Genomic DNA, 288358 nt, shown 5'->3' on the forward strand with positions numbered 1-288358 from the left:
CTAAACAATGAACAATTTGGGTCAAGATTATAGTGTAGATTAAAATCCTCCTTCCAGTCAGGCCCTACTCCATGGGAAATTTGTGTCCCTCAGAGCAGGCTAAGCACCTGCCTTGATCACTTCTACTCACTTTTTCTTCCTGTCTGCTGACCAGTGATTGGGAGAACACCACTAAACATTTTGATGATTCATTGTAAGTCTACACGTCATACTTTTACCCTGATATTTATGTGGCTAAAGTCTTAATAGCCTCCCACACCAAACGTCATGTTTGAAATACAACGCATTAACAATCTGAAGCTGACTTAGCTGTGAAGCAGGATACCGAGGACACATAGATGAAATTCTAGACATTTCTCAAGAGGATCCAGCTACTTAATGGCCACTGAGGTCTTCAGTAAATAGGTGTGAATATTTCAGTGCAGTCCAACCTGAACTGAAAAGCAGTTCTTACTTCCAAATTTAAATACCTCCTGTGCATATAAAAAGTTTCATTTATTAGTCCAAAATGTTACTACGATTTGGGATCTTGAAAAAACATTCTCATTTTCTTGGGCATGTTATGCAGCAAAAGGAAGTTGGGCTAGAGAATGGAACTTATGCTTGGAGGCCATAAAGTTGAGACGTCCTGTTTTTCACCTCACAACAGGCGAGGCTGGGCTGAAGACGGTTGAGTAAGTATATTTCCCTGCCAAAGTTAAGATGATGAACCATGGGTGAACCTCAGCAAAATTCTATTCGTCCACTGAGAAGCTGTTAGTGTTTGGCTATTGAGGATTGTCCACACCATATTCCTCTCAGGTTGGACCCATTCTCTTGGGGGGTGGGGGGCAAGTGCAGCTCCCATTGAGAGGGTCACAGTGAGCTGTGTGGACACACTGGCACTTCAGAGAGCAGTTGGGTCCGTACTGGCCTGACCTGCATTCTGTGAGGGAAAAATAAAAATAAAGCCAATTCAAATATGCTTTCCTATCATATAGTCTTTTTACTACTATGTCTTGGATTGCAATAAGGATAGGCTTGTAAAGAATTCTGGTTAACCATTGGTATCTTTTTCCCATGCTAGAATGTTATATAAGAAAAGTAAGGACTTTAATGGAAAACAGGAGGAGGCTGGGGAGGCAAGGAAGTTAGTGGCAAAATCAAAAAGACGAGAAGACAGGACAGCAACTTATATTTTTAAAGTGCCTTCTCAGAATTAGATTATTCAATAGCAGTGCATTGTGAGGGACACACAGAAAATGGATTAGCTGTCTTGAGACCAGAAAAAGGCAAAACTCACCCTGAATACACAATATATGAAGTTTGTCTTTAGGTTGAAAACACAATTATTTGTGCTTATGTTGCTGAAAAGGAAATGACTTTAAATTCAACTCTTTCATCTCTTAAAATACGTCAAAAGGGCCATAGATCCCCTGTGTAAAATACTACTATATGTACTAAAGGGTTATAACTATCTTTAAGTTGAATTGCATTGTGATTGCAACCAGTAGAGAAATGAAGAAAAGGAATTAAAAAGTGTTAGCTTTATCAAAACAATGAAACGTGGACTAAAAGGGGCCCCCTCAAACATCACACCCCTGCCTGTGCATTTGGTCTTAGTCTGATATCCAGCAGAGAATTAGCAGAGAATTAACAGGTTCTGTTTCTGAAGGATTGTGAGGTTGGGAAGAAAGCCAAGCCCAGCCCCTGGAAACAGAAAATGGTTTCACATTTCCTAGGCAGTCAGGCAAGACTGGGAAATAACTCAATTTACCAATGTTTAAGGACCAGAGAAACTTAACTTTGCAATAATAACAGTCAGCTAGCCCTACGCCATTTTTCAAAATGGGTTCCTAATACATTATCTTAATTGGTTCTAACAAACACCTTTGAGGTAGGAGAGGCAGTGAGGTAAGCTCTCTCATTCTAGAAAGAGATGAACTGAGGTTTGGAATGTCTTAAGGGACCTTCTCAAACGTTAGATCTCTGGTAAATGACAGAGCTGGATTTCTAAATTCTCATCTAGTGCTCATTCCTCATTTTGCACTACGATGTGGAAAGACACAAGATATCAAGCATACGTAGAAGAAAGCCCAAATCAGGAAGTGGAAAGTGGAAAATTTAGAGATATTGATATAAATATAAAGATACAGGTACTAGAGCAAATTCTGAGTCTGAGCAAATTTTGTTAAACATTTCTTTATTGCCTCAAAATTCTCTTTGCTGGATTGGAGAGTCACCCTGAATATTCCACGAGCAGTGGATGTTTATTTGATTTTATTTTTCTTTCTCAGATAATGAAGGTAGGTTACAGTGTGGTCTAGCTCTCATCTTAATTAACTAGTTATATTTTAAATGTGAGATAAATGGAAAATATATCAATTTTGCAATTAATTTTTTTTACAGAGTTTCAGTGTGAGCAAACGGTAATTCAATCCCTTCCTAAATCAAGGAACTACAGGTAAAAGGAACTTTGGAGGTGACGCCAATACTGCTCTGAAATGAATCTTCTCTTTAAATCATCAAACTTTATGAAAGTAAAAAAAAAAAAACTGTGTCATTTCAAATTTAACCTAACATAACCACCTGTGCCCAGTGTGTGGGAGAATTACTTAGTTTGGTGGTAAGACCTAGTTTTCTTGTTTGAAAAAGAGTTATGAGTCAGGTTCTCTACTGAGCAGTTCAGAATCTGATTTTAATTTACAAAATTACCACATTTTCATGTTAATAACGATGTGTATTCAAGACATCTGTTTGAATGTCTGCAAATGTTAATTTACCAAGGGGGTGGGGAAGTAATCCAATAAAAAGCTGCTACATTCTTTTACGAATTAATATTATGGCGGTTTAATAGGTTCTTTACCAGAGTTCAAATTAAAATGAGGTCTTTTATCTTTATAGTGCCTGCATAGACACAGCTGTTCACAGTTAATATCGCAGATGAACTGTGCTTAATTGAAAATAAAAATGCAAATAAAAGAGTCTGCAGTATGCCTGTGTAGGCCATGGGTACCCCAAAGAGCTCACGACAGGAGAGGCCTTGAGGTGCCCACCTAGAATGGACATGTTTACACAGCATCCACTGTCACGTGGCAATTTACTTGTGGATGAAAGAGACTATGTGATAGCAAATTGAGTCCCCAGAAATTCCATAGAGTGAGGCTTTAATTTTCGGCCTGTCTATAAGCTCTCCTGGTTTCGTGGCTAGTTTTAAGTCATTGCTAACTGTTGTCCGATAGAACCTTCTGCAATGACGAAAATGTTCCGTGCTGAGCTATCCAATACTGTAGCCACTAGCTGTGTGTGGCCACTGAGCACTTGAAATGTCATGTGAGACTAAGGAGGTGAATTTTTGCCTCTCACTGTTGTGGCCTCTCCCGTTGCGGAGCACAGGCTCCGGACGTGCAGGCTCAGCGGCCATGGCCCACAGGCCCAGCCGCTCCGCGGCATGTGGGATCCTCCCGGCCCGGGGCACGAACCCGTGTCCCCTGCATCGGCAGGCGGACTCTCAAGCACTGCGCCACCAGGGAAGCCCAAGGTGAATTTTAAATTAAACTAAATTTAAATTAAGTAGCACGTGTGGTTAATGGACAATGCAGACTGACAACCGAAAAGTCCTATCCCTTTCTTTTCCTTGGGAGGCAGCACAGTGGGGATGTTAAAAAGTCTAGCTCTGGGCCCAGATTGCTTGTTTCAAATCCCCAAGCTCCCACATACTAGCTGTGTAACCTTGGGCAAGTTACTTAACCCTTTTGTGCTTCAGCTCCCAGCTTCCTCATCTATAAAATGGGTATGGTGATAATAGTAAAGGCGCCTAGTATAAATGAAAATGCCTGGCATATAATATGCATTCAATACATATTACTGGTTTTCTTAAGGATTTAAATGCAAGCACCAATGCTATAAGCACTGCCTTTAGTGAGTGTTTCATTGGTGACATGTTACCGTGGCTTCACCAAGATGTCATGTGGATGTTTATTCTGACAGATTTAGTTTAGATTTCACAAAGTTCAAATATTTCTGTCTACTGTGACTCCATGAAGAATGTGGAGAAGGAAAGCAAAACTTCCCTCAACAAAAATTTGCTGAAGGCTATCACGTGCTAGACTTGGTTCTAAACGTTTTTGATAAAAGACAAGTAAACATGGATGTGACTCTCAGGAAACTTGTAGTGCAGTGAAACACAAGAATTAGAGACTTTAATGAAGCAGCTTTGCAGAAAAGAAATGTCAACATCAAGAAGCTCCCGAGTTGGAAGATCCTAAAGGATTCCGAGTCACTACTCATAACCCCTTCGCCTTATCCTATAAGTCTACCCAAAAGGGAAGAAGGAGGGGTAGGAAGGAATACAAGACTCTTAATGAGCCTCTGGAGGTTCCTTATTCTGGACTAGATGCAGATATTTACATACATACATAGATACAGTATTGTCCCAGTTACTGGGCGGCAGGAGCTTTTCTCTTTCACAATCACAAAGTTGATGGCAATTGTCTCCAAATATTCCAGGCGAACACTACCCAGGAAAGAGAAACGCTGAAAAATTAACTCCTTGAGCTGTCAGTGATGCACCTAAATTGAGATTAAAGATACAATTTCCGGGGGCTTCCCTGGTGGCGCAGTGGTTAAGAGTCCGCCTGCCGATGCAGGGGACGCGGGTTCGTGCCCCAGTCCGGGGATCCCACGTGCCGCGGAGCAGCTGGGCCCGTGAGCCATGGCCGCTGAGCCTGCGCTTCCGGAGCCTGTGCTCCGCAACGGGAGAGGCCACAACAGTGAGAGGCCCGCGTGCCGCAAAAAAAAAAAAAAAAAAAAAAAGATACAATTTCCACAAGAGCAAAGTGGGATGATAAAGTGAGATTGATTGGTCAGAAGAAGAGAGGAAATTTTTGGAATTCTCAGAAAGAAGCTTCATTTTATACACGGTTTCACACTTGGGCCTTAAAGTTGAGTTACTTCAACATCGGTTTGTACCAGTTAAGAATGTATGTAAGCTTTTTGAAGACAGGAATTTAAGGAATGAGACTGAGTGGCCCAGCCAAGTGTATTGCTTTAAATAGTTTTCCTTAAAATGTTATTTATTTACTGTCTATTTCTCCAGAAGACGGTAAGCTTCACTATGTTCCCAGAATTTAACACAGAACAGGCACATAATAGATGCACATTGTATCGAATCACTAAATAATAAATGAATAAGTGAATAAAGGATGGACAAGAGTCACTACATGTAAAGTTCTAGTGACATGAGGACACTGTATGGGACTAATTTATAGCTCCTTTTTATGGTAGGAACTTTGATTCAAAGTCAAATTACCACTATCATTATATTATCATTATCGTTATTGGAGTTGTAACCGTATATACACAAGAGCAAACATAATATAGACTAAAATGGGACTTGGAGTTCTTTACTGAGAACGATGTGGTTTGGCATTGTTTTGAATGGACCAGGGCTTCATAATATTTTATTTCAAACTGAGTAGCCCAAATTCTCACCTCTATATCTTCATCCACATTCATGGCTGCCGTTACTTCTACTGATAAATGCCTAATTCACATCTTTAAATATTTTTCATAAAGCCCTCGAATCTGTTTCAGTACCACTGAACCCAATGCATGTCATTCTTTAAAAGGCGTTTAATGAAATATTTCTCATTTAGAGTAGAATCTTTGTCCATTGAAGACTACTTTCATAGTGTTTTGACATATTAAATAGTTTCATTTAGGGCAAAATAAAAATTTTGACCAATCAGCAACAAAATCAAGACTCATTATACTGTCTGTAGAGTGAATTCCTGTCACTTTAATGTCCAAATCAGAAGCTCAGGTGATTATTCCATGGTTCAGATTCAGGTTTACACGTTTGCCCTCAGATGGAAAGACCTCACAGTCACACAGAATTCCCACATTCAACGCTTAAAAACACCCTGGTTATACCTTTTTCACATTGGCTACCGTGGAAACCTGCTGGGCAAATGCATTGTCCAACTGCTGCATCACAGTTGGCTCTGTTTTTGTAGTCACAGATGTGAGCACAATTCAAACCATAAAATCCAGGAAGGCATGCTAGAAAATGAAAATGTCAAAATGCTATTTTGGATTTAAGAATAAATACGGACAAAATTAAAGGATATGCTCTAGGTCACGTCTTTATCAGGACCAAAGAAGGAGAGAAGAGCACAGAATTGAAAAGCAAGACAAAATTACATGGAGAAGCATATTGACAATAATACATTTGTCATGCAGAGATGCGAATATATCAGTGCCATTCTCTACAACTAGTCTAGAAAAGTCCATAAGAAAATTTTAAATATCTTCAAGTAGATAAAATTCATTTGCTAGAATGTGTTATAATCTGACAAAGACTTCATCAAAACCCTCTAATAACCTAAACACCTAAAATAGCAATGTTTTCTAACTTCAGATCCAGGCTAAATTTAGTGCGAATTTAAAATTCTTAAAATAGGTAAGAGAGTATTTGTGGAAGGTGATTCACGCAGCTCTTGATATTTAAAGTCCTGGAATGGATGACAGAAGTGGGTGTGAGGGAGACAGGAGAAGAAAAGGAGAGATAAAGGAAATAGAAGACAGAGAATATGATGCATATGTAGTAGGTTAACATCTTATGAAGAAGTTATGTTTTAAAGTCAGTGAAATTTAATCTCTGAAAATTTTCCTTAGATAGCCTATAGAGTATGATATAGAACTGCTTCTTAGTAAGTCCAATATAACATGCTTTTCCTCCATGGTTGGAGAAGATCAGTACTTTTGTGTCTGAACATCAGAAGTAATTGGTTTAGATTTACAGCCTATGTCATCCAAGCAAATGCATTTCTTGGAATGCTAAAATTGTCCTCTGCCCAGGGAGATGCTCACCCTGAGGGACATAGGTGAGAGCTAAGTTTGACTGCAGTCAAAGGATTCCCATTCCCTACCTTGAGTTTTTGCTAGGGCTGTGGTCACCACTCACCATTGGGGAACAGAAGGGGCATGCAATTTCCTCACCCTTCAATTATCCACTCTCTCTTGCTCTCTCTTGCTCTCCCTCTCACTCCTGCTCTCTCCTCTTTCTTTCTCTCTCTGTGTCTCCTGATCCCCCCAACCTAGAGTTGGACGTGCCTAGGCTTCATGTGTGTGACACTTCTTCAGCATGAATGGAGCTACTCAGGACAGATTTAACATTAGGAAAAACTCACATTCAGAGAGCAGAAAAATGAGGTAAAACCAAAAGAGATGATGATGAGGAAAATATATCAAATATCTAATTTGATATATATTATTTTATATAATATACAGTCTTCCATTTTCTAACCTCATTTTAACTCAAAAAAATGAATAATAAAGGAAGATTCAGTGCAGGGTTTCTTCTGTTCATTGTTATATAATCGTCGTTGACAATACATAAAAAAATCAAATCTCCTTTATCTCCCTATTTGAATTATATATAAAAACGAGCTCATAAAGTTTGGCTTGCTCCAAGCTTCCATTTGTCTAAATAATACTATCATTCTTCCAGGTCCCCTGGCTTAGACCTTTAGAGTTATCTTGGATTCCTACATCTTCCTCATTTACATGTCCAAATCGATTGCCAAATACAGTCAATTGTTCTTCCAAGATATTTTTCTGTTCATTCATTTACATTTTGATCCCAGAATAGATTTTTGAAATCCTAGACTATCACTACAGCTTCCTACATGGACACAACAAATGGTTCCTTTTCCTAACAGTTAATAATGTATCCACTTTAGAGATTTCTTTCACCAAAGTGATGTCCTTTGCTCAAAATTTTACTTGCTACCCTACTGCATGTAAGATGAAATTTATGGGGCTTGAATAGATATTTTTCCATCTTTGGTATCTCTAATTCCAATTTTGAAAACAAAATGAACAAAAACTTCCATACTCCCTAACCCAAGAAACATCAGAGTAGTTGGCAAGAATTCTAAACTTGGAAAGGATTAGTAGGATTTGTTTCTGTGAAATATGTTTTCTAGAGCCTAAAGACAGGTTGAAACAAGTGGAAACAATTTAAAATATTGTTAATATCACTACAGAGGCTTTATAAATTCTTTACTTCTAAGTAATTCATGTTCATCACGTTTTTACAACATGCCTCAGTGCTAAATGCTTACATGTATCTTCTTATTTGTTCCTCATGATAACCTTTTAAGGCAGGTGTTATTATCATCCCCATTCTATAGATGAGGAAACTGAAACTTACAGAAGTTTTGTTTATACATATTTTATATGGTAGAGCCAGGCCATATACAACTAATTCTGGAGATTAAACTCTCATATCTTAATTTCTGTGTGTTGTCCATCAGGGCTCTCTGATGTCAAAGACAAATTATTGCATAATTCTTCCTTTTCCCAATTTAGTTGAAAACGTTGAGTCCAAATGAAGAAGTGATATAAATAAATACATTCAAAGGAAACTTGAAGGCAGATCTTTTAGAGTTAAGCCTAGGTTAACATGAAATAAATAAGCAGCTTCTTTGTCTATATTCTGTCTAAAGGCAGCCAGGGGAAGGAGAATGATTTCATTCAAAAAGACCAACAGCTGACTCCACTGTGTGTGTCTGCCCGTATCTACTCTAGATAATCATAGAACCATAGAAATTTTTTTGAACGACTATTCCAAAAAGAAAAAAGAAGTCCAATTACTTCATCATGCCAGTTGTCAACACCCACAACTTAAATTAGAGCTATAAAATACATTGCAAGAATATACATTAAACTATTGTTTATCTAATTTGATATAATGTGAATGTATTATGTCTATGATTTAAAAAATAGTTTTTAAAACTTAAAATATATCAACACCATAATATGCCCACTCATTTTCTTGGTTTACCATGTTCGCCGTCTCTTCCATAATAACCTGGGAGGCACTCACAGCTTCTAGAAAACCTGCTGCAAATTCCACTGTTCTGACACTTGCAATTAAAATGGCAGCCCAGAGCATGATAACCAGGAAAAGATTCTGAAAAAGAAACCACTCAAGCAATAATTCTAGTTAAGACAATTGCATTTGTAATGAGTTTGAAGACAGAAATAAACAGTAGCATTAATAAAAAAAAATAAAGGCAGACAAATCATTAGCCAGTGTAATCAAGAAAAAAGAGAAAAAGCACAAATACACACAATTTTTTAAAAATGTCAAATGATCATCAAAAGGAGTAAGTCTGAAAAGTATATGAATAAATATAAAAACCTAAATGAAATGGAAAAGTTATAGAAGACAACTTACCAAATTGGCCTAATTTGAGGCAGAAAAACTAGACAGGCAACTATAATAGAAAAACAATAGAGAAAATAGTAAAATCGCTCCAACTAAAAAAAATTCCACCCGTCCTAGGTTTCACGGGTAAATCCTACAACCTTTTACAATTCAGATCATCACCTTATTACTTATACCATTCCAGAGCATTGAAAAGGAAGGAAAATTTCAAATACTTTTTTTTTATGTTAGTATAACATCAATTCCAAAACCTGAAAAAAATGCATAAAAAAACTACAGCTCAATTTTACTTAAGAATATCAATGCCAAATTTATTTAAAAAGTACACAGAAGCCAACAACATATTATAAATAATATATCACAACTAAATAGTATTTATTCCAAGAAAGAAAGGTCATGTAATATTACAAAAATTTCATTGATAAATCCATCATATTTATCAACCTAAAGAGAAAAATCATATTATTAATCTCATAAATGCAGAAGAAACATCTGACAATAATTAAAAATTAGTAAAAATACTGAATAAATTAAAAATTAATAGCTATATCATAATACGAATATGAAAATCAAATGTTTTACTTATTGGGGAACACATAGCTTGAACAAATGGAAGGATAAACAATGTTTATTCTTGAATGAAATGAGTTAATATCAGAAATATGTTAATTCTCCTTAAAAGAGTAGACACAGAGGACAGCAAAACAGTGGGAAGAAACCTGATTTTTTTTTGCATCTAGATGATTTGACTATAAATTTCATTTGGAAGGACAAACAAGAATAGCACCAGGAAATCCCTGAAAAAGAAGAGCAATGAAGGGCAGCTAGCCCTGCCAGGACAAATACATATAATAAAGACTTCATAATAAAAATATTATTGCATTTTCACATAAATAGACAGATCAATAGAACAGAGCATCCAGAACTATACCTAACTGCATATAAATGTTTAGTATTTGATGAAGCCTGCATCTTTAATCAGTGGGGAAGATAGACTTGTAAAACCTGCATTATGACAACTGAAAAGCCACATAAGGGGAGAAATGGATCTATTCCTCACACCATACACCAGGAAAAATATTTTAAATTGATCAGAGAATTGAATGTCAAAAATGGTATCATAGAAGTATTAAAAGAAAACCTGGTTGAATTCCTCTAAAACCGGAGAATGGGGACTCCATGCCTAATTATGACTCAAAATTCTAAAAAACAGAGGAAAGACATATTTTATAAAAACAAAAAAAAAAGTCTTTTGAATCATGCAGAATCTATAATCCAAAGATGCTCTTAATGAAGCACATCTCCTAGGATTCACACCCTTGCGTCATCAATTCCCTTGTGGAATCTGGGCTAAACCCATAACTGTATCCAAGAGTATGCGGTGGAAATGTTATATCATTTCCAAGCCATAGGAAGACCTGAAAACTTTTGGTTTAAGAAGTCAGCTGTCGGGCTTCCCTGGTGGCACAGTGGTTAAGAATCTTCCTGTCAATGCAGGGGACACGGGTTCGAGCCCTGGTCCGGGAAGATCCCACATGCCATGAAGCAACTAAGCCCACGTGCCACAACTACTGAGCCTGCTCTCTAGAGCTCGCGAGCCACAACTACTGAGCCCGCGTGCCACAACTACTGAAGCTTGCACACCTAAAGCCTGTGCTCTGCAACAAGAGAAGCCACTGCAATGAGAAGCCTGTGCAGTGCAAGGAAGAGTAGCCCCCGCTCGCTGCAACTAGAGAAAGCCTGCACAGAGCAATGAAAGCCCAACACAGCCAAAAAAAAAAAAAAAAAAAAAAAAAAAAAAGTCAGCTGTCATGTTAGAAACCCAATTATCCTGTTGGAAAAAAAAAAAGCCATGCAGGGATGGTAGTGGTCAAGATGGTGGAATAAAAAAGACCCCGAGCTCACCTCCTCCTATGGGCACACAAAAAATACAACTATTTACAGTACAAATAGACAATTTATAGAAAAAGGTCCTTACCCATTAAAGAGGATGCTAAACTTTATTCATAATAATAAAAATGAAAATGAAAACTCCACTAATACAACATTTCTCACCAAAACTTTGATAATATACTCTTTTGATTCCCTTGTGAGGAAACAGGCATTCTATATGTTGTTTATGAGGATGCAATATGGTACAATCCCACATGAAAGAAAATCTGTCAGTATGTTGCAAAACTACATTTGTACTTACCCCATGACTCAGTAACTCTTGTATGTGTTTGAAATGTTCCATAATAAAGAGTTCAAATGATAGAATCAAAAGTTAAAATATCCCACAACCCAAAATGCTAGAATTATCCAACTCTGAATTAGAAACAAAAACAACATGAACACATCTATTCTAAACACACTGCTATTCCTCTGATTTAGGAGTCCCAAATATCACAAAATTGATAGGAGCTGTTTCCAATGAATTAGGGAGGATATCCATGTTTTTAAAAATTCTGTGAAAAATGGTCTTTAATGTTGGATTTAAAAGGGCTGTCATTTCAAAGTGTCACCATACTCACTTTCAGATGGGAAACTCAGGGAGAGGTTGTGAACCTCTCCGAGGCACAGAGCATGGTCAGCAGAGCAGAGATTAGCCTAAGGGTTATCCAACCCCACTGCAAGGTGCTTTCGCCTGTGCCACGCTGCCGAGTTTCACGACGGTCAAATTAGCGGCAAAGGATGGTGGGTACTCACACTCACTGTGAGAGTATGTTAGGGACGCAGGTCTAAAGAGCCATAGCCCCCAAAGTTGGAACCATCTAGGTAAAAGTTCACTGTGGGTTATGTTTCACTCAGGGCACCCCAAGTTTAGGCCCCAAGCACAGTGTTCTCACCCATGCTCTGCCTCACTGCTTTTTCTCAATATTCTGCAAAAACACAACACTACCTCCCACAATAGCGTGCTCTAACTATGGTGCATGCTTTTCAGTGTTGTACAAAATTATCAACTGTGGTTCCAAAAGAAAACATTAGAACAACTATTGATCTTTATCTTTATCCATTCATTATCAATTTAAACCTTTATAAGGTACATATTAGTGGAGAAGCACATGAATGTCACTTCTAAATAAAAATACATTTATGGTGGCGCATGATTAAATTTCTCCCGATGAGGTGCGGTTTGGAGACCTCTGCTCCCAGAATCCTGCACTTCACTTCTTGCACCTGGGTCCACTCCTGATGTGAACTGGCTCTGCCCAGGGCCCTGCATCCTCCATCCCCCCTGCCTCAAGAACTGGCTGGAGGGGGAGTGGGATTCAGGTCTCAAAGGAGCTCTTTCACATGAATACTATTTCAATCACTTAAGAGTTTTAAGAGTTTTCATGTGGTATTCCAGTAACAAGGTAAAAAAATCAATCAGTATTAACATAACATTATTTCTATTGGAAATGCAATCATAATTATAAACAACTTGTATAAACTTATTGGAAAAGAGCTCCTTCACAGGTCTGTACTATACTTTATCAACCAATGGCACTATGCTGTAGATTTTTATTGAATGAAAGAAGGTAGTAATCAACTTACCTTTTTCACAATAATTTCCTGTCCAGCCAAGGGCACAGGTACAGCTTCCATCCACAGGATTGCAAAGGCCACCATTTTTACAGGTACATTTTAGCTCACAGTTTGGGCCATACCTCGTTGGGGGACATCCTGTAGTAAAAATTTTAAAAATCAAACAATAAAAATGTCACACAGCAAACATTTTTCTCTGCTTCAGTAAGTAATCTTCAGGAAGAAATCTATATAGCCAAACCATTTTTTTTTTTTAGAAGATGTTGGGGGTAGGAGTTTATTAATTAATTTATTTATTTTTGCTGTGTTGCGTCTTTCGTTTCTGTGTGAGGGCTTTCTCTAGTTGTGGCAAGCGGGGGCCACTCTTTATCGATGTGCGCAGGCCTCTCACTATCGCGGCCTCTCTTGTTGCGGAGCAGAGGCTCCAGATGCGCAGGCTCAGTAGTTGTGGCTCACAGGCCCAGTTGCTCCGCGGCATGTGGGATCCTCCCAGACTAGGGCTCGAACCCGTGTCCCCTGCATTGGCAGGCAGATTCTCAACCACTGCGCCACCAGGAAAGCCCTCGCCAAACCATTTCTTTAAATGCTCAAATTAAAACAAACAACTACTCAGATGTATCCTTAGGGTAGTAAGCACATCACAGTCTTTCATTCATGTTTTCATTCACTCCATAAATATTTATTGAGCTCATAACTATGTGCCTGGTATACTTCAGGAATTGGAGATGCCCCATGGATAGAGATCAACCTTAGAGTAGTGATGGGAGATTTGATGTATTTAATCTCATAATTGATAAAGAAGACGGACCAGTCATTTGTCCCTTAATGTCTCTCTGCTGAAATCTGAAAAGCACTTCAGCACAAAGTGGTGGGTGACACCAACAAAAATGCACTGGCAAGAGGAGTTAAGCTACACATGAGTGAAGCTGACCAGACATAAGAGAAATTGAGCCTTCATTGTCAGGGGGAAAATAACTGAATGACGGGAAGTGCCACCAGGGGGAGAGTAACCGTCACTCACATTTATTTGGTTTTCACAAGAAGGATATGAGCCCAATACAGCCAGCTAATGTGATTTTTTTCAGGAAAACTAAAAATCCATATTTTATATGAAATCATCCAATATTTGAAAGTTGGCAACTAATTAAAATTGTTTTATAGCATTGTGGAAGCCAAAACTATGTCAGCCAATTCAAACACATTTGTGGCTAGATTTGGCCAAAATCCTGCCATTTATACCCTCTAGTTTATAGTAGTTTTACATAATGATATTTTCCACATGAATTATCTCATTTAATGCTTACACATATTTCTCTGATGTGGGTAACAGTATTCTTATTTTATATTTGAGAAAACTGAAGCTGAGAAACTTAACTCTTGCTCGGGCTTAAGCAGCCAGTAAAGATAAGAACCAAGATTCAAACCTAGAACCTTCTGGCTTCTCTTTCTATTTTAGATGGTGGGAGAAACGGTAGAGAAAAAAATTTTTTAACTTGCCCTAAAGCCTTTGGTTAATACACAACAGAGCACATACTTGAATTCAATTTGTATGACACTGTCTTCCTTGCCTTTATTTAACTGAATAGGTGAGCTTAACTTTAGCCTCAAATGAAAGAAGCATTTCAATTTTGTTTATTTAAAAAAACAGGTATAGTTGTACAAGTAATGGTTGAATTGTCATCATATGTGTTTTTGGGTTTTGCCTTTAAGACAGTTAAGCAAAATCAGTGATACCAAGTCTTATACTATAAAAATAAACTTTCATCTGTGTCCCTTTCACCCTTCCAGAACCACCTCATCAACCAGGAGGCCCATTCATCTTCCAACCTGAATGCTGAAATGTACTGATGAAACTGGTGAATCTGTGAAAATATAGGACTCCAAGATAAGACTTTGGATAAAAAAACATAATTGGAAGAGTGAAGAGTACTTAGACATCTTTCTTTCCACAGGTCTAAGCCCCAGAACAATATTCACACAGTATTGTGTAAATAACTTTATTGTTTTCTAAAAGTTATTGTAATTACACAAGAAATATTTCAAGCGGTATATTACAGAAAAAGGTATATATATTACAGAAAAAAGTATTCCATCCCTGTGCTCTAGTCTTCCAGTCTCCCTGCTAAAAACATCATTGTTACCAGCTTTTTTCTGTATCATATGTCTCACTTCTTTCAAAGAGACTTACCCTGACCACTTGTTTTAAAATTTCAGCCCACCTAGTACTGTCAAGCCCTACTACATCATGCTCTTTTTTTCTCTTACCATAGCTTTTACTCCTTGTTAGCAATTCACTTATTAATTATACAAGTTAACATTGATGTCATGCCTACTGCTTTATTTTTGTTCACATGCGCTTGGTGTGTCTGTACCCATTTATTTACCTTCATTTTATTCTAGAGTCTTGTTTTCCAAGCTAAGGTGGGTGTGTACTCCAGTTTTTCTAAGTGAAAACCGTATAAACATAATTTTATATAATCTAGAGGATCTTCTTTAGACAGTATATATAATAAAAAGTATAATGAATTTCTTCATTTGGTATATATTGACTCACCAGTATGAGTGGTGATGGAATTGATACGATTCTGCTTTCTCCGAATTTTTCTCATTCCTCTTTTCACCTGATTTTACTTGGCTGTATTTTTAGTCTTAAATTCTAAATTACAGCATTCTAAACTCCAGCATTTATCTTTATACACTTAAACGTATTTATAGAGATGTCATATTTGAACAATATGTTTTGACACAGATTTGTCCCTCCCATCCCACAAACTTTAATGAAGAAATAAGATCAAGATACTTATACTCCTCCAGCCTCTCTTCCCTTTCAGCTTATGCTCGTTATGCTAAAATCTCAACATTTTTATCATGTAAAGTATCTATATATTTATCATATACCGTGTCACCATAATTCCCACATTTGTTTTAAACTTAGCCATAATTAAAATAGAATTAACACCCACTAGACGTCTTTTTTACCAGAGATTTTGCACGTATTACTTTGTTGCTCAAATTTATCTTCTAGAAGCTTCTTCAAAATATTTACGGCTACTATATTCCCAGCAACTTTTGATTATTAAAAAGTTGTTTATTTTCCATCATAGGTTATTCTTAACAGTTTATGTATAAAATACTTGAGTCATATTTTTTGCCCTAGAACTTCATAGGCTTTGATAGCCATATGCTAGCAATAAATATTGCTGTGAAGTATCAAGCCAGACTGATTTTCCCCATCTCTTCATATGAGATCTCATGTCTTTTCTTACATCGCCAATAGTTTCCCCTCGCTTAAGGTCAATCCTAACTAGTACTTCTAGGGATAGAATGTATTCATTCAATCTGTAGCAGCAGATCTTTCATTTCAGAGGAAAAACATATTGATTATACATGAATATTTTCTTTTCCATTTTTATATTTGTTTATTTTTTCCATTTCACTGTTTTCATTTTCCTCAAGTATATTCTCCATGTACGTGGTTGTCGCATCAGCAGATTCCATTCTCCCAATACCTGCGTTCAATGTGGTCTACATTTATATGATGTGAGGTTTAATTTTCGTTTCCACTTCTTTCTGAGCTCTGCCAGCTTACTTTTTCATTTCCCTTTGTTGTCTTTTTATCTATTCCATGAACCCTTGTATCTCTGCATTGCACTCACAATTTATAGGGAACATTTTTTCATTATGTCCTTCGAATGCTTGCAAGAAATTCTGGATAATACTTTCATGGGCTCCGTAACAAAACTCTTTTGCTCTGTGTTTGTCTGCTTTTGTTTCTGTATTCCTTTTCTCCTTTCTCCTTCTTACAGAATTTGTACTAAAAAACCTTTGAACAGTTTCATATTTTGTTTCCAAGATGAGGGAAGGTTTTTATATGCGCCAAGTTGTTTTAATGTAACAGATTGGTTTCTTGTGCACCTGTAATTTTTAGGGGGCTAGTATCAACTTGGGGCTAGAAAAATGATTTTAGCTATTAGGCTGCCTCCTTGGTCCAGAGTAAGACTCCATATGACACAAGTCATGGGATATGTGTATATGTGAGGGTAGGCTCAGCCTCCCTTTAGCTTGCAAGGCTGCTTACAGTCCATAGATTCCCCTCTATTCTAGAGAAGACTTGAAAAGATAATATGTCTGTGCACTTCTTGGTTTTATCCCATTTTCCTGCCACTTTGTGATGTCAGGTGGGGTTCAAGAAAGCTCCTGCAGCATGCCCACACACCCGACTCTTGTATTTCAACAAAGGGTCATTAGGTTTGCTCCTCTGTGTATGCCATGGAGAAACAGCTGCTCTGCTGACCCCACTCAAGAGCTGTAGGGGCCCAACATCCTCTATGCATGTCTTTTCATTGAACTTGCCAGTTCTTCAGTTATCATGATTGTTATTATGATAATAATAAATAATACTATTTAGTTCAAGAAAGTTTTGCAGTTTTAAACCAAGATCATGTTTTTTTTTCTTCTGTCTCTCATTTTTCTTACAGATTTCACTGGGTTGAAAATTGATGAGGACATAAAACTCTTCGGCTGATATAATTAGGTACCTCCAACACACAATTCGAGGTAGTTTTACAAAAGGTAGCCAGTTACTTAAAAATTTGCTCCTAGTCAAGACTATGTGTAAATTATTCTTTGTTTTTGTTTACTCCCCAGTAGACTATTTCCTTTATAACTCTATGGGAGTGTGCACTTTCATGTTATTAAAGCCACATTTAAGAAGAAAGTGTTATAAACAATGCCCACTTAATTATATGCCCTGGCACCTGCCTTCAAAGTTTAGCTTAATTAGTGCCTGGACGAACAAGGTGACCCTGAAGGCATTGTTACCTTGCTGACACCTGGCTCCCATTTGGCCGGGGGGACACTGGCACCCTCCAGTCACTGGGTCACACTGGCCTGAGCCACAGGAACGCCGCTGGACACAGTCCTGCCTGTAGTGATCTTCAGGACAAGCTGCAGGAAGGAACAAAACAAAGCAGAGCAAAAGGAAACCAGATTTTCCTTATTAAAACGTTTTGCCGGTCAAGATTTTTAAAAACGTGTGAATACATGACCTTTTCTTTTAGTCAATAGGTTTCCCTGATTTGCCTTCAGTTTTCAGTTTAAAAGTTTACTTCAAAAAACCAAAGTAAAAAGGGACCTGTTCAAATTCTTGCTTACTTCGGGCAATTTTAGTTGATAGCAGGAATTCCATCCAAATATATAGTGTCAGACATTTATATACGTATATGACATAAATGACACAGACTCAGTCTTGCTTTACCACATGGTTGTCTTTGCCTGCGTATGTGTGTATGTGATAATCTTGAGTAAGTTTCCTCTTAAAGTCCACTCTAAAATTTTAGCTTACATTTCTATGCATTGATATAGGATCCATTATGCTCATATCTCCAAATATTTATTTATGTATTTATAAATCTATTGTGCATTTATTAAAAATCAACAAATCTGTTAAATTACTTTTAATAGATTATATCTATTTCATTCATACTATGAATATAAATTAAAAATTAATTTATTCATAAATTAACACATTTATTAATTTGCTTGCTTTGCTGCAATCTCACTCCACAATTTCACTGAGATGCTTATCAAAATATAGATACAACAGAGATAAAATAAATGTCTGTGAGAATCAAGTGAAGGGAAAATGTAGTAGCAGTGTATACATAAATGAATATCATAATTCTTTGAACTTGTAAGAGGTGGACTGCAAATATGGCTCTGACTTCCCTAGCCGTCAAAGCAAAGAAGGGAATCACGGCTTTCTGGAGACAAAACTACTCCCAATATTCAGGGAAACCGTAAATTTTGAAGATGCTCTGGCCTAAGGAAATTAAGAAATTTCTCCAACGATTTTCTTTGAAGAACAAACACAAAGGAGCCAGTTAGAACCTTCTTTGGGAGATGCTTATGGGTTGGCCTTCACTCAGAGATAACTTGGCCCTTGAGGCCTCAGAGGCGGTATCCGTTAGGTTTCAATTTTCTGCTACTTGGAGCCAGGACTTTATCTTATTCATCTTTTATCCTCAGAACAGCAGGTTACTGAAGCAGAGTAATTAAAATTACCCTCCTACAAAGAAGACAGAGTAACTACCTGCCTAAGGAAGATAAGCATTCTGGATATCTTTAGCGCATAACAATTTAGTGTTTTGCCTGATCACAAACTTCATTATCATTCTTCCAAATAAACGAATCTCAAGTTTACAATCACAGCCCTTCTACCTTTAAGATCTTCACTCTTTTGTGAAGTACAAGATACAGAATAGTGCACAAAAACATTAATGCACACGGGCTTCCCTGGTGGCGCAGTGGTTGAGAGTCCGCCTGCCGATGCGTGGGACACGGGTTCGTGCCCCGGTCCGGGAGGATCCCACATGCCGCGGAGCGGCTGGGCCCGTGAGCCATGGCCGCTGAGCCTGCGTGTCCGGAGTCTGTGCTCCGCAACGGGAGAGGCCACAACGGTGAGAGGCCCGCGTACCGCAAAAAAACAAAAACAAACAACAAGAAAACATTAATGCACAGATCAGTGAAGGATCACGAAGCAAACATCCTCATCGACAGCACTAGGTCAAAGAACACAGCATTGCCAGGACCACCTCCCCACCACGCCCTCTCCTACTCATTGCCTCATCATCATCTTACAAACTGTCTAAATAGTTAGAAAATGGCAGATCTGATGAAAGCAAAATGTATTTGCTAAGGATATCCCCATGATGTCTAAGCCAGTGCATTTGTAAGGAAACTTTAATTTACATCTGGTCCCTTGATGTCAATAGTTGTTTGTATGATTGGTGGTTAAGGTCTTCAGATTTTCAGGAAATGGTTACTTTTTGGTAACTAGAGGAACTACTTAATTTTGAACTGGGAAATTGCTGAGGATAAATGAAATTGTGGAACTTTGGACAATGAGTTTGATATTTTGTACACAGGAATCTCCAGTCTGCTCTGATGTTGCCAAACAGATTTTCTTATCCTGACTTGGGTCCAGCACTTCTGGGGGCAAGAGAGGATGTGACCAAAGGTCTCTCTCTGGCTGCCTTCACTGACTTCAGCTCTCAGTCAAATGCCTGCTGTAAGTACTCCTCAACCTAGAATACAGGTCAGTTGCTGATTGCTGTTACTGCAATAAACCAGTATGTAAAATAAATGCGACCACATTTACTCTCTAAGTGCAGTTCTTTAAAACTCTGCTTCAGCATAGCTGCTTCACAGTACGTAGAGTGACTTACTTTGACTGCAGTCAGCCCCGATGAAGCCAGGAGGGCAGTCACAGGTGCCAATCATGGTGTCGCAGCTGTCACCGTTCAGTCACTTACACTTCCTTTGGCAATAAGGACCATAAGTGCCTCTTGGGCAACCTATTGAAGGAGAACAAAATATGTGGTACTGTAACTTGAAGCTATCAGTGTTTAGCTTCATGCCCATAGTCGTGTGGTTAACTCAACATTCCAATTACTTTGGTATTTTTAATCACCTTCAAGCTATCGATTCAAGTCATGGACATATCTGAGGATATGAGTTGATATAGATACATGCCTTAGAAATATGGAAGGGGACATAAAATTCCTGATGCTGTTCATTCATAAGATATAAGAAACTTAACTTTGAGCTTCCTTGAAAATTGACCCAGTTTTGGAGAATGCTCAGAATAAAAGACAATGCACTGAACAAGGTTGTTTCATTCCAGCCTAGAAAAAATCATTATTTCAATTCATGTTTAAGTATTATAATTTGTCTTATCTGGAATGATCTGGGTTTAATACAAATAAGAATTCAAAATGGCACCAAGCATGGAGGAAGCATCTTCATTTTCTGTTAGTTTCTCAGTTTTCTACTCTCATATCCATGGATGCATGGCCAACCATTCTGATACCTGTGTGAGAGACAGATAAATGGCCAGACTTCAAGATAAAAGGAGATTGAACAGGACAAAGAGTGACCTGAAGACCACATTATCTGTGCAATGATTGAAAGGTTGGGGGTGTTTAGCCAGGAGAAAGTAGACCTAAGAAGATAGAACTGTCTTCACACATGAAAAGGAAGTCTCATGGAAAAGGAGGAAGGTAGATTTTATCTCAATAAGGAAATACTTTCTGAAAGAGCTGTCCAGGACTGGAATAAGCTTTTTCCAGGAGGTAATGAGCTACCCATCTTTGTAGGAGTTCCAGCAGAAATAGGATAAGTTAACCAGCAGAGAAAATGCAGCAGGGATTCAAGCACTTGATTAACTTTGAAGCACTTCCAAATATGATATTCTCCTGCTCTATGAAATGTCTGGTACTTGAAAGTCTTAAAATCATAGAAGTTTGCGTTTCAAGAGACCTCAAGTCCATCTGATTCAACTCTTATTTTAAGATGAGGAAGTTGAGGCCTAGAGTGTAGTCACTTGAAATTTTTACTGCACAAAATACTGTCATCTGTTAAAGATAACTTTCTTTTTTCCCGTCATATATTTAAAATATAGAGCTGTAGGAAATTTTGAATGGACTATAATTTGAACCCTATATCTTCCACTTGCTAGTGTTGTTAAGTCAGTTAAGTCCTTTGAGTTCCTGGTTCTTCATTCCCAAAGGGGATGATAACAGAATCACAGGTTTATTGTGTGAACAAGTAGAGCATCTATCATATTGCCAAATTCAGATAGCTCCCAAGTCAATGGTAGCCATTATTTTCATTCATGGTGGCAGGATCATTGGTGGGCACATGGCAAAACGCTTTCCCGACCTGCTTGACCTGAGCCCAAAGGCTTCATATTTGCTTTAGGTCCTTCCTCTTGCAAAATCTTTTCACTTGGAAGCTCAGCTCTAAAAATGACTAAACCAGAGACTGGATGACACTTGCTTCCTTCCCATTTATCCTGTATTTCTATATAAGAATCAGACGGTAAAGAACACTTTGGAGTATTGTACAAGTAGCAGGTTTTAGAGGTAGAAGCCAAAGAATGGTTTTTATTGAGATTCAGATCGTTTATAATCCCTATCTACATCCTGTCCTAAAACCCCATGCTCTCAGCTTGAGTCTCAAAGAATAACTTCTTCTTTCCCCCCTTCTCTTTCAGTTTTAAAATAAAACACTTCATGATGGGGATGGAAAGCAAAACACCTAAAATCATTCCTACCAAAGGTTACTTCTCTGCAGCTGCTGTATTTCTTTATTACTCTCTATGAAAAATGATGGATGCACTTCACATTCTCTTCTATTGTTCCCTCCTTCCAAGGGATGTCAATTCTCATAGCTAATGGACACTTCTTTGGTAAACAGCATTCTTTAGTCCTCTTAGAGGAGTTATTTTTCTCCCTCACAAAAATTCAATAGAGTATACCTAAAAACAGAACTAGTGGTTTAAAAACAGTCTCTACCTCCTCTTCTCTCTTTTTTTAAAAAAATGTATTTATTTATTTTGGGCTGTGCTGGGTCTTCATTGCTGTGCACGGGCTTTCTCTGGGGGCTATTCTTCGTTGCGGTGCACGGGCTTTTCACTGCAGTGGCTGCTCATTGCGGAGCACGGGCTCTAGGCACGTGAGCTTCAGTAGTTGTGGTGCACAGGCTTAGTTGCTCCGTGGCATGTGGGATCTTCCCGGACCAGGGCTCGAACCCCTGTCCCCTGCATTGGCAGGTGGATTCTTAACCACTGCGCCATGGGGCAAGTCCCTCCTCTTCTTCTCTTATTCACCAAGATATAAAATGCTTTCATGTCTATCCGGGTCAATCTTTCAGAATGTAATTTTTAAATAGTTTTTATTATTACTATGTGTGATGCTTAAAAAGAATGTTTGGTTGCTTGATATTAGGGAAAAAAAACACAAAACAAGCTAAAGGTATGCAGTTGGAAACAATGAAGTCTTGGGTGCACTGCTGGCATGTTGCTTCCAAAAAGGAGGTTAAATTAATAAGAATGGATTGGCATAGAAAATTCTGTAGTCACATGACTAGGAAGTGAAAAGTGACATGGATTTTTGTGCAAATAGGGAAAAGGGAAACACCCAATAAAGTGAAATTTACATATTTATTAATAAGGGAAATGTTAAATTGTGGATACAATAATACATATAACAGAATCAGCATTTCAGTTAAAAGGAAGAAAGAGTTTATATGCCATTACTTGATGAATTTATATAACTGATATGTGTAAAGATTTATATTTTGAGATCACTTTCATTTGAGTTGAAGTTACTTGGAAAACAATTTCTCTCTGACATATACTCATTTTCAAACTACCTGAATGGCGGTTTTGCATTTGAAAAGCATCATCCCTTGCTATTCCTTCTTCGTATATAGAAAAAAAATATAAGCCTTCAACTTAATTATCCTTTTGAAATCGGAACACTGAACTTGATGAAATTAACCTACTAATGAGCATAACATCTGTTGAAAGACAGTAGATGCGCTAACCTTTTAGTCCCGCAACTCACTAAAGTTATATCAAGAGTATGATATGTGTTTACAAAAGTGCCCATAACTTTTTCCCCAAGAATAAGTTATTTTACTGACAGTTCCACTTCCTCATATAATTCTGTAGTTATGTGAAAGTTCTGGAATCATGCATACATTTCTTGCTCTGGTGTTCACTAAATTTAACAAGGAAACATACACCCAGGACATAATGATTTCATTTGGTTTGTTTGTGTGTTTGGTCTCCCCTCCCTCATTTCCTAAAGTTCCACTTTGACCATTACTTGGCCTTCGCTCTATTCATTACAATTAGCTCTCCCAGGAAATTCTGTTTCTCGGGCAAGGGATATTTGGTTATTTTCCATTAGAAGATGACTATTTTTCCCCATCCTTGTACCATCCCCTCTACATGAAAGGGATTAACTAGGAAGAAGCTTGGAAATGAATTCACAGTTCTGATTTGTTTAAATGTTGAAGGCTACTGATGATGTGAGTGACATTTGGTAGCTTTATTAGAAGCTTAGAACAGGCAACGTTGTGACTGTATCTTGAGACACTTAGCTCCAAAGCAAATGAAAAGCATGAATCTGTTTTTTCAGTCTGTTTTCCTAGTAGTATTTGACCAGGTTACTCACACACACACCAGCCACTGTTGCACAGTTTTTTTTGTGTTTTTTTTTTTGCGGTATGCGGGCCTCTCACTGTTGTGGCCTCTCCCATTGCGGAGCACAGGCTCCAGATGCGCAGGCTCAGTGGCCATGGCTCATGGGCCCAGCTGCTCCACGGCATGTGGGATCCTCCCGGACCGGGGCACGAACCCGTGTCCCCTGCATTGGCAGGCGGACTCTCAACCACTGCGCCACCAGGCAAGCCCGCACAGTTTTATTTTACTCTTAAAAACAGATACTAAGATGTGGTCTGTTTGAATTTTTATTGCTATGAGGAAGAGCATTAAACCTAAGCTTCCACTAATGCCTTGACATCTTCCTCCTGGCACAGGTGAGCTTCCTGTGGCCCATGTTTCTCAAAGCATCTTCAACCAATGTAACGGTGTTCTTATGAATACTGTCAACAGAAATGCCCATGGTTTTAGAGGACTCCAATGCCTTCATTTCTCTCAAAGAGACTTCTAATAAATAGTATTATTGCAGGTTGGAGAAACAAAAGATTTCCAGGACCTGTAGTCACTTATACAATTTCTCATTGGTCATAAAATACATAGATAGCATGATGAGTTTGCATCTACCGAGCAGTTTGTTTTTCCCCTCATGCTATCCACAGACTGGGACTGACCTGCCCAGTGTAAATTATGAACAAGTGGTGAGATTCCTACTGCAAGTTTTTCTGCTTCCTCTGGCCTCTGCCAAGAGAAAATGTTGATTCTCCACTCCGACCCTGAGAACATGAAAGCCCAGTTGTTTTTGGCTGCTGGAACTTTTGCTTTTGAGCCAGCTACACCTTTCATGGATATTTTCTTGAACCCTTTTTCATCGTCCTGTAATTACAGTGGATGTTGCCAAGGAACCTTTGCAGCAACTTTCAACCACGTGTTGCCTGGAACTAAGCCCATCTGACTAGTCAGGGAGTGGCTCCCTGCCTCAGACTGGCTTTTACAAGGCGAAGCTCCCCTCCTTCAACCCAAGGTAGCTGCTCTTCTGAAATGGAAGGACTCTCAGCTTTATGTAACTTAATTTTATTTTATTCAGATGAAGCACCCTTGATATCAAGAAGAAATTCTTCCTGAGAAATGTGACAGCATGAAATGTGAGGAAATAACTCTTTTCTTCCACTGCAAAAGTGCTTGAAATTTGCCATGACCGAAAAAAATAATTGAAATTTTACTAATCATATATTTTGGTTCTTCATTTTAAGTTTGAATGATGCAATCATTATGGGTCCTATGGGTGTATGAAACCATTTTCATACATGCTTAATTGTGTTTTTAGCTGGTAACGTTTAAAATTAGGACAAATGTGAGAAGTGAGATTCAAAATATATATTCTATGGCTTGTAGAAAATGAAAACCAATAGCTTGACCATGAGTCTATTTTTATGGGTGGCATTTTTTAGGAAATATCCCCAACTCATCCATATACTTGCAGAATTAGGAAAGGAAAGTAGAAAAAAAATCTCTTATAGGAACGACTAGGGAGAAAGAGTGGCAAAAGCCAAATTGGGGGAGAAAATGAAACTGAGGCCAAATCATTTTATCCTTAAACCTATACAAAGTCCATTATAAATAATTACGAGCTTAAAAATTAAGTAGCTGACTGAACATTTTAACATGCTCTTTGGGACTTTTTATCATGTGTTCTCCTATAACCATTTCGATGTTAAAATGTCCTAACAAATCAATATAAGGTGTCTGGTCTACGGACTATTCTTTTTTATTACACAACAGGGAGCCAACTGGCATTTTGTCATTTAAGCAAGTCATTGTTTTCATTCCAGAATAACAATTTGTTTAATTTGATTGTTCCTAAGCAGATCCTGGAACTAACTTACTTTTATGAATCACCTTAAATATGTTGCCATTTGATGTATATTGATTTATAATCATTGGTTCATATTTTCTTCTTTATTTCTTATCTTTTTCTTGGGGATATTTTGAATAGAAAAGGCAAATAGGAGAACGAGTTACACAGGAAAGTATGTTTTCAACCATTCCAATAAAAATTCCCAGGGGATTTGCAATGAATTAGAAGCTTGAATTAACATTTGCCCTTTAGCATTCTGAGTGATGACCCCCCCCCCACCCCGCATCAGTGTCTCTTCAATCAATTACAGCTAAAGCACAGAACACACTTACGGAGATGATAGCGGTTTCCATGGTAGCCCAGCAGACAGGTACATCTCCCTGTGATGGAGTGACACTCCTCATTCTCAGCTGAACACTGACACACCTGTTTACAGTCCTTCCCGTTTGTTCCTGGTGGACAAACGAAGAGAAAGAGGAAATGTAAACCCAATGAATTAAATTTGTCTGTGTAAATATAGCTCTAAAAGTGAAAGCAGGGAAAAATTTATTAAATAAGACCATTGCCTACAGAAGTGTGCTGCCCTTTGGGATTTAGGTTTCATTAAATTTACTTGGGGATTACTTCACTCTTTGATTTTGTTTTGTTCAGTCAATTTGTGACCGACTGTCAAGGGCCGGCTGCAATTTTCTTGTCACTGAAGAAAATCATAGGGTGATGTCAGGTAAAATCAACTAAAATAATAGTATAATTCATGAGGGACCACATATCTGGATAAAGATTTTTTTTTTTTTTTTGGTGCAACCGGTTTAAATTCTCAAGGTTGTTTCTCTCTCTGCATTAGTATGTACTGTATTTGTGTCACTTGTCAGCTACTCTGCTGGTTGTGCTGTTTCCTTTTTACAGGGCAAGCAGTGAAAGCTTTCTCTCCAACTTCTAAATAATATCATGCCATTTTGCTAGGAAAAGAGAAAGGCTTTCTGGGTATTTTTCAGCTTACAAAACAGAGTCAAGTAGACATTTTGAGTTTCATGATTGTATTTGATGAACATTCAAACAAATTCAGTAAAAAAAAAAAAAATCAGACAATTTAGGTTGTTGTAGACCTAAATTTGAATAATAATTTCTGGGTCAACCTTTTAATTTATCACCTTGGGGGTTTGTCATCGTGAAAGAACAAACCGTTTAAAAAGCCCTCACACTGGAGAAGTTATTAACTGTCTTGTTCAATGCATCCCTGTGTTTTGTTGGCTGCCCTGTGTGCCTGTGCTGTTACTTGTTTTTTAGCATCCACTATCCTTAAAAACATTTCATCTTCCAGTTTGCTTTAAGTAGAAATGACAGCAGTAACAGAAATGCTACCTTTAAGGGCCATTGGTTGCTTCCTTGGTATTAAAAACAAAGACTAATGAAACACGGGGTGATTAATCAAAAAATGCATTTTTTCTCCCTTTCTTGAGTGGGATATGTACAAATAAGAGAGTACTAGGTAGAATCTGACTCGGCATCTGAACAGCTGTTTATGTAGTCTGCTGTTGGTCTAGACATTCTTTTATCTAAGAATCACTGATTGTTCAAATATATCAGTAAAGCACTTATCCTGAACTTGCCAGGTATGCCAAAAAGCACATCTGGGTTTACTGCCTGAGAAGTTTATTAACTTCGTTTGTTAATAAGTGACTAAGCACTAAGAACTGCTTATGGCATTTCAGAGGTGACTGGGAGTTGAGGTTTGTGATATTCTTACTTCCTTCACATCGTGGTCAGTAAACGCGTAACAGCATCACCTACATTTCACTGTGACGTGATGAAAGGTGATCCCTAATGGAAGGCTCACAAACAATCAGAAAAATCAAAATGTTTCATTAAAGCCTTCTGATAACTTCAGAAACCAAGAGCTGTGGTTATTACAAATTCTTCCCATCGCTGGGAAGACCTGTTTTTGTCATGGGGTTACCTGAGTATAAATCTTGATATGGCCACAGTAAACATGGCCACAAAACCCTGTGCTCTGAGGAGAATAATAACATTAGAGGAGTCAAAGTGGCCGTGCTGAACACAGTAGGGTTTGTATAATAAGTTCCAGTATCCCCATCTATTGATACTTAGCCATTTCCCATCTTGAGTTATGGGGCCCACTGGCATAGGGCTTTGAGGGAAGCGGTATTCTGACTGGTCTGCTTTGAGAGACAGGGAGCCGTCCTGAATACCGTGCTGGTCTGCAAGATCCACTGAAGGTTGTGTGGTCCAGAGGAAATGGTGGGAACTTTGGGTTGCGGGGCTCAGCACGGCTATGGACCTTATCTCTGGCTTTAAACAGTTATTTAAGCTCTAAGACCTTTCTTCTGTAAAATGGGATTAATAAAATCTATCTCACAGATTGTTATCAGGAGGAACCTAGTAGACATAGTAACGTAAAGGAATCTCATAATACTTCAGTAAAATGTGTTTCCTTTCCATTGAAGCCCTTGCATTTAAAATCAGGATCAACTATTCAACAAAGATGCTATACCTGGGCAAAAACCATAGACACGTTCAGAATAATATGGGGAAAATACATAATATGTAAAGACCAATGCTTTTCTAAAAAAACATTGAAATCACCTGGCTTGATGTTTCTGAAACACACATAAACAAAATTTAACCACTTTCTCATTAATTGTTAGTGTTTTGAGGCTTCACAGAAATGTTCGCAAATGTTAATCACTTCTCCATCCCAAGAAGAGCTCAGACAAATCCTTAGCTTTGATTCTTGAACTCCAGTGGAATCAAAATTGCAGAAGACATAAATAATTACTCAGGAAGACTAATCTCTTGAAGTTCTCAAAGTCTGTTCTTCAATGGATGTTTAAGTGTCTTTGAAGGAATTTACAATTTATATTGAAAAGCAATAAAGTGCAAATGGAAATAAAAGCAAGTCAAAGCATTCTGGATGTTATTAAAGAGAATTCTTGAGAAATACTGTAGCATTTCTTAGATTATATGTGCATCATGAAAAACATCCATCAATTGTCATCTGGCTAAATAATCATGACTTTGACTAAGACTTCAGAGGAAATCAAAGTTAATGCACAGCCTGCTTCCTGTCCTCTGAAAGAGGAGGTGGTGTGTTGGTTTGTTGCCTCATGATCCCAGATGGACTGCATTATGGGGCATGCTTTCAATCTATATTACAAAATTTGCAGAATTCTAGAATGTTCTCAGTCAGCCAAAAAATATTTCCTGGATACCTGCTATGTGCTAGGTTCACAACAGTGGGCAAAATCAAGCATGGCGCATGTACCCATCAAGCTTGCAATAGTAGAAAGATGAATACAACAAAATTATCATTCAAATAAGTGCCTAATTAAAAAATGTTATAAGGGGTTAGTGTGTATGAGACAGAATAACATCAGGGACCCTAATTTAGATTGGCAGGCAGGGGATGGGGTGTGTTTAGTTCCAAATGTTCTTTTTGAGGAGATCACCACTTAACAGATTGGAAACACTAGAGAGAATATAATGAGTGGGAAGGGGAAGGGGAAGAAAAAAAGAGTAGGGAGGACAAAAAATTTCCAGAGGGAAAGACCCAGGTACATATGAGTTACCGATACAATTCCCAAACAGTGTGCTGGCAATGGTATGTATGTATGTATGTTAGACAAGGTAAGGCTTGCATTATTATAAATGTTTCTGTATTAGTTTCCTAAGCTGTAACAAACTGTCACCAATTTAGTGGCTTTAAAAAACATAAATTTATTACCTCACAGTTCTGCAGGTTAGAAATCAGGTGTTGACAGGGCTGTGTTCTTTCAGGACACTTGAGGAGAGGATGGACTTCTTTGTCTCTTCTAGCTCCTAGGACTCACCTACATTCCTTGGCTTTTGGCCACTTTCTCAATCTTCTAAGCCAGCAGTTTAGCTGCTTCTTTCTACTCTGACTGTTTCCCTCTTATAAGAACTTTTTGATTACATTAGGCCTACCAGGTAATCCAAAAAAATCTCTCCATCTCAAAATCGTTAACTTCTGCAAAGTCCCATTTGCCATGTAAGATTACCTATTAACAGACTGCAGAAATTAGAACATCTTTGAGGGTCTATTATTCAACTTATCACAATCTCTGTATTTCTAAATATTTAAAGTAGCTTCTGACTTACCTTAGAGACCATGTTATTAAATAGAGCTATGTTATTAACAATAGCTTGATGCACAAGTCTTTATAGAAATAAATACAAATATAATTATTTTTAAAACCATGTAATATAAAAAATATATGGGCTGTCCAGTTTTCCCAGCACCACTTATTGAAGAGTCTGTCTTTTCTCCACTGTATATTCTTGCCTCCTTTACCAAAGATAAGGTGACCATATGTGCGTGGGTTTATCTCTGGGCTTTCTATCTTGTTCCATTGATCTATATTTCTGTTTTTGTACCAGTACCATACTGTCTTTTTTTGTGTTGCAGTACATGGTCCTCTCACTGTTGCGGCCTCTCCCGCTGCGGAGCACAGGCTCTGGACACGCAGGCCCAGTGGCCATGGATCATGGGCCCAGCCACTCCGCGGCATGTGGGATCTTCCCAGACCGGGGCACGAACCCGTGTCCCCTGCATCGGCAGGCGGACTCTCAACCACTGCACCACAAGGGAAGTCCCATACTGTCTTGATTACTGTAGCTCTGTAGTATAGTCTGAAGTCAGGGTGCCTGATTCCTCCAGCTCCGTTTTTCTTTCTCAAGATTGCTTTGGCTATTCGGGGTCCTTTGTGTTTCCATACAAATTGTGAAATTTTTTGTTCTAGTTCTGTGAAAAATGCCGTTGGTAGTTTGATAGGGATTGCATTGAATCAGCCTCATAGCACAGGGAGATCAGCTCAGTGCTTTGTGGCCATCTAGAGGGGTGGGATAGGGAGGATGGGAAGGAGAGGCAAGAGGGAGGAGATATGGGGATATATGTATGCCCATTGAAAAGCAATGATACTCCAATAAAAATGTTTAAAAAAAATAAATTAGCATCAAAAAAAAATATATATATATGGGCACTTCCCTGGTGGCACAGAGGTTAAGAATCCACCTGCCAATGCAGGGCACACTGGTTCGAGCCTTGGTCCAGGAAGATCCCACATGCCGCGGAGCAACTAAGCCCGTGCACCACAACTGCTGAGCCTGTGCTCTAGAGCCTGCTAGCCACAACTACTGAGCCCATGTGCCACAATTACTGAAGCCCGTGCACCTAGAGCCCGTGCTTCGCAACAAGAGAAGCCACCACAGTGAGAAGCCTGTGCACTGCAACGAAGAGTAGCCCCCACTCAATGCAACAAGAGAAAGCTCATGTGCAGCAACAAAGACTCAACGCAGCCAAAAATAAATAAATAAATAAACCTATATGTCATAAAATAACCTTAAAAAATATATGGAAAACTATCATCAATTATTAATTAATTAAAAAAATTTTTTCCTTAATGGAACCAAAGGACAGGTTTTAATAAATGTCACTTTGAGAATGACTTGGGACTCTTGAGGGAAGGTCAGAACCCAGCAAGAACTTGGGAAGCAGCCTGAGTGCCCAGATACACCTACAGTAAGACTCAGGAGGAAGAGACTTCTCAAGGGCTAAAACTGACAGAAGACTAAATGCAGATTGCAGTGGAAGTTTCTATATCTGCAGGTTAGAAGATATAGAACTTGTTCTTCTATATAAAACTTGTTCTTAGTGCTCAATGTAATAACATTATTTTTTCTGTTTTAAGAAAACAACTTCAAGGGCTCCCCCTGACTATAGAACAGTGTTTGCTTTTATATATAAGGTCTCCTTTAAGCAGATGTTACTGTGCACGTAGCAAGATAAGCAAACATTAAGCCACTTGCCCAAATGGCAAGGCTACTAAGGAAAAATCAGGAACAAAACCAAGATAGCCTTAGGATGAGCTCTGAGCTTTTTTCCAGTCTCTTGGGGATTCTTCTTAGGAGGTGAGAGGGTGCTAATTTTATATAACATTGAAGAGATTACAAAGTTGGACAAGAGGCCAAGTTGTGGTTTGACTTAGTAGGAAGGAAAATCAGCCTGGAGAGTTTTATATTGACATTTTCTTGTTCACCTTGTTTACTAGTTAGCCACCCAGTTCCCTGGAAGAACTGGTCAAACCAGTTTGAAGTAATAGAGTTGATGCCTCTTTCAAGTTGAAATCATGGCTTCTCTGTAGCTTCTCTGTAGATTTAAATTGTTTCTCCATATTGAAGCTAGATTTTACCCTTTGAATTAACCAGTGAATGTACTCCAAAATAAGATGGAACTGATAGTTCCTATTTTTGGATTTAGGTAGAACTTACATCACTTTGACCATGAAGATATGACTTGAATAGAGATGAATACCCAAAAGATTTTGGAAGGGTAAATATTGTATTTTTGATTTGTTTGCTTCTTGGGCATTTGAATGATTTTTATTAAAAACTGAGGAGTCAGCTTTGCTAAATTCAAGATGAGACAAATCAGTTAGAGACAAGTTGGTTAACTCTGAAAACCTCATAAACACTGCCTCTCACCTAGCTTTACTATAGGGTAAACTTTCTAATAGTACTTTTTGCTTCTAAGAAATAACAATTATCTTCTTCAAAGTGACTTGTGAGAGGTCATTCCTATCTTTACTTTTCCCACTAAAATGTAAAGATAGATGAGATCTCAACTAGAGAAGGTAATGAATTTGTCTTTGTTTAATTGTCTTGTCTACTGTCTTATGTAATTATTTTACCTGGGCGATATATCTGGCTGGCAAACATTTTCTGAGCTAGCACACAGAATTCAAACCATACACATAAGAAAATGCCATGAATTGACTTTTTGTTTGGAAATTCATGACTGTGTTAGCATTCGACATGGCTTAGAGTAACTTCTCATGGGAAGACCCTGTCCGGCCTAGTAAGAAGATACATGGTGCAGTCCCAAGATCACTGTGATGGTTAGAAACTCCAAGGCCTCCTATATCAGCACAGAGTCCCTGACAGCTAAGCATAAGCAGAAAAGTGTTTTGGACTGTCAAAACAAGTACCCACCATCTCACCAGATTTTTTTTTTTTTTTAACCTATAGCTTTCGTGATGGGCAGAGAGGTGTATTCAAATTTCATCTAATACTTTGCTTCTCACACATTGGGATTGACCTTAGGTGTTTTGTGACAGCATATTTTGCTCAAGTCTTTATCAAAGGCCCGGTGATAGATCAGCTGTCATCCACCCGTTTCTCAGAATGTCTTTGTATTAAACTAATGGTCCAGCAGAGCAGCCAGCCTGACAGGCAGGTTATTTATTCGCAATCTGGTAAAAGAACTGACAACTTCATTGTTTTAATTGTTCATTTTTCATGGGTTGATGCATTAGCTCACTCGGATCTTTGTGCCTCAGTCAGAGAATAAATATATGGGAGTGAGGGCATCAGAATGACTGGGTCCATCTTAAAGTTCAAGAAGCTGCAGAGAGCCGGCTGTGATGCCAGCATCCTACAAGCATTTGGGGATTTTTTTTGTCTTATCTCTGCTCTGCATCTCTTTCCTCTCTTTCAGGAAGACCTATGATGTCAGCTACTGATCTGATTGTTTTTGGAAACAATGTTCCTGGTTCTCACAGCCTATTAAGGAGAAAGACTGGAGTGGGCCTAGAGTCTCCGTGTCTCGGTCAGGGTGGGGACCTGCCAGACAGGGGCCCAGAGACCTCAGATATCAAGATATCATCGAGAGCAGATATAGCTCAGTCAAAGCCTGTCAGAATCACCAGCAAGTTATTTTGCTAAATACACATGGCCTGGCCTTAGCTTGGGAGGTTTAAGTGACTCTTTGGTAGGGACTGAATACATATATTTTTAAAATCCTATGATAAACTCCTGGTTGAGAGCCACTGACCTAGAGTATAGACCAACACCCTCAATTTACAGACAAGATATCCAACAGATTGGATCACTTGCCCAAGGTCATGACTAATTAGTAGCAGAGCTAAAACTAGAACTAAGGGGTCCTGACCCTTTGATCAATGACCTCTTCATTCTCCACATCAGACACCATTCTCTAGGAGCTACTGATATACTTTGAAGAGGTTCTCCCAAGACCTTCTGCATGTGCTTAGGTGTCAGGCACAATATGGAGGTGACCACGTGCACTCAAGACTCATCTCAAATGCTGGCCCTCAGAGAGCAGAGTAGAAGACATCTCCACAGTCTAGTTATAAACATGAAAGGGGCTCCTGTTAAGCAATTGGTACCCAACTCATATTATTACTTTGCTGTTTTTCCTTCATATTAAAATTGAGAGCACCTGTAGGGAAGAGGCAATGTTTTATTATTTTTAATATGCCTGACGCCTCCCATAGAACCTAGAACACAGAAGTTGCTCAATAAATACTTGGTGAAGAAAAGAAAACAAGAAGGAAGGAATGCTTCTCTACTCCAATACGCATAACTGTGCAAGGCTGATCCTATACAAAAACAGAACACTGGCTCCCTGCATGGCATGCTTATTATACATTCATTTGCTTATTAAACATTTATTCAACATTTACATTATTCACAAGGTCCTGTGCTTGGCGCTGATGATATAAAATAAATAAGGCTAGTATTGTTTTTGAGAATCCAAGAGACTGATTCAGGAAGATGTGAAAAATTGATACAGAACATTCTGACAAGTGCTGTGAATAGAGACACATAAAAAAGGCTAAGGTGGGGCTTCCGTGGTGGCGCAGTGGTTGAGAGTCCGCCTGCCTATGCGGGGGACACGGGTTTGTGCCCCGGTCAGGGAAGATCCCACATGCCGCGGAGCGGCTGGGCCTGTGAGCCATGGCCGCTGAGCCTGCGCGTCTGGAGCCTGTGCTCCGCAACGGGAGAGGCCACAGCAGTGAGAGGCCCGCATACCGCAAAAAAAAAAAAAAAAAAAAAAAAAAAAAAAAAAAGGCTAAGGAATCTAAAAGAAAAGAATAGTTAATCCTATCAGGAGGGAATCAGGGTGTCTTCAGAAAGGTAGCATTAGAACTGGGTCTAGAAGAGTAGAAATTCATCAGTCAAAAGGAAGAGAATGAATGAGTAAAGTCTTTTATTGAAAGTGAGAGACACATTTTCTTCATGGCTAGAGGACAGGGTTTAGGAACAAGAATGATGTTGAAGAGTTGTGCTGGTCCTTAAAAGTGAACCATTTTTAATATCACACTGAAGCTTTAATCTGGTGCTTGCAGGCTGCCATAAAAACATCATGGTCAGACTGACGACAGTGTGCCTATTGGATTGGAGGTTGGGAGTCCAGTTGGGGGCCATTGCAGGCATCTTAGTCAGAGACAAGAACCTGAACTGGAGATCTGGAAAAGGATGGAGATAAAAGGTTGTACCAAGAGATTTTCCTTGAGGTGGAATGGATAGGACCAGATGACAGATTGTATAAAATATCAGAGGGAATACTCTCTTGGTCCCTAAATATTTCTTCCATTGTTTGTCGTTGTTTGTTTGCTTGTTTTTGCCATATGGCATCTCTCTTCCAAAATGGCCTAATATGCTCATATTCCAGTTGCAAATGGGCTAGAAACTATTAAGATATTGACTGCAGAAGGTCATAGCAACTAAGCAAATCTGAATCAGTATGCAGCCATTCTTACGTCTTTGATAACAGACCTTTTCAGTTTACCTTGGCAATTAAAGCACTGGTTGGAGAGGGCAGGCAGACAGGGCAGGGACACTGTAAGAGCTACAGAGTGTGGATAATCCAGCAGCTCAGGACTGGAAAACAGTATGTGGATCAGAAAAGGGAAATGAGCCTAAGACAATGGGGCTGGGATAGGTCCCGAAAGCAAGTTCCTCCTGGCTCATTTCTTTTAGGCTTGTTTTCTGAATATACGCTCACATACAGCACAGTCCTTAAGGAAATGTGCGGAGTGTTTCAGTGTTGAAGTCAAGTGGCAATGTTCCTTTTTGCAATGGATACCTTATGTGCCAGGCTCAGCATGGTATCTCACTAGGGCACTCATGATGGCTGCTGCCCCTTTTGTGGAACCCGGTGGTTGCCATCCTCCAGATGTGTGGACAGTACTAATAACTATCTAGTAACAACATTTCCTCTTCATCAGTGTCCCAGATAAAAGCCAAACGATATGTAACAATTCTAGAACTTTAACATTTCAGTTTAAAACTGATGGATTATATTAATATCTCCAGAAGAAATATATCCATTCTGAAAACCAAGGGCTAATTTATTCATGCCTATTTTTCAATCTTCTTTTATGTTTTATTCAGCTACTAAAAGGTGAAAATAAGTAGCATGGTTAAAACTGTGGTTAGGAGACTTTTGACCTCCAGCAGATGTTCAGAATGTAAGAATTCAAGCAGAGAGAGGACAAAAGTTTGCAGAAATAAGAGAAGGTAAGAATGACCAGAGAGCAAGTTATGGGGAATGAATGACTTGGAGAACTGAGGAAAGGCTCATGATTAGGGGGCTGACATTTTCTGAGTACCTACTGTGTGCCAGGTCTGTTCTAAGCCCAGATCTGTTCTAAGCCCTATCCTTGTATTATCTCATTTGATAACCAAAACAACACTGTAAGGGAATGTCTGTTATTATTTTCATTTTACAGAAGAAACTAAGGAAACTAATGTGAAGTCGTTTGCTCAGAGCTTGCACAGCCTGAGTCAGCATTTGTGATTCAGTATCATTTTCTTAAACATGACTTTATACTTCTTCCCAGGAGTAACTACACTAACTGGGAGATAAGAACTTACCCTACTGGTTTATGGGCCCTTAAGAAAGGACCTGAGATCTATGTTCTCACCTCATTTCACAGAACCAGGATAGTACAGAGAGAGGAGACCTGGACTGGACATTGGGAGTTATTCATTCTTACCCATGTTACTCTGGGAAAGTCACCTCTCTGAGGGCCATATTGGTTTCTGTTATTTCCATAGCTCTATTTAGTTTTACATTTCAAATATTTTTTATTATGAAAATGATCAGTAAAACACCTACAATGATGGAAATCTGGTACATTCTAATTCAGTATTAGTTTACAATAAGTTGGCTATGCTATATTCAAAACCATAGAAACTGATAAGTAAGATTAGATCCCATAATTCTCTGCTTCTCTATGAAACAATTAGATATTAAGTTTGAGATGCTATGTCACCAATCACTGCTTTCCACAAGATCCATTGAATTTAAAGGATAGGGGTAGAAAGAAGGACACCCGTATCCAATCCACTGAGTTAGAGGATAGCACCAATCATACCAGAGGCAAGAATTCTACTTTGAGGGCTTCCCTGGTGGCCCAGTGGTTGAGAGTCCGCCTGCCGATTCAGGGGACGTGGGTTCGTGCCCCGGTCCGGGAGGATCCCACATGCCGCGGAGCGGCTGGGCCCGTGAGCCATGGCCGCTGAGCCTGCGCGTCCGGAGACTGTGCTCCACAAGGGGAGAGGCCACAACAGTGAGAGGCCCGCGTACCGCAAAAAAAAAAAAAAAAAAAAAAGAATTCTACTTTGAAATGCTAAGGGAAACTTTCAGTATTATCTGCTTAGAACTCACAGATTGGACGATGAACAATATGGTGATTAGACAAAGAGGGCAGACGAGGTATAGGAGGTGCTTATATACTAGGCAAGAAACCCTGGAATCCCAAATCCCCAAGTCTTTCTGCTTCTGCTCAACTGTGTTAATACTCCCTTCAGTGCATACCCAAGATAAGTTTATAGAATCCAGGAACAGCATAATTAATAGTAATTCTTTTATTTTTTCAGATTTGCTACCAGAAGAGAGGCAACTGCTCTTTGACCATTATCCTAGAGTGTTAATTTGTGGTATCTGTGTAAAATGAATCCTTAATGAAAATTTTCTTCATGTCAGTATTAAGGTCAATGAAAGTGAACAAATGATAGTCACATATACTAATGAAACTTCTATATTAGTGATCAGCTCAAACCCTTAGCTGGCAAATAGATGTCTTTCCTGAATATTATTCCCCCTTTATCACTATAGAAAAATAAAGCATCAGGAACAGAAACACAGGAGAAACAGTTAATGTTATTTTGCATAATACAATAAAATCAAATAACTCTAATAGAGTAAGTAGGTTCTCATCAGTTCAAATCATAAAAATCATTGCTTTTAGGCCATGGCTTGTGAAAACATATGCCTTTTCTTCATGCCGGTATTTTAAAGACAGATATAAATATTCACTCATAAACAACCACTAAGGCGTCATTCATTCAATCAGCAAATATTAATTCAGTGCTTACTATGTAGCAGGCACTGCATTTGTCTAGGAAAAACTCAAAATCGACTAGATCTCAAAGTTTTCTTTATTTCAAAGTCACCAGTTTGTGTGAATTCCTTAAGAATAAGAACAACAAGATAATTGAAAGAAACTGGCCCCTAACTTTTATGAACTGTTCATCTCGGCTTCAGCCACTTCACCTGCCAACTCTCCAAAACAAACGTCAATTCAATTAGTAATAAAATATTGCAACTCTCCACGAAGCTCTTTCCCTTTCAAATGGCAGTTTCCTTGGTCCAAAGTCAGGGACTGAAATGAACTACTTCATGTTATCACTCTTTCCTTACATATTGTCCTGAATAGGTCACAGTCTTTCTTAATAATTTGAAAGCATTTTTATTTGTGTCCTGGGAATGACTAGAAGAGCTTTTAATATTATTAAGTCTAGATCAAATCAATCCAGTCTACATAGGGCATGGGCCTGATGCTTCTTTAACCACCCCTCCTTCTTACCAATTATTCACGACTATATTGGTGGCCTTGTTAGGAAATCCTTGACATCTGTGAGCAGAGGTTCCAGATGCAGGCCACTTTCATACATTCTGCTGACAACCTTTGAACCAGGCTGCCAAGTCAAAGCTTACCATAGTCTTAAAATCCAAATGATGATTCATTGTTTGCTTGCAGAGAGACAGATTACCATTGTTAACTTGACCTTAGCCTCTAACTCCAAGTCAAAAATGCTGGAAGACATGAGCATCTTAACTAGAGCAAGACATAGATCAAATTACCTTCAACAGAGAAATGAATGGTTGGCATCTCATGAACTGTAAAGTGCAGTGGGTTTTCCATGGAAGATGAAGTTGAGACTGATGAGAAAAGATTCCATTACTTAATTGAGTTTAATAAAATATGGAGGAACAAACTTTGCCATGATTTCAAATGGTTTGATGAATAAGTAGGGTCATTCTGAGAGCTTGCTAACTGCACAGTTCTTGGGACTGAAGTTTTTCTAAGAGCATGAGTGAGACAAGAGAGGAACTATTCAGAGACATGGATAATGTTGTCTTAATTTCCTTGGGACAACCGAATCAGATTAGATTATATTGTTTTAATTGGCTTACTTGCAGAATTTAGAGCAAGATAAGGGTAGAGGAGAGGGAATGAAAAGGCTGCTATGGGGAGACAAGGGAAAATATTTGTTCCAGATAAGACAATTTTTGGTAAGTGAAGGAAGTGTAGTGAGGTTACGGGAGAGCTAAGGCCAGGCCAAACATGATCATCAAGTGAGAATTTTGCGAGCGTGTTAAATCTCATCATGTCATGAGTTAAACTGCAATTCTATGAAATGTTGGCTGAACTGAATTGAGGCAGTGTGGATCCACAACTGAGGGAAAGAAAGACTTGGAAGTTTAAATAATAACAGATCATTATTGTTTTTGGTATATGACACCAGCTCTTCTTTTTCCAGTGAGTTTTAGCTAGGTAAAAACTAAAATGTGTATATGATTTTTAAAAATACTTATAAGATCCAGTCTTCAAGTTTAGCTTAAAACCAAAATAAATGAAGATTAGATGTTGGAAAATGTCTAATATTGATGATATAATGTTGATCTTAATATTTTAGAAGGTTATAGTTCTTATTTACTTTCTGCTTCAGATCTGGGAGGAGAGAGAACTCTGTCTACCAGCCCAGAAATGTATGACAATTCAATATTACTAGTCTTGATATCTCCATAAAGTACTGATTTTTCCAAACAAAATCTTTTTGAAAATTAGTCTAGAAAAATGCACTTTTCCACACAAACAGCAAATAAGCACTTCAGAGGTTCGTCCCAAAATGCGCTGTAATTCAGCGTTTCCAACAAAAGGTGATCTATCCCAGAAACACTAGAGACATTTCTCCTTTTAATAGTTTGCCAACGTGTAAGCTCTTGTGACATCTGAAGGTTTTAAACACTGGCACAAGCTAGTTACTTAGAAACACATGAGCATTTCTTTGGGTCTCTGGAGAATGCAACTTAATAGAAAGTGACATCCACGTGCACCTGAGGATGCTAACGGTGCGTGCACGCACCTAAGGATACCAGCGAGACACATGCACACCTAAGGATACTAATGCATTCATGTATCTCTTACCGTGTGACCTCATCAACCTGCTGTCAAAAGTGCTGGTTGAAACATGAAAAGTTCAATTATTCACCCAGTTATTTTGCCTACACTAACTGGTCTGGGTTTTTTTCCTTTTGAATTAATTGAGCTGATCAGCTGTGTTCATATTATGGAGTTAAGCTTATATCATCTTCAAGGGTTGGAAATATACAGCATCTTTCCTAAAACTGCAATTTGAGGATCATGTTTTTAAAGTGGTTGCAAGTCAACACTAGAATAGAGTATATGAAACACACCATATTTAGATGTATGTTCATTAACCAGAATTTTATTCATTTTAAACTATAGGAATCTATTGGACAAAAAAAGGTGCATGTGTGTACAGGGCATGGGGTAGAACTGCTCAGTCCACCTCCATTTTCACCTCTGATTCCAAACCAGCCAGGGAGAGGGAAGGATATCCCAGAGATGGACTGCACAGTGTGACACACCTGGTGACAATTCAACCTCCAAAAGTCCATCTGGACAGCTGAAAATGGAAAATAAATCAACTTTTCCCTCCCTTCCTTCTTTCCTTCCTCCCTCCCTCCTTTCTTCTTTCCCTTCCTTTCCCTCCCCTCCCCTCCCCTACCCTCGCCTACCCTCCTCTCCTCTCCTCTCCCTTCCTTTCTAAAATATAGTTCCTGTTTCTGTGTACTACTCCAGTGCCTGTCACATGAACCAACTCTGTTTCTAGGCTTCTGGACATAAACTTTTCCACCACTGGAAAACTTTTTAATATTTTTAAAATAGTTTTCCCAATCATATTGAAAAGCATTTCACCCTCTGTCAAATTATTCATTACCTCTCTAACACAGAGCATGGAGAATTTTATGCATAGTATCTGTTATACAGAATATACAACAGTTGAAATATATTCAGTCCACAGGTTATTTTACACAGCTGATAAGAAATTACTGCCTAGCTGGAGCTTTATAATCTAAAATCACATTTTCAACACAGAAAATTACAGTACAAGGCAGAAATAAATTCCAGTTTATTCTACACAAATCTCTTTCTGGTTTGTATAAATGAATTTTTATTGAATTTTTATTTTTTTACAATAACATTCACACTCAGGAATTTACCCCATATACATAACTCATTTCTCACAAAAACCATATCCACGTAGGTAACTAACTCATGTTTCCTTATTCTTACGTATTTTCCTTTTCTAGCACAGCCGTGTTTCTCAAGTTCATAAATTGGCAGCCAATAATTACACTTCTGCCTCAATTTATCTCCTTTATTTCAAATATATTCGTTCATTACTAAAAATGGAACATATAGAACAATCTAAAAATTTAGAGACCTCAAAATAAGAAACCATTGAGATAACTTAAGTGACACTGGTTCTTATCTGGTTGGGGAAGGGGGCGGGAAGGAGGGGGCTATTTCCTCAATTAGCATCAGCCGGAGTCCAACAGAATTCCCATACCCAGGAGGGCTGGCATGTGGTTTAAAACCTTCTATTATAAAGCTTGAAGTATGGGTGATCAAAACCAAACCAAACACACACACCCCTGACACACACACATACATACTAGAGCAAACTATTAGATTGAAAGAAATAATGATACCCCAGTACATCTAGTGGTTCTTTACCATTCTATTTTTCTACAACTGGAGTTTCGCATTTACATAGACTCAGAGATGCCCCACATAAATAGGCACAGAAACCTCCTAGGACATATTCTGTGCTTAAAACTACATCCCCTGCTCTCTATTCCTAATTATGCCCTCAAGGAAAGCTCTCCTTTGAGTCTCCGAATGTTCTTTTTTTTTTTTTTTTTTTTTCTGTACGCGGGCCTCTCCCTCTTGTGGCCTCTCCCATTGCGGAGCACAGGCTCCGGACGCGCAGGCTCAGCGGCCACGGCTCACGGGCCTAGGCGCTCCGCGGCCTGTGGGATCGTCCCGGACCGGGGCACGAACCCGTGTCCCCTAGATCGGCAGGCGGACTCTCAACCACTGCGCCACCAGGGAAGCCCTGAAAGTTCTTCATTTATATGTACTCTCCACACCCTGGAAGTTACAGTCAACTAACACTGAAGTTCAGATATCTCCCTTCTGGTATAGATTACTGGGATAAAGCTAAACACAGCTAGGTGGAGGGTGGAAGGAGGAAAGGGGTGAAATGTGGGATAGGGCGGGGATGGGGAGTGGGGAGGGAAAGGGACAAGCCTTGACTGCTTTGCAATTTTCCAAGGTGGGCTTGTCCCTTGATGGGATATTTTTGGGTCAGGTAGGATATATATAGCTATCATGAAAGGTATTGGGTTTCTGTCAGAGGAAAATGAACAAAAATGGTACAACAAACTAGCCAAGTTGTGTTGTAATTATTTTTAACCTGCTACTTGGGTGTATGTTTAACCTAGTAACAAAAATATTTGTTAGGAAAAAAATACTTGACATTTAAATTCTGGGCATTTTGTTCTTTGCTAAAAACGAAGAGGAAAGGGTGGGTGCTGTAGTTTAGAATGGAGAGAAAAGAATGGGCAAATTGTGATAGACAGTCTCTAAGGAGAAAGGGAGAAACAGGCTTAGAAGGTGAAGTAAGATTCACTTTTAGATTCAAGATTCATTACTGAAGTTCTTATGCTGGAGATCACAATAGTGATCATTAAAAAGATTCATTCTCACCTGGATGTTAAAAATAATAATACCCACCCACCTTCCTTTACGGATTTTTTATAATAATTTTTGTCAAATGATATAAAAGTCTTGTGGAAATTTTTAAATATTTGGACCTAGGACTGGTTTTATTACCACTAGTTTATGGAAGTCAGGTCAGTTTGCCCAATGATGTTTTTTTCTGGAACCATTAACAAACGGTCATCCTATGTCCATCTTCTGATAAAACATGTAAAGCAAATTTTCACAACTTTTTCAAGTTTAAATTTAATTTATTCATTGAAGTTAGTTATCATGGACCTAGACCAAGATATTATTTTTCCTTTAATAGATTGGCAAAGATTATAAGGTTTGACATAGGCAGTGTTTGCCAGGGTCAGGGCTAAAAGGCACTTTCACACATAGTGTGAGTTTAAATCTCAAAATCACAGTTTTTTTTTTTTTCTGGAGATAGACACTCTTTGCAATATTTATTAAAGTTTTAAATAAATAAGCCTTGCTATTATGTAGCTAGGAAATTTAACTCACAGAGAAACTCTCACATCCATGCAAAGAAATAAATGAAAGAATGTTTACCACAGCATTTTTTTAATACCAAAATACTGAAAACAATCTAAATGTCCATCTATAGGGGATTTATTAAACAAATCTTTTTAGGGGCCTAGGATAGAATATTCTGGAACCATATGGAAGAAAAGGTAGATCTGTGTGAACTGACAGGAAAAGATGCCTACAATACATAGTTTATAAATAAAACAGAGAAGCAAGACATAAAATTAATGTTTAGTGCAATCACATTCACGTTAAAAAAAAACAACTGGTGGGGCTTGGAGGGGAAAATTGTAAACTGGCGGGGAAGCTTTTTACTCTACACAATTCTGCACCATTATTTTTTAAAAATATTTTTACCTATCGTATATTTATATATGTTTTATGGTATTATTTTATATATGAAACAACGAACTTGAGGGGGAAAAAATAACATAATAATATTTACCCTTTTTTTGAGCCCTGACCCAGACGCACAAGGAAGGAGGGAGCTGTCTCCCTCTAGTGGAGAATTTTAGCAATGCACTTCTCTTCACTTAATCCCACATTGTAAAGAAACCTCAACAGCTGAATTTATTTATGGGTAGACACAACTAGAATTTTATATCAAGTAATATCAAAAATATACAAATCCAATGCCCTTGAATTTAATTCTTGCTTAAAAAGTCTTGGCAACATCCCAATAAAATCTGAATTGATGATGCATTTTCAATGGGCCACACAGCAGTACCTACGTACTCAGTTGCATTTCACGGGAAAGGTCTGAGCCCTTCTGTTTACTATGAGAGCATATATGCTAGCGTAGATACTTCAATCACAGGACAGGCTGACTTCTAATAATTACAAAAAGCTTATTGCTAATTAAAAACCAGTCGCTGCTTATGCCAGTCTGTAAACTAGGATCTATGTAGGCAGCTGTCACCTCAAAACTGAATCACTGTATGTGAATAATGAAGGTGCTTATTTTCACGGGCTAATGTAAAACATTTCTAACAAGAGAAACTATTTCAAAAATATGTATGGCTACGTCAACCGCCAAATTCCCTCGGTCCAGTTGAAGGCGTGCAGAGTTTCCTGTCAACTTGTGCTCTGAAGCAGAACAGTCTCCAACCCGACCACTGGGCTTGCTCCATATTAAGTATTGGCTACCTTGGAAATGTACCGTCTCTCAGTGTAAAACTCCCCAAAGGGCAATTCAAATCACATTTAGAATTTCCTATTTACATTGCAACGGCCACGGCAGATGTTTGAATGTCACAGTACAAATCGGTTACCAAATTCTGAGTGTGTTCAGTGGATTCAGTTTCAGAATTCACTTCACACGAGCATGTTTTCATCAAGTGAAAGGGGGAGGGAGTGTCACAGGATAAGTTCAGGTTATGAACTCTGGCCTTAACTCTTTATCATTTTGAACAAGTAAATTGGTGTTTTTGCCATTGCAAAGAAAGTCTTTTATCAGACTCCTTCGCATAGGAACCTTGCCTTTTAAATGCTTATGCAGAAATGTTATCAAGCAAGAACAGGCCACTAATATTTCCAGTTAAATTTCCCATGCGAGAAAGGGAAATCTGGTTAGAACAGACTAGCAAATAGAGGTAACATTCCTGAAGAGGAAATTTTTTTTCTAGACAAGTAATAAAGGTTGCTAATTGCTTTTCTTTCTCAAGCTGTGGCTATCCTGAGGGAAAATGTATTGGGAGATCATCTTGATCTTCTGATTTTGCGTTTTAATATATGAATTTATAGGGGTAGATTTTCCAGCATAGATAATCTGATATAATTTCAAACAAACTTTGTTTTGTGTGCTTTGTTTTGCTTTTTCGTGTTATAAAGAATGATCTGCAAGAAGAAAATGTTATTCCAACTGGAGACAGTCACACACATGCATACCATCTTAATCTCCAGATTCCAAGTCCACACAACTGAGGTGAACTTGAAAGAACTCTTCCAGACAAAGATGGAAGGTAAACCTGGCATGAGCAGTACTGCTTCATGTCACTATTTAGTGACTGGGTAGTTGACTTCACATCCATCCAACGTTCCCTATTTCAGTCATGAACCTTTATTTGCAGTAAATGATGATATGCCTAGCAACTTACTACAATCTGACATTGAAATTATTTATTCTGACCTGTCTCTTTTGAAGTTTGTTTAAAAATAAAATGTACCTAAAGACAATATGTATTACCATAGACTTCTAGGCTCAGAAAAAAAAAACAACTCTTTTTTTTTTTTTTTTTTTTTTTTTTTTTGCGGTACGCGGGCCTTTCACTGCTGTGGCCTCTCCCTTTGCGGAGCACAGGCTCCAGACGCGCAGGCTCAGCGGCCATGGCTCACGGGCCCAGCCGCTCCGCGGCATGTGGGATCTTCCCAGACTGGGGCACGAACCCGTGTCCTCTGCATCGGCAGGCGGACTCTCAACCACTGCGCCACCAGGGAAGCCCAAAAAAACAACAACTCTTATATGGTCTTTGCATGGTTATGGAAAATATAACATAAGCATCCTTGGCTAAGTCTGCCTTTGAACAATCCTGAATTGGAGACATAAGTGGCTGCCTTCATTTGCAAATGGATACAACCCATTTGGGGCTGGGACTATCTGTGTTCTGTCATGCGAAGCACAAAAATTCACAAATGTATTTGAGGAGAATAGACCTGTCAGCCTATGGAGTATTCTCACTCAGGTAGAAGAAAATAAGACATTGTTTGTTGTTCACAATCCACTGGGGCAGAAACTATTTTTCTTTCAAAAATTTAAATCTGTTAGGACACTTTGAAATAGTCATTTAGGTTGGGTTTTGATAATACCTTAGCATATCAGATTAGCGTATTGGATTGAAACTTCTACTTTCCCAAAGAACTAGGATAAATCTTTTTGTAGATCTAAAATTCATTCCCCAAATTTGTTTCATTGTGAATATCAAAACAAACAGAAAAGAGACAACTAGCTCTTGTTATATACCAGCTTCAAAGGAGACGAATACTTCAGAAATTATATACATTAAAATCATTATTTTTTTAAAAAGTCTTAATGTAGCCTTATGCATCATTCAGTGCCACCTTGTTTTAATACCCATTGTCATCCAGTTAAGAGAAATCCTATAACTGCCCTGCCACACACAGCAGACATCAGAGTGCAATAAGACAATAAGGGACTTGGGGTTGGACAGATTTGGCTTCTAGTCTAGCTCTGCAAAGGTGACAGTGAATATGACAATACGCAGTCCTGCCAGATATTAGAGATAATGCTTAACAACAGCTGGTCCAGGACCTGGCATAGGGTTGGCAACAATAGTAAATTTACCCCTGAGTGACAAATGGGTAAGCTATAAGGAACCTAGGTCAAAGGCAACAGGCCAGAGCTGCCGGAACGAAAAGTGTAAAGTCACAGTTAGAACTCAGCCGCTGCTTGTCCAAGTCCTAAACCTTAGTTGTTCATCCAAGCTCAAGGAGTAATCCATTTCAACCTTTCCCAGTCTTAGTTGATCTTTAATCAAATTGTTCCCATAGGAAGAAAAGATTTAGCCAAGTTCCTCATTATGTAGAAACTATAGTATGTAAGCATTTGAAAGTTTAATGTGAGCGCTCCTTTTATAACAAGGCAGGTCATGTCATTCCTCTGTGCAAAGCCTTTCAACGGATCCCCCATTTTATTCAACTAAAAGCCAGTGTCTTACAATGACCCACGAGGCCCTATATAACAATCCTTTCCCCCTCCTTGTCTGATTTCATCTCTACAGTGTTTTTCCATTTGTCTCTCCATTCCTGACACACTGGCTTCTTAACTGTTCCTTAACTTTCTCAATGGACTCAAACCTTGTCTTCTCCCCGAGGTCTCCCTTGATCACTCTTTACTACTCTAAACTGTTTTGCCTACCCTGCATTCCAAAGCCCTTTTACTTTACCTGTTTTACTTTGACTTTTTCCAGGAGCACTTATCGTCTTATCCTGCAACAAAATGCACTTGTTTTTACTTTTATTGTTTATTATCTGTTCTCTCCTCGCTAGGATGTAAGCTCTAAGAGGGCAGTGCTTTTTGTTTCGTTCACGGGTATATCCCAGGAGCCTAGATTAGTGCTTGGCCCATAGAAATGTGGGCATAGGACATTAAGCAACAATTCACAGAAGAGCACCCTTGAAGAGACAATACATCAAAAGATGCCAACCCTCACCAGTAATTAGAGAAACGCAAATAAAGATATTTCCTTGAAAAGTCTGACACAAGTTAGACGACAAAATAACACACTTGCACCTCTCACGTAACCGGTAGCCCTGCCCTGGAGAGCAGTTTGGCATTATGAAACAAAGTTGCCGATAGAATATCCCATGACCCAGCAAATCCACACTTAGTACAAACCCTAAAGAACCCCCTCCACGTGTGCACACAAGGAGACACCCACAGAAGCATTCTTGAAACACTTGGTAATGGCAAAGAATCCAAGACAACCTATATGTCTCCTTGAGGAGAATGGAGAACAAAGTTGTGGCGTGTTCAAATAACTGTAGCCTTTTAAGCACTCAGAAGAAAGGGACCCAGTCAACATACATCAATACACACTAACTTCCAAAAGAATATTAAGTGAGAAAACAAATGGTAGGTTGAGAAGCACAGTATGATGTTCTTTGTTAACCAAAGAATTAAAAGCTTACAGAATAATATTGTATGTTGTTAACAATATATTATTAACTCCTTAACTCTGTATAAGACTCCCCACTTTATAAATCCTTTCCATACATCCCACCACACTCTCTCCCTCACCCGTTTTTCTGACTCTGCTCCAGGTTTGGATGAAGTTCAGTGATTCTGCTCCAGGTACACAGAATAGCAAGTTGTGCCTCTGAACTGTTTCCATGTTGGTTTTACATAAACCGGCTTGTTTTAGTTGACTACAGGGAGGGCTGCCCTAAATCTCCAAGATTGCACACGATGTTTGCATTAAATAATCTAGGTCATTAGAGTTCAGCCATGACTTTTCTAAAAGGCTGTTTTCATAGACTTTATCTTGTTCCATGTGACGTATCTCCAGCAATAGACCATTTTAGTTGTTTTTTGCAGATATAGCTCTCAATTTTGAAGGCAATAGAACTGTACTGCAGTTCCCAAATATTAGATTATCAGAAAGAGACCAAGATTTTTAGATATGATCTAAATATGTGAAGCTTTACGTATATAAACAGTTAGCTCATACACTTTCTAGAATGCCAACAAATTTGTTTGTTATTTGAAACAGGGAAAACCAACATATCAGTTTCTAAATGCTCAATAAATACTTTTGGTTTTCCTTTTGAAACATTCCAATTTTTCATTAAATGCTTTACTTCAGATGGAAATGATCAAGAAGCTTCCTGGCTCCCAGCATAAATTCTTCTCCTTTTAAATGTGAACATGTCTCTTTTATAGTAAATATGGACAGAAGGAAATTAGGTTGGTCTTAGACAAAATTGTTAAAAAGCAAGGATTTGTCTGTATGTTTCAACTGCATCTAAAAGCTCTCCATCACTGTAACTTCTGGTAACGATGATTCTCATCTGACTTTCTCTCAGTTAGTTGTTAGCCCGCTTGGTTTCAGGAGTTATTAACTTGAGCCCATGAGTTAATCTCAGGGGTTTCATAATCTCTCTGGAATTGTTAGTAAAAATGAATGTGCCTATATATTTTTCTGGAGAGAATTTCCATAGCTTTCGACAGATTCTCTTAAGATGTTGAACAATCAAAATAGTTTAAAAATAATGTTTTAAGAATTGGACATTGCTTCTAGCAGTAGTTTTCAAGAGTTCAAGAGATTTCTTTGCTCAGTCTTCAAGAGTTTCTGATTCACTCAATCTGTGATAAGAGCCAGGAATCTGCATAATTAAAAAGTAGCTCAACAGATCATGATGCAAGTGGATCTTGACAAAGAAATGAAACTAAACTACAGAATAAAATTTAGATTCTTTAGTGTTGCCTTCATGGTCTCTGTGCCTAACCAATTTTTCTAGTTTTACCTTATTTCTTCCACTACTCACAATGCCCTACAAACATATTGGGTTTGCCAAAAAGTTCGTTCGGGTTTTTCCCTACCATCTCAAACCAGAATGAACTTTTTGGCCAACCCAATACTAATCATTCTTCCACTCATTTACTCCTGCATGCAAAAAATAACTATTGGATTCACTATAGGGACCCTGTGCTATGCTTCAAAGATCCGATGGTTGACAAACACTCGAGTCACAAGAAATGACCAGCATTTCTTCACATTGTATCTCCTCCTCCTTCACCAGGTAAGTGCCTATTAATCTTGTGAAACCCAGTTCAAATATTAACTACCTGTCCAACCATTATAGATCCTTTGGGGCAGATTTTTTTGTTTGTTTATTTGTTTTCTCAGTGAATTACAAGCATTTTTTACACCTTAAGTATACCGTTGTGCAATTATTTGTTTTTCTTCCTGGTTTCTGTGCTTCTGGTCAGGAACCATGTAGAAGTCTTTAACATATCCACACGGCTCCCTCCAGTTCCAATGACAAATTCCCAATAATATTCGCTGAGTGGATGCGGAAAACATCATGTTTTCATCCCTCCCAAGAATATGTACATTTTAGGAGATACTCTTGAAACCCAAAAATCCATGAGAAGAAGTAAATGATTCCCATGGCCCGAATCCTAGGCACCATGGTCCACTACAAGGCAAGAGACCTCAGTGAGGGAATCTTCATTAAATCTGGCAATACATCTAAAGAACTAGCTCCCCAAGAGAGCCTGTTGCTATACAAAAGGGTAGGAGTATATCAGGCATCGGCCTCCAGTGACTACAATGATCTTCACCTCAGAATGAATATCATAACCTACTCTAGAACTAGTTCTCCTATCAGACAATCTAAAAGATACCGTCAGAAGTGGAGCCACTGGAATTTTACTAGGTTTGGAAAGAAACTAAAGAGAAAAGCAGAGTCTATCTAAAGTTGGTTTTACCTTAAAGTCTTTCAGAAAGTCTACAAGTTGCAGTGAAATAAGTAAGGCAGCATTCTCTGAATCTTGGATGCAGTGACCACAGTGAGGGTCAGAGCAGGAGAGAGTCTGCCTGGTAAAGAAAATTCACTTGATAATACCTGAACCAATACTTAAACTTCTATTTGTTCAGAAGCCACTTATTAAGTACTCCTTTCAGAGCCAGGGATAACATATGTGTGTATATATGCATATATAATTAAAACATGATTTTTGTCTCCAGATGAGTGCCTAAATTTATTCATGGCTTTATATTTTTGAAGTACTTTATATGTCCTAAAAATAAGTCACACTACAAGTAATCTGTATATACTCATTACTTTTATTGTAGGTATGCTGTGAAATTTATAAAATTTTAAAATGTTGTCAAAGCATACTTTGCATTAGTAGAATTAGCATTTATTTTCCTCTCAAAGCATGTATTTTTTGAATTCAGGGCTCTTTCAGATTATTGACCTTTATTCAGTTTGAAGGTACTTCACTGCTGAATAGAGTATTTCCCTCACGTGTTGAGACACTGGCTTTTCATGCTTTGTATATATGTATTCACACACACAGAGAAGAAAACACACGGACACATATCACTTAAGTATAAGATATGAATGTGGTCATAAACATGTGTTGAGGTTGACATCTACAGTTTTCCTTACCTGTGGATCCCAGAGATCATAATCTGGGAGGTCAGTAGACTGAATCATAAAGGTAAATATGTTTTCACTTTTTTAAATTAGACATTCACTTAAAATGGAACTCATACTTAAAATTAGAATATTTTTATTTTTGTTTTTTCTTGAAACGGTCAGAAGTCTTAGCAGCCCAGAGCCAACCTTCCTGCATGGCCACAGCCAGTGGAGTTGGGAAGCTGCTATGACAGGGCAAGAAATCCGCATGCCATCCCAATATTCCTTAGCATTTCTTAGAGACTGGGGTCCTTTCAAATTTTTAGCTTCCCTTCTTAAAACTGTATTTTTTTTTTTACATCTTTATTGGAGTATAATTGCTTTACAATGGTGTGTTAGTTTCTGCTTTATCACAAAGTGAATCAGTTATACATATACATATGTTCCCATATCTCTTCCCTCTTGTGTCTCCCTCCCTCCCACCCTCCCTATCCCACCCCTCTAGGTGGTCACAAAGCACCGAGCTGATCTTCCTGTGCTATGCGGCTGCTTCCCACTAGCTATCTATTAAAACTGTATTTTTAATGTCTGAAAAAGTGGACTTATATACAATATCCACTCAGACGAACGCTCCAGTATATCCAATAATCCCCAAAAACTGAAAGATTTGTTCCTGATTGACTCTAGCATCTTCTTCAGTTAAAGAGACGTTGACATACCAGCTGATGAGAATGAAGACCTCACAGAGATGCTCTGCATCTTCCTTCCCAGGGTGGCATTGGGGTGCTGGGTGAATATATTCATGGGAAATCCTAGGGTCCTTCTCTCCCATCTTCCTTCGGAATTTTTCAGGGGCCAGGAGAAGGTGCTGCTAAATGTAGCTCTATCTAGGGAAATATGTGTTAATCCACCATAGGACAGTTACAATTGTCTATAGCAGTGGTTCTCAAACTTTAGCAAGCATCAGAATCACCTAGAAAGCTTGTTAAAAACAGATTTCTGAGCCCCACCTCTGTAGTTTCTGATTCAGCACAGGATGGAGCCGAAGAATTTGAATTTCCACCCAGTTCTCCAGGGAAGCTGATGCTGCTGTTCTGAGGACCTCAGTTTGAGATCCACTTGCCTATAGATAACTATAGGGAATTTTTCAGATTTTTTCTGGGCATAGTAAATGCCACATTTACGCAGAAAAGGTCCATAAAGGCGGAATAGCTTTACAAACATCTTGATGCATTCACTGGGCAGAAGCTGAATCCCTGGCAAATTTTGCAGGATTATTAGAATCTTACCTATACTGCCACTTCTCTGTTGCCATCCCCCTGTCCTACTACCTGTGGTCATCCATGGACTATACGTGGTATTGTGACAGAGGACAAGCAAACAAGTAAAACAGAGACAATACTTGGATACTTTGTCAGAGACCGTTTCTTTTGATGCTTTTTCAAAATTGAAAGGGATCTCTGAAACCACACGATGGCAGTATAATCACATGAGTGATGGTCTCAAGGTGCCTGAATCAGGTTTTTGAACCCAAGTCTACAGTAAGAAATAATTCTGAAAGCTAAACATCTGCGATTTGGGCTTAATGATTATTGGCGCGTAAAGTGTCAATGACAAGTTGTAGTCGGATACCTCTACAAAATACCTCAGTCGGAGGTTTCAATATTTTTACAATGCCTCAGACAGAATACATTCCCCCCCCCACACACACACACACTCCTGTTTCTGAGTGTGAAAACAGCTTCAGGAGAACAAGCAACGATCATTTCATGCGTGAGCTATGTAACAAACTCAATCCAAAATAACTCCTGCTTCAGTTTAGCAAATTACTGTGTGATAGCAAATTCACTCTAGACTTTAATCATTTTTGAAAAGTGAATTTATTTTTTTCTCTAGCATTGCTTAATTTTAGATATTTGCATGCTCATAATTTCTTACAAGCAAGTAAAATTGAACTTTTTCTAGATTTGTTTACTAAAGTGTCTACTCAGAGTTTTGCTTTCCATGGTGAGGTTTTAAGATGGCATTAAGTCTTTGGTGCATGGTAATTTGGCTGGTTGGCTATTAATCTGTACTTTATAATCTATATAACCCAATATAAGGTGTACAGAATTCTTAGAACAGGGTCCTGTTGAAGTGAAAGACATACTCCGCTATTTCACTCCCTGTCCTATAACAAAATATTCTGTACTGTCAGTAGAAATGGTAGGAGGAGGAGGAAAGGCTGACGTAATATTAAATATAAAAAATGCTCCCTTATTTGCATCTTGATATGGTGCTCCGGTCACCTGAGCAATGAAAAATTTAAATAACAGCATTGCAAATGTCAATAGATATGGGTGTCAACAGAAGGGAACAAAGACCCTACAAACTTCCCAAGCAACACAGGGTTCAGTTCCAGTTTTGTGACAAAAGCCCGTCTTTGCCAAAGATGATGGAACCTAAAAAAAAATCAGCAACCAGACTGACATGGGAAAGAAGGAAACATTACCTTTTCCACAAACTGCCCTTATCCATCCTCCTGAACACGTGCAAACTTCTCCCACCACCACAGACACCCTGATTCTGGTTTTTGCTGCTGCCCTTACATTTTGGATCAAAGGTTCCCTCAGGGCATTCTGAAATAGATAAAATACTCACCGGGAAATACACTGTGAAAGAGATCTCCCCAAATGCAGGGAGCTGAAGGGGAAGGTGCATTAATCTAGAAAAAGACAAAACACAAGGTCTAAAATAGTCTTCCCAAATACAGGCTACAGAAGTCATTAAAATATTACTTTGAAGATGTAGCTATTGCTCTGATGTGGGTACCATGTGCTGCACTTTATTGCCACGTGTACTGGGTGGAATGGGAATTCAGAGAGCCCACCAGTGCTGTAGTGCTTCACAGTACAGCAACAGCATCTACAGTTTCAGACGTTACAACTCCCTGAGGCCTCATTGCAACTGATGGGCTGCACACAGGGTTCAGAATTTCTTATTTGCCCCACATCATCTGGGTTTTTAACCTGCTCTCCTAGTTGAGCTGCTCCATATTCAGCTAGCTTGTTTCACATAGGTTTCCAATTTTTACTCTCTTCCAGAATCTCAAGATCAAGATCATCCACTTAAATGAGGATGGATATTAAGATTCGGAAAATTACACTCTGCAAAACAATTGGTCTCATGCATACATTCAGCCGTACAGAGAGCCAAGCTTGTATGAGGCGGATATTATTACCTGCACTCTGGATATAAAGAACCTGAGGCTTAAGAAAAGTAACTCCTCCATGGATTACACAGTCACTAAGAGGCAGTGCTGGGATTCCTACGCAGGTTGGTTTGATAGCTGTAAAGCCTGTGCTCTTAATCATTAACAGGGGTAGAAAGACATCAGTCATTACACTTCCTACTTTCAAAACAGTTATTCCTTCTCCCCTCCTTACTCTTCCATTATGATGACTAAAGAGGAAAAAGTGATCTATTATTTGGTTCAAGCATATATTCTAGGCAGTTTATAAAAAGCAGATTCTTTCTCCATGTAAATGCTACTTATTTTTAATACTGACACATATGTTAACTTTTAAAGAATATTCCATGTAATATTTATATGCATAATATGTATTGGCAATACAATATTGGACAGTTATAATTTTATCAAAGCGCAATTACTAGGAGCACTATATGAGCTATCCTTCTTTTTGACAATTCAATCAGGCTTCAAAATTTCAAAAGAAGTTTAACTTGCCTCATTGACTGTCTTATTTATTATTTATACCCTATTTCAAAAAAATGGACTTAAAGTAACTTGCACAAAAAGGAAGGACCCATAAAATAGAATCATTAAAGCAAGGATGAAAGAACAAGACGATGCAATAAAAGAGACAGAAACCTTAGATTAAAGAAAATTACTGTAATCAGACATACTTTATCTAGGAGTTTCTAGCTAACTAAAGCAAAAACAAGTGAACAGATAAAAATATAGTTCTCTGATTAAAAAATACTATTTCTTTTAAGAAAAGACACATATCTTTGTAATATTAAACTTAAAATGTTTTGGCTTGGGTGTGTGGTGTGAGGTAGGAGTGAAGATTCTTTTTTTTTTTTAATTCCTGTATGAATACTGAAGGGACACAATGCAATTTATTGAAAAGGCCAGTATATGCCCACTGTACTATAGGGTGATTTTTGTCATAAATCAATTGATTCAGTATGAGAGGGTCATTTTTCTGAACTTTTATTGTGTTCCATTATCTATTCATCTATATCTGAAGCAGTACTACATTATCTTAATTACTATAGCTTTTCCTAGTAAGGCAAGTTCTCTAGCTCTGTTCTTATTCTTCAAGATTGTCTTGGTTCTTCTTAGATCTTTACTTTTCCAAATACATTTTAGAACCAGCTTCCCAATTTCAAAAATAACTGAAGGAATTTTGACTCTGTTTGAGTTAACACTATCAATCACTTTGGGTTGAATCTTCCAATCCATGGCCATGGTATATGCCTCCATTACTAAGCTCCTTTAAAATTTCTCTCAATAATATTTTGTAGTTTTAAGTTAGATGTATTATATAGCCTGCATATAATTTATTTTTTATATTTGATATTCTCTAATGAAATTATAAATTGAATCTTTTAAAATATTCATTTTTTATCTGTTTCTTGGATACAGAAATACAATTAGTCTGTTCATTGATATAGTATCCAGGTGACCTTGCTAAAGTTACTTATTAGTTCTAACAGTATGCAGTTTTCTATGAGGTTTCTTAGATATATAATCATGTCATCCAGGAATAATGGCAGTTTTAAGATTTTCTTTCCAGTAAGTCTTTTTCTAGACTTACTACACTGAATGAGGTCTCAAGTGCAATATTTTTAAAAAGTGGTGACAGTAGCATTCTTATCTTGTATTTCTAATCTTTAAGAGGATAGTTTTAGGATTTTACCACAAAGTATGTTTGCTGTATTTATTTTTATAGATTTAAAAAAACCTCAGACTTAGGAAGTTCTTTTTCTCATTTGCTAAGAATACGTGTGTGAATATATATCTATGTGTATGGGTATGTGTTTCATTATAATGAGTGTTGAATTTTTCACATACTTTTCTGCATCTATTAACATATATAATTGTGTCCTATTTTTTCCCTAATACTATGGTGCACTGCACAGATTGATTTTCAACTGTAAAACTACCTTTGAATACCTGTTACAAACCCCCTTGGGCAAGGTGTATTATTCTTTATATATTGCTAGATGGATTGTAGATTTAAATTTGAAAGTTAAGACAACAAAGCTTTTAGGAAAAAACATAAGCAAATATATACATAAGCTTGAGTAGCCAAAGAATTAGTAAACAAGTCTCAAAAAGTTAAACACAAAGAAAAAAGAAAAAGTGATGAAAAATTCAACCATATTAAAATTAAGAACCTCTGCTCATTGAAGGATATTAGTATTAACAGAGTGCAACTGTATGCCACCACAATGTGGGAGAAGGTGTTTGTAATACATATAGATTACGAGGGTCTATAGAGGATACAGAAAGAACTTCTACAGACCAATACTAAAATGCAGGCAACCCACTTAAAAATCAGCCATAACAGAGAATAGGATTTCACAAAAGAGAAAACCCCAATCACAATAAACATATGAAAAAGGAATACATATCATTAATTATCAGGGGAGTGCAAATTAAAATCACAATGAGATACCATTAAACACACCCTTAGAATGGCTAAAGTGAAAAATACACACAATATCAAGTGTTATCAAGGATGAAGCAACTAGAATATTGCTTATAAAAGTATAATACTTTATAAGCACTTGGGAAAACTCTTTGTTGGTATCTGTCTGACGCAGGAATTCCACTACTAGGTATATACCTAAGAGAAATGCATAATATACTGACAAAATATATGTAAAGGAATGTTCAGAGTAGTACTATTTAGCCAAAAGTGGAAAACTACTCCAATAACCACTGTGGTAGCCAGCCTCTGAGATGGTCTGTAATGTCCCTACCTCCTCCTGGTATTCACATTCTTTTGTCGTCCCCTCTCACACTGAAACAGTTAGTCTGTGTGACCAATAGAGTATGGCAGAAGTGATGGCTTGTCACTTCTGAGATTCAGTTATCAAAGATTACAGCTTCTCTTCTGGACTTTCTCCTCCCCTCCCCCACCTCTTCTCCTTTCTTTCTTTTCTCCCCACCCCTCCTCATTCTCACCACTCTCTTGGGGAAGCCAACCACCATATCAGGAGAAACTCTATGAAGAGACCTATATGATGAGAAACTGAAGCCTTTTGCCAATGGACACATAAGTGAACTTGGAAGCAGTTTGCCTTAGTCAATTCTTCAAAGACTGAACCTGGCTGCCAGCTTAAACACAATCTCCTAAGAGACTCTGAGTCAGAGTCCCCCAGCAGCATCGCTCCCAGGTTCCTGATCCTCAGAAACAGTGTAAGATAATCTTTGTTCTTTTAAGGGGCAAGTTGGCTGCAAATTACGGGTAATCTGTATGCAGAAATAGATAACTAATACATCCATCGTTAGAATAAAATTGAAAATCATGGAATACTCATAAAATGAAATACTAAACAGCAATAAGAATGAGTAAACTACAACTATATCCAACATTAGAGATGAATCTCACAAATATGTTTAGTAAATGAAACCAGATACTCAAGAGTACATATATCATGATTTCATTTGCATATAGATCAAAAGCCAGCTGGTAAAATGAATCTATAGTGATAGAAGTCAGAATAGTTACTCTTTCATGAGGCATAAGGGGGCTTCTAGGAATACTGACAATGTTTTATCCCCTAATCTGAGTATTGGTGACATGGATGTGTTCATTTTGAAAAATCTATCACCCTGAAAGCTTATGAATCATTCACTTTTCTATATGTATGTTATAATTACACGGTTTAGTTAGGTTAGAGGAGGGAGGATGTGTCATGTGAATTTCTGGATGAGGATCTTTGAACAACATAATGAACTACTGTTTCATGATAGTTTCTTAAAAGTACAGAATCACTTTACGTGCTGTCATTTCTTATACTGATTCTCAGTAAAAACCAAGCACAAAAGAGTCATTGTACCATGAAGAAATTCTCTAGGGAATTAAATTATTAAGTCCGAGTACATAGATTTCTAGTAATTAAATTTAATTCTGGGATAAGCTTAGCAGTGTTTCTCAAACTTTAAAATGCATAAGAAATATCTAGGGCAATCACTGTCACCACTATTATTCAACATAGTTTTGGAAGTTTTAGCCACAGCAATCAGAGAAGAAAAAGAAATAAAAGGAATCCAAATCAGAAAAGAAGAAGTAAAGCTGTCACTGTTTGCAGATGACATGATACTGTACATAGAGAATCCTAAAGATGCTACCAGAAAACTACTAGAGCTAATTAATGAATTTGGTAAAGTAGCAGGATACAAAATGAATGCACAGAAATCTCTTGCATTCCTATAAACTAATGATGAAAAATCTGAAAGTGAAATTAAGAAAACACTCCCATTTACCACTGCGACAAACAGAATAAAATACCTAGGAATAAACCTACCTAAGGAGACAAAAGACCTGTATGCAGAAAAGTATAAGACACTGATGAAAGAAATTAAAGATGATACAAATAGATGGAGAGATATACCATGTTCTTGGATTGGAAGAATCAACATTGTGAAAATGACTCTACTACCCAAAGCAATCTACAGATTCAATGCAACCCCTATCAAACTACCACTGGCATTTTCCACAGAACTAGAGCAAAAAATTTCACAATTTGTATGGAAACACAGAAGACCTCGAATAGCCAAAGCAATCTTGAGAAAGAAAAACGGAGCTGGAGGAATCAGGCTCCCTGACTTCAGACTATACTACAAAGCTACAGTAATCAAGACAGTATGGTACTGGCACAACAACAGAAATATAGATCAATGGAACAGGATAGAAAGCTCAGAGATAAACCCACGCACATATGGTCACCTTATCTTTGATAAAGGAGGCAAGAATATACAGTGGAGAAAAGACAGCCTCTTCAATAAGTGGTGCTGGGAAAACTGGACAGCTACATGTAAAAGAATGAAATTAGAACACTCCCTAACACCATCCACAAAAATAAACTGAAAATGGATTAAAGACCTAAATGTAAGGCCAGACACCATCAAACTCTTAGAGGAAAACATAGGCAGAACACTCTATGACATAAATCACAGCAAGATCCTTTTTGACCCACCTCCTAGAGAAAGGGAGATAAAAACAAAAATAAACAAATGGGACCTCACGAAATTTAAAAGCTTTTGCACAGCAAAGGAAACCATAAACAAGATGAAAAGACAACCCTCAGAATAGGAGAAAATATTTGCAAATGAAGCAACTGACAAAGGATTAATCTCCAAAATTAACAAGCAGCTCAATATCAAAAAAACAAACAACCCAATCCAAAAATGGGCAGAAGACCTAAATAGACATTTCTCCAAAGAAGAGATACAGATTGCCAACAAACACATGAAAGAATGCTCAACATCCTTAATCATTAGAGAAATGCAAATCAAAAGTACAATGAGATATCATCCCACACCAGTCAGAATGGCCATCATCAAAAAATCTAGAAACAATAAATGCTGGAGAGGGTGTGGAGAAAAGGGAACCCTCTTGCACTGTTGGTGAGAATATAAATTGATACAGCCACTACGGAGAACAGTATAGAGGTTCCTTAAAAAACTAAAAATAGAACTACCATATGACCCAGCAATCCCACTACTGAGCATATACCCTGAGAAAAGCATAATTCAAAAAGAGTCACGTACCAAAATGTTCATTGCAGCTCTATTTACAATAGCCAGGACATGGAAGCAACCTAAGTGTCCATCGACAGATGAATGGATAAAGAAGATGTGGCACATATATACAATGGAATATTACTCAGCCATAAAAAGGAATGAAACTGAGTTATTTGTAGTGAGGTGGATGGACCTAGAGACTGTCATACAGAGTGAAGTAAGTCAGAAAGAGAAAAACAAATACCGTATGCTAACACATATATATGGAATCTAAAAAAAAAAAAAGAAAGAAAATGGTCAGAAGAACCTAGGGGCAAGACGGGAATAAAGATGCAGACCTACTAGAGAATGGACTTGAGGTTACAGCGAGGGGGAAGGGTAAGCTGGGACAAAGTGAGAGAGTGGCATGGACATATATACACTACCAAACCTAAAATAGATAGCTAGTGGCAAGCAGCCGCATAGCATAGGGAGATCATATGTATATGTATAACTGATTCACTTTGTTATAAAGCAGAAACTGACACACCATTGTAAAGCAATTATACTCCAAAAAAGATGTAAAAAAAAAAAAAAGAAATATCTAGGGCATTGACTTAAAACTGGAGATACACCATCTCTATTCCCAGAGAGTCTGATTCAGCAGGACTGACAAAGAGCCATTAATCTGTATTTTTAACAGACATTCCAGTGAAACACTTTGTAAAATGTGAAATAAAATTGTACAGGTGTTTTTTGCACACCTTGGTACATACTCACATTTCTGAATTCTAAATAGAAACCATAGTTTTAACTGCACACGCATGGTTTTTGATACTTTTTTCTAACTTCCCTCAAAATGAGGGTAGACAAAAAATAAAGCTTGAATATAGAAGCTTGTATTTTAAATGTCTTTGGAGAATAAAAATGATATGAACTAAAAAGAGTTACATATACTTTACTGATTCTGTTACACACAGAAAGGTGACATCTATAAACTATATGCACCAGATGTACAATAAAATGTCATTCTCACACAACCCCTTACACACACACACACACACTTAAATCTCAGTCCAACTTTGAATCCTCAGATAAAATCCACCACAAAAAAAGTTAGAAAAACAAAACAATTTTCAGTCAGATCACAGTGTTTTCTTAGAAGTGTATCTCTTCCTACTTGTGTCCCTCACTACAGTTCATAAATCTGCACTTGGCTGTGGATGTGACTGTAGCATGGAGAACATGTGATTCTGACTTGGAGGGAAGCATAAGCAAAAGCTCTCAGAGGACAAATATCCAAATAACCTGTTTTCATGCAAATACACTCATAACAAACAAAGCAAGGCAAAAGGAATCCTGAAGTTATAAGATAGGTAGGCAGAATTATTTATAAACTGTATTATTCAGAAACTGCCCAAGAGGCATCAGCAAGTCTTTAAAGGTCCCTTATGATCACTGTTATAAGTACTGCTGGAAATAGCATATAGCAGTAATAAACCACAGGTGGTTACAGAAGCAGGCATACCACTTATTTTACCAAATGGGGTTTATTTTTCCTCTGTAGTCTCCTCTTAATACTATGAGCCCCAAAGTGAGGTGTGTGTCTAGATTTATGAAATAAGTGAAAATGGGGACGTCCCAGGTCCTCATGCCCACCAGCGACTCTGTAATCAAGCAACAGCTTGCTGGGTGGGGCGATGTGCCTGCCTCTTTGTTCTGTACATTAGCCAGGCCTGTTAGTGCTCATTAAATTCTTAATGGGGATGATGACACTACAGCTGAAAGAAGGTTATAAATGCAGCTATCCCAGGTGCAAAATTATGGGCCAGATTTTAAGCCCCCTATTGCTGAGCCCTGTGGATTTTTTGATTAGAACTATCACGTGAAGGCATGTATAAACATGCTTATTAACATCTTCACTCTCTATAGAGTAACTATTTGGGCCCAGTGAAGCAGGTAACATCTCCCCTTCTGGGCAGTGAACTTTAGGGTAATCAGAAGTCAAGGTGGTGCCTCGAAGGGCAAAAGAATAACAGGGACACTGGCATGCTGGCAGAATGTGTGTGTGTGTATGTATACGTGTGTATAAAAGCACATATATGTACATACACACATATAGACACATATACATATATATGCCCAGATATATGAAAAAAAAAAGAAGAAACACTTTCAGAATAAACAAAATCAAAACTCCATTAAATAGAGAAATTATATCTGTGTTAAACCAAATGTTGTAGAACGGTATTAACCAGCACAAAACAACAATATAGAGCTATCTAGATATTTTTCTCAAATGCTAACTTCATTGAGGGCTAGAGATAATTCAAAACCTCACACCTCAATTTTGACCTATGGAGATTATCATGAGTAAAAGAGTTGGTGAGATGCAGTATATGAGGGGCTCTCAATACTGCCCCCTCATAATCCGAGAAAGCAATTGTGGTAGACTGATTGTAAAAACGTCCCCAGTTCTCCCTCCCAGCCCTGAACCCCTGCCCTTTGCAATGTGACTTTCAGCTCCTCCCTTCCAGTGGTGGAGATGACTTCCCCGTTCCTTGGATCTTGGCTGGCCTTGTGACTTGCTTTGGCCACCTGACTGCAGCAGAAGTGATGGTGCACCAGTTCTGAGATTAGACCTAAGAAGCCACCTTGGACCAGCCAGACATGGCTGACCTGCCAGCTGCCCACAGACGCATGAGAGAGTCCAGCTGAGTCTGGCCTAGACAGCATGACTGCCCAGTCTATCCATGGGCTCTTGAGAAATAATAAATATTGTTTTGTGTCATTAAATTTAAGGCGATGTGTTATAGAGTAGTAGCTATATAATCTTGCCCGACATTATAGTGAAGAAATTCCCTCTCTAAAGAAGTTTTTACATTCCTTTTCTGACTCTAGATTATAGCCACTATTATCATTTTTGCTATCTCATGTGAGGTACAGTTCAAAGTACCTCACACAATTACTACAATTAATGGCTTTAAAAATCCAGATTTCTGACAAAGTGCTTTACCTAAATGGGAGGTCTGCTTCTAACCACAGAGACACTAGTCTCTTGTCATTGACCCTCTGCATTAGAAAAGGTAGTTCAAAGGAGCGGCAGCCAGTACAGGAAGGCAGTGGGAAGATTAAAAGTGATCTAGGCATGGGGTGACTGGGGACCCAGATGAAAAGTGAGTTGCATCATGAATAGGCAAACTCTCTAGTAACCTTTTCATCCTCAATTGGCACTTTGAACTGAAATCAACCTCAAAAGCTCAAGATGAAATGTATTCAGAAAATGACTAGTATCTTTAAATCATCATAGACAGGTACCAACTGGGACATTGGTCCCAGGGTGCTCCTCTGTAATTGAGCAAAGACAAACATCCTAATATTCTTCTTCCGAAAAACCAAACTCTAATTGCTGAGCAGACCGTTCCCAGGCAAAGACATCTGAAAATAACCCAGTATCCAATCTACTACATATTTGAATTCAAATGATAAAAGAAACCGTATAATTTTAAACATGGGCTCTCTAAAAACACTGGTGATCACAACATATTGAAAAAATCTACAACTTGGAAGGGACTGTAAAGTATCAAGACAAAAAAAATAAATAAACATTTCTATTTCCTTGACTCTTGCAGATTTCCTGCTTTGGCCCAGGGGTAGCTGCCACATGAAACCCTCTTCATGAAGACAGAAGCAACAGTGGGAGAGGTCACAGTTATTACTACTTTTAACCACTATCACATGTGTTTCATGGCCCAGTCTGCAAATACCAGCATCACTAGTTGCAAAGAAACACAACATTTAAAGGAGAGTGAATTTCACACTGGAGGCAACAGGCAGCTTTACATTTGGATATGACATTCAGAGCTGTGTAAAAATACTACTTTGCATACAGATTATTGAATGCTTTGCCTTGGAAACCAATTCGTGTTCTGCATGCCAGGACCAAGGGAAAACTGGTGGTGCTGACTGGCAGAGTCTTTCGTTTAAGTTACAGAAGTCCAAGAAGGAATATAATTTCCCCAAAGCATATTTTATAAAGAAAGGAAACCAGGAAGGTTTGAGGATGGACTTACAAGCACCTACAATGAGAGAAATACACCCTTTGAAAGTCAGAGAAACTATCATTTTCCCCGAATTGGTAGTGAAACTGAGTATAGAAATTTGCATAATCATGCTAAATAACATAGCACAGTTCACCAGATTATTATTTTTTTTAATTTAAAGTTCTTGGAAGACAATATCTGGATACTTAAAAAATTAACTGTCGTAATAAGAGTTACTAATTATTGAGGTTCTACATGTGAGGACCGTGTAGCTGATTTTTTATAATAACACTGGTCCTCACAGCATCCCTCACCAAAGGTATTATTGTTATTCCAATTTAAAAAATGGGGAAAATGAAAAGAAAATGATATATAATTCACCAGAAGTCACCTTCCAAATACATTAATGATTTAAATAAATAGTTTTGATTAGAACAATTTTAATGCTTTTTTTTTTTTGCTGCCTTTCACATTTGTCATTTTTTGCTGGCTCTATGAAAACAGCAAAGTTGGAACAATTCAGACTCCTCTAAGACCTTTCTTCTCTTCCCCATCTCCCTTTTCGATTACCTTATATCTCAGAATTCCTCTATTCTCCATTTAGATATCTATTTTTCATTGGTCACTTATATTCCCAAACTTTTGCTCCAGTTACACTCCATGAAAACAAGACACAGATTTTAGACCGCAAGGAAGACTTCATCATAACTGTCATATCTCTGACTGGTCCTCCAGTTAGCAAACTTAGTTACAAAAGGTTCCAGAGGTAACCTGTCTTCCTTAGAGGACATTCCTCTGTACCAAATTTCTTGACTAGTATGCATATGGCCATAATTTTCTCATTTAATTGTTGTCAAACACGCTTGAGTTAAAGTCTATGTGTATGTGTTTTAATAAATAAGAACTTTAGGTTGGTGGAGAAGGCAGAGAGTTTTATACTATGTCCTTTTCAGAGCAGATGCATTTTATTTCAGATAACTAAAAACCACTCAAACTCTTTGACCTCAAAGCTGACATGTAATTAATCTTTAATGAGTTATTAATATTCTTTGCAAAGTTTTAAAAGGCCTTGCTAGGGACTAATAAAATTATTAAAATTTGAAAAATTAGCCCTGAACAAATGAGTAGGATATTTTACTATCTTGTCAGGTGGATAATGTACTTGAATACTAAGTGTGTGGAATGTGCCACTTTACACAGGCTGGCTTTTGCAAACATTTGCACGGCACTCCTAAAACTATTTGTCATCTATCTTTTCATATATTTTCAACCAGAGTTGTCTTACCTTTCATTTTCAAAGAACTAAAATAGAAGAGAAAAAAGAATATAAGATCCAAGACAGTGCACTATTAAGACTTCATATTAGATACCATAAAGAACATATAATTCAAGATTGATAGCAATAATAATTTAAGACACTAAATATAACTGGAATTGGCATCTTTACCATTTCAACAGTACTGTAATATTAAGGTAGACACCATTGTTTCCCCTTAGATAAATTTCCAATTTTGAACAAGATAATAGAGGTGAAAAATGCTTTGTAAAGCATAAAATTGAACAACTTTTATCATGATATGATTATTAAAGTACGTCAGACTGCTGGATCACATAGTTTAAGTTATAGACATTCTCTGCAGAAAGGCACACTTCTATGTTTACTATATATGGGTATGACTGGCACTATCGTTTTGTGTTTTCTTAAATTTAAATGAAAATTTAGCAACATACAGTTGAAATATACAATGGCAGTATTTCAGATTCTATAATATAATGAAATATAGTTCCCTAGTAATAGCTAACACACATTATCCTTGTGGGAATACATAGGCAATTTCAGTGATATTACAGAATTTCTTCCTCAAGGTTTGCAAAGTTTCAGACTGAGCTTGCAAAACAGATGAATTATGTGGAGACTCTCACAAAGGCAGGCATCCAGGAAGCTGAGCTCTTTGCTACTATGCTAAAGTGAGACACATTAAGTGGTCTGCAGGCCTCCTTCCCTTTCTTCTCTACATTCAGACAATTGATTAATGATGGCACAAGAACACAGTTAGTGAGATCGACAGTATCTTAAAATAGCAGAAGGATTTTTTTCTAGTTTCTTGGGCCTGTCATTTTTATTATAGAATAAAAGCAAACTCAGATATCTCAGCCTGAGCATTACTATTGTCTCTGAAGCCAAAAGGCGGTTATTTATTCCAACTTGGAAATAACTATTATGATCCAGCAGGCATTTAAAATTGAGGCACTTCAAACTGCTTGAAAATTAATACACATATTACATTTGATTTTTCCCTCCATATTCTATCTCATTTTGGGCCCAGGAGATGGAAATTATTCATAATGTAGTAACAGACACTTGACTTCAACGTGTTCCTAGAAAATAGACTATGTTAGAAAGTTACAATATAATTATATATTGCTGTGCTATCAGTTTGTAAGACACTCCTTAATTTTAGAGATGTAAAGTGTCAAAAAAAATTGTGTCTCAGGATACATGATATAAATATTGTGTATGCGAGAGAGAGGGAGAAAGAGGGAGAAGAAGTTAAAACTTGACAATAGAAAAATTCAATGAGTTTAAAAAGTTACATATTTCTCCAAGTACCCATCAGCACAGATATTTAAATATATTCTTTGCGAGTTTCACATGAGACCAAATTTCCAGGTATTTGATTTCATTTCAACATTAATAACTCTCAGGGATTCTGAATCCTTTCTATCATGACTACATTGGACCTGACCTTCAAGAGTGAGAGGGATCGAGAATGAGTAAGATTCATCAACAGGAAAATGATGTATGTTGATGACTGGGAGGGATTATGCATCTTGAAGAGGCCAGAAAATTTTAAACATTCTGTTGACAGAACAAAATGGTCTAAATATTTATTTCCTTCATTGTTGAGCTTTCTGGGAAGGTAGCCCACAGGTGCTATTTTAATTTCCTCATTTACCATTCATTTTTAATCCAAATTGTATTTCATGTTTTTTCCCCCCCAAAACTACCAAGTCCTAAATCACAAATCCTGTGCTTGCCCCCTAGTTTTTTCTTTTCCTTTTTAAACAGCATATGAGACAGTGATTACCCTTTTCTTCTTGAGAGTCATCTTTCTCTGGAATTATATCTCTGAGTTCTCCTATTTCCTTTCCACCTTTTTCCATCTTTTAAAAGCAGGAGTCACAAACGCAGGTCCCCGAGAGCCAGAAAGGCAACCCCCAGGAGAAAGCAGGTGGAGTCCCTGCGGGTGAATCCCCATGGGGTGGTGGCATTAGGACCAATGGGAGAGTGCCTGCACCCCGTCCCCCATAAAGAGGTATGAGCTAATTAAACAGAGCCATTTGTTCCCACACAGGAAGATGGGTCCAGAGTTCCTACATCTGATTTTTAAAATATTGAATCACATATTTTAAAAGGAATTTGCCTGCCATTCAGAATACATCTGCAAGTCAAATTCAGCTCTAAGGCTGCCAGTTTGTAACATCTGCTCTAAGTAAATCTTGTTCACTGGTTTCTCTTTCTCTAGATCCCCCTAAATGTAAGGAATTTAGCGAGTTTCTGCTCACAGTTTTCTTGGCTTTCCCCTTTAGCATCTTCTCCTCAGTTATCTCATCCAATCCATCTCTATGTTGATGGTTCTCACCTCTGCACTACCAGCTCTGATCTTTCCTTTGAGTTCTTAGGATCTGACTTTCCAACAGAGTATTGTTCACGTACATTCCGCTCAGCATGTCTCAAACTATATACATCAATAATTTTTAAACTTCAGTCATCTTTCGTTTTCCATACCTCTTCACTAAAACCTGTGACTTGAGTTCCAATCCTAACATCCTTACTTACTAACCATGTGGCCTTAGGCAAATTACTTTGCTTCTCTGTGCCTCACTCTCCCTACCTGGAAGAAAGGATAATAATAGTCCCTATCCCACAAGGTTATCATGAGGATTAAAAAAATATTGACTAGATAGCAGGACACAAAATGGAATGTTTTTCTTGTTGTTGCCTCAGATTTGCAGAAGAAACTTCAAGTCACTGTGTGCTAGACAATTTATTCAGGTCTTCCTGAGGAAGTGCTAATCTAGTTTTGTGATTGGTACATGTTTGGTCACTTTGAGGGTATATAACAAATGCTACAGACTAATTTTCCAAGATTGGTAGAGCTTTCTTTAAGGAGAGAGGGTTTTAGCTTATAATTTACCAGTGTAACTATGTGCTAAATGCCCTTCCAAAGGTATAATACGTATTAACCTATTTAATCCTCATAAGAATCTAGTAAGCTGGGTCCTTTGTTAGTCACATTTGACAGATGAGGAAACTAAGGCAAAATAAGTACCTACCTATTGCAAGTGGAGAAAGATAGAAGGACAGGACTTACAAGGTCTTTGCTTGTGAAGGAAACAATGATAACTGGACACAGTCCTATCAAAAAACAAATTAGAACATAAAGTATTCTGTATGTCATACTGACCCTTCTATTTAAGTACTAAGGAATTACAGTACTAGAACGAATACATGTCCAACAAGTAAAACTAAATATTCAGCCATTGTAGATAGAAAATTCCAAAACACAGTGGATCATGAAACAAACTAATAATGCACGAAGGGTCTGTGTGTATCTATATGAAAGGTGTGTGTACTGGAATGCAGAACTTCTGGATGACTCACTGTGTAGAAATAAGAATTTATTTTGTGCTCTGCCAGATATTCAATTTAGGCCTCTGGAAGAAAGCAGCAAGAGCAATCATGGATTATGGTAGGCAGCTAGCCAGCTATATTTACCAACACGCAAAGAGAATGTTAAACATGGTTGAGTTTGGGCAGCCCTATAAAAACGAAAAGCACTGAGACCACTCAGCAAGTGCATAATGTAAAGAAAAACTCTTTGGGTCGTTATTTATGTTAGATGATGAACAGGACTTGTAATCAGCTTCTGATTTACAGCATCTGCCAGCAGGCTCAGTCCAGCTGGACAGGCAGGTACGCTGGCTGGTATCACGGTCCCATTGAGAGCTATCATTACTAATGTGGGGCAGCAGGCAGCTTAAGCTGTGGAAATAGGTTGGACAAGCTGCCTACAGACAAACAAAAAGCATCCTCCCTCCATCATTAAACTGAGCGTAGGCTGTTATGGCTCTTTACATTTCAACAGTGCTCTTGGCTATGTCAGTCACTCTTTTTGCAACCTACAAACGCGGGGCCAAAAAAAGAACAAGCTTAATGAAACTTCCTGACCACTTAGGTTTTTCTATGGAATCTAATTTTTCTCTATTTTCTTTAAATTTTTATAAGCAGGCAGCTCTACTACTTAATATTGATAACTACAGTCTCACTTTAGAGATATCTAGTGTTTGTATGAACTTCACTGATTATCTAGTCCTCAGTTGCTAATTATATGAGCCCTGACAAGTTACTTAGTTCTGCCTAGAGTCAGCTTCCTCATTCATAAAATGGGAATAGTAAGAGTACCAGGCACAATTAGTTGTTCAGAGGGTTAGGTGAGTGAATTGATGAAAAACACGTAGCACAGTGAACACAGAATGGGCACTCAATTAACATGAGCTTTGAGTAATTTATTATCATTATACAGCATATACCTATAATTATCATCTTGTGTTACTACACATTGGATTATATATTATTACATAGATATTACATATTATCTAGTTAAATCCTTTCCTTTTTTTACAAAAACTAAAAGCCAGAGACATTTATTCACTATTCTAATGTGGCTCTGTTATATTCAGAAGAAAGGATTGAATATATTGGAGGTGAGGACAGAAAAAAATAAATCCAGACTCTTGAGAAGCTAAAGAACTGTAAAAAACTTCATTGGTGTTTGATGTTAGTCATCAAAACCTTTGAAAAACTTCTGAAAAGTGCTTTCAGAAACTGAGCATCAACAAAGCTGTGGTGCTGGGCTCTAGCAAAAACCTCCCTTCTCCTTGTACCACTGCTGTCATCTTAAAAGTCCTAGCAATTTAACCTGGTTTAGTGTAGACTACTGAATATTTTTCAGTAGCATAAACTCTGTTTCTCATGTCTTTTTTTGACTTGGTGGATTATTTCTATGAAACTTTAATCCCAAACTGCTCTACGAAGTTGTCAAGAATGTTATTTAATTGAATCTAGCAAATTTTTAATGAGCATCCCTTGTAAATCAAGAGCTGGGGAATACAAAAATGAATGATAGTTTTAATCATGTGTAAACAGACAATTATAATACACTACAACGGGCAATACTACAGAAGGAAGGGATTTAGTGTTTTTGTTTGTTTGTTTACATACACTGAAAAATAAAAATCCCTGAAGAATTCTAACAGGCAACAAAAATGAAGGAAGAAAAAATGGATTTAAGGGAAGAGGAATGAACAATAGCACCATGTTTCAAAAGCACATGGTGCGTGGGAGAATGATGAAGGTATGTGGGGTACAGGTGAGAGTAGTCAAAATTATGATGAGCTTAAACTATGGAATTTTGTAAGGCATCAGTAATTTGTTGAGGGTTATAAAGTAATAACAGGATTAACTTTTTTTAAAAAGATCTAACTGGGACATTATGGAACTTGATAAGAATAGGGGAAAGAACAGCTCCTAGACCCACCACTCCTCAGTGTTAAGCCGTGACTCCGTTCCATTCCTGCAGAAGATGGGGAGATGAATGAATTGGTAATGACATAACCATCAGTCCTCAACCACATCCCTATTTTAAAACTGAATTTGCACAATAGCTTTTTGAAAGGCCTTTCACTGCTTTGGTGTCGCCTCTTGTCGCACTTCTCTGTGGGAGCTGACATTTTGCTGATGCTTCATCAGGCTGGACCGCCTGCTGAGAACCAGATTGGTAAAGGATATGCATCTCACTGCTGGGAAGCATGGGAGATGTATTATTTAAATCAATTTATTTTACAGCAACTTTAAAAATCAAATTGAGGATTGCTTCAGAGAGGTTCGAAGCATATTATTGCACCTCACCTCTTTGTGCTTGGTGATGCTTAACACTCAAAATTGTTCTACTAATAGTTTTTTGTTTGCTTTATCTTATTTTACATTACAAGTACTCTTTTTTTTTTCTGCCTTAGATAATTGCCTTTTTCTCTTTTTATAACAGTATGTCATAAAGGAAATTCTAACCCTGGTTTAGGGTAGGTGTGTTACAGGAAGTTGGAAAACAGCGTAGTGGTTGTTTGAGGGCTCATTGGGTCCCTTGAGATCTGAGTCAATACTCCAGCTACGTGAACTTTAGAGAAAGGGGGTATGTGTCTACACACATAGCAACGCAACTTTTTTGTGTTTATTTATTTATAAATATTTTTATTTATTTACTGATTGGCTGCATGAGGTCTTAGTTGTGGCATGTGGGATCTTTCATTGCGGCATGCAGGCTCCCCGTTGCAGTGTGTGGGCTTCTCTAGTTGTGGCATGAGGGCTCCAGAGCCCGCGGGCTCCACAGCTGGGGCACGCCGGCTCTCCCGTTGCGGTGCCAGGCTTAGCTGCCCCGTGGCATGTGGGATCCCAGCTCCACCACCAAGGGTCGAACCAGTGTCCCCTGCATTGCAAGACTGATTCCTAACCACTGGACCACCAGGGAAGTCCCTATTTTTTGACTCCTGAATCAATTAAGCTGAACAATTGATTTTTCTTTCAAAAATAAAATAGACTAGTCTGAGAGAGAAATTTCTGTTTTTTGATTTGTTGGTTAATTTAATTCAACCCAAAAGGTCAAATTAGTCACCTGTTTAGAAACAGGAAAGTAAAATCAACACCTGCAAAGTTATCAACTCTTAATTTCAAAAGAGAAAGTAAGTGTTAAGAAATCATTCAGATTCCTAAGAGCGTTCAGAATACAATTATTTGCCAGCCAGTGGTACACTGGAGCTGTTACTACCAGCTTGGAAAGCCAATGGTTAAACTGCAACCTGTTAAATTTTCAGGAATTTTGTGTGCCAGTTGACACCACATTGGTTGCTTGAAATTTCCCCTGTGGGAGTATCGCAGGGGAAATCGTCAAATTATACAAACCAGGGTTTTTATTTCAGAGAATAAGTTGTTAAACATTTACAAGCTTTTATCTACAGAAGGTTCACACTTGTGTTCATTAGGGTTTTCATGACGTTTGATGATGTTTGACCATCATCACCTCATGATGATTCATCATTTCATGATGTTTGATCATGTAATGTTTAAAGCAAAGTTGTATTTGGAATTGGTATCTCCCTTCCAACGTCTTCTCCCCTATTCTCTCTAGTTTCCTCTCCTTCAATAGTGAAGGGGGCTATTTTGTAAACACTCATAAAAACATGGCAGAATTCAGAGAAGTAATAACAATGACTGAGGGATAGAAAATAAGATTTCTGGAAAAAGGGAAATGAAGTGTCCAGAGGAAACATTACTATGTTCTTTCATTTATCACTTTTTTTTTAAAGCATTTTAGTAGTGCTGCCAAGCTATGCTCAATATCCACCTCATCTGAAACAGGAGAAAACAGTCTGAAATTAAAAGAGCAACAAGATCAATTAGACTGAAGAAAAAACATCTTCACTGTATGGGAACAGTTAAGATCACCAGACAATACTTTAGGAACAGACAGCTATCTTACTTAGATATTTAGTAACTGATTGGTCTGAAGATGATGTATTTTTTCCCTTGTAAAGGGGAAAAATAGTAAAGTAGTACATATGGGAACGACAGGAATGTAAAAAGGAGAAAAATACTCACTAATAGTCCCGCTGTCTAGATATGGCCACTGTTAACAACTGCTGTCCTTTCTACTACAATTTTCCACATACATACATGCATACAGGTTTTTACAAATTTGGAGCATTCTCTATATACAACTTTTAATGTCAATTTAATGTCAATTCTCCTGACATTACACATTCTTCCAAAACATGAATCTTAATGGCCTCAGAATAGTCCACTGATGTGTTATAATGATTTGTTTACTCTTTCTCCTTCTGGTGGATATTCAGGGTATTTTTATTTTGTACTTTGACTATTATAAACAATTCTGGGATCAAGAAAAAGTTGGGATCACTTCTGAGATGATTTGGTAAAAGGCCTGATATATGAGGCTAAACTTTCTCAGAGACGATACATTCTCAGCAAGGGTATGAGTGCCCATGCAGCCACAGCTGCCCCCAGCCCCGATACTGTCTAGGAAGCAGAAAGAAAAAAATACAATCTACCATAATCCAGAGAGTTTTCACACAGTGAAATAAAACCCTTTTTAAAAAAGAATTATTTTGCCCAAGTATTTGTATTTATAACTTCCAAAAATTGGAATTTATATAAAGCCAATATCTTTAGAAATAGCTTTTTCATCTCTCCTGCTTTCTAAAACATATTACTTTGTATAGCCTATAAGTATTTTTAAGTTCATTATGCAGAATAAATAAGTTTTAAAATTCCGTAAGCACCATTTACAGGGTATTTAGAAAACTGTTGTATACTTTCCTTCAAACATAAGCCCCTTTTTAAATAGCACACACATTCCTTGTGGAGTATACATGAAGAATTTTTAATGAGTCCTATCCTTTGGTTCCATTTATTTTCCTAAATATCCTATTATGATGATTATATAATTTGTGTTTGTACCTTTGTTTGTGAAATCAGATGATAGCATATAACACTAAAGTTGAACGGTACTAGAAGATGGGGCATATTTTTGCCTATCCAACCCAATACATTATCTCATGTATCAGACTGACAATAAAATTAGAATTGTCACCCCAAATCACTCAGGATTATCATGACATATTCTCCTGGGTTTTGAAATCTTAGAATGGAAGAGTTGTAACATAACTATTAAAATTAATGTTTTAAAGAATGAGTAGTTTATCTCTCCACTTGTTTCTAAATAGTGTGTTTATATCACCTGACAATTGGAACAGATATATCACTATCTGCTTAATAATTATTCCATTAAAGTTGAGTTAGACAAGAGAAAATGTCACTTCGCTGTGGAAATAGCAAGTAACTACCTTTTGAATATGTAAATTCTTACCTTTAAGCTTTTTTTTAAAGCAAACAAGTAGGTTAGGGATAGCCAATTGCTGCACCAGCAAACTTTTATACTGTTGAAAGGCCTGTCAACAGTGCCAGAATGACAGTCCTAAAGTATACACTGATCTAGTTATATCCAGAAAAATCATCAGGCAACGACCTTGTCCTATCACTCTTGCTTGAGGGTTATCCTTAGGAGCAGTAATGCATTTTCCCAAATGATCAGATGATTGGCTAAGTGCTAAATACTATCCTGGTGTTACTTTTTATATTTATGTTTAAGTTTCTGGTTTTATTTGCTTGTTGGTTTATAGAAAGTTCTAAGCACTGGAAGCTAATTCAGATCACTGTTCGCACCTCATAACATCATAGACAATCCAAACAATAGAGTTTTGCTAACCTTTATCAGACACATTTGAAATAGTAATGGAAAAATACCATCATTACCATCCAGCCCACAGCTGTCCTCAAGTTCTCAGGTTACCCTGTTTCAACGTGGATGGAGTAGAGAATGCAATACAGTCAGGGTAAGAATCACAAGCAGAAAAAGAGATAGCAAGGAAGTAGTTCTACTGGCTCTTTGAAGCAGATTGAGTTTAACTAATCACTTTTTATCAGTCTATAATCTGCTCTCTCTCTGACAAGAATGATAAATACAGTCTAGCAGATTCTTAAAGTGCCTTTCAGTATAACTTTAAATAGTAATGTTATGATAGATTGGTTCCAAAGATGGCTGCAACAATATCTCCCAGCTTGCAGGTCTTTTGCCACGAGATTTTGCTACTCCTCTCATCCATCAGGAGGTAGAATCTCTTTCTCCTCCCCTTGAATCTGTATGTCCTTATGACTTAACCAATAGCATGTGGCAGAAGTAACTATGTGTGGCTTCTGAAGGTAGGCTTTTTGATGCATTGTACCTTCTGCTTTCCCACTTTTGGGATGCTCTTTCTTGGATTGCTGTCTTGAGACTGCCATGCAGTGAGGAAGCCCAAGCTAACCTTGTGGAAGTGCTATGTATAGAAAAGGCCAGATTCCCCTGATTAAGAAGCCTAGTCAAGCCCAGTTCCCAGCTAATCTACTTGCTAGAAGCAGCCACTAGTGATTCCAGGTGAGACCAGAAGGAGAACTATCTTATCAATCCACAGAATCAAAAAAATAATAAATTGTTGTTGACAGGATTTGTTACCAAGTATTGGGATGTTTGTTATACAATAGGTAATTTAAACATATACTCTTCTATCATAGCTCATAGAGCAGTTTTTAAAAAGCATTTATAAAGCTAACAATTTTAATAACTTTGTTGGTCATCTTGTCTAGTTAATGACTTTCGTATGGTACAGGTTTTTCCCGTGTAACCGGGAAGACACTCAAAGTTTCCAGTTTTTTTGTTGCACTGACCTTCATTCTCACAGGGTCCACAGGAGAACGGACGATCTGGTCCCCAGAGGCCGTTAGGGCAGGCTTATAAAATGAGAGAGAAAGAAAGGAGCTAAGACTTGTAATAAATCTCAAGGTGGTCCCAGATTTCTGCTGTTGCCTAAGTGAGTTGGAAAAGTGTGTGTGTGTGTGTGCGGGTGAGTGTGTATGAGTTGCAAAGAAAGAAACAGAGTAGCCTCTAAGGATTTATAGCACTTTCAAAACTATTCCCTGAAGAAATCAGCACGATGCCATATCTTGTCACTTTGGAAACACAGATACAGAGGTTGGCTTTTTGCTGAAAATGTGGTTTTGCAGATGTAACAATGGAAGCAATTTCGATACATATCTTTGGAGGCAGTTGCACACACAAAATCTGAAATGAGATGTAATTTGTAAAGGAAGCTTGGGAGGTGTAGTGCTTGGGAAGCTGTCCCCAAATGTTTACCTGAATCCTGTTCTCCCAGTCTTTGCTTATTTCATAAGCCAGAATAATCACCCAAGAGGTTTGTAATTTGTGTGTTTTATAAGAGCGGGCAATGTATAAGGTGGAGAAACAGGAACTGTGCTGCTTCACTGGATGCCCTTTGAACTAGAAAAGGATGGCTGATGCTACAGGGACCACTGAGGTTTCAGCCTCCATTGAAATCACTGGAATTAGAAACCTGGAGGAAAGCATGCTTTCAACACAGGGAAAACAGTGAAACTTTCCTAAACATGTGACAATTACAGAAAGTTACATCAAACCACATTGGGCTGTTAAGTATCTTCTTGTCCTAAGCAGAATCTTTGAATAACAGAATTATTAAATTTTCTGGGATGTTCATACAATTCCTGGCTACTGTCTGTTGATCACTTCCTCTGTGACAAGCACTTTACATAAATTAGCTCACATATCCATAAAAGTCACTGTACGACATAAGCAACTTTATCTCCATTTATATAAGAAACTGAGGCTTGGAGGAGCTAAGTGACTTATTCTGGGTCACACAGCTAATAAGTAGCAAAGTCAGTATTCGAATCCAGATCCGACTTGTGAAACTGTTGCTCTCAGCCACTACACCCAGCTTATGTTGCAGTACTAAGTACTCAGCACTTTTCAAGTCAATTAACCCACTCTTAGAGACCCACTGGTGTTCAAAATTTCAAGGCCATCAGTGTGGAACTACTGTAACAAAAATCTGTCCTTTTTATGGTGACACAAAGGTTGAACAAGCCTCCTTAGATGGACTCAAGAGGCTTGCTGGGCCAGAGTCCTCTACATTCAGGTCTGCCTGCGGCTGGGGTCCAAAATACCCCAGGCAACAAATTAATCAAAACAAGGCAAAGACACCTTTTTTTTTTTTTTTCTCTCTCTCTCTCTCTCTCTCCCTTTTTTGCTATTTCACAGATTAGTATAGAAACCAGCTCTTCCGCTCTTAAAAGTCATCCCCGATGGGCTAAACAAGGCCTGGTGCTGATTGTGGAGAGCACTGTTCATTAGTGCCATTGAAACAATTTGCAGTCTTTAATTAACTATTCATCTGCAATCTAGACACAGGTCTGGAGTCAAGATTTTTAAAGATACGTCTGGCTCTAGGAGCACTTGGGCTAGTTCACTCTTTTAAAAAACAGAAAGAAGAACAACAGGCCTGATTTTCATCATGCAACGACACTTAGAAAGCATTTTTAGCCTTGATTTCAGCTGCCAATCATGGCGATCCCGTTCACCCGCTCCAGTCTGAGTCATAATTTCATTTTGTGGTTACACAAAAATATCAGAATTGGACAAAGTTATCTGACTGAAAAATAATATGTTTTCCTGAGATGATGGTGACCTCTAGTTTGCTGATTTACATATACTTTCAACTCATTTTCCTTCACAGTGGGAATCTCAGAAGCATTTTCCAATATAGTATATTCAGCAGTTGCTTGGAGAAAATGTTATCAGAGTAAATTAAATTTACCCAGGTGTGTGTATATGGTATTGTCTCCCATGTGTTGACTTCTAGGGCACGACTTCTCTAGGGGGCGAATGAATAAGGGGCTGACTCTAGGTTTAAAAACCAGTTGAAGCAGAAGGAGGCTTAGATATTGGAATGGGACCCACACTCATACCCTACTAAAGGCATTCGTGTAATGTCAGCCTTCTGTTTCCCCAACTTCTCTTCCCCATTGCCTAGAAAGTCACAATCCAGCTACATGTATAGCCCTAATCTCTACAAAATCTTGATGAACATTGCTGTTCACATACTCTAGTTCCATAGCCAGTTCCACAGCCACAGGCAACCTGGAAGACCCTTACTCCCTTTCAGTCAGCTTGAACAAGCCATGCAGACCCTTTGAAGATGACAATGCATGGAGGAACATGTAATACACGAGAGCCAAGGACAACCTCCCACCCCAGTCCCTGCCTTTGTAAGTGGACCCAACAGTATGACAGCTTCCTTACAACCCTATTATCTCCCCCTGATTTAATTTACCTATTTATTTATTGACATGTGGGATCTTAGTTCCCCAACTTGGGATTGAACCTGCACCCCCTGCAGTGGAAGCGTGGAGTCCTAACCACTATACTGCCAGGGAAGTCCCTCTCTCCTGATTTTAAACAAGATCACTTTGGATCACTTCAAAGGCAAAAAGTTCACTTGCCATTGGTTATGATAATTGTATTTGTTATATGTTCAGTTCTGCTGTGTATTGAAGAGAAAAAAAAATGCTGTGATAATTTCCCCTAAATAATACAGTAACATGTACTCAATTCAGAATGTATGAGAAAAATGAATAAAGAATAAAAATTGATGATTCACATTTATATATTCATTTAATAAAATACTTATTGAGTAACTTCTATATGTCCTGATTGTTTTGGGAGTTTGGGGATACTTTGGTGAAAAAACTGAATAGCTATCCTCCCCTTGTTGGAGCTTAGCTTCTAGGAGGAAGGGCAGGCAATAAATATTAGGCATAATAATAATAATGAGAGTATACGGTAAGCACTTTGGAAAAATGCAAAAGTTCAAGGAGACTTGGCAAGTTGCAATTTGAAGTAGGTTTGTACTGACAAGATTCAGTGAAAAGGTAAAATACAAGTTTTTGAGAAAACGAGAGAGCCATGTAGATGCATTGGGAGAAGCATTCCGTGAGTCCGTGAACCAGAGAGAGCCATTACTAACATCTTGGAATACCTTTTTCCAAATTTTATATGCACCTACACACACATATATATCTATACATGTTACTTATCATTGGAATTATGCTGCACATAAACTTACAGATTTATAAAGAAATTGTTTAGAAATTTGAGAAAGGACCACACTGATAGCCATATTTAAATTTTCCAAAAATTTTCTGTGGTTTCTCTTGTATTTATTTGAATAGTCTATCTTTAGATATAAAGAAAATGATTCTTTAACTCTGGAAGCTAGCAGCCCTTACTTGATTAGCTAAGCTCAAAGAAGTGATTGGCCAGCTCTCATCTCCTTAGGATAAGATTCTCTGCAATGTGATCTTTCTTCCCTTGCTCAAGTCAGCAAGGGGACAGCTAACATCAGAGGCTAAGAAAACAAGGTTAAATGACTTTATTGCCCCATGTCTCAGTTTCCTCACCTGCAAATAGGGGATTAATAAAGTTTACTGCTCTCCTGAGGACTCTGGTGGATTAACGAATTAACGATCGTATGGTGCTAAACAAAAGCTGAGCATTGTTATTAGAGAAGAAAGAAAATTTATAGTCAGATAGTACCTTTCTGTCATCTGTTGCCTTGGTAACCAGATTTGCAGGTGCAACTGCCATTTTTGGCACTGCATTCCAGGGTGTTCTCCTCCACACACTGACATTCTGAAGAACAGCCAGCTCCACAGGCTCCCCTGGGACCGTCTGCAAGCAGATTGAGGCAACCCGGTCACCTGAAAACCACATTGTTTCTTTCACATTGTTAGTACACAGTCATGTAGTTCTGTGGGGCCTGATTATGGGTAAAACAAGGGGATCATCCTGACTGCCAAAAAATTAGGGAAACAAATGTCTTTCAAATCAGGCAATTCATTTGCTTTTTGGCAACTGGATGTGAACAGTGAAGCCTGAACTACTTAAAAGGCTTTAGGGCTTCCGGGAGAGAAATTGCTTCTCAATGCGCTCCATTGGTGCCTGTATTTAATATTCTCCAAGGACTGCTAAGGCCTGCCAGGCCCTGTATTCATCCTGCCGCAGCACGGCGATGATGGACAAGCATTGATGGGAAAGCTTGCCATTGTTTTCATTCCCTTTCATTATACGGTAATCCGAAATAATTTTACATCGTGTAGATGACACGAAACTTTCATCCTGACGGCAGCATTATCTTGGCCACATCTTTGGCAAATGGTGCTCGCCTTTCCTTCACTATTTTCCCCATGACTTTGAGTTTTAGGGATGCTAGTCAGCACAGGAATTCTAATTTGAGAAAGTCTCACCTTTGCATTCAGGAAAACATACCATATCTTAGTTCTCTCTTTGAGGAGTTATAGTAATTCAATTCCCTTTCCAAAATATAACTCTGACAATTTTTGCTCCCCCATTACAAGTGTCTACAGGACTCAAATAAAAGATCCTTCAAGTGCCCTCCAGGATCAAAATAATTATATTATATACCTATATAGGCTTTGGTGTGGACAGCTGCTTGGAGAGAACAAAAATAAACCACTTGACTCTCTGATGGATGGAAATTATTAGCATCTGCTAATATTTGCTATTATTAGCAGAGCTAATTTGAAGTGGTGGTTACCATGCCGCCATGGAGGGTGGTCTTTGTCTCAGTTGCCAGGGACAGAGTTACCCCTTAAAGCAGAACAGAATTATTAACAGGGCTCCTTTTCACTGTTAATAGTATCCTATTTGGATGATAAATTATATGATACCTCCATCATCCTTCCTGCATCTTCTTAGTGTTGAGACCTTTCCCAGACCCACCAAGCCCCCAGGGTCTCTCAGAGCTATTGTCTTCCTTGATGTGGACCTCGTGCTCATTCTAGAGCACTCACCTCCTTAGACTGGCTTCCATGCCCTACTTACTCTTTCTGGTTCAGCTTGTAGAACAGTGGTTCAGGGGACAACTTGGACACCATGGAATACTTAAATGTGACAGTTGGGTACATTAAGAACATAGAACTGGAGAAATATATTTACAAAAAAAAGAAAAAGTGGAAGAAGTAACATTTTTTAGCAATCCAGTGTCTTCTCAGGATTTGCTATGCATTGAAATGTATCCTCCAAAATGCATATGTTGAAGTACTTACCTCCAGTACCTCAGAATGTGACCTCATTTGGAAATCGTGTCTTTGCTGATGTAATCACTTAAGATGTGGTCATACTGAAGTGGGATGGGCTTATAATCCAATATGACTGGTATCCTTATAAATAGGAGAGGTTCGGACACAGAGGCACTCACACAGGGAGAATGCCATGAGAATGTTGGAGTTCTGCTGTCACAAGCCAAAGAACTATAGGAAGCTAGGGAAGAGGCTGGAACAGATCCTTCCCTAGCACCTGCAGAGGGAGCAGGATCTGCCAACACCTTGATCCCAGACTACCAGCCTCCAGAACTGTGAGGCAATGCGTTTCTGTTGTTTAAGGCACTCAATTTGTGGTACTTCATTGCGACAGCTCTAGAAAACTAATATAGGGTTGCAAGTTCAAGCTTCTTAGGGCCAGGCAAGTGGCATTAATAAATGAAGCCTCAAGTCTGAGCAATAAGAGTCCTGAAGAACTGGAATATGTATGATTTTCTAAAGAGGGTCACATTCCAAATGCTAACCGCCACTGCCACCACCACCATCTGCTTTTTAAATTTTTGAGCAGATAAATTACGACTTAAATGTTTTTGCCAAAACATCTGGTATTAGCTTACAAAATATTCAAAAGTTATTACTAAAAAATGGGGAGTGTCTTGTTACCCTAGAGGAACAATAACAGAAGTCATGCTATCTTTGTTTCTAGGTGAGTTTTCTTCCCTTGGCATGTTCCAGGAAGTATCTGATGCTCTGGAACATACCATTGGCATCTCCATTTTCTCATTTACCCATGTCTTCTCCCCTTCTCTTCCCTTTGCTTGTCCAAGCCTTTCCTCATGACTCAGGCTCAGTTTTCTGTGATGCCTTCACTGGCTCTGTTATTGGAGAATTCACAATTTACTCTCTGTTTTTAAGGAGCATGCCTTTTCTTAAGTAGGTAAGGTCCATGGACATTCAACTAAAAATACAATATGAGACTCTAGAAGGTCTCTTATTAAAAAAGGGTCATAGTATTACTGAGGTTCACTCAGGAAGGATTTTCAGAGGCAGGCATATGGAATAGGTGGGGGAGCGAGGTACAGACTGTTTGAGGCTCCTGGTACTTGCCCACAGCTTCAAGATGGGATGGTCGGTAGGTGTCCAGAGCTGTCCCATTGGGAGACAACTTAAAAGTTACCAGTGAGCTGAAACATTTATTAGTGATTGTGTTTTCTCACATCTTTGCAGAATGTGATTGCTGGCCAAAATGCAAAATGAATAATACGTTTTAGACATTTTAGGGAATGATATTGTTTTGCACTAGAACCCAGAAATAAAAGACACCTGTACTGGGCCTTCGATATTCAACTTTCACAAAGTGTGGAATGTCCAATATTAACAACCCTCTCTCAATAATCAAGGTAAACCTAACTAGGAAATAAAAAGGAAAGACTCCAGAAATATTTTTCTTTTATTCATCAAAATATAGATTCTATAATGTAAGGAGGCTAAATAAAGATTAGAGCATAAACTGTCATTCATATATATATATATATATATATATATATATATATATATATATATATATATATGATATGACCATATAAAATATGTTATATGTTTTACTCTTTTCTTTTGTCTAATATGAACAAAGAAGAACAGAGATGTGCTGCTTACCACCCAGTTCTACAAGGGTTAAGTCCTAACCCACTGCACGAATAGTGTACCCTGAGGGGAATCCAGGATGAAAAACAGGATGAGGCACTCTGTGCTTTGGATAAACAGGCCCTTAGATGGTTAGGTGCATATTTCTGCAAAAATTTCAATGAACCGAGATTCTTTTACCAACATGTGTGTATATATATATATATATATATATATATATATATATATATATATATTAGTAGAAAGAGTGTTTATTTTTTTTAATTACCTTAAAATGTCATTTACAGAGATGCAGATTTACATAACTTGGCAATAACATTTTAAAAATGTATGGGCTATTTCATATTACTGCACTTTCTCTTTAATAATATATAAGGCATTTTATTTTACGTAAGTAAAGGATAATGTATAATATCATATAACAGGTGTGGTGTCAGTTAAGTCAACCCTAAAATTAAATGAGATGTGTATGGGAGGATAGAAATATATATAAATAGACTGGCTTCTCCCCTACCTCTTTGGAGCAGTTTCCTCAGAGCAAACTGAGGTGCTGTCTCCTAGGCTCTAGTCTTCAGCAAGACTCTGAATAAAACTTAAGCTCACAGCTCTTATGTTGGGTGTCTTCCTTTAAGTTGACACTAAAGTATTTTCAGTATTTTTCTGAGCTTCCTTGCTTACACACAGAGAGGAAATTTCGTGCCTGTGACTTACTCAGGTGACAAAACCTCCCATAGCGCCCTGGCTCACACATACAGGCACCATACACCCTGTGGCAATGGCCATTGTTGGCACAGTTACATTTCCTTTTGCAACTCTTCCCAAAGAATCCTTTTGGGCATCCTAAACGGTAGAAAGACAAAGGAAGTGAATATTAACCCACATGCAAACCTCACTAGAGCGGTTGTTACATAAGATAAGGAGCTTGCAAAAGGTAAGACATTTCCAATCTGATTGGACCGAGGCTAGAGAGCTCTTTTAAAAACCAACCCTGTGATTTTATATCCATGCCAAAAAATTCTGCAATGACTTGCCATTGCTGTTGGGTTAAAAACTCCAAACGTAACAAGACTGATGAGTCCCTGCACTGGCTGACCTCATGTTGCACTAATATGTCATTGACTTTTGCTCCACCAGCTGGCCTTCCTTAGGTGCCTCTAATGTACCTCACTCTTTCCCACTTCAGAGCTGGGCAACACATGGCTCACTCTCTCTTCCCCTGTCTCATGTCTCCTCCTTTTGCAGGCTTCTGCTTAAGGGTCACTTCTCTAGAAGTTGTTCCCTGGCTCACACAGTCTGTATGGTTCTCATGGTCTGACTTCCAAGCACACATTAATATTTAATTTGAAATACCTACTAACATTTGTAACCGATGTCTGCTTTGAACAGGACTGTAAGTTCCACGAAGAAGGACCAGGAGCTTTTTTATTTTTGTTTTGTTACCATATCATAAAACCTGGCACAGTGCCTTGCAAGCACTTAATATATATTTTTTGAATAAATGAATGAATATCGTTCGGGGGATAAACAACTAGAGGTGTCTTCCTGCACCACTTTGAGAGCAAACTAAACTTGGTTTCCATCTCCCCAGTTTCACGACCTGTGAGAACCTAATAAACTCCCCATGATTTCTGGCAATCCCTGAAGACTTATATCTTCATCGACTCTCTGCCTTCAACTCCTGGGACAGTACAAGCAGTTTCTTTTTTGTGTTTTATCCACCCATGTAGAAAATGTGGTCTCCTGACTGATTTCCATGAAAAATCCACAGGCAGCACTCATTGGATTGGTATTTTGTGAGTTTCTCAACCATCATTTATCCTCTCTTTTCCTCTTTCTCTCCTCTCCTTTTCTTCTCTGATTTTTATCTCACTTCCTCCATGACTTGCCCAAAGAGATTCATTTTCTTCATTCTTTTATTATGCAGAGCAAATCAATTCACTCAGGCCCTATGTGTAAACCTCTGCACACGAACTCCACATTTGCTCAGCAAATGAGAAAGGCTTTCTCTGTATCGGATTCATCCTGCTTAGATCACAGTTGGTGATTTAAGTATCAGTTATTTTTTTCTGTTACACATTCATCAGTCAAAGCAATTGTGCTCTTGTATATATAGACACAGCCCTTTACTTATTTAGAAAAACCACCTTGAAGAAGAATTACAATCCTGCAGCCTGTGGAACAAAAACTACATTCACAGAAAGATAGACAAGATGAGAAGGCAGAAGGCTATGTACCAGATGAAGGAACAAGATAAAACTCCAGAAAAACAACTAAATAAAGTGGAGATAGGCAACCTTCCAGAAAAAGAATTCAGCATAATGATAGTGAAGATGATCCAGGATCTCGGAAAAAGAATGGAGGCAAAGATCGAGAAAATGCAAGAAATGTTTACCAAAGACCTAGAAGAATTAAAGAACAAACACCTAGATGAATTAAAGAACAAACAAACAGAGATGAACAATACAATAACTGAAATGAAAAATACACTAGAAGGAATCAATAGCAGAATAACTGAGGCAGAAGAATGGATAAGTGACCTGGAAGACAGAATGGTGGAATTCACTGCTGCAGAACAGAATAAAGAAAAAAGAATGAAAAGAAATGAAGACAGCCTAAGAGACCTCTGGGACAACATTAAATGCAACAACATTTGTATTGTAGGGGTTCCAGAAGGAGAAGAGAGAGAGAAAGTACCCGAGAAAATATTTGAAGAACTTATAGTCAAAAACTTCCCTAACATGGGAAAGAAAATAGCCACCCAAGTCTAGGAAGCGTAGCGAGTCTCATACAGGATAAACCCAAGGAGAAACATGCCGAGACACATAGTAATCAAACTGGCAAAAATTAAAGACAAAGAAAAATTATGGAAAGCAGCAAGGGAAAAACAACAAATAACATTCAAGGGAACTCCCATAAGGTTAACAGCTGATTTCTCAGCAGAAACGCTACAAGCCAGAAGAGAGTGGCATGATATGCTTAAAGTGATGAAAGGAAAGAACCTGCAACCAAGATTACTCTATCCAGCAAGGATCTCATTCAGATTCAATGGAGAAATCAAAACTTTACAGACAAGCAAAAGCTAAGAGAATTCAGCACCACCAAACCAGCTCTACAACAAATGATAAAGGAACTTCTCTAAGTGGAAAACACAAGAGAAGAAAAGGACCTACAAAAACAAACCCCCGAAAATTAAGAAAATGGTTATAGGCACATACATATCGATAATTACCTTCAACGTGATGGATTAAATGCTCCAACCAAAAGACACAGGCTTGCTGAATGGATACAAAAACAAGACTCTTATATATGCTGTCTACAGGAGACCCACTTCAGACCTAGGGACACATACAGACTGAAAGTGAGGGGATGGAAAAAGATATTCCATGCAAATGGAAATCAAAAGAAAGCTGGAGTAGCAATACTCATATCCGATAAAATAGACTTTAAAATAAAGAATGTTACAAGAGACAAGGAAGGACACTACCTAATGACCAAGGGATTGATCCAAGAAGATATAACAATTATAAATATATATGCACCCAACATAGGAGCACCTCAATATATAAGGCAACTGCTAACAGCTATAAAAGAGGAAATCGACAGTGACACAATAATAGTGGGGGACTTTAACACCTCACTTACACCAATGGACAGATCATCCAGACAGAAAATTAATAAGGAAACACAAGCTTTAAATGACACAATAGACCAGGTAGATTTAATTGATATTTATAGGACATTACATCCAAAAACAGCAGATTACACTTTCTTCTCAAGTGCACACAGAACATTCTCCAGGATAGGTCACATCTCGGGTCACAAATCAAGCCTCAGTAAATTTAAGAAAATTGAAATCATATCAAGTATCTTTTCCGACCACAACACTATGAGATTAAAAATCAATTACAGGGAAAAAAACATTAAAAACACAAACACATGGAGGCTAAACAATATGTTACTAAATAACCAAGAGATCACTGAAGAAATCAAAGAGGAAATCAAAAAATACCTAGAAACAAATGACAATGAAAACACGATGACCGAAAACGTATGGGATGCAGCAAAAGCAGTTCTAAGAGGGAAGTTTATAGCAATACAAGCCTACCTCAAGAGACAAGAAAAATCTCAAATAAACAATCTAACCTTACACCTAAAGGAACTAGAGAAAGAAGAACAAACAAAACCCAAAGTTAGCAGAAGGAAAGAAATCATAAAGATCAGAGGAGAAATAAATGAAATAGAAACAAAGAAAACAATAGCAAAGATCAATACAACTAAAAGCTGGTTCTTTGAGAGGATAAACAAAATTGATAACCCATTAGCCAGACTTATCAAGAAAAAGAGGGAGAGGACTCAAATCCATAAAATTAGAGATGTAAAAGGAGAAGTTACAACAGACACCGCAGAAATACAAAGCATCTTAAGAGACTACTACAAGCAACTCTATGCCAATAAAATGGACAACCTGGAAGAAATGGACAAATTTTTAGAAAGGTATAACCTTCCAAGACTGAAACAGGAAGAAATAGAAAATATGAACAGACCAATCACAAGTAACGAAATTGAAACTGTGATTAAAAGTCTTCCAACAAACGTCCAGGACCAGATGGCTTCACAGGTAAATTCTATCAAACATTTAGAGAAGAGATAACACCTACCCTTCTCAAACTCTTCCAAATAATTGCAGAGGAAGGAACACTCCCGAACTCATTCTATGAGGCCACCATCACCCTGATACCAAAACCAGACAAAGATACTCCAAAAAAGTAAATTACAGACCAATATCACTGATGAATATAGATGCAAAAATCCTCAACCAAATACTAGCAAACAGAATCCAACAACACATTAAAAGGATCATACACCATGATCAAGTGGGATTTATCCCAGGGATGCAAGGATTCTTCAATATACGCAAATCAATCAATGTGATACACCATATTAACAAATTGAAGAATAAAAACCATATTAAAAAAAAAAGAAAAGACCACCTTGAAAAGTAGAGATGCAGCTTTCATTTTGTTTATTTCCTATTAGAAACATCAAGAACTTAAAGAGCTGTCTCATATGACCAGCCATTCCTACCGTCTTCACAGGTTTTCCCATGAACCCATGAGGGGCACTCGCACTGCCAGCTCAGAGGATCACACGTGCCTACGTTCTGACAATCACAGATGCCGTCATACTCTTTCCCACTGGTCTCTGGGGAACGAGCTATGAAGAAAATGGAGAAGGTGGATATACAGTGTAATATACTCATTGTGATACAAATGGTTAGAGAATAAAAGCTTGTCTTTCTATTAGAATGTATTCTCAGTAATTAAAATCTCTGTAACTTGCAGACTCAGGAAGAGTCTCTGGCCTGTTCCTAGTTTGGATGGCATCATCATTGCTGGGGGAATTACTGATACAGCTAGTTAAAATGATGCTGACTGAAGAACTGCTAACAAGTTTTACATGCAAAATTTACCTTGTTCCTTAAACTCTAGCCTTCACATTTTCAGAACTACTTAAACATTTTTGCTCTATATATGTTACTAACCTTAGTGAGAAACAAACTGCATCTTCTATTTTGAAAAATGGGAAGAAAATGTAGGAAAAAAAGCCATGGATTTTTAACTGGAAATGAAGGCAACTAAGACTGTCTTGAGGGTTCCAAGGTATTCTGCACAAAGATTGACAAAGTCAAGAAAAGAACTGTTTTCTTTGGTTTGTTGTTTTGGGGGGAAGTGCTTAGTATTCCATTAAAAATAAATAAAGTGGGGGAAATGTCTATGACTTTAAGCTTAACTTGAGTAAATAGAGCTGTTGAGATAAGGTTAGTAACCATTTAAATTGACATTTTATCATAATTGGCTAAATATTGTAAAACTACATTTAGATCACCTCTGCCATCTACCCACCCACACCTTTCCAGATGCTGCTAATATGGAAACTTGGCTTCTTTTCTTTGCTTTCAAGCTCGAGGTTACCATGGAAAGGAAAGACAAAAACAAAAGGAGTAAGAGAGAAAGAAACCGGCAACAAATACTGGTTGAGACCTGCATTGTTAATTTACACGTAGTAAGTCTGAATTCTTACAGCAACTATAGATGGCACATTTTAAAAAATATATAAATATATATTTTAAAATATATAAAATATATATATATAAATATACCTGGAAAATGAAGCTAGGCAAGTTTAAATAGCTTGCACAGTATCTGGGTTATAGCAAGGCATCAATATTGGCATACCAACACTATCATCTGGTAGTCCCCCACTAAAAGAATATGATATCACGGTGCACAGGGATTTGCTAAATACTTCATTAACATCAAACAGAGCAATTATCCTGGAGAAGAAAAGTTTAAAACAAACATGCGCTAAAACATAGCTGGATGATTTGGAAGAAGTCATGAATCTTCCCTTCCATATAATATATAGTCCATTCATTTATCATATGAAAATACTCCTATCTTCTCTTTCCACTGGATAGTCTCACAATAACAAATGAGACAGTCAATATGAAATCTCTTCAAAAGAAATGGAGTTCTAAAATGTGCTGTTAAGATTAATATGTGGTAATTTTTTAATTGTTTCATTGTAACTACTTGGAGAAATTCCTAAAACATCCAAGTAGATGTTTTCGTTATAGACCAATAAGGACATTGGGCTAGAAGATCTACTCCGTGGGAAAACCAACTTTCCAGATCCCTGCAGATTTTTTTTTTTAAATGTCTCTTGCTGCATTTGAAGAGCTGGTACTCTTAGAAATACTAGTGATGAATGATTGGTCACTTCCATTTATTACAGTTTATAGGGATTTTTTTTTTATAAATTTATTTATTTACTTATTTATTTTTGGCTGCTTTGGGTCTTTGTTGCTGTGCGCACGCTTTCTCTAGTTGCAGCCAGCTGGGGCTACTGTTCGTTGCAGTGCGCGGGCTTCTCATTGCAGTGGCTTCTCTTGTTGCGGAGCACGGGCTCTAGGTGCGCGGGCTTCAGTAGTTGTGGTGCCAGGCCTGCCAGGCCTGAGTAGTTGTGGCGCACGGGCTTAGTTACTCCGTGGCATGTGGGATCTTCCCGGACCAGGGCTCGAACCCATGTCCCCTGCATTGGCAGGCAGATTCTTAACCACTGCGCCACCAGGGAAGCCCCTATAGGGATTTTTAAGAAAGTGTTCTTGCTCTCCCTTTTTGTTAAAGAATTACTGAGCACTTTTTTTTTTTTCCAATTTGGATTGTTCTGTTTTAATTTTTGTAGAAGAAGAATGAAAGAAAGACAGGAAATGCAAAGAAGACATAAGCTTCTGTTTTCAGGGACAGACTGCCCTTTTCTGGACCATGTGAACACGTAGAGAATCTCAAGGTTTTCCAAAGCCAAAGAAGGGGTCATGTTATCTTCATTTTATCAGGAAGTTCATTTTCAACACTTCTATATTAATTTTGCGTCAGACGTTTTACTCTGATGCATTTGCAATAGATTTTTAGTTTCATCTCTCATGCTGACATGTTAGGGATCAAGGGTTTGGAAGATGCATATTTACCAAAAAATTTTATAATATAGGGAAAACATTTATTTCCTAATAGTCATGCAATAAGATTTATTTGATCCCGGTTTTATACAGTTGACTATGTCAAGCAGCAGGTCCATATAGCTGGAAGTCTCAATACAAAGTTTTATCCATTCATGTACAGGTGCCTCCAATTTGGAGAAATGTGAATAGGACCTGGCCAATAAGCTTCCAGACTAGTAAGGAAATGGAACAGAAGCATAGCTAACTCTAATTCAATGGAGAGAGGGAGAGAGAGAGAGAGAGAGAAAAGTAGAGAGAGAGGCTTTAAATCCACAGAAAATATAAATAGCTGTGATTGGACTGGGACCATCAAATAAAGCTTCAGGCAATAAATGGCAATAGACAAAGATGTCAGTTTAGCAAAAGGCACAAAGCTGAAAAGTGCAAAGCATTAAGTAGTGACTGGTGTAGCTTGCTGGAAATGATAAGCTGGTCAAAGAGTTGTGGATAAAAAGAGAAAAGGATTTATGAGGGCCTGATATTAGATGGTTGCCGGTAACTAGATTAGAAGCATAAAGCTTTATGTATCAGGAAATGGGACACTCCTGAAGCTTTCTGAGCAGCAGGGAGACATGATCAGAGGGATGCTTCAGGAAGAGCCTCCACACTCTAACTAGTAATTCTGGGGGAACCACTTCACTATGTTATAATTCAAGTTTTGCATCCATCTCATAATAGAAACAATATTTGTGCTCTTTCTTCCCACATGCAGGGGCTTCAAAAGAAATTCTGCTCATATCATCTTCCAAGCCATTCACAAAGACCAAGAGAACTCTTTTATTAAAAAATTTATAAGGGAAATTTAAAGAGAGAAAAAGGAAATAAAAAGAGTCAATATATTCTGTTTTTATTACTTGTCAGTTTTAGTATCTGCAAATATACCTCCATTTAAAATATAAAGGAAAAAATTTATTAGAGGTATTATTTTTCAAATCATTGACATTTTCTCATGAGAGACATATAAAAAACTTACAAGTGTCATTGGCTGTACTTACATATTGTTTAAAAGAAAAAGAGAACACAAACAAAAAAGAGGCAGCGAACAGTCGAGCAGTTCCATTAACTGCACTTCGTAACGCAAATCCTTTCATTTTTCTTTCTTCCTTGGGAGTAGCTTGCCAGGGCCTAATGATTTATTTAAATGGAGGGATTTTTATAGGCCTAGAATATTAGGATCCTTTATAAACTTTTACGTTCCATGGATGAACAAGAGACAGCACATCAAGTTTCTCAGGGAACACAAAATCTCCCATTTTAATCACATGTTCAGTTTGAAACCTCAGTGCTTCACAGACATTCTTTGTGCACAACAAATAAATTGGTTTCTCTCCCATATCAATTGTTAACCTTGTTAAAACATTTTGGGGAGAACATATGTAAAGAGCTCATGACCAACAGTTTACCAGCAGTAAAGGAAAATTCATCACTCTCTTACCAATGCTCCAAGGAATCACTTACTTTCATTACAAAGAATGTCTCCCCAGCCAGCTGGGAAGCAGCATCCACTCTTTCCTTCCTGGCACCAGCCTCCATTCATGCAGTCCTCACAGCTCAACGTGCAATCGTGTCCGAAGGTATGAATCTAAACAGACCGGAATGCAATGTCATCTTAGTGGACCCATACTGTCTACATCACTGAAAATAAAGATGAAACCCTTCATGTCCTAAAAAACAAATAAACATGATCCTTGAGCACATTTCCTAAAGAGTCCCAGTAAAAGACAATAGCAAAGAGATACCTTTTAAAATAGAGCTTGGAAGTAGTCCCTAAAGAATATTTAGGATATTGAAGAAAGTAAAAAATGAAAAGAAATTACCATTAATTTCTGAACACAAAAATAATCAATGATCCTGGCACTTCAGTGTTTTTCCTTCCAGGCTGTTTTATGCAAAGTTTTTTTTTTTTTTTTCCCAAGTAAGCCTTCTTACTGAGATTTAATATACATGCAGAGAAGTGCACAGAACTCAAGTGTACACTTCATACTTTTTTCTCCCACAGTGTAAATAACCCCATGTAAATGCCTCCCAGATGAAGATATAGAATATTACCAGCACCCCAAAAACTGAAAGGTGACTTGATGATTCTTAATCATTAGCCTTACAAATTAAGCTCTATTCTGATTTATATCACCATGGATTATTTCCCCTTATTTTTGAACTTTATATAAATGGAATTGTAAAGTATGTACTCTTTGGTATCAAGCTTCCTTCATTCTATATAATGTTTATGAGACTCACACATATTGTGTGTTCACTAGTTTATTTTTTATGGCTATATAGTATTCTATTGTATAAATGTACCGTAATGTGTTTATCTGTTCCATTCTTGAGGGAAATTACCTTAATCTGAATAAGGATGGATAGACTTTATCTCAGTTGTTTTTTTAAGGCTCATTCCATTTTAAGATTTGCCCCTGTTTCTAGATGGGGTCTTTCAGATGTCCCAGTTGAAAGCCTGTCATGTTTAGCAAGGCTTCTCCACCTTGGCAGATCCTCAACTCCAACTTCTACCTCTCTGGCACCATGCATGATACTGCTGATAACTGTGCTTAGCTCCTTACTCTCTTTGCAGCTGTCGGTAGACTTCCTGGCTTCTCTGTCTGCATAGCCCATACATTAGCAAATGGCTCAAAGAGAAAAGGAGCACAGATTGTCCATCTCACTTGTCTGAGCTTCTCTTCTCTCTAGATCTTGGCCACTCAAGTTCTGACGGTCTTGGTAGTCCTGAACTATTCCTATTCTGACTTTGAGTAGCCAGAGTATCAGGAGTCTAATGCAGTAACATTAAAGCATTTCTATCATTATGCAGATGCATTTATTGATATTATTATCATTGACCATAGCGTATAAACAAATCTGCTACTTTACTGAATGTCTTCTAAAGAAATCATTAAGCTTTGATGATCTTAAAATACAAGGAATAGAGGGAGAACAAAAAGAGCAGCTCTGTCTTACAAAGAAAAGAAAAAGAAGCAGCAGACTGGCTGCAAACTGTTACTTCTGAAAGAGGTTATGCTAATTTATTCTGATCAGAAGCGATTTGATGCTTGAGTTCCGTTGCATGGATATATAAGAAAAACTGCTCACATTTGTAAAGATATTTTTTCTTGGTCCACTTGAGCATATTGAACCATTGGTTCTCTGCATTTTAAAATTTAGAAAGGGTCTAGATTTTAATGCTATTTAAGGTAAATTTGAACTATACCAAAATGACTTCTAGTAGAGTTTAAACTGTTAGAACTAAAAGGTCCCAATCCTTCTCTCCATTATACTAATTCAAAGCTATTTTTCAGCTCCATTTCACTGTATCACATTTTCAATAGCGCCCACCCCCCTGCACCCCTTGGTCCACACATACCTACATAGCAACCTCTTTTTGTGCTAAAGGGAAGAAAGACAAAAGATGATGAATTTCATAGGGAGCTTTGAAGAAGTAATTTTGGTCCCATTTTTCTTGCTAATATCATGTTAAAACGCTTGATGGCATTAAACATTGATAATGAAATTGTCTATGAAAGATTTATGTGAACTATCTAAAAATGGAGAAGAGAGGTGACTTTAATGAGATACATGCTTTTATGCACCAACTCTGTGCAAAGCAGTCAGTTCTCCTCGAATATCTTTCCCCTCTTGCAGCTCATCTTCTTCACCTTCGTGGGTGAGAGGCAGAGAGGTGGCCACATAATGAAGCAGTTGAGGTGGGCTCTTGAATAGAAGACGTGGAAACTTCACAATATCTAATTCCTCTTCTTCTTCCTTTAGCTCATCATCATCTAAAGCTCAGACCGCACAGGGAAAGACCTGGATTCCACATGCTGGTTAAAAGAAGGAAAAACTGAGCAAGGGTTGATGGGAAAAATGAGAGAGTCTGAACTAGACAGTCAAGGCAGGGGGCAGCTGAAAGGTAAAACTCTTTGAGAAAGCCATTTCAAACCGCCTATTGTAAATGAAGGTGAGAAGCAGCAAGCACAGAGTTGAAACTGCCGCAGAGAGAACAAAAGGGAAAGAAAGATCTCAGTCTGTGAAGAGAGAAAGGGGAGGACAGGTTGAGTTAAAGAATATATGGTCTCCGTGCTCCCAAAGAACAAGACAAGGGTTGAAGTCGGTTAGAAGAGATTTGATAAAACTCTCCACAGCAACTTAGAGATGCCCGTTTTTCCATCACTTCCAATTCTGCAGCCTTCCTCACAAGTATACTCATAGTTTTCCACAGAGTTGATACGTAGTTGGTCACAGATGATACTGAGATCCAGACATTCACCCACATCTGGGAAAATTTAAAGTGTTTGCTCTTAGGCGTTGAGAGATAAAATAGACCGTATGAACTCATGGGCATATCTGTCACCTTTATTAACCAATAACAATGTATTGCTATATAGAAAGCATAGCCCCAATTCTTCCTCAAATATATCCTGCCAATTACTTTTCCTTCACTCATTTCCAAGTTTACCATAGTTTACCTACATAGACAAGGTCTTTCTGAGAGCTTGTTCATGAGATTTGAGGAAGAATTTAAAACTTACATGGTCTTAGGCTGTGTACCATTTTGCAGAACGTTCATTCACTCTTGAATTATTCAATATCTATGGTGAAGCCTTTATTCCACGCATAATTCTGTGCACAGTTTGTGGAGAATTTTAGAGACGGATGAAGGCTAGGCCTTAATCTCATATGACTTACTGGTGTTATGTCCACATCTGAGCCCAGACTTTGATCAATGTGTTCAATATACTAAAAGTTCATTTATGAAGCTGAGTTTCCAGGTCTGGCCTCAGATTGTGGATACCTTTTCCATTTGGATGTGTGTACCCAAGTATGTATATTCACAATCATCTCTTGGCTCACTTTGCTTAAGAACAGATGGTACATGAAATTCAATTTTTTTTGGCCCTGTTAATTGGATGGGAGGTGTAAGTGGTAATATGCTCTACTGTGTTTAGAATATATAGATATCATAGTTGTATGTTCTTTGCTGTTATCTATACTGCAAGGCTGGGGAGCTTGGCACCTATATGAAGAAACACAACTATCACCCTCAACAGAATACAAGAATTTATTTCTTTAATCCAAGAAACACTATTTTCTCTGAGGCATTAAAGTCTTCTTATATAATCTGACTATTATTGAAATAGATAACAATCTTCGAACTTTGATTTCAAGAAGAAAAGTAAGGTTCAAAATAATGGTAATAATAATCACAAATGAAAATTTAAAGATTATATATTTAAGGTAAACTCGTTAAAGTAATTTACAGCGATGACTTACATGAGCCCTTCTTAATGGTATAAAAAAGTGAATTAACTCTACTCACTGAATTCAAACTCTCCCATCATATAAAAATACACCTATCAGCTAGAAGTCATCTAAAAGGTAAGTGAATCAATTTCAACAAATAAGTTAGAAAATTCTAAAATGACTCACCTTAAAACTTGCATTATCTAGATTGATATCAGATATATAAAGGATTCTGATACAGATTTGGACTGTGGCTTGTGAACCGGCAATCCTTCTGCTATTGCCCTTAAAGTAGAAGGACACTCAGTAATCACCTCCGACTCCAGTCAAGCTTGCCAAGAGCAATTCCTGTGGCAGTGTGCTATGGCTTGCTGGAATCTCTCACTTGCCTATATATATATTAAATTAGGTAAAAGGGATTATGGGCCGATGACTATTATTATAATAATAATAGCTACTTTTAGTTGAGTGATTTCTCGATGTCAATCACAGTAGCAGGCACTTTACATATATTACTTTTCTTAATTTCCCCAGTAATCCCATTATTGTCTTCACTTTACTGATGAGGATCTGAGGCTCAGAGCACCCAAGTTCATATAATAGAACATGGTGAAGCCACAGAGAGATCCAAGTCTCTTTAGTGTCAAAGCCTTCCCTTTCCCACACTAACCCTCTGCCTCAGATATTCCCCCTCCATTGATGGCCCCATCACATCAGGGATTTCACGTTAGAGCTCAGGAATTCACCATCACATCCACAAGCGACAGAACTGATCCGAAAGCCTTCCTGACAACTGCATTCAGAGCCTCCTAAGTAGTTGATGCAGAGCTGGGCCCAGCAGGCTTCTCCACTCTCACATTCATCAAGGTCTAAAGGGGGAAAGGACATTTCTGTTACTTAAGGGCAGGAATTTAACTGACCTTTGAAGGTGCTGATAAGCCTCACTTCGAAATTAAAACTGATTTACTAACCATTTTCTATTTCTCAGGTTACTGAGTACAGACATTGAAGAGACTACAACACAAAACAAATGAGGCCGCATTTGGGTGTACGTTTCTGACATGCTTCTATGCCTGGTATTTATTTGAAAAGGCTGTAAGTAATCTCCAAATGCATTTATAAGCACAGGGCAAGAGATCTCTGCTATTTTTCCAGTTTAAACAGCAATCTAACTGAACAAACAGAGAACTTGAAGAACGACAACAAAAAAACAGCTTGAGAAGAAGAGCCAAAAAATTCCACTTAATGGACATTTAATAGCTGCAAAGAGGAGGCAGTCTTAGGCCCCCATGTGTGTGTTCTTCTGGAACTTCAGATGAAAGAACGTTCCCAAGCAAAAAGAAGTCACGTGACTGGGAAGAGAAGTGGATAAAGGCAATTTAGAGAGAGGGCAGACAATCATTTTAAATATTATGTGTTAAATTACAGAATATTTCAGGGCATTTGCTTGAACTTTTCGATGATGCTTTGACTGGGATGAGTTTTTATTATAATTGGTGACACTATTACCCTGGAGTGTCCTAGCAGATAAACAGCTTTCTAAATGATGATCTTTAAGTCTCCTTCAGCACTGTTATTCTAGGATTCTACAATCTGGCATGTGTCTTCCTTTATTTGCCCTGCAGAAAATAAAAATGCACCAGAAGATGTCAAATTGAAACCTTTCAGCCAAAGGCTAATCGATTTATCCTGAGTTTTGAGGGGATCATTTATAATATAATTGGCTAAAGGGTAGCAACAGACTCTTTACCCACTGCTTTCACCAGGCTAGACACCTGGGAATTGTGTGGTCAGGGTTTTTGACTATAGGTCCTTAGTTCAATTCTACCCCCTTTGTTGAATTGTTAAGTTGGGTGGCCTGTCAGTGCTGAGTTTACAAAATCCCATTGCTCCATAACTACATGAGCGGCCCCAGATATAAAAGGTCAGTGTCTCAATTAACCTTGGAAAGGGTACCAATGTAAGAAAATGCAGACAAGAGAAAGGAAGGAAAGAAAATGCAATCAATCAGCTAAGGTTAGGGGTCACCATAAAATATCCAAATGAAGGTCATTTGGACACAAAACATTCTTTCTCCTGCAAAATGTCACAAGCAGTGCTACTCACAAAACTCTAGATGATATTTTTTTCCTTTCTTATATTAAAACTTCATTTATCCTTTGTATTATGTAGCATGAATATAGAGGACAAAAAAAACCTTAAAAAAATTCAGTTTCATTTTATCTAAAACATTATCTTTTATGTTTTTTGGATTTTCTTATTTCAAGATTTTTTTAAAAGTCTTCTCAGATATCACCAGAGCCTCTAAACATATACGTCTCATGATTCCCTGTTCTCAACCAGTAAGGAGCACAATTGCATCACATAACTGGAAAAATGAATTCCTCGATCTATCATTTTATGACCCATTTTGGATTCTTCTTCTATTATCATTCCTCTGGGGTTATTTCTGTCTCATGTACAGAACTCATCTGAAACCCCATTCTTCCTCTCTTAAAATGCCCTGTCCCTTCAACCCTTATATCACCTGTTTTCCTAAATGTCTTGATTCCTTTCCAGATCTTATTTGGTAATATCTTTGCTTGCTTATTTTTAATTTTTCTTCCTCTCTGATGATAATATTTTTCCTATTTACATTGGCCAATACACCAAATATTGCAGCATCACAGAGAAATTCACCTGTACTTAAAAATTTAGCCCTAATCAAAACTACAGCATTAATTGCAGTCAGGTGAAACAATTAAACATTTCAACTATGACTTCAGAAAAGCATCCAACGTAAACCTTGAAAAAACTTGACTTCTGTATCTACCCCCCACACATAGTCACTGAATAAAGCTCCAAAGATTAGAATAAAATTTTTTTCTGATAACTACCAATTGTTAAATTTAGTGAACTTACTGCTGGTCAGACACTTATATTTTGTATAGTTGTCTTTCAAATTGCGTTAACACATCTCTAGGTTTTAGCCCTAATACATTTTTGCATTTGGGCAAGACTGACCATTTGCAGACTAGAACACATTTATTTGTAAAAGGAAAGTTGTGTAAAATGAAAGTTATATAAAAGGAAAGTGGATCCTAAAATACACTAAAAAGAAAATTGTTTAATTTCCCTCATGCATGAATGTTTTACAAAGCATCCGTGGCCTTAATCTGTTCTCAGGCAAATAAGCCGAGTATGTATATGCACACTCCAAAAAATCATTGCCTTTACTCTAGTGAATATTTGGTCTTTAGGAATGAGTGTTATTTATTGTTGGAAAATGAAATAAACTTGAGCCGTAAACAAAACAATGTTGTCATGTTGACTGCTGAAATGTCACAAATATGCAATTTTCTACATTTTGACCCTGGAATATGCTATTTTTTCTGGCTGTAAATAAGAAATTTACTGAACTGTACTTTTCAAAGAATAAGGAAAGATATCAAACTATAAGTTGCAAACAAAAGGTTTAGCAAAATTCCAGTTTCCCTTACCCAACAGTCAATAAAAGAAGGTAGGAAGGAAAGAAGGAAGGGAGGGAGGGAGCGAGGAAGCAAAGAAGAAAGGAAGCCCTTTATTTTTTCCAGAGATACAAATGTTAGCAAGGTAGAAAATTATAAGCATAATTTTCATTACAAAAAAGAAGCACAGCAATCAACTGGTTTCATTAAGTTAATCACCATAGACACTGAGAAAAATGCAGAAGGTGATGTTCGATCAAGAAATAATAAGTAATGACATTGTTTTGGTTAAATAATTTATGAAACCAGAATACTTCAAAATCCCTTGAAGTTCACTCTGTCACATTAGTGCCAAACTAAAAAATCTCAATGGCTGAGGCTTTTGAAATTCACCTCTTCTCTTTTGGTACTTCAGTTTGCCTCAAATCATACTGTAGCATGAAATGGTCAAAGATTTTTTTTAGTACTCACATCATAATTTTTAAGAAAGGTGATATAAAGTATCACAAAAGAAAACAAGCAAATATGGTGTCATAATTCTCGAATGATGGCAAATTGTTTTAGGGGCTTGTAGGTGCTCTCAGACCCAGAGCACATAGTAATTTAGTTTGATGCTCACTCTTCCTATTTTAGTAGATATTCCTTTTTCTCAGAAGTTCTAGATTAAACATTTCATTATGAAGCAAGGCTGGGATGGAATTTATTCTTCTCATTGTCTCAAACGATATAAGTTCTGATAATATGTAGAAAAAGTTATCCATTAAAAATAGTTTTGAGCTGGGATTTCCAAAGAATAACATCTTTTAAAGTTTTCTTTTGGAACGTAGCTACCTGCCATGTCAAAGGTGACATCCAAATTATCACCAAGTTGAAAACCAAAGAACATGATTGCTTCTGCTTGTGGTGGAGAGAATTAGCGTGCATGGTGGCATTTTTGTTTGAATTACAAATTACATTAAATGGTTAGATAGGCCTTAGAATATTTTCCAGAAATAAAACCGTTAAGTCCATATATATTGCTAATAAGTTTTAAATCTCCTTTAACTTCAAAGTAAATATCTAAACACAATGATGTCTTCTGTCAATTAGTATTTCTTTTACATTTATCCAGTAGCCAAAGACACTGTTTACTTCACTTCTTGCAGTTTGAGAGATGTGGCTACATTAGAGCACTAAGTATTAGAGAAGAAAGGGCTAAATGAATCCAGGGCAACCTCTGAAGGAAGATGGCATTTACCATGCATTACCTATGCATGTTTTCTCATCTGAATCAAGCCGGTGTCCATGGTTACAGGAGCAACAGGGCCCACCAACTGCATGTTCACAGTGACAGGAACAACCACCATTATTCTTTTCACAGCTATTGACAATTTCCAATTCAATCCCTTTCCAAAACAAGCAAAAGAGAATTATTAGCATAATAACAGAGAAATCTGAATATATGGCAACAATGGGTACACTCTCTCTGTTGGGAGATGACTAACTTTATTGGAAATCTGTCAACACTCTAAGCATATAAAAGTAAAAGTCTGAGGACTATTAAGCATTGTAAATATCTAGACCATATCAAAACTTATAAACCTATAAATAATGTCAAACTGACAGAGTGTGGCAGAAAGGTAATGAGTCCACCAATGGTTATTAAACGTATCTTAAAGGACACTTACATCTGGGAATTTTCAGTATTTTCAGAATGTAAAAAATATGTGTATTGAATCAATGATCAGAAAGCAAATACAGCTGACATATCTGTTCTCAAACTAATGGTATGTTAATATCTGCCCTTTTTTTAGGCTGTGAGTACATGAAAATACTGTTAAAAATGGCTTTGGAAAAAAAAATGGCTTTGGAACAAAACTATGAACAAAAAACCAATGAATTAGCTGATTATATGTAACTGGTATCATGTTCATATGCTAATCAGCTTTGATGTATACAAAAGTCACTTATTACATAAACATTCTCTTACTTTGAGCACGAATTTGCTGATCATGGTACATGCCACTACTTTGGGGCACTTTGGGGGGCATCCAGCTCAGTATATAGATGTCAATTTTCCTGAGCACACAGGTATTATAATCAATCATTTTCAAAGTGAGAAAATGAAAAATAAAAGAATGCTTTGCATCATTGTTAAAAGTATGGAATTAGATACTCTGCTATTTTCACCATTGGCCTCTACTGTTCTTCATTTGTGTTGCTTGGACACACCTCTAAATGAGAGCGACTACATTGGTTCATTTCCTTCCATTCTTAACTCCTGAATCCTTTGAAAGAAGAAAGATGGGAAAGAACAGGACAAGGGCACTTAGGATTGTGGTATTCCTTGAGAGCCTGTATCACCATTCAAACTGCCAAGGTATCTGCTATGTTGCTGTATAGTTACATGTACAGAAATCATGCTCCCTGGTCCCAGCTTCCAGTCTACACTAGGCAGCAGCCATGTGTCCAGGGCGCCCAGGGCACATCCCTGTCATTGTGCTCATTCCTCTGTACCTTCATCATCTTGTATTACCCAGCTCGTAACAGATGTTCAAAAATTGGTTTTGAGAGTAGAGAATGGACTTGAGGACACGGGGCGGGGGGGAAGGGTAAACTGGGATGAAGTGAGAGAGTGGCATGGACATATATACACTACCAAATGTAAAATAGATAGCTAGTGGGAAGCAGCCACACAGCACAGGGAGATCAGCTCAGTGCTTTGTGACCACCTAGAGGGATGGGATAGGGAGGGTAGGAGGGAGACCCGAGAAGGAGGGGATATGTGGATATATGTATATGTATAGCCGATTCACTTTGTTATACAGCAGAAACTAACACACTATTGTAAAGCAATTATACTCCAATAAAGATGTTAAAAAAAAGTGCTAAAATTAAAAAACAAATAGGTTTTGAATGATTGAATAAACAAAAAAAGATTATGCTAATGAATTTATTGTTGAAAATAAGAATGCCTTTGGGTTTAGAAACAGCTAGTTTAGGACACAGCAAAATAAGAGAGCTAAAGGAAAGGCTGAAATAATTAAGGGAACTGATAGTTTTCACAGTATGTTAGCATATACTCTGTAGGGAGACATATTTCAAAGTTTGGCTCCTATTCTCGTTTCCCTGTGATCAATGCAGCTGTAAGACTGCCGGAGGTACTATACATATAAATGACATTACTGTAACCTCATAAAGAGCTAAACTATACGGGACTCAGACATGCGCATACTCATCTAGAACTGGCCACTAGAAGTAAGCTGAGAGTCTGCGTTCTTGATACAGATGACACTGTTTAACTATCATACCTAAAAATATGCTTTAAAAAAACTTTAAAATCTGATCCCCGTGGTTTCTCATAGATAGCAAATAATCATTATTTACTCAATATATTAAATATGCATTAAATACATATGGAACTTAGGTTCACTATATACTGCTTGGTAGTTTGGGGACAGTTTTATTTAACCATGCTAGATCCAGAATTTTCTAATTTCTAATCACAAGATAGTGATAGTTTATTCATAGCACACTTTGAGGATTCGATGTTTATGCTATACAGTATTTTGAGAGCCTCTGAGAAGAAATCATATAAATACAAAATATTGTTGTCCTAGGAAAAAGTTAAAACAATATTTGCCTAAAATATACTGTTACATGAAGAACACGTAATTCATTGTTTTTTTCTTTTTTTAAAATTTATTTATTTATTTATTTTGGGCTGTGTTGGGTCTTCTTTGCTTTGCGCGGGCTTTCTCTAGTTGCAGCGAGCTGGGGCTGCTCTTTGTTGCGGTGCAAGGGCCTTCTCAATGCGGTGACTTCTCTTGTTGCGGAGCATGGGCTCCAGGCATGTGGGCTTCAGTAGTCGTGGCACGCGGGCTCACTGGTTCTGGCACACAGGCTCACTATTTGTGGCTCGTGGGCTCTAGAGTGCAGGCTTAGCAGTTGTGGCACACTGGCTCAGTTTCTCTGCAGCATGTGGGATCTTCCCGGACCAGGGCTCGAACCCATGTCCCCTGCATTGGCAGGCAGATTCCTAACCACTGAGCCACCAGGGAAGTTCCTCACTGCTAAATATTACCATGTTCTGAAAACATTTACCCCACCTACAAGTTTTAAAGCACTCAAAATACCAGTTTTCACCAAGAAAGTTTTGTATGTCAGTTAGTAAATATTGAGGTCTGGTGAGAGCTACACAAAGAACTTAGCCAAATATTCACATGAGGGAAATAAATGTAAAAATACACTTCTACCAAATGTATTCAACTCTAGGGCAAATTGCTTTCCCAAGTAACTTTCACAGAAAGCCTATACCTCATGACTCATTAGCAATAATGACCCCCTCTTTCATGATAACTGAGAACTCACCAGTCAGATTGCAAGGGATTTTATTTCAGGCATCTGTAAAATGTACTCACCTCCTAAACCTCTGGCCACATTAAAAAGCCAAGATATTAATAAGAAAGAAAAACCCATCCACATTTCTCTCTGCCTGAAAGGACTCCTCAGGGCATCGAGAGAAAGATTCACTTCGAAAGAAGTTATATCCTAATTAGTAGTTAATTCTTCTCTCCCATGTTATTTAGTTTGCTCTTCAAAAGACAAATATCACTGCAGCAAAACTGCCCTGTCTTTAAGCAGTAGAAATATACCAACAGACCTTAAGGCTACACCGGCAACCCAGGCATTAAAGAATTGAGTTTTATGCACTGGAAGAGAATGAAAAACTTAGTGCCCTTAAGAATGTCTCTTCATGAGAGAGCTTAGGTAAAAACATTACATAATTTATGCTGTTTATCATTAGCCTTATTATTCTTCCTTAATTAAAACTGATCAAGAGTGCTTCCCTGGTGGCGCAGTGGTTGAGAGTCCGCCTGCCGATGCAGGGGACACGGGTTCGTGCCCCGGTCTGGGAAGATCCCACATGCCGCGGAGCGGCTGGGCCCGTGAGCCATGGCCGCTGAGCCTGCGCGTCCGGAGCCTGTGCTCCGCAACGGGAGAGGCCACAACAGTGAGACGCCCGCGTAATGCAAAAAAAAAAAAAAAAACTGATCAAGAGACATATGATGTATACAAACACATAACAAAGTTAAAAGGATAGTATATTTGGAGCCTAAAGACCCTAGTTCAAGTCCCAGTTCTGTCACTTACTCATTTGCATAACTGAATTTTTGACTTCCGCCCGGAATGGATGGTTTACTAAGATGTGGAGAACTGGAAAGGGCATCTTTGGAACTGAGATGGAAAATGAGACATGCTATTACAATCTAGAGCCGCCCCTTGTGCTGCTGGTTCCTTCACTCCTGCTAGTTCCTTTTCCCTGAGTTTTACACTGGAATTATTAGTGTTCAATAAATATTGCACAGCAGAGGTGGTGAAGGAAGACAGACTCTTCACAAAGGAGAGCCATGGGTCCAAGACAGCCCCGAGTCAGAAGACCTGAGACTTAGTCCTTGTGGTCTACACTGTGGATCATGATACCGACCATTTTCTGTTGACTCTGGGCCCCTGTTTTGTCAAATTAAAATGAGGGGGTTGGTCTTCGAAGCTCCCACACCCAGTCTACCCCAGGGGAAAACATTCTCAGGAGCTTCCACTTCGGCAAGACATTCAGTGTAGTTCTTTTGTTTGTTACTCTTGTTTAATACTTGTAAAGTGCCACACATTTCCTGGGCTGCGATTATTGCCACTTACTTGAACACTGTTTTCCATCAGCTCCCAGCTCAAAACCAGGGTGGCAGGCACAAGTGAAAGATTCCACTGTGTTCACACAGCGATGGCGGCAGGAAGCAAGCCCTTCAGCACACTCGTTTACATCTGCAGAAAGAGATACACAGGAGCTGTGTCTTCAGAGCTGGAATTAAGGTTTATTTGTAAACTATAAAAATGCACTAAAGCATCCCCTGCCTCTCAACCCCCAACATCAAACGTAACAGTAAAATACCACATAGGTTCCATATTTGCAAATAAACCAACTGCGAATGACATGAACTCTACTGTAGGTCTTATGTTCTCAAACACTTCTTTCTACCTATTAGGACCTACTAGTATCTATTAATTTGAAGAAAGAGAAGACAAACAAAAAAATAGACCTTTTCTATCCTCTAATAATATAGGCAGAAGTCATTGTAATTTGTCTTCATGAATATATATCAAATTCTTAACCAAAAATGGTATCTCTCTGATTTAAGACAGTACAAGTGGCCATACACAAGGCAGATTTGGAGTCTTCATATGTAGCAATCCATGGTGTATATTGTACATATGATTGTTACAGGGCAATGCCATTTAAACAATGGTGCCCTCTCTCTCTCCTGACACTGATGGCCAAGTCTATTCAGTATAACATCATTTTGTGGTCCACGTAGTTTCTGCAGGCCCCCCCTTTAAATGGATAGGTCTCACCATTATTTTCCCAAATAGAACCTCCTCCTTGTACGGTCCTGCATGCCACCCCCCACCAGGACTCTTCAGAGAAATACTCATTTTTCTAAGGTATTTATAAAACCCTACATAGGCAGTAACTTTGGGGACAGACTTTTTAGGAATAATGTACCAGATATTATTAAAATAAAAATTTGAAAAAGATATTATATAGATAAGTATGGATATATGTATATATCTATATATGTATACATTTGTCAATTTTCCACAAATTTTAATAAGATCCTATTCTGTGTCAGAAACTCAGCAAGGTAGGTGCTATGCAAACAGAGGACCAAAGCAGAAATGTTCTCTGTCAGAAAAGTATGTTAACATAATCCACAGAAAACTTTATCTTGGTTTTGGCTTAAAGAAAAAAAAAACTAACTTCACACTAATTTTTATGTCTAATTCTTTTTCAATTTCTTAAAGTGTTTATCAGTCCCATAAGTCAGGAAACATTTTGTATTTTCTTAATTAATGCAAATAAACTGTTTCTCATTTCATAGAAATGCTGTGATAAAAATGAAGGATTCTGTGATTTCTCAGAAGTTATTAAAACAAAGACAGTCCCACAGGAATGACTTCATTTATCAGTGCTGGTCACGAAGTAATTTATCACTTTCATCTTTGAATTGAAGTGTGTCTGTTTTGCTATTTCTAGGAAACAGAAATAAGTAACCTTGTAGTTATAGAGTTTCTTTCTTTTTGGTTTTAATTATTCCTAACTTCTGAGAGCACTCATTTGCACATAGTTGCTTTTCAAAGGTTATCCCCACCTTCTGTAGCCTATAATAAAAAACTCCCTGTGAGGTTATGGAAGGTTTTGAAATATTAATTCTGGAATTCACTTCAGAACGAAAAACAGAAAACAAAAAGAATTAATTCTGAAACTACACCAGATCATTTTTTGTAACTAAAAATTTCACTGAGTTTTTACAGTTTCATAAAAATACCTTTCAGAATGATCAAATAAGAATATAAATGTTCTTTTTTAAGCATAAATGAAAACACCTTTCTCCTAGCTGTTCTGACTAATCAAAACTGAATTACCACAGAATTTCAAACAATTACCCAATTAATCTATCAGTTTCAACTTCCAACCTGCACAGGCCTTTTTGTATTCAGACAGCTGGTACCCTGGGTGACAGGCACTCCTGGCCACGCCATGCTGACTCTGACAGATGTGAGCACATCCATTTCCACCCATGCAGGGGTCCATCGCTAAAAGCAATTAAGCAGTGATAGTTTTCAATTCATTAACTTCAGAAAGATGCACAAAGCAGAAGTGTGGAGAAAGGTAAAAGAGAACTGGGACAGGAGGATTTCTTACATAAAGATGGTAAGGCCTCTGGAAAGTCTTTCCCACTTTCAGATGACGCTAATCCAACAAAATGTTTCCCATTTTGTGATCTGAGCTCCAAAATCTGAACAAATTCAAACATGGATCGAGGTCAAAGAACTGGCTAATTTTACTCTTCTCAAAAGTCCATCTGCTGCCCTCTTGTACCCAAAGTTAAATAGAATCAGCAGGAACTCCTCCACACACCTTTTCATTTTTTTCTCCTTCTGTCCCCACCTTTTCTACTCCTTTGAGCAGGAATTATCCTCAGATAAACCTTTCACCTCCTCTAGATCTCCTCTGCCTTTGGATAAGCAACCACGGTGCCAAGAAAAGGCCAACTGGAGCAACATGGGAGAGTCTTAGCTACTGCTGCCATGGAGATGAAATAAAGAAGTTCAGATCCCACTGGAATTAGTGAGTGACCTCCTTCTGATCTCCTTTTCCCCTCACTTGCTCTCATCTTAGTCTTAGTCATATTCTCTGGAAGTCCAAAGTAATGTGAAGCCACACGTCCTATAAGGAGTACCTCCACACAGAGCTTATTTGTTGAATTGATGAGCTAAGTGATCCTGGTCTGACTCTGTACATCAGCCTTGGCTACATTACAAGCTGCTGGGGTGGGAATTCCTACTCCTGTATGTTCCCCATTTCCTTTTTTAAAATAATGCACAGAATATAAAAAGCAGAACAATGAATAAAGCTACCTTGCTCCCACATTCACCCAGTTTCAATGTAACAACTACCACAAAATGCAAGCTGGCAGTACATTAATGCTTGCATGTTTTTGTTAATTTCTTGTAAATCCTTCCAGACTTTATGAAAATATAAGTGATACAAATATCTATCACAGATACAATATACATTGTTCTACTTCTTGCTTTTATGTAGGGAGAGATTGAATTGAATTTGTGGATCAATTTGGGGGAGTATTGCCATTTGAACAACATTAAGTTATCTGATCCATGAACGCGAGATGTCTTTCCATTTATTTTAGTATCTAACTTATTTCAACAATGTTTTGCAGTTTTCATTATATAATTTTGGCACTTCTTTTGTTAAATTTGTTCCTATGTATTTTATTCGATGTTATAATAGCTAGAATCGTTTCTTAACTTTACTTCCAGATTTTTCATTGCTAGTGTATAGAAATCCAATTGATTTTTATAGTTTGATCTTTAATCCCACAACTTAGTTGGATTTCCTTGTTAATTCTAATAGTTTTTTTAGGTGGATTCCTTAAAATTTTCTGTTACAAGATCCTGTCATCTGTGAACAGAGATATCTTATTTCTTCCTTTCTAGTCTGGATGTCTTCTATTTTCTTGCCTTTTTGCTCTGGCTAGAACTTGCAGTACCACGTTGAATGGAAGTGGCATGAATAGATATCCTTGCCTCATTCCTGATTATAGGGGGAAAGCTTTTAGCACTTCACTATTTAGTGTAAAGTTACTGTGTGTTTCTCATAGGTTCCATTTATTAGGTTGAGGAAGTTTTCTATTTCTAGTTTGTTACGTTCTTTTATCATGGAAGGGAGTTGGATTTTGTCAAGATTTTTTTCTTGTATCTATTGAGATGATCAGGTGGGTTTTGATATGGTATATCACATTAATTGATTTTCAGATGTTGAACCCATCTTGATTTCCTGAGATACATCCTACTTGATCATAGTGTATAATCAGTTTTATAAATTGTTGGATTTGGTTTACTAATATTTTGCTGAGGATTTTTACATCTACATGCATAAGAGATATTGGTCTGTAGTTTTCTTTTTTGTGAAATCCTTGTCTGATTTTAGTATCAGGGTAATACTGGCCCCATGGAATGATCTGGGAATTGTTCTCTCCTCTTCTATATTTTGGGATAATTTGTGAATAATCTGTATTAATTTTTCTTTAAATGTTTGGTATTATTTACCACTGAAACCATCTCAGTTTAAACTTTTCTTTTGGGAAGGTTTTTTTTTTTTTTTTTTGGCGGTACGTGGGCCTCTCACTGTTGTGTCCTCTCCCGTAGCGGAGCACAGGGTCCGGAGGCGCAGGCTCAGTGGCCATGGCTCACGGGCCAAGCCGTTCCGCGGCATGTGGGATCTTCCCAGACCGGGGCACGAACCCGTGTACCCTGAATCGGCAGGCGGACTCTCAACCACTGTGCCACCAGGGAAGCCCTGGGAAGTTTTTAAATTACTAATTCTATCCCTCTCTCTCTCTCTTTTTTTTGTTTTCCCCAGGAGGATGTGTGTAGGTCACACACAAATACTACACTATTTTATTTACTTTTTTTTTTTAACCTTTTTTTACAATTTAAATATAGTTAAGGAACAGTATTATGTCAGTTTCAGGTGTATACCATAGTGATTCAAAATTTAAATACAGTATGAAATGATCACCATGATAAGTCTAGCTTTACTTATTAAATGTCTAACCAGATTTTCTATTTCTTTAGAAGTCAGTTTCAGTAGTTGCTGTCATTCTAGGAATGTGTTCATCTAAGTTATCTAATCTGTTGTGACACAGTTGTTCGTAGTATATCCTATTTTCTTTTTAAATTTCCTTAGGGTCAGTAGTGATGTCCCTCTTTCATTAATGATTTTAGTTATTTGAGTCATCTTTCCTTTTTCAGTCTAGCTAAATGTTTGTCGATTTTATCGACATTTTCAAAGAACCAACTTTTGGTTTTAATTAATTTTCTCTCCTGTTTTTCTATTCTCTATTTCATCAGTTTCTATACAAATCTTTATTATTGCCTTCCTTCTTTTCTTACCTTTTCTCATCCTTTTTCTCCTTGTGTTGCTCCTGCCCAGTATCAACTCTCTAAAAACTCTTACATTCGAGTCTGTAGATTCAATCTGCCCCACAATTTCACAAAAGTAAAATTTGCTGGACCTTTTCGGTTTTGCTTGTTTTCTTCATTTTTTTTCTGTATGCTTTGTCACAGGTTAAGAAAAAGATGTTGACCTACACAGCCATGTTTATACCAGAAACTTACTTTCTTTACTCCATAACCTCTACCACCAGCTTTTAAGACCAGCAGTCCCCAACCTTTTTGGCACCAGGGGCTGGTATCGTGGAAGACAATTTTTCCATGGAAGTTGGGGGAGACGGTTCAGGTGGTAAGGCGAGTGATGGGGAGCGATGGGAGGCAGCAGATGAAGCTTCACTCACTCGCCTGTCACTCACCTCCTGCTGTGTGGCCCGATTCCTAACGGGCTGCGGACCAGTACCAGTCTGCAGCCTGGGGGTTGGGGACCCCTGCTTAAGACAATGGGAGAGGTAACTTTTCTTAACTCTGAAAAGTGAGAAGTCAATTCCACCAGATGTAAGATTATAAAGCATATTGCAGTTATCTTTGATATGTTCTTCTCATTGACAACTACCTCTGGGAACTTCTCTAAATTTACTTTAATCTCTTATTGCCCTTAATGCCTTCTTTATGCCCAAGGTCTCCAACTATGAGGGTTACCGGTCCAGAAATGGCTGCATATAACCTCCCTACAGCAAGCCATTGTACTGTCAAAACTCCCTTCTGTTTTTGAGACTGATTTTAACTGTGAACTTGAGGATTGGGCTCTAGAAAAAAACATATGGATTGGACTCTAGAAAAACCATAAAATAAATCTCCTACAGTGAAGTATTTGATTGTAAATTTGCAGCTTTTATTCTCAGCTGCAGAACATAGGAGGGCATTTGAAAGTAGAATGTGGGCCACAAGTATTATCTACAGTCAAGAAAGACTGAAAAGACATTGGAATGTTTATCTTGTGTTTAGAGATAAAGGACAGTGCCCTTTACATAGTAGCACTTAAATGGGGCTTGTGATCCTCCAAGAGTAACTGTAACTGGGCTTACCTTCTACAATAAACAATGGATATTGGTCAACAGACAGCACAGGAGGTGCAACACTGAGCGAAGAGAAACAAAAAGCTCAATTATTGCTGAGTTCTGCTGGAGGCAACTTCTGGATTACAGCACATGAAAGAGAAACCAAAGGAGAGCTCAATGATCTTCCTCAACTGGAGAGACAGATCCCACATCATGATTGTTAAGGCAAGTAGAATTTGTGGAGTGCTGGAAAGGGGATGGGAGAGTGTTATGTGGAGAAAAAAAACCTCCAAAATCTATATAATGATCTTTTGAACCTTAGACTAAATATAACTCAATATATACATAGGGTACATCTCCATGAAGTCAGACAAAGAACAACACACTGGAAAGAAGAATAAGGGTAACTGTTAGCCAAACAATTCCCAGAGCACACACAGAGCCAGGAATCAGTTCTCAGCAGCCAAGGTGGAGAAATGTTGTTGACTACACAGGGCATTCAGTAGAGATTCCAGAAGGGCCATGGCTAAGTAGTATGGCTAATTGAACCCCAGAGTAAAGTTTACTCTAGATTCGCCCTAACAAATCTTAAAAACAGTGCTTGACAGGATTAAACTAATCTGTACATGAATTAATTTGGCATCCAGAAAAAAATGTATGATATTTTTTAAAGGAGTACAACAAAAGCTAGCACTCAACCATGTAAAATTCATAATGTCCCATACCACATGAAAAATTAATAAACATCTGTAAAGAGTAAAAAAATGTGACCCATAATCAAGAAAATACTCACTCAGTAAAAACAGACTTAGAAATATTAGTGATGATTAAATCAGCAGATAAGGACATTAAAGTAGCACTATAAATAAACCAAATATGCCTAAAGAATTGAAGAAAAAAATGCATTTAATAAGGAGGAAAATAGAAGATATTAAAAAACTACAAAAGGGAAATTTTGGAGAAGAAGAATACCAGATCTGAAATAAAAATTTCACTAAATGGGACTAACAGCAGATTAGATAATTAGAAAATTATGGAACTTGAAAAAACTTAGAAATATAAATTATCCAAAATGAAGCAAGGAAAGAAAAAAAAAACAGCCTACACAATTTAAATAAGAAAGTATGGGTGACCAGTAGGGCAATATTAAGCAGACAATATCAAGTAATTTGAATTTTAGAAGGAGATTCTCTAGTCAAAGTACCAGGAAAGAGGCAGCCTAGCAAGACAGCAAATTTCTACAAAATAACCGCCCTGCTATAGCCAAACATGACACCAGAGGTTGAATGGCAAGGCTAGACTATCCCCCTCACCAGGCTGTAATGAGGTGTTTCTCCCCCTCCCTTGGGGTGGTATCAGAGGAAGGTTTTGGAGAGTCAAAACTTTCACTACCACTCTGATAATGAGCCCACTCCACCATGGTATCCATGAAAGCCATGGTGTAAATAGGCACATCTACACTTCCTAGCCAAGTGGCATCAGTGGTGGCCCAGTGCAGAGCTAGAATTCCCATCCCTGCACAGAAGTAATGAGTCATACTCTCCTCAGGAGTTCACAGAAGCCAGATAAGAAAGTTGGACTTCTACCTCGATCAGGCAATAACAGGTGGCATTCTCCCCTTATCTTTCCTAGAGTTGTGTCAAAGAAAACCAACTAAGATAGAAGATTTAAATGAGATATAAAGTCTCATAACATAATACACAAAATGTCCAGGTTTCAATAGAAAATCACTAATAATATCAAGAATCAGGAAAATCTCAAAATGATTTAAAAAGTCAACAAATAAATGCCAATATCAAAATGTTAGAAATGTTAGAATTATCTGACAAAGATTTTAAAGCCACTATTATAAATATGCTTCAATGAGCAATGACAAACATGCTTTAAACAAATGAAATAGAGTCTCAGCAAAGAAACAGAAGATATGAAGAACCAAATGGAAATTTTAGAACTGAAGAACACAATAACTGAAATAAAATATCAATGGATGTGCCAAAAAGCAGAATGGAGGGGACAGAGGGAAGAATCAGCAGATGGAAGATAGAACAATAGAAATTACCCAACTGAACAACAGAGAGAAAACAGACTGAAAAAGAAAAGAAAAAAAAAATGGAGCCTCAGAGACCTATGGAACTATGATAAACTATAGCATTGTGTCAATTAAGTCTTAGGGGATAGAAGAGAGAAAGTGGGGCTGAAAATATATTCAAAGAAATGAGGCAAAAAATGTATCAAATTTGATAGGACATAAATCTACAGATCCAAAAACTTGAGTGAAGCCCAAGCAAATTAACCCCACCAAAACTGATCCTAAGGTACACCATAGTCAAACTTCCAACAATTAAAGTCAAAGGAAAAATCCTTAAAGCAACAAGAAAGAAATGATACCTTATCTATCAGAGAAAAATGTGAAATAACAAAAGATTTCTCATCAGGAATCATGGAAACCAGAAGGAAGTGACAACATTTTTCAACTGATGAAAAAAAACACAACCCAGGATTCTATATCCAGAAAAATTACCCTGCAGGAATGAAGGAGAAACCAAGACCTTCCCACATGATGGAAGGCTAAGAGAATTTATCTCCAGCAGACTACTCTGAAATAATGTCATTTTTCTAAATAGAAGGGAAATTATTTTTTTTTAAAAAAAAAGGGAATAGTGCAACATCAGGAAGAAAGAAAGAACAAGAGCATCAGAAAGAAAGAAAGAGCAAGAATAAGAAATATTCTCATTTATAATTCCTTTTCTTAATTTTATTATTCTTATTAATATTTATATATATATTATTTATATATAAATACAAAAAACTTTTCCTCCCCTCTTGAATCTTCTAAATTATACTTAATAACTGAGCAAACCCTATAACATTGTCTGATGTGGTTATAAATGTACATAGAGGAAATAGTTAAATAATTATATATGAATGGAGAAGAGTAAAGAGAAAGTAGTTAAGGCCTCTACACTTCACTTGAATTGGTAAAATGATTCTACCAGTAGATAAGTCAGTTATACACAATATAATACCTGAAACAACCAGTAAAAAGCTAGGTAAAGAGATACACTCAAAACTGTTATGGGGCTTCCCTGGTGGCACAGTGGTTGAGAGTCCGCCTGCCGACGCAGGGGACACGGGTTCGTGCCCCGGTCCGGGAAGATCCCACATGACACAGAGCGGCTAGGCCCGTGAGCCATGGCCGGTGAGCCTGCGCGCCCGGAGCCTGTGCTCCGCAGCGGGAGAGGCCACAGCGGTGAGAGGCTCGTGTACCGCAAAACAAACAAACAAAGAAAAAAAAACCCAGAAAAAATAGATAATATTATTGAAGCAAAGAGCTGTTTTGTTTTGTTTTTAACATCTTTATTGGAGTATAATTGCTTTACAATGGTGTGTTAGCTTCTGCTTTATAACAAAGTGAATCAGCTATACATATACCTACATCCCCATATCTCCTCCCTCTTGCATCTCCCTCCCACCCTCCCTATCCCACCCCTCTAGGTGGTCACAAAGCACTGAGCTGATCTCCCTGTGCTATGCGGCTGCTTCCCACTAGCTATCTGTTTTACATTTGGTAGTGTATATATGTCCATGCCACTCTCTCACTTCGTCCCAGTTTACCCTTCCCCCTCCCCGTGTCCTCAAGTCCATTCTCTATGCCTAAGAACTGGTTCTTAGATCAATAAAATTGGCAATAGTGACTGACAAAGAAAATAAAAGAAAAGATACAAATGACCAATATCAGGCATGAAACAGGATATCACTATAGACCCTGATGACATCAAAAGTATAATAAGGCACTACTGTAAACAACTCTGCCAAATTTGGCAACTTGGATGAAATGGGTTAATTCCTTAAAGTAAATACAAACAACCACAACTCGTTCATATGAAATAGAGAATGTGTATAGACCTATAACTCTGAAAAAATTAATTCATCATTTAAACACTCCCCAAAGAGAAATCTCCAGGCCCAGATAGTTTCACTGAAAAATTATACCAAATGTTTAAAGAAGAATTAACATCAATTCTACAATTTCTTCCAGAAAATAGAAAAGGAAATACTTTACAATTTATTTATTTTATGAAGCTTGTATTATTCTAATACCAAAGCCAAGCAAAGACAGTACCTAAAAAAGAAAAAAAAAGAAGAACGAGAATACTATAGACCAGTATCACTCATCAATAAAATTGCAAAAATCCTTCCCAAAATTTTAGCAAGTAGAATCCAGCAATATATACACAAATTATGCAACATGACCAAGTAGGTTTATTGCAGCATGCAAGGCTGGTTCAATATTCAAAATCAATCAATGTACTCTTCATATTTACAGAACAAAGAAGAAAATTCACATGATAGTATCAATCAATGTCAAAAAACATTTGACATAATTCAACGTATTCACGATAAAAAGAAAATGGGAGCACTGAGAACTTCCTCAACTTGATAAAGAGCATATACAAGAAACCTACAACTAACATTATACTTAAAGGTAAAAGACCAAATTATTTCCCCCTAGGGTTAGGAAGAGCACAAGAATGTTCATTCTCATGGCTCTATGCAACATAGTGCTAAAAATTCTAGCTGGTGCAATCAGGCAAGAAGAGGAAATAAAAGGATCATTGATCAGATAGGAAGAAATAAAACTATTCCTATTTGCATATGACATGATTGTCTGAAAATCCTAAGGAATCTACAAACTCCTAGAACTAAAATGTGAGTTCAGCAAGTCAGCAGGATACAAGATAAACATATAAAAATAAATTGCATTTATACATACTATTAATGAACACATGGACAGTGAAATTAAAAAGACAAAACATCTGCAATTACTCATTTACAGGACACATTTTATATATTTGAATAGATTACATACAATTCTTTGAAGGCAGGGACCTGACTCATATAACTTGATATCCTCATATGACTAGAATCTATATAGAAGGTGCTTTATAAACTGTGGTTTGTTGGAAAGAGGATGCAGCTATCAGAAATTTGGTTTCAGGTATTGGTCTGTTAGAAGCTGGAAAATTGAATGACACAATAGATACACAGTGGTAGACTCTAGATGCATATGAGGGAATAGGACCATGTCCTTGCCCTACTGAACCATTCATTCTGCTGGGTGAGGTAGACAGTATATGAGTAAATCAATAAGAAAAATCATCACAGATTATTCTGAGTGCTGTGAAGGAAATAAACAGGATGATGTGAGAGACGGTAGCTGAAGAGGAGAGCCTGACGGGAAAAGAGAATTTGGGGTAGAGGTCTTAAGACATCGAGGTAGAAAAGGCATAGCATACTCAAGAACAAAAGGAAACCTCTGGATGCACATGTAAGACACTGTGGTCCACAGTAAAGATTTTGGAATTAATTTCAGTTCAGTAGTAAGCCATTGATGATTTTAAATGGAGAAGTGGTAAGGTCAAAAGTAAAATTCCCATGTCTCCCAAATCTTGGTTCAATAATCCTTTATTTTTATTAAAGATGGTTAAAATACGTGTATTTTTTAAGAAAATGCTTCATTACAAAATGGTAGCCCTGAAGCCACATAGGATAAAATCTTTCACTGACTTTGCAATCTTAAAAATCTCTCTGTATCTTGCATTCTTATGCACAGTTAAGGCATTTCAAATTCAAAAGAAATTGCTGTTTCTTTTTTACTTCTGTGTAACTTGAAGAACACAAATAAAAAGGTAATTTGGATGTATGAGTTTGCATGAATTTCACTAAATATGTTAGCTTAAGAGCAGTTTAAAATAATACATTGCAATTTATCTTGAACAGCTCAAACTCTGGCTGAAAATCATTTTAAGAACTTGATTATTAGTCACAATTATCGAAAATGCTTCAGTAAAAAAAAAATTATTTTATATATTATTTTATTATTTTATATATTCCCAGTACAACTTAAAACCTTATTTAGGTTTTTAACAAATATGAGATAAAAATATGATTTAAAAATTGGTTATGACTATAATATTTATTTCAAATGAGTGTTTGTCATATACTTCTACTTTCCAAAGAATGTATTGGATAAACAGCCAGAGAGATATTCTTGACTTATTTGTAAAATTAAACACATACAGCCATCTTGCAAACTGAGCCAATTTACACCTCTGAATTTTAAAGAAAAACTTCTTATAGAATCTGTACAAACGTACACTGAGGCAGCTAAATGTTATTTAATTATAATCAGTGACACAAATTTCAAGCTAAACACCAGAATTTTTTCTCCCTTTATGATGCTCTATTACACTTCCTCAAGTTTTCCAGTCACCAGTCTTCTGACAGTTAAAGATGGAAGAATTAAAGATGCCATGGAAAAGATCTGACTACTTCTGTTCTTAGTATTAAGACCTCCCAAGACTCTCAGGTAACACTTTCTCAAAATGACTTTCTCAAAAGCACATGTTGGTAACCTCCATGTATATCCCCATAGGCCCCAGAGCATTTGCTAAAGGTATTCACTAGTCAGAGTCCCTTGATTTCCTCTCTCTAGAGTCTCACTTTTTGAGTTTCAAAGATGCCTGAAAGCCAGTGACTCTATTTGTAAAGTTAAGATATCCAAGTTTAACAAAATACCCATGTGGCTAAACAATGCACCTCTTCATATATGAGGGTTTATTGGCATTTTACCAGGGAATGTGTTCTGGTCCAAGAAATATATTCCTAATGAAAATTACTTGGCTATATGGCAATAAAATATCCCCTCTAAAATCCCAACAGCTTCCTTAATTGTTGATATTTTAAATATATGGGGTCTCTACATGTGCAGCAATTCTAGGTAGAGGACTTCTGTGACCTTGGCATTGTTCTCTGGACCAATTCTTACTCTTCTTTCAAAGCTTAACTTAGATATCATCTCTTAAAAGCTTTTTCTGAAGCCCTTTAGGCTGGTTTACATGACATGTACTGGGGTTCCTATAATATATTATGTACAACTTTACTACTGTGTACTCTTCATGCATTTGTCTCCCCCACCAGACCATGAGCTTCTTGAGGGCAGGGACCTTTGATTTTTGTATCAAAGAACTCTTCACTTCCAACTTCAGTGCCTGGTATATAATAGGAAGTTGGAAATGTCCCTTGCAGGAAGGAAATGAATGACAAAGCAACATGTGAGAGAATGGTGAAGAAGATAAGCAGATTTTCTATCTGGTGAAATACCAAATGACTATCCCAAGCCTGAAGGAAAGAAATCCTCAAAGCAAAAATGAGATAAAACAATCATTCATTCCATGCTCTTGAAAAAGAGGCAGAAACCCCCCCAAACCTTTAGATTTTCTTTTTAAGTTTTGCTCATTACTAATATTATTCATTTCCTACACTCACTAGAACTGTTAAAGTCCCTCAGAGAGTCAAGATTTATTTCTAGCACAGCATTATGGATCCTTTTCATCTAGTCCTAGATAAAATGCAAGAAATCTATTTAGTTCATGGAGAGAAGTGCGGCTGCCGTTGGAGCTTCTACATGCTTAATGAACTGCACGTTCACTTGAAAGGCTAATCCCATCCAACTAGAGTTAGGGCCATTATGAGGCTTACAAGGGTGCTCAGACATGAAATGCTGGCTAAGAATCTAACTGAGATTCATAATAGACAGCATCCTGGTTTATAGGACAGGGAGGTTGTATTCATCAAAGTACAGTGTAAGACTTTGTATTGATTGAATGGAGAAACTAGCCACATCTTCCTATGCTGCTATAGTTTAGTCTAGCTGTCAATTTGGCAGTTCCTGGGTTGCAAATTGTGGACACTATTGCTTAACATTCATGTCTGCTTCACATCCCGGCAGTGTCAGTTCACCATCGATGATGTTTCCTAACTGCAGTCCAGCCCAGCTGAAGAGCCAGTTTCTAACACAATTGCAGCCAGCTCCGACAAGAGGTCTGGTGGTCAAATGCCACCTTCTCTGAGGCACTCTGGAGACTATCTGCTTTATACAGCATTGATAGATGCAATGAGAAAACCAATGGACAGAAAACAAACACTTTTTAAAGTTAAGTATTTTATATTATTAAAAATTCTATTCTTCCTCAGAATTGCTATAATAATTATTGTCTAGCATATTCACATTGATATTTAACAGGTTAACCTTTCAAAATGGCATAGAGGAAAGATAAAAAAGACATGAATTTGTAACCTGACTGCCAAGGTCACTAGCTCTGTGACCTTGGGACAGTCTTTTGACTTCTAGGAGCTTTTAGCCCCTTAACTGTAAAACAAGCATAATAACAACTATTTCATGGTATTGTTGTAAATATCAAGTGAAATAATGTATGTAAATCAACTAATACAGTATCTGGAATATTGTTCAAATGTTAGGCATTATAAGTGTAAATATAAAAGAGAGGAATTGAAATGGACAAAAGACTAATAAGCTAACATCAGAAAGAGAGTTTTGGAATTTAATACATTTAAAGTAAAACAACTGTGAGTGATATGAAATCCAGAGTGTATTCGGGTTTGTGAATAGCTAAACCTGACTGAAGTTGAGGAAATAAAAAATCCTTATGTAGGGAGTTAAAAGAATCAAGACAAATACTAAAATCAGCAAAGATGTACTGAATTCTTACTAAGTGTCAGATCCTAGGAGAGAAAGATAAATAAGAACTGACACTATGCAGGGAGATGAACAAATATGTACAAATGGGAAAAGATGTAGAAAGAGAAGATCAAGTATTAGAAAAAGAACAAGACCAGGTAAGAATAGGGTCTCAAAATCTAAGGGAAGAGACTTTCAAGATGGAAGTCAAGTGCAAGCTGAGGGCTGAGCTTCAAAAGTGCAAGCTGAGGGCTGAGCTTCAAAAGCTTCAAAACTGCTGAGGGCTGAGAGTCAAAAGAAAGTGCTAGCATGTTATGAGTGTTTTCCTGGGGCTAAGTACAGTTTCAGGCACTTCTCACATATTTGTTCAATACATCATTCAAGTAACATAAGGAAAAGTATTTATTGAATGGTAGTAGGGAACAAGGAGATGAACTGAAGAGGTAATAGCTCTGAGCTACATTTGGAAATCTTTAACAAATAATAATACTTATTATAATTACAGACTAATAATTATTAAAATTATGGATAATATACGCTTAATATGTTCCAGGAACTCTTGTAAGTGCTTTAAGTGCATTCATTCATTTAATCTTCATAAGAACTCAATGAAGCAGGTACAATTTAAATATCCATTTTATAGATAAAGAAACTGAGGCAGAAACTGTATTCAAGATCCCAAAGCTAAAGAGTGACAGAACTGGGATTTGTGGAAAAAGGAGGGCTTCAAACTCAGGAGGCTGGATTCAGAAACTTGTTTAACTTCTACACTATACTAGAGGAGAAGAGGTCTGGGCTCTCTCCTGATAGCTATAGAGATGGGATGCTTACAAAGATTGGTTATAAAGGGTGGTGTACCCAAAAGATAAGTGATGAGAAGACAATTAAAGTTGGACAACAATGATAAATACAGAAGACAGAACAGCCAGTGGGGGAATGGGGCTTTTGATCCTGGGAGATGGGAGAAATGGCATTAAAGAAAAATTTGAGAGTGTGCAGAAATTGATTCCTAAAACTCAGTAATCAAGGATTGGGAACGAGCAAAGTGAGGCTCCTGGAAGGTTGCACTGGATAAAGTATATGTGGTATGAGAACAAGATTTGGTGTCATCAATAACTGAATTCCAGTCCTGACTCTATCAAGAAACAGCTATGTAACCCTGTAGCTGAAAATGTACTCCTCTCTGCTTTAGGGTTCTAACAATAATTTTTGTAAGGAAACTTACTAAGCTCTTTACATGCATTAATTATTTAACCTTCATTCACAATCTTATGACATATGTATGATTATTATGCCCAAATCACAGATGAGGAAATACTAATGAGTTTAAATTAACAGCGCATCTTCACAGTGAATGAGGGAGCTGGGATTCCATTCCAGATCCATCTGATCCCATAGTCCTTTATACCACTAGGTCATACTGCTTCTTTAATAACCAGATGTTACCAATGAGAAAAAAATAGGTTTGAGAAACTTGAATCTAATCCACAATGCATAAGTATAGGAATGCAGGAAGTTGAGAGCAATGGCAGCAGTGGCAATTGGGAATCAGTTATTTGAAACTGAGTATGTGTGTAGCACCAACCCCAAGGACCGAGTTGGAGTGCTGGCTAGGGAAAACATCCCCAGAGTTGTGAGCAAGTTTTTTAAGGGGGGCACTTGTTGGGTGGGTGATTGAGATAAGACATGTGCAGGAGTGATTGAAGAGAATTCAATAACATAAGATCATTTCAAAAGTGATAAGAACAATGAAAATGGATCTTCATTGCTTAGCTTTTCCTAAAGCTGGAAATTATTTCACAAGAGTTTTCCTCTTAATGATGCAGGAGGAATGTTGGAATACTGATTTACAAATTGGGATACTACATTTTTCAAGGAAAGTCAAATGTTCAAGTATATTTACAGATACCAGACCTTTCATTTTAATTTTTGGTTCGTAAAATGTTAAAATACAAAAATTTCAAATCATTTCCAAAGTGTTACTATAGCTTAATAACAGTCATCAATAATTTCCATGTATAAAGGCATTTCTAGACATACCAATATTGAAAACAGACACACTTGGAACTTCTATGAAAGCAATGGTAGATATAATTCCTTGATGTATTTGCAAAAGGTACAATAGGTCAATGAAAACCATTTAACCTCAATGCTCCAATAATCATTTATTCAGCTTCTAGATGATCTCCGTAATTCAAAGGATTCAGGCAAACATTTCCTTAGGTCAAATACCACTAAAATAGGAAACACAGGACACTTTGCAGATCTGGACTAATCAGTCATTAACCTTTACTGAAAGCCTATTATATATGCAAGGCACCTGAGTCTTAAAGATTTTGTCAAATGTGAATTTATACAAATCATCTTTTAGACTTCCAAAATATTTCATAAGGTCAGAACAGAATTATTAGGCTTGTTTCCCGCAAGATACACAGTGGTGATGTGATTTTCTAGAAATCAAAACAGGATTTGAATTTAGTGTTCTGTTGCTTCCGGTTTTCAGTCTATGTGTGTAGGGCTGAGGTGCCCTAAGATTTAAGTTTGCATAAAAATTTGATGTCATGAATTGTGCAAATAACCTCTGAACCCTAACAATTTTAACCACTGGAATTTATCTTAAGGAAATTATCATATTGGGAGCAAAGATTTATCTGTAAGAATATTTACTGCAATTTTCTTTAAAATAATTAAAATGTGCAAATCTAATTATCCTACATCAGGATATTGGGCTGCAGTTATAAAAACAATGGTATGCTATGCATAGTACAGTCAGCTGGAAAAATCTTGGGTTCCAGAGTTCCAGTTCCTGGGTTCAAATCCTGCTTCTGTCACTTTCACGCTATGAAATCTTGGGCCAATTACCCAACTTCTACTGTGCTTTATTTCCTCTTTTGTACAGTGGGGATGGTAACAGTGCCTACTTCATACAGTTGCTGTGAATTTAAATGAGACAATGAATATCAATGTACTTTTCAGTGGTGTCTGACCCAAAGGTAATCTAAGTAAATATAAGCTATTATTATAGTGCAGTCATTAAACATCATATGGAAAAATTAAATTTTAGTTAAATTTTTGTAATTAAATTTATTACACTAAATAATGTTTTAAAATATTTTAATAAGGCAAATTGTATAATGGAAGGTACAGTATAATCTTATGTCATTTACTTATACAAATAAAATACTTGAGAATATATACACCAATACATAAAAATTGTTACTTCTCTATCATGGAATGGGCAGTTTCTACTATTTTTCTTTTGTGTTATTTTATTATCCATTTTTTTTAGATTTCTTTCAATGAACTTGTATTGCTTTTATAATAGAAAGTGTAAAGCAATAAAAATAAAATAAATTGCATGGCATATATTGATCCATGACAAAGTTAAGAGGACCTCAGTAGAAGCTGCTGGTTTTAGTATGTCGGTAATTCCTGAGGCAAGAGATGCTAATGACACCAAAAAGACCACAGGGAGAGGAGAGGTGTGGAGGGGGACTCAGTGTATTCAGTATAAAGTAATAGAATTTGAGGTTGATGACAGTAGGACCAAAAAGTCAATGTCTGCTGAAAACACAAAAGGTGCAATTTCAACATCAAGATCGCTACCACTGAAGTAGAAAATAATTGTTTATAATGATCTGGAAATAGAGTGATTTTACCTTGACTTAAATATGTAAAGCCCTGATTAAATTCAATCCCTCTTTATGCTTTCTTTGGGATTATTTTTATTTTCAGTTCAGTTTTAGGTGTCATTTCAAGGTGTGAGCAAATCCACCCCCATGGTAAATGGCAGTGGGATACAAGGGTGGAAGGATCTTCAATCATTCCAAATGGTGGCTATATACCTTTAGTGTTGGTTTTCCTTATGTACTTCTAAATTTGATTTTTTTCAGTACTCCTTTTATGATGCCAAGTTGTTTGGTAAAAATCACTGCTGGTATCTAAGATGTCATAACATATATATGTGTGTGTATATATATATATATACACACACACACATATATACACACATACACACATATATATATATATATATACATATATGTACGTATATACATGTCACATTCCTGTTGCTTTCTCTTTACTGCCTTGGACAGTGACACGTTGTCAGCAAAATCACAGCCCTGTGTCTGTGAGCACTGCAAATGTCCTTCCAACTGCCACACGATTATCTGTGGGTTCTGGATAAAAATATAGGTGAACCATGAATCATCCCATAGGTCTTTACATTTTCTAAAGTCAACTCCTTTGGCACAGTTGCATGATTTCGAGCTTTTATTAAAAATGGTACAAATCAACGTGATTAAATCAATGAAATTCCAACCACGTGACTTCATAACTGGAAACATAAGTGAATATGATTTAAATAATTCCCAATAGCTTTTGATAGAAAAAAATATGTGTGACAGCAAAGTTCCAAACATTAACTTGAATAAAGTAACTAAACTATGTTGAGATAGTCTAAGTCAGTGGTTGGAAAAGGGCCCCACTTCCCTGTCCTGTGTTATTCAGTATTCCATGAGCTACCTCCAGGAAAAGAGGTGTTACTACCAAACTTCAGTTTACAGCTGAACTAGCCTTTCAATCAAATTTATAATCACCTTCCTAGGGGCAGAAAAATCTCTCTCATGCAAACTGCCAAACAAAAAGGAAGTGATCCATAAATGTTTGTTGAACAAATAAAGTCTTCCCATCTTTTGTTGGATTAGGATTAGATGACTGTAGGCAGAGAATCTGCTTATGTCAACAAAGAACTTAATAATGCAGAGTATTTGCTAATGTCAGTAGTTGCTGGAAGGCAGATTTTTGGGGGACGACTGGAATTTCCTCCTAAGTGTACCAGGATACTAGAAGAAAATGCCTCTGTATCCTGATTTTATCCCAAGTATAACAAAACCATGGTCTTGGGAAGTTTGTCTACACTATATAATATATCAAGTTTTAGTTCACCCACATAATTCTAAAGGCAAGAAACCTTAATATATTCATTTTCTTCTTCCCACTTCTATCCAAAATTGCCAGTTGTTACTTATTTATTGCCGGCAAACTGTTGATTTTATAGGTGTTGGAACATTAGCCACCATAAGACTATGAACTTGCACTTGTAAATTCACACCCACCTCTGTTGATGCCCAGCAAAATGGCCTCTGTTGCTTTCCTTTGGTTACACAGAATAACTTCAGCAGAATAATTCACAACTCAAAATGTATATAGTTGCTCAGATAAAATATGCATAATTTCAATTACAAAGATCATTTTTTGTCAGTGGTGTTAAAATAGGTAGGGTATTTTTTCTTTCAGTGTATAATGGGGGTCTCTGCCTTACCCTACCCGCTGTGCAGCGTTGTAAACTTGATCTCAATTGCCCTCTAGTCTTTTGCTTAGGAAAGTAAATTCTAGGGTTCATGAAAAGCTGTCATTCTTTTGCATAACTTCCAGTGATTTGAGAAAGATCTCTAATTAAGGAACCCCTAGGATATGTAGACTGAAGGGAGCTCATATCTCTGACAGTGAGAAGGCTTGGGGACAGAGGAGCAGTGATACAGCACTAAATCCCAAGGGAGGTTAGTAAGAAGAGCTTGGTGGCCAGGTTGGAGATAATGTTGACTAGGAGACTAGAAGGGGAGAAAACAAGAAAAAACCCCAAAGACCTAATTTGGAAAAAAAAAAGTTGGAACCATCTAGGGAATAAGAAATGATTCCAGAATTTCGATACCGAAAGATCTTGGGGAAAAGAAAAACACCCTGTTTGGAAGAGAATGCAGTCTTGAGGCTTCATTTTCATAAAAGCAAGCACACCGTTTATACTTAGAATTTATGCTAGAGATTAATAAAAATATCCAAAAAATTAAAGGATGGTTTATTTACATTTTACGTAGGACTGAGAAAAATATATTGCCCATATTAAAAAATACTTATCATTTTGGGGTGCAACTGGGAAATGGATAAAAATTATGGGAGGAAGGCTAAAGCCTCCCTTTAACACCCCTACTGAATGAGTTGAAGTTAGCATGTGGAGACTTTTCAGAGAATTTTAATTAATTAAATAAAAATAAAAGAGAGAAGACTTGCTTTTTATCAAAAACATTACTGTGAATACACATAGCTTTCTCTCTTGGGTCTGCAGACCATTTCTTCTTGATGTACTAGTAACAAAATACACAGTGGAGAATAAAAACCCTCACCCATCCTTCTTAGTCTGTGCATTTCCACATTTTCCAGAAATCTTTGTTTGCGATTCTTATAAACTCAATGGGATACTTAACATCACCTTAAATTCTTGAATCGTCACATTTCATCACCGTGAATCATATTGCTATAGCTGGCTGCCCTGCCTTAAAACTCAGTGACTGTGAACCTAAGGCCACAAATGGTTCCAGAAAGAATTAAGGCAACAGCTGTTTATGGAAAGCAACGTGTGAAGTAGATTGCAGGGGAAAAAATGATTGTTTCAAACACACAGCCTTGCAAAATGGCACATAAGGCTGGAAGAAGTTTTATTGCTCTCAACACGCTGTTCCTTTGCAGTAGGTAATATGCGTTCACTATGACTTCCTCTCACAGTGTCTGCCGTCTCATTTTAGCTGGTGGTGTGAAAGGCTCCAAGGCCGGTAGTGTTCATCAGTGATCTGAATACACTATGGCTCATAGCCCCCATTGCTAACAGAGCAAGAGCTGACAGCTTGAATGCTGGAAGAGGCAAGAAACAAAGTAAAACAGGTGTCAAAAAATCCTGTGCTTGTTTGGGCATAAATAGCATGCTGAGGAATCAATTGCTGAAGAAAATCTATTTCTGTCTATTTCCTACCTACTCCTGAGGTTCTTTGGCTAGTATAGTTGGATATCACCCCCCTCCTCTGAAGAAAATCATCATATATATATTAGTCCCAAACTCAAGAGAAACCACACAATCATTATCTACAACATTCTCATTCTAATAAGATGTATTTCTTCCTTAGTGACAGAACTTCTCACATTTGGAGGACAATATCCTTTCAGGGAGTCACAGTAATGAGAAGAAAATTTCCAGCTGCTGCTACAATTCATAGTACATATATACCCACTGTAGATATGAAAAAGACCCTCTGCAAAGGGCCTTTATACTGCTTTATTGGGAGTGAAATTGTTAATGATAAAAATAAGTTTCTAATTTTATTTTATCTTCACCTAGCTCATAGTAGGGTGTCTTGCACACAGTGGTCATTTAACAAATTCTGCAAAATTATATCCAAGGACCTGGCAGTTGAAAAACTATGTTGGGGATTGGGAATGAGTGTAAAGTAGTCAATTTTCTAAAACCAATTCTGAATTAGAGAAGATACTAGAGAACTACTCAAAGAAATAAATTAACACTCTTCTGTTTTCATCTACACTGAATCTGAGTTCCACAAAGGCAGTAACAGTGTCAGTTTCCTCACCACTATAATCCCACTGCTTAGAACAGTATGTGGGTTATACTCAGTCATGGGCCATCTTTGTGGGTGTTAAGCCTATGTTGCTTCAAAAGGGCCCCATACTTCACCCTTGCCTGAATGCTTTGCCATCACCATCTTGAAATTCTTAATACTTTTTGAACAAGGTACCCCACCTTTTTAGTTCTGTACTCATCCCTGCATATTATGTAGCCAGTCCTTCACTCAGTACATGTGTGGAATGAATAAAAACAAATGAAAAAAAAATCACCATCTAGCTTTTCCATCCTATGAATTCCAAAATTTTCAATCGTGTTTGGAGGCCTTCAAATTTAGTCTCTATAACTTCCCTGAAACCAAACCTAGCTTAAATATTCAAAGTTTCATGAATGACACCTTTTTTTTTTTTTTTTTTTTTTGCGGTACGTGGGCCTCTCACTGTTGTGGCCTCTCCCGCTGCGGAGCACACGCTCCGGACGCGCAGGCTCAGCAGCCATGGCTCACGGGCCCAGCTGCTCCGCAGCATGTGGGATCTTCCCGGACCGGGGCACGAACCCGTGTCCCCTGCAACGGCAGGTGGACTCTCAACCACTGTGCCACCAGGGAAGCCCTGAATGACATCTTTTTAGAAAACAAAAACAAAGGACAGAAAAGTACATATCTATATGTTATTTCAGTGTATTTCAACATAACATTTTTTTAATATTTTCCTCGCACATTGTTAAAGTATTCTACACATGATCTGTAGTATAGAGAAATCAAGAGCCAAGCTGATGCAGAAAGTGAATGATGATCTTATTCATTTAACACTTGATAAATATTTATTTTGTATCATATGCTCAGGCCTGAAACAGAAAATGCAGGAAATTTAAAAAGAAACATGCAACTAACTAATAGTTTTCAAAAATTGACTGTAAGGGAAAAGAAGAGGGGAAAAAAGAGAAGAAAAGAGTGTGACATTTTCAAAATGCATTTAAATATTTGTCAAATGGAAAAATGCATAGACCAACGGTCAGAAGTGAGGAAATATAGATGTGTCCATATAAGCATAAAAATGTAAAAATTTCAGTATCTAAGATGACCATAATCATCTACTCTTGTGTCAATAACTTGTTCCCTCTGGTGGGTTAGCTCAACTGAGTAATTAGCCACAGTATAAAACTATAATAATTTAGGCAATATGTTTCTGACATTAGTATAAACAGGTTGATTGATATGATGCTAAATAATATCTGATAGACAAAACTTGGTTTATAAAGGAACTTAATATACTTAATATATTACCAAGAAAGCCGAAAATCATTGAACATGAGAAGTATCACTCATAAATGGTGCTGGAATAATTGTTGAACTATCTGGAAAACACACATAATTTAAGTCCTTGCCCTACACCATATACCACAATAAATTCTAAATGGATTAAACATTTAAATCTAGCAAAATGAAACTATGAAATTACTAGATAAAATTATCTGTATTTATTTATAAGCTGGATAAAAGGCTCTTAAAACTCAAATGAAAGAAAGAAACACAAAAGGAAAACATATAAATATATTGTGCTAAATAAAATTTAAACATGAATATACTGAAAAACAATAATTGAAAAACAAAATATTTGTAACATATGTGACCAAAAAACCCAATTCAATGATATATTACCTACATAGAAAAATGGAAGAAATAAGCAAGCAATTAAAAAAAAAATGCATGTGTTAATACATATCAAATAATACAAATGACATTAATAATGAGATGCCATTTTAAACTACTATAACGGATACCATAGTGTGTTGCCCAGATTCCATTTTGGGACTGAAATGCTCATTACTTCAGCTGCTAGGGGTGTTGGCAACTGACAGATTTCAGCTGAGTCCCTCTCCAGAAGTGTCATTAGCTGAAGAGAGACACCTTGGCCAAGGTCACATGCTGTACCCTAGCAGCCTTCATCTAATGACTGGCCCAATTCTAGAGTACAAAGTCCTGCCGCCTTGTGCCAAGATGGGGCCAATCTGAAAAGCTATTCTAGCTCTGACATTTCTACAGGATTGCCTGAGGCTGGTTGCACTGCATCTCCATTCATTCATCCACCTAACTCAGTTCTGCTTCCCTCACCTCTCACATGTGTTGTCCCCAAGAGCTCTCTTCAATAAGTGTCCTGTGTGCACATCTTAGAGTCTGTTTCCCAGAGAGCTCTACCTACGATACTTGGTAATAGAAGGAGGGTGAGAAAAATCTAGAACTGTAATGAGAAAAAGGATGTTGAGCATCAGTTTCAGCTTCAAGACCAGCTACAGTGGCAGGGATTGTAGTTCATTTCACTAACCTTACTGTTGCAAATTTTCCCGGAAAAGAAGGCAAACTGGAGGAGCTGTTCCCCCTAATTAGCAAGCAAGCAATTACAAAAGCAAGTAGATCTGAGTGGCACAAGGCATGGTCTGCAGTAGCAGCTCTGGCAACACTACCCAGCTGAACCACACTGATTCCTCAACTGCTGGACCTGTTGGCAGCACGCAGCTCACAGCCAAGTCTTTCTCCAGAAGAGTTGCCCTCAGCTGAAGAGAAACTCCTCATTCAAGGTCATGCTCCTCCCAGGGCAGCCTGCAGGTTGTTACAAGGGTATCAAATCCCAATCCCCTTGCCTCAAGCCTGCACAATTTTGAAGGGACACCCCAGCTCTCAAATTCTCTGTAAAGGTCGGCAGAACCCTTGTTGAAATTGCATTGCACTTCAATTTCACTCTCTGTCTTATCCTGCTTCCCTAACCTCTCACTTGTGTTGTTCCCAGTAAATCTTTTGCACAAAAATCTTGAAGTCTATTTTTTAGGGAACACAGTCAACGACACCTATCCTGTTGGGAAACGTGATAAAATAAAAGATATTCTATATGTCTTATTTGGGCATAATAAAAAAGGGCAGGTTTTCCTAAAATACTGCTGATAGAAATTTAAATTGTTATTTTCTGGAGGATGAGTTGAAAATAAACATCATTTCTGAGGTAGTCATTCTATGTAGCTTGATTCATTCTAAGGAAATAATTCTGGAGATAGTCCAAGATTTGGCTATAAGTGTGCTCATCAGTGACTGTGTTCACTACAGCAGCAGAGAGAGAGAACACAAAAAAGTCCACAAACAGGTAAATCATTAAAGAAATTCTTTAGCATAAAAAAGGAATAGCAGTCATTAAATGATTTTGTCAAATATATAATAGCATAGAAGAGGGTATATATTACATTTTAAAAAGAGCTGCTGAAAGTTATATAAAGAATGATTTCATTTCTGTTGGGAAAGAAAAAGAAGTGTATGTTAACTCCCATTCAATACTGTTCCACTTTGTCATTTTTCTGCCTTGTGGGAAATAGCTGAAATTAGCAGACTGAGGACACTGCCTCCTCAAGGCTTACATACCTCTCTTAAGAAACTACTTTCCAAATCTACAGTTAAAGATAGGGAATTCTGCATCATCTTAATGGTCCCTTTTGAAGACTAATAATCATGCTTGTCTAATTGTTCTCTTCAAAATTTCCTCTTTAAGATCAATGCTTTTAGGCTGTTAAAATTATGCATTTTTACATAATATCATGGAAATGAATATCCACTAATGTCCCAAACTTTAAATATATATTGAATTAATGTGGTCACAGGCCCTAATTTGTTGTCTTGAATAAAACCATGTTAAAGGTCAGAAGTTTTTCTCTGAAGAGTTGCTTGGTTGTCCCTGCCAGAAAACCTGTGTTTAGCAGCCCCTCTGCAAAGAATTTCTTCTGCGCTAGCTCCGGGGCCCTGAGAAGAATCCCACTGTCATGTAGCAGCTATGTTAGGACCGATGAAGGGTGGTATTGTTAGAATTAGGGAATACAGACAGTTGGAACCCTTTGATGAGTCTTTCCCTTGGAGTCCTGACTTTCATTATGTTACAATTCAAAGAATTAAGACACAATCTCATCTTCTGAGAAAGGAGGACAGACAGTCCTAGTTCAAAAGCTCTTAAAACCACTTAGATGATTGATAATAGATAACTAGATAGATGATAGATATAGACAATAGATATATACATATATAGATAGATAGATACATAGATAGACAGACAGCAAAAGTGCTGGAAGTACAAGGAACCTCTTTTAGATTTGTCTCTAGCTCTGTCCCAATTATCTTTCCAGGCCTCAGTACCCAAATTTCCACCAGTTTAACAAAAATATTGACAATGTTTAATTCTGAGTGATGGTGTTGATTTTTTACTCTTCTCCATTTTTTTCATATACATATTCTAAATTGTGATACACACATATTGCTTTTATGCTCAGAAAAGTTATGATAACATATTTGTAACAAGTATGACAGACGATTATACTTGCTTTATAAAGCAATATATATGTGTGTGTACATATATCTATATCTACATCTATATCTGTATTTCTTAAGTACAAAATTCACAATTAAAATTTAGAAAACGTACCTCAGCAGCAAACTCATAAAAGGAAATACAAATGACACATATACTTTTAGAATCTGAAAAGAAGTAAAAGGATGTGAGTGGTTTCACTTATCAAATTAGTAAACACTGAAAGGGAGAATAAAATTTGATGCCAGTAAAAATAAGACAGGAACTATCATATAATGGTAATGGATCAATAAATCATATGAAAATTTGAAAACATTTTGATAATAGGTTTTAAAAATTTTTTTAAATATGCTTTCTTTTAACTTCTTTAATCCTCCTGCTTGAAATATTGCCTAGAAAACAATAAAAATATCTAGACAATATATGCAAATAAATATTAATGTCCGCATTCTTAAGAAGAGATAAAAGATCCCATAATATGTGTTTTTATATAAATATCAAAAGGTCTTTGCCACAATAAGTCAGCTTTACAAATAGTTTTAGCTTACTGTCTACTGAAGGTGTGTATGTGTGTGTGTGGGAGTGTGTGTTAATATGTATGTTGTTATATGAATAGATAACAAAAGGTAACATGGTCTAAATTATGAAGAGAAAAAACTGAAATGAAAGAAGTCCAAATAACAACAGCTGTTTTCGAGTGGTGGGGTTGTGATTCCTTCATTCTCTCCCTTTTTATACTTGTTTGTACTTCCAAAAATGTTTTACCCTAAGGATGTAATCCTTAGGAAATCAGAAAAAAAAGGAGCAAAAGAACAAACTACAATAAAAAAAAAAAAGTCTGAGCTTCCCACAGAACCTTTCATTAAATGTGCGTTATTAAACTAAGGATGGTATAATATGGTATTTAGCTCAATAGAATATTATTCAAATTATCTGGATTTTAATCCTTGCTCTGACCATTTCTAGCAGTGTGACTTTAGTCATGCCTATTTACTGATTGTTTGATAATAGGAGATTTAGTTAATTCCTCCAAGCTTCAGTTTTCACATCTTTAAAATGATTATAATGAGTATTTCACAGGATCGTAGGGGGGATTAAATAACTTTAAAAGGGAAAGCATCAAGCAATGTGCCTGACACCCCCTAGGTGTTCCATCAATGTTTGTTGAAGGTAAAACAGTTGGGTGGTTCCACCATTGAAAATCGTGTTTTTTTAAGTGTAGAAACAGCCTTACTTCACAGTTCTGGGTCACAATCTCCCACTCAGACAAAAGAATATCCTAAAAATATCTAAGCCTCTGGATACTAACCAACTCAACAGAGCAATGGCAGTGTGAATATTAGTTCTGGCTTCAAATCCTTTTTTTCCTTTTTATTTACTCTTATTCTTTATTTTCTTTTAACATTTTTGTTGTTTGCTTGCTTGATTTGGGGAATTATTCAGCCTGAATTATCATCCGAGGATTTGTCCCATTCTTTATCTATTAATTAATGGTGAATTTTCATTCATTCCACATTTAAAGCAATATCATTCCATGCATTCAATTCATATGAGAACTTTTTTTCCCTCAAAAAGGAGGAACAAGGAAATAAAAAAGGAGGGACATCTGTATTCATTTTGGACATTTCAGACATGGTAGTTCCAAAGGACTGCGAAGCAGAAATTAATCCCACTGCCTGTGGAGTTCTGAGGATGAGCAGGGCAGCAGATCTCATTTAGAATCCTCCTTTGCCATCTATTAAGAAGTGAGCCTGGCAGAGCTGGCCATGGGGAGGCTTTTTGATTCTCAATTCCTCTGAACATTGTCAGTGTTTAATCAATAGCTATTCCAGGCATCATTAAACATGTGCTCTCAGTTCAAGGTCCTCTGATCGGGATGGTTGAGGGAATTGCTCAGTTTTGCTGTAAAGTGCAAAAAAGGGTGCCTATATTCAGGTTAGCCTACTTGAAAGAGATACAATTTTAAGCCGTACTGCATTAAATGAGACCTGTTTTAATGGGTCACGTGGAATATCAATTATTCTTGATCTCAAAATTTTTGCTTCCAGTGTAGGATATAGCCTACTGAATTTGAGATTCTGCACTTATTAATTTATGCATTCTACAAGGAGAAGGGTTAGCAAATACGTCAGTCATTGGAATGAAGGAAGGCTATTCTTCCACATCTTACATTTTCTATTTCGATGATTCTATACAAGTTTAAATTCCTCATACCATGGGTTTAATCAACTGTGTGACAAAGCAGGACAGTCTGTTTCGACATTCAGAGTGGGGCTGCAGAGACTAACACACAATTTTTTCTTTCTAGTTTTAATCCATTGTTCTGATGTGTATGTGATATGGCACTTAGCGAAACCATCACTAGTCTCGTGGAAATACTAAGAGATGAAACAGTATAGTTCTTATACCACAGGTTCGCATAAAAGTTATAATGAGAAATACAGAAGATTGTTAAATCACTTTCTTTTGGAAATAAGGCCAGGTTGAAATTAGACTGTTTTCAAACTTAAAGAATTTTTACAATGTGAGTTGTAGGAATCAGAGCATTCTCCCTAGACAAAAGAATACTAATTAATTGGTTTGATATAATAATAAATTTGCATTCTTTTCCTTTGAATTCAGAAGAAATGTTGAAATCATAAAATTTTTACCAACATATGAAAGAGAAAATGTTAGAGGCAGAAAATCAATCCAACCATTCTACTGCAATTACTAAAAGTTTGAGCCATATACTATATTCACTTCTAAAATAAATGAATGTGGGCACTGAGATTATGGCAAAGTAGAACAGGCAAAGGCACTCTTCTTGCTATTGGTTTATAATCTATGAATCTCATTTGGTAGGGATGGTGGTAGGATGATGAAGGCTTCTAGTAAATATGAAACCATACAATATAAAGCCTTCAAATCAAAATTTAAACAATGTTAGACAAGAATAAGTCTTGGAACACCTTTCTTTTTACTTTGTTACAAACCATTAGGTTGTTATTGAATAATACAGCAAAATTTTAGAGTCTGAAGCACACCCTATGTTCTTAGAACGTATATAATACAAATGATTGCACTGATTTTGATAAAACTAATTTTAAAACTGTGAAAACTCAAACTACAAAATTGTATATGGTCTCTATGATACTATTTTTTTATAAAATAAAATTCATATGGCTAATACTCTAATAACCTACATTATTAGGGAAAAGAATCTGAAAAAGAATAGCTATATGTATATGTATAACTAAATCCCTTTGCTGTACACCTGAAACTAATGCAACACTGTAAATCAACTATACTTCAATACAAAATAAAAATTTAAAAGAGTCTAAAAAAAAGAGTCAGCAGAATAATTTGTTTTTTGTCTTGATAGATTTTTTTAAAAATTCATATGGTTGAATATACATAGGAGAAAAACCCTGCAGCTTCCTGGTATCTTAACTCTGACCATCCCAAGTGCTAGATCTCTCACCAGCCTAACCAGAAGGCAATAATCCCTACTGGTTCTCCTTGATTTACACATGGCTAACGCATTTTCCACACTGCACTGCACTGTGAGCCCTTTAAATTTTAACTGGTGTCTTTTCCTTCCTTAAAATGCTTTAACAATAGAGTCCAAACATCCAAACACCTTTTTTGAACAGATGTGCTTGTTTGTTTTAACGTAACTGGATTCAATTGATCAGCTATGCCCAAAAGGCACATTCCATATCTACCACTTACATGCTGAGTGTTTTTCCTCAAGTTGCTTAAACTTTCTAAGTCTCATTCTTCACATTGCTGAAAGAGTGATAACAAGAGCACCTACCTCTCAGGGTTTTATGAAGTGTAAATGAAACAGTGAATATAAGATTAACACTGTGCCCCAATAGATAGCACACACTCCATAAATATTAGCCATTGTTATCATTTAACAACAGGTCCACATTCACACAGCTAGTGGGTGCAAAGCTGGGATTCTAACTTAGAGCTTTTTGGCACCAAGCTTTGTGATCTTTCTGCTATGCACTCTGTATATCAGATGTCTTCAGGGAAATTTGGATGAATACTGGCTCCCATTCAGTTCACAGTCAAATCCTCTCACACAAGCCTGTAGCGCAGAATCTCTACATTGTCGATTGAAGTGAGAGCCATAAGATTTAGACACCAGACACTGGGGAGACAAGGTTGACATTCTGTTGTGAAAGCCTAAGTGTCTGACTGGTATTCTTGCCCAGACAGAAGGCCAGCCCACCGCAGCCCAGACCAACCAGTGCGGGAGTCTACAGAAGGAGCCAACTTTTACTTCCAAGGGGGAACACAGGGAATCTACTTAAATTCCCAAGCATGGGATGAAATAAGACTAAATTACCATACCGTACAGCCTGGAAGAGAGAAGCTTAGCAAAGGTTACGTGGCAGACGTACTCAACTCCTTTCTCCCCTTCAAAAAGTATAAAGCACATTTCAGCACACTTCCCCATGGTGCTTATTGATTTCAGACCAGTCATCTACAGGGCTGTAAACCCAAGCCTGTGATTCCAAAGCTGTCCTATTAACCTCTGTGAACCCTGGTTTCATTATCTTTAAAATGAGAGTAATAATATCTCCCTCTTAAGGTTGTTGTGAGGATTAGAGATGAGATTTTTTAAATCATTGTCATTATTATTACTAATGGACATAGCCAGAATTACTTCCAAATTATAATTACTTAGGTTCTAGAATTTGATCTCTGGATGAATTAATGTGTCTGAAGGGAGAGTACATAGACTATGCTTGCTGAGTTTGTGGACGACATGTCAACCCAGAGGACCGAGCCTCGAGGAGACTTGCCTTTCCCTGGGGATGCCCCATATATCCCAGTAGCCTTAATCCACCCAAACCAGCAAGTGCGCAGGGGCAGGAGTCATGTGGTCTTGGTTGTTAGGTTGATGGTTATGTTCTTGTCTTATGACTACTGAAGAGACGGTCTCTGAAATGCTTTCAGTGTCAGAGTTCAAAGCCCTTTCCCGCCTGTCTCCTTCTTTGGCTCAAACTTTAACCCTGCTTTGGGCCTGTGCTTATACGTAGCACCTCCACCCGCCTTCAGAACTCATATGCTCAGAATATGTATTTATCTACTGAGGACTCAGTATGCAGCCTGACTTCTGAATAGTGACCCCAGACCTTTCCCTTAGGTTTTGTGTCTTACTCCTTGTCCTGTGACAAGAAAATGATTGGAAATGACAGCCTGCATTCTTATCACAGCTTTGCCCTTGACTCCCATTAATAATCATACATATATCCTGTCTTTATGAACTGGTTGCTCAGTATCAGGCTCTAGGCTCTACAAAGCCCTAGGTAGTCTTCCCACCCTTATGGTGTGGAGGCCAGTCTTTGTTCTCCTGACATGCTCTGGCATTGACAACGATACCCGGGATTTCTGAGAACAAATAGGCAAACCATTCCACTGAATGACAGGTTCATATCTTTTCTAAATCTGGGGTTTAAAGTACTGTCTATGATGCTTTAAAAGAGCCAAGTGATAAATCTAGGATTGAATTTGGTTAGTTTTATTCCATTTATATTCCATCTACTTCCAAAGATGATTTGAGGCTGTGTACGATCTAAAACATCTATAATAGAACCACTAAAGCTATGGTTTAAAAAGAGGGGGAAAGGTACAAAAAATAACCACTGCAGCAAAACAAGAACCATGTTATGAAGTGGGGTGGAGAAAACTAAATTAGGAATATAGGTTAAAAAGAGTCTATGCAATTAAGCCTTCAACGTACTGCTGGGTTTCCTAAGAGCCAAAGCCATGCATTATATAATTCTTCTTGTCTAATAAAGAGAAACAGATCATAAGAAGGGGAACATGCCCTTACTTTTAAACAAAGCATACTTTATTATAAGGATCTTTATATTTTAAACCCTAAACAAATACAGGGTCATTTAATAAAAGTAAACACTTTATTTCAGTCACATGCTAGGTCCTGAGGATACAAAAGAGATTAAAGCCTAGTGGGGGAGACAGACAAGAAGAGAAACTTTATAATCCATTGTGAGAGGCTCTATTAGAGACATGCCCTTGGCTCTATGTGGTGTATGACGTAATATTCCACAAGTGCTGTTTTGACTCGGTTTTGAAGCCATGGCTCAAAACCCTCAGTTCCCCTACACAGAATAAGCTCCCACCCCAACTATTGAATACTTCCCTTATCAGACATTCTAGAGTTAAGATACACACAGACCCAACTGCCAGAGGTTCCCAGGTACCTAACATCCAGGGATGCCCCCTTCTCCCTTGGGGTTGTGGAATTATTCAGAGCACCTAATGCCCAGGAAGACTGAGTTTAGCCTAACCCCACCCCACTTGCCATATATAAGCCACCTCCTATCAGCTTGCTTGTTACCCTGTCCTGGGTGTAACCCAATGTGTAGCCCTGAGTGCTACCCTTCTCTCACTTGGAGCTGTAAGTAACAAGGGTTTTTCCTTTCATCTATCTGAGTGTCTTTATGTTGTGTCCCACCATTGAAAGAAGCTCTAAATCTATAAACGATCTACAAATCTTATAAAACAGGTGACAAATTTGGATTATAAGTATGGGAGTAGATCTGGAAAGTCTCCTCAGAGGAGGTGATTCTAACCTTTGCTTTCAAAGAGAGGAGAAGTCAGGTGAGGAGAGGCGGGGAGGAAAGCATAGGAGGAGAGAGGGGAAAATGTTGACTTGGACTCAAATCCAGGAACAAGCCTGTGCAGAAGCAGGGAGTGTCTGACAGATGGAACAGTAAGACAAAGGTGTAGGAGTGTGGAAACCTCTGGTACACGTAAGGAACTGCAGCTTTTCAGTGTGTCTGAGCCTGGAGCATGAAGTACAGAGTAGAAACACAGCAGGTAAGCAGAAGTAACCAAAAGTCAGACCCTGAAGCATCTTGTAAGCCCTAGTAAGAATTTTGAGTTAATTCTAAAAGCTATATAGAGACAATAAAAGGTTTTAAGGATGGTAAAATAATTTTTTTTTGTTTTGATTTCTTGTTTTTGTTTTTTGCGGTATGCGGGCCTCTCACTGTTGTGGCCTCTCCCGTTGCGGAGCCTCCCGTTGTGGCCTCTCCCTGGTGGCGCAGTGGTTGAGAGTCCGCCTGCCGATGCAGGGGACATGGGTTCGTGCCCCGGTCTGGGAAGATCCCACGTGCCGCGGAGTGGCTGGGCCCGTGAGCCATGGCCACTGAGCCTGCGCGTCCGGAGCCTGTGCTCCGTAATGGGAGAGGCCACAACAGTGAGAGGCCCGCGTACCGCAAAAAAAAAAAAAAAAAAAAAAAAAAAAATGTCTCTATGATTATTGTTGTTAGAAAATGCAAACGTGATTTAAACCATGTGGCTCTTGTCAGCTGCTAGAAAACTATACTGGGATATTAGATTTGGATTTAAGTGTTATGCTCATATCTGGTATTTGCAAGCACTTAATCCTTCTGCTGCTTCTAGATGGAGGTAGTACTATTTTATGTTTCACGTCTTTTTGCACTTTGGACCCCGTGAAAATGCATAAGCTGCCTAAATCTTGCTGCCTCCAGTGCTTTTGGAAACAGGGAGATATAAATCTTCAACCTAGTGATAAATGAGAATGAGAATATTTTACCATTCAGTGAAAATATTGTTGTGAATATTGCTTTAAAGCTCCAAAAATGCAAAGAAAAAGGAAGTGCAACAGGGAGTTGTTAAAAGAATCAATGAACGTATGTTTGCTAAAAAACTAGCAACAAAGCTGCCCAGTGGAAGCCATCTGATCACCAAAGTAAGTTTATAACTATAGTGTCTGACCCTCCGTAATTTTATTTAGTCCTGTGCCTATAGCCAACTGCAAGTATAGAACTAATATTAATATTATGAGCTAATTTTTATTGATTGCTCGCTCTGTGTCAGGCACTGCACTAAGGATTTCACTGTAACTTTTCCTTACTACCCGCTACATATGGAGAAATGGAGTTTTGAACAGCTAAGTGACAGCTCAAGGTCACACACCTTTTATACAGGGTAGCTATGTGGTAAAGTTAATATTGTTACCCTGAAAAATTGGCACTTTTTTTTCCCAAGACATGCTGTTTTCAGATTATCAATATTTTTCTCACAATCCTAAATCCCATTCTCTATTTTCATAAACAAATAACTTAAAGAGAAGTTCCTGTATTTTTAGTTGCACACAATTCAGAATCTCCTATTCTCAGTATCTTTGTGCATTGAATAGGTACTCTGATTGTGGGAAAATAATAAAGGTAGATACATAATAATTATAAATTACTGATTCAAGCCACCATTTACTGAACTTCGATTATGTGCCAGGTATTATTTTAATCTCTTCATATTTTTGTTCATCCCATACAGGGGGTATTCTGTAATGCACTATGAAATTATTTGGGAAACGTAAGACAGCAAAATTATTTAGTGCTTAAAAGTAGGGTTTTATTATTTATTTGATATATGTTATGAAAATCTTACATTTAAAAATACTTTACAAATATAGCTAGAAAAAATTCCTAGATAAAAAAAAAAAAAGAAAACAAAAAAAAAATAAAAAATTCCTAGAGATTATTCTGAAGGAAGACCTGTGAATTTACTTTCCACATAGAGAGAAAGAAGAAAAGAAAAGGCAACTGGCAAGGATGAAGACCACTGGGCTAACATTTCATCACTTTGTTTTGTTTTAACGTTGGATACAGAAGGTAAAGTTTATCGCACTGCTCAGTTCAAGAAAAATTCTTATCACTCCCCAGTCCTTGGAAGGACCACTCTTGTTTCATTTGTTCACTTTTAGCCCAGAATACACTCTCAGTCTCCCCCATTCCCCATTCTAGTGTGTTAAATACATCCCTCTTTATAAGGTTTGTGTCCTTGTGCAATGTATAATATTGATTTTTGTGAATTATTATCCTGGTTATATTAGGTATAGATACAGTTAGAGAGACAGAGAAAGAGATAAAAGTGATATGAACTCTGAAGATCAGAAATTAAGAAACTGGACCAAGATCACACAACTCTTATTCGATGCAGTAGAATTCAGACCTTAGTCTGACTCTATCGAAAACTGTCAGTCTTACCTTCCCAAGTCTGAAGACTGTAGAAAAACTGTAGAAAAAAAAAGATTTCTGAATGCATTCCTAAAATCCATTGGATTTGGAAATAGGTTTTGAATTGGGTTAATTATCAACAAAACGGATAAAAACTTGGGAAGTTCATGATTTTTTTTCAAGCCCACATATAGGGAACGAGGACGGCAGAGGAGAAGTGTTCCTTAGATTCAACTTTGAGGAATTAAATATATCACCTACCACACAAAAGTGATTAATATTGCGAGGGCGATGAATTTGATAATGACTGAGAGATGCCATCAACCTGACAAACTAAACAATTTTTTTAACCTGACATAGCCCTATTCAAGACATCAGCTGTCATCTGAAATGAATTCTGCTTCTAATTTGTCTTCATAAATAATGCAATTAATTGAAAGGTAGTTACAATGAAAGTCTTTAACTTCCTTCGTCTCCAATTTGAGGGCAATCTCTTTGCATTCCCTAGAAAGAAACTTCCACTCCTTTTATCAAATAAAACTTAGACATCACTGATCAGAACACTGAGATCAAAAACAAAAGAATCCATTGTGTGAAGACCACCACATCTAATAGTTTTCTCAATCCTTTTTTTCCAAGTTTAGCATTATCTTAAAATGTGAAACATAAAGATCTGATGTAAGAAAATTTATTCAAGCTCAAAATTTTACTAAGAATATCTATTTAATCAAGCTTCCAGGCTGTACATCTACCCTCTTCTTGCCACCTAACTTCTGTTTATTTAGAATTAAAAAATGACCTCTGATTCTATTATGTTGCACACTTCATCACACAGAAAAATCTTTGGTTTACAGCTTCCAGGTAACCTTTCTTCTTCCTTCCCCCCAACCTCATTTAGTGAGAATAAAAAGGAACCATTGAACAAAAGCAGTTCCTGACCACTTCCAGCAAGTGGAAATAAAGAATTCTTGTGTTAAAGATGAAAATAATTAAAATGCTTTTTATCTGAGGTTTCCCTGTGCAGACACCAGTGACTCCATTTGTTTATTTGTGAGTACAGATGTTAATAAACCTATGTGCTGAAGGCATGAAAGAGAGGTAAGAGAACTATGCAAGCATTAAAACTTTCAATCATTTAATTACTTTTTCCCTCTGGGAAGGCGAATTTCAACAAATATAGCAGAGGAAGGACATGATTATGAACGGAGATTTGAGCTGAGCATGTTTCACAAGGTTGTTATAAAAAAGAAAAAAATGGAAAGACAAAGATTTTGTGAGGTATACCAAATTATAGCTAAAACCTTACAAGTTACTTAAAACGCAAATTACACAGCTAAATACAGAAAATTTGGGTAATATAATTATTTTGGTATCTAGCCCCTGGCTGTTACAAAATAGCCACTGGCAAAAGAAGAAGTTTAGTCTACATTATCATTACTTATATTTAGTCATATCTACTAAAGTCTGCCTCTCAACAATGAGAAAATCTTCAATTCAAAGCTCTCAGAAGATAATTTTGTATTTTGTTCGAAGTCCAAAAGCTAGAAATACTGCAAGTTTGAGTTTTTCCCCAACGAGCAAGTCCATCTGGGTAAAGTCCTTACATCTTTTTACATTCTAATAATAGCTAACATTTAACTAATACTTGCCAGATATTTTATAGGTATTGACTTCTGTCTAAAAGTAGAAGAGTAAAATGGAGATAGACTAGAGAAGGGGGAATAAAGAAGAGATGAGTGTATTAGTCTGCTTGGGCTGCTGTAACAAAATACCCTGGTCTGGGTGGCCTTATCAGTTTATTTTCTCACAGTTCTGGAGGCTGGAAAGTCTAAGGTCAAGGTTCTAGTAGGGTTTGGTTTCTGGTGAGAGCTCTCTTCCTGGCTTCAGATGGCCACCTTTCAGCTAGATCCTGGTATGGTGGAGACAGCAAGCTCTCTGCTCTCTCTTCTTATACAGGCACTGAACCCGTCATGAGGGTCTTCCACCCTCATGAGCTCATCAAAACCTAATTATCTCCCAAAGACTCCACCTCCAAATACCATCACATTGGAACTTGGGGCTTCAACATGCACATTTGGGGGACACAATTCAGTCCATAGCAAGGAGAGAGGAAGATGATCGAAAGTCAGAACCGGGTAACAAGAATGTAAGTACAGAGAGGCAGCAGTCAAAGGTGAAAATTGTGCTGTCAGGAAGTCAAGAGGAAGATTTAGAAAAATGAGTGGTTAATAGTGTCAGAGGCCATTGAGAAAGGCATGGAAAAGACTCCTCTGAAAGCTGATAATTAGAAGGTCATTAGTGTCTTTCATTTGGTCTGAAGCCCAATTGCACACATATAAAACTATATGTTACAATGTATCATTAAGGCAACACTAAATCATATGGTATTAGAAGAAAAAGAAGGAATGCTTTTGGCTGGGGTCACCAGAGAAGGTTTAACAGGCCAACGGACATTGAACATGGAACATGGTAAGTAGACTTTTGACAGGTGGAGTCTTGGTGAGAGAGAAGTCTAGGTTGAGTAAGGTAAGGTGTGGAAGTGGAAAAGGGCATAGCTGACTTGGAGAACTGAGAGTAGCCAGGTTTGTTGGAGAATATGATAGAAATGTAAGAGAGAAGTGATAAATTTGCACTTATAGGGTGATAATATAAGGTGGATTTCTTTCATCAATAGCTATTATGAAAATACATTATTTTAACCCTCAGCTCTATTTATTAAAATAGAATATAAGAATTTCATTTCACAGTACCTTTATGATTTTTCTTAGTCTTTTAAAATATTTATCAGAAATTATTTTAAAGCATTTGGTTAGAAGTGAAATTAGCCAGATTCTCCTGAAAACTTCTTTTGTTCAGAGTGAAAGTTACTTGATTTCTTTGGATCTCAGACTTCTTATCTCTAAAGTAGATTAGGCTGAATTAGTCCCTGGATTCCTCCAAAATATGATTCTATGATACAGAAAACAGTATTTTCAAAAAAGCACCAAAGTGTAGTTATTGCTTTCATTAAAAACATTGAAGTCATGAACTCATTTTTATTAAACTGGATATAAAATTCTCACTCACTGTTTTTATGTGGGACTTTCTAAAGTCTAAGTTCTTTATATAATTTTCAAATAAAATCTGAGCTCTACAAAATAATTATTCCACAGAATCCAATTGCGTTTTAAAAAATACAGGTTAGCAGATGATATGTAACAAATTAGTAATTTGGGGAACTCCATAATATTATAACACTTTAGAGATGCAGTAACTTTAAGGTCATTTTGTCCAGTTTCACATGAGGAAACTAGACTGTAGAGACTGTAGAGAGATTAAGTGATTTGCTGAAGGCCACGCACCAACTTGGATTCCACCGTGCCACTGTTCCTGGTCCATGGACGAGAGTCAATGGTGGACCAGTATGAATATTTCTGTCTTTCTGATGATGGCTAAACTCTAGTTTCCATTTTTTTAAAGCCGTTGGTTTCCAAGTAAAGGGAAATTTAAAAGTATATGTATTACTTGGTAATATCTGTGTTAATGGAGACCACTGAGAGCAAAGCAAATCTGGTCAAAATTTCATTTTTGACTGCTTTCCTATGCTATGTCTGGACCCTTCACCAACCAGGTGTAACCATGCTGCTCAAGGACAAGGACCCAGACCTCTGGTCCAGAATCCCATTATAAAGGAAGGTGTAGGGAGAAGCAGTCATTGACCAGCTTAGCCTCGGACTATGTGACAGTGTCATGAGACTGTATCATGATATAACAGTATCATGAAATCCTCCCACATATACACCTTTTAAAGAAGCACCATCATAAGGACAAAATTATATGGGGGATATTTTGAAGTGTCATAGATACCTTTAAAAATCTCAAGAAAGTAATAGGCCCTTGCCACCAGTAAAGTGACATGCATTCCAAAAATTTGCAGACAAATTCAGGGGCTCAAACTGAGGGTCACTGAGGCCAAGATCCCCAGGGATCACATTTTATCAGCAGTCCAGGCAGTACTTTATGGGGAACCAAGTGGCCTGCACACTATAGCTGGATATTATGAACCCCCTCTCTTAACACCACTTTGTGTAACTTTATCATTCTGGTGGAGGCTGACTAGTAACTGCTGGCCATATGTCCCCACAAGTGCACAGCTCTTAGAGAGGAGATCCTTTCTTGAAATGAAGTCATCTTAAACTCTGTAAGGATTTGGGGTACAAGAAGTTTACTGCTGCTGTGATTAAGAGAAAGTGCAAAAAGTACCAGCGGCTCTAACTCAAAAAGTCACACTAGCTTAGGACTATGACTGATGGGCAGAATGGGGCAAAGGAAGGGAAAGAAGGTCGAGAGGAAGGAAGAAATGGAGGCAGTTAATTTCAAGGACTCTAAAGTAGCGGAATCATAAAATTCCATAACTCCATCTTCTCTTCTGCGACTGGTCATGAAGAATTTCTGTCTACTACAGTTTCCTGGTAAGATCAACCACCATTCTCAGTTTCCTGCCAGGTAACAAACACCAAAGGGAAAGTGGACTAATTGAATTGTCCTGCTTTTAAAAATATCTGACCCTTGCTACAATATTACTCAAAATACAAACCAATGTGAGACTCAGTTCTCTACGGTACACCCTTTCTTTCAAAGCAAACAAACAGTTCTTATCCTCAAGCTCACGTCATTATTAGTATTTAAATACAAAATACTTATATTCTTCTTGAGTTCATTTTAACAAGACTGCTGTAATTGTGTCAACTGAGGTTCTTAGGACCATTCTTTGAAACCAGAACCAGTAGATTCATGTGAGAGAGGCATGAACATTTCCACAAAGGTCAATTGCTGGACTCTTGAGTCCAGTATTTCTGTGGAATGACATCCAAGGGGTTAAAGGCTTTAAAATGACTGCAATCATGAAATCCATATTTCTCTTTAGCTTAATTTTTAATTTGTACACTATGTTGAAATTCTGTACGAGGAGAGGATCAGCCTACGCAGCTGCAAATATGCTATTGCCATAGTGTCCATGTGTCTGTACAGGATGGATTTTAAGGAATGGAAATAGAAATGATAAACCATAATATTCTTATCCAAGTCCACCTTTGACCTGAGGTCATTGAAACAAAAGTTGGAAAATTCCAGAGCAATGGTGGTGAGGAACAAGGAAAGAGCTTAATGATTTTACTAAGAAATAGTTAATAACTTCCAGAGTTTAGAAAATTAATTACACCTGAAGATATAATTTTAGTTGATCACTAGAGTGTTTATTTTGCCTCATCGCAAAGACCAGATACCATAGATGTATAAAATTCATTACTTTGCAAAATATTTTTATATCAGACACAAAAATTCACCAGCTCAACCTTTACCACTAAATACCATATCTGCATGTATAGGTAATCCTGCCCCTAAATATTTTGTGACTGAGAGAAGTTAGAGTGGTAGTTTAAGGATATTACCAGCTGAAGTCTTTACAGGTTGGGGATGGAGATGAGGATGGGAAAGGGATTCCTGTCGCAACAAGCAGTAATTTTGCAAAAAGAAGGGGATATTTGGGAGATTACAAAAATATGCATGTGCTGCTGTCCCACCACTGGTGCCTGCTGTAGATACTGAGTTCCCTGATACTACGATATGGCTTCTATCTGCATCTTCACTCAACTTTGGAAAAGTCCTTTCTTTGCTCTCAAAACCTCCATTTTCTTCTATCAAAATCAGATCTATGGGCTTCCCTGGTGGCGCAGTGGTTGAGAGTCTGCCTGCCGATGCAGGGGACACGGGTTCGTGCCCCGGTCCAGGAAGATCCCACATGTCGCGGAGCGGCTGGGCCCGTGAGCCATGGCCGCTGAGCCTGCGCGTCCGGAGCCTGTGCTCCACGACGGGAGAGGCCGCAACAGTGAGAGGCCCGCGTACCGCAAAAAAAAAAAAAAAAAAAAAAAAAAAATCAGATCTATGACTAGGACATCTTTACCTGTTTCACCTGGCTTTCTCTCATTTCCTATGTTAGGAAAAAGAGACAGTATATGTTATGAAGTTAAGCAAAACTGGCTGATTTCTATCCCAAATTTCATAATTATAGAATACTCATAAAATGCTAATAATTTTGAGTAGATGGACCAGTTAACAAACCCTGTATAAATTAAACCAGCAATTAAATTGTGTTGTATAAGGTGCTATTCTTTCAGTATAAGATATTTTTCAAAGGGACCTGGAGGTGAAATCAGAATGTGCTGGATGCCATCTGAGGAGCATCATTCAATAAAAAAAAAAATTTTATGTAAATTACTTCAGTTAAAAAAGAACATTTCAGGGAGATCAGCTCAGTGCTTTGCGACCACCTAGAGGGGTGGGATAAGGAGGGTGGGAGGGAGACGCAAGAGGGAGGGGATATGGGGATATACGTATGCATATAGCTGATTCACTTTGTTATACAGCAGAAACTAACACAACACTGTAAAGCAATTATACTCCAATAAAGATGTTAAAAAAATAAATTAAAAAAAGAACATTAATAAATCATACAGGAAACACAGTATTTTTAAAGTTTTTCTGTTTTTTTCCTGCGTACATACTCATTTTAGGAAATTCATAAAATTCAGAAACATACAAAGACAACAATAATAATCTTACCACCCAAAACTGATATCTAAGAACATTTTGATACACAATAAGTGTATAGGAACCTCAGATTTAATGTGTGTAGTTTTAACTGTTCTTGAGAAACCCTAAACTCATTATATAATCTGTCATAATTTTTGCTGTTATAATCACGAGTCCACTTCTGAGTCTGGTTTGAAATGAGTGAACATTGTAGCTAGTGATTGTAACAGCCCAGCCTCCTCTCTTTATTGTGAGTCTGTGCTGAACTTGTTGTATATAAGCAGTAATTAACAAATTTATACTTTACTGCGTGTGGCAGAAATGATACCTAAGGAACAGTCACACATTTGGGGGGATCCAAGTTTTGCTTGTGAATGTTAATTTCTATATTTACTTCCCCATCTTTTTTGTCTTTCAGTCTTTTAATAGCAAAATATCTTTTTTTAAATTCTAAGAGATAGAATTGTACTTGAAAATTGTCAGCTTCTATAGATGTTTTTACAATAGAAAAACGTTTTCTTCCTGCCCCTACGTGGGCAGGTCGATTTTCACTGAAAACAACTTCAAGCTGGTTCTAATGTTTACTCACTTATGCAGGTGCGTTCATCAGCATGGAGACTGTACTCCGTATCACATGCACAATGGAAGGTGCCCAGGGTGTTAATACAGCGCTGTTGGCAGCCTCCACTCACTACCGTACATTCATCAACATCTAGAGGAGGAAGACAGATGGTCAGGATTACAATGTCATTCCAATGTCAGCTTCAGAGAAGTGGCACAATATTTCTTTGATACACAGTATATGTTTTATTGCACAAAGGCACCATCTCTGTTGCCACAGTTCTTTGCCTGTTTGATCCATTTTACTCCACAGTATAAACAAAAAAATGTAGATAGAAACTTTATTGAGCTTTTGAAAGCCCAGCAACGATGAGCATAGTGATTGTCTCACAATTTTCTATTCTTCACATCCTGATTAATTAGACAGATCTGAGATATAGATATTTCCTTAGGGAAGGGAACCTGGAGGGGAGAATTACAATGAGCTACCCTATCTGGAGCAGCACACACGAGTAGATAAACACCTTTACTGGTCTGACGCTGCTGAATAAGGTCAGTAATAGAGTTAATACCTTGACTCTCCTTCTCATGGGATATAGTGGACATCAGGGCAGAGACAGATCAATTCAAATAAAGCCATGGTTTGGAGTTCTTAAAAACACATGGATACATTTGCTCCGTTAACTCAGATTCTTCCTTATCTTTCAGGGCTCCACTTTCTGAAATACTTAGCATGTTTATGTTTGAAGTTACATTAATTTAGACTAAATGAAAAGAGGTCAAGACTCATGGTCACCTATGTCTTACGATCAGTCAAGTTTATGATAAATGAATAATATTTGTCTTCCTTTGGAAAGGAAAACGAATTTATCTCTTAGAACCTATACTTCCTTGTACCCTATACAATCAGTTCTGATATATCTAAAATCACAACAAGAAGATATCCACAAACACAGGGAAAGCTTTTCAGATAATCAGTGATTTTTCAGATAATCAGAGCTTCTAAATTTTCCTGTTCAGAGAATCTGTTTTGTGACATGTTCCAAAGTAAAAATCAGACAGAAAGGTCAAGATTTAGTCTGCACGTGTCTCATGCAGAGAATGTCCCTGACTCCCCTGTCCCCAGTTCCAGACATTCTGGCAAAGACTGTTGAGTATGAATATTCTTCACTAAAATATGTTATCATAATAGATAATTAGCTTTACATTGAGTGAGATTTAATTCCATAGGGCAAGATCCTTACTCGAGAAGACATCAACATTGGGAAGGAATACTATTGCAATGTTTCATCACAGGCCCTTTTCACACTGAAATCCTAATGAATGTTTTGTACTGTAGGTAACATTAGGGCATGTGACCTGAGAGAAGCACAAGAGTTTTCTTTTACTTGGCTTTTTTTTTTTTTTATGAAGAAGAAAAAATATGAAGAATATAAATCACAAAATAAGTCCCACATTTTAAAATTACTAGTTTACCATATTAAACACATTTTACACAGTCTAGAATTTTCCTTCTAAAATTAGATATTCTGGAGTAATTCTGATATTTTAAAAGGAATCTTATTTTAGAGATAAGAACTACTGACTTTTCAAAGTGTTAGAATTTTTATTAAATTTTGAGTCTGTGATAAACAAACCACTAATTTTTTCCATATAAACTAATATCAAATCAGAATTCTCCATTTGTAACTTATACTTTGTGCAAGGCTTTAATAGTTATGCTACCTAAATTTTTATCTTTCTAGCTTTAGGGTATTATTCACAGGGTTGAGATATAATTTTGAATCTTAATTCTGTCAACCCCTGAATTATATATCCTTCCCAGGTCTTTTACTTTAGACATACAAATAAAACTCTTAATTCCCAAGAGTTATATGTTTTTATCAACAAAACAATCAATATATCAGCATTTGCCATGTCAAAATTTTTTAAAATATACCATATATATGTATTTAAATACATTAAAAATGTCTTAAAGAGTGTGCACAGATAAAATGATTACTTCTGAGGAGGGAAGGAAGGTATCTGACTGAGTAGAGTGCAGGATGTGTGTGTTGGACAAGGAATGTTATCCACATCTATAATGTTCTAATTTTTCACAAGAAAGTTATTCAGTTACTACTTGAGTATTAAAAAGTAATTTTGAAAAAGAAGTATAATAAGAACACCTCCCCTTCCCCTTCAAGCTCCAATAATTTTCTGGCAAAAGAAACCAAGTTAGTGTAAAAGAGAAAAATCATTGGGTTCATTCCAAAGATTAGAGTGGACATTGATTTTAAGGATGAGTATTCTTTCAGTATGTTTTAGTGTGTTCATATTCTTAATCTTCCCCAGAACTATAATTCAAGTACTATAATCTATTAAAAACACATACACACTAACAAACAAAAGCAAACCAAACTTCCTCTGTACTCTGAGTCAGACAGTCTTGGGAAAAATATCTTAGTGTTGAAACTTATTAACCTGTCACTTTGCCTCTCTGAGACTCAGTTTCCTCATCTGTAAGATGGGATAATAATGACTGCCACATGTACTACGCTCTGATTTATGTTTTCCTTTCCTATTCATGTATAAGAGATTGGAATAGACTGCTAATGCTTGAGATTATATGTAGAAATCAAACAAGCAACGATAGAAATACTGAGAAATGTGGGAATTCAGGGAAGGGGAAATGCATTTGGGCTACAGTGATAAAGGAATGTTTGAGGTAAAAACTGAGAATTGAGTGCATGGAGAAAAGGATGGGTAATCCAAAGGTGCAGAGGTTTAAACGTGCAGTGTCTGAGATTCAGTATTTAGACCTGTCAGGTTGGTGAATAAGGTTGGCAAAAGAAAGTAAAGTTGAAAAACAAACCTACAATCTTCTTTTAATTAATTTAGATAGCAAAGTCTTCTTCTTGATTTACAATACAATACACTTCTGGGCAGGTTGAGACATAACAGGCTGTGTTCACACAGTAGTTAAGCAAACTTACTAACAGTTAAAAAAATCAATCATTTATAGAGTGGTACCAAATGAAAAGTAATTGGTTTGACTTTCTTCTTCTTTTTTGTCCTTTCAGAATACACTGGATTTGCTGATTGTTTGGGCATTGTGTAACCTACCATTCTCAAATCTGACAGTGCATTAGAATCACTTGGTGGGCATTTAGAAATACCCAAGCCTTGGTCCTGTCCTTAAAAACGTCTGATTTAATTGGTCTGGGGTAAGACTTGGTAATCAAATATTTGAAAATCACCTTTAGTGATTTTAATGGGGAGCCAGAGTTGAGATCCCCTTATGTAGTTAATGTTTTAATCTCCTAGAGATCTTGTTATAACGCAGATGCTGATTCAGTAGATCTGGGGCTGAGGGGCTGGATTTTGCATTTCTAATAGATCCAAGGCAATTCTGAAGCTGTGGTCTGTGGACCATACTCTGAGTAGTGAGCCTGAGTCCTCTGTTCAACTGCAAATGTCACACGGATCACAAATGTCATGATCTGGCTCAACTTCTCAGCTGTTTGACCAAAGCAGACCAATTCAGTTCAAATAGATAAATCAATACTCTGACCAAAATAGTGTGTGTATATACATACATACATACATACATATATACATACATTAAATTATTTACCAAAACCTCTGAAAAGAAACCACCCATATTTCCCACACTATTCACTCAACAATAGTTAATATTTTTAAGACAATGTTAGCATTATCTGTTATGAGAAATGACTTCCTTCTGTAAAACGTGAAGGACATTTTAGTTCTTTTCTGATGAAATACCTCTGATATAGGATAAAACCGGGTTAAATTGCCATGATATTAGACACTCATGCTGAAGCCGTCACAAGTGATTTTCTTTTCCGTCAAGATTCTGCCCAACAGAGTTAAAAACCAGAAATGTCAATATTACATTAAAATGTTATTATGAAGTATACTTCATGTGGAGAAACCATTTCTCCAATTTTTCTCTCAGTTATATCTTAATGTTAGATGCTTACAGAAAGCCCTGCCCTCAGAATTGGAGCTCTAGGACACTGCTGGGAATAATGATAAAGTGATTAGAATTTTTTCAGCATTATCCCTGTGATATGGACCAAGGATTTGATGATTTTTATACTGTACAAGAATGTCAAAGAAGAATCAACTATGTCTGCTATTCTTCCTTTTTAATGTCCTTTCTCTAAATATTTCTGCTGTATTTATCCCCCAAACTATTTCCCCAGATGATCACAGAATATAATAGCTTAAAAGAATTCACACTATTATCAAGTGTATTTTGCACATAAAAGCTCCCTGAGACAACAAAGATCCACTTTTGTTTCCAAACAATCAACGTTGTTTTATATTATTTTTTTAGAGTGTGCAGCCAGGGTAAGATAAATTATTCTTCCATTTGCCTTTTCATATAGGCGATACAGGTTTCTGTTCTCGGAAACCTGTTGATTGGAAATAAGCATTGCTTTATGTTGAAGACCGCAATATAGAAGTGTTAGATTTGAAGGAAATATTAGAGGGTGTGTTGAAGACTCCACTAGATTTTCTAGACGTGGCTTTATTTTCACTCTGTTCTATTATACTTTCACTCTGATATGCAATACTGCTGACTTTTCACTTGTATCTTACTTCTGTAGTTCCTGATCGGATGAACTCCTTAAGGTCAAGGATCCTGTTATATCAAGCATTTTCTGGAATAGAGTTGATACTCCATAAATGTTCTGTGAATGAACGAATGAATGTGTGGTTTGAGAGCCATCCACATAATTCAGTCTTCTATCCACCCATATTCATCAATGGGATTTCTTAGAAATGGGCTCTGTTCCACTTGCCCTCTCTTCACCCTTGCAATAGACTATGGATATTTGTTTTTGACCCTTCACAAGTTGCTTTAAAAACTCCAGGGCACAGAGTAATTTTTGTTTGCTCATGAACAAATTTAAATTGTGTCTATAGTGAATATTCACAGGTTGGCCATTTTTCTTGTTCACTAATACTCAAGAACTATCAGGTTTTCCTTTGGGGAATTTTATCCCTGTCATTTTAGAGAAACCATGTAGATTATATGGGACTGATGAACACCACTCCTCTCTCAAATCTGAGGTGGACTTTTCTTGGCATAAACCTACCTCCATCTGCCACAGTGACTGGACCAGGCAATGTCTTTATTAGCATATGACCGTCTCAGGAATGAATGAATTAGTTCAGATGTGATCCAATCAGCAGGAAGCTCAGCATATAGGTTGGGAACCCTGGGACATAGAGGCCCTGTTGCTCTGGAAATTGTAATGTGTGTATGAGTCATCATGCAGTAGCCGTTTTTTTCCCCATGAATGCAGCTGCACTAAAGATAAAGCCAACAAAGAAGACAGAGCTGAAGGACTAACAGAAAACAGGAATTGGAGCCCTGAATGGACTATGCCTGAAGCCCTCCTACCTCTGACCTCCTCAGTTAAGTGATTCAATACCCTCCCTTTTGTGGTTTAAGCATTTTATGTGATTCTATTGACTGTAAAAGAAATCATCGTAACTGAGGCATGAATACCGTAAAGTGGGTGTGCAGGAGGAAGTTACCCAGTGCAGCTCAAACTCAGTACACACTTTCCAAAAAGATTTATTGTCTTCCAATCAGTAAAATGTTTTAATCTATATTCACCAAGGCTTGTAACATTATTGGAGCAATTATATTCTGTCAAGAGTCTAATGAATTTGAGGATTTGTCACAATTTTGGTTCATTTTTATGACAAATATATGGGTTTATCAAACTGCCTGTGCTAAGTTGTAGCATATCTGACAGTGCTAGAGGGGTTGAAGATGCCTTCTTGAATGGTTTCCTCACAATTGCTCTGTGAGGGTTCCTTTATTTGGTCTGTGTAGAGTAAGGATTAAAGCAAAAGATTATTATGCTAAAGATGTGGCTAGGGCCTGATTATGGAGTCTTTTCTGCCATACTAAGGAGACATGGCTTTACTTTACAGACCATGGGTACCAGCAGGGCAGAGGAGAGATTAGAGAAGTGGGAGACTGAAGGCAGGGAAGCCAAGTTACAGCCAAAATCCAGATAAAAGATGTTGAGGACTTGACCTAAGCTAGTAGCAGTGGAAATAGAGAAATGTGGGCAGATATAAAAGAGCTTAAGAAGACAAAATCAAAATGATTTGGTTATTAGCTGGATGTGATGGAGAAGAAAGAGTCAAGGTCAACTGACTTGAACGATTGGCTGGCTGGCTGTGGCATTCACCGCATTCACTGCCACAGCACAGAAGGAGGAACATTTGATACTAGAAGAATAGTTCAGTCTTGGACATCATGATTTGATGGGCAAGTGATATTGGAAGTTAGGGATATAGACAGTAGGTAACTGAGTGTGTGGACTAAAATCAGGAGAAAAATATGGGGGGAGTTTTCAGCTACCATCTATCTCCCTGCACAAGTCTAAACTTAGGAGTCATCCTTGATATTTTCCCTTCCTTCACCCACATTTGATCTAATACCAAATTTTACTATATCAAAATTATCTCCTAAAACATCTCAAATCTGTCCATTTCTCATGTCCACTGACACCACTCAAATGAAACTAAAGCCCCCCCTCGCCCCCGCCATCCACCATTGGGTCCTCTAATATCTGCTGCACCACAGTGATGTTTCAAAAACAAAAATTTGATCATGTCACCCGTTCCCTCACTCCTGTCTCTGTTTTATACCCTTCAATTCCTTCCCATTGCTCTTAGGATTAAACTGAACACCAACGTGGTCTGGAGGCCCTTGTGTGGTCTGGTCTCTGCTTCCTTCTCTAATTCTCTCTCTCTCTCTTTTAAAGAATTCTTTTATTAATTTATTTACAAATAACAAAAACCGTTATATGTTAACATAATTTTTATAAAAAATATAGGTATTTTTCTTTAAAGAAAAAACAAAAGAACCAGTGAAAAGAGTGGCATTGTTTTACATTTTTGTCAATTTCTTTCACGTCTAGCTTAATAGAAGAGAGCTAGACTCTCATATCTGCTTTGCGTTCAGTCTGCTACACTATCACACAACATGCAAACTCCTCTGTACACTCAGGAAAGAATGAGAATGAAAAAAGCAAATGAAGTCTTCATACGACAAAAACAGCTTTAACCCTGAGGATCCGTGAAAGGGTCTTGAGGACTTCCCTGGGTCACACTTTGAGATCCACTGCCCTAGTGTAATAGCATTTTACACATAAGGAAGCCGAATCTCAGATCAACTGAGAGATCCAAAATGACAGGGCCTGTGAATGATGGGATACAGATCCTGGATGGTTTGTCTCACTTCCCTTGCTTTAGGTTCTCAATTGGAAACCTGGGAAATACACCCTAAAGACCTGTCTTGTTTGCTCTAGTTGCAGGGACTGTCACAATATATTACCAAAATTTTTTTTGATTTAAATAAAAGAGGAAAATCAACAAATGTGTTAAATTCTGCAATGGGAATACTGTTGCAGAATGTCCCGCCCTTGAATTAGGTTCTCTATTAGAACTGAAACACTAAGACAAATTCTGCACTCTCCTCCACGCACACTGGTAATGACAAACAGCACAGTCAATACCACAGAGAAATAGGGAAAGCAGAGTTACCACAACATCACCATTTATCACATTTTCTGAGTCTGAAATACAATTCATAACACAATCCCTGAAAATTTTTCACAAGTACTGGCTGAAAGCATGTTGGGTATACTTAGAGGACTCCCTTCCAATCCCACCATACACACAGCATCACCTTCTTTGGATGAAGACCGGCCTTTGGTGTGCTCGGTGGTGGCTCATTTCGCTTGCCCCACGATCTCTTCCATTCCACATTATTGTACAGTATCCATTTTTCATTGCCCTTCACAATTTGTTTTAAAAACGGAACGTTTTCATTACATTTCAGTAGAGAATTGCATGCAGAAATACGGTCAAGAAGGTTTTTGGCACTTATGTGGAACCCAAACATCAAAGCGATTCATATAACCAAGCTGGTGCAAATGCTTTTCAACAGTTGATTTGGATATTTGGAGTATGTTGGCTATCTCCCGAGTGGTATAATGTCCATTGCTCTCAATCAATGTCTCGATTTGATCGCTATCAACTTCAACTGTTCTACCTGACCGTGGAGCACCATCCAGCAAGAAATCTCCAGCACGAAACTTCGCAAACCACTTTTAACACGTTTGCTCAGTCACAGCACCTTCTCCATGCACTGCACAAATCATTTTTTGCGTTTCAGTTGCATTTTTACCTTGCTTGAAATAAGCATAATAGGCCAAAAATGTTGCTTTTTTCTTCCATCTTCAATATTAAAATGGCTACACAAAAATTCACCAATTTTGATAAGTGTTTCTTTAAATGCACACTGATATGACGGCTGTCACAATACAATCTAACAAAATTGCTTCGAATGAAGTTAAAGACAACTGAGCGCTACTAGAGCCATCTCACAGGAAAACCGAACGAACTTTATGGCCAACCCATTAAAAAAAAACAAATCATGGCGTCTCCTTGTTCACCTGTAGGTGATTTCCTTTATATCCTACCAGATGATCCAAATCTTCTTTAAATGGATCATAGCCTTGTTCCTTTAAACAACGTAGTGCCCAGAAAAGCTGGTCCAGGGGAGGAAATTCTTCCCAAGGAATCCACTCCCAACTTTCATTTTTCTCAGGCTCTACATTCTTTGGTTCTGAACCATGAGTCACGTCCACCTCTCCTTTCATTAAAATAGTGACATAATGGTAAGTCTCTTCCTCAACGAAAGAATTCACAACCGAGGCCAAGCGAACATTTTTCAGGTGAAGAGCTGCTTCTTCCCAGGTTTCCCTTTGAGCACATTCTTTCCAGCTTTCACCGAACTCCAGTTGGCCCCTGGGAAGTTGGAGATTGCCGGCTCCAAATGACCCTTTCTGTCTTCCTCCCCAGGAGGATGCAGTGAGGACGCCTGCAGCTGGTCACCACGACTCCTACCCTGACTCCTGGGTGCTGCCCCTGCGGCTCTGCACTGGCCATCATAGCGCGAGAGTCTAATTCTATCTTGCTCTTCCTTTCCCCTTATGATGTTTTAGCAAAACTGATCTTCTTGAAGTTCTTTGAATACTTTGTACTCTCTTTTATTTCCTCCTCTCCTCCTTTACCTAGTGAGTACATTTGCATCCTGTTGATGTCTACCCAAGCACCACTGCCTTAAGGAGCCCTGCATTTCTCCTTTACCCTAGGTCAGATTGATGTGTTATACTTTCTTAGGACTGTCTTCCTTTACTTTGGAGCCATTAACTCATCTATAGGTGTAGAATCGTATGTGTGATTATTTGTTTTATATCTGCTTTCCCTATTAAAGACTAAGTCGCATGAGAGCAGGAATCCTGTCGGTTTTACTCACAATAGCTATCCCAGTGTTTGGCACATAGAAGATGTCCTAAAAATATCTGTTAAAAAAGTAAATGAAAAGGTATAGGGTGTTGGCATCTCCATATAGAAAGTAATTCAGGCACAGGAGTGGATAATATCATGAAGTGAAAGCATGTAGATAAAAAAGAGAAAGGAGATTAACAGAGGACTCTGAGGGATATCACCATTTAAGACAGCCTGAGACAGAACACACAAATCTGACCAAGAAGGCTGTCCAGAGAAGTAAGAGGAAAATTAAGAGAGTCTGGCATCATGGAAACTGAAGAAGGGGGAGTTTCAAGAAGGAAAAAGCGGTCAACACAGGGATGTCAAATAGGAACTAAAGAGTGCCCACTGGGGCTTCCCTGGTGGTGCAGTGGTTGAGAGTCCGCCTGCCAATGCAGGGGACGCGGGTTCGTGCCCCGGTCCGGGAAGATCCCACATGCCGCGGAGCGGCTGTGCCCGTGAGCCATGGCCGCTGAGCCTGTGCGTCCGGAGCCTGTGCTCCGCAACGGGAGAGGCGACAACAGTGAGAGGCCTGCGTGCCGCAAAAAAAAATAAATAAATAAAAGGTTGCTAATAACAACAATCTACCTAACAGTTGCTGAGCACGAACAATGTGCCAGGCACTGCTCTCAACTCGTCACATTTATTAACACATTTCATACTCAAAACAGACCTATTTAGTGAATATTTCTATTACTTCTACCTACATAGGAGGAAGCTGAGACTTAGAAGACTGTTTCAGTAGAGTAGCAAATTGATCCCAGATGCAGTGTGGGGGGTTGAAGAAGAAGCTGGAGACAAAGAAAGGGAGACAGAAAGTTAGGACACATATTGTAATAAGTTTGACTATTAAGAAAAGGAGGTTGTAATTGGACAGGAGAGTGTGGTAGAGGGAGAGAGTTTTTAAGGTGGACCAGATTTGCATTAGTTTAAATATTGATGGGAAGGGACCAACAGAGAAGGTTGACTTAAAGACATAAGAGAGGGAATTCTCAAATTATTGAGAATCTCAAACCATATTAGTGCATTCCAAGAAAGTATATGCTGGGAGTAGCAATCCACACTGGACCCTGAGCATCCTTACATATCTTATGTCTGATCACTCTTTACCCAAGCCATTTTTCAGGACTGGGTTTGCACAGAGAGATGAGCTAACATCTCCACTGAGAAAACAAACAGGCTTGTTTCCGCTAACTAAAGGTGGTGGATTCCCCAAGCTCAGTGGTCCCCTTTTTTAATGCAACCAATTGATGTGTAGGCATCTATAATGAGCCCATTGTGTCACTGCTATGGGATTTGGGGGGGACATGGGGAATTGACACAAACAAATGAAGCTCTGGCTACTACTTTTGCCAGGAGTCGTAAAGTCCTTTGTTTCTAACCCAGGAGTCTCACGTCTTCTGTCAGCATCTATGAAACAGTTACAGGCTAACTGGTTAATGTAAAAGTAGGGTAGAATCTGAGACCCTGCACAGTCCTTGTTATATACAGAAGAGAAATCACACACATGAGCATCTGTTACTCTGGGTTAGAGAATCATGTCCATTGCAGAGTGGAAAGACCCGAGCAGCCGCAAAGATGTTCCTATTTTCTCCTTGTTCCACTTATGCCTGTTGATTGCTTGTAGTCTTGAAATTATTAGCAAAGCATAATACTGGATAGATCTCTTATCTTCCTGGGCCTGATTTGACAAGCTGATCCTTTGTGTTAGCTCAGGAAGGAGGAAGGAAAAGATGTCATACTTCTGTGCCTGCAATGAGATTTTAAAAAGCATCGAAAATACCCAATCCAGGGAACCAACAATTTTACTGTATGTTAGCTCCTTGAGGGCAGAGATGGTGTGTATTTTGCTTATCACTGTATTTCCAGTACTTAAGTCAGTGCCTGGCCCATAGTATGCACAACAAATATTTATTGAAAAAGTGAAAAATAAAAGGAACTTCCCTGGAGGTCCGGTGGTTAAGACTCCATGCTTCCACTGTGGTAGGCGCAGGTTTGATCCCTGGTCAGGGAACTAAGATTCCCGCATGCCACCTGGCGTGGCCAAAAAAAAGTAAAAAAAATGAATAGATGAGTAATGGATAGATTAATTTAGAGGAAGAAGGCTCAGTAAAAAAGACTGAGAAAGAGAAGTGGGAGAAGGTGGAAAGAAGCAGACAGTGTGGAATCCTGGTACCCAAGGAGGAGAGACTTTTTAAAAGGGAATGAACAACAAAATCAATTCTGTTGAAAATCAAAAAAAATGAGGACTGAAAACAATCTGGTCTATTTGGAAATTATAAAGTCTTTCTGCTACAGTGCAGAATGTGGAAGGCAAGTTAGCCTTTGGGGATGACTATTTTTAAAATTTTTTCCAAGCCCAGAATAACCTATTCTTTCTTCTTATTGAAAACAGAGCTTCCAAGGTCATGCCTTCTTGGATCTATTATATTGCTGCTTATCTATAACATGACCCAATATCATCCCTGAGGATCACACTGTGATGAGGCTCTGGTATATTGTGATACAATATTGTCATCACAGTCTCTTTATGTGAGGGAGCTGCAAGCAATGAAAACAAAGCTTGTACACAGAGCCTACTGCAAACATCAACTTGACATATACTTAATGATATGCAACATCATCTTTGTACTTCATCATATCACACACAAATGGCAAAGGAAGGTGAGTGAGCCAGTAAAACTGAACTGAACAAAAATTCATCTAGTTTATTTTGCTTAGCTACTTTTCTCTACATCCAGTTCAACTCACAGTCCAAATACATTCATTCTCTTCCAGTTTTCAAGAAAGAGCCAAACTCTCTGTAGGCTGAGAGCTAAGGATATTATTTCCAGGAATGGATAAGGCATTCACCCTAGGCATTCGGTTAGAGAAACAGAAATGTTTAGCCAAACTCAAGGTTCACCCCCTAGGAGAATGAAAGGTATGATCCTCTGAGAGATTTTCATCTTTTGGACAGTGACTGGTTCTGCTTCTCCTCTTTTCCTTGGGGTCTAACATAATGCTAGCATTTAGATGGTGCTTAGTAAGTGTTTCCTTAAATGAATGGTGAGTGGAGACACATCTAGAGAGGGAGAAGAGGGGCCATGGGAAAGGGGAGGACAAAAGCAGGGCTTGGAAATCAGAGGCAGGTAATGAATAATGGTTAGCTGACTGCCTGCTTGATTGAGATAACTGGGTTGATCTAGAAATTATTCAAAGACCTTTGAATACCTAACTCTAAGGGTCTTGAATAGGGGGAGGGGCACCTGGAGCTCTGGATACTGTAGAGGTCACTGCTTGAAAGGTGCATGTTTTCCCAGGTGTTGGGACACAGGACAGAATACACACTGGGGTCCTGTTGATAGATGATAGATAGGTAGATAGATAGGTAGATAGATAGGTAGGTAGGTAGGTAGGTAGATAGATAGATAGATAGATAGATAGATGATAGATAGATGATAGATGGGGAGCCTTTTCTTGCCCAGTGATTGTACGAGTGAATGGGAAAACTTTCTTGGGAAAGTGAATATGAGGGTGGCATTCTCCTCTCAGGGTGGATTTTGATTAACTTTGTCCCCACATATGAGATTCAAGGAAAGAATAAGATCCCTTAATGGTAGTGAGAAGGAGAGACACACAAGCTGGGACAGCCAGCAGAGAAACCAGGAGAGTGGCTGCTTTGGGGCCTTGGACAGCTCTAGGTCATGGGACAGCTGATGGAGTGAGAAGCTAGGAATTAAGACTCAGAAACAGAGCTCAGAAACAGGCCTCTCTCTTTTCTATTACCTCTGATTAACCCTACCCCTTTTAGTTGACTTCCTCTCTACACCTCAACTATCAAACTAGCTAAAGGGAACTGGCCATTTTATACATCCAGAAACCTCACAATTCATACCATGGATGGGAGTCTGATAAAAAATGTATGTGGCAAACTGATATTATGACTTTGGGGGGTTCTAGTAAGGATTTTGTCTGAACAAAACTTTTTTCTCTTCTCTTTTCCGTGATTACAGAGCTCCTTTCTTGTGGGCTGGGGCAGAGTGAGGGCTGTTGGCACCTGTCTGTCCCATGACCACCATCAAACTATAGGGTGGGCCCAGGACCCCAGCTGGGACACCCTGAGAATTCCGTCTCCCTAACCACATGGTTAGATCAAGGAAGGGCATGTGACCCAGACGAAACAGAATCTCACCATGGACTTTTGTTCATATTAGGAAAGAAGCACTGCTTTTTCTATATGACGCTTGAGTTGCTCTTTACGTTACAAAAGCTTGAGTTTGCTTTATACTTTTGTGCAGGTAGTTAAGTTGTGTGTGCCACGTCTAGGGTCACCTTTATTTCTTTTCTAGTAAACTTTTTTATTAAAATGTTAGGAATAACTTATTTATCCAATTGTAGGATTCAAAAGGGCTTTAAAAGATAAACTATTCCCAACTCCTACACATGGTAGGAGTCCCTTCAACATTTTTAACAAATGGCTATTCATACTCTGATTGTACATCTGCAGAGAGCTCACTGTTTTATCCTTTTTATGACTTCTTTCTCCTCCTATTTCTTCTCCTCCCCCTTGTCCTTTTGTATTTATGTAACATTACCACATACAAAACATTTGGAAGGAAAAAAATGAATTATGTATTTTTTCCACCACAGAAAGTTATTTTAAAACATTAAAAAATATTATAAACACAATCGTACAAATAAAACAATGCAACATTTTGCTACTTTACTTATTTAGTAACATTGGTACCTTTCGTTAATTTGCTCTTGAGAATAAACATCTTACGTTTGTTTATAAGTTATACTTCCTTTTTGGAAAAATACGTTTATATTTTTCACCCATTATTAAGTTACATTCTCCTGTACTTTCTTTGTAGCTTTCCTCGTCTGATGTTTACCAAAACACGTACAATTTATCATAAAGTATTACACACTAAAGATGAAATTTTTTTTATTTTTAGTTTTTTTTCTCTTTGCCAACAGCTTTCAACCAAATTTCCAAGAAAGATCAATTTAAATTAAAGGGCACCTCTAGTTAATCCAGGATTTAAGCATTTAATTAGAAATCCATTAAAATAATTGTATTCCCTTTTAATGTAGTCACTTAACCTGTAGTTAAATGAGACTTCCATTATTATAAAATAGCTCATCTCTAATCTGATATTATATTTCTTAAAATTATCTCAGAAACATTAGCACTTGTAAATTAAGTAGAAATGTGCTGAATTTAAACCCTGAAGTTCCTGTTCACAATAACTGGTGCACTGATTATATCTAAAAGCCCCAACTGGAACAAAACAATATTGCCTTTTCTCATTTCTGACTTTAATCACAGCCAAACAAACTGGAACTGGGAGAATAAAATTTAGGTACATTCCTTTTTAAAATTTAAGAGTCATCTACAAAGGTTTCTTCCCCTGAGAAAACTCATTTTGTGTGTATACAATGAGTAAACTTAAACATAAAAATGAACACTTACGTGGCCCATGACTGGCCTTTCTCTAGACCAAAGCTCTGAACCTTTTCATTTTTTGAAAGTTTCAACACCATAGAACCTAGACTATTTCCCACTCTGACTCCAGACTTTCATTTGTTTATTAATCCATTCCTCTTGGCTACTTCTCTCTCCTTTTGCTGTGGCTCCAATCCCTCATCTAAAAATTCCTCATTCCCTAGGGACTTCTTGTACGTCTCTCCACCCAGCCAGGATCTCAGGCTGTCCTCACTGGCTCTCCGGAATCCTTTGCCTGATCCCATCCCATATGCGTGTGCCAGTTCTGAATGACAATCACCATCTACCAGGGGTCAACTTATCTGTTAGGCACAGTGCCTGGGACCCATAATACTTTTAGAGGCCCACATAAATGTTTTAATACTATAACCTTTTAGGTTGAAGAAAATATTTTAAGATAGAATTTTTATATCATTGCAATCATAAAGTATACATTAAATTTTTTTGTGTGACTGAAAGCGTCCATGAAGGCAAAAATGCCTTGGGGTCCATGAAAATCCTAATATGGCTCCACTATCTACTTACTCTACTTTTCCACCAAAGACAGCAACCAAAGTTAACATTACTGAGGAACTCTCACAAACTCATGCTGATGCCCTATTGAATTCTACAGTGGATATTCTAAGCTTTTTATATGACACACACACACACACCCATGCACACACACATACTCAGAGGCGCTTCAAGGGCGTGTGACACTTACAGTGGCAAAGGGCATTGGGCTCAGAAGGGCCCAGTGTTTAGAGTTTAACGTTCTATGTCCACCATTTTGAAATCTCTAATACTTTAACTTGGCCTTTGTGTTTTGTAGGTGAAGTTGGGTGGGACAATAGGGCATGATCCAAGGACTTGGAACCTCAACTCACACATCTTTTCATCTCCTACCAACTCCCCTTCTCTCTGGAATGGTTCCTCCAGGCTGCCCTTCCCCACCTGTACCCAGTGACCATTGCTACTCTCTGTTGCCCACACCCCTCAGTGAGGGCCTGACCATGGGTTGGGAGAGGGTTAGGGTTTGGTGAACATTCTCCATGACATCTTGGCAAGATTTAGCAGCAGCTGGCCACACTCCAGGCTGGAAGCCACAGAGCACACCTGGAGGATGACTTTGCAGGGTTGAGTCTCCCACTCAGCCCTGATCCAGTACTGAGCACGTCCAAGCACAGAGAACCCCTGGGCTTTGCCCATCCACATTGGGTAAGGTTGTAAGCAGGTAGGCAGGAGAGATTGGCTTTCTGGCCCCCAACCAGGGCACTGTGTGGGTTCTCAGGCACACACATGCTTAGTTGCAAGGCAGGACAATGGGGCCTGTGTGAGTATCTGCACTTCACCAAGTATCCCCATGCCGAGGAGCATGGTAGCAATAAACACCCTGATAGGATGAGAGATTATTTAAAAAAATAAAAGCCTTATATTTTAGTACCTACAATAACACTTTTTCCTTACTTTTTGAACAATAACCACACATTTTCATTTTTGCAGTGGATCCTGGGACCTATGTAGGTCATCCTGCACACATTGCTCAGCTTCCAAGAGCTGCTCCCCTTTGATCTATTGTGAACCCCGAGCTAGTTGATGAGACCCCCTTTGACTTCCCTCTTTCTATGACAAAATGCCTCCTATTTCCACTTCTCTTCCTCTTCTGTTTACGGGTTCTAAAGTCAGTTTTTCTACATGATGCCCTCAATCTGATTCCATTGCCATCCTTCAGGCTTCATAACATCAGTTATAGCCTTGAGCTTAACTCTTCCTCTCTCCCTTGTCATCGGTTATTTTTCCCTGTGTCTTCCATTTTCCAACCCCTGTCTTTACCATTTGGCTACTCCTCCAACTCCAAAAGCCAGCGGCCCAACTGTTACTGTCCCTGCTTCGTTGACCTCCTGTGGCAGTTAGGCCATCTCACTCATCATACTGCTAAAACCGCCTGATCAAAGGTTACCTGAGATTGCCTAGTAGTCGTGGACCTAGTACTTTGGACCTTTCTGTAGATGTGGATAGCACTGACCAGCTCCCTGCTCGGTTCTCTCTCCTACCTTAGATTTGCTGTCCTGGCACTTCAGTGATTCTCTCTCCCTTTCTTGACTACTTCTTCCCAGTCCTGGGTATTTTCTCCTCTCCATCCTATCACTCACCAAACGGAAGTTTAACAGAATGCCCAGTAAAGATCTGAACATACCAGAAGTTGGAATATTTCATTTTCTGAGCCTACAAGTAATGCATGTTTTTCAGAGTAGAGACTGGAATTCTCCATTGGGATTAATGTTGTCTTTTTCCTACAAGAGATTTCTTCAGTGCCTGTCTTCTTTTATTTAAGAAGTCCTTCAGGAATCTCAAAATCAATGAGGTAATTCAAATGCAGATACTTTTGACTGAGACGTGAAATGTTCAGTTTAGTCATGTAAATTAGATGCATTGGCAGAACTGTACTTCTGCTATCACATCCAAAAATTACAGGTGAAGTACTTTGGCCCAAATCTGACAACATTTAAATGTCAAAGTGAGGATGCAAACCCATAGTCTCTGATGCTGCATCCAGTGCTCTTTCTCCTTCATACCATGCTGCCTATAACTATTTTTATATGGTCTAAAATAAATGACTCCTAGGGCTTCCCTGGTGGCGCAGTGGTTGAGAGTCTGCCTGCCAATGCAGGGGACACGGGTTCGTGCCCCGGTCCGGGAAGATCCCACATGCCGCAGAGCAACTAAGACCGTAAGCCATGGCCGCTGAGCCTGCACGTCCGGAGCCTGTGCTCCGCAACGGGAGAGGCCACAACAGTGAGAAGCCCGCGTACCGCAAAAAAAATAAATACATAAATGACCCCTAGTACTTAGTGTAGTATCTTGGGCGTAGTAGATAGTCTAAGAGAGATTTATTAATAAATTAATGATACGATACATGAATATAAACAAAAGTACTCATACTGAAAAAAGATACCATGCTTAACATAAAAGAGATCTAATAGGACAACTTATTTATCAAGCGACATATCTTCAATCCAAAAGAGTCACAGATGCCAAGGATACAGTTGACAATGTTAGAAATATTCCAACAAATGTCACAGTATGGACTTAGATTTAAGTCATTCATTTTAGAGAGTGGATATGATTTTAAAAGGGAGAACTCTATTAGCACCTGACGTGACAGTGTAAGGAAAATACATTTCCAGGTTTATCATTTAAGAGTTTCTGACTGCAGGCAAACAGGACATAGATGAGGTTCTCACTGAGAATTGAACAAGGAAGACAAACATGTTGGGGCTGAAGTGCTTTAGTAAAGAAAGCATGTGTCCTGGCCCCTATGCTCTTTCTTCCACTAGTGTTCTGAACATGATTTTGTGGATTCACAAAGGCAGCACAAATGAAAGAGATGGAAAAGTACAGGCGAGTTGCATTCAAAGGGAAGCAAAAGCTGTCTGGATTCAGGCTGATAAGGCTGAATTTGTCTAGGGACAGATTCCCTTGAAATTCGCACTTGATGCTCAAGAGGCTGTACCAAGAATTATCAGCTGTAAGAAGGCACTCTAATTTAGCTTATGAAGCAGTTATTGCTCTGGTTGAATGGACATTGATTAGAAATTGGAAGAATGGGCTCCAGTAGGTCAGGTTTTTATAATGCATGTCTCAAAAATGGGAAGTTTAACCCCAAATACAAACTTTATTTGGAGGTAGACTTTAATTTATAGGATTGTGCCTAGTTTTGAAGAACCTGGCATTTGTTATTACATATTATACAATGTCATAGAGGAACTTACTACACTCTCAGAAAAAAGGAAAAGCACAGAAGAGGCTGCTTCAGAGAAACGAAACATATGAAAAAGAAGGATTTAGAAGTATTTTTTAAAACATAGTAAGTTTATTTTATAATGAATATCCTAGTCTTAAGAAATATATAAATAACAATGTAATGTTTTACGTTTTGAAAAATTTAAGCATCAAAAATGGAGAAAAATATATTACTTTGATCTTAGAAGGAAAGAAAAATTATCCATCTATTTAATAAAATAAATTAGCTGTAATAAATCAAATGAAGATAGCTTCAAAGAACACTTACCTACATGCTTTAAACTGGTTAAGTAAAACTGGTAAATCAACCCTATAGAATACTATGCAACAATTTTAAAATAAAAAGTTCTATTTAAATGGGCTGGCGTGAAAATACGTCGATGTCATAATGCTAAATAAGAGAGAGGAGTGGGAGAGAGAGAAAGTTCCTCAACAATATATATGTCATTATATGACTGTATACATATATATGTGTACATGTATATATATATATGCATATGCATTTATGCAAATACTTAGGATTTATGAATATATACACAGATATATTCATGCAGAGCCATATAATGCTTAGAAGAAGACCACTAAGGATGCACGCAGAACTGATACCAGGGATTAAGTCTACCTAAAGAGAAGGGAAAGCACAAAGGGTAGAAAGGGTTATTAAAGAGAGAATTGCACTTTCTTTTTTCTATTTATACATATTATAATCAGAATGAATCACTTCTATATTTTAAAAATTACATGCATTATGTCTCCAAAACTGGTAACTGAAATCACCAGTGGCACCTGGCTGCCAATTTCTATTTATCAGAAAGTGAATATATTACATATTCTATATCTAATATCATAGCTATAACTAAGCCTTGTCTAGGGTTTCTTTAAACTTCCTCAGTAACTTAAGATGGTTGACAGGCAAAGCCTATTTCCTATATTTCAAAATCTGAACTTAAGGAAAGAATATCAATATTTAATCCACATTTTTCAGAATTTTGATATAATCTGAGAGCAAATGCTCCTTTCAAGGTTTAATGTTCGTAAGTAACTGCTACAAACGCATAATAGAAGTTACATCTGATCATTATAAAACATATAAGTTTTTAGGGGGTGTCTATTCACTACTTGTATTAAGGTCTTACCCACAAATTCTATAGAAAAGATAAAGGCCAGAAAAGAATTATCATATGTAGTTCAAAACCGATCACTGTTCCTTCAGTTTCTTTTACATCTGAATCACATTTGATAGTTGGCTAGTTGAATATTCTTTTAGCTATTCCACAGACAATAATTACCCTTCTTTCTATTCTTAATCTTTCATGCAAACCATATGGCACATTTAGAAATTTTGCAGGCTCTAATTAAAAGTGTCCATTCAAATTAAACAAGGTCAAAAGAGACACTATATTAAGATCTACTGAACACTTTTAGAAGAACTACACATAGAGAACAATATAACAGACTCCTTGTCAGTTAAATCTATCTGCAGTCTTCGTGTTGATTTTTAATACACAAAAGCTGAGAAAACAAAGCACATCACTAGCTGGTCTTCTAAATATGCAAAGAAAGGTAAAATGTCAGGGAAGTGAAGAGGCAGGAAAAGAAAGCAGCATCTGCTCAATGAGTTCGTGTGCCAGGGCTGTGAGAGCGGCTCAGCTCAAAACAGCTTGATGTAGATGCAGTGAACATGTCCAGCTCTGCTCGTGGTAGACTACTGTATTGGATGCTATGATATGCCACCCAGAGCCCCCTTTAGGAATGAAGGATTTACACACTAGGTGCCAGGAGTGCTACCAGAACACAGCCTTCAGCTGCCATCCCTCTTCAGGAACTACCTCTGCTGAAGACAGCCTCTTTATCCAAGGATATGTCCCCTTTTGGGGGCAGTCCAAATCCAAAGACTGGGGAAATTATTGAATTTGCAGAGTATAAAACCCAGGCCTTGGCCCCCAGTCAGCACAATTCTGAAGGGCCATCCTAGTGTCAGAACTTCCCATGAGTTCTGCTGAATATTTTGTGTGACTGCATCACACACCACTTTCTTCTTTCTGCCAAATCCTGTTTCCCTTCCTTGCTTTCCACACTTTTTGATCCTTAGGGTACCTTCTAATAAAATTCATGCACGTTAATCTCCACCTCAGAGTCTGATTCCTGGGAACCTACCTTGTGACAGTTTACTTAAAAATCAGGCAAGAAATCAAATTTGAAACAAAGTAATTCACCAGAAAAAACATTTCAAAAATGTGGTGAAATGTGAATGTTGGAAATAATTTTTATCTTCATATTTTTGTGAATATTTAACATATTTCTGTGAAACGACATTTTATTATTAATTTTTGAGAAGGAATCTTTGGGGGGAAATTATTGAATTTGCTGAATTTGCTGTCATGGGGTGAAAGCAAAGTATGTTTATAATAAAGAGAGATAAAAGTGTAATAAGGACTAGATGTTTATCACTATTAAATGTAAGTAAAATTACTGATACTTGAAAGTAAGTGCCGAGGTCATCAGTGGTGGAAGCCTGCATTTAGAAACCTAGATAACCATAGGTGTTATAACTGAAGAAAATAAAACACAGCAAAAGAGGGATAAATTCTTAACCAAGAGATACATAAAACAACATCTAGAAAAAATTATTTTTAATAGACATAGTTAAGAAACATTCCAAACTGTAGACTTTAGTTTAAAATTCATTTTTGGAAATAATAATGGCAGATAAATTTCTGGTTAAATGAATCAAGAAAGAGATAATTACTAGTAATCACACTGTGTGAGGTTATGTGGAAGACACAAAATATTAATACTAGCCCTCAACATCAAGAAACTTAAAGTGTAAATTGTCAAAACTTCCCTAAGGAAAGGCTTTTCTTGAAGAGGAAATCCAAAAACATTATGAGCTGTGAATGCACTTTTAACTAAAGATGTAATTGTTTAAACTGATTGAAAAGCCATATAAGGGAAAGATACGTTTTCTCAATTTCTAGTTATTAATTTATGTTCCAAGGAGAAAGGACTATAATTTTTTCCTTTTTGGAATTGCCATTACAGTATTTGACTTACTGCAAATGTCTGATAAGTGCTTTATGTAAATCTCCAATTATAAAAGTTGAACTATAATTGTAATCAACTCTGAACACAATACATTCAAGGTTCTCTCAAAAAATTCTTAAAATAAAAGTAATAACATTTGGTACAAGTACAAAAATTATATAGTTAGAATATTAAAGATTTATTTTAAATATATTATATGAAAGTAAATTTTAATATTTGGTGCCATTTTCTTTCCCTTATTAAAAATCTAATAACAGGGCTTGACAAATTTAATTATTCAGAAACACATTTTGAGCCCAGAAAAATAGTTTAGATTACTTTTAAATATTCTTACATCACAATGTATGTCTAATATTCTCATGAATATTTTCACAGAAATTTAATGCACATCTTTCCAACTTAAATCATACATTATCAAAATGTCAGCTCAAAAGGAATATGCTGAATCTTTCTATTATCAATTTTTGAAAGCTTTTTCTTTCTATTAGGAGCAACTTGAATATTAAAAAGCTACTGTTGGGCTTCCCTGGTGGCGCAGTGGTTGGGAGTCCGCCTGCTTGATGCAGGGGACGCGGGTTCGTGCCCCGGTCCGGAAGGATCCCACATGACGCGGAGTGGCTGGGCCCGTGAGCCATGGCCGCTGAGCCTGCGCGTCCGCAGCCTGTGCTCCGCAGCGGGAGAGGCCACAACAGTGAGAGGCCCGCGTACCGCAAAAAAAAAAAAAAAAAGCTACTGTTTACTCCTTCATACCAACTCACAATGTTCAAGACCTTAACATAATCATTTTTAATTAATACGGGGAATAAAAGGAGTAAGGTAGAAACTGGTCTTAAAAACATTTCTAAACACAGAGAGAAGCAAATTAGTTTGCAATACAGTGAATACAGTTTAGCATGCTCATCAGCATCTCATCCAAGATAAGAGAAGATGATCTTATCTATCCTCTAAGAATACTTTACTAAAAACCCTGACATCATCCCTAAGGGATGGAAATACTGAGTCTTTTTATATACTCATTTTCTGAAATGTTAAGGAACAGCAGAAAGGGTTAATTCAGTTTCCTTCTCCTCTATTCCTATGTCTCCCATAAAATGAAAGACACAGACAACTCCAGTTGATAAATTCTTGGATGGTTTCTAGCTTACTAAGATTCTCTTTCTGATGTTGTTGGTACTACTCATTCTGAAATTTACTTACTCTTTTGAACTATGTCAATGAACTCAATGAGACAATAAAGAAGTGAAGGAGACCAAGATTAATGGTTGGATTCCAGGATAAAATCTAAAGAAATGACTCATGAGAAATTATTGTCTAGAGGTTATTTACTACCTTTTACCCTTAAGCAGCCTCTATACATATGTGCATTTTTAATAATAAAAGGCAAAATATAAACAGCCTGGTACACCTAAAAGTTTTATAGCCTAAAATTCGTTTAATACATGTCATTGTGTATCAGCCAGCACTAATATTCCTGTAGAGTGTGACATAGTAGAACCTTCTCTTCATCAAGAAAAGTAGCAATTAGAATTTTAAAACCTAGAGCTTACACTGTCTTCTTCATCTAAGGAAATGGGGCCTTACTCTATGCTTACTCAAGCTTATGTAGGGGAACAAAACTTGCCACCCTAAAACGCGTCTCTTTGGCTTGAGAATTATTTGCGGATGATCTTTTTTAAGTAACAAAAGGCTCAGGAAGTCTTTATTTTTACCTCCTTCTTAACTGCCTAAAATAACTTAGGTAAAGTGCCTGGTACAGAAAAAGCACTGTTACCAGAGATATCTACAAAAAAATATGGGCTAGGTGTGGAAGGGGGAAGTCTGCAGGGCCTGGAGACCAAAGTCCATTCTGTGTCCCATGTCTCTGCACAGCCCAGCAAACATATTTTTAGCAAACATTTGCTTTCCTATCTCCATGTCAATTGCCTTCCTCCCCTTTGAAGTCTCCAACCCCTACCTCCTTCTCCTTCTCTCAGATGGCATACAAGCCTCAATTGCCTAACTTGTCCTTGGGCCTAATATTCTCAAGGAACCCCTCTGTACGTATGCAATTAAATTTGATTTTTTCCTGTTAATTTTTCTCATGGCAGTTTAAGTTTTAGACCAGCCAAAAGAACCTAAAAGGGTAGAGAAAGACTTTTTTCCTCCCCCACACTTATCTCATGCATAAACTTTAAAAAATATTTTTATGATTCTAAAAGTAACATATTACCATCATCAAAAGGTAGGTATTACAAAAAAGAATTTTTAAAAAGGAAATTAAATATCTCATAAAACCACTATTGGGAGAGAGTATGTTAACATTTTAGTGTGTTTATTTCTAGTCTCACATATCTGATCTGTATTTCTATCTTTATGAATTTCTTTCTCAGCTCCTATATCTCTAGCTATATCCATGTCTAATTTCTGCTTTATTTATTTTTCAATCTCTGTGAACATACATCTATCTATCAGGTAGTGGCCCTTAGGGTGAACTCCAAGTTATCCTTCCATTTCCTTGGATCTTTCTTCAAGGCATCCTTGCAGGAAACGCTCTTTCTGCCACCCCCTCCCCTTTTTTTTCTGCTAGGCAAAGTTCTCCCATCTCATGCCAATCATCTGGTCTTTAACCTGGCAAACCCCATCACTAGCTTTTTGAGGCTCTAGTTATATCTGCTATATTTTCTTACCAATATAGATTTCAATCATGCTGTACAAATGTGTACTCTGATTTTTTTCACTGAATAGTGTATCAGGATCATTTTCTCATGTTGTAAGTATATTTTCAAAATTACTCCTTAATATTCCAATGTATTATTTATATTTTTAATGAGCTTTGTTGTCTAAAAGTAAGACCTGAAGGTGGGGGAAAGCAGACAAGATGAAGGAATGGATGGAGAAGCCCTTTCTTTTTTTTTTTTTTTTTTTTTTTTTTGCGGTACGCGGGTCTCTCACTGCTGTGGCCTCCCCTGTTGCAGAGCACAGGCTCCGGACGCGCAGGCCCAGCGGCCATGGCTAACGGGCCCAACCGCTCCGCGGCTTGTGGGATCCTCCCGGACCGGGGCACGAACTCGCGTCCCCTGCATCAGCAGGCGGACTCTCAACCACTGCGCCACCAGGGAAACCCGGAGAAGTCCTTTCTTACTTTCTTGACTTCTGAGGCCATGGCAACAAGAAAAGGCATTCCTGTCATCACTGTTGAAATGTATTATTTTCACGTCCTATAATTTTAATTTAGAAAACTTTCCATCAAATTAAAAAGATTTCGTGAATAAACATACCTCTAGAAAGCTTGGTTATTCAAAATGCCTAATTCCTAGATATATCAAGATTATCTTGGTATCACGATAGAATTTTTATAAGCAGTGGTATATTAACTGATTGCTTTATCCACAGATACATCCCAATCGCTCAGAATAGAATCCTAAGACTACAAGTAGTTCATTGGGCTAATATTCCTTAAGTCATTCAGCACCCTACCATTTGCATGTTGTAAAAGATTTAATGAAAAATTCATAGATGCCTTGATTGCCCAGATGATTTTGGTGATGTTGGGCCTTTCTTTATAAACAAAATAATGCCAGTGAAACTAGCTACTTGTATACTGTGCTTTACAACACTTTCAGATACAGCCTGTTTAGTTACAAGTGTTCTCGGAAGGAGAATTAGCTGATAAGATATAGGTATATAATGGAATTAGATCAATTTAATGCACTGGTTCAGATTTGAATTTTTTACAGCATGTTACTGTTTTGTCCCAGTAAGTACCAGGAGTGAAATATACACTACACAACTGAAACACAGAAAGGGTGGTGGTGGACTATGGTGCTATAAGCAATACCCATTCATTCTATATTCTTCCTCTTAACTTTGGTTGGCCACCTGCTTGCTCTTGAAAGCACTTACCCATGCACATGGTGTTTTTTGATCTGTCCTCATAAATTAAAAGCTTTGGCACTTTTGTACTCCCCATTTATCTATCTACTCTCTCTCTCTCACTCTCTCTCTCTCTCTCTCTCTCTCTCTCTCTCTCTCTAAGGTAAAATCCTATATTTATTGCAGGATTTCCTTTTTAGGAATTTAAGTGGTCTTTTAAACCACAGTAGTATTTTTAAAATTTTGGTTGTTTTAGATAGAGCTCAGGTTATAAAGTTGCATTTGTTTTTAGTGCTGTGCCCTTCTTGTTTTTAAAGTTGCATTATTTTTAGGGCTGTGAATGTTTTTAGGAACACATGTTACAGCAGAATGGTCTGTGTGTTATGCTTTTTGATTCTCTTAATAAAATGATGAGGTAGGTAGGGCATTTTACAGACAAAATGAGGCTCCTTATTCTAGTGCTCTGGACACAACACCAGAGTCTACAACTTTCATGACTACCTGCATAAATTTTTTTATTAATTATGATCTGCTTTATAATTTGGATTCTCTTATTGCTTTAAATTCGTATTTTAAGCTTTAATGCTTATCTGCTTTGTGTATTCACAACTTTTCTGCTTGTTTGTGACTCCCTGAATACATAGAATATAGTAGAAGCCCTCTCCCCTACTCCTGACACCCACTCTGTCAAAATACAAACACAGTGAATCAAGTGCACTGCTCAGGCCTCGAGGTCTTAAGAAGAATACTCCAATTTACAAGTGAAAACCCCATCATTACACACTGACCTGGTGTCTCAGTAGCCTGATGTTTGCTTGAAAGGAATTACAGATCTTTCTACCTGTAAGAAGAGAAAACACATCTAGATAAAGTGGGCTTGTGAATTATCAAATCATCTTGTCACCCTCAGAGCTACCTAGGATGAATCATTACAGATTGACCCACAACTATAAAGTGTGTATTGACTGAATACCTCTCATGATGCGGGTGCATTTGTTGGCACTAGGACACAGATCGGAACGTGGCACAGCCCCCTGCTATTCAGCACAAAGCAAAAAAAGACCCCTGTGAGAAGTTCCATTGGAAAGGCACATGCTTAGGCCAGTGGTTCTCAAGCTTTAGGACATCCAACTTACCCGGAGAATTTGCTAAAGCAGATTGCTGTTTTAACTCCTCAGTTTCTGGTTCTTTAGGTCTGGGGGTGGGAGGCTGAGAATATGCATTTCTAACAACTTCCCAGGTGATGCTGAGGCTACTGGTAACTTAAGGCCACTGAGATTGTATCATCTGTAAAAATGCAGTTTTGTAATAGGGCCTAACCCATGGGTACGTCTTAAGGATAAAAGTAGTCAATAGCATACCGCCTGGTACCTAGTGAAAAGTCAACAAATGTTCGCTTCTATTATTATTTTTATTATTTTCCTTATTATTAAGGGGGTTTCAGGAGAATTCATCCAAATTCTCTCCTACTTCAGAATGGCTGAAATCCCTTTAACCAAAGACAAGCTGATAAAAATTAAATAGAATTCTCTGGGAGAGTTTACCTCTAGTAATACTAGGAATTAAATCAGTGATAGCATATCCTTCCCTATTCTGCTTTTGATAAGGTGGAGACCACTGGGGCTCCGGCACGTGTTGATAAAGGGGAAAGTATTATCCTGAGGAGAACATAGAAGTAACAACAACAAATAAGCTTGAAGTAACACAGAGAACTTAGGAATTTCCCTGAGGTCTGCCCTATCGCCACATATACAAAATTTCTACCCAATAGACTTCCATCTACATTCTATTTGTCTCTGTAAAACCCTTTATTATTATAATAGCAAAATCGTTAAAGAAGAAAATGTTGGACTCCTTTTTTCAGTTGAAGGTCTGCGGTTTCAAAACTCAAGCTGTGTCCAGTTCTGTTACATGACAGGCCCCCTGAACCTCCCCTCAGCAGGACAGGACACATGTTGAAAACCAGGTTATTAAATAAGAAATACAGAAAATAATGATTGATCTCCCATGGAAAACAGCTGCTTCTTGTTAGCAGCTAAACAAGTGCCCTCTCTCTGGGTTTTGCAGAAGTCTTAATACTGTTTGGAAGTAGAAAAATGCCAACGAAGGCATACACAGTGCAAAAGGAATACAGCCAGTGCTTTTTATTAAGGTAATTTCTTTTAAATTTGAAGTATAAGAAAATCTCTAAACAACAATTAATGCCCAAGAAAGGTGATGCCCGCCCTAGGTCAATGAAAAAATGAGACGTTTCTTACAGATGGGCTCTTCGTTACATATATGACAATGTGGGAAATAAATATAAATCCAAAATTATTTAAACATTAGGTGATACAATCAAGCTAATAGAGTGTCCATGTGGTAAGTTACTCTTTTTTGGTTTCTTGCTAAGAATGTGATGCCTTGTTCAAGTATAAGAAGAATATACTTGATTCTTTGGATTTTAATTCCTAGGGGAGATTTAATCATTGTTCCAAGGGGGAATATTAGGTTAGCTTTCTGCAAGCCTCTGTTTACAACATTTTCACCAACCAATCAATACATAACATTGTTTTATGTGTGTTTCTGCCTAAAGACACCATATTTGATATCTATTTTGGGACCATTTTGAACAGCAAAATCAGCAACTAAAAGCACAAATTTATGAAAAATGTGGCATTAAATAGACTGCAAAAAGAACACTTTTTTACAAGTTTACACTTGCAAGCTAAACAAGAAGGCAGTGTTGTTTTGTTTGACCTCAGGTGGGAACATACGCATTGGGTGACTCAAATTTTTAGTTGTTCTGTGCATGTCCTCAAATGACTGGGAAAGCACTGGGAGTATTGATTTCGGGGTTACAAGGAAAGTTTAGTGAGTTGGTGGATTCACAAATAATGAAGATTTATTGCATATTTTTTCTTCACCATTTTGCAGATCTTGCTCCATTTTTTTTTTCGATTCTACTATGACAAATCATCTCTCATTTTAAGCTATTTGTCTTTTCTATCTTGTTGCTTTTAGAAATTTCTCTTTATTCATGATCTGAAGTTTCACTATAATGTAGAGAGGTATGAATTTAAATTACTTCTACAATAGTTAGTGTTCATTTCCAATCTGAAAATACGTACATTTCTCTAATTCTGGAAAAACACTTTTCAGCCATTATCTCTTCAAATATTACTTCTCTGCCCTTTCTCCCTTATTTCTAGGACTCCTAATATACAGATATTGAAACCTCAGTATAACATCTATATATCTTAACTCTGTTTTCAAATTTTTCATCTCTTCATACCATTTGACTATGTGCTAAGTGAAACTTTCAGAACTAACTTTTAATTCTTAAGATACACATGCACAGTTTCTATGAGTTTTATTTCATGACCCCTTTTTCAGATTCACATCTGCCAATTTTTGTTTCACTGTTTGTTTTAAGCATTTCTTTCTGATGATCCTGAACATACTTATTTAAAAGCCATTTATGGCTGGTACATTATTTTTTGTTGATGAAACTAAATTCATCTACTAACTGTTGAGTTTTTTAGCTCTCTTCCTTAACATTGATTTTTTTCCCATGGGCTTTAGAATTTTGGTTGGCAACTTCAATTCTTATGAAAGCATTTTACTTCCTTTGCTGTCTCTCTGAGCTCATTCCTCTCCATCTATCAGTTTTGGGGTCACCTACACCTGGACCCTCCAGAGCTGGTGTTGCATTAGGGCACGTACATTCCTGGAATGGGGCTACCACAGACACAGTTTCTGAACAAGCAGCTCTAGTCAGCCTCCTTTCAAAGGTAGGGAAATACCTTCCTGGCTTCTGGTTTCCTGCCAGGAGACTGACCTTGGTACTCTCCTGTTACAGGTTGAATTGTGCTTCTCCCTAACGCCCAGTACCCCAGAATGTGATCTTATTTGGAAATAGGGTTGTTGCAGATGTAATTAGTTAAGGTGAGATCATACTGGAGTAGGGTTGGCCTCTAATCCAGTATTTACAGTCTTCACAAAAAGAATGCCTTGTGAAAAGACAGACATGTACACAGAGTGTCCTGTGATGGTGAACGCAGAGATTAGCATGATGCTTCTACAGGCCAACGAACACCATATATTGCCAACAAAGTATGACAATTAGGAGAGAGGCCTGGGACAGATCCTTCCCTAATGCCTTCAGTATGGCCCTGCTGACACTTTAAATCTCAGACTGCTAGCCATCAGAACGGTGACACAATAAATTTCTGTTGTTTAAACCTCCCAGTTGGTGGTCATTTGTTATGGCAGCCCTAACAAACTAATACACTCACCATTTGCTTATTTCAGTCTCTAAGTCCAATTCTTGGTGTCTTGCCGGTTCCCAGACTTGGAGCCCCCAATGTCTGACTTTAGCCAACTCCATCCACAGCCATTAACAACCCTGTGATTCTGTGTCTTTTTTTCTTTAATATGGAAAAGTTTGCCTTTTTTTTTTTTTTTTTAAGTTTGGCTATTCTTACTTAATTTAAAAAGTATAGTCTATTTACCACTACAAAATCTCTGGAGAGGATGAGGAGGGTAATATGAAAACTCACCATACAATCTTTTCTGAAAATCTCTATTTTCTAAATATTCTGTAAGAAACATATATCCTTTTTATAATAGGGAAGAATAATTTAAGAAAAAAGAGATATAGCAAAATATATCTTTTTTTTTTTTTTTTCTGGTACGCGGGCCCCTCACTGTTGTGGCCTCTCCTGTTGCGAAGCACAGGCTGCGGACGCGCAGGCTCAGCGGCCATAGCTCACGGGCCCAGCTGCTCCGCGGCATGTGGGATCCTCCCGGACCAGGGCACGAACCCGCGTCCCCTGCATCGGCAGGCGGACTCTCAACCACTGCGCCACCAGGGAAGCCCCAAAATATATCTTGATCCATGGTTTTAAGAATATTTTACAAAGGAAAAGAAAAAATTAGGAAGGAAAGCAAAGAGAGGGAAATTGAAAAAATAAAGAAAAGAAGGTACTATTCCTCTCCAGAGCATAAGTCAAGATTCCTCTCTACACAGAGTCAAAGGAGCAGGTAAGGTAAAAAAAAAATCAGTAATCAAAATCTATTGTTATTTCTGTTTGCCTTTGACTAATATGAAAATGTTTCTAATCCACTGTTCTAGGTCCAATGGTTCCCTTACTTCCTTTCACTGGCAAGCTTTCACCCATATGTCTGCTTGGAGAAAAAAAATACACAACATTAAATCAGGTCCCCTAAGAAAGGGGTATAGGTGTTGCCAAACTTCTCAGGTCTTCTGGGACTCTGGGCATGATGACATACTTTGCTACCCAGAGACTAACATCCATATGCATTTGTGCTATTTTCACTGATGAACAGCTTGAGAAGGATTCATTAATAAAACCTTTCAATGATTCCAGATTCAGAATGTCTGCAAACAGCAATCATGACCCAGAAACAAATCAAAGCAGCCTAGAAAATTTTAAATAGACTTGAACTTTGGAACGTGCATTTAAAAGTGTCCAATAAACCTAGGATCTAAGTCATACGCATAAAAAATAGACAATAATTACATAAAGTAAAGCAATGGAATATCCTTTCACTAAATTCTGATCTAATTTTTATTATATTTATTAAAGGAAGCATTTCCAGGATATTAACTAACACATTTTCAACTTCAAGTTTTCATTAGAGGGATTAGAAATATCTTTGCACAATATGTATATGGAGGCAGGTGGCATCATGGAAAGAGTATTTGATTTGGAGAAAAAAAATAAAAAGGCTGGTTCTACCATTTACTGATCACAAGCAAATCTTTTAATCTTTCTAAGCCCCATTTTCCTCACAACTGGAAATAGCAATAATAATACCTTCTACCTAGATAGTAGATTATATGAATTACAAAGTGCTATTCAACAATGTGTTTATTTACACTATTATAGAAATTTAGGCAAAAAAAAACCCCACAAATAACTGAAAACCCAGAGACAAAAATGAAATTTGGCACGGACTAATGATGCCCTTGAAGAGTGAAAGCACGTGGTGCCACTGTTATTTCAACCTGTGAAAGGGTATAAGAGTGCCGAGTCAGAATATCCTGGAGACTTGGATGAGCAGATTGGGCTCAGAGAGCCTGGCCCTGATCTTTCTGCTTCATGTTCTGACTCTCAGCATGGCTCACTCAGAGGTTTGAATGTGTTGGTTCACATCGAGGGCCTGGGAGAGCAAGGACATATAGGTTCAAATGAATTCCTATTTATGGATCTATTAGTAGCTAAAAAACCTAGACTGTTCTTCACAGTGAACTGGGTGCCTGGGGAGTAGATCTACTCAGGAAACCAAATTATAGATGAGAAGCTGGCAGTGTCCATCTGAACAAAGAAAGTCACATGCCTTTAACACTTAGTGCCCTCAAGCTCAAAACCCCAGCGGATTGCCATCCTCTACTATACATTATTTCTCCTGTTTTAAGCAGGATGGGTAGAAAAGCAGGCCCTTCCTTGGGGAGCGTCAGAAACATCAATTAGCCAACATTTCTTTTCTGTGGTCCCACAGTGTGCTGAGTCCTGGGTAGATAAAAAGATGTAAGAAAAAGGACCTGTACTCAAGGAGCTTTGAGTCTAGAAAGACAAATGTGTGAACCACTAAGTATAATAAAGATAAGGTGAAGTGAGTCTGTGTGAATCTTGTGTGAGCTTGCGGCGAGTGGTGAGAAAAGAAGGAAAAGGAAGCTGACATTTTCGGGGCACTCAGATCGGCAGGACCGTAGGCATTTTCCACACATTATCCCAATCAATTTAATTCTTTCAACAATTTCAAGAGATAGAGGTGGAACCCACATATCAGCTATGGTCACCTTGTTCTCTAAAATTCTACAGAAGATTGGCTCCAATAGTCCTTTTGCTACAGCAGGCCCTCAGTTGACAGGGTCAGTGGAAAACCTGAGAAATTATAGGCTCGTTCGTGGGAGGCTGAAAAGTCCTGCCGCAGGGCTTAGAGAGAGTAGTATGAATGTCCTTGCTACTCTGGTGTTTTCATTTATTATATGTTATAAATCACACATATTTATTTTATGGCATGTAATGCTTTTTTATGTTTCAATACTTATAACATTTTAATTATTTAAATACGCCTCCACCCTTTATTCTCCAAAGTGTCCTAGTTTGGGCATTAAATGTAATGATTATCTTACTGTAATCCCAACAGTCACCTGGCCCAGTGTCCCTGGCAGCCACCTACAGGGGCAGTCCTGGAATCACTGCAACTACCCTTGAAGTACCACCCAGCCATGGAACCCAGAATTTTTTCCATTGATATTCAAGTAGAGTACACAATTGCCAACCAGTGCACCAGACCTCAGCCAGGACAAGGACAGATTTTGACCCTCAACCAGGCCAAGAAACTCCCAGTGGCTACCTGGGGCGGCTTAACCCACCATCTCATTAAACTCACTGTAAAAAGGGAGCCTTTTAGGCCATTAATCTCCAAAATTATTTTATTATAATCATATTTGATATGGCCTACCTGCCAGAGAGGAAGAAAATACAGATTATATTTCCTGAACCAAGTTTTGGTACACATTAATCAAAAATATTTTTTATGTATAAATTTATTTAAATAATAAATGTTATAAAATAAATATATATTTAGTAATGTCCTTAATAAATTGCCTTCATTAAAAAGAATACAGTCATTAAATCAGGATATACATAGAAAATTTGGGTAATGTTTTCACTTATGTAAACAAAAATCATGCCTGGAGTAAGTAGTTCCAAATGATAAATCATTTGACGGATCTTCCAAAATGATCCTAAATTATTTTTCTCTAGCTTTAGAAAAAGAATAACAACCTAGATATGAAAATAAATCCCCAAATCATCCTGAAAGGGTGTCATTAACCTGAAAGAGAGTGTTTCTGACTCTCTTAACATTGAAAATAGTGAACTAAAATTAGCATTAATCGAGCAACAAAATTTAGAAAAAGATATTGCAGATTTGGTCCTAGAGAATACCATGGACATAAGTGGGAGTGAGTCATACACAAAGTGTTGTATAATTTGAAAAGTCCAGGTGCTGCTTGGCATATAGAGATATTATATAAGCAAGTGTTTGAAATGCAAGTTACAATAATAGCAGAAGCACTATTTCCAAAAAAGCAAACAGATACATCAAAGTGAAAAACAGCTTTTGTAATTATTACCTTTCAGGGGAGCACACGGCTTTCTATGAGTAAAAGAAGTAATTCTTCCAAGGAAACTAGATTGTCTCTGCAGGGCAGGTAAAACTGCCTTTGACTGAACTGTACCCAGGAGCCCAGGATGTTAATTTATCTCGTTTTGTCCTCCTTGTCTCATCCAGGATTAGGTAATCATTAGGGATGAAACAATGAGGACAGCCAATGAAAGCCAGAGGAGAAATGATTTCAAACATTATATGTTTGTAACTTTGCCCTATATCTGGTCTAATAATCTTTGGGAATTTAAAATAATTTTGGATAAACGAGTAGAACTCTAAAATAAATAGATTCAAAAGTTAGACATTTGTGATTTAAAAACTAAGAAATATGAACAAGAGTATATTATTATTGTTCATTCTAATTCTGTAATTCCAAATCTTAATAACTGATCCAAAATGACTTTAATGGCTCAACTGACATACTAGGAACTGAACATGTTGCTGAACGTAATGCCAAAAGTATACGAAAATGGTGTCTAATGTCTAAGTTGTACAATAAAGAATGAATGCTGGCTAAAGTTCCACTAACATGTGCAGCAGAGAAGGATAACTGATAGCAAGCATATTGTCGCTTTCTGTATTTCTGTTGTTGTTAAATCCACTATGAGTCCTAGCCATCTAATAACTATGGCTTGGATTTCCTTTCATTGTAGTTAATAGCAATAAAAAAATTATTTGCATGTTTTGAATTTAGTGTATATTTTGTCAATTTTTGTTTGAATATTTTTACTGGATATAAAATACAGTAAAGTTTAAGGAAACTGAATAGTGCAATTTTGAAAATGTTTTGTTTTCATTAAAAAAATACTACATGCTCAAGGTAAAAAGCAAAAAAAACCCCAACGGTAAAAGGAGAAACAGTTGAAAATAAAACTTCTCCCTTTTCGACTGCCCTCTCTTATCCTCCCAGACCCTGAAGCCATATTCTCAATAATTTGTTATAAATTCATCCAGATATTTTCAATACCAGGTCTAACACACACACACTTGCACACGTACACACAAGGATAAATACAAGGTGGAGAACTTTTCATTGCAACAAAGGTAACTGCCTCATTCTTTTTGATGATTATGTTATGTTTTAATCTGCTAACATCTTTCATTAAGGCAGGCAAGTCTAGGTAAGTGAATACTTTTGTAAACAGGTCTGAGGCCCAAAGGATATCCTCCCCAGATAGAGGAGTCAATAAAAAGATAATTATATGTAAAAGACAATGCATGTGTTGAATTTGCTCATTGTTGGTCCTTTCTGTGAACAGTAGGTGGGGCAAAGACGCTGGCCTTTTTGTTTTATATAGTTAACTGGGCAAATATTGTGTGAGCATGGTGTCATGTTAGTTTTAACAAGCTAAGGGGTCTTTTTCTTTTTAAAAAATTATTTATTTTATTTATTTACTTTTTGTAAATTATTTTTTTATTTTTATTTTATTTTTTTTGCGGTACGCGGGCCTCTCACTGTTGTGGCCTCTCCCGTTGCGGAGTACAGGCTCCAGACGTGCAGGCTCAGCGGCCATGGCTCACGGGCCTAGCTGCTCCGCGGCATGTGGGATCTTCCCAGACCGGGGCACGAACCCATGTCCCCTACATCGGCAGGCGGACTCTCAACCACTGCGCCATCAGGGAAGCCCTATTTTATTTATTTTTGGCTGCACTGGGTCTTTGTTGCCGCACGCGCGGGCTTTCTCTAGTTATGGCGAGCGGGGGCTACTCTTCGTTGCAGTGCACAGGCTTCTCATCAGGGTGGCTTCTCTTGTTGCGGAGCACGGGCTCTAGGCATGCGGGCTTCAGTAGTTGTGGCACGTAGGCTCAGTAGTTGTGACTTGCGGGCTCTAGAGCACGGGCTTAGTTGCTCCGCAGCATGTGGGATCTTCCCGGACCAGGGATTGAACCTGTGTCCCCTGCACCGGCAGGCAGATTCTTAACCACTGTGCCACCAGGGAAGCCCCTGGGGGACTTTTTCTTTTAATCAACTATTTCTCCTCATGCAGAATCACCTAGTTGGCATTTTCAATGAACTACATATTTGAGGAAATGAATAGACTTCTGTACTTTGAAAATAAGAACAAAATTCAATTTTGTTTGTTAAATTACTCTAAATAGCAATTTAACTGGATTTTTTAATAATTGAGCTTCCTGTCCCTTCAGCTAGTCTTTTAATATTCAACAACCCCAGTAACATTTTGCAGATAATCATGCAAAAATTAGTGCTTCAAATTGGGCTGTTCATGAGAGTGCTGGCAGATCTGAGCTTCTTGCAAAATCTATCATGGATTGTTTTAAAACTTTATTAAGGTTCTATCAGACGGTTCCATAAAATACAGGGATGTTTCAATACAGAATGTGACTTTTATTAGTCCTCTCATGATAAACGACATCAGTTTGATTCAAGATGGCAATAAAAAATATATAGCCTGTTCTAGGGAACGCCACTTCCCAGATCTTGAGATTTGTGATTAGTAGGCAAAGAATTTATATCACATAGCAGGCAAGGTAATGGACAAAGTAAGATTTACCTTAATGAACTTTCCACTGAAAGTCAAATCTCTCCAGCCTGGCAGATATGATATTTCTCCTAACATTTCTTGTAAGCACACTCACGGATTATACATACTCTTTTGTCATGCTTAAGGTTAGGAATGCGATGACCCATTTACAGATCGTTAATAGTTAAGCTTGCTCAAAAACACTAGAAAATGTTTGAGAGTTTCAGGTTATCTTTAAGACATCTGAGAAAAATGAAGGTTAATGCCCTATTATAATTTAGAATATGTTCAAGCCAAACAATTTTAAAACTTACTCTTTTATAAAATAAGTACACTATTCTGTATATGATGGCCAAGATCCCTAAGTTTTTAGGTTTACATAGTGGACAAACCTCTCTGACTTTTATAACACCTCCTCCTCCATTCTATTCTAGCCTAAAAATACATTCCTTTTACAAATATATATATATATATATATATATATATATATAGTTATCTTTTGAATGGGATATCATAGTTGTTTTAAGTCTATTTTTAAGAAATGCATTAACATAAACATAGGAACTCAGATATAGATATTAATCATGTTTTCCAGGAGTCTCCCCCCAAAATATATGCAAGTTGATGGACTAATTTTTCTATTAAAGTTTAATATAAAATATGTATTGTGCTGTGTCTCAAAAGAAGTTTTAATATTTAAGGAGTGCAATGCTTTGTTAAAAACTTCCTAAAGCCTCTCTCTTCCAATTCTTTACTCTGATCTATTTTCTACCTAGTCATCCCTTCACCTAACATTCATTGAATATCTATTATATGCCAGGCCCTGTGCAAAGTATCCCTCAAGACTACTAGATAATGAAGACAGGATTCTTAACTTCAAGGCATTTATAGTCTGATGGGAGAGACAGACAATTTAACAAACAAATACAGTATACCATGAGATGTTCTAATAGGGGGCATGCCCGAAGGGCTAGGGGATTGCAAGAAACAAAGAGATTAAGTGTTCACTAGATTCTTGGGAAAATAGAGTCCAGGAAAGTTCAGAGAGAAGGTGACCATGGGCTGAATGTATTCCCTACATCCCTACCCTCCTCCACCTCCAATCTGCCACTGAGCTTCTTTCCCATGACTCTCTCTCTTCCCATTTTAGTGATAACATTATATCATTATTAGGGAGCTTATTGGCAGTAAATTTCTCCACTGCTTGACCCCATATTTAAAAAATGGGACTTTGGGGAATATGATACTTCCTGGTAGTCAAAGTTATAATTAGGTTATTAATGACTTCAGAAAAAGGAGAAATTACATTTCTACCTACCCTTACCTTTAAAGCCTATCCCAATATCTTGTGTTTCTTTCTGTGGTAGGATATATTTTTGAGATTACTCTTCTGATTGAGTCTTATCTCCTTGTCTAGGCTCCAAGTTGAATGGGATTTAGGAAGATACCAATCCACCATTAATCATTTCATAGTATCAAAAATGTCATATTTGCAAACACCTTTATAATTTACATATCTTTTTCACTGACACATTTTCATTTGATTCTTAAAAAAAAATCCCATGAGTTTGGTAGGGCAGATATTATTATCCCAATTTTAGAGATGAGAAAACTAAGATTCTGCAGGTACAGTGGCAGAGACTGGACTAGACTTTGTGGCTTTTTTCTACCTTCTCATGATGCCTTTCATTCACTTGTCCAATTAAATTAACTCTAGGACTGATCGTTAGTACAGAATCAGGGTCTGAAAACCCTAGCCAAATTTTTTTAATATCCATACAAAGTAATATCCCTCACATTCAAAGAAAAGTATTAGAACTATTTAATTTTTCTTTAGTGATATATATATTTTACATACATGTTAGTATTTGACCCATATTTTAAATAGTCAATGATTAAAATCATAGCCCACAAATGCTTATTTCTGATTTTAATTAAAAAATTGTTGAGTAGCAGCATGATTTTTCAGCTGAATGAAGGCTGAAATATCTACTCTTAGATGGCTGCTGGTGTGTGTGTGTGTGTGTGTGTGTGTGTGTATGTGTGCATGTGTGCACATGCACTTGTATCTGTGTGGTTGGAGGTGCTTTGAGATTATCAAACATAATAATAATAGCAATGTAGTAAGAGATCAATTATAGTTATAATGGCTAGTAGAACAGTGAGTTAGAATAAATTTTTTTTCCTAATAGATCAATGAGAAAAGAGAAAGTCTACATGAATATGAAGTTGTCAGAGTATAGTGATAGCCAAAGAAGAATTTATACAACTCTGTTTGTCAAAAAACCACTTCCTCCACAAAAAGTTGTATAGAAGTCTATCAAGTCTATTTAAGAACAGCAAGTTATCTAAAGATAAACCACAACCCAGGATCCCAACTGATACGGGGACATTTGATTAAGATAAGGTAAAATGAAATAAACGGTAACCTGACAGCTAATCGTCAAAACTGGCAAAGAGAGAAGAGTGATAGCAGTGTAGAGGGACCTTTCGCATTAATGAAACAGGTGACTATAACCTTTCCATCTCTAACCTCCCACCAGGGAGGTATACCCCAGCAAGGTGGAAATGTCATCTGGCAAAAATACCAGCTAGCTGCCTCTTGAGACTTCTCTCAGGTTGACACTGCTGGGATGAATTTTCCTCAATCCAAGGACAGGTCTTGTCTCTCCATTCTATTTTCTTAGGGCAGGTAAATATGTAAAATCAGAAAATAACATAATGGTTTACACTACAGTTTATGCAGCATAATCATAATTAGCCACACCAAAGTCAGAGTTCTTTGTCAAGCATGGAGACTGCATAAGTCACCTTTTTCGTAATCAAAAACCACCAAAAACCTCAGGCGTGTATAAGCATCCACGCCGTTTCTTCTCTTAGTAGTCTGCAGGTTGGCTGTGGCTCCACTCAGCTGTGCACCTCATTCTGCGACCCAGATAAAGGAGTAGCCTCTGTCTGGAACTTGTTTTCTTCACAGCAGAGGGCAGTGATGCAAGAGGCCATGATGAACTACACATTCACATATAAAACCCTGCTCAGGGGTCTTCCCTGGTGGCGCAGTGGTTGAGAGTCCGCCTGCCGATGCAGGCGACACAGGTTCATGCCCTGGTCCGGGAGGATCCCGCATGCCGCCGAGCGGCTGGGCCCGTGAGCCATGGCCGCTGAGCCTGCGCGTCCGGAGCCTGTGCTCCGCAGCGGGAGAGGCCACAGCAGTGAGAGGCCCGCGTACCGGAAAAAATAAATAAATAAATAAAACCCTGCTCAGAACTGGTGCTGTATCACTTCCACTCAAGCACTATTGGCCCGAGCAAGTCACATGACCAAGTTGGCAATGGGCAGGGGAAGTAACTTTCCCTTCCGGGGAGTACCCAAGTGTACACGGCAAAGGACATGCATTTATAATCCCCGTATAGGGTGGGGTGACCACAGTTGGGAATTGTGCTGATTGTTGATTTATTACTCCCCAGCTCCAAATGTACTTTTTGCCCTCTCTGTGAAAATGGATCTGAGCCCTTTAAACAATTTTCCTTTCTCAGCCAACATGATGTTAAACCTTGCCAGTAGAGGGCACTGGAGAGACACCAGAAAGGAGGAGTTTTCCTTCCTGGCTGCAGCCTGTTCTCTAGGCAGGCTCCTGACACAGCTTCTCCAGTGCCTGGCTCCCTTAGCAAAGTCTTCACCAGCATCTGGCTCTTGCGGGATGCAGGCTCTCCTACTACCCAGCTTTGTAATGCAGGCTGGTTTGTCCGGCGTCACACTTCTGCAGCATGGACGGCTTCTCTAGCACTAGGAAGCTGCATTTGTGCACAGCTTCTCCAGTGCGGGCAGCTTCTTCAGCTCCTGGCTCCTGCAGTGACTGGTGGTCAGAAGTACCCAACAACCAGCAGCTTCCCCTGACACACCCTCTCAGCAATGTTGTAGTGAAGAGGCATGACTCCATGAACAGTTTTCTCCAGCACCCCAGAGAGCAGACTTCAGGCAAGTTCCAGAGGTCACATTTCCAGCAGGTTCTGCAGGAGTAGCCTCTCTGCCATCTAGTGAGCCAGGACCACACTCTCTCCAACAATGTCTGAGACCCCCAGGATCACAGTCCTGGGGAGTCTCTTCCTCAGGTGTTCCAGCTTTTAGCCCTTGGGGTAGTAGTTGTAATCCTGAATCCTTTAAAGTTCTCTATTATTTCTTACTGGCCAATTTCTCTTTACTCCAACCTCCTGTTATGGTTAATAATTCTTTGTATTAACCTTCCCATGTTTAAATTACTGTGTGGTGATGGTCTCTCCTAATTGGACCCTTTCTTACTGGCCAAGTCCTCTCTAACCTCCTGTTATGGTTAGCAATTCTTTGTATTAAGCTTTCCATCTTCAAATTACTGTGTGGCTTCCATCTCTAATAATTGGACCCAGGCTGATACAGGAACCATATTATAATCTATCACAGAAATCTAACAACTGGAATTAGGTGATACTTGTTCTTATTTAATGGGATAAATTAGCCTATTCACTGGCACACAAGACTGGAATTCTCTAAGTTTGTTGGTTTAAGGCTTCGTTTCTCCTGGGCATGCCTGGATGGGCTATCCTCTTTCTACATCTTTATGTCTAACCACCCTTAACTGACAAACACTTTTTTTTCAAGCTCTGTGCGTAACTTAAGGTTGTGGTTGCCATTTTCAATGTCTCTGAGAACAGAGTTAACTCTGTTTATTTTTACTCTAATTGATTTTGTATTGACTTTCAGAAGATATCCAGTTTTCTTTGTCTCCAAATTCTTAAGCTTGGCCTCACTGGAACCCTCACTTAAGCCAATTAGAAATGACCCACAAAAAGCAATGTTTTAAAAGACACCATCCCCTTAAAAGTATAACGGCAACATTTCATTTCTTATGCATTTGTTAACCTATGATAACTATTAACTGAATTATGTGTTTCAAGTATACCCAGAAAACACAAGGATAAAATTTTTGATTAATTCTTCTGCTAAAATAAGGATCATATATCCCTTTATAGTTTAAAATTTCCTGAAAATCAGCATAAAAATCAAACCATTTTACTGGACAAAAGAACTTATAATTTTTATTAATATATGTATATGATTTACAGAAATATTTACTGAGAATGCAGCTATTTCTCTCAATTTAAAAGTGAGCAATTTTTTAAAATTTATTTTAAAATTTTATTGGAGTATAGTTGAGTCACAATGTTGTTTTCGTTTTGGGTGTATAGCAAAGTAATTCAGTTATACATAGACATACATTCATTCTTTTTCAGATTCTTTTCTCATATAGGTTATCACAGAATACTGAGTAGCATTCTCAGTACTATACAGTAGGTCCTTCTGGGTTATGTGAGCAATTCAAAAATTATTTGAGGAAATAGTGTTTTACTTTCTTATCTAATATTTCCTCTAGACTGACTACTGATGTAAATAATTGATGACAATAAGTTCAACATGAATATATTGAATATGTACTGGATATAAGGTAGGTGTCTAACACTGAGAGGGAGCTGTGGGAATCCAAGAGAACTTTTTTTTTTTAAGTGACAATTTTTCTTTTAAATCTTTATTGGAGTATGATTGCTTTACATTGTTGTGTTAGTTTCTGCTATATAAAAAAGTGAACCAGCTATACGTATACGTATATCCCCGTATCCCCTCCCTCTTGTGTCTCCCTCCCACCCTCCCTATCCCACCCCTGTAGGTGGTCACAAAGCACCAAGTTGATCTCCCTGTGCTATGAGGCTGCTTCCCACTAGCTATCTATTTTACGTTTGGTAGTGTATATATGTCCATGCCACTCTCTCACTTTGTCCCACCTTACCCTTCCCCCTCCCCGTGTCCTCGAGTCCATTCTCTAGTAGGTCTGCATCTTTATTCCTGTCTTGCCCCTAGGTTCTTCTGACCATTTTCTTTCTTTCTTTTTTTTTAGATTCCATATATATGTGTTAGCATACGGTATTTGTCTTTCTCTTTCTGACTTACTTCACTCTGTATGACAGACTCTAGGTCCATCCACCTCACTACAGATAACTCAATTTTGTTTCTTTTTATGGCTGAGTAATATTCCATTGTATATATGTGCCACTTCTTCTTTATCCATTCATCTGTCAAAGGACACTCAGGTTGCTTCCGTGTCTGGGCTACTGTAAACAGTGCTACAATGAACATTGTGGTACATGAATCTTTTTGAATTATGGTTTTCTCAGGGTATATGCCCAGTAGTGGGATTGCTGGGTCATATGGTAGATCTATTTTTAGTTTTTTAAGGAACCTCCATACTGTTCTCCATAGTGGCAGTATCAGTTTACATTCCCACCAAGAGTGCGAGAGGGTTCCTTTTTCTTCACACCCTCTCCAGCACTTATTGTTTGTAGGTTTTCTGATGATGGCCATTCTGACCGGTGTGAGGTGATACCTCATTGTAGTTTTGATTTGCATTTCTCTACTGATTAGTGATGTTGAGCATCCTTTCATGTGTTTATTAGCAATCTGTATATCTTCTTTGGAGAAATGTCTATTTAGGTCTTCTGCCCATTTTTGGACTGGGTTGTTTGTTTTTTTGATATTGAGCTGCATGAGCTGCTTGTATATTTTGGAGATTAATCCTTTGTCAGTTGCAAATATTTTTGCAAATATTTTTGCAAATATTTTCTCCCATTCTGGGGTTTGCCTTTTCATCTTGTTTATGGTTTCCTTTGCTGTGCAAAAGATTTTAAGTTTCATTAGATCCCATTTGTTTATTTTTGTTTTTATTTCCATTTCTCTAGGAGGTGGGTATAAAAGGATTTTGCTGTGGTTTATGTCATAGAGTGTTCTGCCTATGTTTTCCTCTAAGACGTTTATAGTGTCTGGCCTTACATTTAGGTCTTTAATCCGTTTTGACTTTATTTTTGTGTATGGTGTTAGGGAGTGTTCTAATTTCATTCTTTTACATGTAGCTGTCCAGTTTTCCCAGCATCACTTATTGCAAAGGCTGTCTTTTCTCCACTGTATATTCTTGCCTCCTTTATCAAAGATAAGGTGACCATATGTGCGTGGGTTTATCTCCGGGCTTTCTATCCTGTTCCATTGATCCATATTTCTGTTTTTGTGCCAGTACTATACTGTCTTGATTACTGTAGCTTTGTAGTATAGTCTGAAGTCAGGGAGCCTGATTCCTCCAGCTCCGTTTTTCGTTCTCAAGATTGCTTTGGCTATTCGGGGTCTTCTGTGTTCAATACAAATTGTGAAATTTTTTGCTCTAGTTCTGTGAAAAATGCCATTGGTAGTTTGATAGGGATTGCATTGAATCTATAGATTGCTTTGGGCAGTATAGTCATTTTGACAATGTTGATTCTTCCAATCCAGGAACACAGTATATCCCTCCATCTGTTTGTATCATCTGTAATTTCTTTCATCAGTGTCTTATTGTTTTCTGCATACAGGTCTTTTGTCTCCTTAGGTAAGTTTATTCCTAGGTATTTTATTCTTTTTGTTGTAATGGTAAATGGGAGGGTTTCCTTAATTTCTTTTTCAGATTTTCATCATTATTGTATAGGAATGCACGAGGTTTCTGTGCATTACTTTTGTATCCTACAACTTTGTCAAATTCATTGATTAGTTCTAGTAGTTTTCTGGTAGCATCTTTAGGATTCTCTATGTATAGTATCATGTCATCTGCAAACAGTGACAGTTTTACTGCTTCTTTTCCAATTTGGATTCCTTTTCTTTTTCTTCTCTGATGGCTGTGGCTAAAACTTGCAAAACTATGTTGAATAATAGTGGTGAGAGTGGGCAACCTTGTCTTGTTCCTGATCTTAGCGGAAAGGGTTTCACCATTGATAACGATGTTGGCTGTGGGTTTGTCATATATGGCCTTTATTATGTTGAGGTAAGTTCTCTCTATGCCTACTTTCTGGAAAGTTTTTATCATAAATGGGTGTTTAATTTTGTCAAAAGCTTTTTCTGCATCTATTGAGATTATCATATGGTTTTTATCCTTCAACTTGTTAATATGGTGTGTCACATTGATTGATTTGCATTTATTGAAGAATCCTTGCATTCCTGGGACAAACCCCAGTTGATCATGGTATATGATCCTTTTAATGTGCTGCTGGATTCTGTTTGGTAGTATTTTGTTGAGGATTTTTTCATATATCTTCATCAGTGATATTGGCCTGTAGTTTTCTTTTTTTTGTGACATCTTTGTCAGGTTTTGGTTTCAGGGTGGTGGTGGCCTTGTAGAATGAGTTTGGGAGTGTTCCCCCCTCTGCTATATTTTGGAAGAGACTGAGAAGGATAGGTGTTAGCCCTTCTCTAAATGTTTGATAGAATTCGCCTGTGAAGCCATCTGGTCCTGGGCTTTTGTTTGTTGGAAGGCTTTTAATCACAGTTTCAATTTCAGTGCTTGTGATTGGTTTGTTTATATGTTCTATTTCTTCCTGGTTCAGTCTCAGAAGGTTGTGCTTTTCAAAGAAATTGTCCATTTCTTCCAGGTTGTCCATTATTATTGGCATATAGTCGCTTGTAATAATCTTTCATGATCCTTTGTATTTCTGCACTGTCAGTTGTTACTTCTCCTTTTTCATTTCTAATTCTATTGATTTGAGTCTTCTCCCTTTTTTTCTTGATGAGTCTGGCTAATGTTTTATCAACTTTGTTTATCTTCTCAAAGAACCAGCTTTTCGTTTTATTGATCTTTGCTATCGTTTCCTTCATTTATTTTTCATTGATTTCTGATCTGATCTTTATTATTTCTTTCTTTCTGCTAACATTGGGGTTTTTTGTTCTTTTTCCTCTAATTGCTTTAGGTTCAGGGTTAGGTTGTTTATTTGAGATTTTTCTTGTTTCTTGAGGGAGCATTGTATTGCTATAAACTTTCCTCTTAGAACTGCTTTTGCTGCACCCCATAGGTTTTGGGCCATTGTGTTTTCATTGTTATTTGTTTCTAGGTATTTTTTAATTTCCTCTTGATTTCTTGGTTATTTAGTAGCATAGTGTTTAGCCTCCAAGTGTTTGTATTTTTTACAGTTTTTATCCTGTAATTGATATCTAGTCTCATAGCGTTGTGCCTGGAAAACATACTTGATACGATTTCAATTTTCCTAAATTTACCAAGGCTTGATTTGTGGCCCAAGATATGATCTATCCTGGAGAATGTTCCATGTGCACTTGAGAAGAAAGTGTATTCTGTTGTTTTTGGATGGAATGTCCTATAAATATCAATTAAGTCTATATTGTTTAATGTATCATTTAAAGCTTGTGTTTCCTTATTTATTTTCACTTTGGTTGATCTGTCCATTGGTGAAAGTGGGGTGTTAAAGTCCCCTACTATGACTGTGTGACTAATGGTTTCCTCTTTTATGGCTGTTAGTATTTGCCTTATGTATTGAGATGCTCCTATGTTGGGTGCATAAAAATTTACAATTGTTATATCTTCTTCTTGGATTGATCCCTTGATCATTATGTAGTGGCTTCCTTTGTCTCTTGTAATAGTCTTTATTTTAAAATTTATTTTGTCTGATATGAGAATTGCTACTCCAGCTTTCTTTTGATTTCCATTTGCATGGAATATCTTTTTCCAACCCCTCACTTTCAGTCTGTATGTGTCCCTAGGTCTGAAATGGGTTTCTTGCAGACAGCGTATATACGGGTCTTGGTTTTGTAACCATTCAGCCAGTCTATGTCTTTTGGTTGGAGCATTTAAACCATTTACATTTAAGGTAATTATTGATATGTATGTTCCTATTACCATTTTCTGAATTGTTTTGGGTTTGTTATTGTAGGTGTTTTCCTTCTCTTGAGTTTCCTTCCTAGAGAAGTTCCTTTGCCATTTTTTGTACAGCTGGTTTGGTGGTGCTGAATTCTTTTAGCTTTTGCTTGTCTGTAAATGTTTTCATTTCTCCATCGAATCTGAATGAGATCCTTACGGAGTAATCTTGGTTGTAGCTTTTTCCGTTTCATCACTTTAAATATATCCTGCCACTCCCTTCTGGCTTGCAAAGTTTCTGCTGAAAGATCAGCTGTTAACCTTATGGGGATTCCCTTGTATGTTATTTGCTGCTTTTCCCTTGCTGCTTTTACTAGTTTTTTCTTTGCATTTAATTTTTGATAGTTTGTTTAATATGTGTCTTGGCACATTTCTCTTTGTATTTACGGGACTGTCTGTGCTTCCTGGACTTGATTGACTATTTCCTTTCCCATATTAGGGAAGTTTTCAAGTATAATCTCTTATATTATTAAAATATTTTCTCAGTCCCTTTCTTTTTCTCTTGTTCTTCTGGGACCCCTAGAATTCAAATGTTGGTGTGTTTAATGTTGCCCGAGAGGTCTCTGAGACTGTCCTCAATTCTTTTCATTTTTTTTCTTTATTCTGCTCTGTGGTAGTTATTTCCACTATTTTATCTTCCAGGTCACTTATCCATTCTTCTGCCTCAGTTATTTTGCTATTGATTCCTTCTAGAGAATTTTAAATTTCATTTATTGTGTTTTTCATCATTGCTTGTTTGCTCTTTAGTTCTTCTAGGTCTTTGTTAAACGTTTCTTGTATTTTCTACTTTCTATTTCCAAGATTCTGGATTATCTTTACTATCATTACTCTGAATTCTTTCTCAGGTAGACTGCCTGTTTCCTCTTCATTTGTTTGGTCTGGTGGGTTTTCACCTTGCTTCTTCATCTGTTACATATTTCTCTGTCTTCTCCTTTTGCTTAACTTACTGTGTTTGGGGTCTGCTTTTTGCAAGCTGCAGGTTCGTATTTCCCATTCTTTTTGGTGTCTGCCCCCAGTGGGTGAGGGTGGTTCAGTGGGTTGTGTAGGCTTCCTGGTGGAGGGGATTAGTGTCTGTGTTCTGGTGGATGAGGCTGGATCTTATCTTTCTGGTGGGCAGAACCGTGTCTGGTGGTGTGTTTTGGGGTGTCTGTGAACTTAGTATGATTTTAGGCAGCCTCTCTGCTAGTGAGTGGGGTTGTGTTCCTGTCTTGCTAGTTGTTTGGCATGTGGTGTGCAGCACTGGAGCTTGCTGGTTGTTAAGTGGAGCTGGGTCTTAGCGTTGAGATGGAGATCTCTGGGAGAGCTCTCACCGATTGATATTACATGGAGCCAGGAAGTCTCTCATGGTCCAGTGTCCTGAACTTGGCTCTCCCACCTCAGAGGCTCAGGCCTGACACCTGGCCCATGCACCAAGACCCTATCAGCCACACGGCTGGAGTGCCTTCAGAGCTGGAGAAGCTGGCCTGCAGTGGCTCTCCTTCTGCACTGCACATTAGAATCACCTTCTTCTTCCTAGTTTTGCCCCAAAGGCAGTGTTCCACAGAGAAAAACAGTAGCCTTGAAAATAGTCACAGCTCTGAGATGGATTTTTTTTCCTTTGTGCTTAGTCAGGTTTCACTTGCTCACAGGGGGCCACATACAGAGGCCTCGCACCTGGCTCTTCTGACTGGAGTTCCTGTTGTGTAATGGCTGCCACCAACACCTCAGCCCAGGTGGGCCATGTGCAGAAGTGGGACGAATGACACTGCAATCCAAGATCAAACTTTTTTTTTTTTTGAGAGCCACAGAAACAAGATCTATATGGAAAACAAGGTTATTTTAAAGCCATGCCTAAAAGGCAGGAGGAATCCATGGCTTCTATAACATCTGCTAAAGTTTAATTGCTGCTTATGGTTTACTATTTTCCATCCTCTAATTTGATATGTTCTCACATCTTACTTGATAACATAGGTTCTCTGTGTAGCCCCAGGGCTAATGAAGAAAAGCTGCGGGGTTCAGGGAAGAAGTCTTTATACTGTCATCAACCTCTAGAAATCTCTTCTGGGCCTCTTTCACAGAATTCCAGCTTTTGGATTACCTTGAAAGTTGTAGGTTTATGCTTTCTGAGTTATGGAATTTATAACCTGGAAGAAGCTTTCTTATGTTATAGATGAGGAAATTGAAGCATAGAGAAGGGAAGGGATATATTCTGAGCTCCCGGGGCGGGGGGGATGTGAAGTGATCACTGAAGGGGTTTCATAATGTCCACATTAGTGATCTTCAAACACTTATGTGGCTAACAAGGGAAAATCTTTACTGATATTGGAGAGCAGCACTTGTGAAAATGAATGAATTTTTTCTTCAGCTATAGCTGAAGAAAAATGCTGGCCGGAGGGCTGTCTGCATGTTGTGTGTATTACACTGACAATCCGTGGCTCCTAGAGATCCATTTTTCTAGCTAATTTAAGAACTATCACCCATACTTGTCACACTTTTCCTGTTATAAAATAAGATTATATAATTGTTTATATATGTTTTTATATATGTTTTAAGCAAAAGTTTTTTCTTGTTTTTTTTTAAATTTAAGCTAGCGTTCTTTTTTTGTTTTCTAGCTTGTTTATATGTAAAGAGTCTTTTAAAAAAATGTCATTGCTCACTTTTTGCAAACCATCTGGCAATTCCACTTCCAATGACAAAGGAAAACAGTAAGTAAAGTATCAAGAACAAAAGCAAAAGCGGGTCACCTCTTCAAAGAGAGAACTTATTTACAAGCAGATTTGAGCAGTGCTAAATAATGCACCCCACAACATAATTCATAATAACATTCAGGGCAAGTTTTCATCTTTAATCTGACTTCTCATTAATTTGAAATTGACTTAGCTTAGGATTTAATGAAGAAAAATAGGAATCGGCATAAAGAAAACCCAGGTCTATAATGAAGACAATAAGCAAGCTCTTCTAGATGGCACTATCAAAACCCATGGTAGGTCACACACAGCAGTCAAGCACTGATTTTCAAATGAGAAATGAGGAAGGAAAGGGCTGGGATTTTCTTCTAATGACAGAAATTTTTACATGGATATGCTAATAAATCTGATTTACATGTCATATCTCTGTTCAGTACTTTTTCTATCATGTTGCACATGGCATTTCTGCTATCAATAATTTATTCCATATTATTCATCATCTTATTTAACAAAGATTTTGGTATTCTCCTCTCCCTTGGGTCTAGTAATTCATCAGAACTTGCTGGTTCTTATCTCCTTATACATGTTACGAACATCAATATATGGACCATTTCAATGGTATCCCTGCCATTTCCATACCTTCTTGTCTTTCCCTATCATCTTACATATCATGGCCAGAATAACTTTCAGAAATCACTGTTTCACCCTATTATTGCTCTACTCAAATATCTCCCATTGAAAACCATACTCCTTCCCATGTACTTATAGAATGTACCTCTTGAGTTGAAGCCATCTGCTGTGTAGCCAAAACAAATCCTTCTTGAGTTCCCTGAAAATACTCTCTGCCCCATCCAATAGTTCTTCTATATCCAGAACATGGAATTAAACAACTTCTCAAAATGCATTCTACAAAACACCACATCGCTGAAATATAAATATTTTACTTTCAAAGATTTCCCAACATGTTTTCCCAACGTGTTTGGGAAGCCTGGGTTAAACAAAGTTAAATGATTCCTCTTTTGCCTCGTTTTCCTTAAGAGAGCTTTGGTATGCACCGTTCCTCAAAATTATTTGACCATGGAATTCTTTTCATGAAGCCAACTGTTTGATGTATATCTATCCATATGCATACCCGTATAAATATCTGTATTTCTAAATTTTATTTATTTATTTAAATTAAATTTATTTAAATTAAATTAAATTACGTAAATTTATTTAAATTAAAAGCGTCAGAAAAATTAAACACAGAGTTACCATATAATCCAGCAATCCCGTTCCTAAGTATATACCCAAGAAAAGTGAAAATACGTACACACAAAAACTTGCATGTGAATATTGATAGCAGTATGATTCATAATGGCCCAAAGGTGAAGACAACCCAAACATCTATCAATTGACAAATGGATAAAAAATGTGGTATATCCATTAAATGGAATGTTATTCAGCCTTAAAAAAGAAGGAAATTCTGTAAATTATATTACACATTATAATATGGATGAACCTTAAAAATGTTATGCTAAATGAAAGAAGTCATTCACAAAAAGCCACATATTGTATGATTCCATTCATATAAAAGTTCAGAATAGAGAAATCTATAGAGACAAACAGTAGATTTGTGGTTGCTTAGGTTTAGAGGGGAATAGGGGGAGAAAGGGAGGTGATACTAAATTGTATAGGTTTTCTTTTTGAGGTGCTAAAAATGTTCTAATATCAATTGTGGTAATAATTGTATATATTTTTGAATGTATTAAAAACCATCGAATGGTACATTTCCAAAGGGTTAATTGTAGGGTATGTGAATTACATCTCAATAAAAATGGTTATTAAGAAAAGTTTTTTATACTATATATGAAAAATGCTACGTAAATGTAAGATATCATTATCATCTTTTATCATTCTATATAAAACAAATGTCATAATTATGAACAATAATAAACAAAAAAGAAAAGTTTTTCAAATGTCAAGAATAGCAGGTATCACACCATTTGGTAATCCCTTCCTATGGCCATATTTTAATTAGCAAGGGCTTAGCAATTATCTGACAAATGAACTGAAAGAAAAGGCTAACAAAAAGCCTTTCTACTCAGGGTGGTCTATGGATGACAGCATCTCATGCGCTGGCAGCCTGTTAGAAATGCAGATTCTCAGGCTGATCCCACACCTGCTGAAACAGAATATGCATTTTAGCAAGATCTAAGGTGATTCATATATGCATTGAGTTTGAAAAGCACTGAACTGTAGTATCTTCTCATTGTTGAGAACACTAAGCTTTTACATAGCTATTCTGCTTTCTTGTGCCTTAGGGCTTTTAAGAGGGATTAAATCAGTTCACTTTTAATAAGGACAGCATCTAATGAATTACAATTAACCTAATTTTCTCAGCTGCGGTTTTAATATGTTTCCAGTGCTCAGTCAAGCCTCCAAAATGTGATGATTATTTAAAATAGAAGAAATCATATGAAAATAAATAGATAACTTGTTCAGGTCTTTTAGTCCCTTGAATTTTACAGACAGGCCATCTTTTATAATCACTGATTTAAATTCAAAAGCTTACAGTTACCTTGTTCAAAGATACATAACAAATTATTTTAAACCAGCTTATTTTCTCATCAGTGAAAGCAATTTATGACCACCATTTTTTTTCCTTAGTATTGTCAACATTTTTGATGAATTAGCAAGGGTTATTTTGGTCATGCTCAAAAAATATTAAATATACATGAAGCAGAGAAAAGACTTTGTTTCAGAACTCTGCTGGATGGTTTGTGATATTGCTGGGAATACTGTAAGATTTGAAGTGCCTCATATCTATAAACTTGTCAGAAATTAGATAAATTTATAACTGAGAAACATGTACTTAATTACAGCATAAATATACATATAAAATGCATTCTTTTCAAGGATTATTCTCGTTTCTTCTCCTTCCTGCCCCTGACCTTTCATGCCCACACAGACAGGGAAGCCTGAGGCATCTTCATTCTGCTGCTCTCCATCTCAACCCAGAAATGGGGGTCAGTCGGACCCAGTGACAAACTCATACCAACCAGGGCTAATTCCTTTCCCCACTGCAGGTGTGTGCTTGGGAAGTGAAGGTCTCCTATGATGAGCTGCATGAGTCAGCATTGTCAGGTGGTCTATTATTGGACAGTTATCAAAGGGTTTTAGAAAAATCCAACTGCTTTTCTCAGTCTGCAAGAGAGACTGCAAATAACAATTAATTTGTGATCAATTACCCTGAGTATTTTGATAAACAGTCACAGGACCATACTTTTATACAATGCCGGAGGCCCGCCATGCCCCTTGGTAGAAAGAGAGCAACACTGTTCAGAAAAATCCTCAGATATGATTCTTTTAAATATCTCTTTATTACCTAAGGGGAATGATAAAATAGATGAACATTTGTGTTTGTAATAACATGAAGCGCTCTACATATTTACAGTATTTACTATTCTTAGGAATATACTGTTACCAGTGAGACACTTATATAGAAGATATAAAGTAAAAATACAAATAAATATGCATCCTTCATGTGCTTGGTTTTGCTGGCAATACATGTGGAATATATCCATCAAGTGTAGCCACAAAAAATAAAATGAGTGATGTCTTTTTATATTGATATTAGTTGTATCCAAGGAAGTGCAGACTTGGTCTGGAGCTAGATGAAGAACTAAAATAAATAATAAAAATGGAAACTTCATTTGAACTTATGAACTAAGGTATACAGTTTTTTTTCAGAAATGAGTAGTCTCAATCCTTTCTATGAGATCCTATACTGAGGAAGTTCTGGTCTTCAGGTCACTAAAAATACAGACACATGAAAATCAACAGCAAAAAACAAGTCAATTTTAACTGGCTTATCTCCTGATTAAAAATTACACGTACATATGTTCAGAGTTTCCCTTAATGAGTCCTTATTGAAAGAAAAAAACGTTTCCATTATTTAGAAATTGATGAAGAATTTTTTATAGCAAGAAAATTTAAAAATCTCTTACCCATTACTATTTTTATGAAAGTAACAGAAAATAATATGGGTCTTGCAAAGGTAGGAACCAACCCTCCACATTTCAGAAGTCTAAAAAGATCACTCTTTAGAATACAGAATCATACTTATCCTTTGGTGGGCGTGATTCCATAATCTAAAAAAATATCTAGAGGGAAAATACAAATCTGAGGAATTCAGTCAGGGTGCCTCAGTTGGGGGATTTTTTTTTAACTCTTTCAAAAAGATGAACTCATTTTTAAGAGGACTAAATAGAAAAATTCAAATAATTGTGAATGAAACTAAAAGGTTTTATTCTTAAGAATAATAAATTTACATTATGCTTCCTGATATATGGCAAAATTCAAGGACCATGAGCCAAACTTTGGAAAGAAGGTCCCTTGCTGCCCACCATCCCCAGACAGTCTCATAGAGCCATTTGCCCTGATTGGCTGTTCTGTTCTATCACTTTTGCAAGTGGTAGGAGCTACTGAGGCAGTAGGTCTGCCTTAGGATTTCTGTCTTGGCGTATTACCAACAAGAGGCCTCTGTGAGCGATGACTTGCTTTTCAGACTCATACTTTGGAGACCTCTTTTTTCCAGTCTCCCTCCTTTGGCACCACCTATAGGAGCTATGCCATAAATCTGTACATCTCTAATTAAATTTGGAAAGTGAGCCAGTTCATCCTGGGGGATCTATATCGGTGATGGTTTCTTCCAGCTTGCCTCCCTTCCAAATACACTTTTGACTATAATAAGTATTAGCTGAAAACTGAGGTGTTGAAATGATTACTCTGAATTACCAGGGGAGAAATGATGGGCTTTAGTTAAAAGATTAACTTCAAAAGAGATAAAGTGGACTTCCACTTTCACAGCAGAGTCTTGGATTTGAATTATATGTGTTTTCTGTCTAGACGAAAAGACACAGATACTTAAGAATACATTCAGAGTTTCTACAAAGAATGACCGTGGTGTGACAGTGGCAGCTTTGCTGTTCAAATCTCAGATGTCTTCTAATGTCAAACAAGAAGGAAGAATGACAGCAGGACAGGGAGTATGAAGAAAATTAGGAATTTTTTTAAGGAAATTAAAGAAGTGGAAGGAGGGTTGTTTAGTCCCAGGACTGAATGATTAGTGCCTGCCCCTGTTCCTCACAGCCCATTTTGATTCAGCAGTGGGTTATCTCTTTCTCTGGTTAATTCTCATAGCACTTTGCTTGTGCCTGCCGTATATATACTACTGCTAACTTAAACTATAGTTGTTTGTATATCCATCTTGTCTTCTTTATTGAACTGGAAGCTCCTTGGAGAGAGAAAGATAACCTTACACATATTTTTATCTTCAGCAACATATAGCATAGGAGGAAATTTAAAAATGAGGGAAAAAGGAAAAATTTTTGAGCATGTATTATGTATTAGGCAAATGCAAGGTGTTAGTATGAAAGGATACAATAACAAATTTGTATTCCTTGCCTGACTTTTGAAGTAACTGAGATTTAATCCAAAACAGGCAGATGTAGACAAAATATCAGCTTAATTTTTGTTAAAGTTGAAAGTGGAGAAAAGGATTTAGGGGTTTACTAAAGACGTATGCAGAATTAGGCAAACGCTCCCACCTGGTCACGGGTGTAGCTGGGCAACCTCAGTCTTCCCCATGTGGGGTACTGACCTGGTGAAACATGCATCTGAGCAGAGCAGACCAGTATGGGCATTTCCTGTAGGCATTTGTAGATCCTAAAGAGGAAATAGGGAGGTGGGCCAAACTCCACAATTTCTTTCCCCAAACAAACAATTTATTTCCCAAAACTCCACAGTGAGGTAATTAACTCCTCCCTTGGGAAGAAGAGAGTGAGTGAGGGGGCAGAGAGATGTCGGGATTGATAATATCCCTCTTTATGTGGTCATGAAGTAGGGGAAAGGAGTTTTCTCACCACGAAGTTGTTTTCCTACAACATCTCATTTAATCTCTCAATCATATTAGGTTAGATATTGTTATTCTGGTTTTACAGATGGAAGAAGGGACGGCCCATAGACATTAAGTAACTTGCCCTAAGCCTCAGAGTTAGAGAATGTTAGAGTCAATATTCAAACCCAAAGTGTGTGCTCTTTGTTCAACGTGGTCCACAGTGTATGAGACAGACACATAGTTTGGTGGATGGATGGACGGATGGATAAAAAGAAAGAGATCTTTGTATACATTTATGTGTTGAATATGATAACTCCCATATATAATAACAACATTTTGCTGAATTACATTGTTTATTCACATTATCATTTCTAATGTGTTTCAGGAAAAGTTTGGCTAAAAATATTACCAAACTACTTTAAAATATTTTAACAGTCAATTCATTAAACAATATACCTTTATGTTCATTCATTTCTTCCAAATGGAAGACTATCCCAAATGTCCAATCAATGTTCATTACCCTTGTCAGTTCACTTATTAAAATGTACAGTAATGTTAATTACCATCTCATTTAGAAAAATTCTTCGACTCCATGGTACTACCATGCTCAAATAGTCACACTAGTTATGCTGCTGCACCAATAATTTAGACAAGCCACATGGAGAAACTTCAGAAAGTTCAAACTAAGCTAAGACTTTGATTTGCTCTCTAGAAGTAAAAATGTCATTTGCCCTTTCAAATGAAACAGACCTGTTATCAGCAAATATTTACACAGACCTACTGATAACCAAAAGTCAGAATTTAAATGACAAACCCAGCATGATTAAAATTTGTACATAAGGAAATGAATAAAATGTGTACTGACTGTACGTCTGTGTGCATTTATGTTTGGATGGGTATGTATTCATTCATCCATTCATTCATTCAATAAGCATTTATGGAATCCTGCTAGGTACTAACACCTGTGATATAGGTATAAAAAAGTGAAAAGACATGGCCCTTACCTAGGAGATACTCCTAATCTCCTACAGATAGTACGAATGTGTAAATAAATACAGTGCTCTGAGAGAAGTTTATATTAGAAGCATATATAACATGAAAGGAAAGAGTCTAACTTACAGCCTAGAAATAAGAAACAATAGATTTAGACTCCCCCATAAGGACCATAGATGTTGGAATCAGACACAGAATACAGAATAGCTGTGTGCAAAATATCAAAAGAAAAGGATATAATTATAATAATGAGCATACAATAGAAAGGAACTGATTTGAGAAAAATGAGACTTCTAAAAATGTAAAGTTAAATTGTTGATATTTGAAACTCAATAAGACTATTTGAGCACATGCAGTAAAGAGAGAAAAGAAAATACAGCACGTGAAAGCAGCATGTGAGACAATGAGAAGGTCCAACATATGTAAAATCAGTGTAACAGAAACAGACATTTAGCAGTATCCTGGCCTCAACCCAATAGATGCCAACCGTACTCCCTCCCCTCAGTTGTGAAAATCAGTGTCTTCAGACATTACCAAATGTCTCTGGGGGACAAAATTCCTCCAACTGAGAACCACTGCCGTAAAACACATATGAGAAACACAAATTATTGACCTATGTCACTCATGGTTATGGATGCAAATATCATAAACAAAATTATAGCAAATTGGATTTAATAACAAATAAAATTACGAAGTCCAGTTAGACTTTTCCCTAAATGCAAAGATGTTTGTATATTTGAAAAACTATAAATATTTTAACCCACATTAACAAATTAAAGAAGAAAAGCTTTATGTCCTTTCTATATATATATATATATATATATATATATATATATATATATATATATATATTCTCACAGTGTCCAGTGGTATGCAGGCATTTCCCCTTATAATTTACACATTATAATAAGTTATTTACAGAGTGAGTTAGAAACTATGCTTTATGCTCAGTGCTATGCTTGAAAGAAGGGGGCACTCATGTACCTGAGCTAATCAGAAGCCTTCTCCACAAGTTTTATGGCTCTTTAAAGAAAAGGTTAAAGAATAAGATTAACTCACAAAGCCATTTATAAATGTTTCAATTCCACTAAAGGGTAGACTCTAGATGTATTTTAATGCTGCAATAAATGTCTACTAAAATTTTGATCTGTATTTTAAAAAGCAATTCAAATAAGTTAAATCCAATTTATATTAATGCAAAGAGAAAGTATTTTCAAATGATTGTTTAACTCTATGTCTGCAGTATTTAACACAATGGTCTTTGAAACCAACTGACCTTTATTGTTAGTATCCAGTAAATAAATATGAATGACTCATCAGTGCTCTCACATGAATTGAAGTGTTCATTTGTAGTGGCTTTAGAATGTGTTTAATTTCAAAACAACCTCTATTATTTTTATTTAATTATGCATATAAACAAATCTGAGATCAGTGCATGTTCAACAGTCAAACAAGATGAATCTCTAGCATCACTATGTCTACCAAATGGTCATTTAAAGAAATAACAAAGAAAATATGCTGAGGAGTATGAGACGGAGAGAGGTGGTTCTTTATTGGCAAGTTGCTCCACCCCAAACCACCATCCCAAGTTCTGCATCTTGGGAAGTAGGAAGTCAATGTTAATTCAGTGTCAAACTCCTGATTCTCACAAATACTGATGCTACTCTTAGTTTACACGAATTAACATCAGTTAAATGAAAGCATGGAAATCAGTTCTCTAAAATGTTGACATTTATATGAAGAGGGACTAATTTCAATTAAAATATGAGATAATTGCATATAAATGAATTAGTGGATATAAAGTTTACCCTGTCTTATCAGCCTAATAGTTGTTATAAAAATAACAACACTTGGCTAATTGCTGTGCTGGGCACTTCAAACGTATCTATGATAATAATCATGTTGATAAAAGTAATACTCAGCCAAAAAGAAACAAAACTGCCTATCAAGCAAGGAAGGGCACAACCCCGCTGTGCATCATCAGGCAGATCTTGCTAACTTCAGTGGCCATTTTTCTACCTTTCATTTGGACACCATGGGATGCTTTACTCCTCTGGTTCTCCGATATTGAGTCCATACTGGAAACACCATTGCCAAACAATCTCATCAGAAACAAAGATGATCTCACTTGAATGAAAAAGGACCTGGGTGAATTTAGGGCTTGCCTTTATAAGTTTATACCCTTATAGGCAGAGGACCCTGCCTGGAATGAAGCCTGTCTCAGAAAGGCCGAGGTGCAGTCACCCTTGAACATCTGGTTGTCCGTTTGGAGCCCTTCCTGTTGCTGCCTGCCAGAACGTTTCCAGAAGGTAAGATGCTACACCGCTTCCTGAGAATCTGAGAAGTTCTCCAACCTACTCACATCTACAACTTGTCTAGTCTTGGCAGTCCCAAGCAAACCCACAGCCCCGGCACCAGACACCTTCAGTTGGATGTCTTTTGTTTGTTTTGTTTTAGCCCAACAACTTATTCAGATATGTCCCATTAGGAATTGACATTGTCAGGGGAAAAAGTAAGTGTGATTTTGTAAGGTCAATGGGAACCAGAGGTGCTAACCAGAGATGCTTATGGTGCTTAAAACAGAGTTAGAATAAATGCATTTCTATGTGATCTAAAAGAAAAAGGCTGAATACATAGAATGTTCAAGTATTTAAATGGTAAGAATAGATAGGGGGAAAAGTCAGAAAGAACAGTTATAAGGCATGGCACAAGGGATCATTTTATTTTGAGTGCTTCCTCTTTTAGAGAAGAAGACAAGGAAGTGGTCTGTGGTCCCAATTATATTCCACAAATGGGAAACAGCATGGTCATCAATGAGAGTACACTTCAGAGTTATCATTTGAATACCTACTATATGCCATCCACTATGCTAAGTGCTTTAGATGCAGTATCTTATTTAATGCCCGCAGCAACTTTTGTCGTTTTAGGAGCTACCATTATCCTAAATTTTACAGTTGAGGAAAGAGTCTTAGCAAGATTAAATAACATGCCCAAGGTTACATAAATTGTAAGTGACAGAGCTAAGACTCAAATCCGGGTCTCTTTGAATCCAATGCACTTAACCTCATTCTACAATGCCTTAAAACACTGATCTGTAAAGTTTTGGCTTATGTTTCAATCTTTGCCTCTAATCAGTGAGCTCCTTCAGGGCAGAATTTATTTCTCATTAATTTTTATAACCCCAGAGCATGGAATAATGCCTGATACAGAGCAGCAACTCAATGATTATCAAATGAACAAAATGATGAATTAATAAATAAAGGAAGGAAGGAAGGAATTAATTTTAAAAGGAGTCAGAAAATGGAAGTTCATGAAAAAAAAAGTTAACTGTACACTAAGAATCCTGTTTCTGTGGTTAGTTTTATGTCCCTCTCTTTCTATTGTAACAACATATGAGTATTTTATGATAAGCACCATTTTCACTTTAGAATTAAACAAAATGCTTTCACAAATATGTATTTTACCCAGGGATTTAAATGAACGATCGAAATGCCACAATCAGAACATGACACAGCCAAACCAGCATATAATCATATGTTTCTCATAATAAGCTACTTGAAGTGTTCTTAGGGTTACAATTTTGTAATCTAGACACGAGAGGAAGATCTGTGCTCTTGACAACGTTCAGCACAGACACTTCAACCGGCTCTGGATCAAAGACAAGCCCCTCTTCTGCATTACATAGATGTTCTCTCTTTCCTTATCAGAAAGCAGACAGTCCTAACCATTACCTTCACATCCTCTGCCATCTTCCTCCAGCTTCTGGCCAGCTTGACACTTGCAGTAATAACTGCCAATCGTATTACAGCATTGGTCCTGACAGACACCATGGTACATTCATTTATATCTGCAATTGAATATGTAAACAGAATTAGCTTCCTGTAACTAGACACACAAAAAGACTTCAGTGGCTCTCCTAAAAATGTACCATCACAGAGTGACATCATTCTTTGACCTCAGATGAAATGAGATAAAACTATAGTATCTTATTTTAATTAGAGCTAACACACTCTAATTTTGATGTAAAGAACAGTGTCCCTAAGGGGTTGTCTAGTCTTATGGAATTTGGAGGCTTATGGTACAGATCCAGATATTTCACATCCAAGTCATCATTTCAGGATGAGATTAAGAAGAGAGTGAGGAACTAGCAAGTCAGAATACCAGGTCACCTATTTATCCATTAAGTGTTTTGTTGCGGGCTTCTCAGATAAATAATTACTGAGCACCCACCACTATATACCTGGCATTGTGCTAACCAGTGTGGGGAGGTAAAAGGGTAGTTTCATGGCTTCCAATGATTCAAATCCAGCTGGGGTTGAGGACTAAACAGAAGTGTGATTTGGGTGTGTCCATGTGCTGGGTATGTCCACAGCCTACTTCTTAACCGGTGGCCAGAAAGCATCTTCACAGATAGGGCTCAGTTTTATGTACACCCCAGTCCAGCTGCCAGCTGATAAACATTCCAACCCATATGCAGGTTTGATAGTGAGTGGCCTGTTCTGCTCTAAGTCATCACTTCTGCATGTTGACTTGCTGACAATGGTATTTGTTTCCTGAAATGAGTGTGGCTGGAAGACAGAGAGGGTGGAGAGCAGAGAAGAAATGGGGAGGGGCAGGTAAGGATGGCAGAGTGAAGAAGAGAGAGACAGAGGGGAAGAGGAAGAATGAGTTAGTTGGGACCAGCCAAAGAAGCTGACAAAGTAGAAGCACTGCCAAAGAGGAACTGAGTTCCCATAACTTTGGAACCAAGAGCACAGAGAATTGCTACTGAAGAAATGATGAGGTACCGAGCAGAGTGGGGTAAGGTGCACCTCAACCGGACAGAACTGAATTTGTCTGAGGCCTGGCTGTGCAGCTGTTGAGACTGCTTCCATTTGTTTTCAGTTAACTTTTCATTGACATGTGACATACACATAGAAAAGTATACAGATCTTTAGGATACAGTTTGATGAGTCTTAAGAAATAAACTATAGCAATGCAACCCCAAGAAATAGACCATGGCTAGCACCCAAGGTGCACCCTGCCTAGCTGAAGGTAACAACCATTCTCATCTTTAACACTATAGTTTTGTCTTTTGGAACTATATAGAAGTAGAATCATACTGTGTGTTTTTCATGTCTGTCTTCTTTTGTCCAGCATTCTGCTTATGAGATTAGGAGACTGTACTTGGACTTTGCTCATTCCTATTCCTGTATATTATTCAAATCTATGAATATACCACACTGTTTATTTATCCATTTCACAGCTGATGGGAATTTACCTATTTTCTTATTTTTGGTTATTGTAAAGAGTGTAGCTATGAACATTCTTATACATGCCTTCAATGAATGTACATATACATTTTGGGGGGTAATATATCTAGGACTGAAATTGCTAGATCAAAAGGTATGATATGTTCTGCTTTAGTAGCTACAGCCAAATAGTCTTCTAAAGAGGTTATTCTAATTTACACTGTCACCAGTGGTGTATTAGAGACCAGATGCTACTCATCCTTGCCAGTGTTTGGGATATTCTGTTTTGTTTTGTTTTTCATTTTAGTTCTTCTGGGGAGTGTATAAGGGTATCACATTGTGACTTTAATTTGCATTTTCCTGATGATTAATTAGGTTAAACACCTTTTACATGTTATTGGCCATTTGGATAACATCTTGTTGACATGCTTGTTCAAATATTTTGTCCATTTGTCCAATTCTTAAAATACTGATTCTTTTACTAGTGGGTCAAATAGAATGTTAAATAGAAATGGTGGCAATGATTATCCTTGTCTCGCTTCTGAATTCAAAAGGATAGTTTTTAACATTTCACTGTAGGTATGATATGTACTATAGGGATTTTTTTTAATAGATTAGTTTTATCAGATTAAGAAAGTTCCTTTCTACTTCTAGTTTCTTAAGTATTTATATCATAAATAGGTGTTAAGTTTTATTTACTGCTTTTTCTGAATCTAGAAGGACAATTATATGGTTTTCCTAGTTAATTCTGTTAATATGATGAATAACATTGATTTTTTGCCTCTCTGAAATGAACCTGGTAATGATACACTACCCTTTTATATATTCCTGGATTCAGTTCGCTAATATTTTGTTAGAATTTTTGTGACTATATTCACGAAAGAGATTTTCTGCACTTTTTCTTTCCTGTAATATTCTTGTTAGGTTTTGGCATCCAGGTCATACTGGGTGGATTAAACAAATGAGGATGTTTTTCCTCTTTTTCTATTGTCTGAAGAATCTTAGACTTTTGTCTTTCTTACTTAGATTTTTGAAAGAATTCATTTACGATACCATCTAGGCCTGGGATATTGTATGTGTGTGTGTATGTGTGTGTAGACTTTTAATTACAGATTCCACTTCTTTAATAAATAAGAACATTCATATTTTCATTTAAACATGTTAGATAAATTATATGTTTGGAGGAATTTGTCCTTTTCATATGAATGTTCAAATGTATTTCTGTTAAGTTGTTCACAATGTTCTCATCCTATATTTTTAATGTCTGTTCAATTTGTAGCAAGGTTCCTTTTCCTATTCCTGAAATAAATAATGTGTGCCTTCTCTTTTTTTCTTGATCAGATTTGGTATCTATCTATCTACCTACTATCTATCTATCTATCTATCTATCTATCTATCTATCTATCTATCTATCTACCTATCTATCTACCTGTCTATCTATCTATGTATCTATCATCTATCTATCACCTTCATCTTCTCCAAGAACAAACTTTTGGCTCTATAGATTTCTTTCATTGCTCTGCTTCTAAGTTCTTGAGATTGAAATTTAATTAATCTTTTGACTTTATTCTTTAAAGGTATTTCTGGTTATCTATAAATGTATAACAAACCACCCCCCAAATAAGTGGCTTAAAGAGGCAATTTACTGTTATCTTTCACATTTCTGGGGATTGAAGGGCTCAGCTGGGTGGTCCTTATTTGGGTTTTCACATATGGGAGCAGTCAGGTGGAAGCTTGAGTTATACTTGCATGCAGACTTTTTCATTCACATGTTGGGATTTGGGCTGAGATGGTTGGAATATCTGAGAGGCTTGTCGGGCATCTCCCTTTATCTCCACGTGCCTAACTTTGACTTTCTCACTGCCTGGTGGTCTCGAAGAAAGAAATTGATGGCAACCTTCTTGGAGAGAGTGTATCACACTAATATGTTCATTTAAGGCTATACATTTTCCTAAAAATAAAGCATTAGCTACATCCCACAGGTTTTGCTATGTTATGATTTAATTATCATTTGATTCAAAATGTCTCCTAATCTAAATTAATATTTTTGTTTGGGTTATTTTGAGGTATATTCTGGGGGTTGCCCAAACATTTTAGGAACTTCCCATCATCTTGTTATTATGAAATGCTAGATTAATTCCACTGTGGACAGAGAATATGCTCTTCATGACTTCAGTTCTTCAAAATCTGTTAAGTCTTGCTTTATATTCCAGCACACGGTCAATTTTGATTTAAAAAAAATCTATATCTACTGGAAAATAAAGTGTGATCTACAATTGTCAGGTGCTATGTTTTCTGTATGTAGATATGCACATATAAATTACTTATCTGTATATATTTCAAATATGTACAAATGTATATTTAATTAGTTCAAGTCCATTAATCATGTTTCTCATATCTTTATATCCTTAGGAATTTTTTATATGTTTGTTATACATCAGTTAGTGAGAGAGGCAGAGTAAATTCTCTCTAATTTTATGTTTTTCCTTTTATGACTGCAATTTTTGTTTTATACACTTTGAAGCCCTATTATAAGTGGCATACAAGTTCAGAATTGCCACATCTTCCAAAAGATTAATACTTTGTTATTACAAAATGTTCCTCTTTAGATCCAGCTACTTTTCTTTCATTAAAGTTGAGGTGTTAGCAAATATGGTCCTGTCTAAAGCATGCCTAAGACATTTTGTCCATGCCAAAAAATCCTTGATATTTGGTCCTGTCCAGAACCTCCATTAGACATCTGGTCCATAAGACATCTGGTCCATGCCAAAAGGTCCCAGATATTTAGTCTTGTCCAAAACTGTTTGGCATGGACCAAATATGCTCATGGACATTTTAGACAGGACCGAATGTCCTGCAAGAAGTTGAGGTTTTGTGATTATTAGTAGCTATATAAGTTTTCTTTTGGTTTGTGTTTGCATGACATTTCATTTTCTAAACTTTAGGCTTTTTGTATTCACATATTTGAGAAACTATATCCATGTATCTTTATCTGTATGTGTTATTTTAAACATTCTAACATCTTTAAACCATGGTATTATATCACTGACTTCTAATGTAATTACTAACATATGTGGATTAAATTTACCATTTTATTATTTTTCTAAATTTCTATATATTTTACATTACTTTTACTCTGAACTATTAGATCCTTCTAAATTTATAATTTTTAGTGTTCTACATGTACTCTTTATTAGGTTGTCAGTAATATATTCCTTTATTATTCTTTTGGTGGTTACTCTAGATATTACAACATCTATTATTAAAGTCTAATATAAATTAGTACTTTAACCATTTCCCTGACAATGCTAGAAACTTATACTTTAATTCCCTTTATGCATTTCCTGCTTTTTATATTATTGTTATCATGCATTTTAATTTCAGATATTTAGAACCCATAAGACTTTATTGTTATTGTTTTATATAGTCAATAGTAATTTAGCTTTATCCACATATTTGCCTTTTCTGGTATTCATTATTGCTTCTTGGATTTCTGTGCTTCTATTTGGAATAATGTTCCCTCTGCCTGAAAACTCCTTTTAGTGTTTCTTTTCATATGGATCTGCTGGCAACAATTTTTTTTTCAGATTTTATTTGTCAGGAAATGACATTTTTCACCTTAGTTTTTAAATAAAAAAATTTAGAACATTTTCAGATTTACAGAAGAACTGCAAAGATAGTAGAGGGTTTCCATAAACCCCATTTATTCCATATTCCACTATTATAAGTATCTTACATTAGTGTGGTACATTTATTATAATTAATGAGCCAATATTGATACATTATTATGAACTAAAGTCCATACTTTATTCAGACTTTCTTAGTTTTTACCTAACGTCCTTTTTAAGTCCCAGGATCCCTTGCAGGGTATCATATTAGTTGTCATGTCCCCTTAGGTCCCTGTTGGCTGAGACAGTTTCTCAGACTTTCTTTGCTTTTGATGACCTTGACAGTTTTGAGGAGTACTGGTCAGGTATTTTACAGAATGTTTCTCAATTTGGATTTTTATCATGTTTACCTTATTATTAGACTGGGATTATGTGCTTTGAGGAGGAAGACCACAGAGATGAAGTGCCATTTTCATGATCATATCAAGGGTACATACTATCGACACATCACTTAGTCCTGTTGATGTCAACCTTGATCCCCAGGCTGACAGTGTGTGTCAGGTTTTCCCACTGTAAGTTTACTCTCATTCTTCCCCTTTTCCATACCAGTATTCATTGGAATGAAGTCATTATGCACAGCCGACATTTAAGAAGTGGAGTTATGCTTCCCCCTCCTTAAAGTTCAGGTATATATATAAATTATTTGGAACTCTTCTGCACAGATTTGCCTATTCCCCCCATTTATCACACTTTAATTTTTGAAAAATATTTTCAATGGAACAGAATTGTAGGTTGACAGTTGTTTTCTTTAAGCATTTCAAAAGTGACATTTCATTATCGTTTAAATTTCCTTTTGACTATAATGTGGCTGTTTTTCTCTATCTGCTTTTAAGATTTTCTTTTTGTCCTGCTTCTGATATGTTTTACTATGGTATCCTTTAATGTGGGGTGGGTTTTTTTTTGTTTTTTTTTTTTTGTAGCTTTCCTCCTTGGAGTTTATGGTACATCACATTTCTGTGGTTTGATGTCTTTCAGTTTTAGAGAAATTGTTCTCACCATTATAAGTTCAAATACTGTTTTTGCCCATTTTCTCTCTCCTCTTTCTAGTACTGCATAACACATGTTTGTGAGATCTTTGATTTACACCTCATTTTTCTTATGCTATTTTCTGGTTTTGTTTTATTATCTTTTTCCTTCATTTGCTTCAGTATAGATATATTCTACTGACCTGTCTTCTAGGTTATTAATTCTATAAACAACTCATAATATACCATTAATTCCATCTACTGCATTCTGCATTAAAGTTATTGTCTTTTTCATTTCTATTATATGTAGCTGATTCTTTTTATAAATTTTACTTCTTAGGTGAAACTTTACATTTCATCATCAATTTTCTCACTTTTACCAATCCACTCTTTTCTGACTTGCTTTATAATATTGAAGCTGGACCCTGTAAACACTTCTCCCTTGCCAGGTGGTAAGCCTTCTTAGTAGAGGGCACTGTATGAACTCTGTAAGAGGAAGGGACTTATCAGTTTGATTCTAGTACTTTCTGTTTCACAGGCATGTACACTGTGGCTACCAGTAGGCAGCTTCCCTGTCAGTGGGAAGCTTATCTATCAGCAAGCAGCTACACTGCCAGTGGTATGTACCCTTCAGCAAGTCTCACCAGTACTCCAACAGGCAGCTTCCCAGTGAATTTCACTGCCATCCACCATTTCTGGCCAGCAGCACCTCAGCAAACTTTTATGCCACCCAGTGACCTATAGCCACAACCTCTACAACTGGATCTGAATTTCAACCTGGTGGGGAGATTAGGAGACTGTTTCTAAATTTGTTCCTTTCTTGGGCACTCTTCTTCAGTCCTGGAAATAGTGGCTGTTCCCTACATCTGCTATTCCTATATTCTTTAACATTCTCTTAACCCTGTATCTCTAGTTTCTAATTAATATTTTTTATAGTAATTTTTTTTCCTTATCACATCCTTGCTGTGGTTTCTAGTATACCCTCTCTCCAGTATCTTGATCCCTCAAATTTTGGCTTTCATGATAGTTCTGAATTCCAATTTACATCTTCCCCATCCAGTGAGACTGATGACTGCCCTGTCTACCTTTTCTTCCTATTAGCAGCAATTTTCTTCTTATCTTTTGGCATTTCCCACTATGTCACGTATGAATCAATCCCTCAAGGGGAAAACTTATCTCACTGACATTCCTGGCTGCCATGATATTCTCCAATATCTTCAGATGAGTGATTTTTTTTATATTACATGCAACTTTTCTAGTTGTTCTCAGCACGAGAATAGGTTTGCTACCATGTAGACCATTTTAGCCAGTAAAAGAATGCCTATTCACACTTTTCTTGATCTTCCTTACTTTTCCTTACATTACATTAGTCCACAGAAAATTCCATTAACTGAGGTGTTACATGCTTGTTTATTTTTCTTAAAACTTGACTCAGCCAATAAACCAAGAATTCATGAAATGATTAACAAAGAATACAAGACTCTATAAATAGGTCCTGAGTTTTGTGTTGCAAAATATCATACAGAGAAAGATCAGTGAAGGCTGACTTCCTAAGGAATATTTGGGTACAAGTTCACATATTATTCTCTAAGCTTAGTTTGCTGAAAAAAAAGGAGATATGTTAGAATAGGTCAGATATCAAGAGTCCTGTGATTCCACTTTTAAGAATTCATCCAAAAATGTATTCCAATGGAATTCAACTGTGTTAGACACCTTTCTGTACTTAATATCATGCAAGCCTCACAATGAACTGATGAAATCATAAAAATTATGCTTATTCAAAAAAGCTATGGCCATTAAAAAGAAAACTGAAAGTCATACATATGTTAAGTAAAACATTTATTACAACTGAAATGTTCATCAATATGGAAATAACTAAGTAAATTAAATGTATCACTTCAATGCAGTCATTACAAGTTGTAATTGTGATGGCTATAAAGCAACATGGAGAACTGTTATGTTGAAATGGGTAACAAATTGTTTCTGTGTTTTAGTTGCAACTATAAAAGCCATATATTCTTATGGAGAAAGCTTGGAAAGATTAAAAAATTAAATAATTTGACATAACAATAGTAGAGTCATGTCTTTTAAAGTTTTAGTTTTGGTTGTAATATTACTTGTGCCATCATTACTTAAAAAAATTGGTCTGTGATGTCTGACGGGCAATAAAAAAGAATAAAACAATGGATTATACAATTTTTGGAGACTGTTCAAAGGGAAATAATTTGTTTTCTAGGAGGGATGGATGTTTACTCTTATTAAATTCTTATGGAAATCTGTTTGAACATTAAGGACTATTGGATAAAACAATGATGAATCTTCAACAGAGGTTTTTCCAAAAATGCCAACATTTTTTACATCAATTTTTGACTAATATTGACCTGTACTAAGAGGTAAGGCCTAATGGAATAGCGTAAGATGGCTAAATTAGTTCAACTGAGAGCTGAAACAGTATGGCCCAAATTGCCTCTGCCTGGTTTTACCTGAAATAAATCTAGAATTTTAAAAAGGAAAGTAATGCTGGTTTGCATAGTCCTGAACAGGGCTTTGGAAAATAGTTTATACTTTTGGACCACACCCATACTTTCTATGTGTTTTCCAGTTTACCACAGTCTTTCCCACAACATATCCCTTCTCACTGAGCGGTCTCACTCATTTCTGTATTTGACTGGCTCTGAAAGCATATGACCTTATGCTTCCTGGTCTGAAAGACTTGGCTTCAAATCCTTAGATTCACAGGTGTCTCTCAGGGAAGGCCTGGATAGGGATGGAGAGGAGGAAGGAGCACCCTAGCATAACTCCTCTAATTCAATAAGTGAAAAATTGCTTTTATTAATTTTATATTGGGTAGCTCTCAACTTAAAATCTATTTGAACAAAGTGGTTGTTTTTGCTACTAAAAATATTTGAATCTTTTCCCTAGACTATTACATCTGATTACAGGAGAGTTGAAGACAAGGTCTTTTACTCCTAAAGAATGTGAATAAATATATCTCTGGGAGGTAATATGAGAGAAAACTGTCAATAAAGAGACCCAGTTTTGTTTCTGAAATATTAAAGTAATAAATATCATGTGTAAGGATCCCTTTCCACATATGTCTATTTACTTTAAACCGTAACAATCATGAACAATATTAACAAGTGTCAAACTGAATTTGGCCCTTCAGAAAACTCACAGTCAAATAGATAAGATGGGGCTAATGTAGCAGGAGTTTAAGAAATAAAAGACAATTAAAGGTTTTGTTGGTCAAAATGATTAGTATATAAAAATAACATTAAAAGGACTTAAAATCTCTTCTGCTCAGTAAGAATTTTAGTATCACAAAAAACTGTTAAAGATATTTTACAAACGTGTTTCATGTTTTGGGAAGTAGATTAACACCAGTAGTGAAAAACGTAAATGAAAGAAGCTGACAGATTGCTCCACATAAACTTTAAAATCTACCATTCCAAGAGACCAAAATTAAAAGACAAATAAGAAATGAAGAAAACAACATTGACACATAGAAGGCAAAAAGGAAATCAAAAAAAAAAGGGCAGAAATCATTAATATATAAAAGGTTAATATAAATCAATAGGAAAAGGTGAACTCTCCCTAACAGAAATTTGATCTAATGAAATGTGATAAATTAAGAAAAATCAGATATACAAATGTCCAATAAATGTCAAATGTTTTTGAACCTAACTGATAATCAAAGAAATTAAAATAAAAATAAAGTTATACTATTGCTTCTTTATCAGATTTACAAAGATTAAAATCAATACTAACGTGTAAGGGTGTGACGAAAGCAATGTACCATGCTTTGCTAGTAAGAGCACAAGCTGAGACATAGTTTCTGAGATTCAAGTGTCTACAAAAATCAGGATATGCATATACTTTTCCACCCAACAATTCTACTTTCAAAGAAAAAGAATATATCATAAGGAGATAATCACAAGTGTCTATAATGATTTATGTATTTTTTAATACCAGAGGAAAAAAATAGAAACTAAATATCAAACTGTAGTAAGTAAATTATAATACATATGAATCAAGGACCACTATATGATAATTAACAATCACAGGCCAGGAGAATATTTATATACCTCTGCAAATATGACACACTAAGGGTGTGTATACTTACATATACATATATAATGATCACCCCATATATCTACTTAACCTGTTAATACATGTTTTTTTTTTAAATGCAAGTACATACTCAAATATGCTAAAAGTCCTTTTTTTTTTTTTTTTTTTTTTTTTTGCGGTACGCAGGCCTCTCACTGTTGTGGCCTCTCCCATTGCGGAGCACAGGCTCCGGACGCACAGGCTCAGCGGCCATGGCTCACGGGCCCAGCCACTCCGCGTCATGTGGGATCCTCCCGGACCGGGGCACGAACCCGTGTCCCCTGCATCGGCAGGCAGACTCTCAACCACTGCGCAACCAGGAAAGCCCTCTTATCTTTGAATGATTTATTACAGTTGGCTTTGTTTTGTTGCTCTGCACTTGCCTGTTTCCTAAACTTCTCTGTAATGAGCATACTTTCAGGAAAAGAGCACAATAAATGTAAAAAATATATATTTTCAGTTAAGGCTAAAAGGTTCCTACCACCTTCCCTTTCTTTTTTTTATATACTCTTGCCATGGTGCACAATTATATGACTTCTAGTGTATTCACTTGAATTTTAGAATACTTGGCATGCTTTTATAAAAAGATGAATGATCTTTAAGATTTTGCTTGTTAAGCTGCTTTGTAAAGAGCTTAAAGCTGCTCAGTGATATAGAATGTTGGCATTCTCTTCAGTCCGTTTCCTGTGGCCAAGGCTGTATCATTCAATGAGTTGGATGCTCCATACTTGAGAAAGCAGCAATGCATGTGAATGCTTCTGATCTCTGGAGGAATCTTCATATTCAAATGATAAGGATAGCATTCTAGAATACTCTCTGTGGAAGGTATGCAAGAGACCACTATTCTCCTGAAAACTAGACCCATGCTTATGCAATGAAGGTTTGATGAAAGGAGAGGATGGCACACTGTCTATACCAAGAACTTCCTGCCAGGGCTAAAGTAGAAACCCTTTAAGGACAACTAAATGTAACAAGCAGGTGAGTTTCCTGGGCAAGGCAACAATTCCAGATGCAAAGGCTCTTATTATCGAGCTTAAGTCTTGGTCTGCCAGGGCACAAATGAGCAGAAGAGTAAACTTCTTGATAAAATATTTGATGCTAACTTCACAGTTCTTAATTTTGTTATCTGTATAGTAAGGGGAAAAAAGTAATTATTTTATAAGACTATTGTGAGGATCAAATTATATAATACATTTAATATAACACAGTTTCTAGCTTAAAGTAAGCTCTTACTGTTATTATTAACTAAACATTATCTATTATTATTTATTTATACTTGAGAATTCAAGCCTGGTTCGTATAAAGCACTCAATTGCTCTCTGGTTTAATTTGTATTGAACATGAATTCCATCTTATATGGATGGAATTATAAATTTATAGTAACATATGCCATATTGCTTGCTCTACACACAGAAAGCTCAAAAACAATTTTGCTTTTCCTCTTATAACACTATTTTTATACAACCCTGTTGTATTTATGTACAATCTGAGATTTTTTAAAAAAATTGGCTGAATAATCCAACCAAAAGATAGACTTCATTGCTAGTGCTTGTTCACTGGTCTGCTACATATTGACATAAATAAATAAAAAAATATAAGCATGCATTTCCAACTGTATTTTTTTTTCTACTTTAAAAAGTAAATAAGAAAGCATGGTGCACATTTGGTGACCTCAAGTACTCAGAAAAGTATATATGAAAATATAATGTTATTTTTAGCAACTGAAAATCAGTGTTCAGATGTAAAAACTTTGAAAGTCATTGGCTTTGAAGATGGTTCTGAAAGCCAAGTCAATATTTAGGATTCAAAATTGCAGTTTTATAAAATACTCACTGCATGATAGATTTCAGGCTGTTTCATGTGCCCAATGTCATTCAAGGTTGCAAATAAATTTGGCCTTTCAAAAGCAAGATGAATGACAAAAATTCTCTGACATATAGCAAGTCTTCCAGGTTAGGCATGACAAAAGTTCAATGACATCATTAAGGCTATCAATCCATCTGTAATGACATACTGCAGTCTCTTCAAGAATTAAATATGATGTTTGCAAGGGCAGTGTTGCATTTCTAGTTGTAGGACAAAACAATATAACAGAACTGCAAATGCATAAAAGATCTGTTAAATTAGCTACAAAAATAAGCTATTAATTTCTATCTTTAAACAAATTTGTGAATTTGGGCTCTGTATATCTGATCATTTTCCTAAAACATGCTTCACTTCTAAAGTCACATGATCCATTTAGTTTGTGGTTATTGGGTTTTAGTGATTGCTTATACTGCTTTCAGAAACTTAGCAAATACAGAACAGAGTTGGCCACAGGGCAGAGTAAAGAAGCAAAATCAGAAGTGTTTCAATTTTTACTCACAACTTTCTCTAAATCAAATATATTTGGCCCAATTTAGCATGCACATTTTTGTTTTTAAAAAATTGTGTGTTTGTTTTGTGAAAATTACCCCCAAAGTGCATACACATTTTATGTATCATAGTCATTTTCAAATCAATAGACTTGCTGGAGTGATGACCTAAGCTCCTTATTGCAATTAGCTTTTCCAGCAAATCAGCTGATTTCTCTTTAGGTCCCAAGCTTAATACAATTCTCTACAGGTTAAGATATGGCAGTAATCAACATCTCTGGAAAATTCATACATGCCTAAAATATAATTGGGAAACGTATTTAAACAATGTTCTGGGTCTTTACGATCTCATTTTGGGATTATAGAATTATAAATGAAGTATGTTAACCATATATGTATTCTGAAGAATTTTTATAATGCCAATAGCATACACTTGCATGTATGGTTTTAATTCTAGGATTTTCCTTAAAATAGTGCATCTGTGGTTCCACATCAAGACTTCAGCACCTTGTTCTACTCTCAGTCACTAAAGAACAAACTGAGACCCTCAAAACAAAAATCTTAACCTTTATGAGTCTCCTGAGGCCCAACCGAGTTCCTTCTTCTACTATTCATTATTGGTGGTAGAGAGAAAGAAAGGAGGAATGTGGAAATGTGTTAGATTACCAGAGAAGAGGAGAGGAGATCCATTCTTACGATCCAGTGACCTCATTCCTTACACTGTCACTGTACAGGAAGGAAGAAACAATCACAGCTATAACGCAATATAATACTGAACTTCAGCCTCTGAGGACCAAAGTTTGAATCTGAGTTCTAATCCTTATGTGAGAAACTGTGCAATTCACTTCACATTTGTGAGCTGCGTTTTATTCATTTGAAAAAGAATATGATGACAATTCATAAAAATGTTGAGAAGTATAACTATTATAACACCTATAAAAATGCTTTGCAAATTTTGAAACCCAACATAAATGCACTCTCACATACTACATACAAATGATTATTTTTCTTTCATATTTCCACTAAAAGACGTCTTAAAAACATTAATCATAGGGCTTCCCTGGTGGCGCAGTGGTTGAGAGTCTGCAACCCCGATGCAGGGGACACGGGTTCGTGCCCCGGTCCGGGAAGATCCCACATGCCGCGGAGCGCCTGGGCCCGTGAGCCATGGCCGCTGAGCCTGCGTGTCCGGAGCCTGGGCTCCGCAACGGGAGAGACCACAACAGTAAGAGGCCCGCGTACCGAAAAAAAAATATATATATATATTAATCATAATTTCATCTAACAAGAGGAATTGTGGAAAAAACTTTTTTTTATTGAAGTATAATTGATTTACAATATTGGGTTGGTGTCAAGTGTACAATGTATTGATTCTTTTTTTTGCAAATTATATTTCATTATAGATTATTATAAGATATTGGGTATAATTCCCTGTGCTATACAGTAAATCCTTGTTGCTTATCTGGTTTATGCATAGTAGTTTGTATCTGTTAATCCCATACTCCTAATTTGTCCCACCCCGCCCCTTTCCCCTTTGGTAACCATAAGTTTGTTTTCTATGTCTGTGAGTCTATTTCTGTTTTGTATATAAATTCATTTGTATTACTTTTTTAGATTCCACATATAAGTGATATCATATAGTATTTGTCTTTCTCTGCCTGATTTATTTCACTAAGCATAATATTCTCTAGGTCCATCCATGTTGCTGCAAATGGCCAATTAGATTCTGATAGGAAAAACTTACATTCAACAATGGCTACTTTAAATAAATGAAACCAGAGGCATTGAAAAAAAAACATTATATTACAGCACATTCAGTCAATGCAGCTTACATTTCTAGAGATATATTTATTTTTTAAGAATTTTTCAAAAGGTGACAAAAATATTAAAACTAATGTTATGCTGACTTTAAGCTCACTAAATTTGCAATAAATCAGCAACATTAAATAACAATTCTAAAATCATTACCTTCTTACTATAGTTCTTACCTTAATAATTAGATGTGTTTGAAATATTTGGGGATATTTATAAAGCAATTTTTAACTAAAATTTTCAACTGAAACTAATAATCACGTACTAACTATAGTGATATGGTGAAGACTATGATGTTTGGACTGAATTTGAATATCAGATCCTTTGCTTACTTGGGGAATTCACTTATCCTCTCTATTCTTCAGTCTCCTCATCTGTACAATGAGGGTAATATTAATAGCAATAGTACCTGCCCCACTGGTTTACTGTGAAAATTAAATGAATTATTACTTGTAAAATGAATGGAAGCATTTAGTCACACAGTAAGGGTAACCTATTATTGTTATTATCATTACTTCTCATATGTTAGTTACAAATAAAATTTGTTCTCTTTTTTTTCTTTTTTCCAATTCATAGTAATGTAACCTTCCAAGTGCAATTGCCTTTCATTCAAATTCTCTATGCAACTTATATATAACTCTTACCAAGTAGCTGCAAAAAAAACCTCCACTGTGTGATATGCTGGAAGGTTGCAAGTTCATAGAAAACACAGTCTTACTGAATTGTTAGCTCTTGTCCATGAAGTCAAAAAGTCATGACAAGTCTATAACACAGCTAACAAAGATTAGATGAGGAACTAAAACCGATTTGCTCTTTTGGTCTATATTTCCCTTAAGCTATCAGCAACCCAAATTAGTCATAGTTAATAATTATAATTACCAATTATATATTGCTTCACATAATTAACATTTGTATATTTGCATCATGTTGTCATATTCTGGGTTGCATTTAAACTTCACAAACCAGAGAAGTAGAGTAGGCCTTATTATTAACGACAGTACAATACAACTTTCTAAATTAAGGTAGCCATGGTTGAGAAACTTCTGTCTCAGAAGAGTATTAAGAAATCACATGAGCCTCTGTCACCTAAAGTAAAATGAGACATTCTCAATCTATCTTTTAGCTGGATTCTCAAGTCTTCTTTCATTCATGCATCATTACAGGACAATGGGAGGAACAGATGTCACATTAGTGCTAATAGTGTTTGTTTTACCCATAACGTTGATCTATCTTCTAACGTGTCAAGAAGACAAATTTTAAAAGTAGCTATTCATTTATTTATGAAGTACAGGTCTCCCTATGACCTAGAAAATTTCCCAGTCCAAGGTATGACAAGTGCTGATAATTTCTGCATTGCACACTCAGCTATTGATTTATATTTTAGGTATAAGCCAACTAATGGTCTAAGAGTTATAATTATTCTTTTTCCTAATAATTTTATTGAGATATCTTTGGCATATACAAATTGTGTATATTTAATGTATACAATTTGATGTTTTGATGTATGTATACATTGTGTAAAGATCACAGTCAAGGTAAATAACTTATCCATCACTTCTATATAATTGCCATTGCGTGTGTGTGTGTGTGTGTGTGTGTGTGTGTGTGTGTGTGTCTGTGAAGAAGAGGTAATATATAAGGAACTCATACAACTCCATGGGAAAAAAATATATATATATCAATTTAAAAATGGGCAAAGAAGCTAAATAGACATTTCTCAAAAGAAGACATAGAAATAACCAACAGGTATTGAAAAGGTACCCAACATCAATAATCATCAGGGAAATGCAAACAAAAACCACAGTGACATGTCACCTCACACTTATTAGAATAGCAAATATCAAAAACAAAACAAGTAACAAGTGTTGGTGAGGATGTGGAGAAAAGGCCACGCTTGAGCACTACTGGGAGGGATGTAAATTGGTGCAGCCATTATGGAAAACAGTACTGAGGTTCCTCAAAACATTAAAAAATAGAACTATCAGGGCTTCCCTGGTGGTGCAGTGGTTGAGAGTCCACCTGCCGATGTAGGGGACACAGGTTCGTGCCCCGGTCTGGGAAGATCCCACATGCCACGGAGCGGCTGGGCCCATGAGCCATGGCCGCTGAGTCTGCGTGTCCGGAGCCTGTGCTCCGGAAGAGGCCACAGCAGTGACAGGCCTGCGTACCGCAAAAAAAAAAAATTCTACTTCTGGGTGTATATCTGAAGGAAATGAAATCTGAATCTTGAGATATCTGCACTTCTAAGTTCATTGCAGCATTATTCACAATAGCCAAGACAGGAAAGCCACCTAAATGTTCATCAATGGTCTAACAGATAAAGCAAATATGGCATATATACACAATGGAATACTATTCAGCCTTAAAAAAAATGAGGGAATCCTATCATTTGCAACACATGGATGAACCTGGAAGACATGCTAAATGAAATAAGCCAGGCACAAAAAGACAAACACTGCGTAATCTCACTTTTACGTGGAATCTAAAATAATGAAACCCATGGAAGCAGAGTAGAGTGGTGGTTGCCAGGGGAAGGGGGGGAGTGGGAAATGAGGCAATATTGGTCAAAGAGTACAAAGTTTCAGTTATATGAGATGAATGGTTTTTGGAGATCTAATGTATGGCATGGTGATGATAGTTAACAGTACTGTGTTGTATAGTCATTCCCTCACTTAGTAAGTATTTACTGGGTGTCTTCTTTAGGCTGGGCCTGGAGGATCAAACCCAATATTTTTTTAAAAGATAAGCCTCATTTCCATACTAAGTAAGCTTACTGGCTAGTGTGGGAGATGCAATTCAACAAGTTCCTGTAAATAAACTAAATGCAAGATTGAAATTTAAGCTCACTAAAATCCAAGCTTTCTGGCTCTAAAGCAGTTTCCGTCTTTTCTACTCCAAGCTGCCTATTCAGAAATCATTGCCTCACACACACACACAAAATTCACTGTTTCCCCCTCTATCTAAACTGCCATATCGTTCTAACATAGCTAGAAATCATTACTCAGATGTGCAACACATATCTACCCAATCGCTGGACAGTCCGCTTTTACAGTTATGACAGTTGATATGTTTATGATCCCATTAAACGTTCTCTTATTCATCCCTCATTTAATTTTCAATCATAAAAGAAAAAGTTCACTAGCAAAAAACATTTTCTGTTCTCTCAGAATATTGATTTGAAGGAGAGGTTTTTGCAACACGTTTACATAACATGAAGGTTTTATTTAAACCTGAAGGAATGTGCATAAATCTTCTCAAACTTTACTTTCTGGCTAAGGAGTAAGAGTGGCTCTGGAGTCACAGTGGGTCCAGATTCTGGCTCTAATACTTATTCGCTGTATGACTGTTACCAACAGTGTTACTGTGTAACAAAAACTGCCAAAATTTTGTAGCTTAAAAACAGCAATTATTTTGTTGTCTCGGTTTCAGTGGGTCACAAATTTGGGACAGGCTTGGCGAGGCAGTTCTGGCTCCACTCATGCAGCTATAGCCAGATAGTGGCTGGAACTAGAAGGGCAGAGGGGAACTGGAGCTTCTGGGACTAGCCATGCCCACGTCTCTCTCTCTCTCCTTGTAATCTCAAGATTCCCCAGGTGGCCTATCATTCGGGCTACTTTGGACTTCCTCAAAGCACGATGGCCTCGGACAACTGGACTGGCAGCCTGGCAGCTCAGGGCTCCATCACAAGTGTTCCAGTGATCAAGGTGGATGTTGTATCTTCTTTCCTGACCTAGCCTTGGAAGTCACTTAGTGTCACTTCTGCCACAATTCTACTGGTTTCATCAGAGTCCCAAACCCATCCAGATTCATGCAGAGGAATTAGACTGCCTCTCTTCATGTGGGAATGGCAAAGTTCGACAAGAACATGTGGAAAAGGAGACATTGCTGCAGCAGATTTTATTTTCCAAAGATGAGCTTGGTAGAGTTAACTAACTTTTCTGTGCCTCAGTTTCCTTATCTGTAAAATAGGTATAATATATGGCACTTCATAGCATTCTTGAGGTTTAAAGGAGTTAATTCAGTTTAAGTGTTTAGAACAGTACCTAGCACAGAAAATGTCATTTCATAAATTTTATTTTTAATTTAAAATTGAAATTGTATTATTATTAATAACTTCATGTCTCAGCACAAGTATCACCTCTTCTGTGGAGCCTTTCTACTATTCACACTGATTTTTCATTCTCTCTTCAAGCTTCAAAGTTACCTCTTTTCTAATCTGCTTTTTCAGATTGTATTGTAATTCTGTGCTCATGGGCTGAGATCCTCTAGTGTACTGTGAACTTCGCAAGAGCAGGAAACACAATGGTTGCTCAGAAACACAGGGTTGTTTATCAGGGAATGACTCAGTCCAAATTACAGGCTCAAACAGCCGCAATGAAAATGTAGATTAAAAAGGATGGCGAAAACAAGGTAGGATAACACAAAATAAAGAAGGTGGGATATACATGGGTAATGAATGTCTGACTTCCACTTAGGTTTACCCTTCTATCAAAGCTTCAAAGATTACAATTGCCTTAATAAGGGGCTGCAGGAGATGGGGGACTTCCAGATGAGAAAACAAGCAGTGAGCTGAAAGCTTTGGCCTCAAATTAACATCTAGAAAATAGATTAAATTTGTTGTAATAGACTAGCTAAAATTTAACTAGCTTTCTTATCACCGTAATTTCACATTTAAAGTGTCCATAATTAAAAACATTTGCTGAAAGAAAACTGCATTTGAGAATGAACATAAGCTTTGAAGCTGTAAGTGATATAAATCTGCAGCATTCTATTACTTTTAGAAGAGAAATCAACATTAATGTCAAACTAATACAACAAAAATGTCTGTCCTTGGGAATCACATAGAAATCTACAAGATTTTGAGCAATGAGGAAGACTCCCAGCTCCTTTACCAACAAGAATGTACTTGTAAATCATAGCATAGTCATGCAAAATCATGCAGGACTTGGTCTCCTGCACAAAGAGTAATCATTTAAATTCAATAAAATAAGAAACTCATAGTACATTAAAATTTCAAAAAGCCATTTGTGAATAATACAGCCCTAGAATTTTCATTTGTTTTTTTTCCTCCAGAAATGTTCAAAAATGAATCTTGCGGTTGAACCCTAGGAATGTCAGACCTCAGAAACAACAGACGAAGAAAGTCTAATTAGCTGTGATGAACGTTGATTATAGAGCACGGATATAACAATGATTACAAAAGAAAAAAAAGAGGTGATACATCAGGCCCGCATATCAAGTGTGGTTGTGTAATTACAGAAATTTAATCACAGCAGGCAAATGTGATGCATTTGTATCTGTACCATTTTGTGGATTCATGGGCAGAACTGTCCTCGGAAAATACAAAAGGAATAAAAGCATTCCTATTTTATATGCTGTATCTTTAAACCATTTAATACATGGAGGTCTTTTTCTTCTTGTTCTTTTTCTACCTCCTCCCCAGTCCCCAGCGAAAACCTATTTCTTTTTCAGCTAATACTCAGTACCATCACCTTATGTGGGTGTTCTTTTCAGAATGTCCCTAGCTCATTAGGGTTTATAGAGGATATACATATGCTCATAGGGAAAAATAGGCTCTGTTTTATCTGATATATTTGAATTTAAAGATATGGCACCTCATTTGAGTTTCTAAAGAAAACAGAATATAGCAGCTCTGCCTGAAGACGAAGCCAGGAACAGAACTAGCACTCTCAGGTTATGTGACATCAGCCACAGCTTTGCTGGCTCATGAATAAATCCCCAAACATAAGAAGTCACTTGGTCAGCTGAACTCCCACAGAAGATTCAGTAACCTGTTAGGAGGTCACAGGGTTTATCTGGAACAAGAGTCTGCCTTGCAGCTTGCTGTCTTTTGATTTCCTGATTAAGTGATGGATGAGAAGAAGTCACCCAGGCAGCACAGAACCAAAAAGAAAAACCTCACAGAAGCCTTAGCTGGTCCACATTATTCCCAGCAAGAGATTCCTGCTTTGCACTGATTACTCGTAAAGCCTTTTCCCCAAGCGAACCCTTTTTTTTCTTTTTCTTTCTTTCTTTCTTTCTTTCTTTTTTTTTTTTTGGCTAATGTTGTTCTATAATTAGGTGTTTCTGCTGGAATTAGGCGCAAACATGAAAAAGCTATTCTTGCAATACATTTGTAAAAGGTATCTGAGTTATCACTGGTGAAGTGGGATTAAACTATATAATTTATCATTATGACAGTGTATCTGTGTTTGCCCTGGATATTCCATTTAAGTATAATAAAAAAGAGAAGCAGCACGAATCATTAGAAGGTTACACAGACACATACACACACACATCTTATACATTCGTATTTTGTGTAGTTTCTTTAACATCTATATATTATCACTTTTCTGAACTCAACCTGATACTATGCAAATTTATTCACCTATGTGATAATCTTGCTTAAGATATTCAGGAGTCCATTATCCTGCAAATTTAACTGTGGAAAAGTTTCTCTTTGATGACAGAGCTGAACCAAGGCAGAATAGAACCTACTCCCAACAGCCTCATGGGATAACCTGGCTGGGGAGTGGGGCACTTGAAACTAAATGAGCCAAGTCAATAACTCAGAGATCACTGGATGGGCAAAAGGTAAAGAGAGATTGGGGTGAGAAGAAAGTTATCCAGAAGATGATGCCGAGGAAAGCTGGTGGTTCTAGAAGACACTGGTCAGCTCAGGGGCCCAAAGAAAACTGGTTCACCAAAGACAACCAGATTATCAAGTATTATTCACAGGGGAGTGAACAATAAAGGTCCAGAAATAGCATTAAGAATGAATGAACTCTTTGTACATCAACTTCTTAAAATCACAGGTACCAGGAAGGGCCCCAGAAAAAGGGCCTAATGGAACTAAAACCTCTGTGAATAATTTAACTGTCACAGCAAATGCGTATTTTGTTGGCTGATAAATTAACACAGGGACAAACAAGCTTCATACTTTAAGAGCTGACATAAATCGCTGTGCAGTAACATGGCAACTGAAATGTGTAAGAGTCTTCTCTAATAATCTGCAATTACCCACTTTACTGGTATCCTCTGGATATTTGACTATGAGGATGAAAATGAAAGCCTTCAGATTTCTCATAATGTCTTTCAGCATTCTTGAGCTATAGGAATATGGCATAGCTGAAAGAGAAATGGCATAAAACTTTCTAGGCCACCTTTAGAACCAACCCAATAAATGTGAAGAACAGCCTTTCAATAACTTGAGAGGTTTTCTTGAACCACAGTTTCAGCGCCTTGACAGTCTGAGAGGGCTGAAGAGGACTGCTTGATGGGAAGGAACTCCCAGGCAGGTTGAACAAGAGGTCACCAGGAGGATGGATTGGGCAGAGTTCCTGTACTCTACTTAGAAGACAAGCAAGGGCAAAAATAACACCATGGCCATTGCCAAGGTAAGAGAAAGTGAGTCTCTGTTTTCTGAAAGAATCTGCTATTTAAAGAGTGAAGAAGTGAATGCTTGGATTGGGAAGCAAGGTCAAGCTAATAAAAGCCGTAAGTAGAAACTGTCACTCTGCTTAAAAAATAGCACCTAGATTTCAAGCCAAATTAAGGCTTTGGCCTTAATTCTAGTGTTACCACTGCCAAGCCTGAACTGTAAAGGAAGAAAGAAAAAATATCAGATTCCCCATGGCTCTCATCTAGCTAGCTTTAGTTCTCTTCCACATTTCCAGCATAATATGGTTTTAAGAATAAATGGTATTCAAAGCACTGTTTGCATAAGGATTCACACCTTTGTTATCGTAATCCTGGCAGGCTGTTATGATCCAGATATTCCAAGAGGGAAAATGAAACTCAGTTAAGTTATGTGCCCACGGTCACCTAGCTGAAGAGAAGTTAGGATAAAAACTCAGTAGGTCTTCAGACGCTGAGTGTAATGACATTTTAAATGCATCCAGATTTTTGTGCTTTGTAAGTATATATCCTTTCAGTGTTATCCCAACTGTTTGTTGTGTTTTTTATCTTTATCAACATCTGTCTGATTTCTCTGACGCTGTGGTCCTTGGTTAATTGCCCCCCACTCAGTCTGAGGCACCAAATGCGACATCCTTCTCTGATCCTGTTACTTCAGGCCAAGGTTACAGCGAACTGTTAAGAGATTTGTCTCGTTTGTTTGCCCAAAAGTACAGGGCAGAGGCAAAGACAATAGGGACCACAACAATGAAAACAAATTCTCAAAATGAGGAAGAGAAAATGTTAAACTGCCACAGCGACAGGACTGCAGAAAAGTCAGGGTGGCGGAGTGGGGGGATAAGAGGTTGGAGCCTAGTGCTGAAGACCAGAAAAAAATCTGGAATGCTCAAATTTGAAAGAAAACAATGAATTTCAGAGAAAGGAAGAAACGCATGCATATAATAAGAATTAATTTCCATTTACCGTACTCATACGTCCCTAAAGGAGCACCAAAGAGAAGCAGCAATTTGGCAAATGTATCTTTTGTGTTTAAGCATCAACTTTGATTTGTGATAGATACTTATCTTTCAAATATTACATTTTCCATAACTAGAAACGATCAGGAAAATAAACTCTCTAAGCTGTTTATGACCTAAATTCTATTTTGACTTTTAAAATAGAGTAGAATTTCAATGACTAAAAATCTGAGATAAAAGGAAAAAATAGACACTTTGCTTAGTTCATTTTCTATAAGGACCAGAGTCTCTCAAAAGCAGAATCAACTAGAATTTGGCACATCATAGATCCAAATTTAAATTATTTTTATAAAAAGGAACAAACGACCTAGACTAAACACTTACATACACACACACAGGCACACACACCAATAGCATAGCAGATTCAAGGATGGGAGAAGAGACTTGCTTTTCTGAAGCTTGGGAAGTGAGAAGTACCTCTCACCTTTCCCCTGCAGCCTCATCTCCCAAATGACAGAGCTGTTATTGATTATGATCCACTGTCTGGTGCCCGAAAGCTAAAATCCAAGTAATTACTGCTGGTGGTTGAGGAGTTCTGTTTGGGTGAAGGGAGGGAGCTAGACTGAGATCATTATCCAGCAACTTACAATTCTTTCAACTGCTGGTCAACCTGTACGTCTTTGAAACTAAGCATCTAAAACATTTTAATTGCAGAGAAACTCTTGGTATAAAAATCAGCTCCTGGTAGGCAGGTAAATTAGTTCACTTTCTCAGACACACTCTTAGTATCCTTCCCTTCAGTCTCCTCCACCTGCCTCTTCCTGATTCTATGAATTCCCTTCTTGCTGGCGACAGTGATAGCCATAAAACTTGACTCATGAAAATATTAATGAACTTTCTATTTTCCCTTCACCCTTTCAGTTTGTTGATACAACAAAGAACTGGCTCTCTCCTGCCTTTAGAAAGAGAAACCAAGGGATTTCCCAGTTGGCCTTTTATGGGCCCTCCTGAAACATCTGCCACGTGGGAACGTTGACTCATTCACAAAATTTATCATCAGGAAATCGAAACATTTGCTGAATCCCCCAACGTAAGATATGCCTAAACATATAATCGTGAACTCCCCAGGCTTGGGGACTACTTGGTTGAGGAATTGATCTTTTAGGATCCCTACTCTGGAATTCCTCCCCAAAGTCACCAGTTTCATTATTGACACACACTCCTGTTCACTGTGCATTATTCTTGTATTGTAACAAATTGCTCATGGTTTTAGAAAATTAGAAATAATATCGCTTCTTCCTCTGGCTACTTTTTCATTTTTTTCCCACTTCCTCCTTCAGCCCTCATTCTCCATATGCATTAGATGTCTTTACATCTCCAGAAACTTCCTCATCAAATTCTCTTTAAGCTGACTGCTGTTTCCATAATTTTCTAAAAAAAGTACATTCTTAAGTCACCACGAGCCTTCTTATTGTGAGCCCAATGGCCTTTTCTCCACTGTAATTTGCCTTGAGCCATACCAAGTAAAAAAGGAAGTTTCTGAGTTGATGCCAGGTTCTCCCTGTGATACAAATACTGTCTCTTTGTCTCTATCTTTTCAATCTGTCATTTCCATTTTATTCTTGGTTTCCAGACTAATTGCCCTTAAAAGGCATTTGCATATTCTCATTCTCTTGCTCTGATACTATCAATAACTCACCCTCTATTACTGCATCAGACCTAAACCCCTTTGTTGCCTCACATGGTCCTCCATCAGTTTGTGGACAGAAGTTATTTGTTGAGAGCCAAATTTAAGCAAGATTAACCTGGCACCTTGTATGCTGCAGCCATTCCCTGTGAAGAATGAGAATATATAGGATGCAAGAAGGGAAGTAATATTCCTTATTTGATTTCTGTTGTATTTATATTTAATCTCAAATTTCAGGTTATAATATATTAGAACTTTAGTCCTTATAAAAGAAAATAAATTGCTTGAAGGGAAAAAAAGTCTTGTGATAGCTGAAGGGTTCATAATCTCATTCTGATAAAAATTATTTATTATAGTTCTCCTCAATCACCTTATTTTTAGAAATGCATTGATGGCTATGTGGGATCAGATGCAAAGCTCCAAACTACTCACACATAAGTCTACAGTTATCACATATAACATAGGGAAATCGTTATCATTATGAACTCAATTTATTTGTTAATACTTCATTAGTTTCATGTTAATATTTCTTTCTTGAAGTCTAACCCACAGAGAATTTCATTACCACTACCATGCAGGTGTCAAATCCCTTTCTAAGACAAAACAAAGGAAAATCTTTTATAAAAGTGGATCTTTAGTTTTACAAACAAAAGAAACTGTGAAAAAGAAGATTAAATCTTCATCATTTTAGCTCACAAAGAAAATGCATAGGGAAATAGCATTGCTCACCATTTAAACTGTCTAATTAGTCTTGGGAGTTTTTTAAGTCTGTCCAGGGTAAAGGAATTCTACATCCAGTTATAATAATGCTAAATGCCTAAATAATAGATTTAAGTAAATCCTTCATTGAAAGAAATAAATCACTTATGTGCCGAGGAAGCACTATTAAGATACCATCTGAAAGATCTATTCGAGCCCTGAAGTGAAATACATACATTTTTAAAAGGATAAACATAGGGGAAAGGTCTGTCATGCTCTACAATGAATATATCCACCCAAATGTTCAAGAGCTCCCTGATTTATTCTCAAGTAACAACCTTGACTCTTTAAACATTGTTTATGATGGTCAAATGAGAACATACACAGTTTCAATACAAGATATCTGCTAGTAGACTTTCTTTTGAGAGTCAAACATTCTTAAAGCAACATTTACTTTCACAAACAGCATATGCTCACCATGTGGCACCATTCTTGTTAACACTAAAGTAGCAATTTGAGCTGAACAGCTTGGGAGCTCTGTTTATAATAATAATAGTATGTGATGTCAAGTCCTCAGAGTCTCAGATGTCAAAGGTGATCATGAACATAAATGCAAATTCCCAAAATCTGCTCTGCTGGGAAAATGATTCTTAGCAAGCCCAAAGAATTCAGCAGAAATACAAATGCTTGGTCTCCAGCTTCTTATAAGCCCAGGAATTGTCTTTCCAACTTCACTGCATCACCTTCATCTGGTTCTAATGTACACACATGTCTAGTGAATTAGTCCCCCTTGGAGGAAAATTCTGTTGTCTCAAGAGCTTGAGATTTTCAATGAAGTGTCAATGATTTTATACAAATTGTTGAAAGTTTTATATTACAACTGTTCTCTTCCTTTCATATGGGCCGACTGTTTACTTTTTGAGCACCTTCAAACCTTCTAGCATTTCAGAATAATGTTTAAAACATGGCATTATTAAGGAACTTTAAGATTGCAGCTGTGAAAACAGACCTATGTCATTATAATCAGTGAGAAAGTCCCTTAAGTGATATTTCAGAATATAAAAGGAGCCAGTGCAGAGAACTGGCAGAGTAACAGCTACGGAGAGAAAAGGGGGAAAGAAAGAGGAGAAAAAAATCCATCAAGCAAAGAGAGGGGGTGTTTCTATTCTTGACAGCCCATTTTAAAAAATATAACTAATTCAGTATTTGAGTAGAAGACTTCTTTTATGAAGGAGGAGGTACAGTTACCTACTGCATTGGCTTGCATAATCATTGGATATATTACATCTATTAAAAGACTTACTCCTTTCCATTCTAGATGGTTATTTACCTATCTGTTTTTCTTGTAGACTGTGAGCTCTTCAAGTACCATAGCTATATTGTATGTATCCTACAAGCTAGGACCTACTACATTGCAGATATTCAAAATTTGAGGTTAAATAAATGGTAGAGACTAGAAATAGTATAGCAAACACATTTTCGGTCAGACTAAGATACAGAAATATTGGGGGAAGTAAAAATTATTCCATATTAGCATTGCATTAATGAAAAGAAATGCCCCAAATACATTAACATGCTACAGTAAGATGGCCACAAAGAATAAGCAAATTATTCAACACTCATCTGGGGAGTCCTCACCTCTTAGTACAGGCAGTAGTCCCACAGTGAGTGTTTTTCCTCCTGGCACTGAACTCCTAACTTTGCAGGAACAGAGATGGAAGACTAGAGTATATTACCCGTGTGATACGGTTTTGTAGCATGGTGTCCTGATAAGTGAAGATGAAACACTCAGAGGTCCTCCTGAAAGAATAATTCAGATAAATCCAAACTAGATAAGAGGGAAGAAATTCCAAAAAGGGGCTCCAGTGGACTGATGGATTGGGGAAAGTGGTATCCTGTTTCAGTTTGGCCCTAGGCACTGCCTCTCAAGTCTCTTACACTGTCTTTTCTTGTAGAATTTGCCAGTCCTCTTAGTGTCTGTAAGGATTCTTCATCTCTCTACTCAAGGTCTATAAACAATATCTGCAACTCTTAACATTCTTCCATCCTAAAACAAAATGCCCTCCCTTTAGTCTGTTTCCATTAAAACACTGTCATTTTCTTTCCTATCCTCTTAATGCAAACTCCTTTATCTCTACTTCCACACCAACCTGTGCTCCTCTATCCACTGGACTCTAGCTTCCAGTTCCATCCCTCTACAGAAGCGGCTCTCACTAAGACTGCCAGTGACTTCCCAATTGCCAAATCTATGGATGCCGTGAGCCCTCATTGTACTGAAGGTTTTGATATTGTTGATCCCTCCTTCAATCACTATTCAAAAGAGCTGACAATAATAGGCTAGTTATGAGGACTACTTTTTTTTCTTTTTTTCCTGTGGTACGTGGACCTCTCACTGTTGTAGCCTCTCCCGTTGCGGAGCACAGGCTCCGGACGCGCAGGCTCAGCGGCCATGGATCACGGACCCAGCCGCCCCGCGGCATGTGGGATCTTCCCGGACCGGGGCACAAACCCGTGTCCCCTGCAGTTGCAGGTGGACTCTCAACCACTGCGCCACCAGGGAAGCCCGAGGACTACTTTTTGCACATAGTATGGGCTCTTTAAAAATGTTTGCTAATGTTATTATATTAATATTTTTCTCAGTTGCCTTTATGAGTCCTCCTTCTGTGTCTCCTTTAAAATGAAGGTGTCCCTTACTCAGTGCCCTGATCACCCACACACTGCTGCTGAGTAATCTTACCAGTCTTTTGTTTTCAACAACTATCGTGTTATGACTCTCACATCTAGATCTCCAGCCCAGTCCTCTACTAAATCTTTATATGTATACATCTAACCTTCTGAGGGAGATCTCCATCTCAACTGGCAATATGTCCTTGAGGGGTAAAATCACCCCCAGTTGAAAATCGGTGGTTAACTTCGATATGGTTATTTGCGTCTTTCCTCGGGTGAGAGCCAGCCCAATGTCTCATGCATCTCTGGGTCCCTCAGACACAGCACAAGGCCTCAGACACACTGAAACCACGAATCCAACTCTACAATTCTCAGTTTAGAAGATCTTACTTTAATGGGAGATCCTATTTATATCCCTACCCCACAGAAGTCCCTGTATAGAATGTTACATTTAGTCCTAATTTCTTCTGAAAGAAAGCATCTGGAATATTTCAATAATGAGAAAAATACATGCTAAGTGGATGGTGACAAAAACTTTGAGATAAGAGCATACTGTTAAATTTAGAAATCAGATGAAACTTTACTTCAGAAAAGGTTTGAATAATAATATACTCTATTAAAAGAATGATTTGCTGGTTATTTTTAAAATAACCCAAGGAAACAGGAACTTCTAAAAATTTCACAGCAGCCTAAGATTTGAAAAACAATAAAGTACTGGGGCTGCTACATCTGAAGCCATCACAGCTATGGCTCCATGTCAATTTATACTGGTAAATGTGCCACAGAAACAAATTTGTCATGGGAATTTTCACAGCAATAAATATCACAGTCTGGTGGCAGTAGCTGGAGTTATGGATCACACCCTCACAAGTCTTAGGCCTAGTTTGGGGAATGTGACATGTGTAGTGCACATTAGCTGAGACCTTCAAATCTTTTGATGCTTCAAAAACCACACCACGTTGGCTGAACTGAAGAATATATTTGCTGCCACACAATAATTTGTCGCCTCAAGTCACACCCCAGCTGACTGTGAGAGGCAAATTAGCTGATATCAGATCTTTAAGCCAATGTGATACAGTGGGAATGGAGATCAATATTAAAATAATTTTGATCCACAAATCATAATGTTCTCCATTGCTTAAAGGCAGGAAACTACTTAAATGGAATATGATTTACTAAGAATATCGTCAATTAAAAGATAAAGTATTAGAACCTCTATGTTCCAAAAAGTCTTATATTATTGGCCTCTAACTTAAAAGCGTTATAATTGTGGCTATTATCTGACATCTTTCTTATGCTTCTTTCTCTTCTCTTCCCTCATCCTTCAACAACCATCTCCCCCTTGAAAAAAGAATCTGACCACCTTGCCTCTTCTTTCTTTCACGAACTTTTTTCTTCTTCCTTTGAATTCTTAATTTAATAAATATCTATATTCTAGACAGCAGGTCACATATCTCAAGGGAGACCTAAAACAGGCAATAATACCCTTGCCTTTAAAAAATTAATAATCTATCATTAGAAAACACAGGTACAAAATGATCATAAAACCAGGTAGAATTTGAAAGTACTATAAAAGGGAAAAATTAAGTGCCATGGAGATTTCAAAATAAAGAGATATTACATTTGATAGGAGGATACCAGGATTCTTACAGAGGGAGGAATTTTAGATGAGGTGATATATTACAAGTAGAAATTGGGTTGGGATAGGTTCAAAAAAACACCAAGTCAACCATTTTTTAACTTATGTGAAAGCATAAAACACAGTGCTTGACTCATGGTAGGCATTCAACAAACATTTATTTTCTTCCCTCCTATAGGGGTGTCATTGCCTGAATTGTGTTCCTCCCAAATTCATGTGTTGAAGTCTTAACCCACAATGCCTCAGAATGTGACTGTGTTTGGAGATAGGGTATTTAAAGAGGTAATTAAGGTAAGATGAGTTCATATAGATGGGTCCTAATTCAACATGACAGGTGCCCTTATAAGAAGAGATTAGGACACAGACACACAGAGGGGAAAGACCATGTGAAGACACAGGGAGAAGATGGCCATTTACAAGAAAGGCCCTCATAAGAAACCAGCTCTGCCGACAGCTTGATCTTGGACTTCTACCCTTCAGAACTGTGAGGAATTAAATTTCTGTTATTTAAGCCATCCAATCTTTGTTGCTCTGTTATGGCAGCCTTAGAAAACTAATACAAGGTGTCAGTGAATATAGGACTAAGATGATACCTCGGATCTCTATCGTTAAGGAGATGAAGTTTGAGGACTTGATTTTTTAGCCAACAGAAAGTCAGACAAGTTTTGTGAGCTGAGACGGTCCCAAAGACCTGAGGTTAGATGAAAAGGTTTGGCTTTTTTTGTGTTTGGTGTGTGAGAGTGGGGGAGACAAATTAGGAAGATCAGTTTGGAGAGTGTTGGGTCATTGGATCAGCTCAAGTACAAAATAATTGGGACTTGAACTGGCTCACTGAAAGTGGGAATGGGAAGTGAAGTAAAGTGTATTTAACTCAGCAACTGATTTTCTAAAGGAGAGCCAAGGAATGAGAAAGCTCAATGGTACCAAGTGTTTAGCATGGTAGAGATATTAATAATAAGGATGCTAGTATAATTTTAATGTTAAAAACATGACTCTCCTGTACATACGGAATAAATATGGTAAATATCTTATTCAACTTTTTCATTAATGAAAAAACCAGTGATATATACATACACAACATACCGCAAACATGGGCAATCATGAATGCTGATAATAATTTGTTAATAAATGACAAACCGGTTAATATATTATAAAGGGCAATAAAATTATTTGGGTCATCTTTTCAATAGTGCAATAATCAAATGTGTATTTATGGGACAAAGCACCCTTGCTGTGGAGAAAAATCATTTGCATGACTAGCAGTTTCCTACAACTTCTACACTTTCAGAGTTGTAAAATAACCCAGTCAACAGAAAGACAATAAAACATGCACATTCCTATAGAATTAGATAATCCCCGGAGGGTCCCCTCGGTATGCCCAGTACTCCAATGAGAGTACAGATACCTGTACTCTCCTTTGCCCATTCCCAAGTCTTGTGGTATTTTTTCTGGCAATAAATACAGGAGAAGCTAGTTTTCATTTTAGGTACACTAAATATGTAGTGCCAAAGAAACAGGGGAGAAAGTCCAACGTGCAAGTTGAAGGGCTGAGGCTGCCCATCAGTAGGGGAACAGCTTTGAATACCTTTGTCAACTCTGCTCGATCTTTACACATACCTCATCAGTGAGCTCATCAAATTGACACTCAATCAAAGGCTGGAATTAGAGGCAACTACCCAGGACTCTGCCCTTTCCCTCTTCCTTGCTTCTCAATAACCTACTTCACTGCCACCCCTGTGTCCAACAGGCTTAAAAATTTTGGTTCTGAGTTCTTGACCTGGCTTTACTTTTCTGGCCCTTCGATATCTGGTAATTATGTTTCCCTTCTGGTATCTGAATCTCAGCTTTTCTCTTCTGCAAGACTGGCCCCTTGGATTGAGATTTCAGCTGATACTTCCGGTTGGAAATGCTTGCTCCGGTCTAGACCTATGCAAGGGAGAGCCCAAGTCTCAACTTAATCATTTGGTGGGTGCTCAGGTGAACTGCCCAAAAAGAGAGGGGCCAGAGGAGTAGATTTGAGTCACTGGCACAGAGATGAGACTTGCCATATAAAAGTCAAGATTTTCAATTTTCTCCCTGACCTTTAGCCTCTTCTGTGGCTCAATGACAGAAGCTCCTTTTCTTTACTGTACATGTGCTGGGTAATTGCCATGTGATTTGAAAATAGCTCTGGTAACCTCTAGGTAAAACAAAGTGTTCATTCATTCACTTGTTCATTCATTCATTCATTCGTTTGTCAAAAAGTACTAAATGCCTCATCTGTGCCAAGCACTGTACTAGGTACCAGAAGATACATAGATAAACAAAATATATCCTTGTCCTCTAAAAACTTAACCACTGAGGGCTACAAAGCAATGATTTTTTTTTTTTTTTACCTTTTCAAGTGCATTACGGGGTAGAGTAATAGTAGAGCAGGCACACTGGTGTGTTCCTCTATCACTCCACTGGCCCCTCCTCCAATGAAGAAACAACTACAAATAAGGTAAAAATAGGGAAATAAATATATAGATATTAATATAGATACAGATAGATGGACATCTCATATACAAGGGATATATGTATAGTGTGTTGCCTTGGGTTGTTGTACATTTTGGGATAAGCCGACAAAAGATTTTAGAAAAAAATTTCTCTTTCAACTCATCATAGTAAGAAAATGACAATAACAAAATAATATCAACACTGAAACAAACAAATAAAAATATGCTCTGTAACCATGTCTGATGTGGAAGGTTTTGGAGAATGGACTCTGAAGAGGAAGAAAACCCCGAAAGGGTCATATTTATTCTGAACAATGCTCTTCTGCCTCTTTTGCTTCTAGGTAACTTTTAACCCCTACACAATTACTTATTGTTATGGATGTACCAACATAAACTCCCATATTTTCGGATTTTTATTTTAAAATTATCTCCAAGTGATGGAGTTGCACTATGCCACTCTATCCTTTGGCATACACAAAGAACTAGTAGGTCATTTTGAAAAATATACATATACATATAGTAGGACGAGGCATTTTCAAAATTTACCAAGGTCATTAATGTACCAAATGTAAATGGTCTCCCATTTATCAAAAGCCCTGGGGAAATCAGGAGATAAGCGAAAAGATAGATGAAGAGATGAAACTCTAGGCTAATGGGCTGTATATCAATACATCAGTGTCACATTTATGAAAGGTTTTGGAAAATGATTCCTATTCTTTGCTTATTTTTAAAATTTTAAATCTCAGGAAGGTAGCTGTAGGAGGACTAAAAACTGAATTTAAAAGAGACCCATCAGAAGCATTTCTCCTATGATTTTTCTCATGATAATTTGCATTTCCCTATACTAATTTCAGCAGAATTTATCATTATCTCCACTTTTGTATTTGTGTTGCCTCTCTTTTTCTTTTTGTGAAATAATCAGTTCATAAATTATCTCACCCAGGGATTATTTTTCTTACGTCTTCCCCCTGAAAAATTATTGGGACTTTATATAAGAACAACAAAAAAAGATTAACATGCTAAAAAAAGATTTAAAAATGAGAGAATCTTTCAATTTAGTTAGTTATAAACAATTTTTATTGACCAAAAAAGTCATTAAAATGAATTCAGAGTGACTTAAGAGTTAAACCTGGCAAAGAGAAAACTTATTTTCTAGAGCACGTTATTTAAGGTTAAATCAGACATAGGTCCATGGGAAACAAATGATTCTCAGAAACAAACTTTCTCTGCTCCCAAAAGTGACAAAGAATTGAGATGACAATCCAAATACTGGATAAGAGGAGACATGTTAAATTACAGATGTAAAGTAAAACCATTAACGAGTTTTAGGAATGACAAGTGTGTCTTCCCTGGGCAAGTGGGGTTTTCTGTCTCCTGGACAAATGTGTATTTTGACACCTGCAATTGATAATTGAGAAAGGTGCCTGTGATGAGGCAGGTTTCCTCCAAGTCAGGCTAGATGTTGGGGATCAACGTGGCTCTCAGGGCTTCTGAGTGATTGAAAGAGAAGCACTGATAGGTGACCACAGATGCAGGGGATCAGTCTCAGAGGAGAGGTTCAGGGGAAGAGATCTCCTCCAGTCCTAGGACAGAGTCAGTGCCTTGATAGTTGTTTCCATCAGAAGCCACACAGGTAATGATCTTGCTGATGGGTTCACCAGGCCAGTAATAATTGTCCCTCTTAGGGCTTGAGCTGGGAAGCATGACCAACCAAGGTCAGCCAAAAACCAAAAACAAAAAAAAGCACAGGACCCTGCGACTCAAAGGGAAAGGATAGCAGAAAATGCTTAGAATAAATCACTTAGAATTGAAAATGTTAGACTTTTAAGTTCAGAATAATACTTCAGAATCTGAAATCCTGGACAAACTCCCCAAATATATATTCTGTAAGAATTTAGTTGCTGATATGCATACTGGCTGTTAAAATATTGATGTATTGAATATTTTCAGGCTAGTTGGAAAGTAGTCTCTGTCCTGAGACCACTGAGTGTCCCTACCCTCTGGGCGGCCTCCCCAGTCCCCAGGACCTAGTAGACTTCTCCCAGCCCAGCTAATAAATTATTAAAGCAGGGGCCCTTGAGGACCCTGATGGCTCTGGTATCTGCTCTGAATTTGTAAATTTCCTGTGTCATACAGTTTACTAAATAAATTTTAATTTTACCTTTACATAAATCCAACACTTAAAATGAATTGTATCGGTTTTCCCATTCCCTCTTCACTGCAACCACCCTTCCTTTCATACTAGTTTTCCATACACTTCACAAAAAAGTAAGCTCCCCCAACCTATCACCTGTATCTATAATGTTAACAAAAGGGAATATTAATATCACTATTTGTTACTGAATTCAAAGCTTCAATTATTGTTTCCAATGCCAGCGGCCCTTTCTGAGAGTGGCACAGCATGAAATAAAGGAAATACAAGATGTGACTATAAAGTGATGAAACTGATTTTCCCATGTGGCTTGTGGGATTTCCCTGATTACTTCTCAGTCATGCCTTGTATTAGTCAATAGGTAAAACTAGCCTTCTGAGCACGAAGATTTCTTACACGGCACAAATAAAATATGCATTCTTCTCACGTTCACAGGGGTCTTTACATAGGAAAATTTAGTGCTTATAGAGAACTCCAGAGACTAATTAGTCTTTTTTGCACTGTTAATCTATTCTTTTAAAATATTTTGCTCTGAGAGCATTACACAGAATTTTACCTGGCATAATAGAATGCTATCAATGTCCCTAATGGTCAGCAAATCAATTAAGGACCAAAATAGTAAAATCATACTCAGTACACAATTTTTATGGAAATAGAATTTTCAAAGGATGACAAACTATCCTAAGTGATTTGGTCTTGTCACCACCAGTTACTCATTTAACTCCTCAGACAGTGGCCAGAAAGGTACGTAAGAAGGCAAAAGTGGCAACAAAAGAATTTTGCACGGATACTTCAATTTACCCTGGAGTTTTATTTATTGGGATGAACCTTTCCATATTCTTCTGCAGAGTTTAGAAATTAATTGCACGATGTTTTGGGGTGTGTTTGAAAGGAGGCTGAGTGCTTCCTGAAAATTTATTACTGAACTTTGATAATGGTACAGCCAAAGAAAGACAAGACAGTAGCATTTGTTTCCAGAGTTTCATTTTCCTATCTGAACAAAAACCCAGTATCCTAAGAAGGTGAAATGTACCATTTTTATTTTTATGCTGTGGAGCCAACCTCCTCAAAATAACTTCTTCTAAAACCAATTGTCTATTTATAGTAAAAATCAGAGAGAATCAAGGAAAGGACGTGCAGACAGCTGCTTAATCCTGGTGTGTTTATACAGATATATAATATCTCCACATGGAGATAACTAGGTAATCTTCACTAATATCATGTTGGATATCTTTCTACTATTTCTGCTCTATAGAGCAGAGAAAATAATATATGGCTGTAATACTGCATGCATGTTGTTTCACCAATATGGGATTACATTGCACATTCTCTTTTATGAACTACTTAATTTTATTAACGTAATAATATTCCCCATGAATACTTTCCAGGTTATGACCATTCTATAATGTTTTAATAATAAAGAAGTACCATGATTTATAGAGAAAGCTTCCTATTAATGGAGTTTAGTCTATTTCTATTTTTTCACTATTTATAATACTCCTACTAACATCCTTCTAGCTAAACATTTGTGCCTATTCATGCTTATGATAGGACTCCTTAATGCTGCTGAGAACAATCAGACACAACTGAGGCTAACTTGTCATTTGTATGCTGGTCTGAAAGTTCTGTCTGCAAAGGAAATACTGCAAGCATACTCTGCACTTAACACTATAATAATGACTTCAGTGTTCTCTCCTCAGAGATTTATTTCAAAGTGTCTGCCATGTGTACCTTGCATTAGAAATGAAGATCACAATATTTTGCATTTCAAAAAAAGTGTTTTGTCTTTTAAAATTTAAATTTAAACTAATTCTTTAGACCAGAGACAGTTGTGTTCTCTGTAAAATTTGAATCATAGATAGAGCATCACAAATCACCAGGGAATGGTAAATTATTCAATAATGTTTGTTTGAATAAATGATAAGAAATCTTGGGGAAAATCCATTTAGAGCCTCACCTCACACCATTTACCAAAACGGATTTCGGTGGATTAGAATTAAATATGTTTTAAAACAAACTATTAAAAAACTGGAATTGGATATTCATCGAATCTCTGAAGAGGGGGAGAGTTTTTACAATCAGCAGTTAGAAAAATCACAAAGAAAATCATCAATGAATTTATACTCAGGAAATTGTTTTTTAAAATTTGCATGTTATAAAAACATAGGTCAAATAAAATATAGTGTTTGAAAATAGGATAAAATAACAGAATACCATCTTCACTAATAAGAACATAATTGTTTATAAGAAAATCACTAAATAGATTAAAAAAGAAATTCTATAGAGGCAATTCACAAAAGTTGGCAATTTCCAACATTTTAGAAAACACCATCACCAGAAACCAAACAAAGCAAGTTAATACAATAATGATACATCGTGTTTTAACCTATAAAACATGACAATTTACAAAAGAAGATAAGATACAATAAAGGGGTGTTTGCTCTTCCAGATATTAGTACACACGGTTATCTAAACTTTTGTAAAGACATATGTTAATATTAATCAGATGTTATAGGAAATGCATATGCCTTCATTTATTGAAAAAATAATAACATAAATAGCCAATAATATTGTGTACATTTGAATACATTCATGTTGAATGAAGTGTCAAAAATGATGAAGCCATATATATGCAAGTACACAAATATAAAATCACATTAAGTGAAAACAAATAACTGTTTCCATAGTTGGCTAACACAGTGTACCTGGCATGAGAATTCATGCAATAAATATTTGTTAAATGAGTGAAATACAAATATATTTTAGTAATGCTAAATATAATAATATTCCATGAATATTTTCCAGGTATGACTATTTTATAATGTTTTAATAATTGTTCTATGGTGCTTTAATTTAAAAAAAATGTCTGGAAAGAAATGTATCAAAATGCCAAAGCATTTGTATTAGTATCGTGGTATCATGGGTGATTATTTTTCATGTCCCTCTATTACTTTTTATTTTTAATTAAATTAATTTTAAAAGCAAAATTATAATTCAACAAACATATATTTTAGATTTTGTCCTATAACAGCTTAAACACTTCCAAGTTGTTTTATTTAACAGTGTGGTTTGTTCTAATCCTGAGAATGCTCCTTGGAGAAGCACAGAAAAAGTTGCTGAAAAACATATTTTTTCTACTTCTTCAGTAAATGAATCTCATATCTTATTTGGGAGATAGAAAAAAAAAAGGATTTCTGGAAAGAACTCTTGGAAGAGGTAATGTTTGAGAGATGGCTAGCATTTCCAAATTTCCACAATATATATCATTTTTGCATTAGCTTTACTTATATATAATTACCTGGAATACTTAAGCATGTAGGCTTAAGAACAGCCACATCAAAGCCCAGAGAAGCAAACAGATCAATGTTCTGGGATTATGGACAGATTTTCCAGCATTTATAATTTGTGCAGGCTATTTGGTGGAAATGCAGATTGAATTTAACAAGCATATGAGAACCCATTGGGAGCATTTGAGTGGGGGAAATGTATGACCTCAAATCGATACATTGGACAGTGCCCTCACCACCTCTCTGAGATTTTCTCCCACTGCCTTTAAAACACAATTGATTTGTGTCTGTACTCCCTTGGTACTCTTCTTTCTGCCATGTAACAGCTGGTTAATATGAACTGATGTGTCAGTGTCTCCCTTTTCACATAACCAGCATGTTTTAACAAAGGTCTTCTGGGATAATACCTAACTCAAGAAGGACAAAGGGATTTTATGTGTCAGCTCCAATGGATTGATTGTGGCTTCCTACATATTGGGATGAGACAGGATCTGATACCATTTCTAGTCTCAGCCGTAAAAATTACCATGAATAGTAAGTTTGCCACTGGCGTAGTCAGTGATGGCACATGTATAGTGTTCACCACTCCAGACTTATCCTAAAAGCAAGGTAGTTACTTTACACAATGGAAGGGAAATAATTTGCCACACACAATTCTCACCATGCATGTGACTGACAGTGGGCCAGTAACACACAACAGCCACCAAACAAATATGAATTGCATATATGCATGTAGAAGATGCAAAAACAACCAAGTCCCAAATATTTAAAATCCTTCACAATGGGTCAGTGGTCCCTAAACACCCATCCCTGGACTGATACTGATTGGTAACCAAGTTTTGTGCTCATTTGCACCAAAATGAAAAAGAAAAAGGAAAAGTATGATTTTTTTTTAATAAAGTTTAACTTTCCCTCAATTTAAAGAGGTTTTTAATTCTCAGATTGTATCCTTCCTTTTCTAGGTACTATAATGATCTTCTATACGAAATGATGGTAATCATTTAAATAGATTTTTTCCCCTAGTACCTTCGCTATGTTAATTTCCTCATTTAAAAAAAAAAAAGTGGAGACTCGCAACATCTAAAAGGCCTTGTCTAGTTAACAAAGTATTTTACATGGTCTATCAGAGTTTGCTTCTTTACTGAATGTGAGATTTTCAACTATGAACACATGGAAGAAAAATCTCTCTGCCATCTCCTCCTTACTAGAAAAAAGTACTCAATATAATTTCCCTCTTTTTGAGAACTCAGAGGCCATCACTATGCTCATTATTTATTGTTCTCTACTGTAACAAGAAGGAGCTTCTTAAGTCTATCTTAAATGAACCCAGGCCATCCCATGACTTGAATACATCTGTAGAATTTTTCTTCTAATATTTCTTTACCCTTTACTTCTGGTTTCCTACCTATGAGTGCTCCCTCTCAGAGGTGGCAGCAGTTCATTTGCTCTGGCTGCCTGCTCACACAGCAGCAATCCCAGTAAAAACTGGGCAACATATCTGATGGATGGAAGCAGAGTTCATAACTTTTAGTGTCTGACCTTTGAAACATCTAATGTGGCTTGGAAAAAAACTGTTTGTGATAATTTTATGGTTCCAAGGTGTGTTCTGGAGAGACATATGGCCAATTTAATTACTGGAGACAAGATGATTCAACACTTATTCCCCCCGTGTTGTTTTTGTCTTCTATAGATGCCCGAAAGCTTTCATGCAGCTGGTGGTGGCCAGGTGACAAAATGGCAGCTTATGGGATATAAACAGAAGTCTGCATAGGATTTCTGGGGATACTTCCTAATATAAGCACTGACCCATCCTGCTTTATGCATCATCTTTGAGAATGGAAATGCAGATGTGATGCCTGGAGGTGCAGAAGCCATCTTGAAACCATGGATGAAAAGTATGAAAGAAAAGTGAACATTCTACAGATGCTGAAGTGGGAAAGTTAAAAAAGCCTGGGTACTTGGAGGCATTCTTGAGTCACTGTACCAGTCTTGTGTGCCTTTCCTTAGACGACTTGCAATGGGAGACAAACTATTAATTGTGTAAGCAACTCTTAGATCTTTAAACTTGAACATATTTTACACCATACCTGAGTACGTTCTACATGATTTCTCTAGAGGTAGATTCCACTGAATTTGTTTTATCCTTGAAATATTCCCCAAGGAGATTTTGGAATTATAAAATACAGTCAAGGTCACTGAAAAATTGATGAGAAGAGTTTCACATGAGCAGAGTGAAAACGTATATCCAACGTACATTAGTAAATCATACCTTAATTTTCATTTGAAGGACAAGAAGTGTCTCTATAAGCAACTATTTCCAGGACAATAAGCCAAGAGAGCCTTTTATTACTACAAAATTATTCATTCCTGTGCTTGTACTGTTTCAAAACTCAAACTAATAAAGACAATTTTCAGATGCCAAATTGTGGAAAAATTTTGAATATTTCTGCTGCATCTTAAATAAGTCATATAGTATGGGGAAAATGTTGTCAAAGAGTGTTAGAAAACTGGAAGCACTTGTTCAGAAGTCAAGAGCATGAGGAATTTAAGCAAGTTGCAGAGAGCTTCACAATGGATTTAATAACTAGAATGCTTATCACTGATTTTTCCCCTTTCATTTCAATAATGTTAACACTTTTTGTGAAATGCTTTTAGACACTGAAGAGCTCATTTGGGGAATTAAAAAAACAGAGTTCATGTAAATGAAATAAAACATAAATGTCTGCATCAGCTTCTCTTCATTTTGCATTTTACTACCTGATCACTCACGGAGAGCATAAAAAGCAGAATGCTGAGGTCCATGTATTTAGACTGCACAAATATTTGAAACTTTATAATAAAACCTCCCCATTTTAGCAATGAAAGCCTGAGCAGGAGCATCCTTGTCTGGTTGGAGGAATTTCCTCACCCCTCAAAGGTAGGCTTCCTGCATAGGGAAAAAAGTTGGCTTTGTTTATAATAAATAATATTAACAAATGGTACTCATTCAGAAGTCAGTGTCTGAATACAAAAAAGGGTAATTGCCTCAATTTGTCTGTCATTTAACAAAAATATCTTTAAAGTACCATTATAAATATAAAATAACCACATTATCTGTAAAAATTAGAAAACAGAGGAAAGAAAATCATTGATAAACCTACCAGCCTCAAAAAACATAATTGCTATTAGCATTTTTTTGTATTTTCCTTGAGAAAATTTTCCTTTGATCCTTTGTCATTTACAAAATCATTCTGTACATATAATTTTGTATCGCACATTTTATTGACTTCTTCTAAGGATTTCCATATTGTAGTTTTATAATTATTGTTTTAATGACTATAATTCACATTTAATCCAGTATAATTTTCTTATTTATCTTGAGTATTTGTTTCCAGTACCATAACATGTTTTTAAAAAATGGTAAACTAAAAAATAAAAGTCATATATCATGTTCTCTATTGTAGACTTTTAAATTTGGATATATTTTCCAAAGTGTTATTACGAGGTCAAGGATAAGAACACTTTAGTGGTTCTTTACGTGTACTGTCAAATTGTTTCTAAAATGCTTGTAACAATGATGCTCCAACAGAAATATGTGGAAAATATTTATTAGGAACTTCTGCTGGCAAAGGAAATATGACATTTTGTACCCAAGCTGGTGGGAACCATTCAGATATCTTTTTCTACAATAGCATTTCTTTTCCATAGAGCATTCCTAGAAACACTCATCTCCATTGCTGCTTCCTATAGAAGGTTGGGGGGTCAAATATAAGGAAAGTATATTTTCACTAACCTCTTAGAGATTTGCTTTACACAATAGTATATTCAAAGTTCTATGATATCCTGTCAGAAAGAAAACTGTTTAACTTTGTTTCTCAAACACACCTGACACTGAGGGCCCCCACCTTTTTATAGCACCTGCTCTCATTCTGATTTACAGACATGCTCTACCAAACACACCTTAAGAAAAGATGATGCGAAACCTACACAAGCCTCTTAGATAGCCTCATCCACCAGAGGGCAGACAGCAGAAGCAAGAATAACTACAATCCTGCAGCCTGCAGATCAAAAACCACATTCACAGAAAGATACACAAGATGAAAAGGCAGAGGGCTATGAACAAGATGAAGGAACAAGATAAAACCCCAGAAAAACAACTAAATGAAGGAGAGATAGGCAACCTTCCAGAAAAAGAATTCAGAATAATGATAGGGAACATGATCCAGGACCTCAGAAAAAGAATGGAGGCAAAGATAGAGAAGATGCAAGAAATGTTTAACAAAGACCTAGAAGAATAAAGAACAAACAAACAGAGATGAACAATACAATAACTGAAATGAAAACCACACTAGAAGGAATCAATAGCAGAATAACTGAGGCAGAAATATGGATAAGTGACCTGGAAGACAGAATGGTGGAATTCACTGCTGCAGAACAGAATAAAGAAAAAAGAATGAAAAGAAATGAAGACAGCCTGAGAGACTTCTGGGACAACATTAAATGCAACAACATGTGCATTGTAGGGGTCGCAGAAGAAGAAGAGAGAGAGAAAGTACCCGAGAAAATATTTGAAGAGATTATAGTCGAAAATTCCCTAACATGGAAAAGAAATAGCTACCGAAGTCCAGGAAGCTCAGCGAGTCCCATACAGAATAAGCCCAAGAAGAAACGTGCCAAGACACATAGTAATCCAATTGGCAAAAATTAAAGACAAAGAAAAATTATTGAAAGCAGCAAGGGAAAAATGACAAATAACATACAAGGGAACTCCTATAAGGTTAACAGCTGATTTCTCAGCAGAAACTCTACAAGCCAGAAGGGAGTGGCAGGATATACTTAAAGTGATGAAAGGGAAGAACCTACAAACAAGATTACTCTACCTGGCAAGGATCTCATTCAGATTCCATGGAGAAATCAAAAGCTTTACAGACAAGCAAAAGCTAAGAGAATTCAGCACCACCAAACCAGCTTTACAACAAATGCTAAAGGAACTTCTCTAAGTGGGAAACACAAGAGAAGAAAAGGAACTACAAAAAAACCCCAAAACAATTACGAAAATGGTAATAGGAACATACATATCGATAATTACCTTAAACGTGAATGGATTAAATGCTCCAACCAAAAGGCAAAGGCTTGCTGAATGGATACAAAAACAAGACCATATATATGCTGTCTAGAGGAGACCCACTTCAAACCTAGGGACACATACAGACTGAAAGTGAGGGGATGGAAAAAGATATTCCATGCAAATGGATATCAAAAGAAAGCTGGAGTAGAAATTCTCATATCTGATAAAATAGACTTTAAAATAAAGAATGTTACAAGAGACAAGGAAGGACACTACATAATGACCAAGGGATCAATCCAAGAAGAAGACATAACAATTATAGATATATATGCACCCAACATAGGAGCACCTCAACACATAAGGCAACTGCTAACAGCTATAAAAGAGGAAATCGACAGTAACACAAAAATAGTGGGGGATTTTAACACCTCACTTACACCAATGGACAGATCATCCAAAATGAAAAGAAATAAGGAAACAGAAGTTTTAAATGACACAATAGACCAATATATTTAATTGATATTTATAGGATATTCCATCCAAAAACAGCAGATTACACTTTCTTCTCAAGTGCACATGGAACATTCTCCAGGATAGATCACATCCTGGGTCACAAATCAAGCCTCAGTATACTTAAGATAACTGAAATCATATCAAGCATCTTTACTGACCACAACGCTATGAGATTAGAAATGAATTACAGGGAAAAAAACATAAAAAACACAAACACATGGAGGCTAAACAATATGTTACTAAATAACCAAGAGATCACTGAGGAAATCAAAGAGGAAATCCAAAAATACCCAGAGACAAATGACAATGAAAACACAATGATCCAAAACCTATGGGATGTTGCAAAAGCAGTTCTAAGAGGGAAGTTTATAGCAATACAAGCCTACCTCAAGAACCAAGAAAAATCTCAAATAAACAATCTAACCTTACACCTAAAGGAACTAGAGAAAGAAGAACAAACAAAACCCAAAGTTAGCAGAAGGAAAGAAATCATAAAGATCAGAGCAGAAATCAATGAAATAGAAACAAAGAAAACAATAGCAAAGATAAATAAAACAAAAAGCTGGTTCTTTGAGAAGTTAAACAAAATTGATAACCCATTGCCCAGACTCATCAAAAAAAAAAAAAAAGGGAGAGAACTCAAATCAATAAAATTAGAATTGAAAAAGGAGAAGTTACAACAGACACCGCAGAAATACAAAGCATCCTAAGAGACTACTACAAGCAACTCTAGGCCAATAAAATGGACAACCTGGAAGAAATGGACAAATTTTAGAAAGGTATAACCTTCCAAGACTGAACCAGGACGAAACAGAAAATATGAACAGACCAATCACAAGTAACGAAATTGAAACTGTGATTAAAAGTCTTCCAACAAACAAAAGCCCAGGACCAGATGGCTTCATAGGTGAATTCTATCAAACATTTAGAGAAGAGCTAACATGCTTCCTTCTAAAACTCTTCCAAAAAATTGCAGAGGAAGGAACACTCCCAAACTCATTCTATAAGGCCACCATCACCCTGATACCAAAACCAGACAAAGATACTACAAAAAAAGAAAATTACAGACCAATATCACTGATGAATATAGATGCAACAATCCTCAACAAAATACTAGCAAACAGAATCTAACAACACATTAAAAGGATCATACACCATGATCAAGTGGGATTTACCCCAGGGATGCAAGGATTCTTCAATATACGCAAATCAATCAATGTGATACACTGTATTAACAAATTGATGAATAAAAACCATATGATCATCTCAATAGATGCAGAAAAAGCTTTTGACAAAATTCAACACCGATTTATGATAAAAACTCTCCAGAAAGTGGGCACAGAGGGAACCTACCTCAACATCATAAAGGCCATATATGAGAAACCCACAGCCAACTTCATTCTCAATGGTGATAAACTGAAAGCATTTCCTCTAAGATCAGGAATGAGACAAGGATGTCCACTCTCATCACTATTATTCAACATAGTTTTGGAAGTCCTAGCCACGGCAATCAGAGAAGAAAAAGAAATAAAAGGAATACAAATTGGAAAAGAAGAAGTAAAAGTGTCACTGTTTGCAGATGACATGATACTATACATAGAGAATCCTAAAAATGCCACCAGAAAACTACTAGAGCTAATTAATGAATTTGATAATGTTGTAGGATACAAAATTAATACACAGAAATGTCTTGCATTCCTATACACTAATGATGAAAAATCTGAAATAGAAATTAGGAAACACTGCCATTTACCATTGCAACAAAAAGAATAAAATACCTAAGGATAAACCTACCTAGGGAGACAAAAGACCTGTATGCAGAAAACTATAAGACACTGATGAAAGAAATTAAAGATGATAGCAACAGATGGAGAGATATACCATGTTCTTGGATTGGAAGAATCAACATTGTGAAAATGACTATACTACCCAAAGCAATCTACAGATTCAATGTAATCCCTATCAAATTACCAATGTCATTATATATGGAATAGAACAAAAAATCTTAAAATCTGTATGGAGACACAAAAGACCCCAAATAGTCAAAGCAGTCTTGAGGGAAAAAAAAGGAGTGGGAGGAATCAGACTCCCTGACTTCAGACTATACTACAAAGCTACAGTAATCAAGACAATATGGTACTGGCACAAAAACAGAAACATAGATCAATGGAACAAGATAGAAAGCCCAGAGGTAAAGCCACGCACCTATGGTCAACTAATGTATGACAAAGGAGGCAAGGATATACAATGGAGACAAGACAGCCTCTTCAATAAGTGGTGCTGGGAAAACTGGACAGCTACATGTAAAAGGATGAAATTAGAACACTCCCTAACACCATACACAAAAATAAACTCAAAATGGATTCGAGGCCTAAATGTAAGACCAGACACTATAAAACTCTTAGAGGAAAACATAGGAAGAACACTCTTTGACATAAATCACAGCAAGATCTTTTTGATCCACCTCCTAGAGAAATGGAAATAAAAACAAAAATAAACAAATGGGACCTCATGAAACTTCAAAGCTTTTGCACAGCAAAGGAAACCATAAACAAGACAAAAAGACAACCCTCAGAATGGGAGAAAATATTCGCAAACAAATCAACAGACGAAGGATTAATCTCCAAAATATATAAACAGGTCATGCAGCTCAATATTAAAGAAACAAACAATCCAATACAAAAATGGGCAGAAGACCTAAATAGACATTTCTCCAAAGAAGACATACAGATGGCCAAGAGGCACATGAAAAGCTGCTCAATATCACTAATTATTAGAGAAATGCAAATCAAAACTACAATGAGGTATCACCTCACACCTGTTAGAATGAGCATCATCAGAAAATCTACAAACAACAAATGCTGGAGAGGGTGTGGAGAAAAGGAAACCCTCTTGCCCTGTTGGTGGGAATGTAAATTGATACAGCCACTATGGAGAACAGTTGGAGCTTCCTTAGAAAACTAAAAATAGAATTACCATACGACCCAGCAATCCCACTCTTGGGCATATACCCAGAGAAAAACATAATTCAAAAAGACACATGCACCCCAATGTTCATTGCAGCACTATTTACAATAGCCAGGTCATGGAAGCAACCTAAATGACCATCAACAGACGAATGGATAAAGAAGATGTGGTACATATATACAATGGAATATTACTCAGACAAAGAAAGGAACGAAATTGGGTTATTTGTTGAGACGTGGATGGATCTAGAGAGTGTCATACAGAGTGAAGTAAGTCAGAAGGAGAAAAACAAATATCGTATATTAATGCATGTATGAGGAACCTAGAAAAATGGTACAGATGAACCGGTTTGCAGGGCAGAAGTTGAGACACAGATGTAGAGAACAAATGTATGGACACCAAGGGGGGAAAGCCGCGGTGGGGTGGGGGGGCTGGTGTGATGAATTGGGTGATTGGGATTGACATGTATACACTGATGTGTATAAAATTGATGACTAATAAGAACCTGCTGTATAAAAAAATAAATACATTAAGTTAAATTTTAAAAAAAGTAAAGATGATGCACACATTGTATACAGTCGTCTAATAGACACACAAGAATCCCCCCCAAATCTGAATCTATTTTAGAAAATTTCTCCCGCTAAATGATGGCAGGACTAACCGAAAATAGCTTTAAAAAACCTAGACATTAGTAGATCTGGATATGCCCAAACGTAGTCTGTGTGACCTCAAGATTTCAGGTCCCTTTAGGTATTTGGGGAGGGCTAGAAAAAGAAGTTTTCTCTAGTCAGCAGAGTATGTGCTCACAAAAGGAATTCTTTGTTTCCTGTTCTGTCTTTTTCCTCTGGTTTATTGAAACTACTCCCGATTTATATGATTCTTCTACTTCAAGGAAGCTGCTGCTGTGTCAAGAATAAGAGCATAACTATAGGAAAAAGAGAAGCCCTAGGGTAACAGCAACTTCAATAGAATATTCCACGTGAGCCACTTGGCACATGGCAGGATCACTGTGAACGGTACCACTTGTCATTAACAATAGCATCTATACTTGTTCCTGGTAAATAAAAAGACTAAACAATTTCCCTAAAAAATAAATTGGCATTTTCTAAGAATTTTCTTTTCATTTGCTATTGTCCCATTAACAACAGATAAGTACCATTTTCAGGTAGTAATTTAAAATCGCTGTTAACAACACTGCCTCAGATACTTAATAAAAGTTTGGCAACTGACTGAACCACAGGGACAAACATAAACAGATCAAGCCCTAGAACGTTAAGGGTAGAAAAGAGAAAATGTCAACAGAAACAGAGCTGAAGCAACAAAACTGAGCAAAAAACAGAACTGAATAAAACAATGTAAACTGAATAAATTAAACAAATTACATCATCCATGAGGTGGATAACTTGTTCTATGAGAGAACCTGAATCTCTGATATGTGAAACAGCATGCAAATATAAAATGAAGACTTACTGGACTATCAGAGAGACACAGTCAAAAAATATTATTTTGCAGTGTAGATCTGAAAACCTGTCAGTAAAATTTTCACCCTTATCTTGTCCCATCCTAATAAATGATCTAATTGATAAAGAAATAAGGAACACAGTCCATATAATTTTAATAGTAATATTTGTAATCTGTTTTAAAATGTGGACTTTGAAGCCAAAAAGACCTGGATTCTCACTACTCATAAACTTTTAGGCTTTGAGGGAGACACTTATTTTCTCTAACATTTTCTTCATATATAAAATATTACTTACCTCAAAGGGTTGTGAGGATTAACTGGGATCGTGCATTGGAAGTACTTAACACAGTGCCTGGCACATAGTAAATACTTAGTAAATATTAACTATTATACAGCATTGTAACAATTATTTGGGAATACAAATGACAAAATATAGGACTAATTTTGAGTTGAGAACCCAACTGAAGTAGTAGCAATGAAAAGAGCTACTGAACTCCATTTGGGGCTGAGGTCCAGAGAGACTGAGTGGTTTTCTAAACTGGTAGAAACCAAGAATTTTAATTTCTAAGTTTGAGTCTTCTAGCATGACTGCACTTCTGTGGCTCTGGGAGTTGCAACTGTGTTAGACCTGACTTCTAATGACAGGAATAGTTTCTCAACGGTTTCTTAAGCCGTACTTAAGAGGGCAAGGCTGGATCACCAATGCGTAATAAGATCTTTAATGAAATCAGTCCTCCAGGATTAAAGGGTTATTTCCCAATTTTCTTACACCAGACTTAAATTGAGAAGGGACTACAACTCAATATCAAAGGAAAAGTTGGTATAATGAATTAATACAGGAAGTACCCAGAGAAACTGTAGTGTCTTGTTGAAAAGACTTCTTAAATTTTTCTATTTTATTACCGAAACTTGACAGTTAAAATACAAAATCTGAAGCAGATATTAGAAACTTTAAGTCTATATTAGAAACTTTTCCTCATGGGTATTTCCCATCTTGTTTACAAAAAATAAAGGAAGTTAGGAGCCAAGGCCATATTTTTAAAGATCTGAATCATTAAACATAATTTTTCAAATAAGATACAGTATCAGATCTCCTTTCCTCCACATGAATTTTGGAATAAAGAAAGGATAAAACAACCTTTTTCAAGGGTAATAGTAATAAGGGAGAGGGACCAATGAAAAGCTGGCTTTACCCAGAACCAACAAAGTTCTGGGATGGGCATTATAAAGAGTCTGTGTCCTTTCCAGAGAAGTTGCAGTTGATGATACATTTCTGCCAGTAATATAATGATGGGCCCCTACCTACTGCTTGTTCCATCTCTCTCTTAGAGATGCAAAAAATGGATGAAAAGAGCCAAGCAGTGATATAAGAGGAGCCGTATGCATCATAATCAAGCACATTCATCCATCATACTCAGATATGTGAGAGGAGACATGGGGCCAGGAGTGCAGGAATAGGGAACCAGTGAATGGAACCTTCTCAATCTTATCCTTTTTGCCCATAAATCCAATAAATAAACATCTTTTAAAAACACCTGCTATTCAAGTATATTTAATGGAGTTAAACCATATGTGTGGGCTGGGAAAACTGTAACAGACTGTAATCTTGAAATTACCCACACAAGTCATTCTGCATCACTTGTTCTTAATGGGAATTCCCAAGATGTCATTAAACATGAGTTTCATAAATGAGACTCAAAGGTGGAGAGTGATAAATCAGATAATGCAGTACCCAAAGAAGGAATGGTCTACTTGGGCAACAGCAGAGGGGAATGAAACAAAGAGAATCTCTAAAGTTAAAAGACTACAATCAGTAAATTGGCCTCAAACTACTGAATCTGTATGTTTGTGACAAGTTGACAGGGGACTTTTCCTGTTGCCCTGGAATTGGTGACTAGCCCCCAGACTAAGACCAGTTGGAAAGAACTGCCAACAATTAGGTCTTCTTAAGAGGTTCTCACATTAGCTTTGCTACCCAGTGGCCCCCAACCTTTATAAGCAGAAGGCTTATGATTGCTGAGAAACCTCAAGAAAAATACATCCTGGCTGTATAACCAATGCCTTCCCAAGACTGTGGCCTGCCTGTTGAGGAAACCCCAGCTACGGGGTTCACCAGTTAAGAGGAAGAAGGACCAGCAAGTGTTACAGAGTCAAAGATGTCAAGCAGGAGCCAGAAACTCCACCAAGCAACCAGGCTTTGGGGAATTCCCACAGCAACCTGCCCCAAGAACACACACGTGCGTCCCCTGAGAAAGCCAGGCAAGGGGCTCTAGCATACAGTTCCTACTTTTCCCACCACTCCCTACTGTGCCAATCCCCTCAATGTGGCAGGAACCCCAAGTCTGGCTTTCTCATGGGAATTCTTGCCTTCTCCCCCAAAACTCAAATGCTTGTCTCAATGCCAGAAGAGTTAAAACCCAAAAGAAGATTGAAAGAGATCTTGCCTTCTTTTTTAAAGCAGCTCCCTGAAATCTAGGGTCAAACCTAGAAGAGATGGGATTAGAATTTTTAAAAAATATTAGTTGAGGGATTCCGTGGTGGCGCAGTGGTTGAGAGTCAGCCTGCCGATGCAGGGGACACGGGTTCGTGCCCCGGTCCGGGAAGATCCCACATGCCGTGGAGTGGCTGGGCCCGTGAGCCATGGCCGCTGAGCCTGCGCATCCGGAGCCTGTGCTCCGCAACGGGAGAGGCCGCAACAGTGAGAGGCCCGCGTACAGCAAAATATATATATATATATATTAGTTGAGTTTCCAATAACTGAACATGACTAGAAAATATAGAATTACTCTGAGATAATACTATAGCTAACATTTCTCCAACATTGAACATATTAGGCACTGTGATTTAAACAGAGTAATCCAATGAATCCTCACAACAATCTTTTAAATGATTATTGTAACTGTAAGAGAGCTCAATTTGCCACCCCCAAATGTGTCTCTGGCATGAGGATTATTTTAGGCTGGTTGCTTTTAAGAAACAGAAAGTTCAGGAAGAGCATTTACCTCCTCCTCCCCCTTAACAGCATTAAAGGATTTAGATAGGGAACCTATCCCAGGAAGGGAGCCATCACCAGAGCCAACCATAGGGAATCAGAGCATGGTGTCGTAGATGGGGCAGAACTCAGCAAGGCCTGTTTGACCAAGTCCCCTCTGTGTCCCATTGTCTCTGCATCATAGCAAACATGTGATGACCAAACATCTGTTGTTCCCATCTTCCTGTAAATTGTTTTCTTCCCCTTTGAAGTCCCAAACCCCTATCCCTTCTCCTTTCAGGTAACATATAAGCCTCAACTGCCTAACTTCTCCTTGGGTCTCATTTTTCTTATGGACCCCCTGTATGTACGTAATTAAAATACTGATTTTCTCCTGTTAATCTGTCTCATGTCAATTTAATTCTTAGACCAGCCAGAAGAACACAGAAGGGTAGAGGAAAATATTTGCCTTCTCCAGGACTATTATCACTCCCATTTTACAGATGTGGAAACAGATGCATTAAAAGTCAAGTAACTTCCCTGTAGTCACACAACTAGCATATGTTGGAACCAGGCAGTTCAGGTTCTCTCTATTAATCACCACAGTCTTCTACCTCTCCAAATTAAGAGGTTACAAAAGGAGACACAAACATGTGCTTGAAGGAGAAGATTGGAAACAAAAAACATTCCATATTACTATCCTACTGAGTTCAGCTGTTCAATAAACTGGTTACATGTTTATAGGAGAGGCTTAATAAATATTTAATAAAATTTGTTAATTATGAAGGGGGCTAGGGACCATCTACTCATACCATTTTCAGATATTCTTGTATTTCTAAATATAAAACATTATCACTCGCTTTATCCTTTGTACTGTATTAATTGAAAATAATATAAAGTTAAACACAGACACATTGCCTATTTAAAGCTCAGTAATTTTCTTAAAAGATATTTAGTTCATTGACATATATATAAACTACCAAATGTAAAATGGATGGTTAGTGGGAAGCAGCTGCATAGCACAGGGAGATCAGCTTGGTGCTCTGTGACCACCTAGAGGGGTGGGATAGGGAGGGTGGGAGGGAGGTTCAAGAGGGAGGGGATATGGGGATATATGTATACATATAGCTGATTCATTTTGTTATACAGCAGAAACTAACACACCATTGTAAAGCAATTATACTCCAATAAAAATACTAAAAAAAAGATAGTTCATCTAATTTTCTAATGAGAACCTTGTATTTATTACTAATTGACACCTGAATACTTGGGAAGAAATGGTCCAGTTTCTTTCTAAGAATGGGAAGAAATTTGGTTAAAAGGTACACATTCCCAGCATCTCCTACATTTAAAATCAGTTACAATGATTTCATCTCTAGCTCTTTGATAATAATGGGCTACTTCTCCCAAAAGGTCTCTCAAACCTCTGATTTGCAGAATTTTGTCTGAGCTTCAACGACTCAGTAAAAATATACTCTTCAGAAAGAATAAGCTCGTCCACCTCACTGATTATTATAGATAATCTACTGCATTTAGCTAAAATGAGGAAAGTTTTAATTGCTTGCCTTTCCTGTAATGTCTACCTGTGAGCCTCTATTTGTGGGCTGTAGTTAGTCTCTTAGTGTAGATGTTTATTTGCTTGCTCATAATCTAAAAATAAATAGATATAAAACCTAAGCCTTCTCTGTGTCATGTTGTTTCCTCTCCTTATTAACTGGGGAGCCTGTACTTCCTTCGGTCTTGCTCTTGTTTCAAATGTGTTATGAAAGGCTGGTTCCCTGTCCTTGCTGACCTGCTCTAACTGGAACTCATTTTGTGTCCCGGCCCCTCTGACCGCCCCGCAGGCTTCTGCTGTTTCCTTCCTCTGTCCTTGCTGATCTGCCCTTGTTCTATTCAGCAGATAATTGCTTTTTGCATTTCAGATCTTAAAAACAGCCCGATGCTCTGGTTTTCTTATCTTTCTTTGCATCAGCATGGTTATCTCTATGCTTTGCCTTTAATACTGTCATATTTTTTACTTTTAAAGAAATTCCCAGAACTGTTGCACGCCACTTTTCCTCTGAGAGTCAGTGTCCCTGGGATAGTCTCCTCAAATACACTAAGCTCAGTTGTGTGTCTGTTTTACCCCTCTCTGAATTGTGATCCTTCCTTAGTTACCCCTTAGTGTTCTGCCATTGCCCCCCTACAAGTGACTGAACAACTCACTCAGAACTGTAATTACTCGACTTGCCGTGTATTGAATTACTGGTGTGCTTGTAGCCTCTTTCACTGAAAGTCATTGGTGTAACTTCAAACAAATATTATTCCCATTGCGATGAGTCTAAGAAAATACAACTAGAGCTATATAATCCAGAACAGTCTCTCCCAGTGGCTGTATTTTCTAAAGTCTGGTTACTTTCAGAAACGTTCTTTTATATGAGTCTCTTTTCTTTATCTCAGTTCAGCTAATCATTTTATTTTATTTACATATTTATAAGCAGCTTTAGGCATACACAGCACTTTCAGAGCAGTAAAGAGAACTGAAATCAAAACATGGTCTTTGTCCCAAGAGCTTACAATCTATTTTCGAATTTCTGGTATTTTTCAGAACTGCCCTAAATGAGTCTTTTAGGAGAAAGCTTGACTATACAATAGTAATTGCAATATCTGCAGAACCCAGACAACTCAGAAATAAATGTATTTTATCCCAGACATAGCTATCAGGGTTGTGAATATGTAAATAGGTTCTGTCCTTTCACACCTGAATGAATGGATTATATCCTGCAGAAAACTGCTTGCTTTTGAGAGATTTAATTAAGACAGGAATGCAAGAGTTTTCTTGGGACAAACAGGATTACAGCATTTCAAAAATCTATGAATATGTTGCACTCATCCAACTTAACATTAGTTGGGTAGATTTTCTTGCTGTACTTCTGGGTGACTTTTGAATACAGCATTGAGCAAAAATCATAATAGTTATGGAAGTCTTTGGTGGAGGGGAATGGTGGTGTGCAAACCCAGGAATCTTGGAACAAACAAGCACGTGGAAAACCAGGATTACATATCCAGCGTTTATTGCGAGAAACTTCACTAAAACTACTCAGAGCTAAAAATATCTTCAAAGATGATTGCCAATAAATATATGCATTAAAATTAAGAGAGATAAGAACTGTAAGCTCCCCGACGGCAGGGAATATTTTCTATCTCGGTGGGGACTACGTTTTGGTCACCATTAGGCATGTGGTCATCCTGCCTACCACGTGGTTCTTGCATAATCTGTGACTTAACAGCCTGCACCACTGCCTGCCCTAGGTGCTGCCCAACCCCCCTGGCATTCCCTAGCAGAAAACTCCTGCTACCCTCAGGTACTGCAATTACATCTTCGACTTCACTGCAAGACTATTAATTCTTGGATGGAGTCTTTGATTCCTGGATCCCCAGGGCTTTACACAGAGCCTGACACAAAATAGGTTTTTCAATAAATGCTGGTTGATCGAATAAATGAATTAAGGGATGGATAGACAGATGGAATTAATTGAACTGAACTAATCATAAATGGTAATTTTATGTTCTAAGCTTAATCACTGTTCACTCTAACTCTCTCAGGAAATCTATTCATGTTCCTCATTTCTTTTCTCCCTAAACACACAGGCATCAATTGAATGATTTTAAAGGGTGCCGCACTGATTAGATATCCTACTTTTGCTCCCAAAATAGAAATTTTAAAAGTCCTTCAGTGTCTGCGTCGCCAAATATTTTATTGCACAGTGTGAGCTACTGCCATGCCATTCAAGATTAAAAATAAATAAACGGGTAACTTTGCTATTTGATTCTATTGTAATTATCCAGATAGCCTTAATGTCTTTTTTCTCCCCTATGAACATTTCTTCTATCAAAAGAAAATCATCTTTCAAAAAAGTACTCTGGAATAACTTACAGAACCTCAGAGATTAAAAGCAGACTCATTTAATTCCATTTTGCATCTAGACAATGTTATTTCTGTTTGTATTAATAGTAAGTTTATTAATAACATTTTTTTATGCCCCCATGCCGGGTATTGTGTCAGATGCATGAGCTATATGAGGACAAGAACAAAGGAAGGGGGCTTCCCTGGTGGCACAGTGGTTGAGAGTTCGCCTGCCGATGCAGGGAACGCGGGTTCGTGCCCCGGTCCGGGAAGATCCCACATGCCGCGGAGCGGCTGGGCCCGTGAGCCATGACCGCTGAGCCTGCGCATCTGGAACCTGTGCTCTGCAACGGGAGAGGCCACAACAGTGAGAGGCCCGTGTACCGCAAAAAAAAAAAAAAAGAACAAAGGAAGGGTTAGTCTCTAACCTCATGGATCACACAAATCCAGTGATCCTGGATGGCTAGATGATGTTCTTAAGGTTTCCAGGTCAGGAGCACAAATGCATCCATTCCTCTATTCCCTGTGCCTTGCTGTTCACTAGTGTTTGGTGTACTGTTTCACCAGCCCTACGTTGTCTGCGTAAGCTACCACCTTCAATCTCTTGCCGTCTGCCAAACACCAAAGTCTTACATAAAAGTGAAAATTAAGCTCTCACTTAACAAATAATTATTGAATAACTGAAGGTAAAATGCAGAGTGCTAGAGGCATAAGGCAGTTTTTCATCAGTCTTTTAATGTCTTCCTGTCAAGCTGCAGGATGGAAAGCGGGGGTGGCTGGGAGATCGGGAAATAGGTGCTTGTCAAGAAGGACACAATTGAAGTCAGAAAACAGAATCAACTATTAAAAACAATTAAATCAGAATTTTTTACGTTACAAGGAAAATCATTCATGCTTTTCCTTCCCGTAAAAGAAAAATCACAATGAATATAAATTTATGGCAAGACAGAGATAGATGGTAAAAGACATGTTTTCCTTTTTTTCCCCTTGAGGCATACACATGAATTTAACTGTACAAAGTAAGTGGTGTCAAGAAAGTAGCAAGTGAGTTTTGTTTGCAAAATTTCAATTTGCAAATGGCACCAATTATCGGAACACAGAGGGATTTATTGGCTAATCCTCTAGATAACTGAATCATAGTTTAATTTCAAATATATATATTCATTTTCTCACCAAGAATAACTCTCTTCTCCTTGAATATAGGGCACATTGTCCTTTTTGGTCATTAAAGAAGTAAAATGTACAGATGTGTTCTTGGTGTTTTGAAAAAGGCAATTCACCAAAAGTCTTGAAGAAATAAAGCAGTGACCTGTAGTAAAGTGTCATATTTTAACACAAGACCCAGTTGCCATAATGGGGAAATGTATTTTGCTTTAAACCATAGATTATCATGGGTTCATTCTCATCGAATGACATAAAACGTGATCCACAACTCTCCTCGGCCCTCCTATGGGAAATTCAGCTGAAATGAAATCAGTTACTGACTTCCTCTTATTCAATTTCTAAAATTCAAGAAAAGGTTAGATTTGAGGGGTCTGCTTTAGCTTTAAACACAGTGTATGTGAAATGAGAGGGGAAAAAAAGAGCTTCATTTGAAACTTCCAAACTGGAAGATGAAGGGCCTCACACATTTAGTGATGGTACAGCAGCTTTCACTGTAAGGTTCCGGATTTGAATTCTGGCTATATCAGCAGTGATCAGAATTGCTACCAAGCAGTGAATCAATAAAAACATCTAAGGAAAATAATCGTCTCTCACACTGCTGAACTGTTGGCACAATGGGCAACCTATGTGGCAAGGAGAGAGCCAACATGGGCCTGAGGAATGAATTAATCTTTCAGAGATTTTTTGTTTCTTTCTATAACATTTAGTGATGGGAGGACAGTAATAGTACCAGGATGCTGCCCATCTATAAGGCTTAGTTAAATCTAATATTTCTATTTCTAGAACTGAATTCAACCACTCAAGTGCAATCATTTATCTATTTCTCATGTTGTAAAACACTTGGAGAGAGGTCATTCTACAGGTCAGTTAAACAAGAAACTTAAGACATGCACCCGTACTAAAGTATGGAAAGTAATCAAGACAATAAAAATATGGAACATCTAAAAAGAAACCTCTATTAAAGTTTGGAGTGAGAAAACTTACTTCCAACCGTGGTGCTTAAATACATTCAACAAAGAGAAAAAGTCTGGGTTGGGTCTTCAGAAACTGGGAGAAAGGCACTGTTTGTGGATGGAAGAAATGGAGGATTAAAGGAGGTATTAAAGGCAAGGTTACTACGTGGCTTCTATGGGTTTATGGGGCAGGACAAAAACTGTAAATGTTGAAATTTCCTCATCCCCTAACACTTGTCTTTATCCCCCTTCAGCTTCTTCCAACCTCCCCCCCAACCTCTAAGTAGGATTGCCCAACTAGAAGATATTAAGTTAATTTAATAGGAAAAAAAAAAGAGAGAGAGAGAGAGAGAGAGAGAGATGAAAGAAAATGAAGAGTAAAAATCCAGGAACATTAGAAGGAGGGAAACACTTTTCTCAGAAGCTTTGAAAAGGGAGCAGAGCCCTGCGAAGGCAGTGGGTAAGAGGCATTTATTCCCACAACAATCACCTGAGGTTTTACTTTCTTTTAGAGTATGATGTTGAGACTCAAGAAGTGAGTAACCTTGTTAAGACTGAAGGAGGTCAGAATACACCACGTTAAAATGCACCACTTAAGCAGAGGGATTATTTTGCGCTGAAAGCAATTGAGAAAGAGCAGACTCAAAACAAATCTCTCCACTCTGCCCTCCCCTTATTTGCCTACACTAGATTTTTATGCCCTTAGTATCCAGAGATGGCACTAAGGGGTATCATAACAAACTTTACAGACAACTCTTCTCTCCCATTAGTTTCCCTGTATATTTACCTTCTCACAGTTTGCCATCCCCAAAAACCTAAACCTCTTTTCCTTGTCTTGTCACTTTTCTAAAAATGTATTGTTCTTTGTTAAAATGATATATAATCCCCCGATTCCAGCCACTCCTTTTGGGTTGTCACTGGTTTTCTATGAAGGCCTCCACATGTATATTAGGTAATAAACCATTTATCCTGCTTGTCTGTCTTTTGACAGTTTAATTTGCAGTTCCCCAGATACTGAACATAAGAGGGTAGAAGAGAAAGTATTTTCCCTCCTGTACAAGGTCATGCAGCTGGTAAGTGCCCAGAATCAAGCACAGGTTGAACTGATTCCAAGCCCATGACCTACACTACACCAAATGCCTTCCCTTTGCATGGGCAGGAAAGTATGTGGTATGTCCTGTGGCTGAAGCATGGGGTAAAGAGGAGAACACGAGTATGTCCAAGAAGGGTCAATAGCAGAGGGTCAGAATATCTTAGTAGGAATTAAAGAAAGAAGTGTTTCCAGTTGTAAATGAAGTAACTAATCTTCCCCCAGCATCCTTAGAAGGGAAGGAAATTAGATCCTAAAAGTTAGCAACAGGAAATAGTGTGCAAAGTGGTGATTTAAGTCACATGATGGAGAAACCAAAGGAAGATTCGTGGGATTATAATGGCATATAAACCTTCTGAGTTCAAGCTGCAAAGTTGTGAATAAATGGTCCCTGGTTTTCCATCCTAGGCTCCAGTGTTGCTGGTTCTCAGATGCAGACTCTTTCTCCACATGTCCTGCCACCACTCTGCTGTCTGCAGAGGTCCCAAGATGATCAGTCTGGGGCCTGCTTTTCTAGTTATAAAACAGGAGGATAGCACCTGCCCAGTGTTGAAGCAGCAAGTACAGTAGACACATTAGTGCCTAAATGAAGCCTTTTCTTTTCTCTCATGTAATCAGAAGAATCAGCGAAGGAGGTGGAGGCGGAAAGCACTGAAAAAGAGACAACTCAAGAGACCCAATACTTCAGCTGTCTGAAGCACTTTGTAAAAGGCATAAATACACCTAGAATATTTTTTCTAATATTTATAGGGTATTTTAAAACATATCTCTTAGGAATCAAGAAAGTAGCCTTTGCAGTAAAGCTGTCTCATTTCCATCTCAACAATTATTGTCTAAGAAGGAGAAAGAGAGAAGAAAACATTCAGACATGTTTTAATTGTGTTTATTTCTTCTGTCTTTACGTGTCATCTTCAAGCTCACCTCTTGTGATTTAATGACTTAACTTTGCTTATGGCAAAGGCTTGATGTACCTTTTATTTAAGCTGAGAATTCAGTGCTTAAAAAGAGACCTAAGCAAAACATTTTACAGACTATTCCTGAGAGAGCTCAGAATTAAACTGTTAAATGTTCTACTATAATGAAATTTTGTATAATCAGCAGAGAAGTAACTGTTGGCCATTTATCAGTTTTTCTAGTTGCATTTTTTTTATGCATGGGAAGCATAATTAGAAGCCTCCACAGGTGGAAAGTCTTACAGAATCACAGTACATTTTATCAGAACGGTGCTCTTTAATTTGCAAATTTTAGAGCATTTTACAGTGATGATCTATTAGCAATAATGACTAGCATATCTTTAAATATTTAACATAGAACTGTGTGTAGAAGAGTGTACCCATGATCTCAACTATTGGTAAATATGTGCAAATAGGTCAACATTTAGATCTTATATGTTAGATGGTATCCAAGGATGGAAAAATGTACACTGGATAAAGTGACTAGAATTTACATTTTCACAGTGCTTGTTTTACAAAGACATTTACATGTCATCCATCCTTTAATTCTCATTACAGCTCTCTCTCTATTTTAGAGATAAGGCAGCTCAGACCAGGAAGACAAGAGCTTTACGTGAGGTCCTCTATCTGGTGACTGTCACCCACACCCTTCTGAGTCCAGTGTCCATCCTCCTTATGCCATGGCTACCTGTTGGGCTTCCCCATGGAACTGCTGGGTGATGGAGCCAGTCACCTCAGCTTTCTGAATCAGCTTCCTCCTCTGTGAAATGAGGCCGTGGTTCCAGATAACTAATTCACCTTCTCCCATAGCTGTAAAAACTCTACAAAGTTGTCTCAATTCTACTCTAATCAGGAGGAAAAAAGCCTAAGTTGCAACGTAAGCAAAATGTGTGCTCTGTGGGAGAAAAGAATTATGACGTTTATAAACGGTCATGTCGCTTTATAGAATGTTGAGGTCCCTGAAGACAGCTGGTGGAGGCTTTTTCTTCTCTTCTACCTTCTCCCCTTAGCTTTTTATTCATAAGACATAGAAAAAAACTTGCCTCTGTCTGGCAGTGTTTGGGGGTGTCTTATTTGTACATTGGTGTAGTAGTAATTAAACCAAGTTGTGAACTACTTACGTCGTATGAAAACAATTTAGGAAGATATATCAGCTTTCAAAAATGAAACAACACAATAAAAAATATCAGAGTATATCTTATTAATAAAAATTAGCCAAATTTGGAAGAAATGAGTAAAACATTTGGGCACTGTGCTTTTCAACATCATATAAGGGTATTATTTAAGAGGTCTGGCCAAGAATTAGAGGAATAAACTTTGTTTGACTCTACTACTGATGAAGGGTCCCAGATCCAGTGAAAGTACACATTAACTTGTAGATGTTTGTATAATAGCTACATAAATGATTTCTGTCCAGTAGAAAAGATAACCCTAAAAGTTATGATTGATTGTACGCACATTAGCCAGTTTTGTATCTAACAGCCATCTTAACGTCTTTTATTAAATTGCTTATAAATAATTTATTAAATTGCTCCTCAAATAATCGTTTAGCTAATCTCAACATCGTATTGGTTCCCTCATTAATTAATAAGCTGAATGAAATCTTTTACATGTGTTCATTTTATTTTGGTATGAAAATCATATCTTTAAAAATATAATACTTTGACAATCCTATCGTCAAATAAGGATAAATATTGTTTTATAAAACTTTGGTTTCGGGCTTCCCTGGTGGCGCGGTGGTTGAGAGTCCGCCTGCCGATGCAGGGGACACGGGTTCGTGCCCCGGTCTGGGAGGATCTCACATGCCGCGGAGCGGCTGTGCCCGTGAGCCACGGCTACTGAGCCTGCGCGTCCGGAGCCTGTGCTCTGCAACAGGAGAGGCCACAACAGTGAGAGGCCCGCGTACCGCAAAAAAAAAAAATTAAAAAAAAACTTTGGTTTCAACTGTAGTATATAGATGAATATAAGCAGTCACACTATAAATTGTATTTCTTATTGTGAATCTTGGTCAAACGAGTTTGAAAGGCTCTGAATTAGTATTTTATTCCATGACCTCTTGAAATCACCTCTATTTCTCCAATTCAAATGATCCTGCTTTATTGTTTCTCCTTATTTTTAAATTTAAGCTTCAAACAACCAATATTTTTTCATGTTTCTCTAAGAATTACCTGCAAGAAGTCCAAATCCTGGGAGTAATTTTTTTAAAGTCACTAAAGTGTCAGACGACTGATAGCAAAAATCTCTTCCCGGGGTGGACAGTGCCCTGCGGTGTGAATGGGTGGTGAGGCCTGCCCCAGTAGCTGACTGTCAATTGCTCAAAGCAAGCACTGCTTCTTGGCCAGCTGATGTGCAGGGAGAGACTGGGAAAATGTCAGAAAAAGGGTAAAAGCACAGAGATTACAAACCCAAAGTAAATACAGTGGTGGCAGGAGTCATTTACTGACTTAGCACAAAATATCATGTTGCATTTTACAATAACAGCAAGATTACTGCATGGGAATTCAATTCATAAATAGCTAGAATCCCAGTAATAAAAACGGGAAATCAGGGCACAACAGGGCTGTATTAAAACCACAGCAAGAGGCCTGGCTCAGGGTTTTCTCATCCAGACTTGGGTTCCATCTGCCTGTTGGCATCATGTTAACTTTGGCTTCTACAGAAAGACTTCCTTGTGGCTTTTCCACTGGGAACACAGTTTCTCTTCTTTGATTCTCAACCAAACCAAGGGGGATGCAAAAGTTTGGTGAAATTTTGATTGAAAACTCTGTAACTTTTTCAGTGATAATTCTCTGAGAATCTACAATGATAGAAATTACATTGTTCTCCTAGGGGAGAAAAAATATACTGCAGTGAATTGCAACTGGTAATACGGTGGATGCTTTAGAATTTGCTCTGATATGTCATAAAATATCATTGTGTTGTGTACAGTCATCTAACATTTCAGTTGAAATTTGTCATTGCTGCTGTGGTTCAAGAAAAAGTCCCTATTCACATTTTTTTCGTGCAGTAGCGCAGAATGCCTATACTTGCAACCGGACAGATTCTAAACCTGAAATTTTGGCAGTGGGTAAACTGGACAGATAGTATTTGTAAAATTCTTCAGCACCATGATCCGTTCATGTTATCAGAAAGCAGTAAATAGCCACAATTATTGAGAAAGCAAGCTTGATATATTACATAAAATACCTCTCTGATAACAGGAACTATGTATTACTTTCAGTATATTATAGCAGAGATGATATTTAAGTACATCTGTACTCTAGGTTTTTTTTTTTTTTTAACCAATAACTGTCATATGACCTTTCATTGATCAAGTCAACCTTCTCATTTCAATCTCCTCAATTCACAAATGAAACAAATAGTTCAATTTCCATACTGAGACAAACAATAATAAAAAATAAGTGAAATAATATAACTGAATGTGTTTACAGGTTATAATATGCTGGAAGATATGAAATGTTTTAACACGTATCTTAAGAAACATTTTATGTGCATATTCAATGTTTCAATTAATGTGTTTATGACTTATAATGTTAAACTTCAAGATTGTAAGCGATGTCCATCAAAAAATTACTAGCTTGGGGCTTCCCTGGTGGCGCAGTGGTTGAGAGTCCGCCTGCCAATGCAGGGGGCATAGGTTCGTGCCCCGGTCCGGGAGGATCCCACATGCCGCGGAGTGGCTGGGCCCGTGAGCCATGGCCGCTGAGCCTGTGTGTCGGGAGCCTGTGTTCCGCAATGGGAGAGGCCACAACGGTGAGGGGCCCACGTACCGCAAAAAAAATTATTAGCTTGACGGTACAAAGTTTAAGCAAAATTCCTGATTTCAGCTATTTAGGAGTTACAGGTCAAGGGCAGATTTAATAAAATGTACATCTAATCAAGTCAAAAACATTACATGTGATTCCCCAAAGTCAAACATTCTTAAAGGGAGAAAACAAATAAACCTAGTGACAAAATGGAGTCTCTCCTGAAAACTGGGAGTTTTTGCCATTTTCACAGGTCAGAAAAACGTGAGATTATATGAGATGGCTGAAGAACATTTGAGTGCACAGAATTTAACATAATATCTTTCATTATATAAAAAGAAAACCCTGAGAAATTACACATTATATCCAATTTATTACCTAATGGCTTGGAGAAGAGACAGGGACAGTTAGCACTCTGACAAGCCACTCCTTAACTATGGAAACAACCAATATAATGGGATTAATGCTCTCAGGTGGCAAGCAATGGCTTGGAACTTTATAACCCACAGAAACAACCAATTTTCTACTTCTCTGAAGACAGAGCTTCCATTAGGTCAACAGAGCATGACTTCTACAGCCGCCCTACAACTACTCTCTGACCAGATGGCATCTGCCACAGAAGGATGTACGTATGACAGGATGCTTTAATATAGAAACAAAGATATTCCACAGTGCCTAGAAAATATGGAATGTGGCAGAGTAGGTCAGTGCCCGCTCCCTAGGTTTGCCATAGATTTATCAGGATTTCTAGAGCAGTGAATAAACACACTCCACCAAGCTTTAAAACAAGCAACACTGATCTGTTATTGCATTTCAAAAAACAAGAAAACATATACACTACCTCTGCAGATGATGGTTTGTTCTAGACTGGGTTGAAGTGTTAAGAAGAAAAAGGGATTTTTGACAAAATCTTTAAGAAATTATCTTGTAAATATTCCTTTGAAAGTGTTTGTGGTGCTTAAAAGAACAATTTTGACTCGGCTGTGGCTCCTTGAAAAAAAATCAGATTTTATTTCTTAATGCAGGACAGACCCTCTCTCAGAATATATATATGAATATATATATGAATAGATACATATTCATTCTTGCTCTCTGTACAGATAAGTGCCAAAACTACATTTCTTTAAAGGTATCTCATAATAATTAATAATATTTACACAAATGCAGATAAACCTCACAACAAACAACTCTATGAAGTGAGTACTACAACCCATCTGTTTTAAATACCTCAAAAGTAAAAATTCCAAAAAGTGTCATGGTCTTCCTTATGATTACTTAGCTTATAACTACTGGAACCAACATTCCAGTTCACATTTCATTCAAAAGCAAATGAGCTTTCATTTAGAAAAGACTTTTGAATAAATTAATCTGAATTACTGAAGATGCACTATATTTAGCTGGGATGATATTTCAGGGATACATAGTGATGTATAAACCTGCTAATTTTCAAATATTTTTACCCTACCTCAAAGACAGAATATGCATGTTTCCCTGGAAGAAATATTTGAAAACAGCAAACCAAGTCTAATTATTAACACCAGTGAGTCAAAGAGTTCCTACAGTTTTTCAAGAATGTGTCAGTGGCCACAGTGCCCAAAAGAAAACCTTAATTTAACGACAATCAATTTCTTCCAGCTTCTTCATTTCGGAAGGTATGAGAAAGGTCTTTCTTGTTTCATTGTTCCCTTTCTACGATAACCAGAAAGGATATAAATTATTTTTGCCGGACAGGCTGTCACTGCCCCTGGTAAGTAAATATGTTTTTAGAAGGCTTCATCTGAAAGGAAGTAAAATATATGTCATTTTCCTAATCAGCTGTCAGGCATCTTTTATTCTAACATGTTTTCAGAGAGGAAGATAGAATTGCCATTTTTGAAAAGTGATGGAAACTTTGCATATTTTCTGAGAAAGTTATTCAAGAAAAGATGGTCTTCAAACATGTGGCCATTGGGACAAAGTATTTTTCCTCTTCCAAAGAAGAATGAAGGGAAATGAAAAGACTTAAAGGGAGTACCTAATTTTACTCTGAGGTGTGATAAAAATGGTAAGCGGTAAATCATTAAGTATCTGTGATTTGGTGAATAAATAAGAGAGGACCAAGGGGTCTTGTTAGTAACAACTGCACGGGTAATTATCATAAATTTATGGTTCTAGGTCTGAGCAAAGTTTCATTCACAAAAGGCAGCCTTGAGCCAGACTGTTGAGAGCTGTTTATGCCTGGGTAACTTGAAGAATAAACAGACACATAAAAACAAACAGTCCACTCCATGTCTCTTGACCAGACCCTAAATTTTGCTCTATATTTACATGTTCAAGAATGAAATGTGAATGTGTTCCTAAAAGAATACAGAAATTCAGAGACCACCCAAGCAAACAGAATAAACACAGAAACTCAATGAATTGTTTCTTTTGATCAATCTTATTAACAGTGAGCAAAATGAGAGCTGACAAGAAAAATATTGACAAATGGTATCTCGTGTACCTAACACCCTTAGTGCTTTATCATATATTTAACAGGAAAATAAAAGAGAATTTTGGGCCCATTCTGGTCAATCTAACACACATACACACACAAAAACAAAGGCAAAGACAAGAAGGAAAATGGTAAGTATGAATTTATAAGCAATTTTGCCATTATCTGGTTCCTATTCATATTTTGTTTGCCTGTAAAACAAAACTCAAAGTTTTATTGTGATCCTGGTTTCTTTTCATTCTTGCTGTAACTTAAACTACTTTAATAGGAGAGAGAATTTTTGTACTGATCAATGACATGATTATGCTGTGAAACTGCAGGATGTTTGCTCCCTCTCTGATCTGAATTCCTTCATGGCCTTAAAGTGGCTGACAACTTCTCAGGAAAGTGGCTGATAACTTCTCAGGAAAGTGGGCTAAGGACAAGTGCAATTATTTTAGTTTGACATATTTATTTCTAAAACCAGAAATATAATTTTTCTCCTTGCTATGTCAGGTTGGTTTTCCTGGACTTACCCAATTTAGTCGTTGATTCTGTTCTATTCCTGAGAGTCACAGCTGTCAAAACTACTCTTAAAATTGTCAATCTTTGGTCAAGATTAAAAAATCTCAAGATTAATGAAAAGAGCTAAACTATATTTTTAAATGGAAAGAGGAAATGATGAATGTTCTGGGTCGTGTTGTCAATATATTTAAAGGACATTATATTCTTAATGGAATCCAGCAAGAAAAGGACAATGCCAAAATGCCTGACAACTAGACTAAAAACTTTCTTAGACAAACATTTTCTACACTCCAAAGAGCTCATACTACACATACACACTCAAACACATAAATCCTCTGATGCATTAACTCCTTAACAGAGATTAAAAGAAAAAGTAGGGTGATATACTTTGATGAATAAAACTTGCAGCAACATTAATGAGAATTCTTTTTAAAAATAAAGACTTTGTCTTTATTGACATTTTACACAGTTCGGTTTGTTAGCTGGCTGTAAAAATCAAACAAAGACTAAAGGAAAAGGAACTGACAACCCTAGTGCAGATTTGAAAAACTATATTGCTATTTTCAGGATACCAGTGATAATTTTAATTGTCCAACTTAGCCTACTGGTCCATGGTATAGCTCACAACTGGAACATAAATAACCAGTGGTTTATGATTTCATGTTTCCAATCATGTTAGCATGCTGACATTTCCGAAGACACTTCCAACTGCATGATTCTCCTGTGAAGAAAACAATGAACTTCCTAGCTGAACACAAAGTATAATAAGCACTAAGGGAAAGCCACATCACAGTAGATTCTGCCCCTAACCTTGTATATTCAAAATGAACAAATAAATACCTTTTTATTTTAATCAGTATGTTCAGAGGGAAAGCTAGTTTTGAGTTTCATTCCCATTTTCAAAGCTTATACCAAGAGCACTAATGGCAAATTGATGAGTCTGTGTAATGTAGACTGCCTGTAATTATTTTTTAATCAGTAGATAACATGTAACAGCAGTTTCTAACCCAATAATAGAGCTTCAGTTGGTTGAGGAAGTCTTCACAGACAAGCTCACTAAAAGAGAGCACTTAGCAACAGCAAATCAAATGCAGCCCTTCAATGAAGCTGTTAGACACACATCAGCCTCTGCTGCCATACCGAGGGCTTGTTAAAAATCGATTCATTCTAGAGATCAAAGCTGAAAAATCGTTCCGCAGCCTGCTTCATATCAATAGACAATTTTGTGCAGTACATCACACACACAAAAATAAGGTCTAGTAGCAGTGGAGAGCATCAGAAATCTGGCTTCCAAAACAATATTTAAAATGGATTTCTGTCCTATGATAAAGGATGAGGTTAAATAGAACACAGTGTCAAACAGAAATGCTGAAGCTTTTAACATAATAAAAACAATCAATGAAGTTTCTTTTCTAGTTTCAATATGAAATAAAGGGGGGGGGGGCGCGCTTATTTTTCAGACTAGGGATATAACCCAGACCTTGATATAGTACTTTTTAAGAAATTTTCTTACCAAGAAATATTTTGCTTCCAACCTGTGGACATGTTTATATATGGGACTGTGTGTATGTATATGTGTATATGTACACACACACATACAATATCAATAAATTAAGCACTGACATTAAGAAACATATGGCTGGGCTTCCCTGGTGGCGCAGTGGTTGAGAGTCCGCATGCCGATGCTGGGGACACGGGTTCGTGCCCCGGTCCGGGAAGATCCCACATGCCGCGGAGCGGCTGGGCCCGTGAGCCATGGCCGCTGAGCCTGCGCGTCTGGAGCCTGTGCTCCGCAACGGGAGAGGCCACAACAGTGACAGGCACGCGTACAGCAAAAAAAAAAAAAAAAAGAAAGAAACATATGGCTGATACGTTTCATTCCTTTTTTCCTTTTAATGGAACAAAGTTCAAATTTTTGGAGCTGCTTAGACATAGCCACAAAATAGACAAATTATTTTCCACAATGCAGTAAGGAGAAATAATATATCAGGTGTCCAAGACTGTTATCTTAATTCTGTATGGTAAAAATAGGTGTCTTATACAGTTATGTGGAAAAGATTCCCTGGTTATTATTGTAAAGGCCTCAACTAAAATTAAACTGCACCTTAGCTATTCCAATAAGAATTGAGCAATCAGTCATAATTACAGCCAAAATAAATGAATTGGAAAATAGCTGATTTACAGAGGTCATACATAGTCTGAGTTTTAATTTGAAATTAATAACAGCATGACTTGCGCTGGTAACAATTTCTTATTAAAAATTAATAAAGGCAGTGCCTGCGAGTAAATGTCTCCTATTTCACGGCTTTATTCTCCTGATCTTTGGAAGGGGTTTGAAGAGAATGGGAGACGTGGATTTGGCCCTCTGTGGCCCCTCCCCTGTTACAAGATAAGGGGAATTGTAGATAATGGATTGGTAAACTGTAGAGAAATCCCAAGGTTAGGAGCATCGGTTTGCTTTATTTGGTTATCTTTTCTTCCCAGGAGATCCCATCTACATTCTACAGTCCTCATTATCTCAAAGCCTGGATAGAAATGGTTATGATCTTTGGGAATACTTCAGGAGAGTCTACCCACTTTGGAGAACCTATGTTCCCCTCTAAACTGAGGGACACCTGAGCTCACCCCCTGCACCCCTGCAAGGCATTATCTTTGCATTAAACTGCGTCTCCTTATAGAGCACTGTCCATGCCTTGAACTGTTATGGCTGGTGCATAACAATGCATCATTACCTTTTGTTTACTATATTTTCCAAAATAAGAATGAATCCCAACCGTAATTCACTCTTCCTTCTAAAGTTCCACATTTCGCATGCCTTATGATTAGATACTCAAAACATGATTCTTGGAATTCTGTGCCACATTTTAATCATAGATTGGATGTATCACAGAAACCGATCTCTAATAAATATTTTTCAAACCCCTGATTAGTTTATATACATATCATAGGAACCACTCTTTGATGAATGTTGTTCAAACCCCTGATTAGTTTAAAAGTAATTAGTATCCATTCTATAAAATATTAACTGGGGGCTTCCCTGGTGGCGCAGTGGTTGAGAGTCCGCCTGCCAATGCAGGGGACACTGGTTCGTGCCCCGGTCTGGGAAGATCCCACATGCCGCGGAGCGGCTGGGCCCGTGAGCCATGGCCGCTGAGCCTGCGCGTCCGGAGCCTGTGCTCCGCAACGGGAGAGGCCACAACAGTGAGAGGCCCGTGTATAGAAAAAATATATATATATATATAGTGGCTGCTGCTGGGTTATCATAGTAGATTATGAATATATGTTCCTTCTGCTTTTAGCTTTTCACTATATTAGAGGTATAAGAGAAGACTGCCCTTCCTTTCTGACTTTTTAGTATTAAAAAGACTAGGGTATGATGCCCCCAACTCTGTATTTCCTTATGGGAATATGTCAGCTTTCCTTAACTTCCCAAATGTAGAGGAAATTTAGTCAGAAGAAGAGTGGGAAATCTATGCTTTACTAATATCTCTTCTTTCCTATTATTGTGCATCAGCCTCTATTTCTTTTTCAAGAATCATAAGTGTCAATCAGAAAAAGATACAATCAGCTGAGAAAAATGCTGTCCTGTAGGAAATTGAATGAAGCCTTCATTAAAATGTTCACAGTGACAGATAATGCATGTTTTAACGTTTCTTCACCATTTATTTTTAGATTAAGAAAATTCAAATGTAAAAAAGCAACCATGGAATGAAAGAGAAGGACAAGAAATATAAAAACAAAGCAGAGCTCTAGCTTTGCTCACAATGTCTGCTTCCTCTAGGTATGTTCAGAAATTATAATTCAAGTGTCCATTAAAAACACTTGTATTGCATGGAAAGTCTCTTTGCATCATTGAGAAAAATTATCCAAAACTTGGAAATAAGGCAAGAGGATGACTGTGGGTTCTTTCAATGTCGTACTAGAGCACTAACAGGGCTAACAAAGGTTATTTAATTTTCCAGGGCAGAGTTCGGAGGCAGAAAAGGCTCCCCGTGCATTGTAGGATGTTTAGCGGCATCCCTGGAGTCTACCCACTCGATGCCAATAGCACCCTCCAGGTTGCCAAGACCAAAAATGTCTCCAGACTTTGCCAAATATGCCCAGGGGGGACAAAATCACCTGGATTCCTAATAAGTACTGCTCTTGGGAAATGTACCCTTGTTTGATTTACTATTTACTATAGTGTCCAGAGTCAGTCAAATTACTTTTAACTTGTAGTTTTGGGGCTGTTAGAGACACAAACGGTTTCTCTCTGGTGGAAAAGATATACTCAAAGGTTATGATTTTATTGTCTGTTGGTGTTTTCTCTAATTTAGCAAACTTATTTCTTCACACCTTTCCCAACTAACTATATAATCTCAGTTCTTCAAAGGCTCTTTAAACCAACTCTACCATCCTAAGGGTTCTCTCATTGATGGGTTAAATAAACTATGATGTATCCTTACTTGATATTTGAATGAGAGTCATGTTTTTCAGGTTTTTAAAACCACTTTGACAGCCCTTTCCACCTTTTAAAGAAATAATGTATGTCATCTTTCCCCCTAATAAACCATTTCCAGAAATCACAGTTACCTGTGGACTCCTGAGTGCTCCACAATCAACCATAAAAGTTGTTTTCATTTAATTAATGATAGAATTGTATGTTTTTACATGGAGAGATAATCTAGCTAAATTCCATCTAATTAATATCCTGAAAAGATTATTTAATTACAGTTACTTTCCCTATTAAAAATAACAACACAAAAACATCATCCAGCACTTCCCTGGTGGCGCAGTGGTTGGGAGTCCGCCTGCCGATGCAGGGGACACGGGTTCGTGCCCCGGTCCAGGAGGATCCCACATGCCGTGGAGCGGCTGGGCTCGTGAGCCATGGCCGCTGAGCCTGCGCGTCTGGAGCCTGTGCTCCGCAACGGGAGAGGTCACAACAGTGAGAGGCCCGTGTACCACAAAAAAAAAAAAAAAAAAAAAGTCATCCAGTAGATCAAACAATCTTTGCTTCAATTAGGAAAATAATCAGGAAACTTACACAATTATATAATTTGAAAGCATAACCACCATTAACCCCATACCACCGACCAACACAGACACACAAATTCATGCAGACATGTATGTGTGTGGTACCCAACTAAGGGTGCTCGGCTAATTCCACCCTAAGATAGTCTTAAACAGCCAGGAGGGGGCCAATGAGAAGTTATTAGATGCAACAATGAGACTTTGTAAATCCCACAGTTTTAAAACTCGAAGTGAAGAAAAGGATTGCTCTTTATGGTAATGTGGGACTACTGTATCTAAGGCTTTCCAACACTTACTAATATGCTTCATAAGAACAGTCCTCTGGCTAAGGTGAAGTGTCTGCCTAGGAATTTATAGCACAGTTTAGCTTTTATTTTTCCTGTATTTATTTCCCAGTTACCATTTATTTATGATAACTGATAATGTTTTTCCATTTCCTTGTAATAAATTTTAAATCAAAAATAAAAGAAGTATTTATAAATAATAATACAAGTGGTAAAAGGATATGACAAAACTTATGAATGTGTTAACTAAACAATTAAGTTTGGAAAACACTCTGCTACAGGAAACTGATATTTGAAATGGAATTTGCTTTATAATTGCTTGACCTCAAGCTTTCTTTTTAATGAATGGTAAAAAAGCCAGTCTCCTCTAGGAGGCAAGTCTTAAAGGCAATGTGGAAACACCAACAGATTGAGGGTCAGAAGAACCTTCATTCATGTTCTGGGTGTGTCTTTAGCTGGCTGTGAAATCTTGAATGGGTAAGCCCACCGAAATACAATTTTATCATGTCTGAAGTTCAGAATACATGATTTCTAAGGCTCCTTTAGACTTTAAAGTCTTCTTCACTCCTATTTTGCATAATAAAGTTTAGCACTGATTGATTTTTAATTATTTCTTGCCTGCTAGTTTTGTCTTTCTAGTAATACTGTAATATTATTGAGAAGAGGGATCACATCAAATCTTTTTTTGTAACTTATGGAGTATTTTATGCAATACTGGCCAAAGACTAACACTCAGTGTGTGGTCATTGCTTGGTAATTGGCCAGCTGTTAGCTTTCAGCAGAAATCTAATGAGTGCTTTTATTAAAAATAAAGTGGCATCCACAGAAATATTTTAAAACTTGGAAAACTGTTTTAGCTCACTCTTTTGTGGACAGTTTATTGTGTAAGGAGATGGTAATGAATTAAAACTGTCCTAAAATATATAAGCTTGGGAATTCCCTGGCGGTTCAGTGGTTAGGACTCGGCGCTTTCATTGCCGTGGGCGCATGTTCGATCCCTGGTCAGGGAACTAAGATCCTGCACTCGTGGTGCAACCAAAAAGAAGACAAAGAAAGTATATAAGCTTAAATTACTAATCAAAACCTATCAAATCCATAAGAGAACTGAAAAATGATGCATTTGGTGAATTTTTAACCTAGACGAAATTGTCTAAATGACTGAAGTACTCTAGAACTGTGCTGTCCAATACACTATCCACTAACCACATGAAGCTCTATAAATTATTTAGTTCTTCAGTTGTGCTAGCCATATATCCAGTGTCCTTTGGCTATTGGTTACCATATTAGACCTCTAATACGGTAGGTCACTTCCATCACTGCAGAAAAATCTACTGGACAGCACTTCTCTAGGCTATCCAAGGGAAGTTCTTTAACTGAGAAAACAGTTCAAAAGAAACTGAGTTTCTCCAACTCATTTGACAACAAATGAAAAGTCTAAGCACAGAATTTGCTTTAAGTATCAGAACTCAACAAAATGGGGATGTGTTCTTTATTAATTTTGCATATTTTAGATTAAACTATCTTAAGTGGAACAAAGTAATACCGTTTATAAATAAAAAATGTACAAATATGAAATTCAATGAAGGAAATACAGAATAAGTCTTTATTGGAAACGACTTTCATATTTCTCTAAGGAAGCCTACCAAAATCCATGGCCAGGAGGTATGTAATATATACTTGGCAGAACTTGCCTTTCTAGCTTAAATTTTTATGCCAAGGATCCAGGTCTTCAGAATTCTGATTGAGAAAATAAAAAGCAATTTTGAACTGGTTCCTCTGGCCTAAGAGATAACAATACGTATCAACACCATCATGCCCACTATCCATCCCCCCAGTAAAATTAAAGAGTAGAAGACAAACAAACAAACAAAATTGAACAAATACAAGCTCAACAAATGAATTATCAGCAAAGATACAAGGCACGCAACCAAGTATTTAACAATATATATTTTATCTACCTCAGTTTCTTTACTGCTCTTCAGCCCACCAGATGGGTTATTTGAAATAACTCCAATCTCCTACATAGAAAAGTGGAATTCTGGCAGATCACTAACTAAAGATTTTTGGCCCTATAGGCAAGCAGCTGTGAGTGGGGCTGGGTGTGTGAAAAATATGTGGTTAGAGAAAGGGTGGGTAGATGCCAAAGCACAAATGAGGCCCCACTAAATCCATACTCTGTCCTCGCATCTCCATCCCTCTCTCTTAGCCCTTAAGGAGCTATTCCAAAGCCATGGACAACTAACAACCACAGCTGGACAGGTCAGGGAAGAGGAGGTATGTCCTTAAGAAGGAAGAAGCTTCATATTTGCACAGTGTTTTAAAAATCATTAGCAGAGGTGTCAAATCATTATCTGTCAACCTGGTTCCTGTCCTTTAGAAAGTTCTGAAAAATCCTATTGGACCAGAACAGTTACGAATTATATCTGTTTCTTAGTTGTTTCTGTCTGTAATAAAACAAGGTTGCCTTGAAGTTTTTGTTCTCTGAAAGGCCTGCATAAACATAAATGGCTTTCTCTCTAGACCGTAGGTATTCTCACAGCCTCTGAAACCAAGTATGGGTCGCCTTCCTGTTCTGCACCAGGTCTCACCCATGCTTGATTTCTTAGGCCAGGAGAGCATCTCTGGCAGATCTTACAGAGGTCTGATGTCAGAAGAATCAGCAGAAGGAGGTAGACGAATAAAGCAAGAGAAGATACCGTAGAATCACTGTATAAATAACATTTTACAAAAGAGTCACTAAAAATGGCTCAGAGGAAGATATTTCTGATGCAATTTTGCATTCAGATTATCTGTACTGTCTCCAAGATAATTTGTAGTGACAGATAAACATCAAACAACTCTTGAAATTTATTTTTTATATATTTCTTTACTGCCTATTTTCTATCATTTGGGAAATTCAACTGCATAGTCTCATCCATTGTACTTTACACCAATCATTGTAGACTTAAATGTCTAATTTCTCAGTCATCAAATTGTGTTTACAAAGTACGCACTTCCATACAGTTCTTCTAATGTTGAGTATATTTGTATGAGGTACCAAAAGAAAAAGATATAAAAACACAATTTAAGATATATTGCCAATACATAAATCCACTGAATTTCTTCATAATACCTAAAGCTTCATCTAACAAATCTGATGTAGAAAATGTAGAACTGTCAGAAAAAGCATACTATATACTTTCAAGAAATTCTGTTAATTTAGGATGTTACAAGTGTGTATCACAATCTTTCAATCTAAAAAGGAAAATAGAAACTAAGTAACAGAGAAAAACCAAGCTGACATGGCATTTACCTCTAAATTAGCAAAATGCAATTATGGTCCACATAAGATAATCAAATAAAAATAAATCATAGATTTATTTTATTATTCACAGTAGAGCTGAAAAATACTGGAGAAATAAATCTAGAGTCCAATTCCAAGCCCAGTCATTTAGAAACCACAAAGCAGGAGTTATTGGCCTTCATTATAATATGAGTTTAGCAATGGGGCAGGAGAGGTCGCTGAAATCAGTAGCCTGTGTCTGTCCAAGGTATCCAAGCACCACGCTTCCATGCACCCTCCAAGAAGAATGACAGGCTAAGAACATTTCATGCCTGATCCTGGCAGTGGCCCAGAAACCAACCTGCTCTATTCCCTCCCTGCTCCTATTCAGTTCCATTTTTACCTGACTCCCTGCTCAGCTTCATCTCATTGTGTCAACACTTGCACCAACATTTAAACTTGCTGTTTGCATTTTGTATCTTTGCTTTGATCTTCAGTGCTCTCTGAAGACTCTGTCTTACACTAGCCTCTTTGACTTTTTACCTTTCTGGCTTCCTGAGACAGAAAGACACATCCTGTCTGGCTCTCCCCTCTCTACCATAAACACCATGATCACCACCCAGCACCCCCCAACACGCACACATGAGATCGGATCCTGGTATAAATACTATGCCTCTCGAGTATACCAGCCTTGAGAGACAGACAGAGAGAGAGAGTACCATTGTTAACAGTTTCTAGTTCTTTACGATGTCATTGGACTTCTCAAAGTACTATGCTTTAATTCGCAAGTGGCATTTTACCAACATAAACTTCTTTGTAGAAAGTTTTAAGTCAAGGTAGCACTTGCAAAAAGGGCACAGGTCACATAATAATTCCATGGGATCATCACTAATACGTGATGTGGGGTGGAAGAGTGGTGCTACAAAAGACGAAAAGAGACTTACCAAGTGGACAATTAAAATAGAAAGGGTCTTCCAAGAGGAGGGAGAAAGGTGTATAAAGGTGAGATAGGAAAGACTCAGGATCTCCTAGAAGTTTATTTTCACCAGAGAACAAGTAGGAGAGAGAGGCCTCGGGTGAATTGCAGAAAACGGATGAAAGATTAGGCTTGCAAGGACCATGCTGTGAATGGCCCTGAACGCAATGCCAAAGAACCTGGATGTTTTACCAGTAAGTGGTGCGATACTAGAGACTACTTAGAAAGCTGTTGCAATGTTCAGGTGAAAAATGAGGAGGCCCGAAATTTAGACTTGTGGTAGAGAAGGGGAAAAGAACATTGAACATCAATAGAGCTTGAAGACTGGGTATTGGGGTGGACAGATATGATGACACCTGGGATTCCAGTCTACCTGAATATGTGGATTGCGATGCCATTTATTGAGAGTAAACAAGAAAACATAAAGAGATTTAAAGAAGGTAGATAATGAGCTTTACTTTAAATATGATAAATTTGAAATAATAGATTTGACAACCCTGGATTTTAAAACCAAAAGAATAGTCAAAACAACCCAAGGACAGCATGTAGAAACAGAGTAATGACTGGAGGACAGAAAAACAAGTACTTCCAATTTAAGGAGAACTTAAAGGGAAAAAAAAATCAAGACAAAGAACATGCCAACTTTTGGTAGGCCATAGGAAGTCATATTATCATACTAGAAATATTTTAACACTTAAACATATAAAGTTTTTTATATTATTTTATCAAATCTGTTTTTAACTGTATTTGATATTGTCATAGAAGATATTTACTTTTTCGTTATTTTGAAAGCTTCGTTTATAGCAAGATTGCAATCATTCTCAACCATATACACATGGGTTCATAAGTAAAATAAATGCTGTAATATCGTTTCATATTGATTTCCATGTTATATAATTACTTTGAGAACCTCTAGTAATCATTTACTTTACACTAGGGCTTGCTGTAAAAATTGCTTTTCCCATATTTACTCAATAAGATTCCTCTCCTCCATGAAATCAATTAGGGAAATAAAATAAATTTGTAAAGCTCATTTATGCATACACGTCACAGAAAAAGAAGGTTCTTCCTTGTTCTTGTTTACTCATTATCTTTACTTCAGGATACCACACTGTCCATAATCAGACTTGGGTTTCAGTATAATTCCTGATAAATATAACAACCAAACAGACATCCTCCCTTGCCTGGGGCTCCATCCTCCCCAGTTGATCGCTATTCACTCTACTGCACAGTTTACATGCAGGCAAGTCTCACCAGTCTGCACTGTGCTTTGGAGCACAACATTATTTCCAAGAATGTCTGATACAACCTTTTTTAAGAACAGGTGGCCACTACACAGAAGAACAGAGCTTTAATATAACCCCCCAAGACGCACATAAAAGACACCACAGGGGGCTGTCAGTATGTGAAGAGTAATCAGTCATATAATCTTTATTAAAAACAGCACACACCTCACCTCAAAGAACTGGGAATCCTTAAACAAAAAAGGCCTTTTGCTGCAGTTTACTTTACATTTACCTTCAGGATCAAAGTGGTAATTTTATTTTATTTTACTTTTAATCCTCAGCCTTAATATGGAGTGTTTTCCTGAGATGGAATTTTTCATCTCAATGCTGATTTTTCTATCCTCGAGACTTAGGTTGAAGCAAACAGTCTCTATATACAGAGATGGCTTCATTGAACTAGTTTTTCTGGATCCTCTGATATAAATCAACTTTTATAACTCTACCTCCAAAGACTTCACGTCATCTTAAATCTGTGAATGCCTGAATGTATTCTTTACTCCACCCGTAATTACTTTTTAAGGGAAAAAGAAAAAAAAGAAATATTACCTACTTGATGGCTTCACCCAGTCTGAGACATTAATCTTTCACTTCAGGTACAGTATCATATTACAATCCCCATTCACAATCAAGTCTTGATTTGGGATGACGGGGTTGAGCCATCAAGATACTGTTTCTAATCAGCCACTTTTGAAGGTCAACAAATGAAGTGTCTGATTATCTCAGTCCTTTGTGAATAGGTCAGAAACAAACACTCCGTTCACTATGGAAAATATTAGTGAGAAAGGAGCTTTGCTAGTAGCAAGCAAAACTGCAGTGGCATCAATACACAAGCACATTTCTATCCATCCCAGATTACTCGACAGCCTTGTAAATTCCCCAACTGGCTAACAGTTCTCTCCTATATAATACAGTCCAACTGGACAAATCGTTTGCATACTATTTGCAAATATGTTTTTTTCCATTTCTGGGGGTAATATATTTAAGGATTATTGAAAGAAGTTAGCATAGTCCCTCACTCCTTTGAAAAGCCTCACCGACTTTTAAACGATATACTTTCAACTCTAGCTATAAGTGAGTGAAGAATAATCTTCACAGAGTACAAATTACAAAGCTCTAGTTATGAATTTTGTTCTTTTAAACAGAGGACATAAAAATGCATTTGGTATATGAAAATTCTTTGAAAATTATTTTAGCTCTAGCCATTCCACTATGAGTTTCAATTACTCTAGCTCAAAATAATGTACTCTCATTGATGCTATTTTGCCCTCTACTAATATATTAAAAAATTAGGAGCCCCGTCAGAAAATTAGGACACTTTCTCTTCTATCCAATCTAACAGGAAGGTTAATAATTTTTCCACCTTGAGGCACTGTCAGTTTATCAGCTCTGGCTGAAGGCTCCTGTCCAAGCCCAACATTTCTATCATATATCCCCAAACCTCATTATTTTAAACCATTCCTCCAAATCTCTAACCCTTAAAGCGGTGAGTGGTCCTAAATCCTGGCTGCACATTAGACGCTCCTGGGAAACTTTTACAAAATATGGATACCTAGAAATGCTGATGTAATTGGGCTGGGATAGGACTTGAGCATCAACGTTTTTATAAGCTCCCCAGATGATCTAAGGTGCAGCCGGGTTGAGAGCTACTGCCCTAAAGCAATTTCCTAGTAGTCCTATCATCCATTTTCACAGCCTACTTCTCAAAACTATAGATTTAACCACTTTCCCTTCACAAACACATAGAACCAGAGATCAAAGGACTCTGATTTTCAATACGTTTCTGTACAATCTCACAACATTTTCTGTATACAAATAGAAGAGTATTTCTCTATTCAAAGAACATATTTGAAAGAAAATGGTAAAGAAAAAAAAAAAAACAATAGCAAGAAGAAACAAATGCCCATACATATGCCCTCAAGTATTCAAGTAATCTGCTTTTCCCAATTAAATTTCCACAATCCTTCCTCCCATGCCTACTATTTCTCACCATTAGTCATCACTGATTAAAAAAAAAACAAAGGCCCACCTTGTCTGGGTAAAGATAAGTGGAGATTGTGTGCTTTGGAGATGGGTGGTAAATGGTTACAGTAGTATTTCCTAATGAACCTTACTATCTTATATCCACATCCTTTGCAGACAGCCTTTACACTCTGTCCATTGAGAAGTGGACGCTATTTTTCCACCCCTTGCGATTTGCTTTCACCAAGAGAATGTGATGGAAGTACCACTGTGTGACTGCTCAGGCTAAGCCTTAAGAGAACAGCAGCTACTGCTTTTGCCCTCTTGGAATGTTTCCATTGAAGAAACCTAGTCTAGCCGATCAGATAATGAGACAACATAAAGGACAGCCAGGGTGCCACAGCCAATAGCCAGCATCAACTTCCAGGCCTGTGAACGAAATCCTTTTGGACTCCTCGACCTCAGCTGAGTTGTCAAATTTCTCCAGCTGCAAGGGTGAGCCCAGGCAGGATCCTCGGCAGGACCAGCAAAAGAACCCACCAATTGAGTTGTGCCCAAACTGCAGAATCCTGAGCAAATAAATGGTTACAGTTTTAAGCTAGTAAGTTGTGGGGTGATGTGTTATGTAACAAGCGATAACTAATAAGGAAATTTATTTAATATTCAAAAGAACTGACAATTACTGTGCTTGCTTTCATATATGTATACTGTATGCAATTTATAAGTAACACATTTTTGAAGCTGCATCTTCATAAAGTGTTTTGCAGTTCAATCTCTCTCCATTACATTTCATAAAAATCATACATTTGCTTCTTATTTTCTTCCATGATTACTTGTAGGAAAAAAAAAAAAAAACCTGCTATAGCCATCTCTAAAAAAGTCAGGAAAACAAATTAGCCCGAAGTTCCTCTATAACTACTAAATTACATAATTCACTTCATTTCTCCCTAGAGAACAGGAATAAAAAGAAAATTTCCAGGAGAGATTAAAACAAAATTGTTCTGTTGCTGAACCTAAGGATATTTCCAAGCTTGGTTACCTCTGATAACTTTTACAAACCATTTCACTGAATATTCCACCTCATGGACAGCTTTGAGAAACCTTTCTACAAAAATAGTGGTAGCTGGAACATTTTGCAAATATTCCATCGGAAGCTTCCTTCAGTAGAGATCTAGGTTCTGGCTGAAGGGAAATGTGGCTTTGTGGCCTTTTTTTTTTCTATTTTTGGTTTTCTATTGCTCTGTAGTAATTTGGGGAGTAACTAGCTGTATTAGTTTCTTACTACTGCTATAATAAATTACACTTAAACAATACAAATGTATTTTGTAGTTCTAGAGGGTAGAAATCTGAAATCTATTTCTCTGAGCTAAGGTTAAGGTTTTGGATTCGAGGAGAGAATCCTTTCCTTTGCAGCTTGTAGAGCGGCACTCCTTGCTTTCCTTGGCTCACGGCCCCTTCCTCCACCTTCAAAGCCAGGAGCACAGCGTCTTCACATCTCTCTTTGCTTTCATTATCATATCACTTCTCCTCTCTGTAGTCTCACATCTCCCTCTGCTTCCCTCTTGTACGGACACTTGTGATTACACCACTGAGCTCACCTGGATAATCCAGAATACTTTTCCTATCTCCAGACCTCTAATTTAATCACATCTGCAAAGTCCCTTCTGCCATATAAGGTAACACATTCACAGGGTCAGGGGATTAGGATGTGGATTTAGGGAGCATTATTTAGTTTATCACACTGCCTCTGGTTTTGTACTGTTTGGTCCTGAGGTCAGGATTCTTCAAGTAACTTTTGTGTTGAACTAGCTCAGTTGAGGCAAAGTAAAGAAAACCCTTAGCTTACTCATCCTACACAGTACAGAATAAACATCCGCTTAAAGCAAGCAACAATTAAATCATCAATTAAACTTAGCTAAAGCCAAAATCTGACTGGTTACAAAGAACAGCAGGTCTTCCCTGGTGGCGCAGTGGTTGAGAGTCCGCCTGCCGATGCAGGGGACACGGGTTCGTGCCCCGGTCCAGGAAGATCCCACATGCCGCGGAGTGGCTGGGCCCGTGAGCCATGGCCGCTGAGCCTGCGCGTCCGGAGCCTGTGCTCCGCAACGGGAGAGGCCACAACAGGAAGAGGCCCGTGTACCGCAAAAAAAAAAAAAAAAAAAAAGAACAGCAAAACTGGTCATTGAGATGGAGCTGTTCTTTTTTTCAGCAATTTATTCTACTTCAGAATATGATTGTCATCATTTGTTTGCCAAGTTCAATAAAAACTTCACCTGGAATGGTTGCTTCAGGGAATGCTGGGTAAATATCGCTTTTTGTTTCAATTTGAACACAAACGCAGTTCAGTGGCATCCCATTTAACTATCATTTTTAATGTATTATTACCTAACCTAACACACTTTCATTTTATCAGCAGCATAAAAACAACCTCGCACCATAATTTTTCCACTGACAATGTGGCCTACTTGAAGGCATCATAAACTTATAAGCACAGATTCATAATGCATACATTATTTAAAAAGAGACCCTTAATATATTTTATCTTCAAAATAAAGTAATATATTTCAGTTGAAAATTATGTTAGCAGAGAGAATGATTCAAGCATGTATGCTGAAGTGTTTCGACCATATAACTAGATTACATTTACATGTATGAAATCTCATTGACTCATAAAATTAGTAATAATCTCCGCCAAAGGGAATATTTCATAAGGTAAATCAGATAAAGAAAACAAAGCACTGAATGCAAATACTTTTGAGAATGATAGGGAATCAGATGTGCATTAAAACATCTTATTATAGAATACGATACGATAAATTTAAGAACATAATCTAAAGTAACCACATTCAAAAGCAACAGTGTGCAAATTAACTGTTTTCATTTTATGGTAGCTCTCAGACTGCTTATTTTTCAAGTTATAAAAATAAATGATTTTTATTTATTTTGGTGGTGCAGTGGTTGAGAGTCTGCAACCCCGATGCAGGGGACACGGGTTCGTGCCCCGGTCCAGGAAGACTCCACATGCCGCGGAGCGGAGCTAGGCCCGTGAGCCATGGCCGCTGAGCCTGCGTGTCCGGAGCCTGTGCTCCGCAATGGAAGAGGCCACAACAGTGAGAGACCCGCGTACCGCAAAAAATAATAATAATAAAAAAATAAATGATACATATTTCTAGTGGTTTTAGGAGTACATAATTTGGAAAAGTTAATATCCAAAGTCAAAATACTGTTAACCGAAGGTTGGAACTGGCGAATTAATAGCAGTTACTATATAATGCATTTAGCATTTTAAAAGCAAATATTGAACAGTTTCCTCCTACTAGTGAGAGAAGAAACTCTCGTAATCTTTATCCCATTCCTTCCCTAAATCTCACTAAAATGAAAACAAAGGAATCAAGTATAAACACAGAAGTGCATAGACAACAGGATGTAGGATGTCAGCAGACAAGAGATGGCAGCAAATTTTGGAAGAAAGAAAGTGGGTGGAGATGAGGTTATCCAGTTAGCTAAACAGACTTCACTGCCTGGGAAGAGGAAATGGATTTACCAGCAGGATGAAACCAAGCTCAGATGCACAATCCCTGCTAGGCTTAGGAATTAGTTATCAGGGACCTTGGAAGTGCAGCGTTCAGGGGAGGACTGAAAGAAGGAGGATTGTTTTATTAAGTTCATAAGAGCATATGCAGAATCTCAGAGCCCAGGGTCCACTCAGACTGCTAATTAATTACTTTTGCCACACTCTCATGGAAGACAGGAAGTATACTTCCTGGAAAGATTCAGGGACTCCAGCTGTGCCTGGGGGTGAAGTATTACTCTGAAAACAAGGGTTAAATATACTTGTCCATACTGAATGAAAGTGAAGAATTCTGTTCTGGGGAAACTAAGTGGCCCAAGCAAAAAGATCTCTAGATTCTGACTGACATTTGGATGCCCTCAAAAAAAAAAAAAAATCCAGTCCTTTTCCATTTATTCAAAGATGGCTGCCTTCACAGACACACATACACATTTCTCATCAGCCTTTTCTGTACCGTTTGGTACTGAGGTCAGGATCCAAAACAACATAAAACCTTGTAAAAAAAAAAAAAAACAGTGCAAGAAGAAGAAACTAAATAAGTGTGTATGTGTGAGTGTGAATGTATTTGTGTATGTGTATCTTTAGACATAAAAGAAGAAAAGATATTTCAGATACTGTACATATAAAATTTGATTAGGAAACTATAAACGAAGTATTTAGAAAACAAGAAAGAATGCTTAGAAATTAAAATGATTGTCAAAAAAATCCAATATAAAGGTTGAAGAAATCTCTCAGAGAGTGTAAAAATAAAACGAATCGATGGAAAACAGGAGACCAAAAACTTATATACAGTAGAGAATCAATCCAGGAGATCAGCACCTGATTAATTAGGGTTTCAGAAAGAGAAAACAGAGGATCAGAAATGACTCCCCCCAAACAGAGTACAATTATCACATACTGAAGGCATGAACTTTTGGATTAAAGGAGTCAGCCAAATGCAGAGCACAAATGAACGAAAAAGACTTACATTGAGATACAGTGTTGTGAAATTTCAGAACATCAGGTACAAAGAAAACATTGGAAAACCTTTTAAAAATAACCAGTCAGATACAACAGAGGCTATCATGCTTATCAAACTGGAAGGTAGACAAGAATAGAATGGGGCATTGCCTTTAAAATTCTGAGGGGCAATTTTTTTTAACCTAGAATCCTATAACTAGCCATGTGATCAGTTACATGTGGGGTTATAAGAAGACTTTTTGAGACACTGAAAGTTTCCAGGAATTTACCCTTCAATCAGTCTTTCTCAAGCAGCTACTAGAAAGTATTATCCATAAGAAACAGTTAGCCAAGGAGATTCAGAAAACAGGAGACCCAATGCAAGGGAAAGGCAGAAGAAATTCCCAAAGCAATGACAGAGAAGTCCTAAGTAACAACTGTGCTACAACCATAAGGGAAACCAACCCCACTGAAGCAACTGGCTGGATGACACTAAAAGATCTGTCTCTAAAGAAAAAAAACAGGACTGTTAGATTCCTTTCTGTGCCTGATCTTATTGAAGGGAGCCTATAAGTTTTCTTAGAACGTTTGCATTGAGTTAGTGTTAGTTACAGAGACAAATAAACAAATGAGAAAAATG

At 37.4% G+C, this 288358-nt stretch overlaps 1 protein-coding gene and 1 pseudogene across 1 annotated transcript; both read right to left on the reverse strand.

Annotated features, from left to right (window-relative positions):
• Window positions 1–20028: 20028 nt before the first annotated feature.
• Window positions 20029–151232, reverse strand: LOC132424436 (EGF-like and EMI domain-containing protein 1). The gene is made up of 13 exons (XM_069540654.1): window positions 151187–151232; window positions 146104–146226; window positions 105580–105699; window positions 103747–103869; window positions 99318–99455; window positions 95371–95493; window positions 92974–93168; window positions 92595–92602; window positions 90848–90971; window positions 86917–87045; window positions 78662–78825; window positions 25926–26045; window positions 20029–20082 (listed from the first exon to the last, which is right to left on the reverse strand). The coding sequence occupies exons 1-13, from the start codon at window positions 151230–151232 to the stop codon at window positions 20029–20031; spliced, it is 1467 nt and encodes a 488-aa protein (XP_069396755.1).
• A 3320-nt stretch (window positions 151233–154552) lies between these two features.
• Window positions 154553–155072, reverse strand: LOC132424947 (nucleotide triphosphate diphosphatase NUDT15 pseudogene; annotated as a pseudogene).
• Between the last annotated feature and the right edge of the window lie 133286 nt (window positions 155073–288358).

Source organism: Delphinus delphis, chromosome 4, assembly GCF_949987515.2.
Source record: "Delphinus delphis chromosome 4, mDelDel1.2, whole genome shotgun sequence".
Lineage (NCBI taxonomy): Eukaryota > Metazoa > Chordata > Mammalia > Artiodactyla > Delphinidae > Delphinus > Delphinus delphis.

Bases quoted from the DNA above. Each gene is read 5' to 3' on its own strand.
- LOC132424436 (XM_069540654.1), bottom strand. From the start codon at position 151,232: ATGCTAATAAAGACATTGCCTGGTCCAGTCACTGTGGCAGATGGAG. The intron at 146,227-151,186 runs GTAGGTTTATGC...TTCCTCCTCTAG, and splicing joins AGTCACTGTGGCAGATGGAG to ATGTTGATGAATGTACGGTA. The intron at 103,870-105,579 runs GTTGGAAGTTGA...CTCTTTCTGCAG, and splicing joins ATACAAAAAGGCCTGTGCAG to ATGTAAACGAGTGTGCTGAA.